This window comes from Gallinula chloropus (assembly GCF_964237585.1).
Source record: "Gallinula chloropus genome assembly, chromosome: 11".
NCBI lineage: Eukaryota > Metazoa > Chordata > Aves > Gruiformes > Rallidae > Gallinula > Gallinula chloropus.
The window spans coordinates 11,133,562-11,397,879 of NC_140096.1; the positions used below are offsets into that span (position 1 = coordinate 11,133,562).

The 264,318-nt window shown below is 38.4% G+C and overlaps 3 protein-coding genes across 4 annotated transcripts in view; all 3 read left to right on the plus strand.

Moving 5' to 3' along the window:
* Positions 1–14,589: 14,589 nt before the first annotated feature.
* LOC311195834 (connector enhancer of kinase suppressor of ras 2-like) lies at positions 14,590–203,478 on the plus strand (the record flags this gene model as incomplete). Its single annotated transcript, XM_084269273.1, has 24 exons — positions 14,590–14,653; positions 86,227–86,390; positions 107,907–108,109; positions 109,593–109,680; positions 115,669–115,710; positions 120,182–120,301; positions 127,830–127,889; positions 131,372–131,440; positions 143,235–143,381; positions 148,149–148,282; positions 148,844–149,049; positions 153,704–153,790; positions 154,726–154,979; positions 166,926–166,960; positions 175,607–175,655; positions 179,099–179,147; positions 180,454–180,629; positions 182,086–182,159; positions 189,142–189,213; positions 199,316–199,386; positions 200,133–200,233; positions 201,637–202,144; positions 202,460–202,659; positions 203,038–203,478. The coding sequence occupies 24 exons, from the start codon at positions 14,590–14,592 to the stop codon at positions 203,251–203,253; spliced, it is 3,189 nt and encodes a 1,062-aa protein (XP_084125399.1). The 3' UTR covers positions 203,254–203,478.
* Positions 203,479–217,510: 14,032 nt separating this feature from the next.
* Positions 217,511–228,074, plus strand: APOOL (apolipoprotein O like; the record flags this gene model as incomplete). Its single annotated transcript, XM_084268980.1, has 9 exons — positions 217,511–217,516; positions 218,103–218,207; positions 218,789–218,908; positions 220,425–220,479; positions 221,794–221,892; positions 222,472–222,563; positions 224,191–224,277; positions 225,898–226,054; positions 227,695–228,074. The coding sequence occupies 9 exons, from the start codon at positions 217,511–217,513 to the stop codon at positions 227,790–227,792; spliced, it is 819 nt and encodes a 272-aa protein (XP_084125106.1). The 3' UTR covers positions 227,793–228,074.
* Positions 228,075–261,480: 33,406 nt separating this feature from the next.
* The window catches only part of ZNF711 (zinc finger protein 711), a gene marked incomplete at its 5' end in the record, with an annotated part of 15,926 nt that continues 13,088 nt past the window's right edge, over positions 261,481–264,318 (plus strand). For both annotated transcript variants that reach the window (XM_084269151.1, XM_084269152.1), the window contains 2 exons: positions 261,481–261,559; positions 262,896–263,426. In XM_084269151.1, the coding sequence (XP_084125277.1) occupies positions 261,481–261,559; positions 262,896–263,426 (610 nt within the window). The remainder of the gene's footprint in view (positions 261,560–262,895; positions 263,427–264,318) is intronic.

Genomic DNA, 264,318 nt, shown 5'->3' on the forward strand with positions numbered 1-264,318 from the left:
TACGTTGCTGATGGATTTGCTTAGCAGACCTAAATCACTGCGTTTATCTTGGATTCACAGCTAATGACAGGGTGCAGCTTGCTGAATGCCATGGAGCTTAAGCTCCATTAACTAATCAGTTTCTAATTCTGGGAATTAAAAAAACTGAGAGCGAAACAGTGGTCAACACAATATCATACTTCTAGAATTTCAGAGGAAGCAGTACTTCAAACAGCAGTTCTTTAACAGCAACCTGAAAACCGGGCTACAAAGGAGATGCCAAATATCTCTTTGCTTGCTAAGGAAAACCAGCAATGAAACAGGGCGATGAATGCCTCGATGAACTCATGTGCTTTGGTGTCGGGGAAGACAGCAGGCCTGCCGGCGGCCTAGCTCTTTTCACCGAAGACATAGGCCCTGACAATATCCTCGTGTTCCCATGAGACAGGAAAAGTTACTCATGCTGAGAGGATTTTAAAACACAGTTCAAAACACAGTGGCCTTCATGACAGGGGTACAGACTACCCTAAACCAAGAAGTTATGGGAAGGTACTTGGGAGTAACGGAACATATTAAGAACCAGCCATAACAAGATGGTCAAAACAGCAGGTGTGCGGATGCTTTTAGACATCAAAGTTAAACTAATGATATTTACCTATAAGATATGTTTATCAGAACTCATTATAATCACTATCCAATCAGTGTATGTAACCAATTAGAAGATTTTAGCTTGCCACGTTTGCAGTAAAAAATGTATATAATCTGTGTGATTTCACCCAATAAATGGCTTCACCTAAAATTCATATTGAATTGCGTGTTGCCCATTGCCGATCTCCACACTTTGGAAGTGTAAATAATGGAAATAAATTAATAATTGCCATCATCCATCAGGTGTTGTAGGTACAGCCCTGCAAACGGCATGTCTGTGATGCTTTTTAGTTGGAAAGATATCCTTTGTATGTCTTAGAAAGGGGAGAGAAAGGTGGCTTAGTGCCATACAGCAAACGTTATTCCCTGAGCTACTCCATATATCTACAGACGTGGCTCAGTATTGCACAGGTATGGCATTGTAGTTTGCAAAGGCAGTAGCGTAGCACCGTTCCCAGGTTAATTAGCTATGCCCTTCAGCAAGGATTAGAGAAGATTTGAAAGCATCTAAAGCCAGGGAGGATTCGAGAAAAGCAAATAGCCCAACTTCTGTGGCAGGCTATTGCTGGGGATTCGACTTAATCGGGATCTGTGTCAGCTGTGTTGATAGGCCTCCATGTAAGTCACTTTATTTTAGGTAAACATTTGCAAATGAACTTTTTGTATTTGCAGCATCATTTGGGAAAGGAAGAACCCGACTATCTTACCAGCAATATTGTTATCTGAACTCTACAGAAACATTTAGACCTTTCAGACTAAATGTCAAGTTGTTCCTATTGAGTCAAATTCTTGCAAATTTAAGCTAATTAGCATACCCAATTTCCAAGTCAACCCGGGCTCTTATGCTTTGCTTAAGTGGTATTAATACATGAATGCATTCTGATTGACACAGCCCATCATTCTATGGCTGTGGGAAGAAAAGGGGAAGTTATGAGCCCAAAGGAATTTTCACTCCAGGCAACAAAAGTCTTCATGGATGTAAATGTAGCTTCACTGAGATAACTTGTATTACATAATTATATTGTTTTCCTAAGCCCACTAAGAAATATGATCCAGCTGAAATGACTGTAAGAGAAGGGACACAACTGACTAGGAAGGAGTACTTCTAGGAGCTACCATTTTCTGACTGTGGGACTTGCACAACAGACTGATAAAAGGTGAAGACCTGAGTCCTAGAAAATGGGAGTTTAATTCTGTGTGACTTTCTAACATCAATCCTCTCTCTGTCACCGCTGTATGCTGCAGAGACAGCCCCCTTAAATGCTGAGCCTTGTGCTCTGGTTAAAACACTTTTCTCTTGGTTCCTGCAGCGGAGACCTCTCAGACATACTGAACTTGGGCAGTGGGTAAGCAGATGTGATGCTCTGAAAGCTTGCCCTGATTCTGCATCACTGTATGGGTGATGAAAACCTGGCAACCTGGTACACAGAATGCACGATTAAAATCAAGTACTTGATAGTGGTACAACTGTACAAAGGGCAATCCTTATTTTCAACATAAGAATTCTTGCCTCAGGAACATTTTACTGTCAAGGCATATGTTTGTGATAATTAAAGAGTTTGAAAACGCTTTCTCAAAAAACAGAATCACAGCCCAGGCCAGCAGTGACCCATCCTGAATCCCATCAAGAATAATAATCTGGGTTTGGTATAAAAATGCCAAGTTCTTCTGTCAGTCAACAACATGACGGGATCGTTGCCAAAAGACCCCCCCCAGTGTAGGAAGGAGAGCACAGCACTGTTCTTAAAAGCCGTGCTGCTTGTGTGTACAAGTACTTACCATCTCATTTTGTTCTTACAAAATATATTCCTCTTGAAATAAATGTGTTGAAAAGTTTAATATTATTACTAAATGAAGTAGTTGAACCAAATGTCATTTCAATAACAGGAGAATGTGGCTTGCTCGTGCTGGTTTAGTAAGAGCAGAGATGAACAAGTCTTTGGAAAATAAGTCTGGTTTGGTATTATTAGAAAAAGACATTTAACCAGGATACTGCACTTTGCATTTGAAATCTTTTCTGTGACAAATCCTGGCAAAACAGCAGATTAAAGGTAGGTCACATGCATGGAAAAGCAGGCACCATGGCCAGTCAGTGGCCTTTGCAGGTTCTTCAAGGCAGACCCCATGTCCTACAGCACTGTGCCAGATGGGGAGGTGTCCAAAATCAAAATACTCAGATAACTTTGCCTAGCTCTCAGTGCTGAAAATGTCCTCAGTAGCCACATGCACTTGTAGCCATGGCTTACAAAAAGTTAAAAAGATTTAGATAGAAAACTATGCTTCCACTCCCAAGATATCTATTTAAAATACTTGGACAGCATTTAGATAAAATATGTAGATTATATACAGTGCAATTACAAAAATAATTGCACTGACAAAATTAATTGCCATATAAAATTTTCCTTTTCATTAGGCAGCTCCAACTCCCAGCTCTCAAAGACTTCTTTTCTTTTTGTGACAGGGTGACTTCAGCTATTGAGACCATGGACTGAAGTATTGCCAAGGAGCCTGTCCAGAAAAAACACCTAACTTTTGCGTGTATACTGATTTGAAATGAAATTTTTAATCTGAAGAGTCCTTTTTGGATGTTTAATTGTGTTTTACTTGGAGATTTGGAGTTGAAACAAAGGATTCATATTAGATTTCTAAAAACTCCCTCATAGCTCTTTCCACAAGGTTTATTTAAGCATTTGAATGAATGCGAAACAAGCCCAGGCTCAATATCCTCCAGTTAACTTGAATAAAGCACTTGAATAAAGCAAGATTTGCAAAGACACTCTGAGCCTATGGAGACAGAAGCATAACAAATGGGAAACTAGGAGGTTATAAAATCACCAAAGGATCCTTTTTTCTTGCCATCAGAACTGGAAAGATAGCAAAAACAAGAGCCACAAGTCCTGTGAAGTTTTGATACCAGTGGTATTTAAGTAGCAAAAGAATTAACTTATATGGTCTAGCAAGTATATTACAATTAGAAAAGTTCATCAAAGATGTATTAACGACTGGTTTACGTGACTATTTGCAAAGAATTTATTTAAAAATTAATTGGTTTCTGTTGCTTGTTCAAATGATACATATTTTTTGTTTTTGTTTAAGTATGACATAATGCAATTTAGAATTTTAGGGGAAAAAGCTTTCAGTGAAGCTTTCAACCTAAACTATTTTCAATCCTTGGATTTTTCTGTGAATAATTAAAATGATGAAAATGAATTGTGCTAAGAAAAAACCCCACTAAACCACCTTTTCCTCTAGGAGGTTAGAAATACATGTATATATGGGCAGAACATTCAATTAACATGAAAAATGCTCTGCTGAGTTGGATGGTGATGGAGCGTGAGGAGGCAGCGATACAACAAAATCGGCAAGCGATACAAAAAGCATAAGAACTTTCTTACAATGATACCTAGTTGGAGAAATATAGACATTTATTAAAAGGTTATGGTGCAGAAATGCAGCAAATGTGGCACTTCAGCAGCATTAAACATAAGCAACAGCCTGTGCTCTAGTTTAGAATGCAAAATGAATTTATAAATAATAGATGGAAGGAATGTGAACAGTTTTACAGATAGATGAATGAAATCAATATTTTTTCTAACTCTTTCAAATTAATTTAAGACAGAAGCACGGTTACTGCCCTTCACCAGAGAGCTAAGATGTTAAATGGGGAGCTTATGTGATGAAAAGTTATTATCCTCAGATTAGCCTTGGAGGAACCATGATGAAGGGTGAGAGAATATTGGAATACATGGCTTTGATTTTTATTTAAACTTGAGCTTGGTGATGCAGGTATGAGTGAGGATGCCTTCTGCCAGCACCTTGTACTGCTGCAGCACCATCTCTGGACTCACATCACCCATCTCAAATAAAAGCAGAAATTGGCACCAAGTTCAAAGTGAGCAAGGAGGTGGAATATATGCCCAGTCCAGCAGCAGGAGCCCTGGTCTCAGCTGAACCTAGGGAGGTTTGAGCTACATTTATGATATTTTATTTTAATCTCCCTAATAATAAAAAGCAGACCCAAGAAGGCATGAGGACTGGAAGCTGAATCCACTCTGAAAACAGAGTGAAATAGTCACTAAAATCCTTGAGCTTTTCCAGACAGAAGGCACAGGCCCTTGTCTGCAGGGACTGGGAAATAAGGGTCAAGATCTTAACAGGTTTCTTGTCTCTCTCACCTTTTCACAGCGCTGGCTCACAGTGCCAACCACCTACCGAGAGGTTTTGTCTGCTGCTGCTGCACTGCACTTAAAAATAAAACCACAACAACTCAAACTGCAGGAGATGTTTTCCTTCAGAGCAAACCTTCGTGCTGTAGCCCGGTGACTGAATTCAACTGGGAAGCTTAACAAAAGCTCCAGGAACAAAAATAGTAAAATTTGGTGAGAAGGGGAATTGCTGATGGACATGCGGTGGGACTCCAAGGGCAAGGCTTGGCCATGGTCATCTCTGTGTTAAAAGAGTCTTGGCTCCTTTTTTTAGAGTGGGTATTTCAATACTTGCAGACATTAGGGAGCATTCTTATTGGCAAAACACAAGGGCCATGAAGAGAAAAGCTAAGAATGCAGTATTCTGTCACTTGGAAAAGCATGGCAGAGAAGAAGGACTCCTCCTGGAGACCTGGGGGAAAAAAAGAGCTGTTACAAGAACTTGGAGAACACGTGTCCTAAGGGAACACTATCCTCAGAAACCAGAGGGCATTTAAAGCATTGCTATAACTGTTGGAGACCCCTGAAGCAAGGAAAAGTGAAAAGTCTATTCCCAGATTTTAATGGCAGGGCTGTGGATGGTCTTTATTGGCTGAAGACATATTGCCAAGATTGTCCTTCTCTCACAGGGAACAAAGGGACGACATCTGTCTGCAAAGCTGTTGAGACAGCCAGCAGAAGAGAGGAAACGTGGGTTGGGAGGAGGAAGGAGAGGAGAAGCTGCAAATGGCAGGGGGGTTCTGACAGCTATTGGTATAGAACAAGAATTCTGGAGGGCAGGTCTTTATTTTGGAGCTGAGCCCATGAAATCTGTGACTGCGGAGAGCCAGAGAGAAAAGAAAGCTGACCCTGAAACACAGCTACAGAGCTTTCCAGTTCTTGGTAATTAGTTCACACCTGCCTCTGCTTGATCAGAGCACGTATTGTCACCATCTAGGATGGTTTCAGGTTGTCCAAGTGTATTTTTAAGAGGAGAGGAAAACATGATGTTGTTTGCTTCCCTTGCTCTTTAAAAATAAAGCTACCATCACAGGTAAGAGAGAGTAGAGCTGTGTGGAATGGAAAGAGCAAAGTCCTGACAAGTGAATTACAGGAGAAAAACTGGCTGCAAATGCAAAGGCTCCTGCTTAAGAGCAAAGAGCATGCTGCTGGGATGTAGTGGAAAACCCGACAGGATGTATCATCATCATCTTCTCAGTCTCTTTAAAAGTCAAAGCAAGATAACTTGAGGAGACAGGCTGAAAGGAAGAGACCTTTTTATTCTGCATCCTTCTTTTGTATTAGTGTTTTACTTGTGTCAGGGTATTGCTACAAAAAGGATGAAAAACTTCCAGCTCTGCATTTAAACACGATGTTTCATCTACCAGTCTTACCAAGGGCAGAATAGGAAGCTTCAGGTATTAAATTCTCTGAAGTAAATCTGGTGAAGGCTGCAGCGAATGTTTTGATGTTAGGTTAGTCTGGCAGGTGTGAGCAGCCTACATGAGTTTTCTTTTTCTAGCTTTCAGATTATTATATCTCTTTTTCTATTCCCAATATTAAGGCAACAGAAAATGTGGATCTAGTCATGCGCTGGGAATGTCTCTGTAGTTACTGCACAGCCAGTCCTCCAAGCAAATATTTAGTCTAACTAAACATTGTGAATGAAGAGGATATTGGAGAATAAAGTAGGAGCATAATCTCTGAGGTTTTAACCAAGGCATTAGAAAGACCTAATAATAGCAGGGCTTTGCAGAGATGCTAAGATAAAGAAAAAGCCATCTTGAGAATGCCTTCAAGAAAAGCTTCGCCTGTCACCAGTCACTTGGCAACATGAAAGACAAGCTTGGACTGAAAATCACACAGAAAAATGAAGAAGGTGTAATAATCACGTTATAATTTTATGAATCTGACATTCTCCTTTCCAGCATATCCTGAGTGACCCCATCAGATATCTCTGCAAGGCAAAATGACTCTTTAATATTTAAGCCCATGTTCAAATATTTCTGTAAGGCAAGTTTTACCATGGGATGATGGAGAAGATGATGATGATGAAGCACAAAAGAATAAAACATCTTTTCTCAGTGGAATACTTCTCCATATCATTGCCTGGATTGCACTTCAGTGCTCTCCTGCTCTCACTTGAGCTTGTGTCTGCCACCAGAGTGAGTGTCCCTCAAAGGTAAAGTAAGTCCCATTTACAATGTTGCTGGGCTGTTTTCTTCAAAATATACAGACCATAATGGCTGAATGCATTGGGAAAGTCAACAGGCCTGCTTTCCAGCCAGCAAAAAATGAATAACAAGGGGATCTGGTATCAATAGTTTGGAAGTTTTATTACTGTTGTCAAGTTCCCCTGTATTACAGTTTTTCTTCCAGAGTAATATGGTTTACCTAATGTAGTGAGGAGCAGATGGTTTATTGCTTATGAGTAGTTATAGGATTCCTGCAGAGGAGGTACACTGAACACTTCTTCTGGTTTTACCAAATCAATAATTTCCATTTATTTGCCTATATCAGTTATGTAGTATACAAGTGGATATGGATATAGCGACAGGAAATGAAACATCATGGTAATAAATACTCTAATATTTTGTTTTCTTAAAAGACATGAAGCTAGAGTTAACAGCCACTCAAATTGTGGAGTTCAAATTGTGAAGATTTTAGGGCCAAAAAAAGGAGTTTTGAAAACGTCTGATCTACACAATGCTTACATAACACAGGCCATTGATCCATGTGTAATAACTTTGGCATCACGCTGACAATTTCTGTTAAATCATACAGTTTTGGCTTCAGAAATCCTCATTTTGCCCTGTGACTTTTGCTACTGTGAGCTTTATGCTTTGGAAAGCTGAATTAAGAGAGTGAATCTATTCTGAGCATAGAATTGTCTGCTCAGTGCAACAGGATCCCCTCCGACAGTTAACAAGTTGCGTGTGAGCCTCAAATAGACTTGCTGCAAGATATTTTCAAGTTTCTCCTTAATTTAGTTACACAATCCAGTCAATTCTGAATTTAGTCGAACTTTGTAGTTATACCAGTGGAATTCTGGGCAGAAAAGTTATTTTTATCATTTTCAAAGGATATTTCTGTAGTTTTTCCCTGTTTACCAAACTGATGATGGCAAGCTGAAGAGATGACTTGTACAGATGAGGCATCTGTATTAACAATCCTCTCTGTTTTCCAGCAGCTCAGAGTTAAGCCTTGCCCAAATACCTGTATGCTCATGAAGTTTACTCTTCCATAGGGAGGAAGCTGTGACTAATTCTGGTGCTACTCTGCTCTGTACAAAAGCATCCTTTTCCTTGGCAAGGGAGAAGCATATTTGACAGGCGCTTCTTCAAGGTACTTTCTTCTTGTATCTATGCTTTGAAGATTGTCACAGTGATTCACAGGTTTGAGCGTGCCCTCTTATTTGGAGCTGTTTGGAAGACTGTAAACATGTTGGTGATATTAGCAAGCTGACTAAAAACAGACGATCCTGTTTCCCTTAATATGAAAACATCTCCTTATTCTCTGCTCAGAAAAACATCTCGTCAAAGCACCACCTAGTTCATCTGCTGTGGAAAAAATTATTCTAGTTATTATTTCACAGTGTTTTCACTGAAGCCAATGGATTTATATTAGAAAAGGACTATATTCTTTATGTTCTTTTTATTTGTTTTAGATACCTTTGACATTAACACATGTAAAACTGTGAATACAGCTGCAAAAAGTGATTTCTTTTTTTCCCCAGAGATATGTAATCTAGAGAACACATTTTATATAAGACACTTTTGATGTCAAGGAATTTTAACATACCTAAAGGGCAGTTTCTGTGGGGAAAAAGAATTGATAAAAGCGATGGCAAGATAGGATGAAATTTGCACCCTCTCTGTCCAGAATATGCAAATTTTGTGGTTAAATAGAAAACTTCCATCTAAAGAGGTGTCAGAACAAGAGCTTTTGTGAACCCTAAAATGTACCAAGAAAAAAAAGGACCGCACAAAACCATCTCAGCAATGTCAAGACTTATTTTTAGGAAGTGTTTATGAAGTAATTTCTCTGTAGTCATGACAAACTAACTATTTCTTTCACTTTTGCAATGTTAGTCCCGATTTCCAGATCGTTTTGTTAAGGGTGCTTTAATACCAAATTAATGCAAGGTACCATATATTATCACTAGCAGACAATAATTAAACAGTTATATCACTTAATGGAGCATGAAAAATAGAAAGTTCTAGTGAAGCCTCATGTAAAAGCTGGAATATAGTACAACACCTCTGACCAGAGACTGTTGTTCAGTGGGTTCCTGTGGAAAAGAAAACTGGGCTATAAGATCACAGAAAAAAATTTACCTAATCCCAGAATTGTAGGGGTTGGAAGGGACCTCAAGAGCCCATTGGGTCCAACCCCCTGCCAAAGCAGGGTCCCTAGGACAGGTCACACAGGTCGGCGTCCAGACGGGGCTGGAATATCTCCAGAGAAGGAGACTCCACAGTCCCCCTGGGCAGCCTGTCCCAGGGCTCCCTCACCCTCACTGGGAAGAAATTCTTCCACATATTGGTACGGAACTACCTGTGCTCCAACTTGAGGCCATTGGCCCTTGTCCTGTCCCCAGAGACCACTGAGAAGAGGCTGCCCATTTCCCCCATGTCCCACACTTGAGATATTTATAAACATTAATAAGATCTCCTCTCAGGCTTCTTTTCTCCATGCTGAGCAGCACCAGTAAACATCAGCAGTAGAAATTAACTGCTTGCCTCTTAATCTGTGAAGTAAAAAGTTCCAGCTTTCAAAGTTCAAAATTTTTGTGAACTTTACCTTGCTGAGACTCGAGGCGGGTGAAGTTCCACGGGAATGCTTCTACCCATCATTACAGCTTAATCCATGGAGGAAAAGCTTGTGGGTGAAAGGAACTACTTAGAGTCTGCTTCAGGCAAGGCGATGCCCATTTTGCAGAGCTCTGGGCTGGCTCCTGGCAGGGTCCTGGCTCGCACAGCTCCGCACTAAGCGCGGTGCCAGTAGATGGCACTCCAGAATGTGTAACATCATGGCTTGGGCTCTGCAGGCCAGGCTGTGAGCAGCTAATGTCCTCCACCGACAGCCCCTTCTTTACAGCTGTGTCACAGTCAAGACGCTTGGGGAAAGTAGAATAAAGAGCAAATGCTTCTGCAGGGCAAAAATACCTCCCAGCAGCAGCTGGTGTGTATCTTGGAGAAGATGCAACATGTGCTTGCTTGGTACACCCAACTTACTGTAGAAGTTAATTCAAAAGCAGCAGGGTAAGACTATCATAGCGTGGTTGTTGACACGTATTGGGAGTTGGGAGGGTTCCTACCCTTTCTGTACAGCCTCTGTATGGGCTGCTTAAAGCCTTCCCCAGTTCTCCTGAACTTAAGCAAGGACAGCCAAAATCCAACCCATCCACTAGTGAAATAGGAATGTCTGTTGATCTCTATCAGGAATGTAAGCTGGGGAGTTTGTTCCTTGTTTTCTTGCCCTCCACCTTTGAAATACACGTCATGAGAATGACAATGCGAAGAGATTGTGTGAGAGCATCAGCAGCCAGAACCCAGCCTGGCAGAGATCTGATCTAAACTAATAGTTAGGTACAATCTTTTTTAAAAGAAAATGTTCTTGTCCACAAAAAGCATAGAATCCTTTTGATTGGAAAAAGCCTTGAAGTCCAACCATTAACCCAGCACTTCCAAGCCCACCAGCTGTAAAACACACAAATGTTACATGATTAAAAACTTTAATGACAACCAAGAATTCAACAGTGATTTCCTTAGAGATTTTGCTTATATTTCCATTAATATTATAAATTATAAATGCCCTCCGTTATAACATTGCATACCATTTTTTTCAGGGGGTTCATGATTTATTTATCCTAAAACTGCATGCTTATGTTTTCCATGATGGCTATCAAATGCAATGTCAAGATTTTCTTAAACTAACCTGCTTTTAAGGCACTTGGTTCTCAACACCAAAGAATATGAGAATAAATGTTATCAAATGAAAATGGAAAGAAATGTCAGATTGCTTTAAGTATTATAATAACTATGGCACCAGTTTTGAGCATAATCGTTAATTGCAAAGTTATCGCTGGCCATGAAATACACAAGAACATTTAACTACCTCCCACAGTGACCATGAAAATACAGAGAATGATGGTTTAATTAGAAATCCCAGAGATACCAGGCAGCACTCTAAAGCTAAAGCACTACCAGCATTATTGCTGGGAAGAAGGAGGGACTCAAAACCTTTCAACCAGTCTCTTCAGCCTTAGGCCTTTGCTGTCAAAGATGATAGCAGTGATTATGGCCTGAAATTACTGGATTATTTTATATAGGCTTTTGACAACAACCCTGCATCATATAGTGAAAGGTCTGCATCCTTTCTCTGCCTCAAATGCCTTACTTTGCTCCAGCGCCTATGCAGACTTCAGTCAGAAAGTATTTCTCATTTACATGACCTAGATAGAATAATAGTGAGAAAGATGTTCCTTGATCTTTTTTTTTTTTTTTTTCCTGTTGATTTGCTATATTCAGCCTGGAAGAAAAACATAATCATGGAAATGCATTGTTTCTTTTATGTCGGTATTAGGAAGCAATGCAAGGTAGATTGGTGGATAGATCTAGGCAGAAGCCTTGCAATAAATGGACAGAAAAACACATGGAATAGCTTTAGGGATTGCACAGTTTTGCTTACTTAAAAAAAACCCCAAAAATTCCTTGTTTAGTGACTTTTTAAACTTGATTTTACTCCAGTGACCTATAGCTGACAAGAGCTGTAAGCTGGGTGATTTCACTCTAGCACAGCTATGTTTAGCACCATGCCAGTAACAAGGATGATAGCTTGGTGCAATGGCTGCCTTATTCCATGATTGCTCATTTCAGAGTCATTACCTCAGCTGGAATACTGGAAAACCTATATTAAAAAGTGCTACGAACTGACTTGAACTGTGGTTACAGAAATAGCCTGAACACACCTCAGTTCCACTTGGCCTTAGCTGTTGCTGAGTTGTATCCATTACTGTGGTCAGTGGCAGGTTCTAGACACGTTTCTTAATACTCTCTCCATGTTTCTGTGATGTTCTCATGTGACAACATGTGAGAAATAAATCTTTCTTGAAATAACAAAGCAAGAAGCAGAGGAAATCTCCAGGTACAACTTCCATGGGCTGCCACGATGAATGTACCCATGAGAAAAGTTTAAAAGAACCTTTTTCTGGGTTTAAAATGATTTGTGACAAACTACAGCTATGTGCACCCATGTGTGCACTGGATAATGAAGCTGAACAAGGTATCTGCTCAAGACGGAGAGAAACAAGAGTTACTGTTTTTAACAACTTTAAATATTCTATTCCAAGAAGTAGTACAAAAAGTAGACTGTTCTCCAAAAGGTTGTAGAATCCCAGAAAGTAGACAAATTATGAATAACAAGAAGAAAGAAAACCACAGGAGATTATCCAATAGTCAGGATGTTTCAGACATTATAGTTACTACCTGAACTAGCACCATGCTGGTGAACAGCTATAAATATATGAAAATGCAAACCATTTTTTTAGTGAGGAGCCACAGTAACAGGACATGAAAGTTTTAAAAAGTTCTCATTCTGAAAATGCAAGTACTGATTCCAAATTAATAGTTTTGGGCTTCTTTCCTCATCCAAGGATAATTAACATGAATGGAAGTATGCCCACTAAGACTGATGGGCTTTGAATTCAGGCTCCATCCTCTTTCAAAAAGATGTCAAAATATATAAAAAAAAGTCTGCTCAGTCAAGCACGGGTAGGAAATGTGAGACAAAAGGGCATTAACAGAATGTCTTTCAAATTGCAGGACTTAGGGAAATAGTCCAAACAATTGTGAATGAAGAATATTTCATGTATTTGCCTCCAAATACTGAATTCATACACAACGTGGCTTATCTCAAATTCTACCATGCTTGTACTGAACTTAAAATAACTTATGAGAGATGATGATTTTATTAGAATAATTTTAAGAAATCATAGTCTCAAAACAAACTGCTTAGACGTTTCCAATAGCTAACAAGAATATTTCGTGAGTATCCCAATTCTAGTCCACTGCTGCCTGAAAGAGTATTGTGTATTTGAAATTTTTGTCATTATTGTGTCCATTGCAAACAGCTCTTTAGATAGAACTAAAGCTACTGAAAGTGGTCTCCCAAAACTCCTAGAGGAAGCTGAGACGCTGTTCAGCTGGAAACAGCCCTCTTGAAGAATTGATGTGAATCCTTTTGTAAAGGAGATCAGGGCTCTGAGCACTCAAAATACATCATAGAATACTAATCACACAACTTCCCAAAGCAAAAGAAAAATAAGAAAGGATAGAGTGCATCACTGAACTGAGACTGGTACATCTCTCTGGAGACATTTTGGGGGGGGAAATAAAGGCTGCCTGTCTGCATCCTGTACAGATATAAAGAAGAACCCTGAAACTGTATATAGTGTAAACATTCTGTTTTGTAGTTTATGTTCCCAATATGAGAAAGAAAGGACAGAATTCAGCCTGGGTAAATTAATGCAGGTCTAGTGGAATGAGAGAGGTATGGCAACGATGTCATCTTCTTCCCTAATGTGCCGGTGAGACCTGGAGTGTGCAGGAAGCAAAGGCACAGATGAAAGATTACCAAAAAGAAGGATGGAACTGCTTTGTTCTCTTTTTTTCCCCCTGGAATCTGAGTTTCTCCCCCTAAAATAAAATAGTGGGAGAAGATCTCAGACAATGGATCAAACAGAAAGCATGCACCTCTTCAACCACATGACGCAGAATGAATGCTACATGAGGTGCAAAGAGTCACAAAAGGGTCCAAAAAGCTCTCTTTGGCACATCTCCTTAAAATGTTCCACCCTCATCCTATGGAAGGGTAATAAACTTCAGTACTAGAATATTTAAACCATTTTTTTTTCCCCAACAAAAGAGAAAGATTGACTAGAGGTCACAATGCTATGAATCAAAATACTTCCTATACTTGTCTATTTCAAAGCCCTATAGTAGTAAAAATTGATTCTTTGCTGCTCAGTCTTTCACTATAAAATGAGGAGCACATAGAAATATATAGAGAATATATAGAAATGTGATGGCTCTGCATGTGGCCAGAAAAAAAAGAGGGTTTTTTCCAATAGTTTTTTTCTTGGGTAAGAGTTTTTGTACCATGTTTGACATTCTGAATTACATGATTACATAGTGTAAGACTCCAGCAACATTCTGTATTGTAAAGATGGAGATGCTCAGCATTTTGCCAGATGCCAAGTGATATTCTGATATTTCTATCTTCTCTTTAAACTGAGTGACAGTCAGCATATTCACAATGAAGCCAAGACAATCTGCTATCAAGTTACAGTAGTGATATTTTCCCCTGATGAAGATCCCAGAGCTTGTTGGAATAAAGCTCCTTAAAACTCAGTGTCTGGAATAGCTCCAGCTTGAATTGCTCTCTGTGTAATATAATTTTATATTTGTGCCAGTCTAATAAGTAGATCACTGGGTAGAGGCTTTTGTAAGTAAGTCTATACGTACTGCACCATTTCCTGGCTCTGTGCTCCAGCGTGTTGCAGGCTGTGTGCAGTGGGGGAGGTGCCAGAGCTGATCAAGCAGTGTAATTTTATACATTACTGAATCAGTGCAGGAGAAACCTGGAGGGACAAAGCATCATCTTCTCTTTGGACTGCACTGTAAAATCCTACAGCTCTCTTAGTCCAGTCATGCTCTCTGATAGATTTTTTCTCTCCTTTTTCTGATTTTGGTGTGAATGATAAAGTGATCTGATGATGGCTCTCGTTATGGAACCTATTAGCAAGTGGACGCCCAAGCAAGTAGTGGATTGGATGAAAGGTATGATCATTTATTACCATGTATTGTCTGTACTTTGGATCCATGCAATTTACATGTCTGCTCTTGTGTTCTTTGTTTTGGGCAGAGTTTATTCAGTTTTAATGATCCCTGTGCTGCTTGGCACAGTAGTTTTTAAGGCACGACTGGCGAGGGGCTGTTTAAGCTGTTCAGCATGTTGTCGGAATTTCTGCCGGGAGCTGAGTAGGGATCAAATGTGTTTGTTGGTAAATGCAGACGTAAAGTGTTTGTGTCTCATGGCTCCATTATGCATTGCACAGTGTAACATTCTGATGTTTGGTTGCTTTAAATTTGCCCTGATTAGGTCTGTTTTGCTCACATCAGGTGATCTGATGCAGTGGCTGTGCAGCACTTGTCTGTAGTTTAGGGTACCACAAGGAGCATAAGGTGCTGCCGACTGGACTGAGGAATTCAGCTCCTTCAGTGACATGTCCTGATTTGTTCAGGCTTCCCAGCCGCTCTCGCTCGTGCCGATGTCGTGCCTAACGCCCCGTGGTCCCCGTCCCTCACTGGTACCGTGGACAGTGCAGCCCGTGCCCGTGCGTGGGGTGCAGGAGGGGGGACGCGCAGGGCTGAGCACGGCTTCGCTGGGGAAACTCTTCCCAATAACTTGACAGGAATGATGATTTCCCTGCACATTCGCAGTTTCACAACACAGCCATAAGCTGTGACATGTTTTGCTTTACAATGCTCGGCTGTGCTGCAAACAGACCGGCTTGGATGGGAGGGTGGAGAATCTTTTGTGATGATAAGTGGTTTAAATGTCTTGAGAGTGGGGAAAAAGGTATTTCCACAATAGGATGCATTAGTGTTGTTATATATTGCTCCTGATGAGCTGTCTGCCTTAGAGACAAATCATTTCTGCTACAAGGGATCTCCATTATATAAGGAGAAGAAGTGCAAATTTTGTTTTCATGTTACTCATGGAAATAATTTCTGTAATGTGGTTACTGAAGTTACTGGAGGGTTGAATTGGATGCCCACTATAATATCCTTAAAGATTTCACAGTATTATTAATAAGAGAATGGTTCTGCTTTCATTTTGCTGAGTTCTATCTCCATACTTATCTGAAATTGGGCTGTTTAGGTGCTCATCAGACATTAAAATTATGAGCAAACTATCCTTGTACAAACATACAGCCTTCTGAAGCAAACGGTGTCTTGGGGAATGTATGTAGTTTGTGAACTCAGGTTAATTTGGAGGTCTTAAGCAGGTCATCGGGATGGATCCTGAAACCATTAGAGGATTGATTCCCATACTCCAATGTCACTACTTGAAATCAAATCCTAATGTACGTGCAGAGGAGAGTTTTCTGATCCACACCTTTATCTCCAGTACGTAAAAGATTTAAAAAGGGGGCAGGTTGTTATGCTATTTTAACTCATGACTGGAATTATAATGCAAATCAAATATCTAAATGTGTATAATACTTGTTGCTAAATTAAAAAATGTAGCTGCTTCCTCCTACATTTTTATCCTTTTTGATGTAAACTAATTACATCTTGGGTAACTCTAATCCGTAACGTGTAGAGCATGCCATGGGAAGCAAGAAGGTCATACAAACAAAAGGGATTTCAGTGTATGGTGTTGCCTGGCAGTGAAATTTCTGTACAAAGACTACATACTGCATCCATAGGGACGTCTGGAGTAGACAGCATTGTCACTAGTGTGCCTCTGGGCTAGAGCATAAGGAAGTGGAATGCAACGAACACCAAAGTATTGACAGGATAGGTATTTTCCTCAGTAACATGAGTGCTACAGACCCCCAAACAGTCCATTTTTACCATGCTAATGTTACCAGCCCTGTTTTTATCCTGGCGTTTACCTTCACAAACGTATACTTCATTGTAGCCAGAGGAAAGACCTAACACACACAAATGGAAGCACACCAGAATTAGTTTAAAACCCCTTGTAAATACTTTACTTCACAAAAATTGCCTGGCTGTGGCCACTGTTTGCCTGTAATTCACATATATTCTGTATGTCAGTTCCATTAGCTGTAGTCATTCTGCTAAATAGCTATTAATGCATTAGTGATGTCGAAGGTCTAGTTGGGTGGTAATATCTGAGAGATAAGGTAGCTTTCATGTATGTCTTCTTTACTGAGGGGTATACTTCTTTGTAAGTGTTTAAAGATATAGTAAAGACATTTTAGAAAAACTACCCCATTATGAATGTGGAGTATTTTCTTTGCTATAAATAAAAAAATAAATATTGCAAGTATAGTATAACTTCTTTTTTTTTCTTAAAAATATGCAGTCAATTATCTTTATTTGTAAGGATTGTAAATGTTACCTATTGTAACGTACTTTTAAAAACTGTTAGTAAAGTACATGTGTTGAAATTAACTAGTAGTGAGTACCAGCACCACCAAATAATTGAAGAGAAGATGGGAGCAAGCCACAAAAATGACGTTAATAGTTTGAGACCTGGCTACCCAGAAGGTGTCCTGGTTACGGTGTGCTATTATCAGAAGTAGCTGTAGCCTAAGCCCTAACCAACAGAAGACACCCTTCTGTTCTTTTCCCTAAGGAAATGCTACTTGCCAAAAAAACCAAAAATTGATAAGCTTTAAGGAACATTCTTATGACAAGTTGGCATCTTCTATTTATCCACAGTTCTTTTCTGAAGGCATTCAACTGGAATTCAACTTGGGAACTGCATCAGATGGTGTGGACAACCTGAAAAGGTCATTCAAATCTTTAGAAGCTGATTCTTGGGGCTAACAGAGGATATAGAAGTTAAGACTCCAGAGACCTTTGTGTTAAAGAAACTGTCTTTATATAAAAGCATTTTGCAAAGTTTAGCAGATACACAGCAGAAGGCACTGTGGTTAAAAAGAAAGTTCTCAAAGGAGCATGATACTTTGTGTTTTCATTGTAAGTAGAATCTAAAGGCTTTCTCTGTGCTCTTACAAGTAAAAGCATTTAAGGTTTTGTGCTTCCTAAGTGAAGTCAGGCATTTAAAGCATGAACACATGAAGTGACACCTGTGTCAAGATAAATCCCAACTTTTCCAAACAGTCCAATGAAGTGCAACGCAATGTAATGCAATGCAATACAGCTGTGGTTTTCAGAGAATGGAATGTTATTAAACAGCTGAAAATTAAAATAGGAAGCAGTTACTTCTTAAGTACCTGTGTGTAATAACTTCACATGGAGTCAGTTATTCAAAGTCTTGGGGACTGACAGCAAGGTTTGCTGCCAATACAGCCCTGCAGTGGAGGTTTCTCTCCTAATAAATGCTCGGCTTCAGATTCTCATTTCACAACTGCGACCAGTGTTTTCCCCTTTAAATCCAGAATTTCTCCACTCTCCACAGGAGGTGCAGACACAAAAAAATAAAAATTAATTCAGTTGGTAAACTGATTAACTGTGCTGCACTGATCCTGTGCAGAATAATTATATGTTTAGCTGAAGGGTTTTCCTTAGCATGTAATTCCCTGATTTCAAGCTGGCTCATAAAGGAGAAAGGAAAGGAGGGAGGGGGGAGCTGAGAGCAGGGAAGCTGATGACGTGAGTGGACTTGTTAGCATTCATGTCACGCAGGGCTCCGGCAACCCCGTTCGCAGTCTTCTTTTGCTTTTCATTAGATCACTACCTGTTCTGTAGCAATATGTCATAACCAGGGAGTCTCCTCTATTTACTGAATGTAATACACAAAATCTGTGACCGCACTGGAGACACAGCTAAATATTATGATCTACTGCAAAAGCAGCCTTACAGGTACTGAGCTGGATGGTACTTAGCTTCCTCCATCCCCCTTCGTGACCTTAGAATCCCATAATGCAAGAACTTGACTTCACGAGATACAGTTTGAAACTTGAGTAGATAAGCCAGGTCGGATCTTATTTAGAAAAATGTAGGGTTTATAACACCTCTGCCATTATTGCTGAAGAGAAATAGGTTTGAGAGAGAACTGAGAACCACAACTAGACGCCCTCAGAATTAACATTGAATTTTCAAGCTGTTCTAAAGTAAAGGTTTCATAATTTTCCTTCTGCTCTCACCAATTTCAAAAATGAAGCAAAATATTTACTATTGTGTCTCCCCTTGGGATTACTGTGTTCCAGTAGTACCACATTTCCAGTTACTGGGACATCACCGAATCAGAACTGTCTGCAGTTCCTCTCTGATTCCTCTTACAAGTTTCCAACTGCAATACTTTCTGATAGCAAATATTCACAACAACTACTCTGTTGACTGTTGTAAACTATTTGCTTTAAAAGGGTCAGAAGAGCATACCTGACAGTTGCTTGCTTTGCAATATAAGTGGTTAAGATCAGATTTCAAAAATCAGGTTCCCAGTATTAGGTTCAGTTTAGTGTTGGTATTAACTGTTTGGGCAGGTTTGGCTACTTCCTTCGTAGGAGGTTTTGGACACAACTAGGAAAAGCTCAAACATCTCTCCGAAATGGTTTATGTACCCAGCCTGTCCACAGCAGAATAGCCTAATGTCTGCTCAAGTATTCTGCCAACTCACACAAGATCTTAGGATGTGATATGAGGATACATTGGATTTTGCTTTATTCTCTTTCCTTTAATTGTTTACTTTCCCATTAATTTTTAAATTTATCTTCAGTTGTCTTGATTTTCTTCAAGTTATTTGTATTGTCATTTTCTTTTAAAATATTTGCCTGTCACTAAGTATTAATATTTATAAACGTTATTGACCAGAAGACCTGACAAGCATGTCCTGGTTTAGTTATCACAAATGAAAGGAGATGCAGTCCACATTGACAATAAAATAGAAATAATAAAAGTATTCATACAATGTTGAGACATAGCAGGAAAAATATGCTACTCTACTAGCAAAAGCAAGTCAGAGACAAAGTCCTGAAGATCAAATCAATACTTTGTTCCAAATGTCTAAAGTTCAAAAATCTTAATATTGTATTTTATTAGCAGCTAATGACTTAGCCTCCTGAGAGCAGCAGACGTGGCATTCATCAGAGTGCCAGCACCAGAAGCAGATGAATACATGCCCATTCCACATTTCCTAACACTTTACCAGAGCCCCATTCCTTTCAACCTAAGAGGTGAAGTTACCATACAGCCCTCAGAAGACTGATGGAATAAATAAGACCCAGTACCCTCAGGGCCTTGATTTTCATCACTTTCATTTCAACCTGTGTACCTCTGGCAGCTTGGACAGACAGTGAAGCACTTTGTTGCATCCTATATTCCATTTTCTGCCCTCCAGTAACACGCAGACATATCCAGTGGCATGGCAAGCTGACCTACAAGCTGAGTAGGGTATTGCACAGAGACCTCCATATCTGATGTCAGGCTGTAAGATTGTTTGGATTTATTTGGCTGAGGTATTTCTGCATTCCTATCACCTCATTTTTGCTAGCATCTTTTTGAAGACCAATTAGAAACTGGTCTATAAATCTTCCAAGAACCAACTTCATTACAGAATTTCTTTTATCTCCATAAAAAAAATCAGCAACAATTAGCAATGTAATGGTCTATATTTATAATCTGGAGATTCGGGAACTTATTCTAAAATTCCCCTATCTATAAAGCAGATACATTCAGATCTTTTAAAGAAATGTAATTCTGCTTGCAGAGAAAAGTCTGAGCTGAATGAGTGTCTCTGAAGTCACATTTATCAAGTGTAACTAATCTTCCAGTTCATTATGTAAAAGAATTTATTGTCTTGAACCTTAATATAGGCAGCCAGACACAATTGTCACGCACTGCTGTGGCTTGTAACCTTGCTTTATGTTCTCAAGACAGATTATGCAAAATCCCCACCTTCGAATTCTGACCACTATGGGGAGAACATGGTGGCAATGCAAATTCAGAAGAGAGCAACCCTCTCCAGATCTCCATTATTTCACAACGTGTTGTATTAGGAAGCAAAATTCAGAGTAAATTGGATCCTGTGTGTGACACATTCAGATCCCATTAAATGAGGCACTGTATGTCAAGAAACTGGATCCTGCTGAGCAACAGTATATTTTCATGGCTTCTTCCCAGACAAAATCCTGACAATACTTTTTCATCCTCCCAGTTCCCGATACTAAATTTTTCCTTGCTTTGGCAGGGATGACACCAACACATGTACCATGCCACGGAGAGCAACGCCTCAGAGTTCCTTTTACAAGCAGAGCAAATGTGTATTTCTTAGAAAAACAGCAGAACATCTCAGTGTTACGGTGGTTTTGGCTACGTAAGTTTGAAAACAGTTTTAGAAACGTTACACTTTGCAAAAAAACCCCAACCATTATGAATAGCAGTGTGTGCATGCCAAAAACACACTGTCGAGATGGAGGAGTGTCAGGCAAAATTCCATCCCAATTCCCATATGTCAAATCCAATGGGAAAGCAGCTGTCTGCTCTCTGGGTCTATCCACAAGGCAGTGTCCCAAACATACACTATGGGTCAGATGGATGTCTCATGTGCTTGAGTAAAGAAACATCCCTACCTAATGTAATTTCCATGCATCGTTTTCTGACAAGTTTAATGTCTTGCATTTCTATTTGTAATGAAGGAAAAAATGCATGAGGCACACCAAGTATTACAGCACTTAAGCATGCCAGGAAAGTAAAAAGTATGTTACAGCTTGTCCTGAGGTGTTTTGCAAAATTGTTTTAACACCTCCAAAGGTTTAAAAGCTAAAAAGGAAAGAACTTAGGCTTTTAATGCCTTTCTTTCTGAGAACAGTCGTCCTGTCACACCGACAGAAATGGAGGTTGTAGTTCTGCTGGTGAAATTAGTGATGCTGCTGTTAATAAAAGAAGCATTATACTTAATAAATTACAATAGTATAGAATATTTCTGAGCAATAATATACATTTGTTCTGTCCCTCTCAAATAATTTTATAGCTATCTTGTAAATGCTACTTTCATAGTTTAGCTTTTTACTAAACATTTGTTACTAAATCATGTTCCCTGATGCCATCATAGTGATGAGAGATGAGCTGGAAAGATGGAGCTTAGTGAGGTATCCTTACAGGATTCAGAGAGAGGGAAAAATTATAATGTTGTATTTATGAAGAGCTCTAGTGATGAATCAGAATGAAATTATTTCTGATTAACTAATACTCAAATGTCTCCCAACAAGTATCCTTGTTGACCTTCTGCAGCGATGCACTGAGAATTCAAGGCCAATGTAATCTTTGGTTTTTCCTACTCAAATTCTTCACTGTTTTCCAGTAAAATTGAATTATAAAAAAAATCTGTGGTGCATTTTAATTATAACTCAGGTGATGTGTTTAAAATAAAAATGTATCAGACAGAAATTGTACAAAATACATCCAGCTTTATTCCCTGCTGTCCTGGGTTTGGCAAACCTGTCCACCTTTCTCATTCTAACCATCATACAAAGCCTAGAAAAACTCCACGGATTTCAGGACTTCTTAAGGCAGAAACTGTGTCTTCTAGAACTGTACTGAAACTACTACAGCTATAGAAAGGTTTAATTTGCCACTTCTGCTTTGTAGGTTACATGGAAAACTACCTCTGAGTTAAGACAGACAGTAGTGTCATCAGCCTGACGATTCAGACACAGCAATTATCACCTGAACGATGAGCATGCTATAGCTCCCTCTCCCCCAGCTTCCCGTCTCTGGTCGTCTCCTTCCTCTTGTTTATTCATATTATTCTCTGGCAGTATATTTCTTGCCTTTTTCATAATCAGACGGTAGAATAAGCATCAGATTGTGAAGTAATTTTGCTCATTTAGCATTAAAAACTTCTAGTTCTGGCTTTATATATCTCAGAGAGGGTTGTGGTGATTTGGGAGCGAACGGCATTCAGAAACCAGGAGAAGGTAGCAAAGGGAGAGAAGTGGGAGAAAGGAGTGGAAAAAACAACATGGGGATGATGACATCCTTTTCTCCCCTCTCCCTAGAACTGTCTGATCAGTGTTGGGTCCTGCATGGGGATTCTTTTACTGCCCTGTAGTACAGAGCTCAGGTGATATGCTAAACAACAGGGAGGTGTCTTTCTGTACTAATCTCTCTGTCCTGAAATGCAAATATTTCTACTTTTTATAAATAGCAAAGACATGTCCATTCTAAGCATTATAGAGAAGAGAAAACAAGTGACATATACCAGCAAGTTTTGATCTCAAGCTTAGCAAACTAGGAGTGCTTCTGTATGTTGGACATGTGCGTGATTCCATCAAAATATCCTTTTATAAATAAAAGGTTGTCATCTCGACAGCCTCAGATTGATTTAAACCAGTTGAAAACCACCTGCTTGAAGAACCCTAGCAATAGTTCTGGCAGCTTTAAGGTGAACTCAGAAGACAGCATACATTGATTTGTCATTGATTCTACATTAAAATCTGCTGTGAATATCCAGGATGCCTCTACTTTCTCTGTCAGACCCTGAACTGTTGCTTCCCTGGGAGACATGGGGGAGTTCATCAATGGTATCTATTTATGAAATGCTTTGTGATGGGTAGGAATGTATCTTATGCTAGATAGAAATGTGCTGTGGTGGGCACATTCCTAAAACCAGGGAAGACATGTGCAGGCATCTGTTATTGATCACTCAGCATGAACAATGAGCCCATAATGAAAATGTCCTAAATTACAAACACTGAGGCGAGATTTTAATTGCCCATTGTCAAGAGATTTTAATTGTTTGTTGCCCAGCCACACTGAGAGATTTCCTTAGCTATACAGAATGCAACTTTATGGTTTACAGAGGAAAAAAAACATTCAAAGCAAAGAAAAAAACCACTTTGTGCCTTGCATTTGAGCTGTACAGTTGGAGAGAACAGGTAGGGTGCTGTAGGAGAAGTTCAGAACTAACAGAGAAGTTTAGAACCTTCCCTACTCGAATGGCATATAAAAGAAAATTGATTCACTTTGTGCAGTGGCTCAGAGGTGCTGCATTTCCAAAAAATGAATTTTGGAGGATGAAGAGAACCAGTGAACAATCTATCAGTAATACAAAAAATAATTATCTAAGTAATTAAAAAGAAAAATTATATCAATAACTAGAGGGGAAAAATTCATGTAGGAAATAAAAAGGTAGATAAAGAATAACTGTAAATAATTGTAATTTTCTTCAAAAAATGGGAAAAACACTTCTGGAGATTTAAATGGACTTAAAACCACTAGGAAATATGCTAAGGAAACCCTCACACACAGGGCATATTACCAGCTATTTCTTGTTTCACTGATGTTTCTCAGGAGAAATTGTCAATAGTTTTTCTGGTAGCAGCAGAAATCATTATCAGCAATGAGGAAGTACTTTAACTAGAAGCCAAGTCACTCCAATGGTCACTGAATGGAAGTATTTTATTTCAATCTCTGAGTTATTCCAAAAGCCATCAATATCACTTAGAATGTGAAAAAAAGTTTTCCTATTCCCTATGCATCCCGTCTCCACTGTTAAGTTCCATAAATTTTACCTATCCAGAGGTAGTTGTGTAATTAATAAGGTCTCCTCTCTGAGGTCCTCTGGTGTCGAAGGAGCACACTTTATTCTTAAAATATTTTCTATTTTTCCATTTTCTTTTACAAACAACTTCTTCAATAAAAGGGTGTTGATACACATGGAATCCTGGCATTTGGAATGAATCAATTCCACATAACCATTGGCATTTTTTCAAAGGCATTGGTTTTCAAAGGTATTTAAGTATCCCATTAATGTCTTTGATAGGTGTCCAGCTTCCATGTCATACGTCCAGGCAGAAATTCCTTGGGAACTGAAACTGTCCAGTTCTTCTGTGTGATGTCAGACTGGCCTGCTGATCTCAGGGCATACAAACTGGTTCACCCCAGGGCTCTTTTTTTTCTTTTACCATCTAATGTCATCCTTGATTTGAATTTCTGGAATTCTCATAAAATTTATTCATTCCAATCTCATTCCCATCCCATCTTTTGAGGGGAAATGATGGACAATATTTCATTTTTTGCTTGCAAACTGAAAAGCTGTCACAAAAAAGGACAATGTCAGCAGCAATGGCACAGTGTTAAGCCATGTTAATGCCATCCTGGAACAGCCTGTGTTTGTTCTTGGAATGAAGCAAACAACAATGGTGAAAGAGCAGAAGCAAATACATTGTGTTAACCCTAGGAGGCTTTCATGCAAGCTCGAGTTAATATCTGTGCAAGCCTCACCTTGGACTGCTGTCTTCATGCTTTGATGCAAGTTTCATCAAGATGATTAAGAGAAGACCTCAATTATATACAAAATTCATAATTTACATGAAATGCTACCATAATTATTATAATTTTAAAACAGTCAAGATATACCAGTATGAATTACGATGTGTCAATCAGACCATCATTAATTCTTCTGGAGCCAATGTTTCTCTCTACTCTGCAGCTACCATCTCCAAAATGTGATAATGAAGATCCATGACTAAGCTTTCCCTAAATAATAAACAAAATTTGCATTTTTGGGTTTCACTTCAGAGAAAGAACACAGATTTCTCAGAAAAAAAGAACCATTCAGATTATATGTATTGGCCAGCTTCCTACTCTCAAAAAGTACATTTTGAAACAGGAACTGTGATTCTTTGCAGAGTTAAAAATAAACAAGGTTTCTAAATTACACCCAAGAAGTACAGAGGAGTTTGAAGGTAAGCTTTTTTTAATGAAATTTCAGTCATCTCATAACTTTCTGTAGGCAAGATTATTCAGGAAACTTGATTTACATGTCTAGGTGACTAATTGTACTCTGAGATAAATTATTGGAAACTGTGTATTTGAAGCAAGCATGTGGTCTTCCTTTAAGATCCATCCCACAATCTCTTTATCTGTAATAATCTTAGGAAAGGGGCATTAGCTGAGATATTTACTGAAAAATTAGAACTGCGGTAGTATTTATAGACCATATGTGTTGTTTTCAATCTGAACAACTGTCAAAGCAATAAAACAGAACAAAAGAGCATGGTTTGCAATAGATATCCTAAAGCTAACTGAAGTAGAGCTCATTTTAGTGAATCTTGCATACAGACAAACCTGGTCCACAAGTCAGTCTCTAAATGAGAGACAACTGTGTAAAAATAAATCCATTATTACAGCACTGCTTTTGTTATGCAGGAATGTCAGTATATCTCACAGACTGTTCTGGGTAAGGTAATAAAAATGATCAAGCAGTATAATTAGGAAATATTCTCAAGAGACACTTTAGATCACAGTACAGTCATGCACTGGTATATTCTCTTTTTTTGATTCAAAATTTATAGTGATCTGCCAAGAGTTCTCTTGATAGAACCAACTAGCAGCTAACAAAGAAGCAACACTTATTAAATGTTAGAAATGACAAAGGTCCTAAAAACAGGACTTAAGGTAGACACGTAGCGGAGCAGTAATTTATTATACGTTCTTGCAAGAGCGGGTGACCCAACAAAGTAGGCACACTTTTGGTCAGAGCTTGCAGCATTTTTATACCATACATCTATACATATTCATCACCTGTCCCACTTCCTATTAAGATGAGTTCCAAGAGGTGGTTTCCATAAACTCCTCCCAATTGCGTCTGCGCATTGTCCTGTGGTAGTGGTCATCGGTGGTCTCAGCGATGAAGGTTCGAGTCTTCCTCAGGTTGAACATTTCACCTCCTTCCTCTGTTTAACTATGGATTTTACAGGTTCAACCAAGGCGCCCCATCCACAGCAGTACACAATATAATACACATGGCATGTCTGGGAGATTCACGCTTCCATTGGTGAAGAAAATTACAATGTATGAGTCCTTTTGTCTGGGACAACTGCTTACTGGCAAGTAGTTGTCTTTATCTTAACTTTCCCCGGCAACTGGCATGGCCCTGGGCTGAAGGAAGTCAAAGCTCCATGCAGGTTTCAGATTGCACATGTTAATTTTGTGAAATTGATTTTGTGCACGTTAATTTTGTGAAATCATCAAAATGATTAGATTTATTGAGCCCCCACATGGTTTTGCCCGTTTTTCCTGTTTGCCTTGATGTACAATCAACATGGTTGAAGCCTGTTTGTTGAGCCTGATTTCCTTAAGTTCCAGCCCATGTCCTCAGTCACGATTTAACCCCTTATCTCATTGTCCAGGATCATCTGTATCTTTTAGCAGAGCTATGTACTCAAATTGAACCCTTGAGAACAGTATTCCCCCTTATTTTATGTGCTATCCTAAATTCCCTACACAGGATCTCTGATGAGGCAGCCTGAGTCCTTTAAGTCAGTAAAGAATACAATAACATTTTTCAGTTTGCAAAAGCAACATTTCTTAGCACTTTCCACATTAAACAACACTTATTAAAGCCCATCTTGGATCTGTGTTATTTCTGTTTCCAGCTCCTGTGCTTTTACTCATTGGTTTGACTCTAAAAATCAATAAATGCTTACAGACAAGGAGGATACTAACAGGAGTTGGAGAAAACCTACCTAGAAATCCATTAATAGAAGACATAGTGGTCTAGTGCAGGTACAGGTAAATGCAGTATAACCTCTGATAAAAAGAACATCGGCAATTACACAACTGAAATTTCTAATGAAAGTGAAAAGTACTCCTTTTATACAGATGCACTGGCCCTGGCTTGAAGAGGCATCAGGTTGTAAGTGCATGCACTAATATGAAGGTAAATATGATGTTTATGACTCAGAAAATGATCATTTTTGCAAATGTGTCCTGCACCAAGCTAATGCAGTGAACCTTCCATTTTTATGCTGATGAAAGTACATCCTCATATGATCTAAACTGAGTTTCCAACAGACTGAGGTCACAGAAAGCCATCAAGATTCTTTGAAAAAGTGTTAAAACTTGTACCCTCATCCACTCCTATTGAAAGCTAGAAGGTAGCTTGCACTGTCTGTTCTCACTGTTTGTATTGCACAGTTCCCTTCTGTTTGAAACCACAATCCCATTTCAGTCCACAGCTGGCACTTCAGTTAAGGATGACATTGTGCAGCTTTTATAATGGAATTTAAAACTTCTGAGATGAGGCGCTATGTAAATGTAGGATCATTGTTAGCATCGACCTCATTAGGTTCTTTTTCAGATCAGGTAACCTGGGACCAAGCAATATTTACTATCAAAGAGTAATGGCCACCCGATACACATTGTGGACTGTTGCCTCAGGCTCTGGTGTGTCCCATATAGTAATATTTCAACACAAAACTCTGCAGTGGAGTGGTTTGGGACATAAAGAGAATGCCTAACCTGACAGGCAGAGTTGGTAGGGACTGAAAGAGATCTGAGAAGTTCAAACCAAGTATGATGCAGATAAAGGTTCTGAGCTTTACAGGTAATAAGTATTTCAAAAGCAACAACTCTTAGAAGTGACAGCCAGCCACAGTGAAATGCAGAGGAATGGCAGTTGTTACTGCTAGCATTTGTAGCACATGAAAGTTGTAAGTCTTTTTGTGTGCTCTCACTTTAGAATCACAGTCATTGTTCCACAGTGCAGGGAAGCTGCTCCAGGAAAGAAGAACTGGCTAGCAATGGCTTCATTGGAGAAATCACATCTTCAAGAAGGGGCTGGTTTTCTGCACATATAGAGCCTGTTAATCAAGGGAAAAACTTGAAGCTTCTTACTCATCATATTTGCTGTGTTTAGATTTGAATGATGAGAATTAAAATAATGATCCTGACTATTATTATTAAGTAACATGAAATGGTTCATCTAAAGGAACAAATACAGTCGGGCCTGTGAAGGTTCAGACATCTGGTACAAGCATATGGGTTGGGAATCATTAGCTGCTCGTTACAAAAACACAACAACAATGCCGTTTTTAATGATAGAATGGAGACCTTCAGGAGGACTGCTCTGTGTGCTTTCCTATTGAATGAAAGCTCCTTACTGTCCTTGTTACGCCTCGCAGCTCCCTGAAAGCAAATGTAATGCTTGTCAAGTTACTGAGTTTACTTAGTTTGAAACATGTTCTAAGTAGGTAATAACACACACATCTATTGTCAGAAGTCATTTTCAGAAAATGTTTCATGTTGCACTGATTTTTGTGGAGTAAATTGTCTTCTCTTCTAAATGTGCACGTTGTGGAGTCATACTGCACTGCAGTGTCAAGACTTGATACCAGTGTATTTAGTGGGAATGTACTGATACAAGACTTGGTACAAATGCTCAGGTGTGCACCTAGGAGGTGGAAGTGGGTACATGACCTAATTAATGTTCCGCTGCTGTATTTTTTATGGTCCAGCCAGAAGTACAGAGAAGAGGGGACAAGACAAATGACGTGAGACTTCTGGCACGGTCCCTGAGCCTTCCCTGCTAACTTCAGAGAGCTGCTCCTGTGGGCATCCTTTCCTCTCCTTGTGCACTTAGAGAGCAACCTGTTTGCTGAAGGGACTACCTCTTATTATACAATTATTCAGTAATATGTATATCCAATGAATTTTCACCTAATGACAGTGTGCTGTGTTATCCCCAAGCCATGAGGGAGAACTTTATTCTTGTCTAAGCTGAAGCAACCCTTACAGATAACTTTGGTAGGTCACACACTAATTCCTACCCAAGTATTAACCAGGAATCATACACAGAGAGAATTACGTTCTCTGGTCAACACAAGTTAAGTACTTTGTGAACCAAAGCCTATGGGAAAATAGAACATTAATTCTCTGTTCCTTTTTATGTGTATTTTGATTTCATCTTTGATTCTGTTAAGCTAAAACATCTTCACAATTTATTCAACAAATATGACTTGCTGCAATCTTCTTTATGCTAGTAATTTAAGAAAAAAAGCCTTGGGCCGCAGAGCATTATTAACATTGAGAATGCCTGCTGTTTCTCAGGTAGCTGTCAGCTCAGCATAAGGAAATAGCTAATTATTTTAAGCAGGTCAGTCAGAAAGAAATCTGAAATTCTACACAACAGTTATAAATTGGTGTCCACTGACTTCAGCTGAAATTTGCCACTGCAAAAATATGTGGCTGGAACCCAATCTTTTGGTAAAAATACATACTGCCAATATTTAACTATCTTATCAGGCTTGAAATTAAAGTAATGCATGCAAATTAGCTCCTTGATTTGCATTGGGATGAGGCTGAGAAGGATGGTGAAGAAAACAAGATGACGTGAATAAGAGAAAATAAATCAAAAGTATGTGAGTAGATATCCTTTTTCTTGATATAATAAAGATTTTCTACAAGAAAAGTGAATAGGAATTATAGAAAACTTCTCAGACACTGGGCAAAATATCCTAAGTAAATATACTATGATTTATTCTGCATTTTTATAAAATATTTATTCATTTTAAAAGGCTTAAATTACACTTGGGGGTGTCAGATCCTTTGGAATTCAAAGGCATATAAATACTGCAGTCTATTTATTTATGTTAAAGAAACATTGCTATACTAAAAACTCAGAAAAATCTTTAAAAACATTAATTTCCTATATCATGTGGTGCCAAACCAAATTTTAATATAGTGAAATATTTTATTACCCAGTCTACTTTTTCCAATATTAAAAGTTTAGCTTTGATATTTCATTTATTATGAAGGATGCAACAGCTTAGACGATTTTACTTTGCAGTAGTTACAGTGGACTTCTTAGTAATGATGGTATATATTTCTGAAAAGAGCATTTATATGCATAGCACTCATCCTCCCATTGTTCCTACCAATGTAAATCACAGGTACATTGAGTCACTGTATCCAAATACTAATGGGTTTATGCTGCATTGCTTACAAAAACTGCTTACCAAACTAATCTGATTTAGAAACAAAAGCAATTCTTTCTTATTAAATGTAAAGGAAAGTCCATGTCACTTTTCATATTGAATAATTAAAACAACTTGATTCACTTGCAGGTGACATCAACAGCGCCTGCACTGAATGGTCCAGCCAGTGGAACTGCTTCTAGGATATTATTTAGTATGTTACTGTGTCTAGGAACAAAAACCTCAATGAATCAATAGTGTATGGTGGAACTGAAGTGCCCTGATGGCAAAAGCAATTTTTTATCTTTTTTAAAAAGAGCTAAGGTAAAATTTGTAGACCTGCTGAGCCAAAAACTGATTTGGCTTTGTGAACCTAAAAACCTCTTGTGGAGATAATTTGTCTGTTCCTGTGTACCTCCAGACACCTATAGGCTTAGCTTGGCTGTAATCCCATAACTGATTCAAACAGAAATTCCTTGATGCTGGCAAACTCTCATTTAATAGTGGTTTTAGAGTTTTACTAATTTTTTTTTCAGCAACATCAGGTCACATTTTCACCGCTTCAAGAGAGGAGTCAGATCCTCAGAGCTAAACTTGCTTGTTAAAGTAGGCATTAGACATATACTTTTGCTATTTAAATATGTACCACCTGAACATTGTTCTTAGAAAGAATAACCTTGTTTTTTCTTTTCAGTATATAAATGAAGTTTTCCAAAAGTAACTACATTCTAAATATGTCTTACACTGCTCCAGCCTCAAAAGAGATGCAGATACAGCAAAAATAGAAAAGCAAATTCAGGTAATAAAAGTGATTAACTGTGCTGCATTGATTGTGGCTAGACTGATTAAACATTTAGTTTAAGGTTTTCCTTAGCACACAGTTCTAACTGTAGTCAAGTTGGCTTGAAACAGGAGGGAGAATAGAAAGTACAGCAGGGAAGCTGATGACGTGAATGAGCTTCTTAACATTCACATCACACAGGGCTCTGGCAAACCCCTTTCAATCTTTGTGCTTTTCATTAAATCACTACCTGCTTTGTAGCAGCTTTTTCAAACAGCGATTCTCTTACATTTACATAACATAAACGCCTGCCATGTGCTAAGTATCACTGTGGGATTGACATGCATACAGGCTTCTTTGATGGCATCCTCAACAAAATATTTTACATCAGCATGAAATTTGGAAAGGAGGAGGAGCAGGCTGAGGAAGACATCAAATATGACAGATGGACAATTCTGGAACATTGTGTTTGAACAGCCAACTCTTTTGGAAAGATATAGCTGGGTTTTTGCAATATACTTTGTTACCCTGTAGAGAGCATTGGCTTGGAATGTTGATCTTTTTAAAAAACAGGATGCAAAGATCAAGGAAACATCAAAACCAAATTAAAAATCTTTCCTCAACCAGCATGAACACTAAGCCTATAGAAGTAGGTAGCCCAAAGGAGGATTGCAGCAAAATGAAGAATCTTCTGCCATAGAACTTCCTGAACCATACAAAAGCTCTAAATCTCACCATCTTTGTCAAGACTCTTCAGTCCTCCATTTTTTACAAGGTGTCATGGTTTTGCCCCAGCTGAGAGCCAGGCACCATGCAGCCACTTGCTTGTGGGAGTGGGGAGGGGGAACTGGGGGAGTGGGGATGGCAGGGAAAAGAAAACCAGAAAAACCAAAACTTAATGGGTTGGGATAGGGACGTTTTACTGGGATAGCACAGAGAGAGAGAGAATAATAACAGGACTTTTTATCAAAATATATGAGACTGATGATACACGATGCAGTTTCTCACTGAACCGCACAGCTCAGGCCACACAGCTTAGAGCTGTGCCAAAACCAGACTGGTCCCAAAAACCACATCCTGGACCTGAGTGCTCTTCCCCCCATCAGCCTCCCTTTATGCTGAGCATGGTGTAATTGGCATGGAATACCCTCTTTGGCCAGTTTGGGTCATCTGTCCTGGCTGTGTCCCCTCCCAGATTCCTGGGCACCCTCCCTCCTTGTTAGCAGGGAAATAAGAACAACTAAAAAGTCCTTGACTTCTTGGCAACAACTAAACCATCTGTGTGTTATCAGCACTGCTCTCATCCCAACTCCCAAACATGGCATTCCACTGGCTGATAGAAAGAAATTACCTCTATCCTGACTGAACCCAGGACATAAGGAAATGCTGAATTTTTAGACCGAAAAATGTTCTAATAGTCAGGACATCCCCTCAACCAAGCTTCCAGCACTCCGTTCTACATGGAGAACCTAACGCTTTATCACAGAAAACAACCTTGAATTCTGAAGCCTAAACAGGTATTTAATCACAGACTCCTGTATGTTTTGTCTGGGGTGCCACGCCTGGGATCACAGCAGGACCTGAGGCCCCCAGCCATGTGGATGTGGCAGAGGAGACACATGTGAGGTCTGTATGTGTTTGAGAAGTGGCACGGATACGCTGGTGGCAAAACAGAACCATGTTTTGTACTCAGGACAACCCTATCAGGTTTTATTCAAATTTCCAGTGAACAATATTTTTATCACCATCAAGAGGGTGTTTTCTTTGTGCATTAATTTTAAGTGTGGAACTTCCAAATTAAAGAGCCATGGGTAATGTCTAAAAGCAATGATTTCAGGGTACGTTCTTTAATATTTCTAAGAAACTTGCTGTTTTTCTCATTATTTCCCATATTAAAACATGGAAGCACAGAACTGTCTTTTCATAACCAGTCCTACACTCAAGTATATTTATTTCAGCAATTTAATAGAGTAAAAACCCCAATGCTTAATTTCTTTTCAGCTCTGCACTGCACAGACCTTTAAGCAAAAACATAACACGCTCAGTGTTAGTCATTAACTGAATATGTAAAGTTTGCTCATTTCGCTCTTGGTATTCTCTGCATTATAGATTTTAATTAGTTCATGAATCTAGAGGAGGCACCGTTTTTTTGCATTTTGATTCAAAACAGGCTACCCAGCCCTTTTTTTAAATTGAAGAAGTACATATAGTATTTTTTCCCTTTTGCTGCAATATATAGTTTGGGTAAGACTGCCATTTCACAACGCAACAGCCATCAGCCCCACGATGTGATGATGGCTCTGAGTCATAAGAAAACTCCAGGCAATCCCCTATGTTTCTCCATACGCTTTATGATACCTCTAATCACAGAATAGATTTTATAGGAATTTCCATCACATCTCTCCCTACTGATTCTATTTTTTTCCTGGCTGATGTAATCTCACATACTTCCTTTGCTCTTTGTATGTAACAAGGGAGAAAGAAAAGAAGAGCGAGAAATTATTTTGTCACTTTTTTTTTTTTTTTCAGGTTTCTACTGCTTCTCAGCCCTTCCACTAATGGTTGTTACAAAATTAAAAGGCATGGTTAGAATGTGGAACACTAACACATTACATCCCAGTTACACAATTTTCAGTGTGGTTTTGAATTCCTCAAAAACAGCTCTATTTTAAGTGTGCCATCAGGAGAAAATGAAAGTAAGCAACTAAGGGAGAGAAAACAAAGGAATAAAATTACAACACATTTGATTCCATAAGACATTCTTTTTGTTTATTTTACACAGATAGAGCTGCAAGGGCTTGTTTCTCAGTACATTTTGTCTCAGAAGACTGGGTGCTTGAAACACAGGAAACAGCTTCCCAGAATACTGCCTAAGTGCATGCTGATGCTTATGTTCTCTGATCTTGCTTATCCTGAATTTGGTCTCCTAAGGAGTTCAGCTGAAGCTGAATCAGTTCTTGTAAACGCCAGTTCATAAAGGTCTTCAGAAATGTAGAAAAGTCAAGCCAAAGTCACACGATTTTTCTGTTTTCTTGGACCGAGGCAAGAATGTCATTAAAGGCAAAGTTTGAATGAGAACAGAACCTAAGAAAAACGTGGTTGCTCTGATAGGTAAATACATAAATTATAAATGGGATCTCCACTTTGCAGAAGAGGATTGCTATTATAAGCATCATAAAAGTGGTACCAGAAAGCTCTAGGGAGCAACTAGAGAAGAAATCAATACATGCAGCAAGTGGGCTTTTATGAACGAAGCTGCTAAAAGAAATGACAGAAGGATCAAGAAGGGAGGCACGGATAAACAACTGCTGTACAAAATAACTTCTCTGTACTGAGAATCAGAAAAAAGTGGATTTCAAATATCAGAGAACACAACCTCTCAGAAATATTACACTGTGTGGCGTATCAGAGTCAGACTTCTCCGGTGGCTCCTTTGAACACTTGTGGTTGTCCCTTCTGATAGATGACAAAACCAGTTTAGTGGCAAGTTAGTTCAGAAAAAATGATGGAATGTGTTTTTCTGTAGAGGTTTTACAGATACGTCTTTTCCTAAATCTTAAAGGCTCCCAACTGACCATATCATTTGTCAATTCCAGAGTGAAGCCCAACAGATTTAAAAGTAACCTTCAGCACAATTATAATCCAGTTGTGTGTGTTTTCTGTGAAACACTGGCTGGGAAAGCAGGATTGTTTACTTCAGATACATCTGGCGCACTGTTGTGGTCAGTAGCACTTACTGTGTATCTACAACATCTTCACTGTGGTGTTAAATCTTGAATTAATTAGGCTCAATTAAGAAGATTTACAATTCAAAAAAGTACTCAAGGGGGACAGAGGAAGCCCAGGAGCTAGGTCCCCCTGCATTGCTGGTGGCTTGCTAGCTTGAGTTTGGAGCATCTGGTTATTCCAGTAATTTCAGCAGTTGTGGAATAAGCACTGTTATTATGTAGTGATACATTTCCTACAAAATATGAATGGGGACATCCTCAAAAGAGGTTAGGACCATCTAAGAGAAATATATCCCAAATGCTTTGTGACTGCAGTTTTAATGTAAACTGGATCTCTAGGTGCCTGGTGTTTTGAAACAGTCACTGTTGTGTAATATATATGGTCAAGAATGACATCAGGATTTGTGTATCTTCATCAGATCATCCCATATGTACCATTAACCATCAAACCTTTTTCTCCCTAACAGTTATCAGCTTCCCAATATTTCTTTTCACATTCAATTTCACAAGTATGACTTTGCCAATCTTCAGAATATGGATTTACCATTTTGCATCAGAAATCACCTTTCCAACCAGCAGGACTTTGCTCCAAAGAAATACCTGTGATTTAATGTTCTCTTTTGGCCTTTGGCTCGTCTGCCTGGAAAATTAAGATTGGTTTTGCTTACAACTTAAATTCCCAGTCATCACGTCACCACTTTGGCAGTTAGGAGAACTTTTACTGAATTAATTTCCATCTTAAAAAAATTCTTTTTTTTCCCTAATTTTTAAGCTTGTTCCTTAGAAAGACTTTCGAAAGAGGCTGCTGGCAAGAATTCAGTAATGCTTCAGACATTACTGTTTATTTTTTAAACAAGTTTGTCCTTTAGGAGAAAAAAAAAAAAAAGAAGGCACATCTCATTCCTTAAACATTGTAGGTCTAAATGTTAAGCATGACAGCTGAAAGACATCTCTTTTTTCATTTTATGCAGTTTAATTTGAATTTTTTTGAGATGGTTCTTGACCAGTTAATTTGTCTTGACAGCTCTCAGGGTCACATTTAGTTTATCCCCCATAGGTGCCTTGTTCTGTAGCAGAAAAAACTGCATTTGTCTCATACACTTGCATTTGATTTCCTTATTTGTGTGAATAACCTCAAAATCATAAGAATCATAATAGATTAAATAAAATGAGAAATAGATTATATAAAATGTTTGTCTTCTCTAAAGTGTTGCCCAAAAGATCCTTTGATGGACAAAAGGACCACTGAGTACACCAAATGCTGAAAACTTCTGAGGTTGCTGCAACCTTCAAGAAGGAAGGACCTTTACTTCATAACTAGTCTCAAATATTTACATTACATCTATTTGAGGGGAGGGCTGACTTTGCCTAACATATTGAAAGTCCAGTTTTGGAGGACATCAAGTTATTGTAGAGAAAACAAAAATTAGAAATCACATGGACTAATAGTAATCCAATTCAAATTTGTGTAGGCAGAAGGTGTTCTGTTTGCTCTCTAAAATATATTGAAACCTAAAATAAGCTATGAGGCCACAAAACATCTTTGAAAGAAAGGTGCATGAAGATAACATCTTCTAAAATCACAGCTGTTTGTAAAGTAAAAAGCAATCAATAAGTAGAGTTATGTGAGCCCAGATATCTCACAAAGCTTGCAACATCAGAAAAAGGGTGATGAGTGGGCTGGGTCCACTAAATGACTGTGAAAATATATCTGTGTATTGATTAGAAACAAACCAAAGGAAAATGAAGTTGATTTACCATTCAAAAGGGCAGGGAATTTTTCCTACCATGTATATGAAGTCATTCAGCCACTGTGAGCTGCAGCCTTTGCTGTTGCTTTCAGCTGTGTTCTTCCACTTACAAAGAAGTATCTTTCCCTAAGACAGCAAACTGCACGTCAGCACAGGCTATGTAAATCGCCTCCACTTGAAAATCTCTCTGTACATGGAGGAATATTCTGCAAATCGTCTCAATTCCAGGCATTTACAGCTGTCAAAGAGGTCTGTCATCGTGCAACACTAAAAAGACTTCATAGTGTCTGCAAAGAAGAGCCCATAGGTTTGCACATGAGTGTCAGTGACATTGGGAAATATAGATCATAAATTTGAATCACAGGGCAAAAATGGCTTTAGCTCATAGTCCTTCCAACAGTTTTCTTTAAAACACTTCTACTCTAAGAACCCAGACAGCTAGATACTGTTTCCATCTGTAGATAAGAAAAGCTGTAAATAGGTTTAAGATGTACGAGTCCCCTGAAACTTAGTGGAGTCAAGGATCTTGCTTACACAGAAAACATGAACTTTAACTCAAGTTCCCACCATCCTGAATTACACACAAAGTGAACACCTTTCACTTTGAAGCTGGAAGCAACAGTGAGTCTATTTAATGAAGGACAATCAGTTCACATCAAGATCACTGCAGCAAGCAAACCATCCAGACTGTATGCCTGCATGTTTTAAGGGGGGAAAAATATAGACACTACAGAGGATAGACATACCTGGCATTTTCCCAGAATAAAGAAGTTAGTAAAAACAGTAATATTTGCCAAAAAAAGAGAAGATTAGATAAGTATTAAGAATATTAAAAGCAAAAGAAGCAGATGCATAATGCATGACTGGTGAAAGGTTTAAACAGTGGAACAGCAATCAATAAGATACTGAAAGAGCTGGCTGTAAAGGACAAAAAAAGCAAGATTACATCATGAGGTCAAGATCTTGGCCCTGCACCTAGGGGATTCTAACAGGATCATATTTGCAACTCGAAAAGAACACGCATAAGGTTATGCAGTTCATGCCTAAAATTGTACTGCTGCATTATCAGCCCCTGAATTGAGAAAAGAATTATATGCATAACACTGAAGGCAATCAAAGAGATGACTGTGTTTAGTAAAGCAATAATAACTGCTGACAGTATCTCCTGCATAGATCGGTAACTCCTACCAAGACAGGATTTACAGAAACAACTTCCCAGCATTTCAGTCCAGTGTTAGAATGAATACAGAGTCATTGGGAGAAGCTACCCTCCCTCAGAAAGAGTTAACACTCGGGAATGAACCGAAGAACTCAAGCTAACTCACTAAGGAAAAATTATCTTGATATATTTTATTTCCAGCAGGCACGGTGATTACCATAAAAACTTTCAAATGAGAGGCAGCATGTTAAAAAACACATTAATACTTCAGGGATTTACATGCCACCAACTGTAAATACATGCTGGTTTAAACCAGCTAAAGAGGACTAGGGTTTTCATAAGCAGCTACATATCTTCAGGATCAGTTCCTGTGGAAAATCAATTCTGAAAATGTTCTGGATTAGTTGAAACACTCTTAATGGAATATTTTGACAGTATAGTTCAGGAAAAACTACATGTAAGCTTCTACCCTGAGATCTGATGGGGGAAGGCTGAATAACGTCTGAAAGAGGGCAAAGAAACTTGCCGAAAACATGACGACCCCTCTGTATTCTGGGTGGAGTGGGTGCCTCTTCATGTGCCACTGAAACAGCCAGGACTGTGCATCTGACTATGGGCTCAGGCCCTAACTCAGTTAGATGGTTTGGGAATTTTACTTCATTCTTGTAATGAATCATTCAGTTTGAAAACTATGTACAATCTATTTGTACAAGCACTGAGGGGACCTGGTCTTAGTGATGGAGACCTGAAATCTGACAAGGATGGTGCCTAGGAAATACTATGGTCACTTGGGTCATTTTTCTAGTACATTAGCGGAGATAGGGAATTATTGCAACCACTGACTCCAAATCAAGAGCTATTAGAGGCAACAGTAGTATTTAAATAAAATATCAAAGGGAGGACTGGAAACCCACAAAAGGAGGAAGAGAGGAGGTGGAGCTGGTGGAATCTACGTTGATTTTTTTTGTCAGCTTTCCAGGTAGAGTCAGTGAATGAATTCTGAACACTCTCAAGCTCAGCTGAGAAATGACTCAGTGTGCTGTCTTCTCTTCAGACTACAGAATGAAGAGCATGCAGGCTGGCTTTGCAAACATTTCCGTGAGAGATGCTACGCACGAATTATATGAAGACATACCTACTAAACTTCATTTGGATCGTTCAGCCTCTCTTGATGAAGTGTATCTGTTTAGATAGCTTTCACAGGATATTTAAATTCAGTCCAGTGGGTTACACATGAAAATTGCTTGCAACAGCCCTGTCACATCACAGTGGCTCAGCAGCCAGGCTCAAAATGAGGTAGTGGCTACTAGGATTCAGTAACTTGGTCAGGGCTGTATGCCTGAAATGTGTTTCACAGGTTGTACTATCATTTTAATGCATTTGCATCAACAGATCTTCATGATTTATCAAATTATGAGGTTATTCAAATTAACTTTTTAAAATTAAGTCTACTGGAAATAAATGGCTCAATTATTTTCTTTCATACTTTGTTGGTTTCAACCATGATTCTCTGGGTTTATAAGGCAAGGAATGAATGGAGTTGTGTAGATGCCATGAAATGCATATTCACATGCATATATAGACAATTTTATACAGACCATTTTTGCAAAGCAGAGGCAAAAGTTAGCAAAAGAACAAATGGGTTTCATAAAGACGTTATGAAAGTAAGCGAAAGCTAATTAATTGTTTAATAATTTAAAAAGCCATTGCCTTCTATCCCTATGAAGCCCAGAAACATTCTACAGTAGAGCCAAGTAACTTGTAAAATGAGTATATTTTGACAAACACTTTTCAAAAGAAATGTTTTTTTTTTTCCTTTTGTTGCCATAAAATGACCCACAGACACTAACAGTAATCCCCAATGCAACATTTGAATAGATCTTTCTAGTTGACAGATCTTAAAGTGGCATAACCACCATCTTAGGATGGCAAGTTATTACAGGTAATAAGGATATACAGGTATTAATAGGATCGTAGTTACTACAGGTAATAAGGATAGTATTATTTGCCATATCCTAATGAATAACAATATAAAAAGTTAGGAATAAATGATGATCAGCATGTGCAACATAGGCAGGGGGCATGATGGCAAAAGGGAACTAAGAAAGAGTAAAGCAAAAAAAAAAGTGAATTAATCTAAATTTTAAAATAATAATTTCATGAACGATTTAATACTTAATCTCATAAAAAAACCAAGTACTTCAACATGATAACAAGGCCAATGTCCTTTAGTCAATAATTTCTCAAATTTATAACCACACATAAGCAACTCTCTTGAATCATCCTGGAGTTCAAAAGACCTTCTCTGGGCTAAATCATCTTTATGTAATAGGGTAGATGAAATATTTACAATTACGACAATAACTCATTATTCTGAGTCAAATCATGTCTGGTTCTGCTAAATGCAGAAAAACCGTTTGGTGAAAAAGTAGTAACTTTGCTTTGGTATATGTACAAATGGTTAACCACATCACATTGATAAGACAGGGAAGTTAGAGCTCTGTGTTTTTAATCTCAGACAAATATTACCCAGTAGCAATGAAAACACAAATTATTAGAGGTCAGTTTTCAGACAGTAGACTTACTTACTTTGGTTGCAAATAACAGATGGAATAAAATTATAATTACCTTTGAACATAAAAATATCAGACTAAGGGGCAGTGTAAACCCTGGCCCAGTGACAATTCTATAATTTTCAGTTCTGATATATGGATTTATGAAACTTGGTAAGGAAATTACTCTTAAAGACTCATATTAAATTTAAACATAATAAAATAATTCTCTAGCATATGTTCCTTTTTTGAATTCTTGTTTCTTTACAAGTAGCTATTTATTCATACTGTGCACTGATACATGTACCCAAGGTAGAAAAAGGAAGCACAAGAACATCATTCAAATAACGTGTCTGTATTTAAAACTACGTATATACAGTTCAGTCCTAGGTATCATTTTGTGATAAACTCAAATTATATAAAATATTTCATGTGTTTGTCTATATATGTATGTCTCCATCCCCTAAGCAGTTTATTCTTGTATAATGGTTCATAAACCTTGTTTCTTCAAGGACTTCATTTTTAACTGGGAAATTGTTTTCAGATTTAAGTATGAAAACACAAAATCCATGATACATAAGGTGTCCATTTAATATTTAGCAGTTAAAAACTAAAGATCAAACAATTTATTTATACTTTAAACGTATACTCTATAAAGCAATATTTCATTCATGGTTCTCTGGAATAAAAACTGTAAATAATGTCACTTCATGACTGGTCATTTAAATACTGCATTAAATCAACACAAATACAGTACTGATACTATAGTTTAAAAGGCATTTTAAAATAAAATATTCTTCAAACATATTTTATTTTATATACTACTGTATTTTAGAAGAACACATTTTGGTAAACAAGCAGAGACTTTTTCAGTGCAAAATCATCACAAAATGGCCTCTAAGATGAATGGTATTACTGTTTTGTAGAAAGATTGTTTCTTTTTTTGCCAGGATCCAAAAACTTTGAACTTCAAATGTTAGGATTTCAGTTATGACCTCCAGTGTGCTACTGAGAACTCATATGGATGATATGGCAGGGACAATGTGAAGTGCTCCATAGAAAAATAAACCAATAATTCTGAAATTGTCTCCCTGCTTGGAAGTTACTATTATCCTGAACTTCAATGCTTTCTGCAAAGTTCTTGGCCATGGAAAAACTATCAAAATTATTTAGCAGATAATGTCTTTTGGTTTTTTTTTTTTTTTCCATAACACTAGTAGAGAAGTAAGATTAAGTATATCGTTACTATTTTTGATAATGTCAGTTACTATTCCATCTTGTGACTCCTGACAGCATATAAATATTTAATAGCACTCAAAAGGTAAGTTGTCTGGATAAAAGGACCAACATAAATATATAAGCATGAGTTGAGTACTAAGCTACCCTGTCTTTGAAAAAAGTCATACAGTAAACCCAATTCATTCAGATTATGCAGTCATACTTTAGTGATAACTTGCATAGTCATATCCATATGAGAAATTGAATTAGTATCTTTAGAGTTAGGCAACCAAAGGACAAGTTTCTTGGATTCCTGCAAAGATACATATATATGTGTGTGTGCAGTCTTGTATCTCAGTAGTGTCGTACATATTTGTGTTGACAGAGATTAATACACATATTCCTGTGGTTTGATAATGTCAAATGTTTTATCTTCTTGCTTTTTAAATTAGGCAGATTCAATTATAGACATGCTTGCACAATCTGAACTGATCCAGAGGCAAACTTGTTTGTATTTGTCTAAGTTGCCGACTATCATCTTCAGCAAAGATTATTTGCAGTTCTTACCTCTCTCTTTGCAGTAAAATTCTTCCAGGTACGAAAATTGGGATGCCTCTGTGTTTCTTTTCAGTTTGATAATTTCCATTCTCCTGAGCTTCCTTCTCCCAGAATAATCTGAAAGCAAATTAAATGAAAGCAAGTAAAACATGAAAACAGTGTATAGGTCTCTATCTTATTTGCCTAGTTCTATTTTCTATCTTGGAAACTTTTTGAGTTTTTAAGCAGTATTTAAAAAATCTAAGGAAAAGAAAATCCATGTCAAGAGTCTGACAGCGTTTCTGCACCAGAAGGAGGTACGTTGCTGAATGGTACTCACCTATCAGCCATGAAATTTCCATAAATCTGTCGTTAATATCTAAACAATGTGTTCTAAAAGTTAATGCTGGACAAATTCTAATTAAAAAGGTTTACTTATTTGTTTGGTGTTCATTTTCTTCTCAAAAATAGATTTTGTTTTGATTCTCTCAGGCTTTTGAACAGGCTCTGTCTATGTGCAAAAAAGTACTATTTTAAATATACAAACAAAATTACTTGGCTCCAAGAAACCATATTTTCATGGTTATGTTGTACAATAGGTCCCAGACTGACTCTGAGCTGCACTCAGGAACTACAGGCAATCTGCTGCTGAGTTATACGTGCCTTAAAGATCCAATATCCTGAGCACATAGAAATACTTCTGAGCAGAAGAGAGCCTGAAGGTTATGAACCAGTTCTCCCTGCAGCCTCCAGTAAAGCTGGCCTGAAAAAGAATCAAAAGTCTCTTTGACCTCCAATGCACAGAGCAACTTGTGAGCAGACGGTTCTGTAAATCTCCCTTTTTTCACTACCACCTCCAGCTCTTTCTGCAAAAGCAGTAGCACTCATCACTGATTAAATAACACCCTTGGACATATAGTTAATTGTCTAAGTCTCCAAGATGAGCAAAATCTCTTGAGTAAAACTTGTCCTCATTTTTATCTAGATGTCAAGCATATCATAGTGGACTTTATGTGTGGGTATAAAACATAAGTTTCATTAAATAATTTAGATTTTAAAAATCATAGTGCTTACAGCAACAAGATTATGTCAAGAAAAGACACTTCATATATATAAATCTATGGCTTCAGCATGCTTTTCCTTAAGATTTCAATTCCTAAATAACCTATCAATGACAACATCCTCTACATATTTTGCTGTGCTTAAGCACACTGTATAGGATATGGTAAATACAATTAAGAGTATACTTAAGAAAACACAATGCTGGTTAGAAACTGGATCACTCCATAAACAATTTCTGCCTTCCATAGATAATTTTGACTCCCTATTCAGAGAGAAGGGACCAAGGAAGCAATCCCAGGAGGCCAAATGCAGACTGGCCTTTGAAATGCAGCAGTATTTCTGTGCCGTGTCCACCCCGGGGCTTGGGGAAATGGAGGCTTGCAGCTTCACCAGCCAGACTGCTCCTGCTTGCGGGCAGAGGTGAATTTGGGGGCTCCCTTACCTCTAAGCCTGCCTCAAGGGTGTGATACAGATGGCCCCAGTCACTGAGGCATTACTCAGTCACAGAAGCATCACAGCTATGTGTCCATGTCTCAAAGGGCATGTTTGGGACAGCAGCTCTGTCTCTCCATAAGGAAGAAGGAGGATGCGGAGAGGATTCCCCTCAGAGTGGCCTGCAGGACCTCTGCATCAGAGACCCCCATCTGTTCCTCAGAAAATGGCTGCTCCGCTGTAGGCCCAAGCTTGCTGCTAGCGGTAGGGGCATGGGGGACACAGAGGCTGAGCTTGGAGGGTGGGATGAGGGAGAGTATCTGCGTCTTGGGAGGTGAGGGCTGGTGTGGGGCAGGGAAGGGGAAGGGTGCTGCACGGTGGAGTGGAAATGGAGGACTGATGGACTGATGCTTGAGGAGGTCATATTTCTGGCAGTACAGGTGGAAGGGCCGTAGGGGAGACAGGCAGGGCCTGGGGGCAAGTGAGTCCCTGTTGCTCTTCTCAAGCTTCCCTGAGGCTTCCTCCTTGCTGTCTGGAACTGAACAATGAGGGAGAAAATTCAGGTTTGTGTCTGAGGAGGAGGATGTGTGTGTATATATATGTATAAAAAGAAAAAATCAGAAAGAATGCCAACAAAGTTTAAGGGCCTGCACTGTGCACAAAAGGAGAGGGGAGAGCAACATAATGAATGGCTGTCTGGAGGATGCTTGGATGTGGGCCCGGAGCAGGAGGATGAGCTGCTGCTGCAACTAATATATACATACATGCCTATTGATTTGTATACTGTGCTAAATAGATTTATGCTGGTGCTGTTTTAGGATGAAATCATTCCAGCAAGTGTTTATGTGGGATGAACACTCGCTGACGTGAGTGGGTGTGAGTAGGACAAACAGATGCAATGTGCTGAGGCTGAACACATATTTGTGCAAATATGTGTGAACAAGATACTGCTGTTGTTTTCTAAATATTGATGAGGAGCTGCTAAAATCGGAGCAGTCAGTCACATCACTTTGTCTGTTTAGTTCCTTAAATTGAGGACAGATTGAGTAAGTACTAGCTGTTAAAGAAAACCAAAACCCACAGTCACTTCTAACCTCATCTGCACCTTGATTTCCTACTATAATCTTTGCAACAGTTCTATACTGCTTCTTCCAAAAGGACTGGATTTCTCCCTTGGATATTATTGACTAAAACCCCCTATATTCAGGCCTAGTATATACTAGATATATGTCTGTTAGGTCATCTATCAAGTATGAGTAACTCCTTAACTATTTTATGACCTAAGAGAATGTAATGCACTAAAATTCCAAATCACATTTAAATTCTATATTTGTTGTAAATTTGTGTGTATATAATTTCCTAGAAGATGATAAGGTATATTCAAGTTAAAAATCATATTATTTTTAGCTGTTGAGGAAAGCACTAGTCCATTATTTGCCACTCCTTTTCTAGTTTCTCACAATCTATATGCACTGCAGTTAGGCTTTTGTGATAAATAGCTCTGCAGAGAGTAAAAGCTTGCTCATTTTCTTTGATTTCATCTGCAATCACCTCACAGTTATTCAGGCTGCAGGTGTAGAAATATGGAGCTGGTTCCCCTTGAGTTGCGTGGGCGGGAAAACGGAGTAGCTGTACTTGATGCAACACTGCAATACGTGGCTTTCGGGACTTAGGTCAGTGTTCGCTGCAGGATCTCTCCCTTCACACTCCCTGGCATTCCTGATTCTTCAGTGCTCTCTGCAGTTTTTAATATGGATGTGTTTGTGTAAATACTGATTTTTTTCTTCATTCGTGTCACTGGAACTCTCAATTACTTTGGGTAATTTAAAGGTGATTGTGTTTGGTGTTCTGGCCACTTGGTGTGATTTTAGAACAGATTTGACAGGCTTTTTTTCCCTGGAAAACTAATGACAGCTCGTGCAAATATAGGAGCTGTTATAGAAGATTTGAAGGAATTGAGCTAAAACATCTGCCAGAAGCAGGTTGGCAGCTTAGTTTCAATCTATATTTCAGTTTCACTGTTTAGCTCAGATAAACCTGAATCAGGTTCAGTCACTGCACATTGCCATTTTTGCTTCACAAATAGATTCTTGCTTCTTCGATAGTATTTTTTCCTTAAAAAGAAACTGAATATAGTTTGAGACATCAGAGTTTAGGAATATGTCTGCAGAAAAACATAGATCTTTAAAAAGTGAGTTGGGTATTAATAGTCAGACCTGAATCTCTTAACTGTAACAAGTAGTATAAATGTTCCAGGACTGACTCATACTTTGTATGCTTGCCAAGAATGACGTGAGTAAATATATCCCAGAGCCAGCTCTTTTTCAGTAGGCTATTGTTAACTGGCATTTGATATATTATAGCAGTATTCATCACAACTCTTCAGACAAGGTTCAGTCAGGACTCCAGTTATATTTGTTGGGTTTTTTTTCTTTCTCTTTTATTTTTTTTCCCCAGACGGTCTCATTCAACTTTGGTTACATACTTGACATGAAATAAAATAATACCACAAAATTTATCCACCTAAAGTGTACAGGGTTTAGCATTTTTTCAGCCTATATACCTCATTAGCAGTGAGGTTTTGAGCTGTGAATGCCATAGAGATTGAAAATAAGTTTATTTCTTATTTAAGATCCAAAGATAATTCAGGAACACTTGTACTACTATTCCTAGATGTGCTTGGTTTCCAGGAGATAATCCTGGGATGGGACTTAAGGTCTGAGTAAGAAGCTGAGCTATGAATTCACAGAGGCATTTGGGGAAAAATAAATGAAGCTGCATGTTTTAAGTTCTATTCATTGTGTGGAAGTAAAACCAAACCACAAAGCTGAAAGCTTTTATTGTTGGAGAATTTCTAAAAGATTTGCTAAATTCAGAATTTCTAAAAGACTTTGGTTACAGCGTCAGCATTCCTGGCATATTGTAGTCAATGCAATGCTCAAGTGGTTTTTTAAGTAAATTATTGATACAATATCACTAAAAAGTATTTTTTCAACAAAATGATAGCAAGACCTTTTAAATTTTGGTTCAGGATGGTAATACATATATATATAGAGAGACAGTCTGATTTGAAAACAAGCAGTGTTTAGATTTTTAACAATCATTAGATAAAATAAAATTTAAAAAAAGGCATGAGAATGTCAGCATGTGAAAATAAGGTGTTTGAATCTTATATGTAATTCTTCTAAAATTCTCTTTTTATTTCATAAGATGGTAAATCCTGCCAAATGCTGCAAACCATGATGTCAGATTCTGACTCCCACAGTTACTACAGCAGGTTTTCTGATCTCGGGGCACCAGACAAGGAGCTCTTCTTTGAATCTCAAAAGAGATAGCTTTACAGCAGAGATGTGCCTTGAAGCTGGAACATTTATTCATGGATCAATGGGTGGCATTGCTTGAGAGAAGCTAGCGGCCTTGCAGTCTTATTCCTGTCAGTATGTTTTGATGTTAGACTGGAGGAGATTTGTCTAACACTTGAAAGGAGGCTTGGGATGGGAAAAAAAGGGAAATGAGATCAAGCAAAGGCCTGATGATATACCTTGCTTAAATGGAACCTTCCAGGTCATATGTATAGCAGTTTTAAAATATTAAGCTTATACTCATTATTTTTCTGTGTAAGTAAAAGGATCTTACTTCTATGAGTAAACAAACAAGCAATGGTCAAATGTGCAAGGTAGAGGCCTGATAGGCAAGCTATTAATTTGATAATCCTTTGGAAGGAAAAAAGAAGGCTAATTTACTATATGTTCTGGAATTTCAGAGGAACAAATACACTGGCCCAGTTTACATCCTAGTTAGAGCTCCAAGTTACTCCTTTTTATAGGGGCAGCATGATCTAGATGCAATTTTTGTTGTTATTCTGCTACAGAAAGAAGAATATGGAACTCAAGTGTGAGCACTTTTATAAGAAAATAACCTACTCAGGGGGCTATACCAGCACAAGTGTTTCCAGCATAAAATCATGCTCTCTGCTGAAATTGGTACATTAGCACAAAATCTGTGTCTGTAGCAGAGCACGTGCCAGCAGTCCTGCCAAGAGTTTATGTTGGGATATTTTTTTATTGGAGAAGGCGTATAACAAATAGCTGGTGAGATTTTTGTCTGCAAATATTCCCTGATAATAGGTCTGAATGAGGGTTATATAGGATTTATGTGCTCAGAAAGTATTTCCAGATTTTGCTGTGGTAAAAATCTTCCAACTGTAACATAAGGCAGTACTCTTGTGCTGAATCTCTAACCATGCTGCTCAGAGAAATAGCTCTTACAAATCAATCTTAAATGGTGTACAAACTCTAAAGCTAACCCAGATAAATTTAACACTTCAACATGATATAAAGGGTGGTGTTAACATTATCTACTTCTGATCACTTCAGCTTAAACATACTGTTTTTCTAAGACTCTAAACCCAGTCCTGGAATTAGGGATGGCTTTTGTCTTTGTGTGTGTGTGAGATTTAAAATCCACATTCTTTTAGTTTTTTGCATTCAAAAAGGAATCCATGCAATACAGATAAATGAATTATCTGGACTAAAAACTGCAGCATATTGCACACAAAACAGTGCAAAATAACGTCAGATAAATAGCAGCCAGCAATGTTGACTGATCCATCACAACTAGGTTGGTATGGTTGTTGCGGACAGTTTTTAAGCTCACTCAGTTTATTTCTAAGCTCCATTGCAGACACGAGTGCAAGAATTTCCAGAAATACATTAATTATGAATTCACAGATGCAGGGAATTAAGACTGCAGCCTTAATTTCTTTAGTCCTGAAGTACAGTTCTCTACCTCTACTTGACATAGAGGAAAGTTTTATTAGCTTACAGTGGTAGTAATTCTATATCTACCCTGTGTATTGATCTCTTGGGAGTAATTTCACTTTTTGTAATAAGAAAGTCATTGCATTCTTCAATCGCCACTTTTTGCCTCAGCCCCAAAGAATGACTGTCAGATCACAGAGTCCAAGTAGTGATGTTGTGCCAGTCTTGCCAGTGTGAAAAAGAAGGTACATGGTCTCTCAGGTGGAATGAAAAATTAGTTTGAACAGCATGATTGTAACAAGTTTCTCTTTCTTACTTGGAATCTTATGTTTTTGCAGTCATATTTAACAGTACAAAACCATTTTAATTATTCAAGAGGTTCAGTGAATGTTAAGAGACTCAATCAAGCCCAGGTTTGGAAGCCTAAGGGTTTTTTGGATGTTTTTGAAGTTTTTTTTTTAGAATAAGAACTGAATGCATCCAGTGATTGGCATTCAGTGATTAACACTCCAGTGATTGGTATTCAGTGATTAACACTTTGTAAAACTGCCTAGTTTTATAGCATAAGCAGTTATGTCCAATTTATTTCTTTAGAGTAAATAAGGATTACCACATTGGCTTAGAAACCAAATACATAAAGATGAGCAAAATTCATTCCCAAACAGCAAACAAACTCAATTCCTGCTGATTTTTTTTTTTTTTTTTTTTTTTTTTTTGAGGAGGAGGGAAGGGGATTTTAGGGGGTGGAAAGGGGAATAATTTGCAGTGTACTCGGTGAAGGATAATTTAGCTGAACGTAAATGCACACTTTGTGCTGCTTGATACAAACAGCAATAGTCCCAAATGACAAACCTCTTTTAAAATATTAACTGATAGGAGCTTTGTCAAGTAGGAGTCTGAATGACAGATGCTGACCTATATATTTTCTGAAAGATCTCTCAAACTTGCTCCTAGTTAGTAGATGGTAGTGATGCCTTAATGGCTTTGTGATTCTAGGAGTTATTCATGCTCCAGTTTTTTCTCTCTCTGTTCATGCCAGCAGTGTAGCACAAGTATTCTCTGAAGGGAGTTTGGAACTACAAAATTTGTATAAATGGAGGTGTCTTTGAGGCAGAACTCTACTACAAGACCTTAAACAGGAAGAAATATGTAATGTTTAGGTTTTAGGTTTTTAGTTTCTTGATAGATATAAACATAGTGAACCCAAAATTTAACTTCTATTTTCATGGATTATGGTATTTTTCTATAAATGTATTAAAGAAACAAAGGAAAAGGCTGAGTTTTGAGTAGTTATGCAATTCTTCTGGTTGGTATTTCTATAGAGATAACTACAGAAAAAATCTAAGTGAAATATAACTTTTCCCTAATCTCATTTTTCTTTTAGCTTCTTATTTGAGCAAATTTTCAGGCTTTTAAAATAGCTTGAAACCAAGCCAAAAGATATAAATTTTGAAGCATGCTGCAAACCAATTCAGATATGTGTTGGTTTGAATCTGAAAGGCTAGAAAGGGGGAATGAGCAGATATTTGCTCATTTTAATGCTTTTTCTGTAAGTGGACTTATCCAGACCATAAAATATGAACTAAAAAAATGTACTAAGATATGCAGAATATCAAGCAGATGAGTTCCACTTCCCCATGTGTTTTTTAATTCAATCCATTTCTGGAAAAGCTATGGAAAAATGCTGAATTTTAAGGAAAGCAAATTACTTGGGCAGTTATTGAAGGAGAAACAATTAACAATTAACAGTGCTTAAAAGCAGTTTTTCTAGTATTAATACTCAAAAATCAGTCTTGCTGAAAGTATTATTGGCTGAATAAGACTCTTTTTTTCTGCAGTTGAGAGATCCATATATTTTCACTATTATCGGAGTTCTTGAACAATATGTGGAATCAGTATAAAGGAAAATAAACATAGCACCCTTTGTATGTTTTTACCACTGAAGGAGAAAATATTCCTTAACCAAATGCATTTGCTCCATGTTTTCTACGTACCTACATAATGTATTTTAATAAATCCCAATCATATTCATGCTATACATTGATATGGTGATTATTTTTTTTCGATGGTTTATCTGTAAAACATGTAGTGGGGATCATGGGCTGAATGTAGGATTATATATTTATTGCTACTGGAAACAACCACACATTTCTTTTGCTGATAACACTTTTAATTGTAGCCATCAGGCAATCTGATCCCAATTTGGAAGTGTTGATAGTTAAAAATGTATTTTTGAAGATGTCTTGACTGTTTCCACTTTAGAAGTTGGAATAGAAACCTTCTCACTCTGTAACAGCCTGTGAGTTGTATATAGACTCCTATACTATACCTCTTCATTTTGAAATATAATTTTAGGTGAGAAAGTTTATCTTCACATATTTTTATCATTGGCCTGAGTAATAAAAATTATTGAGTACCTTGTGGAAATAAAATATTAAATATTTTAATTTTGATTTTTTGAATTAAAGGCAGAAAAAAATAGTTGTAAAAATAGATTACCTTAAGGCAGTTTTCACTTTTTGTAGCGTGTAAGTGATACGATGCTATATTTTCACATGACAAAATATTTAAATTAATCACAATTTAAAACATACCATGGAATGGCATTTATATTCTGTACCTTCTTGGGCTTCTGGTCAAGATGTGAGAACGAGAAATGTGAATAATCTTGAAAAAAAATGTTGATGCATGCATTTACTTTTAATTCTACATAAATGCAGCAAATTGTAATTTCTAATGGAAGAATTTAGGGTGGAATCACTTTTTTACAAGGCTAATGTGAAGTTATCAGTGAAAATAACAAAAGAGCATGGGGAACTTTGGCATCTTTTCAAAACCAGAGAAAGACAGGAGTCCCATGTAATTGATTTTTCATGGCTGCATTAAATAACATTTTGGTTCTGACTTACTGCCTGATTGCATGGCCAGCAGACATCTGCAGATAATTTTGGCAAATTCTACTGACATTTGTGTCCCATATCTGAGGAATCCTTCTGGACATGAGTTTTAATGCACAAGCTGTAAAGCATTATACTTTGGAGAATTCTATGATTATGTTTATGCAACATTTCCCTCCAAAATAAGGAGAACTATGTATAATTTACCAAGTGCCTCATTAGATTTTATATTACTCTTTTCTGTGCTTATTCAGACATGGAACTGAGCCTTGATTTGTTTTGAATACAGTAAAGTCTCTCATTTTCCTGCTGAGCTATTGACTATTTTTATTTTTTATTAAAGCTGGGATGAATTTAGCTTTGGGAATGTGGCTACAAGTATTTCAGATGAATGCAATAAGCCAGTTTTAGATCTGTTGACGAGAAAATGTATTCAGGAAGTGTAAATAACAAGCTTGCTAATAATATAACAGGAAGCGATTCTCAGGTTGATGTAACCACTTCTATTAAAAGTTTGAATGCAATTTTAAAAATCCTGTTTAATTATGAAAGATTATGTGCTAATGATAAAATCCTCCTATCAGATCAGCTGGAGAAAGCACAGATCTAAGAGAAGAGAAGGATTGACTTTTCACAGGTGCAGATATTTGTATCCATTATGTGGTTCTTCCCTATCTCCTTTTCTGAGAGGATGGATAAATTCAGTCACTTGTGCTCTAAAGATTTGACATGGGTGGGTGTGCTGTGGTGAGAATGGCAGGGCTCTATAGGTTGCCCTTTAACTACTGTATTTAGCTTAATTTACGCTAGAGTTTTTAGCAGTCTGGAGTATAAACAGCATTTGTACTATAAACATTTTCATTTTGTTTAGTTGACTTAAGCAGAAAGCTACTTTTGGTCCTAAAAAGGATGCTTTATAAAGCAGTTTCAGCAATGCTTCTTAAAAATTCCTCTTTTATATCTGACCACCATATATATATGGCTGTGAAGATTGTGCAGGTTAGGTTGGTTTGAGGTTGTTGTGGGGAAAGCATTTTGGTTTCAGTGGATGCTCAGTTGAGCTCAAAAGCAGGAGACCTATGCTGCCTGTTCTCTGGGCAGAAACATATGTAGCTTTTCTGATGTTTAAAGAAGAAAGCAGGTATGTCTTGTTGAGTTGTATATGAGTTGTTCACTAGAATTTTTTACTTCAAATGCTTTCAGTTATGTTTGATGGTCCCAGCTGATAAACAGTATAAAGTAATACTAAGAAATATTTTTGAAAACTGTGAAAGTACCAGTATGTTTTTGGCTAGTCACATTTGTGTTGAGTACTTCTACAGGACGGATTTTGCTAATTTTAATGCACACCAATAATGCATAACTTATTCTTTACAATTATTTTGCCTCTCTTCAGTTTTCAAAGTACTTTTTGACAAGAAATGTAACCTCAGATAGTTATTCTGTAGCATATGCTATAGAATAATTTTAGAAGTGTGAAATGGATGAGTGTTCTTGATGACTATGTTTTAAGCTTGTGTTTGTTATTTGTATGCATATTCCTAGTAGTATCCTTAAGTAAGAAACTAGTTCTAGTAATACATAAAACCACCTGGCATTGCAGTTCAAAAACCTCCTAGATTTTCTATGTCTAAATCAAGTTCTCTTCTGCTTTGCACTTCAGTGGCAGAATACCATGCTAATTAATGTTTACGCATCACTGTGGAGCATGGGTTTGTAAGATCTGTTCTTTTGATCGTGCATGCTCAGTCTTTGATGTTACTGAAATGTCAGTGTTTGTAGAGAAGATATTTTAAATAACATCTTAAAACTGTAAGTCGCATTGAAAATGCCAGCTCTCAAACCAGAGTGACTGCTGATTTAATTAGGAACAGGGACTTAATTTTACCCTGGGCTAGGTATTGCTTGCATAAGAATGCCCTTAGTGGTTCAATAACCTGTTCAGTACCCAATTCTGTGTAAGGGCTCTTTGCTTTACTGTGGGGTCTTCCTTTTTCTTTAAGAGCACAAGTGTTCCTTGCAGTTAAACTCATTCATTGTGTGGGAGCTTTCTGGTTCCCATCACAGTCAGTAGCAAGAATGGGGTTGTTAAATTTTGGGTGAAATATGAAACATTTGGCTACTGCCTTTCTTGGATATTTGCTGTTATTGATTTAGATTGCATGTTGGAGGCTTTAAAGTGACTTTGTTTTGAAATTTTGGATTACACTTGGGTTTGTGCCAGTGCATGAAAGGGGATTAAAGCTCTGATTCATTACTCTGCTTGTTGGTGCTTATGAAAGGTCATTGCTAAATAACTCGGTAATCTATCACAGTCTTCTATCTGGTGTATGGTCTTCTGGACCACCACAGTTCTTTAATATATTTCATTATTTGGGGAAATCTCTTTTGAAGGTCTGGAACTCAATGCCATCTTCACTGTAGTATGTTCTGAGTATCTTTGTATAGACCTTTTTCTGAAGACTTAGGAATCTGGCTTGAGATGTTTGGGGGGATGTGGGAGTGCAAATGTAGTTTTGATATTGCATGTAACTGACCTTGTTGCTTCTCTTGTTGTTTTTTTTTTATAAAACCCTTGTGTCTACCCACTATTACTCTCCCGAGAAAAATACCTGAAAGTCTGTGCTACTTTAGAGCAGAAAACCTGACACTTGTTATCCACTGGTTGGTTTTGGGTGAAATTTTTGTTGGTAAATAGTTCGTTACCTTGGAACAGAATTGTTACTTGTACCAAAGGTGCAGCAGTCTGGTAATGAGGATACAAACCTGAGGAAGAAGAATCAGTGGGTGATAATAAAGACGGGTCACAAAGAGTACTTTTTTATAGGATATGAAAAGTCAGATGGCTTCATATTTTCTACTGCTATGTTTTTAGACTGGATCATATGCTTGTTTTATTCAGTGTCCGACTTTCCTTGTAACTTCAGTGGGGCCAAATGCACCATATAGAGGCATTAGATACTGTATTTGATCCCCAAAAAAGCTCCCCATAAGTGCGTACTATTCACTATTGTTTTTTTTCTCTTGGTGGCAAGTATGCACAACTTATGTTTGTAGCACCAGAGCTATGAACTTGAAAGTAAATGGATGAATAAAGAAAGTATAGTAATGAGATTTAAAGGAAATGGATTATAACTGGGGATGCTCAAAGAGTTTGGGTAAAGAGAATGTGCAACACCCTTTCTGATTTTTGTGCAAACAATTTTGATTATTTTTAAGTAATATCTGCTGATTAAATTTATTTTTTGGATTTATTTTATATTATAGCCTAAATTATGCTAGCACTACTGATTATTTTTTGTATGCTTTTCCGCATCTTAGTTATGACAAAATGTTTTTTTTTTCAGAAGATGAGATTTCAGATGGAGATTATTATTATTGATGCTTTAATTAAGAAGCTTGGATGGTAAACAACTTTCTTGCATACAAAAATTTAGTCACTCATATTTTCACACAATATTAAACTCTAAGTATTATTTAATTATATCAAATAATTAGTTCAATAATTCAAAACTCAAAATTTAGCTGTTTAACAAAAATGTTTGTCCCTCTTAGTAACAAAAATGTAACTGTATTCCATTTTGTCGCATACAGTACTTGCTGTAGCACATACAATTTGAGCACATATATGAATGAATCTCTGCTGAAGAGCAAAGAGCATAATTTTACTGCTCAATGAACACATAAAATACAATCTCATGTATGTTGAGGTGAATATAATTTAAATTAGATTAATTAAATTCAGATTTAATCACCGCAATAGGTCCCCACCTTAGTGCTCACGTTAGTAACAACTGTATGTTTGCTGTGAAAGGAATTGTTGTGCTAAAAATTCCTCTCTCCCCTGATTTTCTTTCTATGGTGTTAATTTTTAGCTAGATCATTATTCCTGTTTACAACATGCTTGCATACTCTTTCCAGCTCAGCAGATGGGTCATGAGTGCTGCAAAGAGGGCAGGGACCTTTTTGAATGTTTTTGCTGATGGAGAGGGAAAAGCTGCATAGAATCTCTTTAAGGAAATAACTCTCAGAGCTTTTGAACTCATGGTATGACAATACCAGTTGCAAAGAAGAAAAAAAATGTTTGAATTGTGGGGCTCCAGATTGCCATGTGCAACTCAGACTTCTGCTCATCCTCAACTGTTGGGGTAAAGTATAGCATAAACCTGCAAGAAAGTCAAGAGAACTGACTCAATAAAATATCTAACAATTTTTTAATACTAAAGTTCTTGAGTGGATAGATTGGTATGGTCTGTATATTTCTGCTGTACTTTAAAAATTTCAGAGAGTTTACTTTGATCTCATATGGCTGTAATGTTTGCTGCTCTTTTGCCAAAGATGTGAATTGCCTTGAATAGTTCTGCTTGTCAGCTTGATTTCTGCAGAATACCTGCAGCCTTAATTAGTGCAAAGTCAACATATTTTTAAGAACTCTGAATTCTGTAAAATTTTGTGCTTCATCAGCAAATCAAAATTCAAGTTTGTCTGGTTAAAAAAAAAAAAATCAAACTCCAGTTCTAACTTGATAGGTAACCCTCTTTCCAAGTGTCCTAAAACTGTGTCACTCTAAGCAAATACTGGATTTTTATGTGTGTGTATATATATAGCTGATTAAAAAAAAAAAAAACCCACGAAAACCCTCACACAACAGAAGACCTAAACCAAAACTAATCATGCACACCCACCCAAAAAACCCCAAACAACAAACAAACAAAAAACCCCACAAAACCTGTTTCCTTATTCTGGACTCTTGGAATTGTTCATCATGTCAGTCTCAAGGGAGTCTTGTTTAAGTGGGAGAAAAAAATGTTCCAAGGATCTTAGAATAATTCCAGGTTATATGGGAAAGCAACAAAGAGAATATTATTATAATACGAAGGGAATCTTAACTCCATACACACACCTGCATGCTACAATTATTTATAAAAACTCATTCTTGTATTGTTATTTTTTCCTTTCTTTCCTTTTTCATTTGTTTCTTGGTTGCTTATCCCTGTAACCTTATGAAATACACGACCACCAGGAGCATTATCTGTGTGGATGCTAGAACCCCATAGTCTGGTTGTATGTAAACAGCATAACCACATTGCTTGGAGTCCAAATACTTACTCTGGCATTTGAGTTGGTGGTGATAAATATGGTGGAGGATTACAGTCCCCCTAATGTCCTCCTTTTCAAGCCAAAAAGCTGCTTTTTACATTTAAGACTCCTGCAGGGTTTACCTAACTACCTTAGTGCGCTCTGTGTTTGGCACAGTTCAGAGCCCACCACTAAAGGCAAGGTTTTATTGATGAGGAATAGAAGTACTGAAAGCAGATTGTATATTGAGTATTAAGTTAGGGGAGAAAATGTAAAGGTTCTTGGGTAAGATAATGTTCATCAAAATAAAACCAGAACCCCACAGAACCAGTGGAGCACTAGTGTGGGCACAGCAATGGCTTTTTGGCTCTCTTATGTGCCTGGTGTATTCTCCATTTTCTTTCATGTTTTTTTCCCAATCTTTTTCTCATTATTTTTTTCACCTAAGGCTTGCAGCAATCTTCTTGGAGGACCGCAGCGAGAAAAACTGAGACTGGTGACTACACATAGTATCTTAAAATAGTAATAGTGGCAATAAAATAATAATTATGTTATAAATAAATTAGGAAAAGGGCAGCTGATGAAATAACAAATCCAGATGACTGGTAGAGTTTGCATCCTATATAAAATCTGGTACCCATTGGCAAAGTACTGTGCCTAGTAACTTATTTTAATAATCAAGATTTTCCAGAAAGGTACATTTGAAAATACTGAGACAGGTTATCCATCACTTCTCCAGGGTGCCTGTTCTTCTGTTTAATAACTCACTGACGGGTTTTCAGTGTTCTGTTTGTTTGTTTTCTAAAGCACCTAATTTCCATCTTTTTCTCTGTCTTTAACTTTCAACTAGTTTTTCACTGCTAAAATTCCAGTGCCTTCTGTTCATGGTACTTTCTTTCCTTGAACTGGTACTTAATAAATTGTGGCTGTTTCACTTAGGTCTTTATTTTTTATAGGTTAAATGAATTGAGGAGACTATCTTATGATGTTCTTCTAAATCCTGTGCCACCTTTTTTTGCATCCTTTTTTTTAAAATACTAAAATTGTAGGCATTGAAATTTGGTGCAGTATTTAAGTACCACTTCACCCATAATACATCCCAGGGTAAAATTAGTCCCCTATTTCTGTCTGTGCATTCCTACATATTTTTCTAACGTTCAAGTTCTGTCTTTCACCATGGCATTATATCCTGGGGCTCATATTAAGTTACTGGACCATCTCAAGTCTTTTTTTTCAGAGTATCTGATTTCCCTGATGTGTACTCCCATTCTGAAATCGTGCCCTACAGTCTTCATTCCTCAATGTGTAAAATGTATTTGGGCATTTAAAAAATGCACTTCTTGGAACAGGTCAAACTTATTAACAATCCAGATAGGGCAATTGTACTGCACAAACGTCATCGTTATTTACATTTTTACCCATCTTTCTCTAATCTGTCTGTTTTATTTGCAGTGACCTTATATTTAATACCAGCAGAAATTTTTAATGAAGGACAGAAAGAAATCGTAGTAATTGCACGTCAGAAATTAATCACCTGCCAATGGATGTGAATAAGGAGGATACAGAAAAAACTAGGTTCAGAGGAAGCAATGAAAAAAATAGAAGACTGATAAGATTATAATAATACAAGAAATTAATTAAATAGGGTTCAAGATTGGCTTGCAACGTGAAAATGAGGATTTCTACTCTGCTGCAGAAGCAGATGAGGTTTAAATACTGGATAGGGAAGGGAGAAGGGACTACAGTGTCTCTTGTGTAGTTCAGAGAGCAAAAAATTTAAGGCAGACAAATAATAACTGAAATTAGACATCCTTTGGTCTACTTCTCTCTTTTTAAAGATGAATTTCAGTGTCGCCTTAGTACTTATTACAGAGGCGTGGAGTGACAAGGGATAATGATCTTAAACTGAAGGAGAGGAGGTTTAGTTTAAATATGAGGAAGGAATCTTCCTGGTGCCAGTGGGGACGCCCTGGCACAGGATGCCCAGAGAAACTGTGGTTGCCCCTGGATCCCTGGAAGTGTTTCAATTTTGGTGACTGAGTATCACACAATATAGTTCAAAGTGTGTAGGATATAATATAGAATCCAGTTTTATCTCTGGTATTTTCTCAGTAATTTTTCTGGATATGCTTTCATTTTAAAAGAAAAGAAAATTATTCTTCCCTCACCCTTGCTGACAGATTGATTATATTCTCTTCACGACCAAATTAGAAAGCTTTCTGCATTGTTGTTGAGATGCAATCATGGTTAGACAAGATCGTTTCCTAGAGGTGAAGTTTTGCATAATGTCTCAATAGCATTATTACTCGAACAGGAATCCCCTGGCTTTCCTGTGGAAGTTAATTAGAGTCTGTGCAGGGAATGAGTCAGACTGAATTGTGTGGCTGAGAGTGTGTGTTGATTACAGAACTGAAATCATACTAATGGCTTCTTTTAGTCTGTTGGTAAAAGCAATTACTGGCTGGTATTTCTACAATAGATTTAAAGATATGAAATGTCATTTTAAGAAATACTTAGCCTAAAATAACGCTATGAAAATAATATACATCAAAAAATAGTGGCCTTCATGCTCTTCCATGTTTTCAGCTGCAGGACCTGTACTTGGGAGACACTTCTTGTGAGGGTTTAAAAATTAAATCACTGAAGTGAAAAAAATGCTGTGAAGCTGTAAATGCTTTTTAAGGTTACAGATCACAAAAGTGTAAAACTGGAAGACATACCTTTTAAAGATACATGCAGAGGAAGTATTTTATGACCTCTCGCTGAACCAGTTTTGACTTAGGTATTTTTTAATTTTCATAAAAAAGAACAAATTCAGGGTTAAAATGAACCATTAAATGAAAGAAAGATTTTTGCAGTTTCCCTTTTTTTTTCCATCTGAGAAAGTGAAAGCCTTTTTTAGACTTCTAGGTGGTTCTGACTTGTAAAAGTTACCAATAAGAGACTGTGATGGAAAGCTGACTAGAGAAGAAGATATTGGAGTTCTTCTCACAGGACACTGTATATGTTACAGGAAGATGAGGATAATCTTCCGATGAAGATTTCACTCACATTAATAGTACTTTGAATCATGGTGTGATGGCTGCAGGGCTCTCCCAGATGGTATCTGAGAATTTATTATCTCATTGATACCTGTATATTTTATTTCCACTGGGTGATGGTTCTCTTTGGATTTGCCAGTTCCCTCCTTTTATATATCAGCTATTAGCTGTGGTTCAATGAAGTGATGTTTCTATCTATTAGCATATTATCAGAATCAATATTTTATATATGCATAAATCTTCCAGGGAGGAAAGCATTTCTCATCATGATGGCATGAATTTTCACATTACTATTTTGTTTTTATGCTAGCAGTTGCTTGGCAAATTCAAAGCTTCCAGCAAAGGTGTACTGAGGTGGTCTTCAGATCATCATGGCTACATCAAAATACTATCCCAAGTCAGATGGTATGGTCTCTGAGTACTAAATTTGCAATATACTGCAGGTAGTGTTCCTTCTTACCCAATAAATTGTGCCTTTTCCTCAATAACTTGTTAAATCAGTATAGATAATCTGGTACTGATTGCCAGTTTTAAAGGCATTGGCCAACATACTATAACAGTGCCAGCCTTGACTGTTGCCCCCAAGTGTCAGGGCTAGAGGGTGCTAGTGAACTTGAGCTCCCTGACCACGCCATCCAAGGCTTCCACCCCTCTGTCTGCCCATGAGTGTTGTAGAAGCCCAGCCTTGGCCCTTCAGTCCCTGCCCAGCTATGCTGTAAGTGTGCAGGTGTCCAGCCCTGTTCCCTGGGTGGGCCTTGGGCCTGTGCTCCATGTCACTTGTCTCCTGGCTGTACACCATGAGTGATGTACATCACAACCTTGCCTCTCATCCTGCTACTTGTGTTTTCAACTGGCCTCCAAGGACCTGTTTCCAGCATCCAGTTCTGCCCATTGTGTTTGGCTGCTGGAACCTGCATCCTGTCAGTGCTGGGTCACCCTTGGCTCCCAGCTCACCTTCACTTAAGAGCAGCCAGTGCTTGCTGCTCTCTGACAACCAGCCTTGGAAAAGGAAAAATAACCCTGAAGTACAGATCTGAGTGAGGAAGAAGCTATAGCTCTGTAGCACTTGTGTAGTTATATTTTAAAGGCCTGAAGATTATAGAATGGCTGATAATTCAGATGAGCCATTGAAAGTGGTCATAATGTAGCAGAAAAGCAATGCATATAACTGACAAATCCATGTTTCCTTCACAGTGCTGTGATTCATAGAAATGCCAGTCAAGGAGAAAAAGGGTGTTTAAGGTGCTTTCTCCTTTTTAGAAAAGCATATTTTTAAGCCAACATTCTAAGGATTATCCCAGGTTCATATCAGTGGCAGACTTTTCCCTCTGAAGTTTCACTTTGCTGTACTGCTTCCTGCACTGCAAGATGTTGCTTCCATCTAATCTTCATATTTGGTTTATGGTGGAAAGGAACTTAGGGTGGGGATTTCTCTTACCCTCTTTCCAGATGCCATGACCTATGGTGTCTTTGCCTTAGCATCTACTGTAATTCTTCTCTAGTGAAGGTGTAATACAGCCTGCTACTGATGTCACCCTTTCCTGTGTTGTTTGCCATGTCACACAGGTACAGAATCTACCTCAGAAAATCTGAGTATCCTGTACAAGGAAATAATACTATATAAATAAAGTCTTTATAAGAGATTTAATTGTAACTAAACATGGAGCATTTTTGGGTGTTTCTGTATCTGTACAGACCTTTAATTCTCATGTATGACCTGGGCTAACAGAGAAGCAAAGTCATAAACATCTGAAGCCAGTATGCTGTGATTATGTCCCAGGCTTCACACTTTGACTGAGTTTCCACATTCTGCTACACTTTGTATTACTTCCAAATGTTACCTGAAAAACCTCTGAGAGATAGTAAGCAATAAAGCTCAATGCTTTCATTTGTAAAATTTCTGTTTAAAACCAGGATTCTCTCCTTGCTTTCTGGAAACCCCAAATTTCTAGAGACTACTGAAAAGCAGGACCCATTTAGTAAAGGTATGGGTTCCCTGGAGATAGAGAGAAGTCAATCAAGTATTGGTATGAGGTGTACGGGTCTCCTGCTATTTGAAGTCTTTAGAAACCTTTCAACAGCTGAGATTGATAATGCTGAGAACTTGTGTGCTATTGCTTTGGTCCCTCTGTCTCCTGCCTCTCAGTTATGTCATTAGAATAAAGAATTGCAAGTGTAGCTCAGCTTTGAGGTGGGAACATCTTGACTGAATTTTAGGCTTTCTTTTTCCCCCTCTATTTTAGTATTCAAACCTTAAAAGTATCTTATGCTTTGCCAAGAGGATTCCCAGCTTCCCTCTTCCCTTTTTCTTTACCTTCAACCTGCTGCTCTGACAGCACATTCCCTGGAAACCACTAATTCAGAAATTAAGTTGTACAGCTAAACCCTGAAATTACTTTAGAGATACAAAAATATGTGCAGGTACAAAATAATTGGTGAGTGTACGTTGCTATGAATTAAGTGCTGTGACAGGAGATGACAGGTCACAGATGAGCTGTTATTAGATTTTCCTGATGCAGTCATTTGATCCACTCATTTTTCATCTGTTAACAATAGAGTTGCATTTTGATAACAAGTTTAATTTGTCTGCTAATGATTTATTTCAGTACTCGGATATCTACATCCATTTAGGAAGTTGTGGCTGTACAGGAAAAATATTTTTTTTTAAAAAGGGCATGATTGAGTTTAAGTGCAGCATTCATCACAACTTTCACAAGTAATTGACTAATTTGAGCATTATATGCTCCTCTGTTAAACTGTATTGTACATAACATCATCTGTCTCTTGTCTGCTGAGTTGAAAATATAATGTAAACCAAATAACTCCTTGCTAGAGGAGACCAGGAGGATATTCTTTGCAGGAAATGTCTGGAGCATTGTCTGAAATGGAAGTGTTAGCAGATAGTTTATATAATAAATTGGTGGACAGTTGAGAAATTGTTACAGGTGGTTTCACTAAAATAGTTCTAAAAGTTGGAAAACCAAAGTAAACTAAATGCCCACAAGACACAACAAAGCCCCAAATGCACAATAATTGATATAGAATCTTTTATTCAAATAGATCCTGGTACCAGAGGGATAGAAGATAAACCCTTTCAAAGATTCAGATCACAAAATTGTGGTATACTGGAGACGTAAATCTGATTTCCCTGCTAGGAAACTGCAGTTGAAACTGCTGTTAAGAGTTACATGAATACATACAATACATTGGGAAGGATCAATATGACTTTAATAAATGGACTCGTGCCTCTAAAATCTCTGAGTTCTTTACTTGAGTTGGTGAGTGTGCAGGTCAAGATATCTTGCATTGGTGGTATGGTGTATAGGTTTTCAGAACACTTCTATTCTTTAGAAGATATCAAAATATTTGGAAGGGTATAAGGAAGAGAAATCCTTTTGCGGGTAAGTACTCATTAAAAAGAGGAAGCGAAGGTTAGGGCTAAATTATGAAGCTTCAGATTTTTGGACTATAACCCACATGATTTTGTGAGTTTTGTGCTATGTTATTTAACATCATCTGCTGGCTACCAGGAGAGAGGGGTAGACAACTAGCTGAAGGCTGACCCCTAAATTGGATGTAATAGGTTGTTGTTCCCTTCTTAGCACAGTAAGAGTCATTTTTATAGACCAGGTTGAACTGCAGCTGAGTGTTAGAATTCACCAACTAGAGGTATAAATTTGTTTCTGAGAAATCTAAAAGGATAAAAGGGAGCCGGAAATTTTAATTTATTTCCTCTCTCTTCCTGTTTTCAAGTAGAGGAGCTGTAAACCTTACATAAAAACTTATATTCAAGCTTTATTCATGAAGGTATATGTGCGTTTGAAATCTCTAGTGTGTAACTTGTCATGGTTTTGATGGGTGAAAAATGTGTGTATTAATGGAAATTGTTTGTACTGCAACAATGCCAGATGTGGCAACACTGATGACTTCTGCAGTGGCAGTGGTCGTGCTGTGAAGCAGTTTCTGGGAGTTGACTGGGCTTTAAAAATACTTAAATTCTTTTTGAACACCTTTGGGCAGAGTTCTCCAATTTGATTTGCTGTTAGAGGATAGTTGCATGCTGCCTGTGAATGACTGGGATGTTTTAGAAGAAAAAGAATTCAAGCTATGTGTAGTAAAAGAACATTTCAGCCTCTTTGACATTATCTGATCAGAGTTTATAAGAAGGCAATAATACCAATGAAATTAATCTGATGTGACTGCTGTAATAACAAATGAGCATTAATGACCATTCCCTCTTTCTAACAGCACAATGTCTTTGATGCATCGTGGTTAGTTCTCTGAGTAGTGCTTCATAATGATCTCAAAGTTCTAGTCTTGAGTTCTTTGATACACTCTTTCCAAAATTCCTCTGGACATTCTGTGTTTATCTTACAGTTATAAATAGCAACTATGATTTTAATACATCATGTAAAGGGGCAAAAAACTCCACAAGCAGCCAAAGTTAATCCAGCAGCCAAATCTACAAGTGTTTTGCATACACGCAATTTTTTAGTGTACAAGACCTCAGATCAACAAGTTTGTTGGGAGGAAAAAAACCCCAAACACTAAATTTTGAAGCCACCTTTGTGTTGCTGCGAACACTTTTTTAATAACAATAAAACCCAAACACCTTCAAATTCTTGGTTATTTCTCATTCTTTAGAATCTGAAACCTCACGATGTTTTTCCTTACATGGCAAAACTGCATTCCTCAGCAGTTTTCCACTTTTAGATCTTCTTTTCTTAATGTATTTGTGATATTTGTAATTTTAAGTCCTGCACACAACTTCACAGGCCTGAAAAAAGTATATAAAAAAACATTCAAGGTAATAGCAGATTGGTTTGTGTTATAAAACAGGCACTGCAAACTTGCTAGAAAAATGTGCTACTTTTGATAATTTGTTAAAATTTATAAATGTGATGATGCTCAATATTGCACTGTAAAAATGTGATGTGAAAAATGCCTGGTTAACCCAGAAATTATGCTAGCGACTTACACTGGTAGCTGCATATATGCTAAATTTGGTGGCAGTGAATTAAACATCTCCTAAGGCACTTGAAATTTGACAAGGCAAAGGATAATTCTTATGAAAGCTTGTATGAGCAGATGTAGCCAGAAAAGAGAACTGTCCCTATGGGACACCTCACTTCTTGTATACAACTCCACTTTATTATTTTCTTGTGTATAGGTCTGTCATAAAGAAAAAGCTGTTGATCGGTAACACTTGAAATGCTGTCATCATGTCCTCAGTGCTACAATTCCTCATTGTTTTTTTTTCTAAAGAAGCTTCTTAAATGTAAACCCAGCAATTTCTGATAAATTAAATTAGAATTGAATTAAAATCAGAATTGCAGCTGAGCAGAAAGTGAGAGTACTCTAAATATTCTCATTTAATTTTTCTCCAGAAAATGGCAAAGTAAAAAATGCTGATGGAGCAGAATGCAGAAATACACATAGAAGCAATGCCTGTAATTTTTGAGTGCTGCTCTGATAAAGCCGCTGTACTGATGCAATTTTGAGCTTTTAGAACTTACATCTTAAATAAAGAATGAAATTTTGTGTCCTTTTAGAAAAAGTTAAGCATTATTCTGCAGCTAATTGTTCTGTCAGTGATGGGACAGTAAGATGCATCCTTTTCTCTGACTTGCCCACTTTAAATGCTAGCATTGTTTGGGGAAAGAGGTATTAGAACATGCAAATACATTGGGGAAAGGTAGCACATCTTGTAGGCTCTGGGCTTAAAAAGAATCCAGTATGGCTTTCCAGACTCTTAAAAATAAAAGCCCAAATACAAAATCAGGTTTTGGGGTTCACTCCATGTCCTTTGTGGCAAAATCTGAGAACCACGGTTTTGTTTAGCAGTAATAAAGCTGATTATTAAGAAAACTGACAGATTTATGATGGAAAAGGAAATCACTGCACATCTTTGACTAATTTTAGTATGAGTAAATTATAATATTGTAACTCTATCTCCCAAGTCACTTGATTTGTATTTCCCTTCCTCAGAGCCCTGTCTCTTGTTGTCTGGAAGTAATCCCTCAGTCACTAGAGTACTCAGGTTCTTCCCTTCACCCCCTCTCCTCCAGCTGATGACTCTGCACAGTAGCAGTAATCTGTTAATGGTTCCCAGTTGGTGTGACCTGTTGTATTACTGTATTTCATTCAATTTCTAGTGGTCTAGTTCTCAACCTCATGCAGTTCTGTTCAGACAGTATTTCAGTCTTTTTATTGACACAGTCTTTGAAGTTTTTGTTAATGTGTTTCATGGACACAGTCTGCCTGCTATGACTATGAAAGACAGTAGCTTTGATGGAATGTGAAAGAAGCCAATTTGAAAAAGCCAGCAGAAAGGAAATGTGTGCAGGAAGATGAGCAAACGTGTCATGAGAAGGTGAATGTACCTTGGAAGGTAAAGTGGGGGAACAGCCCTGAAGAGTTTGGAGGTGGATTCCCGGAGAGACTTGATGGTTTTTCAAGACAGAGAAGTAAAGAGTGATTGAGATCAAAAAGGATAGAATAATTAAAAGGATAATGGGTGTAAGAATGAAGGAGAAAAGGTATTTGTGCATGTGTGAGAGAACTAAACTTTATAAAATGAAACTGGGAGGTAAGTGTAAATTTGAAGGAACTTTTAATCAGTTTCTACCTTTAAGTTGAAGGTATAGCAGCAAACCCAGGAGCATATACAAGGAATTTGGTTACAGATTTCTAAGCAGCCCTTGCTCACACCTTTTACCATTCAGTGCTTGAGGCGAGCAGGGTACAATCTTGCAAATAGTCCTAGAAGACAAGCATGGAATGAAGAGCTTTTCAGCTGAGGTCTGATGCTCTTAAACACACTACAGTGACCTTGCTCATCAACCGTCATGTTCTTGCTTGTACTTCTGAAAAGACTGAACTTGCTTTGCACTAGGGTTGAGTGTAGCTGTTTGAAAATGAGCTCTCTCTCATCAAGGTGCATGGTTAAGGAGGCACTATAGCTGAAGAAGCAGCTTATACTTGCTCTGCTTACTGAAGTGAGGTAGCAACTAGTTTGCTCATGTTGCAGACCATTTTGCTTTTCAGTTATGGAAACAATGGTGAAAAGCTTCATACCTTTTTGAGAGGTCATAGTTGTGGTTTCTCCTGAAATTTCTCAAAGATTTTTTTTTTTTTGCTGCAGTTGGAAGCTGACTCTTGTATTGACCTATCCAGTGATCAGAGATTTAAACCACACAGAGGTACGGAGTCCTGCAGGTTTGCTGCAGTAAGAGAAATGGTTGTAGGAGGATTATGAGAACATTCTGGACTAATATAATTAAAAACCAAGGGCTGAGAAAATTTTTATGCTAGGGCACGACTAAATTTAGGAGAAATAGAAAATATTTTTGTTTTATGAACTTGTTAATAAAGCTTTTGAAGGGAATGAATTTTGACATAGTATTGGCATGCTATTTGTGGTTAGAAAAATGTGAATGCCATGTATTTACAGAGGAGAATTAAAATTGTTTAGAAGGGAATAAAGTGGACTGCAAAAACGGATTGGCTGCAAATTGTAATACGTGTGCATCATTACTGTGCTCTCAGCAGCCACTCAGCTGCACATTAGTACAAATGGTACCAGAAATTGCAGGTTAGGAAATAGGAGTTGGAGCTGACATTGCAGGATGCAAATGGAATAAACAGGAGAAGGTTAATCTAAAACCAGAGGTACTGAGATGAAGAAATGGAAGCAGAGAGGACCTAAAGAAAAAAAGACAAGAATGTTAAGAGAGCATTTGCAAAATGAACAAGAGATGTGTGGGAAAACAAGTAGAGTTAAAGAGCAAGCGACAGAATGTGTGAATACATAATACATAGTCATTTGAATTTTTTGGCATGAAGAATGTGATAAAGATGTGGTAGACCAAGTGGATGTAATTTTCCATGTTTCATTTGCAATACTTGGTTGCATTTATTTTGATTATGAACACTTGTGAACTAAAACGTGTTGGAGGAAAATGTGGCTTGAATGGTGCTTATTGCAAATATTTAACTATTAAAAAAAGGGGGAGGGGAAAGTGTATGTGTTGAACTTTCCTTTCTTCTCTAGAAGGCCGTGAAGGTTTCAGTGAATGCCTAGGTAGTGTGTGTGCTCCCTCTCACTTCTGGCCAGGGAAGATTCTAATTTTCCCAGCTAATTAAGCCCATGCATGAAAACTGTGAAAAGACATGGGGCCTATTCCTAGTTCTCCCACTGCTCTTGAAAATGAAAATGGCTTTGTAACTCTCTGGTTCAGTTTTCTACCTGGGAAATAGGTAATTATAATGAACTCTGAGCTTTCCTAAGAAAAAAAGTACTGTATAAAGATAGGGCATTATTAAGAATACATATAATGATATGTATAGTAATAATTCAGATTTTAGGTTTATACAAGTCCTCAAGGAGCACAGATGTAAGTTGACAGCACTAATCTTGGAGCATCTCTGGAAAGCAGGTTGAAAACTTAACATCTGTGCATCAGTGGTACAGGTTCCCCGTCAGCTGAAGCTGACCTCACACTGCGCCACCACGGATAGCGGCAGTTCTGTCCTTATCCTGGCAATGTGCAGCTTTGTAACAGGGTTAAAATTCTTGTTCTCACTCATGCTGGTGAGCTCTTACCACTCACCGCACAGCTTAGCGATGCAAGAGGGGCTTGGAATGTGCAGGTGAGAGCTGGAGACCAGCACCACCACCTTTTTCCCCAGGAAGGTAATCGTAAGTGTGAAAGTGTCTTCCGGTCTAGAAGCTGGGTTATTTTTTTCCTCCTTTAGGTGAGTTTGAGCTTTCCCATTGTGTTTTGTGTGTTGGACAGGCTTCAGGAGTTGTCATTTCTGGTGTATTTCAAAAAATTAACAAAAGAACTATCTGTTCACTGTGCTTGGAGTGAGTCTTGTCTTGAAATGATGAAGTATTGGGAATATTTTGATCAATATTAGACTTGGAACAGAAATAGTTTTCTAAGAAGCTTGTGGAGCTACATATTTAGGTGGCTGAAATTCCATGTCATTCTATTTTCATAGAATATATCCTTAACTGAGGTCTGAATTCTGGCAATGCCCCTAGCCAGCTTGGTTCATCTTCATGCATTTTTAACTAAAATTATAAGATTATCTCTAAAATAAATCCCTATATTCTCAAAGGGATCTTACTCAAACCCTCCTTAAACTGGCATGCTTAGATGTCTCCATGCAGCAGCAATGGGTGGCTTGGAGTAGCTTTGAAATATGTACATGATCACAGAAGCTGATATTCACTCCCACAACCCAAGTGAACACAGAGAAAAATAGAAAGAACAGGAGCTGCAGCTTCCTGCTGTCACCACTGTTTCTAGTCCTTGGAATTACCTTTCCCTTGTTGGTATCACTGTAAAGAGCAGTTTCACATAGATCCTTCTCCGACACGGAGACAAACTCAGCTTTAAGTACAGGAGGAGTCCTGCTGACTTTTTCCCTTCCTAAGCAATGGCTAAATTCAGCTCTTTGGGTTAAAAATGTCTACTATGAGAACATGGCATATGGCCGTTTGCCTAAGAAACTGTGACTTGTGTTTACTGAGACTGTAATGTGTTGGCATTCATTGTAATTCAGCTTAACTGGGAGCCTGCCAGAGTCAAATCAAAATGTGTTCACAGTATATCCAAAGTATGGCACAACTGCCAAGTTTGTAGTAGCAAGATATAACAACCTGTTCCAGAAAGAAACATGAAATTTCCCGATATGCAAAATAAACTCGTTACAAGTTGTTTTCAGCCAAGAGTTATTTTACCCTTTGTCTTCAATAAAGTCAGTGCTATAGAGATTCCTGACAAGATCATGCCAACAGAATTTAAGGTTTGATTAGACATTGTTATGATTTACACACCTATGTGTCACAGGCTACCAGACATGGATCATATTTTTGCCATAGCAATGTCCATATGGCATGTTCAATCCTCATCTAAAATATCAGTGTATAGCTCAGTGGACTCTCTGTCTCAGCTTACACACAAAACAGTGGTGACCTTGAGGTGATAACACTTACTGGTGCTCTAAGACTGAAGTTACAAGATTGGTTTTGTGTGTGTGTGTGTTTTCATCAGTGATGGTTTTGTGCTAGAACTTCACATTCCCAAAGCCTCTAATGCTGTTTACGTGGCTGTTTGGTGGCAAAAACCATTGATACTCAAAAAATGGTGTCCTGCTGGCTCTAAAAGAAGAGGTTGGCTATAGCTGAGCACCTGCTTTTTGAAAGTCTGAATGTGCTAATAATAAAATTGATTCAGAGAACATTAATTTAAGTACCATCAGTTATCATTCTGGTCTCCAAGGATTTTTTTAGTTCAGTCCTTGAGAAAGAAACTTTGTTGTGACCTGTTGTTCTTCCATACATAGAGGAAAATTGCTGGTTTCACTTCAGCTACAATGTGCCTACTAACCTGACCTTGCAAAGAGACTTGTCCAGGGAAAATAGAAATAATACTTTTTCAGCTCTGCTTCTCACATCTTCCTTGGAAGAGAACTGGAAAATGCAACACTGACCACTTCCAATTCTTGGTTCCTCGCTGCCTGTACTCCTTCAGAACTGACTCAGCCCATCAGTTGTGGTTCTGGTGGAATTCTTTTCATCTTCTGATGATCAGTATCTTCACCTTGCTTTTCCCCAGTGTTCTCATGCTCACTGACTCCGGATTTTTTCTTTTTTTCCCCTCAGTCAAATGAAAAGGCATGGCTTTGAGTCCCTAAAAGGTTATATAGTATATCCTTGACTAAACTGGTATTTGTGTACAATATTAAAGGGTTTTATAAAAAGCTTCTTCAAGTAAAAGGGGTTATGACAGAGGAAGACAACATGTAGACAATGAGACAGAATGAGCTTTTTTTGTTTAGTGGTTATTTCCTTTTCTGGAACCAAAAACCTACTAGTGTTAAAAGGGATATAGTTCCATTGCAAGTTGGTTTTAAGTCTTTTCACTGCCTGTCCTAGAGAGGAAGAGACATCAAGAGTGGTGCAAGAAGGTAAATGTGTTACAAAAATGCATTTGTATGGAGGAAATTAGCACACGTGTGCCAGTATCATTGGAGATGTTAGTTCTTGTAGAGGATTTTTGCGAAATGGGGGAAGCTTGAAGTGAGGTGTAAATTCTCTGTGTGATGTCCTCCCACAGACATGTGAATTTTGATCTGTGAAATGGAGTGGGACCATCTCCAAAACTTTGGCCATTATGGACTCAGTCTAGTAATGTTCATTGTGCTCTGGCTCTGCTCCAGCGATGCACTTAAGTTTGAGTTGAATCATGTGAATATCCCTGTGCAAATCAATTGGAGGTTTTAGCAATGGACAGGGAAGCGAGGCAAGGCACTTAAGTTCTTTGTTGGATCGAGGCCACACTCACACAAATCATCACTGTAGTGCTCCCTATATAAAATAATGAATGGTACCAAGAACAGGAACCTCAGAGATCAGGCCAGAATTCATTAAAAATATATTTTTCACACAGCCATGGACCCAGTAACGTTTTTTTTCTGTAAAGGGGATCTTTCAGTGGGAATTCTATGATTCATTCTATGACTTCCACACACTGCAATTACCTGACAAACATCAAACTGGAGATAAGTCTAATTATTAGATTTCTGTTTTAAAAGAAAATGTGCTTGATTTGGTGAGTTATACAGTCTAACTGCTGTTTCAGTTATGAAGTTAAACATAAGATACAACTTCAGATTTCCTGTAGTTGTCAAGGATTTTACTGATGATTTCTTAATTCCTAATGCAACATAATGAAATCAGCTGCCTCCCATCTTACAGCTTCTTTGGCGTTGTCTTTGCTTTCCTTCTTTTGTTCACTGTATTTATATAAAAAGGACCAACTGCCCCATCAGAGACACTTGGAACTAAACCAAATCATGTCTGTTGGAGAAGGACTCATTTGTTGTGCTCTGTGTAATGTATTTAAAATTTTGCTCTAGTAAGTTGTACTGAATCTTTCCTTTTCCTCCCTCTGTCATAGAAAAATCTTTCCTTTTCATGCTCTTCTTATATGGATGTAGACAATCAGAAAGTGCTGCTTTAAATGGTTGTTTCTCTGTCCCCTTGCTCCTACCCCTGTGCTTCCAGTGCCCCTGCAACTCCTCCTTGCCATGTCTCCTGGGAATGCTTGCTCTGGTTTCTGTGCCTGTATTGTAAACTGGATTGGAGATTATTCACCTGCCAAGCAATAACCTTTCTCCTCTCATTTTTTTTCCTGGGCTATTGTTCAGATGGATCATTTCCCCATTTCAGCTCAACATGTAGCCACAAAGACATTTGGAGGTAGCAGCAAGCGGCGAGAGGGAAAGAGCAGAAATGACTGTTTTAGCTGCTGAATTTTCAAACCTAAGTTGTTTCACAGACTGTTGACAGAAAAGGTTGAGCTTCCCTTCACCTTCTGTATGCTTCACCTTCAGCTTGCTGAAACAGCCTGCACTGCCATAAAATTACTAATGCCAATATAAAACGATGAGGGGAGGATGTTGCCTCTTGGCAGCAGCATGGACTGAAATTGGCTTAAGCCCATGATGGAACTGCAACTTCAGTGACATTTTTATATCTGAAAAGATAAGAAATACTTCATCTTTGGAAGTATAGCTGACACAGGCACTTGAAAAGTAAGAGCTGCTAAGAGGTAGGGAATAACATAGTGTCTAAATAGTAAGGTAGATGTTCTGCAAATGAAAAGAGAAACAAAGAATATAGCACAAAACCAGTATCCTGGCTGATCAGGGCTAAAATTTCTGGTGGCAGACCTGGAAACATTGAGACAGTTAGGTGATCAAATTTGAAGTTCTCAAACTTTTTTATTAATGTATATATTCTTTGAGTCAGGAACTTGGTTAGTAAGATTATCACAATACAGATTTAGATTTAATTTATTTAGCATATGGGTTTCATGTATGTGTTGATTTAGAATGCCTTTTAACATTCTTAATATTAACAAAGTATTAAAATAATCTGGAATGGTTCCCCATAGGGAACAATAGTCCAAGAAAACATAAAGTGAAAATTGATTAACTTCAATGTTTCTAGTAAAAATAATCAGTCCCCTTCTCATTTCTTATAGTGGCATCAAGATGTGAAATTTGAGCTATGAATAGGATCATCACAATGTTATCTTTGCATTTAACTAATTGGGACTTGTATTTTTCCCCAAAGCAGGAACAATCAGAGTAGTAGTGAGCCTTTCTGACCCTTAGTAGTACAGTCACTTGGAGCAATATAACTTGGATGACTTGTGAAATAATATAGACCCTGAAGCCCTCTAGAGGAAATACTAATTTTTCATCCTGTCCCTGAAATTTATTATAGTCAGTCAAGGACATTCCATTTTTATAAATCACTCTTTGCATGTTTGCAGGTACCTGATTTAAGTTAGGACTTGCAAATTGGTCATAGTGAGCAAACAGCATTGTTAGATGTGTATTGAAGTTCATTCCAAGTTCATTTATATATTTTCATGGAAAAGCAGCACTGTGAATAGCACTCTCAGTGGACATTACCAAGTTACTTAACCAGTTAAATTCTCAAATGTGGTATATCTGACAAAAGGATTGTAAATCAAAAATCCAAATTGAATCTTAAAACAACGACTGTGAATGAGATCAAACCAACACCTTCTTCTGGTTTCTTTAAACAACTCTCTAAATTCTTAATTGCAGAGACCAGGAACTAGGGAGGGACATGATGAGAGAGGTCTTATCAAAAGTAGGTATCTTAAAGGCATTTAAAAGTGAGAATCATGTAGTACCTTAAATGTACAATACCTAAAATAATGACACACTTTTTCAAATTACATAAACATTATCCATAGTTTATGCTTGCTTCAGGGGAATAATGCACTTAGCACTTCATTTTTAAAAGATAAAAATCAAAAATGTGGGGTTTTTTTTCTAAAATAGTGCAATGTGAATATTGCAGCCTGAAATAATTTCACACAACTGAATCCACTTCCAGAATTCTTTTCATGTAGTTGTTTTACTTTTTGGACTTATGGTTCAGTTGGTAGGAATGGTTTCTGCTGGTCATGGGGGTTTGGGGAGCAGGGTGGTTTGTTTTTTCTTAGATTCATTGAGCCAAAGCTGTGCACAACCTGGAAAAGCAAGCCAGTACAGCCCGACAGTCACTAAAAGTACTAATCAAATCCCCTTATGCCATGAAAATACATCCATGCTTCTGGCAAAAGCAGAGCTGGAAATGCTGCCCCTTACCTGTCCAATCCTCTTAAGACAGGTGTCCTGGGCTTCCATTTCCAGAGAGCAGAGCAGGAACTGTAACATGCTCTTTGCTAAATCCTCTCACTGATGAAGCAGCCTGAAATTTTGCTGCTGTCTGTAGAATTACCAACCGAGTTACATTTGCTCTTTGCCTGCTCTTTTGATTGACTATGCTGTGGGCTGGTTGTGTAACAAACTCCTCCAATGATCCCTGCTCATCCAGCACTTTCCTAAGCCTCCAACACCTTTCCTGTAACCCTATATTATGTGTAAGCACTTCATTATTTGTGGGATAAACTCCTCTGTTATGTTTCCTTTAGAATTTAAGTTTTATAACCTGAAAATAAGTGGGGTTTTTTTATTATTTTGCTAAAATATAATAGTAGGGAAGAGACAACCTCTTGGGTCCAGAAGCTTTTTCCTTATTTGCTGAGAGATTGGAGGGGACCAATTTACCTGCTAATTTACCTCAGGATGTTGCAAGAATAACCAACAGCAGTGACAGGTTGCATGGTGCTTTTTCACTGACAGTTAGGAATATCCCTAGAACTGAGGTTGTCTTCTTCATGTTATTTCTAGAAGTTCAGATAAATGATGATTTAGGAAAGCCAATCTCCTAATGATTTAGAGATAACGTTTCATAAATGACTTGCATCTAGTTCACTCTTCTATTCTTTTTATATTATATGATTACTTTCCTGGTTTTTTTTCCTATCACAGCAAGTTTATTTTAGAAACACAGGATCATACAATGTGTTAGGTTGGAAGGGACCTTTAAAGGCCGTATAGTCCAACCCCCTTGCGGTAAGCAAGGATATCTTCACTAGATCAGGTCGCTCAGAGCCCCATCAAGCCTGACCTTGAAAATGTCCAGGGATGGGGCCTCCACCACCTGTCTGCGCAACCTGTGCCGATGATCCACCACCCTCATTAACATGTAGTTCATTAATCTATTTGTATACTCACTTTTCCTTGTAACTTATTGTTTTGTGCTACTCTTTGCATAAGTTGTTCCTACTCATGTTATTTAGACCAGAAAATGTCTGAAGCATGTCTGTCTGTCACAGCCTCATGCCTGTGACTGTGGTAAAGGTGCAGTAGGAAAGCAAAGCAAGTGACAGGAACAAACACATCCTAAATATGACTTAAGGAGCTGACTGACCTCTAATGTCTTTCCATGTGTAGTTTTCTGGCAGATATGAACAATAAACCAGAGTCAGTCAAAAGAGACTTTTCTCTTTTGAGACTTCACTGGGAACGGTTGCTAGAGCAGTGCAGCAGCCTGCTCCCTGAGAAGCCATGAGGAATGTCCCCAGAAACCTTATTTCATATTGTGCTGCTTTTGCTGACATTGAAGAATTAATTTATCCCGCTCAGCTAATACAGTGCAGCGCTCTGGGCAGCTGGGTCTGTGTTGTTAGTGAAGTTAATACATTTACCTTTTTACCAGCAGCTCTATTTAGAGGTTTTATGGACAGCTCTTATTACTGGTGCATTACTATTGTGTATCTCTTACTCCTTGTCTTGTGCCTTGTGAAAACAGCTTTAACTGTTTATTTAAGAACAATAAAAATAGCCAGGAGTGGTCCGAGAACTGTTTTAGTTCTCCTGTGAGATCCTCTGCGGTAGTGGGCTCTGTGTTCAGACCCAGGTGGGAACTCTGCCATACTTAGAGTTTGGAGCTTCTTTGTCAAAAAGATTTTAAATTTTAGGGACTAATCCTGCCCTATGTTCCTTTTTTTACATGCTGGCACGTAGAAGATTTAATCATTTTAAGCATATTAAAAAGTAATATCTCAAACGCAGGAGCAAGTTGTATCCTATGGGTTGGAAATGTTTTGTAATCACTTATTTTACTTTCTTGTACTGAATTACCAATAACTTCATTGCTTTGCTGGGTGGATTAAAGGTTTTTTATACATTGAGCTGTAATCATATTTTATTCACAGACTTTTGGCTTATATTTCTTTAGATATGATAAAATTCTTGCCAGTTTCATGTCACTTCGTAGAAGTCTTTAATCTTGGATAAGCTGTGGCCAGATCAAATAGCAAAACATTTAGAATTAAAACAAAAAATAATAGTGATTTCAGATGTAGTAATATTTTTCATCATGTAGTTGAAGCCAGAGACTTAATCTATCTTAATCTGATACTGCATGAAAACGGGAGCAAATAAAAACTGTAGCTCTGTTTCTGCTCAGCATCAACTATAACAACTTCAGCATCGTGATGTAACATAAATATGTGGAATAAAAATGGGTGAATGTAAGGAAAGAGGAAAGCTTCTTTCCTCAATAGGATTTTTCATTTTCATTTCTCTTGTAGCTTCTTCTCCTTTCTCTAGTTCTGCTAGTTTCACACAGTTTGTATCAATAAGAATATTCTTAATTGCAGAAGTTCCTTTCCTCCTGGGAATTAATCAACAATTCCTGATAATTCCCTGACTTTAACTGAGCTAATCACTGATTGCTAAGGTTAATTCCTCCAAACTGCTTAAGTAAAGAACCTAATTTAAGATCATCCTGATTTGTAGAGTCAGCAGGATGGTGTAAACAAGAGCTGTGGTGCTGTGTGTTACATCCTCTGTGCATCCTGGGCTCCATCAGGAGAGGGGTGGCAGCAGGGACAGGGAGGTGATTGTCCCTCTCTACTCTGCCCTTGTGAGGCCCCATCTGGAGTACTGTGTCCAGAGCTGGGGCCCCCAATACAAGAAGGATGTGGAACTTTTGGAGAGGGTTCAGAGGAGGGCCACAAGGAAAATTAGAGGGCTGGAGCACCTGCCCTACAAAGAGAGGCTGAGGGAACTGGGCTTGTTCAGCCTGGAGAAGAGAAGGCTGCGGGGGGACCTCATTGCAGCCTCCCAGTCCCTGAAGAGAACTTATAAGCAGGAGGGGATTCAACTTTTTAAAAGAGCAGATAATGGCAGGACAAGGGGAAATGGACTAAAGCTAAAGGAGGGAAGGTTTAGATTAGATATTAGGGGGAAGTTTTTTACAGAAAGAGTGGTGAGGTGCTGGGACAGGCTGCCCAGAGAAGTAGTAGATTCCCCGTCCCTGGAGGTGTTCAAGGCCAGGTTGGATGGGGCCCTAGGCAGCCTTGTGTAGATCAGGGCCTGGAGGTTCATGTCCCTGCCTGTGGCAGGGGGGGTGGAGCTCTATGATCCTTGGGGTCCCTTCCAACCCAGACCATTCTATGATTCTATGATCCTTGAAGGAATGAGAGAGAGAGAGATGTCGGTGGAAGCCCAGATCCAAAGCTTGTGCCAAGTAGTTGACCAGGAGGTGCTACCAAAAAGCAACTGAATATCCCTGAAAAAAAATCAAATCCTAGGCTTTTCTTAACTTGTAGCACTCTGAAAGCAGGTTCTTTACTGTTTAATTCAGTATCACTTCTGAATTAGGTCACAGACTCATAATTGCTGAAGAAATTGTGTTGAGAGTGGAAATGTTCATTTTAGGCTGTTCACTACATATGCCTGCTCTGGATCGGGCTGTTCGTGTCACGTTTAGGATTTATAGTAAAATGTTAGTGAAGTTGAAACAAGAATGAGATGGTTTTTGGCACTGAAACATCTGTAGCACATTTTGATTCTTCTGTGTCAGTTCTCTTTCCTCCCCTCAGTTCTCTAAGCAGGTGGTCTCAGGATTCTGGCTATCCTGTCTTAAGTCTACTTTGTTGACAATGTTTTGCTGATAATATATTTGCCTTGGAAAACTTCAATTTCTTTATGTGTTCTTTTGGCAGGAAAAACACCATTCTAAGCAACTGTGACATTATGCCTGGATGTATTTAAATGTGATTATGAACTATATTTAGTGTAGAGTCCTACTGCAAGCTCATCAGAGATACTTTTAGGGCAGGATTCATTTCACCTGACTTTAAATGCCTGCCTTACGATTATAACAATATTGTCTGACCAGTTACTTTTTCTCTCTATTGATCAGCTCAATAGACTTGTTCTCTCTGTCTCTTTGGTATTTTTTCTTTGCATTCAAGATGGGGACGAGTGGGACCTATCTCTAAATTACCTCTACAAGAACTTGTTAGGTTTTGTGTGATATCAAACCAGATTTTAGAAGGTCAACCTGTGATCAAGACTGTCCTGTGGGGAGTGCAAGGTGGATAAATCCTCAGAAGCTGGAGAAAGGAGCTTTCACTTATTTGTTCTAGTACTCTTGGTTTTAAGATCAGTGCTTGCACATGAGAACATGGTTAATGCTGTTTCTTCCTTACTAGAATTTCTAAAACTGAGACAACAGGGATCTGAAGAGCTCACCTCTATGTGCTTTGGCTCTAGTGAAGGAAATGATGTTCTAATATTTTTCTTTCCACCTGTGAATGGTTCATTTTTGTGGTGGCTTTTTGCTTGGTTTGTCTCTTCTGGCTTTATGTGGTGGTTTCTTCCCCCTCATCTCTGGGAGTGGGTTAATGGTTACTGCAGAAATATCTTGGAAATAGGGAACTGGAGCAGGGTCCCTGAATCACTGACACCACTGCCCTCCCATCTGGGGAGATGAGAGGGCAACCTTTGGCAATTATTGCGAAAAAGAGGCATACAGAACCTGATGACATCAATTCTGTGCTTCTCAGCAATACTACCACTTGTGTTTGCAGAGTAGAGGTTATTTCTCTGTTGCTACTGATCCTAGTGATGTTCAGTCCTCACCAGAGTTGTTCTGATACATACAGAGATGTGTGCTCCTTCATGAGTGGGAAAAGACATTTGAAGATTTAGTTATGCTGGTTCTATATTTTGGCTTGACTATAAATCCAAGCAGTATCTAAAAATTTCTTCAAAATCTGAATGTCTGTCTTGCCTTGTCAATTCATATTGGCTTCTTAGCTAATTCTTAGTGTTTTTAGACATGTCAACAGGGTTTTTTATATGTCTGGAGCAATGGCTGGGATGGTGATCCTTTGGCCATCTCAGCAAATGCATGAGAAAACGAAGTAAATTACCAAATGTGGCTTTCTTATGGTGTAGCTTGAACAGTGTGTATGTTGGTAGTAGTGCCAGCTTAAGCATCTGCTCCTTCCTCCACTGGTGTATTCTACGTCAGTTGTGCCAGTTAAAAATAGCCGGTAATAAAAAGGAGCGAAGTTAACACAGAGCGGTTTCTGACCTGATTTACTACACAGCCATACAGAGTCGTACAAAGTACGAGGAGCAGGATGTACAAAGGTACCACTCTGAGTTGTTACCTGCACTACTGCCAGAAGAGCTTCTCATCAAACTCTGTCTCAATACAGTGAAGCAGAGTGCTACAGGAGTCCAGCACAGGCAACGAGAGAAGCGCTTCCCTTGTATTTGGCCAAAGCATTCCTCTTTGAAACTAAACATCATGTGGGAGATGCAGCATCCAAGTGTTCTCCTCTTAAGCACACTGGAATGTGGAAGCTTATCATAAGTAAATGGGAGCTACATAGGAGTGTGCTGGCTTTTAGAGGCTTGCTGGCACTTCCAGGTCGTCCTTCAGCCACGCTGCTTTGCAGATGACTCGAGGCTGTTATATCTGTATCAAGGAGAAAATTAATGAGGCTAAGGAAAGACTTAAATTTTCATTAGCACAGGGAGCTTATAAAGAGGCTTCTGTTATCACTTTTTATGGGAAATTTATCAGTAACATATCTTGAGGTTAAGATTGTTGTGAAATGTGACAGCAAGAAGCGTGCTCTCGTGTCAGGAAAATGTGATACGTTCTTTGAGTGTGACACTTTCCTTCCAGAAACATCTTTATGGTCAGGTCTAATTCCAGCAAACTTTATGAAAATGCTTCTTATTACTTCCATGATAATCCCACAGCTCAACACCTCCTGTCAGTGGTGAGGAAACAGTCTTCACTTCCTATTATTCGGTCATAGGTAATAAAGGCAGAACTGTATTAAGTCGTTTAATTCATATATCAGAATGTCAATTTAAAGGTGACAGCATATCATTAAATCAAATTTTATAAGTGCAGCAGTTTGTTCATTTGTTATTAATATTGCCTGACACATCCCCTTACAAAACCTTCTCAGATCCTCCGAACTCTTGAAATATTAATAATTTCAGTGTGGCTTTTGTCTTGATAATAGAGATATCTTGGAAAAATGCTGCTGAAAAGAGCTTGCAGCTATAGACGCTGAGGTCATGGGAAAGCCCGTTGCTTTGGCCATGATAAGAAAAAAGAAGTAAATCTATGGTGATGATGTAGTAACCCCTTTGGGTTTGCCTGTGAGAGAGAATCTGCGAGGATGCTTTGTCTCAGACATACTCTGAGTGAAGTGGCTGTGATGTTTGTCCTTATGCCTAGGACAAGGCTTTGGAAGGGATAATAAAAATGGTGTTCAATTTTTTGGAGCATACAGCAGACTTATTCTTTAAATAATTTTTTCAGTATTGTGTCCATTTTACAGAAGGCATTTGTGACTAAGATCTGTTTCAAGTGAATGTCTGATGTGTTCTCAGGAGAGGAACTGAGGTCAGAAGCTTCCAGCTCCCTCCAGCTTCTCTGCTGGAACAGAGGAGAGGAAGATGCCTGAATCCCTCATGGAAAATGCAGGATTGGGACAGTGTGAAGGGAGAAAATGTGACAACTGGAAAGGGAAGCTGGCGGTAAATGGAGTTTAAGATATATAGGGAGGAGATAATGAGAGTCTTGTGATAAGAGTTAGGAGAATTGCCAGAACTATTGGGCCAGTGATGTTGGCTGGTGTGTGGAATGTAGCTGGAGGATGGGGTTGGGAGAGACTGAGGAGAAGGGAGCTCTCCAAATGACAGACCAAGCCTGGGAAGATCCCTTTAGGCTGGACAAGAGCCCAAGCAGTGCTTACTGGATGCTGGTGCCCAAGCGTGTCTGTGGAGGGCAGCAATGGGCAGATGTGGGGCCTGGCTCAGTCAGGAGAGGGGAATAGGAGCAAGGGAAGTAGCTTGTGGATGCGCAGAGTGTTAGCAAGAGGTCTGAGTCAAGCAGGAGTTTATTTCCTGTGAAGTTCAATCCTCTCTGAAGCCCGGACTGGAGGTGAACACTTTTGGTGTCAGTCAGTGTCTGGGACGCGTTCCTTCAGAGCGCTCATCCTGCCCTACTTCCTCTTCATGCAGATGATGGATCTGTAAATCCAAGTAACAGAATCTGCTGGTATTTGCATCTAAAACATCCATCTGTATCTGAGTGAATGTTATAGTGACGCAGAGGAAACTCATCCGGGAAGCAACATTTACACGTATTATACTTGCACAGTCAAGTACTTAAAGGTCAGATAATGCCAGAATTAAAGGGTTTTTTTTTTCCAGAATAATCTTAATTCTTTCATATTTCTGTGTTGGTGCATTCATTTTGGGACAGTCAGTGGGTTTTTTAATACAGCTTTTGTATGAAATTTTATAATTTAGCTATTGTTATAGATTAGGTATGTAGCGAGTTGGTTTAAAGATGCAAAATATTGTATGAGATCCTCTAGCTTTTTGATAGCCCCTAAACTTCAGGACAGTTTAGGTCTGAAATGCTCCAAGCCTGGTGTTTTCAAACACAGCCCCTTTGTCTCTTTCTCTATCATGACAATATGAAGATCCTTTTCTCCAGGCACTCTAAACAGGTGGGTTTTTTTGCATCCTGAAAGGGCTTAAGAAGAACTAGCTGATATTTGAGAGTCAGCTTAGTGTGAACACGGTCCTGAGGATTATGCCTCTTCTTTATTTGGACTGAATAATTCTTAATAAGCTTTTAAAGTCATTCACAAAAAAATACCCTCCTGGTGATTTTCATTGTTATAAGTTATATAAGAATTGGAAAAGATCAGCTGTGCCTAAGCCCAAAGTAAGAAATCAAAGGGGGTTTTGATCAAGAACACCCATGAATTGATGCATGTATTGTATAAAATTACATTTAGGAAAAGGTATGCATTCTCCCCCTGTGTGTCTCTGCTAGCCAACCAGTCCATGTCTTCCAGATCTTTCTAGCTAGCTGCTAAATACTGCTTTATGTAGAAAAATACCACTTGTTTTGAAATAAAACAAACCCCAGCTGTTCTGAGCTCTGTAACTTCTGCTTGGCCTGAGCCTGTAGGTGCTGTTAGATACTGGATGTATTTAAGCAGATCTATGTGTGTGACCTGGAGGTTGTGACAGGAGCGCCCCAATTAATTAGATAACTTTCAGCACAGAAATTAATTTTGCATTTTTGCTAATAGCAAGTAGCTAATTTTCTGGATTTTGCCTAGGAGGAGAAGCCACTGGTGGAATCAGGTGAGGCATCTCAGGTGTAGCCCTGTTTCTTTGGAAGGTCATGTGCAAGGTTGCTTGCAAAGCCCAGCAGGAATCAAACATCAACCTCTTTTCCTATGGTTCCAAACCTACTTCAGCAGTGTTCCTCTCAAAGTGCACAGAGTTTGTGGCTGTCATTTACATTTCCTGCTCCCTTTGCAGTGTTTCTGCCCTTTTTTTTTTTTTAATCCATGTCATCCAGAAATGGCTTCTGTACAATCAGTTTGCTTTTGAATTACCCAGTGACCCTGATGGTTTGCAACTCAGCTCAAACTCCTGAGATGCTGGTGCAGGCTGTGTTCCTGTTGTGCACTGTGCTCCTATTATACAGGATATCTGCCTTACAAACGAGCACTGTCACCATTTGCATTTATCTTCACTGAAGGACACAGCAGCTTCAGTGGATTTCCTCCAACATCTAGCACCACAACATTTGAAAATTGATTTTGTCCCCATTTCACTTTGATTTATTGATTTTTCACGAGTGAGTTCTGCAACAACAGAGATATGGTTGTTGGATAGCTTTTATTAGTCAAATGAGAGACATTAATAGGAATACAAATTTGCTCTTGGCAGACCAAAGTGAAATCCTCCTGAGCGAACTGAGGTCCTTCCCTTGACTTTCAGGTTTTGTCCTTTAGACCTAGATTCCTCTGACACTTGTATCTATACCTCACACTTGCTGTTGTGACTTCAGTAATCCCCTGTCTGCTCTTTTATTTCAAAAATATATTTTAATTATAAAAAACATTCAATACTTTCTCAGACCTTTAAGCCAACTGGTTTGCCTTCTTTGCTGAATGGGCTATGAGCAGACTCCAGCCCTTCCCTGTGTCAGCGTGAAGCTGCGGAAGGCAGGAGTGGTAACTGTGTTTCCCCTGAGCTGCTCCTTCTCCTTCATCCCAGCCCCTAAAAGCAGAATGAGCAACGTTGCATTTTTGTAATGGAGTGTATCATTTCATATACCCTCTTCTGTCAGCTGAATCGCCCTGTGAGAGCAGTCGTGTTTGTGACAAGCTGAACTGGCAAGGACCTTTCCTGTCTGCCCTCCCAGTAACCCCTCTGTTTCACAGCCACTCTGCTGCTGCTGTAGCCAGCTGCCGTCTGGTTTCCCCTGGGAAGAACTGTGGAGTATGAACAAAACCATCACTTGGTCTGGAATTTCTAGGATAGATTATAAAACCAGCCCAATTCACAATAAGTAACAAAGATCCATCAAAATGCATGGAAAAGGAGTAATTTATGGAGAGATTTATGAAAAATTGGAAATGACAGAATTTATAACTTGGAAATTACTTTTTTTTTCTGATGGGTCACAACTGACAAAGTCATTGCCACCAGATCCCTCCCCTGCCCTGTCTGCATAATTTGACTTCCTGCAGAGAAGGCAACAACCTCTGCCTTTCCTGCCTTTACATTTGTAGGCATTTTTTTCAGTATCTCTCTACTGTTCAAGAGATAAAAGGACAGATTTCTATATAATGCAGCAACTGTGTTTGTGCTTTCAATGTAAAACAAACCTGATGTTTGTTGACATCAACAGAAAGCTTTGCTTTAATCTCAGTGGGCCTTATTGCCCACAATATGTAGCATCTCTCTTGTAATGTGGGCTCCGAGTTAGTAGTTTAAATCTGATTTAGGTATCTCTAAGGAGAAATCCTTTTGGTTAGCTTGTTGTTTTAATGACCCTTTTTTTCTTAATTGTGCAGTTCAGAAAATAAATGCTTTAAAGCAGACTGACTTCTCTTTTCCTGTGCTTTCTCCCTGCCTTTTCTCTGCCTCTATTTTTTTTCATATTTCCTTAATTCAAGCAATTTATTGGGGTCCTTTTTTGCAAAATCATAATTTGCAGCCAACATATTTGGCTTTTTGTTTTTCTTCTGCTCTTTGAATACAGAGATAAAGTTTTCCTTGTCTGCCTGGAAGGAATAAACTTTCTTTCAATTACAAATGGAAAATATAGCAGCTTTCTCATCATTGTTGTTAAGCCTCAGCTCTAAAATAAACATAAATGTTTATTGTTATTAATTCCTTGAATTTACTGTGGTGGTTAGTTACAAAGTGTACCCCAAAACCAAAGAATGTGTAGTAACAGATCTGCAAGCCTCTGTGTTTCTTGCCCAGCTCTGGCACTGTACAACTTGGGAATAATGATTTAATTTTATTTGCTTACATTGAAATCAGGGTTAATGCCCTTTACTACTATGTGGTTATGAATCTTAACTGTTGTGAGTCTTCTCTGTAAACAGAAATTGCATTGAGAAAATTGCATAAAGAGCACTAATGAGGCCTAAGTGGCTTGAGGAAATAAATATTCCATTCGGTTTGGTGAGTCAAAATGATCTCATTCTGTACTCATCCTAATTGCGACTTTGGTATTTTCATGCTGAAAACAATTATAGCCATGCTAATAAGGAGTGATGCTACTGCTGGCCAAAGTTCTGACTTGTAATGCCTCAGACTTCTCAAGCACAGAACTCTGCATGGCCAGAGAAGGAGCAATGGAGTAAAACTCCTGGCTCCTAGAGAGAGAAAAGCAGGAAGCGCTGGACAAGTATTCCTTTTGTGTGTGTATTTATTAGCTGCTGTCATGCTACACGACAGCCTGGTCCTTTAATGATATAGTTCTATATTCTGTTGTCAACTGCCATGCTGTTTGCACCATTAAGTAAACGCCTTCTAAAGATGCCCTGGGGAGCTATTACAGAGCAGTATGAATAATACAAATTTCCCATTTTGCTCTTCTGTCATACATTCTCTCTGGCACAAAGACACATTTAATACATCTGGCCAAACTGTTTACATAGGATGTCACATGCATTGGGTATTCTCTGTATCTGCCTGAATACCAGAAATGCTGATTTGTGGCCACTGATACCAAATTTTTAAATTAACCTGCTTCAGTTTTGTTGAAACAAATTTAATTTCTAGTATCAGTTTTGCTGATCAGTGACTTTCTCTGATGGGTTTTGGCAAATATTCCCTAAAAGCAAATCTGGAACACAAGGGTTTGTGAAATTGCTCTGAAATTGTTTCAAATAAATGTTCTAGAGCAAGGAGGGAACAGAAATATATTTCCTGAGTTTCGGATGTTAAATGCTCAAGCAGAATTTAGTGATTAGTTTCCAGCAGCCCAAACTGAAATATGCCTACATAAAAATATCCATTAGATCATATAGAGCCATGGACAGAGGCAGAGATAGTCTCCTGTTTGCAGACCATTCCAGAACAGAGGAAAGGCTTAGGTCTGTTACAGACTGCTGATTTGAGCTTAAAAAATGCCCCACAAGTGAACCAAGTAAACAGGAAAAAAAAACCCCAAAAAAATCCAAAACCAAATTTTGAGCTATCTCCTGCTTACAAATAACAACATAAAACATGACATTTTGAGTCACTAATCTAATTTCTATGGGATAGATGTAAAAGTGACTATAAAGCTGTGCATGTTACTTGGGAGATGATAAATGAGCACTATAATGTAACTCAGGACTATCAGTTTACAGAGTAATTAATTGAATAATTTTGAAAGATAAGATAACTGAAGGAAACTGCAATATATCCCCTTCTATTTATGGAACAGGAGACAAATATTCAATATTGTTTTATTTAATTCTTGTGTTGTCACAGTCTTGGTGTCTCAGCTGAGTGTTTTAGGCCTCCAGAAAGTGATATGCATATCAGATTCCCATCAAATCTAGCACAATTCTAAAGAGAGTCCTTGAGGGATTGGCATAACCTTGCACAGCTTCCAGTAGCAGAGCCTTGTGTTCAACTAATTGTTCCAGGTGAAAACTTGAAGCACGTGTGGTTTGCAAATAGATTTGGATGAAAAATATTTCAGCTTCTGTTGTTAATCAGTCCCTTTCCTGGTCTGAGAAACAGAATGCAGTAGCCAACTAATCTGTTATTGTTACCATAGCAAGTTTCAAGGAGGAATGGAATAATCCTTTGTGCGTGGATAAAATTATATTACAAATGTAGGGTTTTGTAGCAAAACCATTTGTGCGTTACTGAGCTTCAGAAAGTTGTGTGGTTTGATTTGGAAAAAAAAAAATGAATTGGCACTGGGTCTAACAGGGTTAGAGTTAGCTCAGTGGTTACTGAGCCCAAAAACCAATCTTCCCAACCAGTAATAGCCACAGTGTATACATGGGAATAGTCCTAAAGGAGGATACCGGGAAGAGTATGTTCTTAAACATAAGCAAAGTTTAAATTCAGGTCTTCATGAAGTAAGAAGAAAAAGGTTTTCTATTATCTTACTCTCTGTGCTTGTCTTTCCTGTTGTGACCCTAATAAATGCTGTGAAGGTTTACTTTCAACCTTCTCAAATACTTTAATACTAATTTAATGTCAGTAATGTAAGCTTTTAGTAGTGTATGGTATACTATGTAAATTATAATTTTTTTCTCATATCCCAGAAGAGATCCAAACAAGGAATTACACTTGTATTCCCATGAAATTCCTCTATTTGTGAATTACAGGATTATGATTGTTCATCTCCCTTCTCTGAATATGCGTTGTTGGCTTTTTTCTTAAATAGGCCTTGATGATTGCCTCCAACAATACATCAAAAATTTTGAAAGAGAGAAGATCAATGGCGAACAGCTGCTGCACATCACTCATCAAGAGCTTGAGGAACTGGGAGTCACTCGCATTGGCCACCAAGAACTGATACTGGAAGCAGTTGATCTGCTATGTGCTTTGGTAAGTGATTTCTTGTATCACTCATTAATAAACTGGGTTTATAAATTTCCAATCCAAAACTAAAATAACCTAGGCTACAGCTTGTACAGACATGGTGGCTTTGCTTCATTAAAGGGCAGACATGTACAAGCTTCTTTCAGCTGTAGCGTAACTATATATATCCTTTTTATGATTATGTATTATGGTCTTTTATTGCTCTTCCTCCAACGTTCTTGGTCTTGCATTCAAATATTGTTGACTATCACTACTGGCATCCATATGTTTCTGTAATTATATGCCATATGCCCTTGTATTTAACTGACATTTGCCACACTATACTAAACCAAGTAGACCTGAGTATTTTAACCATGCCAGCATTCAAAAGGATGGTACTAAGGAGCCAGAAGGTAATGCTAATTAGACTGGAAGATTGTTTAAAATTAGCTTAAAGACACTGGAATGATGAGATTGACTTTACCTAAAGTACAGACTTGTGTCAATTTAAAGTTGTGGGGTTTTTAGGAACATAAAAGCATCCAAATTTAGAAGAACTCTGTTTCTTCATATAACAGGTTATTAATTCAGTTAGCCTTCTGACAAAGTATTTGATATCAGAAAACTATGTTTTCCTCTGTTATTTAATTCCTACCAGCTAATAAAATGTAATCTATTAACTTAATTCTAAAGAAAAAAATAATATTGTGTAGGTGAATAGGTGAAAGGATATTGAAAATACAAAATGCTGAAATTATATAGGTGAATTACATGATTACTGTATTTTACTTTTTATCAGGAGTTCTGCTTTCACACAAAGTAGGTTATCCTGAGGGATTTTGATAAGATGAATTGTCTCCAACAGGGAAACTGGCAGTTGGCAGTAAAATAGAAAACAAGTGAGGGAAAATGCACTTGATCTAAGAAAAAAGCAGGATGAAAGTACCTTTTATTTCACATACATTTCTAGCGAGTACATCTGATTACACAATACCCCTAAATGTGGCTTGAGATCTACTCTTACAAACTAAATAACATATATGTGAAATGAGGGAAAAGCTTTTGACCTTGATGTAGCCATACCTGTAAACTGGTATGTGCTGCATAACCCAATAAACTTTTGTGTTTAGGAATCATCTGAAATCAAACCCAAGAATTTTTCTTCTGAAACATCATTTTCTGCATTAAAGGAACCTCCATACCCCTGTGCCCTGACACCAGTCAGAAATGTCAGACCCACCAAGTTCCCTCAGGAGAAAGAACACCCTTCAGTCAAGTATGCCCCTTAGGATGACCCTTGCTGATATCTTTCTGTTTTAAACAAAGAAGCGATACCTCTTAGATGCTGCCCCTGCTGCTGGTCAGTAGTGCAGCTCTTCTCTTACTGTGCCATCTCATGACCTTATTTTTTTCTTTTGAAGCAGGATGGGGATTTTCCAGCTCCTGGTATCATTTATTTAGCCTCCTGCCTTTAAGCCCTTACCCTTCCTTTCTCACCCTGTCTCTAAAATACTTGCTTTTTTGCTTGTTGTTTTTTTACCCACTCACTTCTAAATTTTCATCTCCTTGCCCATTCAGTGTGCTTTCTGCTGAGTGAGCCTGCAGCCTGCGGCTTTGCTCTTGGGGGTGTTCTCTTGCTTCTGACATTTCTGCCTTGCTACTATGCACAGCACAGTCTTCAATTCTTGCCGTTTCTTACCGAGCAAGGATCATGAGTCAAAGTTTTAGAAGATTAAGCAAAATATCTATTTTAATATATAATAATTTATGAGAATTTTGAATTTTTGATCTATGTAACTAAGAGGTATCATGAAGAATTTATCGTAATCCTTTTAAATAATGACAGTATTTGAATGGTAGGAGATCTGATGCTGCCTTTATAAACTCCTGCAATACACTTCCACATGTGAGAGGTGGTAGCAGCAGGAGCAATAGTTTGTGCTCTCTCTCTCTGCCTCCATTTGCACCATTCAGCATGGGATGCATTCCCAGTCCCATGCTGGCAGAGAGTCCACTCTGCTATGCACACTATGTTTTCTTCCGAGCTGCATCAGAGAGAGCTGCATTCCTGTTTATATCAATATATGTCAGTGCTACTTTGTACTCTGCATATCATCCACTCACTGGGCCATGTCAATGAACATTGATTTTTTTTTTTTTTTTTTTTCTGTACGTGAATTTCTTAATTGATTTCTGTTTGGCAATTGGCAGTGTCCAAGTTACATGACCTATTTCTTCCAGGCAGTATTAGTAGGATGTTCCTCTCCATCTTAGCTAGATGGGTTGTGTAACCCTTTAAACAGAAGCGTCTCCAATGTACTGTGGAAATCTCTCAGGTAAGCTTAGGCTCAGTGATGCATCAGGAATTCAGCTGCACGTTGGTCATGAGTTTAGCTGCAGAACCGCTGTGTTGCTTCAGGAAACTGAGAGAAATTTGACTGTCTGAGCTCAAGCTCTTGGAACACACTGAAAGTGCGTGTTGCGATGCCATATTTTCCATATGCACTCCCCAAGGGCTTGGCCATCAGCCCGCTGGCTTTTTGGGGGTGGGGGGTAGTAGTTGGATGGGGCTACACATCAGAGCAATGCCTCTGCTTCTATCACAGTGATGCAAACCATTACACAGCAGATACATAATTAAATGCTGAACCATAATGAGAGTTCTAAATGCAAGAGAAAACAAAAAATAAAGGAGGCACCTCCTGTGACTTTTCTTCCCCTTTCTCTCCTAAACCACCTAGTAATTAGACTTAAATGCAAAATATTAAAGGCTGGGAAGGTTTACCATCACACATCTACGTTTGAAATGGTTTCATATCTGCTTTTCAGAAACAAGCCTGAAAAAAACCCAACAAAATCTAATGGGTCTTGGTTGATTGATTCAAACCATCATACAATTTCTAAATAATATCAGAAGTGACATTGCAGTCTTTGATTAGACATATTAGTATTTTTTCTTTGGAAAGAAAGCTGAGTTCAGAGCTTGCTTTAGCTAGGCATTACATAGAGAATCTAATCTAGGAAAGATTGTACAATCTAGGAAGAAGAGCTGCAGTTGGAAGGGGGGAGATGTAAGAACTGTAAACAAGGAAAGATAAACGATTTCACAAACCCTTGCATAACAAGCAGTTATGTGGTGATAGAGAATTATAAATATTTTGCCTTAAAAATGCAATGGTTTTGAATGTTAGAATAATCTGGGTTTTGAAAGGATAATGTGCAAAAGGTGAGAGTATCCTTCACTGTAGGAGCGATAACATTGGCACTTTCTTGGGATTGCTTGGGGTTGAATTTATGTGCTATGAAAGGAAAAGTCATAGGTGAGCCATACTTTCAGCTTGGATTCTTTGACCATTCTAGAAAAACATTGTTGCACAGTTTTGTTAATTAAGAAGAAAATTGGGAATGATAGCTGGCAGGGGACGGGGGGGAAATCCTATCTTAAACATCAAAATCCGTTCTCATTAGTGCGGTCAGAAGCTGCTTTACAATTATTTATTTGAAGTGACCTAAATAACAGCTCTGGACTAAAAAGCGGAGGCCATTTAGGATTTGGACTGTAATTTTATTAAAGCTGAAATACTAATCTGGGTATGTATTGGAAGACTAGTTGCACAAAGGCATTGGCTGACTGAAGAAGTAGCAGGGCCTGGGGAAAATAATTCTTTGATAGACAGTAAAATATATTGGAAAGAATAAAAAGGACTACTTCTGAGGTCAGTATGGGTTGCTGTTCAAATCTATGCAAGTAAATTTAATTTCATTAGGACAGTGTTGGAGTCAGTGTGTTTTAAAGGCCCCACAAATTAAAACATAAACAGTCTAGTGGGAAGAAAAACTTTTGATAATGAGCGGAAGAAAAATGAATTTAAAATGAAAAGCATGCTCAAATATAGATTGTATCTAAAGTAATTAAAAGTACTGTTAATTCTTAGGCATTCAGCTAGTGAAACGAGGCACTGTGCTGTGGTAGCATTTAGGGAGAAATAAGGATTAACAGATTTCCCTCTCTGCAGTTCCTGCAAAAGCTAGCAACCCAAGCACAAGGGGGTTTTCTGCTAGAAGGCAAAAGTATCACCTGTGGGTCAACATGTTTGTAACAACTGGCGTGAGCTTAATTTGCTTGTGTATTTGCTGCTTTCTAAAAAAAAAACATATATAGGACATGACTACCAAGCAAATAGGCCTTTTTCCCCTAACACTTTTCTAATACAATTTCTGTATTTTGCATCTCTCTAACACAATTACAGCAATATTTAGCTGGTCAGATGGAAAGCAGGTTGTGATGATTTATTTTGAAGTATGTCATGCTGAGGAGGAAGCAGTCAGTCTGTCTTAGCTCTTTGAGTCTATTGATGATTACTTCTTCTGGATTAAAGTTATTCAAGTTTTGCTTAAATTAATATCTGTCTTTAATGACCATACCTACAATGACCTTGTTTGAGATCCTTCTTGTCTTTCCTTCTACTAATATACTTTTTGGTTTGTCAGTACTGTAAATTTATTAGGAAGTATTTGTTAGTTCACATGTTAGATAATCAAGGTTCATTTTTAACAAGTCATTCAATGTCAGAAACTTATTTTCAAAGGTTAATCAAAGGTAAGTATTCTAGACTGAAATCTTCATTATATATCTGTTATAGATGCTTAACTAGATGGAATGAAATCTTTCTGTGAAAAGCAATGTCATCTCTCTTAGCAAGAGGTGAAGAGATATTCCATCTCCTCTGTGTAATAACCTGGTACATATGATATTTTTGCCTACACAAACATATATCCATGCAGAGAGCTTTGTTCATCTCAGTTGGAAAAACAAGTTCAACTTCTGTCAGTCCAGTGAGTGCTCTGTTACCTGTGCCAAACCATTGAATAAACACAATTCAATTGCTTTAGTTAATTATTCCACGTGTTAGAAAGGATGTATCATGTTTTGTGTAGTCTATTTAGCTGCTTCATCTTTTTTTTAACCTTTCAAATCTATCAGTTGGGATAAAATTTAAACTATTATAATAAAGTAACCTATTCTGTTGGTTTTCCTCACTTTAAAGTCTGTTGACAGTTTTTTGCATTTAAAAAGTCTTTTATGATCAGGACACTGAAGGAAGATGAATAAGTTCATAACAAGACAGTTCACAGTAGCCTAAAGGTCTTTTGCCTACAGGTATTTTACATATGTGCCTGTGCATTACCTTCACCATACTGAAGGAATTCAAGCTCTCAGTCACCTGGTATGCTGAAAATGGAGAACTTTGGATGTAATTACATATTATTTGTGTCGATTACCTAGCACAAATGCAATTCTTTGTGAAACCACCCAGTGTTCCCTTGCCAGATGGAAAGGCATCCATAAGAGTTAAGTAGAGAACAAAGCAGAGAGTAATTGTTTTGTTGACGTTTTCTCAGTTTTTCCTTTGAAGTCCACTACCTCTGCACCAATTGCTCCATAGGAGGACACTGTTTCCCAGTAAGAATACACTACTTTGGAGTAGCGTAGCAGCACTGACAGTGTCGGTGTAAAAGTTTAGCACGTAATATTTTCAGAAGTACTCAAGAACAGGATTGCTTTAGAGGGAATTTAGAACCCAAGTGTTAGGAATTTGTGTGTTGTGTGTTAACTTGCACTAGAAACTTAAACTTCAGGCTTTGAAAAGCCTTATATGAATGTATTAGTCTCAGACATCAACCACACCTCAGCAGTCAGACCACGTAACCTCTGACAAAGGGACAGAACCCTCTGGTTCGATGATGTCTGCATATCATGTAATCAAAACCAGACTGGAAACGATCTTATTCAGGTATTGGAATGTGTATGGGATCTGTGGTCATAAGATGAGATGTATGTAGTAGAAGAACAGAGGTCAGCTGTATTTTACTCAAATTTCAGCTGGCTGCACATGTCCAAATGGGGAAGAGAATAATGACGAGAGGACTGCAGGCCAGGTCAGCTCCAGTAGACCACATTTAATTCTTTTCTACTTGTAATGCCTCCAATCTTTGTGCTATTAGCCTATCAAATGGCAGATAAATTACTTCAGGCTATAAATATTTTTTGTGTTCTTATTTAAGGCTGGATTTGTGTTTAAAAAAGAAATCAGGAAATATACAAATGTGCTGCATTGACTCCTTTTTTAATTCCTTGAATTGATGTATATCAGTCACCTGTAGAACAAGACAATAACAGACTAATGAGAGGAAAGAGACTTTTGTTTTCCCTGTTTTTTGTCATAGTTCAAAGATTTCATCTTGTCACACAATAATTCCTTTTCACAAAATAGGGAGAAACATGTTCTAGTCAAAGTGTTAAATCTCTTCCAAAGCTTGTAATTTTCTTTTAAAAATGCATCTGTTAAAGTAGAAGAGAATGAGAATCCTGACCTATTGCAGGCTGGCCTGGTGAATGAATAGGCTACTACAGGAACTGCATGCTTCTGAAAAACAACTGTCCATGTTTCCATCTATGAATTTATAAAATCCATTTATAATAATCCACTCATGTATTTCATGTCTGGTTATGTGTCTTGGTAAACTCAGTGCTGTTCTGTCAATGGATATTTTATTCCTTGTCATATTATGAGATGCTGACAGCACTGGTAGAGAACAGCATGCCATAGTATGTACAATTAAATTGTATTGCTATTTATTAGGCCAATGCAGTAGCCAAAATTTATGCAAATGAATAGGTAGGCTAATGACATGGTGCTGACAAACCACACGTGTCTGATGCTGTAGGCTGGGGCAGGAGGGAAAATACTGGCTGAAACTCAATCCAAATAGTGTTGGTATACATTGTAATTTGTGGCTATCCTTCTACCCCTGCTTTAGGGGATGGTAATGGTACATCCATTTCTGACATAATTTAGATTTCTTTTGAGGCTGGAAGACAATATTTTTTGTTTGATTTCAGCCCTTCTGGATGTTTGTTTTTTTGAAGGTTGATGACAGTGATCACAATTACTACTAGGGATAAAGGAGTGGATTTTTCCCTGCACAGTGATAAAAGAAAAACCTTTATAGTAACACTGTTTCACTTCATGGTTGTTTCTGTTGAAAGCAGCTGCTGTAACATAGCATGTTACAGTCTGAAGTGATTGTTTATTGCTGCTTCTGCTTTGATTTCTTTGTGTTTCAGAAGGCATCCTTTATTGCATTGTAGTCTGGTTTGCCAGAACCAGTGGACAGTGAAAAGCAGGAGGGCCAGCTTCTGCTTTTGAACTTCAGTCCCCTCCTGCCATGCTCTGATATTCTGAATTGCTCTGTGTGAGCTCTTGTGTCCTGAGCCACAGACTAGCCAAGGTTTGGGTACTTGATTTGTCTGCGGCAACGTGGCTATACCCTGTGGTCTCCTAAGAATGCTTACCTAGCCTTTGTGGACCAATTAAAATTGACATATCCAATTAACTTATATGAATTATTGCTTTCCCTAGAATTTCGGTGTGAGGTGTATGGAATAGTCCACTAGTGATGCGTGAATAAGCTGTGCAGCAGAGAACTCCCATTTTCTTTTCTATCGTTTTCTCTCTGTGCTAAAGGAATTAAAAAGAAAAATGCTTGTGACAGTCATGTCCTGCATGATAAAATGCCTCACTAGGTTTCTATGTTGCTTTCAATGATGTTAGTTTGACTGAAACTTAGCACAAAAAGAAATCTTGTGAAAGATACTCATCAGTGCTTCCACACACATAAAGCTCCGAGATAAAACAGTGCTTTGCACCTTTATTTTTTCCATCTCTGCATGATATTTGAGGGAGGGCTTTGAGCTGCAGATGGATTTCTGCTTTCACATAGCCTTGAGGAAAGGGGCATTTAATTATTTGCAAGAGTGTAAATACAGGAATAGGAGCGAAGTGTTGTCTCCCTTGAAGAGATGAAGCTCTGAGTTGTAGTTTGGGAACTGATGGGAGTCAGGTTAAACTTTTTAGATCACTTTGTTGCTTTGCTATGACATCTATTATGTGCAATACTAGGAGCAATGCTGTCATACAAAACCACGTGTATAAAGCTGGTCAGCTGTCTTAGCCTCTTCATTTTAGGAGTCCCTGCTCTTACACAGAATGCCACAGGCTACAGAATACACTGTCTTTAGTGAATGTGCTGTTCGCAGAAGTGTTACGTATGAGCTGTGCTTGACGCTCAGCAGCTGTGTCTTTCCTCTGTGCAAAATGGGACATTGAGTTGGCATTTTTAGAGCCATAGAGCCAAAATGTCTGGATTCCTGTAAACATCCGCAGCAAGGTTGGGTACAGCGAAACTTCTATGAAAAGTTGCTTAGGTAACAGAGCCCAGAGAGAGTTTGGGTGAGCACCCCAGGTTTTGAGAGCAATGGAAATGTCGCTGTAATCACAGTGTACAAACACTGCCCCAATTTATTGATCTAGCCAGACATCTCATGGGCTGTGTTTAAGGTTTGCTTTGTTAATTTTTAGTATATGCATGACATTTTCTAACTGCTAAAAACTTTTCTGTGATTGAATATAGTGCAGCTCTGACAGCAGGAATTCATCCTTCTTCTGCTCGTTATTGGCTGACATAAAACATAATTACTGGTTGTTGATGCAAATCCACGTTAATTTACTGCGCTCAGACGTCCACGTGTGCACTGACTTGTAAAAACAAGACTCATGTCTGCAGCTTAGTCTTTATACTTGTCTGAATTCTTCACACACAGGAAGGGGAAAACTAGCAGTGGTTAAAAAGGTGCTGCTCCAACACCGATAACTTTTCAGTTCTGTCTGCTGGTGTCCTGTGTGTTACTCAGACTTATTAGGTCATTGCAGATAGGTTTCAGGTTAAATAAATTTTATGTCTGGCTTCAAATCACTTGCTATAAGCTTGCCTGGAAACTGTTGGCCTGCTCCCATCATGGGATTTTGAAAAGTTTGTGTTCTGAATGAAGCATAAAATACAGCACTTGGAAATTATGCTGTGATTTCATGAGAAGGCCACTAAAACACCATCCTTTGGTACAAGAAATAAACTCAGTAATTTTAAATTCTAAATTCTGGGGTGCTTAGTGGCATCTCTTCCAGTCGGATCTTTTATTGCCAGTGTTGCAGTAATGTCTGCTTGTGGTTTGCCAACACTGCAAACCTGAGGACTAGAATACACAGGCAGTGACAGACAGTTTTGTTGGCTGAATCCAGCATTGATTCAGACCTAGTTAATTACATTAAATAGTAGGGGGAAGGTATATTAGATTAAAGAGGGTACAGGAAATAAAGGAAGTATAATCCACATTATTGCAGGAAGAGATTAAATTTTCCCCATTAAATAAAAAAGAGGTATTATTCCACTAACATAAATTTAAACTTTACAGTAACCTGAAAGTGCAGCGATATACAAATAGTTCTTGGTTTGTTCATGTGTTCAAAGTCTTAAATGTCAAAGAAATTGTTGTCTCTCTAATGGTCCACGTGAAATACATTGGTAATTCCTAGTCTTTTAATGAAAAATAATCGCACTGCTACTTACATTACATGTAAATGATTAGACATAAACAATATTATAGACTCTGAAAATTCACTTTTAATTTTCTTCTAAAGCTGTAGTTCTCCCCCCTTCCCTGCCCCACATACACACTGGTAAGAGTTACACTTCATTTGTTGCTCATGTGTTTCATTTGCAAAATCTTCTCTCCTTTGCAGAAAGCAATAGCTTATTTTTTTTTTTTAGGATCCTGATTTGAAATCTGTACTGAATGATACAATACATGTTTTATTGCACTGGTAGTAAGTGTGTACCACAGAGACTTTCTGTGTGAAGGAAATACAGGGAGTATGTCAGTGTAAGTTAAGAATGCTGACATTCTTCCTATGAAAAATTGCTTTTCTCATTTGCAAAGAGCAATTTCTTTCATAAATTCCCAGTAACTTGTTTTTCGTACTACTCTCTATAACAACAGCAATTCCTATAAGGTGCCTGAATTCCTGAGTAATTATCTGTGATCAGTTATTGTTATAAATTCATATGCATGCAAATGTAAATGTATGCTTATACATATTCATGTAACTGTTGCTGACTGTGAGTTGCTTGAGCAGACTTCAGCAAATTCATCATAAAAATAGATAAATTAACTTTTTTCACATTCTTATTAATGCTTATTGAAAAGAATCTTGTTACAAATTTTTGTGTGCTTCTCTCTGAATTGCTACAAACAGATGTAATACACCTTTCCTGAACTGATATAACTTGTACGTGGAATACCAGTTCTGCAGGAACCTAAGCTAAATGTCTGACCTAAATGAAATGGTCAGTGTTGACTTCATATGTCCAAAAGACATATAATTTATTCTCTGAACTCTGAATAATTCACCATTGTTTAAAATTCTAATTGTGTTATGTACTGAATCTCTTATCTCTGTAATCTCCTTTTTCAGAGGTACTTCAAAAAAATGAGAAAATTAAATTTTCCTTGATCAGGCGGTGCTTCTTACCCAAAATTGTGATTATTCTGAAATAAATAGTGGTTTAATTGGTCATAAGGTTTTAGTAACAAATACTAAAGATTTGTGGCTATTGCACAGTGTGCTGTACACATACAGCTTCATTAGGTATTGCTGAGAAGGATGCAGCACATGAATAAAGATCAGAGAGTACTGGAAAGGTATCATAAAGGCTTGAGACATCTTGTCCTTGAAATAAAGCCAGTTCAGTTCCCTGGAGTTCTAAGGAAGAATATGTGTATAATTCAGGTATTTCCACAGGAGAGACAGGGTGTTGGCCATGGCATGCAGCATGGTACGCACTGGGAAACGACAGTTGCAGGAATGGTACCCACTAATGCAGGCAATATTTTGTAATAATTCTTTTTAAGTTTGCAGATCATGGTTTAAGAGGTTTTTGGAGGTAATACTCACTAGGTCATCCTTTGGCTTTGTTTATTTACCATGATATCTCCAGTCAGCATGTTCCATGTGGCTGGTTTGCCCACACATATGGAAGAGGTCACGCTGTCAGATGTCTGGCTTACATATGTTTTTTTATTGAAGCCATATGCAGATCAGTACTTAGTTAATACTGAAGTAAAGTGATTGGAAACAATTTATCTTGTGATGTGAAAAGAAGCAACAAGACAGACTAACTTCCTTCATCCTCTCGGCTCTTGCTTTTGTGCATGTCAGAAAAGAAACCTGCTACAGCTTCTTTTTCCTACTGGTATTTTTCCTGTCATTGAGGTTATTAAATATACACAGATGTCAGCTTGACACGGGGCAAATGAGGTATGGATGGTGCATGTTTGTGAGAAGGTTTTGTTATTTCATGGTGCTGTAATAGTAAGGTTTTGCTCAAAAAATGAGAAAATATGAAATGCATTTTGAAACGGATTTGAAACTCCTCTTCCAGGGAGTTTAGATCTAAGCTCTTTGTGAAGATGGAGTTGAGCAAAAAATGTGAATTGGAAATGCGGTGGGCAAACAGTTACAAACAGCTCAGGGGGATGCAGTTGAAGTTCAAAGGAGAAGCAGTAAAAGCATTCCCTCTCAGAGAAACTCTGAGGTTGGGATCAATCTTTCCTGTTTCTGAATCTGATGGTTCATTGCCTCCATAGAAATAATTCTATTGATGGTTCAGAGGTGTAAATGACCATGTTCCACTTCACAACTGACATGAGACATGAGTTCTCCTTCCAGAGGGAATCCCTTCTCTTAAAAGTTTCCATTTTTAAAGCATTGGTGAGAATGGGCATTAAATAGACAAATAGCTGGTTTAATTCTTTAGAGGATTCCAAGCAAAATGTAGAATATCTAAACCAGCTAATCCTGAATGTGTTAGTCCTACTTTGTTCCTCATGTTAGACAATTTCAATGTAACAAATACCTGCTACATCCAGGCCATATGTTTTGATTTAGAAAATACAAATGTTTGGCTTCACTCCATCTTGTTTCATCGTAAAACATCGTTTCTTCCTACTATTGTTCCATAGTGTCTGCTACATGCCTCCAGTTAGGTTACAATTTAGACAGTATTTCTTAAACAGAAGTATATATATGAGATAGATAGCAAAGTATAAGTTTTTAGGCTATTTAAAAGGAAAAAAATAATCAAGTACTTGCTGACTGAGTGATCTGAATCTGTGAAGAGCACAAGAAGGTTTTAGAAATTAAAACAAAATCCCTTCAAGGGATAGAGAAAATAAAGGGAAGAAAACAGAAAAAATATGTGGGAGAAAATGAATATAAACTATTCCTTAAACATGGCCAGCAGGTTCAGATCTGTATGATCATTAAAATTGGATGTGTTATAGAGTGAACCCATGCTGGAGTGAACCCATGTTGAAATATGTTGAAGTGGCCCAAGTCATCTGGGACCAGATGTTGCGAATGAGGCATTTTTATTTGCATAAAAATACACTTTCTTTCTACTTGACATTATTATGGCACTAAGCAGTCTACATAATTGAATAGCAGATTCATGTTTCCACAGATCTGAACCAAAAATTGCACTGATGATGTGCCATGATGTGCTCTTTCATCGACTGCTGATACAGAATTGAGAATACATTAAGTAAATGCACCCTTCTCACTGATGGTTCTGACAGATACGTTTATATTTGATTTGTTTAATGTTGTAGGATATTTTTTAATGCCTGTACTGTACATAATGAATTTAATTTTCTCATAAGTTTTTGTGGCTTACACACTTGTACCGCAATAAAATATTTTGCCTCTCTCCACAGATACATACACATATATAAACATTAAGATGTTCCCATTTATTCCACCTTACTCAATTAAACTATTTGGATATTACAAAATTTAAATCAAGGTGGCTTCATTAGGATTAAGCAGATCAAGAAGGCATTACACAGTTTGGTCAGAGATCCAGAGCAAGAGCAGCAGTGTAAAAGCCACTTATAAAATGTTTAGGCAGGAGGTAAGAGCAGTGGTTAATTCTATCATCCTAACCATTTCATAATAGGAACAAGTATCCTGTGCAGTTTTGGCCTGGGATATGGTGGGTTGAGTTTTATTATCATCAGTGACCTTTCTGAGGTCCATGAAGAACAAATCTGCATACCATTTTTGTGACCTTCCCTTATCTTCCCCATAGTCATGCCAAGGTCCAGTCTAAGCATACATCTTTGTGGTTTCAGAGGAGGGATCTGCAGGAATATAACCTCATCATCTGCTTTTCTCTCAGTTCCTCTTCCCAGGTGCCTGGTCGTTCAATTTTCTTACCACTTAAACATAAATTTAACAATTTATTTAAATACCACATTCTGGAAAAAAAGTAAATTCAGAAGTTGGTTTTATGGTCTTTTTTTGGTCCAATTTAAAGGCCAGTCTATCATGTTCTGGTTCTTATCTGAAATCAGAAATGCACAGTTTTTTCAATAAAATGCTTCTCAAGGCACCTTAATTAAGCTTGATTGCATTTGCATGTTTCAGTTACAAAGAAATGCTACAGCTGCCTCTGGAATCAAAAAATATAATGCAAATGTCAAGTTTTTAAATGAACTTAAAATATTTAATCTCAGTGCTACTTACTTAATGTATCTATTTACAAGGTAAGGGGAAGTTATAGGAAGTGCTCAGGACCCCTGTGACAAGTTCCAAATTATAGTCTCAGGAGACCAGAAAGAGCTGTGACATGATTTGCTCTGAAAGGTGGGATAATTATAATGGAAGGAAGTGCAAGTGGGAGGAAAGCTACACGTAGGAAAAAATATAAACTTGAGATGTTTCAGATAATATACTCTCATTTGTATTATGAATTTGCATATTTGCATGGTATCACCGTAGTTATTAATGAATTCCCTACCTTTTATGAAATACCATTGTGTTCTGTGCACATAAACTAGGTTATAATACTGCAGTTTAACTGTACTAATAAATTGATAGGCAAATGTTATTAAAGACAGTGAGGAGGGTTGTTTTTATTACATAGTGTTGCTAATTTACCGATTTAGAACCAGAAGACCTTGTAAAGAAAAAAATGCAACAAATTTGGGTAATGTTTTACTTTAACTTCCCCAGCCATTAAGATGGAATGTATTTTTCTTAATACATACATAGTTTGCAAAACAACAGGGACAAGGATTTTCTATACTTTTAGGATACATAAATCATTGAATGTTTTAGTTTAAGCAGCACACGTCTCTATTTTTTCCTCTCCCTAATGGAGAGCAAAGCAAACTGACTTAGGCAGCCAGGCTTCTTCTGTAGTTTGGGAAACTGATCCTGATTTATATCAAAATAGGTATTATTTTTGTTTGTGAGTATGTTTGTGCAGCACAGCTTCTCCTTGCTCTAAAGTAACAGGAATGGCCATTCTGATAGTAACTCCACTAGACATTTGCAGCAGACAGCTGAACTAAACTGTGCAGAAGTGGGGTTTCTGATAAGACATTCTGAGAACTAGGTCATGCTGGGCGGAATTCCCTCCTGTTCAGACGCCTCCTTTGCTCGCAGAGTATGCGATTGTGATCGTTACCCAATTAAAGCCCTACTGCACAGTGACAAGGCTGACACTGTATGAACTACATCTGACACAGTTTCCTTGATAAAACTTCCACTGTTTCATTTTTTTGTTTAACTTTCAAGTGTTGTCAAAACTTCACTTCTGCTGTAACAATTGTCCCACTTTCACCATTCAGGAAATATGTGAAGGTTTCTGTTCCAGGTTCCAGACCTGAAATCCTATACCCATTCATATGATGGTGGATTTTGCTAGCTGGTTTTAAATGGTGGGTATTTTTAGGCACCATGCAAGGCTTCTCTCAGGTTAGGGTTGAAGAGAGATGGAACTGATGGATGGCCTATTAGATGATTAAGAAACTGGCTCGTTAGCTCATTAGATTCTACACAAAAACTAAGTGCTAGTTCTGCCAAAGGTGTAGCTGATAGCAGCCTGCAAGGCAAGCATTTTCTATATGCATCCCACTCCAGCAGAACTTTGACACTACCAAATACAATATGCTAATTCTAAGGTATAATTTATTCTTTTAGCTCAATTTACATCACCTCTGCTCACACAAAATAGTAATCTGGATCTTCCAGTGCTTTATCTGAAATCTGTAATAAATACTTAATGGGTCATATTCTGTTGAACCAATGTTTAATCCATTCTTTTGATTTAGCATTTTAAATGTTTTACTAAAAGTTGCTTACTTGTTCAGATCACTTCAAAAGGAGGACCCTTTTGATTTACATGAAAAATCCATTTTACTTCTTTCAAACTGCTGTTGATCTGAAGGATGTTCAGCTTGTAAATTCCTTTTAAAGAGGAAAACCTGGTACGCCTAACTGAAGTGCAGTGCCTCGCATGCTTTGAGTTTTTATTGGTAACATCCATTTTAAGCTGTATCATAAAAATATCACCCCTACATTTTAACAGATCTACCTGATGATATCAAAGAAACGTTTACAGAAGTTAGTGTTTTAGAAAAGGATTCTATTGTGGTTTTGTTTGGCTCTTAACCTTTAAAAAAATAGTCCAAAATGGAAACATATATATATTTTTTTTTTTTAAAGTGTTTTGATGGTTTTCATTCTATTTAAGTGTCAGGATGGCTTAGGATAAAATCATAGTGCTTGATTATTTTTTATTTTAGCTTTTATTAAAGAGGCTGTGTTGTGCTGTTTCCATTCCTGAAGTGCTAAATGACTGCGGTGCTGTCACAAACACAGTAATTTCCATCGCGAAGCTGCGGCCTTTGCAGGAGAAGCGTACACAGCCATGCAGCCAGCAGGGACTTGTGGGATCCCATCTGGCACATTGTCTTTTTTCCCAAAGGAGATTCTGAATGCCCAGAGCCGCTTTGGGGAATTTTGTTTCCTGGTTACCTCAGATCCCTGTGCTGCATCCGTGCCCCAGGGAGACAGGTGGGGAGAGGTCTCGTAGAGTTGTACGGAGAGCATGTGAGTGTGTGTCCACAGGGAGCAGGAGGGTTGGCAGAGGTGAGCAGGCAGCCTGGAGGGGACCAGACCTGCTTTCCCAGCAGATGAGGGGCAGAGCATTCCTGCAGAGCTGCCTCAGATGTTCTGAATCAACTTTAAGACAATGCGTGTATAATCTGAGAACGGGTTGAAAACCAGTCTGTAGTAGGGAAGCTGTGCCTGAAGATTGAGCCTTTAAATGGACTTCCTAATCCTGCTCATTGTATGATGGTGCTGGGACTTCAGAAGAGGCCATGGCAGCATCTTTCTCCGGCAGTTCACAAATATATCAGTTTAAAGCAACAGGGGAAACTGAGCCCTGAGGAGGAGTGGAGTGTGCCATGAGCCCAGATGTGCTGCTGTCGGGGTGGGCTGGGAGGGGAAGCAGGAACAGCCTGTGCACATTTGTGTGTTAGGAACACATCTACTGTATGGGCATTAGTGGGCCTGAGTTGCTCTCTGAAACTCAGGCCTCCAGCTATGCTTGGAGAGGACTGGTAAACTGTGGGGGTTCTTTATGTTTGTGTGACATGTAAAAGTGGGAGTGTAGCACAGTATTTAGGCAGTGTTATTTTAAATACCTTAATGTGGTGAATTTGATGTGAGATGCTTGAATTTCAGTCAGGGTTGTTTCCTTTCATCTCCTCGATCAGATGTACTGCTCCGCTCTTTTATTTCTCTGAACATTACAGTTCAGTGAAAATCAACATTCTCAAAACACCACCTACAGAAAAAGCTGTATATGCCCCCACATTTCTATACATATTTATATGTATATTATACTGACTGCTTACATGAATGACAACATCAACAAAAGCTGCTATAATTAAAAATAAATCCATTTAAGGTAAGTTAAAGTCATTACTTAAGCAGTGTAAACTATTTAGCTAAGATTATGTCTTGTGTCAAAAAAATTTCAATGTGCATATATTTTTTTACCCCTGTATGTCACATCATAGAAAAATGAGGGCCTTTATATGGAGCTGGGTTTTTTTTCCACAGAAATAATTTATTCTTGCATTGCAGGTATTTCTTGCTCTGCTTTTGATCTTCAGGTGTTAGTGTTTGCAAAGAATTGATTTGTGCTTATGGTTTTTTTTCCATTTTACTTGGTATTTTTTATCTTTTTATCTTAATGTTTGCTACAATTTGGCCTATTTTCTCGTAGTTAAAATTTTCACAGATAATTTCATTAGATAAAATAGTAATTTATGATGATATTGCGAACATGCAGTAAGGTATGAAAACACCCGAAACCAAAGCTGAATATTTTCTTTCTTTCCATTTCTTTGAATATGTAAAACCCACAGGTGTTATATTGTCAGACAGATAAAAATTGTACTCTATTTTGTTTTAAAAATGGAACTTCACACCAGCATGTGTGCACAAAACAAGGGGAGTTTGATTCAGTGATATGTAATAATGCTTCAAGTTCTTAGCTGGGATTATAATACAGGCACAGAGAGGAGGGTTCATTCTCACAGTGTATTTAGCTATTTTCTGCATTTTGGATTTATGACATCGAAAGGAAGGAATACCTGTCTGGATGCAGGTTTCCAGTGTTTCATACTTCAGGATGCATTTTTACCAGTATAGAATATACAACAAGTTATCTCTTGCACCATATCTTCCGCTCTGTGTTAGTAAAAAAGCAGTCTATTTCACAATGTTCAAAAAACCTGTTTTTCTCTTCTCTCTTCTGAATTCTAGCACTTCTAACAACAGCCACCTGTTTTTTCTGTACTTTGAAAAAAAAAAATCAACTGCAAAAGCCCCAGAGGCGATTAATCCTGTCTCTTCCCTCTCACCACCTTACAATAACCTTAATCACTGGCAAGACTGAAACAGGTGTCTCAAACTGAAGAGCAGAGAGCTAGGGGCTGGCAGGAATCCTCACTGATAGGGTGAAAATCGGGGATTTACAGAATGAAATTCCTAAAATTGCAAACTGTGCTTTACAGACAGCAACAGGACTTGGCCTTAAACCTGAGCCAGTTGTACATCTCGCTAACAAGTGTCACTTTAAGCACTGCTTCATCTTGGCATTATTACTAATGATATTCTTCTATAATAAGCTTGTCTGGCTCTGATCTCCTATTTGCATTTCATTTCTACCTCTTGAAATCCTTCTTTCCAACTCCTGTCATTGAACAGGACAGCAGGAATTGCTGAGCTCCAGCCTAAAATGTACTACTGAACTGCTCTGTCGCTGAACAGGCCAGGTAATCTCTGTAACTCTTTTTTTTATGTGTGTGCAGGTGATAGTGCTGTCATATATTATACTCAGTGGATATACAGAATTCCTTAGTGCTTGAACAGTGCTTTTATGTGAAGAAGCTTAAGTAAACATTTAATAGATTTACCAGTCGTGTCTTTGTGTTGGAGATTTGCTGCTGCTCCGGCCCTTCTTCCAGCAGTTCCCCTTTCTGCAATATACCTGTCAGCCCCGTTTGACTGAAATGGAGTGCAGTCAGCTTCGGTCTGCTAAGCAGTTCCAGGATCCAGATTGCTGGTAATTTGACAAACTGCATGGCTGGGTAGTTCTTCCAGGCAGACAGCGCTTGGGGTCGCTTTAATAGCCGGCATTTGTTCTCTATACTTGTATATCCATTTCCAATAATAAAGTAATTTGGTACAAGTGGCTGTGCAACAACCTTAAGCAAATGAAACAAAACCAGGGAATGGAGAACACCTTGCCTGTTGGTTTGTTTGGGTTTATTTTTCCTCTACTCTTCGTATGAAAAATAATCCTGCCTATGCTAATGGCACCCTCTTGTCCCTTTTAGACGTTTTATTCTTTTTAAACCAAAAATTATATCCAGGATTTACTGTGCGAGAAAGAAATCACCTGCCGGGAGATAGAATTTTACAGGCTCAGGAGCATCATTTCTATGGTGTGTCTCCCAAGAACAGCATGTATTAACACAAGAGAGAGCAGAATATATGGCTGTGAAAACTGAACTCTGATATGGTAGCTGTGATAGTCTCAAATCTGCCAGACTAAATCATTATCTCAGTTAGCATCATGCAGATGAGATGCCTACAGGAATCTGAAGAGATTGGGATAGATGCAGTGTCACGTATACAGAACAAGGCTACCCTCCTACTCGCTCATTATCATGAACTGCAACTTTTCCATCTGTGTTTTAAAGCACATTCACTGAATCATCATCGATGTGGCTCACATCTGTGTTTATGTGCCCACAAATGTGATCTTTCCTCCTCTGGAAGAGTCTCCTTTATATCCCGTCCCTTGATTGCTGACCAGGGAAGTCTGCACAGGCCATACCTACCTTTACTGCTGGGGCTTGTGGGGTGTCATGGCATCAGAGTTTCAGCCTGGCAAACAGATGGTGTGGGATGTGACAGTGGAGAGAGAAACATGTGCCGTTGACATGAGGTGAGCTGCGATGCAGTAAATTGGGATGAGGTGATATTTCCAGAGGTATTTTTTAACCACCCTTTATTCCCAATTTATAGCTGGTTATTGTTGCTTCATTTAAAAGCTAAATTCTTAGATTAGAGGCAAGCTTAAATTTTGAGCAATGTCTCTGTTTGCTACAGAGATATTGATTCACTGTCACTTTTGTAATATTTTTATCTTCTTGTTGTTGTGTCTTGCTAAATCTCAGCTAACCCACCAAATTGCATCAGCACTTTTACTGTGCTGAAAACTTTCATCTCCTGATTACCTTTATGGATGTATTCTATGTACTCTTCCCTTTTTTTAAAATTGTATATTGATATTAGTTGATGTAGCCTTTGGCATATTAATGAACTTAAAGATAAAACAAAGAACTCTCACTAAGCGTATTTCCTCAAACACATTTTCTGTTCAAGTCTCTGTGTTTTCCATTGCCTTGAGAAGATGGTTCCAGTTAACCACAACACTAGTATCTAGCATGCTTTCTTCAAAATTCCAGCAAGTGTACGGACTTTTATAGATTTCTGTTTCCTTTCCTCCTTGGTTTCTCTTGTGAGTAAACCAGCAGGTTCCCAAAGCTCTTATGGGATAATGGATTATTGGGAGAAGCTCTTTCGGCTTCCACAGGGATAAGTAAGGTTGGGCTTGGAAATAAACCAGGAGAATTTGGTTTATCATGCTTAAAATGTGTTGCTGATTGTGGAAAATCAAACTCTTTCTAATAGGAAATGGAGCGCTGCCTAGCTGGTTACTTGCTGGTAAAGGCATCCTAGTGAGTCCACTTATCATTTTGGCATGAGTAGAAGTTGAGAGAAAAATAGAGCAAGGGAAGGAATTCCTTTTGTGCTTTAATAAAAGAAAGATTAGCCACAAATATTAAACTGATGCCATACTGATATCAAATACAACTTTCTTTTTAACTTTAAATGTTTCCAAAGTAGAGTGAATTCCTTTAGTGATGTTGTTGCTAAATGTACCGTATTTGTTCTGGAAAAAAGATGAAGAGAATTGTTCACATCTGTAGCTAAACCAATGTAACTTTCATTTATTTTACTATTCAGTCTTAAATTAGGTGCTCCCAAATGTCATTGATTGTGATACTTTAGACTAATTCTGTCTCTGGTATCTAAAATGATGTTAAAATCGAAATTCTTTGCAGCAAACTGAAATAGTAAAGTATTTCCATTCCTTGTTGGTTACTCTCCAAGCTGGAGGCAGGGGGCTTGGTTTATTTTTCAGAGTAAACTTTGAGAGGGAGAAAGGCTTGTGGAGAGAAGTCATGGTCCTTGGTACCAGGTGTAAGTGGTCTGAACAACTTAGCAGACATCTGTTCCTATTTTGTTTGAACTCCCATACAGACCCATTTCAGGAGCTTGTTATTAGTAAATATGTTGCAGTGTGTTTGGGGTTCTTTATTGTCTGTTTTGAGGAAGAAGTTTAGGCAGAAAAATTAACACTTGGTAGTCACGATCACTCATCCCCTGTAGCATATGCATAGTTGAAATTAATAGTGAGCAATCATTTCATATTCGGAAAGTTGATTTGGTTTAAATGCTCATTAGATTCTTTCATATGCTACATGCAGTCTGTCTGAGACTTTCTATGTGAATTTGAGTGAATTATTTCATATATATGAGCTGCCATATCTTCGTGCTTCTTACCTACATCTAAGAAGGGAATTGGCTTAGTGGTAAGAGGACAGAGACAGGGTGAAGGAATGTGGATGAAGGGAAAAGGGTCTTGTGTGTGCCAAACTTTACTTAGTTTCAAATTGCTCTCCCTGTCAGTATTAGAACACTTAAGAAAATCCATTAAGAACTGTAAAACATGAAGATACCGGCACTGTCTGAAGTATCTGAACCACTAACAGCTGGTACTGTATGTCTGCACTGTGCTCAGAATCTTCCTTACACAGTCACTGGAAACAGAAGTACCACGTCATTGCTCTGACTTGATTTGCCTGTTCCCACATGACATCACATGCGGGATGGCAGCTCACCAACAGAACTGGGGTTCAGGAAGGAATTTTCCTGTAAAAGTCTGTCTCCAAGGCCGTATAAAATTTTATATCTTATTCACAGCATAAGTGGAAGTTCTGCTAAGGCGAAGTTATTCCAAGAGGAACCTCTTCTGTAGTCTAACACCAGGCATCCATAATTATCCTACCCCTTCAGCCAGTCCAGAATGTTTATAACCTCACAGATTTGTTAATTTCACTTCATTGTGTATCTTCTTTCCCCTCAGAATTATGGTTTGGAGACCGAAAACCTGAGGACTCTGTCTCACAAGTTGAATGCCTCGGCCAAAAATCTTCAGAACTTTATAACGGGTAGAAGGAGGAGTGGCCATTATGATGGCAGGGCCTCCAGACGACTGCCAAATGATTTCCTTACCTCTGTGGTTGACCTGATTGGTGCTGCCAAGAACTTACTAGCCTGGCTGGACAGGTAATTTACTATTCCTTGAGCCTTTCTGCATAAGAACAGTTTTTTGTATGGTTTTGTAGTTTTTCTTTCTTTTTCTTTTATATTCCTTTATTCTAACATTAAAATGGCAGTTTAAAATTTAAAACTAAATTTTGGGTTGCAGATTTCTCAAGTATCAGAGGTGATGTGTTATAACTTTTTTGGTCAGGAGGGTCTTAAATATTTCTCTGGTTAATTTTCTAGATTCTTTTCAGTCTGATAGTATTTTGTGCAAAGTGAATACTTTTGTATGTTGACATCTCACTGCCACAAGCGTTAACCTCATCAGTAATTTCAGAAAGAAGGGTAAGGAAGAAAAGATTGTGGAGTTTGAACTATCCCAAAAAGACCCCAAAAAGCTGGAGTTGAGCAAATCAATTAAGAATATTCAAAATAAATTACAGTAACTTCTTAGTCTAAAAATTAAATTTCCTTATTAGATTTTTTTTTTTTAACCAAGCATAGGATTGATTTATTATGTCCCGTTGTGCTGTTGGTTAATGCTCAACAATCAACCACTGTTGAGTTAGTTGGCTGTTTTGGTTTTTTTTTTTTTTTCATGTACAAATTGAGAATTTGATTAAAAGTATCTCCCTGAATAAGTGTAGTTAAAATTTTGGCTATGGAAAGACAGAATCCAAAATATAAACCAGCATCACAGCATTTGTTTTCTTTCTCTTTCTTTGGACTCATAGCAACAAATAGCTTCATCTCAAATCTGAATGCACTTGAATGTAGAAATGGCACCTTAGAAATCACAGTGAGAGTGAATCACCCTCCTTTACAGGATTTGTATAATCCTGGTGACATCTTCCTAACCTAATGCCAGCAGTCGTATTCTCCCGGGCTATGACCTTGTCAGTTCTTATAAATTCAAATGGGGTCATATTCAGCCAGAGTTTGGAAAGCCTGAAGAAAATTGTGTGCAGGAAGGTCTTAGTGACTAAGTAAAAGCTATTTTGCTCTCTGAATTAAGGTGCTAAATGCTGCTGAATTATGACGTCATACTAGAAATGTTGTCTTTTTAATGAGCCATAAAAAGGAAATCTAGACTTACAATTATTTGGAACCTCCTATCTCCACTTTCTAAAAAACAGCAACTCCTGATGATCTGGCCAAAATCCAGTTGACAGCCTTCCTGCCTTTCTCAGTTCAAAGGCATGCTTTACAAAAGCTGTGTCATTTCTGCTGGAGATTGTCATGATTAGGTGATTCACATTTCTGTGGTGTAGAACTGATCTCTATATTACATATGCCTTCTAAATGTCCCTGAAGACTCAAAAGGCTATTGCAAACTATATTCATTATTTTGGGAGTTTTTTCTTGATTAAACCATAGAAGAATTACCCAACCTGATTATATTTGCCTCTATGAAAACAAATTTACTGACCATAAATCTGTTTAACAACTGTTTATATTGCAAACAGGACTAATAATCCTCAAAGCTCTTCTTCCTTTGACGCAGGTCTCCATTTGTCAGCGTGACAGAATACTCACTGCTGAAAAACAACATTGTTCAACTGTGCCTGGAACTAACAACCATTGTGCAACAGGTAGGAGGGTATCTTCCACTCCAAGTCCTTTTCATGCTGTTGCTTAAAAATTGCAATTTTGGCATATGAGGATTTGGTTATCCTCATCTGCCTGGATAGATTGAAGAACAGCGTGAAGTTAAAAATAATCCACTTCACTTCTGAGTAGGAAATTTCCTGTTAGATTATCTATCACCACATAAGTGTTAAACAAAAGAATAAAGTCACAGTGGGGAGCAGCTGAACTACTGCTAACAGTTTATTACAGATTAAAATAGGAACAATCTAAACTCTTTCAGACATAAGTTCTCACGATACATCCAAATATATCCAGAACCCATACTGTGGTGTCTTCGCTTAAAGGAGAGCCAGGTGCACAAAAGGTGTTCAATGCTTAATGTAATATAGTCATAGCATTAAATAAACCAAATATGGAACAAATAAGGATAGAAGCATTATCATCTCAGGCATTTGTTACTTAATTCTAATATAGTATAGTCCACAGGTACAGAAAATTAATTAATCTGGTTCTATAGTACTACATAGTATATAAGTAATAATAGTCTCTGATACTGTCTGCCCCTGAAGCAAGTGGTGGCACACAGGTTGAGTGGAAGTTCATTTTACAAATATTTACAGTGAGCTTTTCCTCTTGTGAGTGGATAAAAATATTGATGAGACAAAACAGTGTTATTGGAGTAAGTGGAGAGGCTGGAGAACAGGCAGGGCCGCACTGGGACGAAGCAGCTGACAAAGAAAGTTTTGTAGGAGGGAAAGCAAGAGGAAAGCTTAGCTAAAGCTGTACTTTTGTAAGCACCTCAAACTGGCCCTGTCTCCAATAAACTCTACTACCTGCCTCTGCTCTGTGCTGGCACGGTTTTCTGCAGAACCTCACAGAGACCGATCATTTTATTTAAAAGGCTTTTCCTGGAACAGAAGCAGTCTAAAATCCTACAATTTTAGGATCAGTAGTAGCATTCTAAAATTCTAAAATCCCCCTCTAAAATTTCATTTAAGCTCTTCGAATAAAGAGCCAAGGCTGATAAAGAATAGTCTTTGTATTTTACGTTATTATCTTTAATCTATAATATTCATCTTTATTCCTTTTAGTTTTGTCCTTTGTGCGTTTTTGCAGTTCAAAACAATGATCCTTTTTCTCTTTCCTTGGTTTAAAATTTCCTATGTAGGCCTTTAATTATTTATGTATTTCTACTAAACTTTCTCCTACAAGGTGTTTATAGCACTAGGCTATTTTTGATTTACAGACTAAGCAAAATTAACTTCTCCACAGTATAAAAAGTTCAGATTCTAATTCCAACCTTCAGCTGATATTGCACTTTGTGTGTTAGATTTTTTTTTTCTCTGTGGTCTAAGGGAAAATCCTACAATTTTGTCTTTCTGTCTCCATTTCTGTTCATTTCACTGCTTTCAGCAGATGAAATTCACTTCTGCCAGCAATAGTTTGATTCTTTTTCTTTTTTTTTCCATTTCTCCAAGTCCCCTCCCAAAGCTCTCCTCCTTTTGACAACTTAAAAGCAATCTGTCTTTTAGCATAAACTCCAAGACATTCCAAGATGAGAAATGTTTATTTAGTTCTTCAGGTTAGTTACAAATCAAGTTTTGTCTTTTCCTTATCTTATTGTCAGACCCGGGTTATTTGATAGACATCTGTTAAGATCTTTTTACAATTTACTAAACTTAGCACCAGGAAGAGTAGATAAAATAAAATCATTCACAGGAGACATCTTTGCTGTTAGTAAACCTAAGGAAAATTGATCTTAATGTGTGAAAGCAAAAATGTCTCACCTAAACCAGAATTGCAGTCTTAACTGCAGGCTAAAATATGAATTGAAAGGCACAGCTAATAGAAACCCACATCTCCGACCCTTGGCAGATGCTCCTTGCTTTATAAATGATAGGAATATTAGATAGTTAATTTAGTCAATGTAGAAGTAGCAATCAAGGCTCTGCATTTGGCATGTTAGGTCAGGAAATTCTTCAACCTGAAGTCTTATTTTATGCAAAATGAATATTTTTTGTGTGCTTAACTCCAGCTGCTGCTCACGGTGAACTTCCTTCTAAAATAGGGTGCATTGCAATGTAACTTTAGATTGAGACACTGCTTATAAATCTTCTTGCTAGGGTGTTCTGTATCTATCTGAGTGGCATACTCTTGTGGGTAATGAGGAAGTCGATTTTTTTCTTTTTTTTAGCTTTTAGGTCATATTCTTTCTGTGTGTGAGTGTGAAAATAACATCCTAATTCATAATTAAGATCTCAGATGAACTGCAGTGATGGGTATTACTAGTTATGTAGCATGTGAATGCTATGATGAATAAGCAGTGACTTGTTTATCTGTAAATTGTATCTTCCCACGCTGGTAATAAGAACATTGATCTTTATTCTCTAGTTTTAGAGAAGTTTTATACCCATCCATTTATGCTTTATACTTTACCATCTCAGGTTTTTTTATCTCTCACAATTTCACCTTCACTAAAGCAAGTAGGGAAACAATAAAAGAATAGCATTTTGCAGAAAGCTGATTTTTGAGGTGTGGTGTCCAACTGAAATGTGCTGATAATGCGCAAAAAAACCCCCAACATGTTAGATCAGAGCATTGCAAATGCCTGAGAGAAATTCTGAAGCCATATCACAGATTTTAACCCTGGGTTTAGTCAAATATTTTGTGTTTAAGATGAAGCATTTGTTTTTAAAACTAGCTAGTTCCTTGTGCAATTGATACAAATTGGTGTTTCTGAGGAGTTCCCTGTACCTGGTCTAACTTTGAAACAAGCTCTCTTCTGAGCAGGTGGTCAGACTAGGTAACCTCCAGAGGTCCCTTCCACCTGAGTTACTCTGTGATTCAGCAATTGCCATTAAAAACATGGGTGTTTATTTTCAGTTTGAACTTTGCAGACTTCAGCTTCCAGCCCCTCAATCTTGTTTTGCTTGCGTTTGCTAAAGAACATGTTGTTATCAAACATCTGTTCGCTGTTTTCTAAATATAGATTACCTTAATTAAACCAAGTAAAAGAAGTTACTTTAGTTTATTTACCGGTGTGTATTTGCCTAATTTCAGAGCAATCTCATTTTTTAATGTATGAATTCCAGTGGAGTGTTTGATTTCATGTATGCAATATACTTTTAAATGTGATTTTTGTCACATCCACCTTTCAAAGATTGCCATAGATCTTCACTGCAGTGCTCCACTGAGAAATGGCATTCAGCTGGCAACCGCCACGAGGCTTTAAGCTCTCCTCCGAGCTGCTCCTCTATAGGATCTCTGCTCCTTTTCAGTAGTTGGCTTAACTCATGCTGTTTTATTGTACTAAGTTAATGAACTAAATATTTTAGACATATTAGTATTTTTATGTGTTAGTTAACTGGCCTCAAGACCCATCATAAAACATACTTTATGGTATCTGCAAATTGCAGTAGTATTAGAATTTTTTCTTTCAGAATTGTAGACTAATATTATGAATATACTGTGAGTGAGCACAAGTCCTACTAACCTTTCCTTATTTATGAATATTCAAAAGGTCAGTAGTAATTTTCCTTTATCAGAGTTACAAAGGTGTTCTGTACCTTCAAGACATGGGATGTTCTTGGTAGTGCAGAAGCTGGCTTGAATTTAATACTGCTGCTGTGACTATTTTTGTGATTTCTGTATTTTATCATTTTGCAGAGGGGAAATGGAATGGAGCTACTCAATTTTTTTAAAGATTTTTTTTAAACTCTAAGAAAAAACCCTTTTAGTACACCATCTCCTTTATGGAGGAGGTAGAAAGAATACCACTGTAACTATTATTTATTTTCTAAGAAAAATAGATCAGAATTCTATAACTGTTAGTCCTGGAAGATTTATTATATTTTTAATGAGATCCCTGGTGCATTGCTACGTATCAGAGAAAAATAAATCAGAAGAATATTGTGACCTACATATCTTAACATTTTTGTATAATATTGCAAGTGCTTTTAACCTCTCAGTTAAACTAGTCTGATGCATTAAAAAAAAAAAGTCAATATGCATCTATTTTGGAAGGAATCCCAAAGCCATTAACATTTTAAATGCTAATGTAATCTTGAATGTGCAACATAAGTATAGCTACCATTAATTCTGCTCTACAAAACAGTAAAATTTCAGTTTTACTATACATAAGTCTTCTATTCTTTGACCTGAAGTAATTAAGTTTGTTCAGAATGAAGCTCATATTGTATTTCTAGCACAGAAATTAAAGGCATAATTTAGAAAGGAGCATTAGCTCTGAAGTCAAGCTGTAAGCCCTGCTGTGATCGTTTTGTTCTCGTGGTACTTGGAGGGTTAAAAGGAGATGGTGGATGTGCTGCTTGAAGTGTGTAAAACTTGTAGGAAAAAATGCCTTGGGCATTGCCAACCAAACTGACTAATTGAATTCTTTTTTTGTGTGCTGTAGAAAATAACAGTATGAATACAGAAGAAACATCAAAGGGATACTTGACCATGAAATGCTAATATAAATTCTTCTCTGTGTTCCTTGGCACTCACAATCTTCTGATTTTAACTTTCTTGTTCTGCAACAATATTCTTTAAACTGCATTCACTTAGAAATTAATTTCTTTACAAAAATGCCGATCCTCCAAAATAAATGTGACCCTTTGGGTTCTGGGTGTGATGTTTGCCTGTTCTCCAGGCTGATACCCAGGGCTGAGTGGCTGGGATGGGCTCGAGCCACTCTGCAGCAGCCTCAGAAGGGCAGACGGACAAAGTCCCCAAAGCAACACCGAAGGAGGAAGGCGCAAGGGCTGGGCACAGCCTCTGTGGATGGGATGCAGTCAAGGCTCTGAGCAGCTGGACAAGAGGAGCAGAGATTTACAGATTAGCTGCTATTTCTCCGAGTACAACGGGCGAAGCTGATCACACAGCTAATCTACTTCAAGAGTAAATGGAGTGAGGATGTTGGAACTATTTCATAGCACCCCAGACCAGTTTGGGTTGGAAGGGACTCAAAGTCCATTCAGTTCCAACCCCCTGTTCTGGGCAGGGATACCTTTGCTAGCCCAGGTTTCCCAAAGCCCCATCCAACCTGGCCTTCAACACTGCCAGGGATGGGAAGTTTAAGGCGATTCATGGTTATTGGCAGCATATTAAGTTCCAGGAGAGAGGAAATATTGAAAACGAGCAAATAAAGAGGTTGATCAGGAATATTGTTTTTCAGGTGTAATTTTAATTGGTTATTAGCAGTGTTGTGCAGCTGGGATGGGTCTGTTCTCTGGAAGGACTTAAGGCCTGTGTCTGGACCAGTGCTCAACATGAGCAAGCCCATGTCCTTTCCCATCCCTTTTTGGTGTGAGTTATGCCTTCTAAAGTCCAGAGCTAGACCAGTTTTGTGATTTCTCTCAGGAGATGGTACCACTGCTGTTTCTTGTCCCTTGTTTGTGGCTGGTGTAGACAATCAGGGCTTTGAAACACAGGATAGTGAACCAAACTGTCAGTGAGCACACACCACATTTAATATCTTTAACACTGTATATGTTGTCAAAATCATCTCCATTTACTCTTCCTTCCCATGCTTTTTAGTACCACAGCCTACCTAGTGATAGGTCTGGCACAACTGCACCCCACACAACTTGCACAACAGCTAAGAAGCATTCTGCCTGATTTAAGCCCAGGCAACGTGTGTCTCACAGCACATCATTGAACTTCTGATCTGCCAGGTTAATTAGTTTGAAGTCCTTTTATGTCAGTACCATGAATCTGTCCCCTCTGCCTTACGTTTATATTATTGCCAATATTGAGCACGAGAGTTTCATGACTGTAAAGGGAAGAACAGAACCCTGAGGTTTAACCAGCCACAAGAGAAGTCAAGTTTCATAAGATTGTAAACTCTTGGGCATTAGAAACCCAAGAGATCATTTGTCTTTACAGGTATATCTGTAAGGGATAGTTATCAACATAAAGCATTCTTTTATTTCTCTGTAGGAAATTTAAAATAATGTGCATTAATTTGTTCTATTTTTATTTTACCACAGGATTGTACAGTGTATGAAACAGAAAATAAAATTCTTCATGTGGTAAGTAATCAAAGTATTATGCTTCGGTATTGTCTAATCCTACCATATCTACTTAAATAAATAAAAAATAACTAAGCTACCATAGGAAAAATAAAGTTCCTTACTATTTGACACAACTTCTGGTGAACTGTATCAGTTGCTGAAACTTAGGGTTTTCATAAATAAGATGAAATAGTTAAAAAAATTACAATTTATTTTCAAAACAGAGATATATCAGCCTATGTGTGTTGTGACCCCCTGGAACCAAATCAATGCAAGTTAGTCGTGCCTCCTGCCAGCCAGTTTAATGACTGCCCAAGTACTTTTAATTTAAGCCTCAAAATGTAAAAAATGGGGAAACTCTACCCAAACAGCATTAATAAAATATTTTTTAACCAAAGACACTGTTTCTAGTTTCCCTGAACATTGGAAGCTTGCAGAAGGTGGTGTCATTCACTTAAGAACCGTTCCTACCAAGCCTTTTTACTCCTTCCTAAGTTGGAATTCTGTCAAGTTTAAGGCTTAATAATCAACTTTCTTCTGGTATTCCTTTACTTATGCTTGCTTATTTTAGCAGGCAAGGTCAGATACTCCCTCTCGCTCTCCCTTTCCAGACAGTTCCCTGGAGTAATGCTCTCTGTTATACCTACAGTTAATTACAAATACATAATTGTTGTTCTTAGACTGTTTCAGAAGCTTTGCAATACTCATACTAGTGTAATGCTCTCATTGGGATAGCTGGCACGGAATTCCAGCAATGGGCTGATCAGACCTGGTGCATTTCTGGCTGCACTGCTCGTCAGCCTGAGCACTCTGTGCCTCCAGCTTTCAGAAAAAAGTCTGATGGCAAAGGGGAATGGACAAATCTTATACAAAGTCTTTGATTAGATATTAGCCTTTGAGTCTAAATACTTTGTATTTTTCTGGTACCAGGACTGAGAAGTTGTACTGACAGTGAAATAGAGTTAAACCTGTGGTGAAAGGGAAATCTCAAAGGATTTACAAGTTCAGATAAGCTTTTGACAAGCTCTAACCAAGTGCCTGACTCTTTTCTTTTTTTCTTGGTTTTTTAAAAGCCTTTTACACATACTCTGTTTCCAGCAGGGATTAAAATTTGTTGTAAAACATTGATGTGCTGCTAAATTCAGAAAGCACGCAGTGACTTTTAGAAAAAAAAGGTTACTATTGCAAACCTGATTCTGAAAAGAACTTCTAGAAGCACCTGTCATCTTCTGGAATTTGGTCTGTGTCTATATAGACACACACACACATATATATGCATCTTTTAACTCTCAATTCTGCACATGACTTCTAGAAACATATCTTTAGAAGGACTGTTACTTTTGACTTTTCTACCTGTTCTGAACAGAAGCCCAAAAAGATAGATGAGAAGAGAGAAATGTTGCTTTTTTTAAGTATTCCTTAGGCTCAGATTGATGAACCTTAAAGAACCTGGATCCCAAGGCAGTGGAACTTATCTTAGCCTGAGTGAAATCACCTGAAACTGCCTGATCCAGAGAATTCAGGCTCTGAGAATCAACCTATTCATCATTGTAACTCTGGGTGAAGTGAGGAGAACCACCATCTTTGTCACAGTATCTTAAAAAGAAGTTACTTCAGGGATACTGAATTTACAAATAAGCTTTGTAAATGGTTTGGGTTTTTTAATGGTTGCTTTATTTCTGAAAAGAAAAGAATAAAGAAAATATTCTTGTGATTCTGAGCTGTTCAAGAAAAATTATTGTGATGCTGTAAAGTAAAATTCTATTTTTGTAATATGTAGAATCTATGACTCAAACACCACATGGTGGGTTTTGGTGTTTCAATTTATGAAATATATTAGGAAATATATATTTAAAAGTAAAGACATATTTGTAAAATGAAAATCCATGACTGATTGTCTTAATGGGTTACTGGAGTGATTCACTGAGGTATAGATGTCTTAGTCCAGTGTGTGCTCAGAGGATGTGACTGCAGGTGCACAGTTGCCATTCTCTTGCTAGTTCAACAACTATACTGTGTCTACTCTGAGACTCAGATATTATCGGAAGAGGTAAATTATGAAGGTGTGATCTTCAGGATCACTTAAACTGCGTGCCTGAGAGTCAGGTTTCATGGGTTTTGGGGTTTTTGCAATCTCCATCAGGACTCATAGAGCATACCTATGATAATTAAAAATTGCAACCTGCTAGTCATTCTTTCTCTTAAGCAGTAAATTCAAATTATTAGTTTCTATTTGTTGTATTGACCCAGCAGTGGCTGCCATACTAAAAAAGCTTTTTGTGACATATCAGCTTGTCTGGCTTGTCAAGAGCTGGTGGTTTCCTAGAGATTCTGTACCTGTCAGGGCCCGTTGAGAGCAATGTACTGAATGGGTTTAGGTGTTGGGCAGCCTGTAAAATTCTAAGTGCCTCTGCAACAGGTACTGAACTTCTTGAAGAACCCCCTTTTGTTTGAGATTTCTTAAGTGCGGTAGTATTGCGCCATCTGGAGAGTACGCACTTTTCTTCCCAGTGGCTTTGGAACTAATACAGGAGACTTTGGTCCTGTCTGACTTCCTATGCCAAAATATACTTGAGCATGTGTTAGTGTATTATCTCATATTGATAGTGCCTTATCAAACACTGCTACCTGACCAGAATTCATCAATTCTGCTCGGTAGCTGCCATTCAGAGTACCTCAGCCTTTGCACTGTTTACAGCTGGTGTCAGGCCTCTCTGGTATCTGCTGAAATACTTTTACAGCAAATGGATATTTTTAATCATTCCAATGTGATTTTTTAAATAATTTACTGATGCTAAAATCCTACATATATTTTAATTAACTTTCTGAATCACGGGGAGACCTAAAAGAATCATAAGTATAAATTTGATTGAAAACTTGTTTTCTGTTCTCTTTGTTCCAAAGTTTATTTAGTGATAAAATATGTACATGTGAAAGCTGTCAAGTTAAAGCATTACATCAGAAAGTAGAAAGTGTTTTCCCTGGGATTTAGTCTGCATCTAATCTGTGCCTATGATCCCAAATGCTGAGGCGTAAGAGAGAGCATTGGTTCGAAAACATAGCAAGATTTTGATAAGACAGTAATTAAAAAAAGGGTGAAAGCAAATACTTGCAGACAGGGCCAACCATCGGTTTGTATGTAGAGTAGCAGCACAGTATATCTCTTGGGCAAGCCAGTTTTTATATCTCTGCTGGGAGAAGATAGGTCCTAAAGTTTTGTTTAGGGGTTCTGCCCCAAAGCTGAAACTGATAGAAAAGTCTCTAGTACGGTGACCTTTGGATGCAGTCATGCATACCTGAGTGTGACACTTTGCATCTTGCAGCCAATGCAAACCACCACTGCCTCATGTAGTACTTCAGAGATGTACTTGGATTTCCAGATGAATCAGTTAATTTATTCATTGTGACAACTTTATTTGTTTAACTTATATCTATAGTGTCAAATGAGATATTAGAAATCCTCCTGGTTTTGCAAATGCCTGAAATAAAACCTCCCGTAAGGGATTTCACTAAAATTTGCTATAATTAGGGAAAATGAGAGAATGGTCCCCAAAGGAAAATAGATTCATACAGCACAACTTCAACTGGGAGACCATTCTGAAATTCTTCTAAGTGAATGCTTTCAGATTAGGTTCAGATATTTTTGGTATAGTCTTTTTGAAGGAACGCTTTAGGCAACACAGGAAAAAGAGAATTAATCTTTACACATGAAGATTCTCTGAGAGTACAGATCAGCTACTGTCTGATCCTTAGCCTTACTGCTTGCCTTTGATGGATAGGTCACTGCTTCCATCTATGCAGTGGGACTCCTACTTCAGAGGTGTTTGTGTGGATCAGCATTAAGATTTTGAGATCTTTAGCTGGAAGGCAGGCTAACATGAAATTATTGCACAGTTGTAGTGATCTAGAATATCAATTAAAGGGCATGTTCAAAGATGTGTAAGAATCTTACTTCAGGAAATGAATTAACTAAGGCACTTTTCTGCCAGTGTAATGTTTAACAAAGAAAAACATTTCAAAGTTGTATAATGGAGATTTCACCTGATTGTCACTGTTGGCAGGGCTGCTCTTGATATTTGCTAGCCAAAATAGGTTATTAATTTGGTGTATAAGGCATTTATTTTTACAGAGTCCACTTGACTACCACTGTATTTATGACACATTAATAATGACAGATAAGGTGAAAGTTCATCAGGTTGAATGTTTTTAAGTCCATGTAGTTGGAGTGGAGAAGTTTAGCTATGCAGATCTCAGTGCACAGTAAAACTTTTAGAGCAGAACAACTACAGAAGCATGTACGTTTTCTTGGCACTTACAGATATTTTCTGTTCCATTAACCTCTGGTTCTTGACTTTTCATATACCTGTAGCTTTTACAATGCTAAGACATAAAATTATCTGTTTAACCTCAGTTCTCAGAATAACAAGAATTTCTTCACTAGTAGTTTTGGTTTAATATGAGAATTACCCTGACTTGTTTTTCTTTGTAGTGTAAAACCTTGTCTGGGATTTGTGACCACATCATTTCGCTCTCATCCGATTCTCTGGTGTCACAGTCAGCACATCTTGAGGTAGTTCATCTCACCAGCATTATGCCCAGTGAGGGTTTGGTAAGTAAAGAAGCAGTTTGAAGTTTACCTGTTAGAACAGAACACAAGCCTCACTTCTTTAGAGTGATTTCTTTTTTTAATTTATTAAGAAATCAAAACATATTTTCATGCAGTGTCCTGCTATTTCTTTTTTGGTAAGATCAATCAGATTTCTGGAAGTGGTTTAATTAACGTTTATATAAATAAAGAGATTGTAATGTATTACTCTTTAAAAAAATTAAAATGTGTTTTATCTAGGTCTTTGTGTGCAGCTGGTAACTATATGAGCAGCTAAAGAAAAGCTATAGTCCTTTGATAGCCATAGTGAAGGTTTTGTACCAGAGCAGTCACCAGATACATGCATATACAAATGAAATTAACTAAATAGAATTAATGTGCTTTAAAAATTATTACTTGTATAAAAATAGTTAAATGATCTGAAGATAGATAGAATTTGCTTGCAGTGCTGCTCTACCCCAGTGGCCAATTGTGTTCCCTTTGTGGCCCAGTTTCCACTCTTGGTCTGATTTCTGGGTTAGTGTGAGGATATCCAGGAACTGCCAGGCCAGTATCATTGCCAGCTGGTGTAGGATATATACTGTAAACCTGTCCATGCTTCTGACTTGCATTAAGACTATTGCATCCTGCATGCTGGCAGTCTGGATCTCTGCACATCTTTCCTCTCTCTCCAGAAATGTAATGTGTTTTGCTGGCCTACTTAGCAGGAAGTTCACTGTTGGTGCTAAAGAGAACACAAACACAGATAGGATGTGTTTTCCTCAGAGATGATGGAGCATATTGAGCAGGGCTTGGCATTGCTAATGTTTCCCATTCAGTGATAGCTTTAGATCTAGGACAGAGAGGGGTAGGCTGGGGGAGGTCAGAAAGAGTGTTGCTTGCTTCAAAAATGGCATATCCTACAGTGAGCTATAGATTTAGTGGTGGGCAGGATTAGGTGGGTGTCTTTCAGGAGTTCTTGGGTATGAATGGTGTGCTTTCTACACAGCTTATCATAAAGTACAAGTTAAAGCTTTAAGGAGTGGGTGGCCAAGACAAGAGATGTTGACGGTACTATTGTGGCCTGTCATGTGGTCCATGCTCACCTCTGGATTGCTCTCTTTTCTAATAAAACATCAAGCAGATGTTATTCCTGTGCTGGAGTAATGCTGTGGATTGGGTCACTCTATCAGTGGGTGGAAGAACCATGGTGTAGTTCTCCATTCGCAGTGTACCCCTAAGTCTATAGACAGAGGACATGACACAAATCCTGCAATCAAAATTGCCCATCAGGGTTTTTTTGGGTTTGGTTTTTTTTTAGATGAAACCACAGTGAATGACTGTGTTTTCTGTGTCTAATTGTGAAGGCATGATAACATGTTAGGTTGGAAAGTTCCTTATAATCAATTTTGCTGACACTGTGTTCTGTTTAGAAAAAAAAGAAAAACATGAAAAAGGACTATAAATGGGAATAAAAGAAGAATCATGTGAAAAGGAAAAGAAAACATTAATCAGAATCAAATATAGAACAGAGTAATGAATTACAAATGGCTTTCTCATGATTGTATAGCAGTTTTTTTCCACAGGATCTCTGCTCCATTCAGGAGAAAAATGAGTGCTATTCACTGAATGGAAAGTATTCAGTTCCATTTTTATCCTTATCATTCAGTGTAGGGGTTGAGGTCTTTATTTACCACACTTTAGCTTAGCTCTGCATTCCCTTGAGTTACTAATTTCATCGTGAGATATTTTCTTTATATATGGCCTTACTGAGTGCTTCACAGACACTAATTAATTCATCCTCACTACACACTTGTGAAAATGATATTGTAATTTCAGTTTTATAGACAGGAATCTAATGCACAGAGCAGTTTGTGTCAAAATCCCAAACAATCTATTTTTCAGAAGCTTATCATAATTTTTTAGAACACTTGTTACTTTTATAGCAGAAATCTAAAATACAGCCTCTCTTGATTTTAAGTGCAGCTAAGGCTTTCAGAGCTACTGAGAACACTACCTTCAACTTCAGACAGCGTCAGCATCTAGAAGATTAATGCACTTATTGCCCACTGATGAAAAATGTATTGTAAATTACTTTGATTTATGTAAGAGTTCACTTACCTGGAGTGATATTCAGTTGACTTAATTCTAAGTCTTTATTTTCAAAACTCCATTTGCCAAACTGTTTCTATTATATGCCTTCTAATTTCTTCAACAAATGAGCCAGAAATCCTACAGACTAAGAAATCCTAAGCTTACACATAAACTGAATTAATTTCTGGTCCAGGTCCGTACAGTTACTACATTGAGTCAGGACTCCTGTGGGACCGTGTCTGTGGGTTTAATTGTTTAAATAAATTCTGGATCATAAAGCATTTTCACAAAGGGACTGTATGTCATTGGAATGTGTACTGTCATTTCTAGCTTTTTCTAACTTTCTGTCCATGCTTTTATGAGCTTAGTAGTCTTTATGTTCTTTTTTTTTCACTCTGAAGTATCTACATTTTCAGTCTGCTTTATTAAAAATAGTCTTATCTCCTGCATTCCCCAGAACGTTCTCTCCAGCAGTTTGCTGGACAAAAGAATTTCCATTGGGAAGCACACATTTTAGGCTCCAGTCCAAGTTCTGACAGTTGTATGTGCATCCTGATCTCTGCAGGCATTTGCTGGCCTCCAGAAACATACTGAGTTTTTTTCCTCTCTCTTTCCAGTCCTTCCCAATCTCTCCCAGTCAGACATACAAGTCAAATTGCTTTCTCCTTTTCCTTATTTAGCCACTGAATTTTTGGTGGCAAGTACTAAAACTTCTTACAGTTTTTTTTTTGTTTCATTTTAAAGATTGTTAAACACTCTATCTCCTGAATTGTGGTACTTGGTATGGTAATACCATTTACACTTGAAGTGTACTGCATGATCAGTCTGAAAAAAAATGCCTGGAAGGCAAAACTTTGTTCCAAAGTCCTGATTTGACAAACTTTAAATAAACCTCTGTACTGAGAGAAGCTGTGTCAGTTCTGACCATACTGACAGAAAGAGAACGGGTTTTATGGAATAGAACAAAATAACTTCAACTTCATGCTTAAGAAAATTCTCTTTGTTGGCTTTTGCTTTTTCAATACTTTGAGTTAATTATAATGTTAATTGTAGCATGACAAAAGAAATTGGATCATTTCTATACTTAGAAATGCTTTTGACAAATTGATTTTTCTCTCTCCTTAGAGGAAGCTAGATTTCCATGCCATTGCACTGCACGCTAACCTTCCTTTTGCAGTTACCATAACTTGCAGTAAAAGAAACTATGACATTATTTTAACTTTCAGACAATGCACAGGACTGGCAAGGTTTTTGTCAAAAATGTGATATTTGAAAATTCTACTCCCCCACAATTTATATTGTTCCCAAAGCTCATGGACCAATTTCTGCATTTAAAAGTCCCAGAATTTGTTTGGTGAATAGACAAAGCTGGAGCAGCAGTACTTACTTAAAACTTGATGGTCCCAGCATGGGCAGTGAATAGGCCCTTTAGACAAGAGTCTGTTGTACTCTTTGTAGGGGAAGAGGTGCAACTCCTAAACTTGTTACTAGGACCATGAGGGTGAAGGTACACGAAAGGCTTTGTGAACCTTGTTATTAACTAATTAACTCAAATTCCAGAGGCAGCTTTGGAGCAGGTTGCTGTCAGATAAACAAAGGCAGGCTAAGGAAACCAGTGGTCTAAATGAGATGATTGGTATGAGACTATCCATAAGGTAGGAGCGTGGAGAGGTTTCTGAAGTTAGGGGCTTTTCCCTCCTAATGCTCTTGGATGGCCACAGACAGTCAGTATTGGAAGATTTAAATTTTTTTTTTATTTAGAGAAAGTATTATTTTGGACTAAACATTTTAGCTTTTTAAAATCTTCTGAACTTGATGTGCTGTACATATATATAAAGACACTTGTGCGTAACATGAAGTTTTAATCTTCTTTTATGAGACTAATGATTACTCTTAAGCAGAAGATTCTAAATAGGCACGCTCTTTGGTTTTAATGTCTTGCTTTTATATCTTGTGATGTCTGAGGAAAGTTTTGCTTCTGGAATGCAGTATCACTTTTATTCCTCTTCCTTTCACTTTGTTGTTGTTTCCTCTCCTGTCTGAGCTTCCTGCTGTGAATAGGAACAGTGTAATCTAACATGCTTTAATTCAGATATACACTGCTTATATCAACAGCTTTGCTAATTCTTCTGCTACTTTTTCTTCTTAAAAATTTAAGGGAAGCAAAGATTGTGGGAATAAACATTTTTATAAGGCCAGCTGTGTGTCGTTGGAGGAAAAATACAACAGACAAGCTGTCAGAAGCAAAGATGATTCTTCATTAAGGATATTCATCTATCTAATGTACAGCTACCCCTTCAAATAGTACTCCTATTCATGTGGAATTTGTAATTTGGGATGACAGAAGTTGATCTTTTCCACTTTTACAAGAAAGGAATTGTAAAATAATGCAAGAAGGAAAAGTAGAATACAAAGCCAGCTTTTTAGTGGAAATACAGGACCATCTAAAAGCTGTTAGGGTGTTGATCTCATGATTCTGATGATTTCTAAAAGCTTACAGAATCTTAAAGTTCCATCACGCATGACATAAAGATTCTCATAGCCAATTTATTTTCTTGGATCATAGGTTTCTATTTTGGTAACATGTAGTGAAAGGATTATACAAAAGACGAGTAAGATGGTTGTGGTAAATGCATAGAGTTGTTGTTATGCTAGGTATTAGCAAACAAATTTATGTGCCTCTGTCCAAGTTTGACAGTTAAAACAGGATTAAAAAACATCTTATGTTTGGGGCAAAAGATCAAGGGCTACAAGAGTTTCCTGGTAGTTTTAGCTTTTCAGACCTGCATCTTTGCTACTGATGCTTCATTATGTTATAAAAGTAGAGCCAGCTGTCTTCTCCCTGTAGAAGTGCTGTTGAGACACACAGAGACCATTTTATTGTCATTTTAAATACCTATGTTCTCCATGCAGAAGTCATATTCCAGCAAAGTGGTAGTATGAAAACATAAATCATTTGATATTTAGTCGTCATTACCCCAGAAGGAATAGCCCCTGCAGTTAGTAGCATGAGACAGAAATGCTCATACTGGGAGAGTTTTGTCTCATTGAGGAATTCACAGCTCTCCAAATATCTGAAAAATCCATGGATTAACCTGAGAATAGTTGTTGACACTTTAAAATGCACTGTGGTCGTTATAGCCTGGTTATTTAACCAGATGGCTCTGGAAGAAATTTTTCAAGGAAATTTCACTTATAACTGGCAACACTGTGCTCTGGGGAATAGTCTCTTTAAAATGGTATTTGAAATGGCTGATTACTCCCCATATATTTTTAAAGGTCAGATTTTAATTAAAAACCTTTTAATCACCCTGTCATTAGAGGACAGTGACAGAATTAAATTCATATGAGAGAGATGCTGCAGAACAAGGGAATGTTCTTTAGATCAAGAACCTGTTTACTGCTGTGTGCTATCTTCATCATCTTTATAACTTGATTTTTTTCTAAAACTATGCATAGCTTAACAAGAGGCTAAGAACTTTATCAAGAAACATGTCTTAAAATTTAGTGAAAAGTTTAGCACTGTTTTCTGGTTTGGCCTTAAAAATCATAGTCTGTTGGATTGTTAGGTGGGGCATGAATCTTGTCAAGACAAGTAAGGTGTTAGAACTGTGATATTAAATTTGATATTAAAAGTGTGGCTGGAAATGTGTTACTGAAGCCTACTATGTGTTAAAATAACAGACTTCTGTGATGAATGCAGCAATGTTGTGTAACGTTCCATCTACAAGTTCACTGTGGAAATGCATCATAACACACACTAGATGGATTTAAATATCTTTTTAAGGTTTTTAATGGACATCCCTTTCTCACTGAGAACCTTTCATCATCTAGTGCTCTTATTTATGGCTTTCAGTTGGCAGAGAGAGAATCAGGTGTTTGTCGGTAACAGTTGAAGGTGCTACAGAAATAGAACAGTAAACATTGATAAAGCTAAGCCAACTGTACAGAATGCAATAGTGGAAGACTCAGTGGAAACTTCTTTCTTCCATCTAATTGCATTTTATGAACATGATTTCAGGACTTCCAAGATTTTAATTTGGACGTTTTTGGTATTTACAACTGAAATAGCTTATGAAGTAGTCCCATTTCAGAGAGCAAGTGGTCATGGTGAGTAAAATGTAAAATGAAGTTTCCTATGCAGCAGAGTTAAGTGTCCTTGCAGTTTTAGCAAGTCTTTCCTTTTAAGATTTAAATAAAGTTAAAACTTGCTGAAATGGACTTAGTTTACATTAGGGTAAAAGTCACATTTTTTCAGGATGAAAAATCACAGAAGATCCAGCTAGAGCAGGTTACTGGGGGTCTTGTCACATTTTGACCATCTCCAAGTCAGAGATTTCACAGCCTTGACAACCAGTGTTTTCTAATCTTAATAGTAAAATTGGGGAGGGAAGGGGGAAACAGTTTTCAGGGTTTTTTAATTGAGATTTGACTGTGTTCCTTGTCTCTCATCCTTTCTCTGTGCACTTTCAAAAAATGTTTGTCTCCATCTTCTCTATAGTCTTCCAATTTAGGTAGTTGTAGAGAGCAATATCATCTTAATTTTGCAGTATTTATACCTTTTTTGTGTTGGTGTAAACACCTAGCCTGAAGATCTTCATTAGTGTTCAGTAATTGGTTTCTGTGAACAAAATGTACTTTCTTATGGCTGAGAGCTCTAAACTTCCATTTTGACAGCAAAAGATGATGCAGAATTATTGAAAGGATAATGAATCAGTGGTGCAATCTACCAATTAGATTAATTAGATTTCAAAAGTTGATGGATAACCATACTATATAGAGAGATGTGAAGCTATGACCTTACTCCTGAGAGGCAAGAATGCAAGCAATTGAGTCAGTGACATTTAAGGCTGTGTGTGTGTACAGCTAGATAGATACCTACTTAGGTTGTCTCTCTGCATCATGTCCATTGCCTCCTTGAAGCAGAATTCTTGCTGGACTAATTACAAAGCTCCTGTTAGTTCACCAAGCTCATTTTTCTCCATAAATTGGCAATACAAGCACTGGCTCATGTAGTTTCAAAGTTAGGCTATGGTTTCATTTTTATTGAATCAGTAGCTCTCTGAAGATGGGGCATTTAAGTTGAAAGACTATTCCTGTCCATGGCTTCACTTGTAATATTTCTTTTATGTTACTAGTAATAAAAAGAGGTCACATTAAATATTTCATATACTGACTAGGGACGAGCTTTCACGCTGATGTTCAAGTGTTGAATTTGGTCCTAAAACTTTTGTTGGGAGTAAAAAAAAAAAAAAAGCATTGAGAAAACTATGCTGTTTGTAATTGGTCTTAAGCATTTATTTAACTTATGTTTGCAGATGTTAATTGGCTGGGGTTCCTTCCAGTCTGTTCAAATGTTGTGGTCCTTAAACTGGAATAAAAATACTATTTTAATGATGGTGAAAACATTATTTATTTGTGTCCTTCGATATTCATTACCTGTCTTGCTCTTTTTTAGGGAATGTATATCAAATCAACATATGATGGACTACATGTAATCACAGGAACAACTGAAAACGTAAGCTTCTTTATTCTAAATGACTTTTATCATGCATACAGATATTTTTTCATTCTGCAATGCATTTTTGTAATATGAAAGTTATGTTGTAAATCAAGCCACTTTTTATTAATGCCTTTTTCTTTAACGTTTCTGTAAATAAATCAATATCTTTCTAAAAACTTGGAACCCTTGAAAATAGATATAGAAAACTATCTATGAGGATGTGACAAATAACTAAGAATACAAAAAAAAAATCTTGAACTTCTGTCCTCAGATTGCATGATTTGATAATGTTAAAAGTGAATCCAAATGACTGTGTGAGGATGTATGAAAAGTTCTGTTATGAAAATGATCCTTTGGAAAGAAATCTTGAAAGAGTTATTAGGAGTTAAACACCACTGTATTTTCATATTTTCCACCACCTGCAGTAAAAATACAGAAGATATCAAGAAAATGTATTAATTATCATTTTCATTGTAGCACCAGAAATGTTAGGCAAATCTGAACCAAAAGCACACAGAAGTGCTCCAGCACATAAATCAGTGTGACTGACATAGAAAACTAAACAGTGTGACAAGAATAACAAAGTTGCTTCTAAATACCCTTCTTGTTACTTAACTTGCAATTCATAATTATAAATTTTGAAAAAAAACCTGATTTCAACTGCTGCAATCTAATTACTATGACAGACTTCATAATAAGACTCATCCTTTCTGGTTTTTCTAGACTGTTTTAGTCACACTGTTTTCATTCAGTCTTGGATCTGTTTAAAAGATTATAGCTGGATAAATTACAAGTTTAGATTTTATAAAGCTAATATTGAAATTATGTAATGCTGACACCCAAGGAACATAAAATTAGCTCTGTTCAGCTAGCCAGAGATGTAAATACTTGCTGGCATCCATCAGTGCTATGCTGGCCCATATGGGTAAGCCTCATATGTGGTATTTTCTTCTACTTGATTTATATATATTGAGTAGCATTACATCACACAGTTTTTGTCACTCAGTTTTTAGACAGTGCAAAGCCATGGAAAGCCTGATGATTTGTGTGCCACAATTTGTGAAGACAGGTCTAATGCAAATTAAATGTGAAATTTGTTTGTTTATTTATATTAACACTCTTGTCAGCATTTAGAAATCTTAAAATAACTATATACATATCTTGGATCCAGAAACTTATGAAGGATCCACCTTGATTATGTTACAACAGATTTTGTTCACAGACTGAATTACTCATGCTATAATTAATCCACTTTTTTACTGTAATTCTAATAGGTTTATAGGTATCAATATTGATTACAGGTTTATATATAGAGAGAGATATAGGTATCGTTTATAGGTATCACTATTTTTATATTGATAATTGAAATTCACTGGATTTACTTAAATTGTCAGCCACTAAACTTCTTATTTTTTTGACTAAACTTTAGACATAAAACCTTCTTGATAAAGCACCACCATAAGAAGTTTCTTTTTTGTTTTTGCTATAAGTGTAATCACATGTGCAGATAAACCAGCTTCAAAGATCTTTAATTTCTGGCATTTGAGCAAATTGATTTTTCATTCTTTTTGAAGAGATAATTGACCTCCCAGTCAGTGTTTAATTTTAAACGACAATAATTAGCTTGGCCTCACCAAAGTCAGGAAAGGCGCTAAGAAGAGAAAGAAGCAGGCCTTTGCTTTTCCAACATCAACTGAAATTAAACATTACAAATGGTGTTTCCTTTGGTTTCCTGCTTACCTTTCATTCACTGTTGGAAGCAATCAAGTTTGTATTCATGTTGAATTCTAGAAATACTTTTCTGTTACACATTTAATCCTGTGCAAAAGAGCAGCCAGCACAAATTCTGCAAGTTTCCACTGAAGGAGAAATTGGCACAGGAGCCAGGTAGTCCTTCACACCATCCTACAAGTTTGAAGGAAAAATCCCATTTCTTTTAGTGCAGAAGAACTCATGTGACAGGAGTTGATATCTGGCTGTAATGCCCAGGTACTTCAGCTCAAGGGCTGGACTCCCTGCTGCAGGACACACAGAAGCCCTTATGAAAGAACAAGAGAGATCAAGCAAGTGAGGAGTTGGAGTGTAGCTTTTGTTGGGGAGGTAGGACAGAGCAAGGCTAGGAATGATAAGCAGCAGGCTGAAGGTAAAAGGTGTGTTTGGAATAGCACACTTGGAATCACCGTATCAAATATTGGCTATTTGACCTACTGGCTTGAGTTTTCTTCCTGATTGAGTAATTTATGATGTTTCCTACACTCTCCAGTAGCTGTGTAGACTGCAAGGCTCTATTGCTTAGCCAGCAGGTGCTGACTGTTGGAAGGGAATTTGACCTCCTCCTGAAGGAGTCTCTTTCACATTTTATTCAGAATTGCAGTTATTTTCTTCCCAGTGGTGATTTGGGGTTTCCTCTCGTCCTTGTTCCTTTTATTTATTTTAGGATTTTAATCTCCATCCACAAAAGGGATGGAAATGCTTGGTGGGATTTGTGGTTGGAGAAGCCTTTACAGCCGAAGAGCTTTTCCCTGTTTTCTGGAAGTCTTGTGGGTATGTGGTGAGGTCAAGAATACAAGTGACTTCAGTTCAGATAAATCTTTTCTTCTTTTACATTGGCTCTTGTGCCATGGCAATTTGTTATACACTGGCTCCAGAAGGCATCAAGGAACTGAATTAAATTCTGATAAAACAACTCCTTTTCTGTGAGGAACTTCAACAGTATTAGAGCTAGACCACTCTGTAGCTGCAAGCGGCTCTTTTTGTGCCTCTCTTAGCAGTCTGCTTACTTGGCAAGGGTCCTTGAGCTGTTACTCATAAAAAATATATTGATTTAAACATTTCTGCTCTTTTTTGAGATGGGACAGTCTGTCCTCTCTATCTAACGAGTAAACACTCAACCTTGTCCAAGTGTCCTGGCTGGTCAACTTCCTTAATAGCCAAGTTCCACTGTGATTTATTTCTCAGGGTGATGTCTCAGGTCTATAATTCTTTTCTGGATATTTTCTGGTTATCTTGAAGGTCAAGTTGGCATGCTCTGTGCCAGTAGAACACTTGTAATCTATTGCACGATGCAAGGAACTTCCCTTTCCTGCTTTACATTTACACGTGTGGTTGGTCCAGCCCTGTCCCTGACCATACAGTGAGCTCGGTATTTGCTGACTTAATGTATTTATTTCTTTGTGATGTAAATACACTCGGTGGATTCCCAACAGGATTGTGACTCCATGTACTCCCCACAGAGAGGTAAAGAAGCTAGAATGGTCAACCAGGCAAAAAGGCATTTAATCACCGGTGGAAGTGGGATTCTAGATTACTTCATCGAATTGCCATCTGCAACCAGAAAAAAAAAAACAACTTAGTACCTTATAAATACAGTTTTTCTAAATATAATCAATTATTGTGTCCTGCCTCTTTCAACACCCTTTGTTTGAATTCCTGCTTTGCCCTCCCCATTCCCCCTCCTTATTCCCCATACAAAGTTAATTATTATCTCTTGTCCTTAGTCTCCTGCTGACCAGTGTAAGAAGATCCATGCTGGTGATGAGGTGATACAGGTCAACCATCAAACCGTGGTAAGTATTTTGGAAATTCTCCTCTGCAGGCTTTGCCTATTTCTACTGCAAAGAAGGGGTAATAATTCTTCATAGAAAGTACCTTTGCCAAACTAGGTTAGTATTTATGTCTCTTAAAGCATCATAACTGCTACTCATGCTTAATAAGAAAAGGCACAAGGAGAGACAGTAACAGCCCAGAAAGATTAAGCCGAATTTCCATTTTCCACAGCTGCTGTTTAACATCATACTCTTTCTATAAGGACATCCCAGAATATTTAATTGAAGTTCTTAGAGCTCTTGTTAGGGATATGCCAGCTAGTTTAACTTTTTCTCTTAAACAGAATTTTGCATTCTGTTTAATGTGGGATTGAGATCAACGATGCAGAAGTGCTGCAATAGCCACATATTCGGAATCTGTTGGAGGAGAAAAACCGATCAAGACTCCCAAGATGATTAAAGTATTGATAGAAATCTGTCAGATTTTTTGTGCATTCTTGTTTGCAGAATTATTTTTAAACAGATGAGCAGTTTTATAAAGTTATTAAAATATTTCTCTGTTTATAACGGCATATGTGTACGCTGGGCCTAAGGTGTTGTAGGATATAGTTTGTGTACATTTAAACGTGCCCACCAATACATTTCTTTCACAGCTCTATGTTGCATCATGTACCTGGGTGTATACAAAACTACAGTTTATATAGAAATTCAGAACTAACATGTTTCTGCATCATTCATTGAATTTTATCCTGACTTAAAACACATGACTTCACTGAATAATTAAGTTAATTTTCATTAAATTATTTGTAATTGAGCTCTAATAGCATATCAGAACCTCATCCAAGTTTGAATGATTTTTTTTTTCCTACTTTGTGATGCCAGAAGCTGCTGCCTTATAATTGATGTTAGTTCCAATGTTGATAATTACTGACAAAATGCACTCAAATTTTGTCCCAGTACTATCTTACATCATAGGGACTGTCCCCAATTTTATGTTGCAGATGGAAGCGATGGTGTTGGAACTCCAGATGACAGGAACACTTGTTTGTTCCTTAGGCATGATCAGCATTTTGACAATTTGAATAGCCTCCTAAAGTGCTTATAATTTATCCATTTCACTTTGTCTTGCAGAACCCTGTCTCCAAACATAGCAGTAGCAAAATTAAGAAATATCTTTCTGTCTGTTGTTTGTCAGAGGTCTGTATATGAAAGTGACTATTAAAATATCATGATTAGAGAACAAATATTTTCTCATGAAAAGAAGTATAACTTATTCATTTCCACTTTAAATGTTAATGGAACGTGCAGCTCTTATCTGTATTGGAGGTTCTATGGGTTGTCATAGTTACAAGTTGAAATATGCATTAGACTGGCTTTCTCCATCAAGCATGCTCTTCAAGTGACAGACCTGATTTAATCTTTACTCCCATAGGTGAAATCCTTCATCCAACTACTCAAGAATTTTCTTTCTGGATACAAGTCTTTGCATGTGTGTTATTACAATAGGCCCAAGGTGTTTGATACTTGTAATCCCTTTCCAGCTAAGGGCATAGAACCAACAGCTGAGTCAAGTGGTAAAAAATACCTTTTTCTAAAAAGACCCACTATTAATTATTCATTCTGAGGTTTGTAACAAGCTAAGAAGAGATAAATGCAATTTGTTTCTTTCAGAAATGTATACTTCCTTTGAAATAGCTGGGAAAGTTATTCTGTCTTCACTGTAACTTTGGAAAGTCCTTTGAATGGACTGACATTGAGTGTTTTCATGTTCCATGTCCAACTCTCTTCCCCTCGTGAACTGGAAATTTTAATGTTTTTAGTATCCCTTTGATCTTCAGGTGTGTCCTTTAAGTCAAGTCATTTCTGGTACATCTTGCTCAGCTGTGTTCCTTCACCCAAGTTATCACAACTTGTGATGATCAATATCATGCTTCTAATTACCATTATTTCTATTAGTAAGCTAGAATAATCCCTAGGCAACAACTCATTAAATTTCCATTAAATCAACATTTTAATACCAGCAAGACCAGCTCATAAAATGAGGTGTAACTCAGTAAGACTGGGGGGAGGGCAGTTTGTGTCCAGCGAAATCCATGGTCTCCAGTCTCATATTAGTTTTCCATACAGATTCTACATAAGCCGGGGGGATAAAAATGCAGGTCTTAGTGTTATCCCTTAGTCCTACTTCTACCCATTCTATGGCAAGGGAGACTCCATACTTTCATAAACGTATATGTAACGTAAAGATGCAGAAATATGCTTTATATAGTTACTTGTATGCTCCAGGGATTCTGTGTTCCCACAGATTTTATCATTATCCTGCAAACACATTTCCTTAAAATTGAAGTTTCTTTAGCAGTTTATCAAATATAAATCCTATGTAGCACAATGTATTTTGTAGGAATCTGTTCTGAAGACGATTAGATCTAGTAAGTCTGTATTGCCACTAGTAAAAATACTATCCTGACTCAAAAAAGTGTAGATCTCTGAATAGATTCCCATCCTATCACTGACTACTGGCATAATTTAATCTGAAAAATGCCAGTGTATTCTCTAGATACACTCATATTTGCTTGATTCATAAGATCATTTGAGTTTTAAAAGTTTCTTTGATGTTCCCACAACCTATAATAAATTGTTCTGGTAATTATTCTCATTGCCGGAGACAGAAAAAGTCATTTTATTTGTTATCTACATTTTTCTGGCCCAAGTTCCAGTCCTTTGATCATGATATATTTTTATCTATCAGATCAGAGAGCAGGTTTCTCATTTAGGTATTTTCAGGATGCAATCAAATTCTCTCTTCACTTTTTTTTTAGTAAACTACATAATTTGAGCACTTCTAGTTTATCATCCTAATACATGACCCTCCTCAACACCCTCTTTAAATTCCCAACTGTAATACTTTGCATATTTAACACTGAATGACAGACCTGCACAGTGAAAGTCCAGTTACGGGTAAGGCACTACTCCTGTGCTGAAATAGTTCAAATGAGATGATATTAACACAGCCGTTACCAAAAGGTTCATGTTCATTTTTCATCCATATGTAGGCAAAAAATAAAGCTAAAAGGATGCTTTTATTTGATTATTTATTTTCCTTTTATAACAAAACCTGTGATTTCAATTGAAGTTTGACTCCATCAGGAAATCTGTTTTAAGAGGAGAATTGCTCTGTGTTTTGAAACTGTGAGGAATAAGCTTTCAAACAGGTTTAAGAAGATGGAGAAAGGGAAGTAGTTCTACTGTCCCTACACTTGAGTGGTTTCAGCAAAGAGAACAGCATTTCTAATCCTGGAGGCACCTTTCTGGGGCTGTATAGCTGCAGCAAAGGATTAAGTGTGCTGACAGTGTGAGTCCCATTGAATGCCTGGATGTGTGCAGCTAAGCATTTTGGGATTGCAGCTAGAATATTTGGCTGAATGTTTTCAAAATCATTTTTATTGCCTATAATCAGTACTCTCATTTTATATAAAGCATTATCTCTATAAAGAATTCTCAGATAGTTATGAGGTAGCTACATTCTTTTTTTTCCCCCTTAAACCAGTTACATTAACACATATAATAAAAAAGATTAACAAAACAAGACCAGTTGTTTGTTTCCCTTTTCAAATAGCTTTTCAATGTAGCTGAGAGGGTTTGGTATATTGTTTTTATTTTTAAAAAAAGTCCAGAAAATATCAAAGGAAAGCAGTTTACAAATTATATAATGCAAAAGTTGAAAGAGTTAGAAATAAAAGACATACTACGTGGAATCTGGTCTAAGCAAGGAACACTCTGTAATACAATTATAAAGATCAAAGAAGAAATAATAGTAATTTAGGCAAGAAATTAATTAAATCAGGCAATTCACCACTGGCTGTTAAAATCATTTAATCATTATCCAATTGCTTTATTTGCTTGTCCTTCTTGCTTATTAGATTTTAATAAAACAGCAAAAGAAACTTAAAAATAAGTTGTACGTTCTAAATTACTGCCCCTCAAAGTCTTTATATCTCCCTACAGTACCCACTGGCACCAGCTTTGCCAGTGCTTCTAGATTTTTACTTCCTCTGCCATAAAATAATACCAAAGTGCTGAATATGCTACCGTAGGTTTATTTGCTTGGAAAAATAATAATTAGGTCTTAGGTTTCATGGATAGTATATTTTCTAGTGCTCAGTTGAAATAGTAAATTGTCTCTTTTTTTAACCTTGTTTTATATGTGGGCCATGGCTCTTTCCTCAGAGAATTGTCACTGTCATGTGGTGAAAATAAGGTAAAATTAAAGCTAAATCACCAGCCAACAAACATTCTTTCTTTCCATTTTCCATAACAAGGACAGTATTGAGCATAGAGCAAAGAGAAGAAAACTACTCAGAACAAATCTATAGGTATATACATTTTCAGGATGGCAGCAAAGATAACGAATTAAATGCCAAATCATCCACATCTCAGTTTACCAAAGAGACTTTCACTTGGAGGTCACTAAGGGGTTTTTAATTGATTGTCTGCTTTAGAATAAATAACATTTTATGCTGGGGAAATGTAAGAAGGGGCAAAATTTTTCTAGTCAATACCACACAAGGTTTCAGATGCAGCATAAATGTATGAAACATAAGTTGTTTTAATGTTCTATCCTTTGATAAACTTTCAGACAACAGAAACATTGGAGATCCAAACAAATATTAAGCTAGCTGCCTGACCAGCTCTAAAATATTTATCTGCTGCTTCTGTATAAAAACATGTTCAATAAACTAGGGAAAAGGGACTTCTCAGGAAATAGAAAACTTTTTTTTTTGAAGGTCATTTAATAGGACAGAGAGCAACAATAATGCCTTTAGTAATTCCTGTTGAAAGCTCGATGTTACTCAGGAGCAACTGGCAAGACTCCAGAAGTCAGACTCTAGTAATTAATCCCAAATTAACTGAGCGCCGTAGAGGTGATGTGACTGAAAATGGCAAAGCTGAACTTGGAATTAATTTGGAACATGTTTCCAGGAGAAAGAGTGTTTTAATGTCATTGTCTTGACATTGGTAATACCTTGTCTGAAATACTGTGTGATGTTCAGGTCATTTACAGCCATCCAAGGTGTGAAGTTACATATGAACATTTAAAAAAATTAATGGGGGGAGAAGAAAATGTATGAAGTGTCTCATATGAAGGGTTGTCCTTTAAAGATTTCAGTTTTGTTACCCCAGCCAGCTAGTTTGAGACAGGGTTCCTCTTTTGTAAGAGACAGAGGCTGTGCAAAACAGAAAGAGAAATATATCTTTAAGGTAAAAAGCAAACTTGTGGAAGAATCTGTATGAGCATCTCTAAGTAAATCTGTGTTAGAATTTGAAAGAGGTCTGCCTAGGATGATGATTGAAGAACTGATGCAAATGGTTATGTTACAGTTGCCTGCAGCTATATATGGAAGAGTAAACAAGTGGATGTAGTTGACTAGAAGGGCTCTTGTAGTTCCAACACCTTCGTTGTGCTGTGCAGGGTATTTCTTATGTTGTCTCTAAATAGCTGTGTTTTTAACTGATGTCATTGCATTTTCATACTTGAGCAGGATACCCTTCGTGATGATGGATGCTGCCTAAATACGTGATCAGCAGCCTAATACCTTTCCATGCTGCTCATTGGCAAATTACATACTTTAATTAAGTGTGTCAAGCTCAGGCACAATGAAATACTTTCAGCACTCATTTATTGGTGTTAAGATATTTATTGAATTAACATCCTAGATGTATGTTTGTGGAATTATAAATTTGAGTCTCAATGAGAGCTCATTTTAGGTGGAGGTAAATCTGTAAATGCAGTGCCAGGTCACACCATCTGTGTTTCAGCACACACTGTGTGTTGTGAAATGCAAGTGGGAAAAGGCAAAACAAAAAATGAAGGGGAGGTGTCATGAGAATTACAACTTCTTCCTCCAGAAGATGTCATTCTGTTTCCAAATGAAATGCCACGTTCCTTATTCTCAGGATTCTGCTTTTCAGAAAGGCTTGGCGATGCATGTCTTCCAGTAGCAGACCTTGCATCTTCTGGGAATCTTGCTGTATTTCTCTATGAGTTAATGAATAGAACTATGTAAGATAACAGGAGAGCGTTTGTGTTCCTGTCATCAATTATTGTTAGTAACAGTCAGGATATTAATAGGAAGAGTGAATCAGCTACAGGTGTTAATGATGACCTTCTCATTCAGTGGCAGAAAGTAGTCTTCCAGCACATTTTTTTTTCTACTAATAATTTCTGGTTTCCATGTTAATCAAACAAATTCCCTTGATTAATTCCCTAATGAGGCAAAGTAAATTGTAGACATAAAATATGAAAGGATGATAGTCTGTTTCCTTAACAAAAAGCTGAGTTTACACAAGCCACCCTTTTTAAACTTTTTTTTTTTTAAATGCAAATATGAAGAGAGGTCATACTCCTGAGGTTCAACTAAGTATCCAGATGGTTTTGCTTATTTATTTGGAGAGTCTTGAGGGGAAACATCTGTCCTGGTTCACGTACGGGTTACTGCAGTCGAAGCAGGATTACTTTTTTTCAGGTGGTGTGCAATATAGCATGCTCTAAAGATTATGGAAGTATTGTTCTGTACAATTGATTCCCACATCGACTGCCTAACAAGATAGTTCTTAAATTGATGTTTAGTTAATAATCTGTCTCTCTCCTCTCTAGGTAAGGCCAAAGCTAGCATATGACACAAAGAGTAGAATAGGCACCAGTCTCATAAGCAAATGATGGTGTAACCTCCCTTCCCTCTGTGAGGTCCTCTCTGTATTTTGTATTTGTTGAAACTTTTTCATTCTGTCAGGGCCTTGAAGATACTTAGGATTTGATAAGGCAGTGAAGGGACAGAGGAACCGCACTTCCCTCTTGATCCCCAGAATTGTCAGGAAAAGCAGAGAAAGGAATAGGGCTATTCTGTCCACAGTGCACTCCTGCTCCCACTATCTGTGTCTTCTGCATCAAGTTTGAAGAAGTTAGCATGGAGGCGTGTAACTATTGTAGTGGCTTTGACTACTGGAACCCTTTGATAAGTACAGAATCACAGAATCATAGGGGTTGGAAGGGACCTCAAGAGATCATTGGGCCCAACCCCCTGCCAAGGCAGCTCCCCAGCTCATATTGCACAGGTCGGTGTCCAGACGGGGCTGGAATATCTCCAGAGAAGGAGACTCCACAACCGCTGGGCAGCCTGTCCCAGGGCTCCCTCACCCTCACTGTGTAGAAGTTCTTCCACATGTTGGTGTGGAACTTCCTATGCTCCAACTTGCAGCCATTGCCCCTTGTCCTGTCTCCACAGACCCCTGAAAAGGGGCTGCCCATTTCCCCCTGCATCCCATACTTAAGATATTTATAAACATTAATAAGGTCCCCCCATAGTCTTCTTTTCTCTAGGCTGAACAGTCCCAGCAAGCACTATCATGTTACTTTTAACAGACCAATCTATCATGCCCTCAGTGCCTGTGCAGTCATCTGTGTGTTTCCTTCAGCCTTTTCTTCTTATGTCTGTAGCATTAAGAATTTTTTGTACTAGTTTGTTTTTCATACAGATCATCAGTGAGTCATCGTTGGCCAGGTAGTCTTTATTATCACAAAGGGAGGAAAGGTGCTTGTCTGGCATGAACAGAGCTTGGATTTAAAAAATGCCAAAATCCTCATTACTGTTAGCATGCTTTCTGAATGAACACAAAAATTGAGTCCTTACTGAGAAGGAACAAAGCCACTATAGGAAGAATCTAAAGATACTGGGCAACTAGAAAACAAACTCATTTACTGTAAGTTAATGAAAGTGAGTTATGTTTTTCTGTGCACATTAGTTATGCAGGTCCAGCTACAAAATTATTGCAGCACTGTAGATGCTTAAATCATTATACTTCCATAGTAAAGAAATTTCATATCATAGGAATTCATATTTTTAACTATTACTTATAAAATTACTGCATTTTGCAGTTTCCACTAATTATCTAGCTTTCGCTTTCTACGAGAAGAACAAGAAATCCTTTCACATAGACAGCAGTACAGTTTTTCCCCTGGAGCCGTTTCCACATTGAGGATGTCCAGACCAATAAAAATAATTGATTAGAGCAATTCTAAGTGTAAACCATCAAAACTTTTAGCTTCTGCTTGCCTCAGCCCACTTCCAGTGAGTTTTCATTCTCCTAAATTCCTTTCATGTTTAGCATCTGAATTAAACCCTTTTTTTTTTCTTGACTAGAATTAAAATCATTTCATGCCAGTAAGTATCAAAGTTTTTGTGATTCTAATCTTAGAAACTCTGTGCATATCACTGTGGTAGAAATTCTCATTGCTGACATCTGACGGTATTTTATCTTACTTGGTGGACAGGACAACAGCAGGTGTGTGGCTTTCCACATTCTAGGTTTTGTAGGCCCAGCTTATAAAGAAATAAAAAATAGAGCACCTATTTCAATATACAAATATGGTTAGCAGAGAACAGTGCACCATGACTAGAGCTCTACTATGCTGTGCAAAGATGACGTAATAACGTCCTGAATTTGTTGGTTTGAATGCAATGGCTATCTTACTGCTCCAATTCCATTGCTCAGAAAAATATAAAAACTATAGCATTTTTTTTCCTTCATTAGTCTAATTTGTTCCTTACTGAGTGAAATATTTCATAAAATACCTTAACCCATATTATAGACTCAATTAACTGAATGTATATGCTAAAATATAAGGAGCAAAATACCCTTTTTTCTGAACACATCTTACCATAGCTAGAAGCTAGTGATTGCTATTAAGGACCAATTCTTTGAGAAGAAACGTCAAAGTCTCTCTCAAGGATTGGTTTTCAAGTAAGACTTTTAATCCACTGTAATGACTTCTATTTTTTCAAAGATATTTTTAGTAATGCAATCTATAATAATGCGTCCAAATTTGTAAGAGCATTTTATCATAGCCTAGTAGTAATGACTGCAGACTGTTCTCTAATAGATCTTGGTATTTAATGGTTTTGTCATTAAGGTTCCCATTGGAATAATTTATCATTAACTTAATTATTTATCATCCTTTTCTAAATGGAGCTCACAGAACTCTAAAGATTTTTATCATTCTGAAAATGACATCAATCTCTCAAAATCAAAAATATCAAAAATAGTTAATTTTTAATTCTAGAATTGAGTAAAAAAATACGTAGCTTCTGCTATTATCTAAACAAAGCAGAAACTAGAGTTCACTTGGAATGCAAGGGGACATATTTGCATCTGTTTGGCTGTGGCCTGTTTATAATTGCGACCATTTTCTGTTTCCCTGTGGCCAGTGCAATTTTAGACAGACTTCAATGGAATAGTTATGAACAGAATAGAAGCTTATAAAGCTGTTAAAGCCCTGGTTAGAATTACAACATGTATTGAGCTCATACAGAGCTGAGAGATCCTGGCTTTGGCCTGCTGTGGAGTCAGGCTAGAACCTTACAGCGTGTATCTTAACTTCTCTTCAGCCCTTAGAAGAGGATTTTAATTGAAATCTCTTCAAGGTTTATTATTTTCCCCACCACCTTCATGTGTAATCAGATATTATCTTCCCCTAAGAGGAAGTAATTATAAACTCTTACTGATATAACATGGTGATGTATGCAGACTGCTCTGCTCTGATTCAGAACACCTCAATCTCTTTCTTTACTCCTTTTTTTCCGCACATTTTTTAAAAGCAGTGGGAATATACACTTTGGTCAGAAGAGTAACAATGATTGAAGTGTTATAATGAACTCTGACAGGTCAAACAGCATAGAAAATATAACAGCACTTAGTGTTTGTGTGTATTTATTTGGTCGCTGCTCTTGTATTCCTTATGCTTTTCATTCTTAAATGTTCACTTCAAGGCTGCTGCAGTTTGGCCTGAGCCAGGCTGTGTCTGGAGAGCGGCTGTACGAACACCACATTCTAATTCCTGTGCAGTACAGATCAGCCTGACACTGGCGCTTAAGAATTGTGGTAGTTCTAATGCTTATGACAGGTCTTGGCTATGGTTGTTTACTGCTACTGTAAAAATTTGCTATTTTTGGAACAGAAAAAAGAGGAAAGAGTTTAATTTAGGCAGTTTTAGAGGTGCTGGGGGCTCAGCTTTTCTGTGCAAGCGACTTTTGAGTAACTGCTCTGTGCAGGATTCGATCTGTACTGCTGTGGTTAGCAGAACTGGGTAGATAGTAAAACCTGACTCGCTTGAGTGACATTTTAAAAAGGACACAATCTTTAAAAGGGTAAGAGGAGAGTGCATCCTGCACCTGTTCACTTTTTCCTTGAGTAGCAAATGTAGAAATCGTGTGTGAAGAGGGGAAGATGCAAATAAGTAAAACTGGAAAATCCAGTACGCATGACTACTTGTTTCCCAGGGCTGAATGTGAACCTATCACCTAGCTGTCACTTGCAAGTACTTGCTCTCTGCAGTAATTCCTTCCTAGATAGGTTTGCTCTTGTAATTTACTTCAGTAAGATGCTTGGTATAGCTCCTGAAAATAATGGATGGAAGCAACGGATTTGCCCTTGGGACCCAGGGCTGAGGTTAGGTGTGAGTACCTGTGTATGCTTTAGTTGTATCAATTTTCTGACACCAGTGGAAGAGGCACAAATTTCAAAACTTGTGGTGTTAACTCTAGTCAACAATATCAGGTATCAATTATGTTGGTAAAATCCACAGTCTTTAGAAGTGAATATTAGCAAATCCTTTAAGCATGGCAATATTTTTCTGTCTATCAGTACTAATTTGGGTATTGCAACTGGTACATTTTTGAGACTAGCATTACTGAAACTTCTTCAGTACTAGTGTTACTCAGGGAATACGTCAAACCAGCTAAATGGTAGTTCACTGCCAAGTGCTAAGTGATGGGGATTTCTTATTTCATTTGCAGTGAACAAGCCAATATATCACATGTATGTAGAAAGGGCAAAAGGCTGCTGAACTGAGCCATATTTTTGCTCCTATTTGAACTAGTAAAATTCTGCTGATCTCAGTGGTGCAACTTAGAAGAAAGATGAGTTTAGATTTAGGAAAACATGATTTTTTTTATGAATTTAACTTTCAGTTCTGAATTTACATATTTGACTGTTTTGGTACAACTGTTGTTTTTTTTTCCCTTGTGTGCCTGTAGAAATAGGAATAGAAATTTAGCAGCACTTACACATGATAAACGTCTTTATACAGTCTAGTTTATATTGTTATTGAGTTTTAAAATCTCTTCAACCAATCAGGATAATAAGACAATGTAAACATTTATTTAATTATTTTTAAGATGACCTAAAAATACTTTTCCTGTTTTCATGTATACACAGTTTCTGGTAAAATCACATGAAAAAGATGTCTCTAAGTAGCTTTTTGTGAGCAGCACATATAAAATCATTCCTGTACTACTGATACTCTTTTTTTTGTGGCTGTGTTTACTATTTATAGTAACTTGAATTACTCAGCTGTATCCTGGGGCTGCATAGATACGGCAAGTAAATCATCATTTATCTTCAGTTAGAATCTTAAAGCTATTACATCTATATTTCCTGTGTTGCTATAGCATAGTGTGTCTTCCTCCTCAGCAGTGAGTGTTTCAACTAAGGATCCAGACTAAAATTATTTCATGACTGCTAGTCCTCATCCCTTGATTTACCACGTACAGTGATTTGCTGAGTAACATAGCTAAAAATCTAACAAATCCAGCTTCAGGAGCATCATTTCAGCCCAACTGAAGTCATCAGGCACAGTTGATAAAACTGCTCATGTTTGCAGAGGCTGTAATAGACCTTTCCAGTTAATAGAAGATTTCCTTCACATTTGAAGTTAAATGGAAAGCTTTCAAAATTCAATTATGGAACTTTTTTTCCTTAGGTTGGCTGGCAGTTAAAGAACCTAGTAAATGCATTGCGGGAAGACCCAAATGGAGTGATTTTAACCCTGAAAAAACGTCCTCAGAATACCCTGGTTTCTGCTCCTGCCCTTCTAAAGAATGTGAGGTGGAAGCCTCTTGCACTGCAGGTAAGAAGGCTGTTCAAACACTTCTGTCATGGTAAATCCAGGCAGGAGCCTCTAAACATCCCAAACTCCTTCGAAATAGGGTGATGAGATAAATTTGTGTGGCAATAGGACTGTTTTCCTCTATTTTTTTAGTGAAGTTGGGAGCCACACGATTTCATAGGGGGAAAGAGCATTTACTGGTATTGTTACTGAAGAACAAGGTAGCCTAAGCTTGCTTTGGCAGAGGCAACATTGCCTCCCTCTTTCTATTAATTCATGTCAAAAACACTTGTTTCTAATCAAGTCAGATCTCTTAATTTTCAGGAAGAGTCTGCTTCTGTTCCACATCTCACGTCAAGTTTGAGTTTTGGGTAGTGATGCCAATAGAACCTTTGATATTTTTTGCAAGTTTGTTCCTTAAACCTGTCCATAGTAAAAAAAATAATTGTGGACATCACAGCTGTCTTTTCCTACGCCATCAACAGACGTGGTAGAAACTGAGTCACCATAAATAGGCTGAACTCAAAATGTTGTCATTAAAAGAAAGTTTTTTTGACTAAGTTAGTGACTTAGTAAATTAAGCAAACAAAGCAAACCTTTCCTGCCTATCAAGGCAACTTTGAGGCAAATTCACTTCCTCAGTCTTTCATTTCTCAAAGTGCCTAAATGACAGAATCACAAGGTTGGAAAAGACCTTTAAGATCGTTGAGTCCAACCGTTCCTGTCCTGTGCTAAACCATATCCCTGAGCACCTCATCTACCCTTTTTTCAAACACATCCAGGGATGGTGACTCAATCACCATCCTAAAATCCTACAGAGCTGCCTCATGTGTGTAATCCTTCAGGCCAAGAGTGCTGACACTTGGGTTTAGTATCCTCTCTCCTCCCCTGGGACTAGTCTGTGAGGGAGGGAAGGGGCGTTGCGAAGCCCAGAGGATGGCTGGAACTCTTCAGGTTGTTCTGCTGTAAGGGTGCAGGAATAACATTCTTCGCTCTAGCAAGCTGATCACATATCTGCTTGTGAACATCATTTGAAGCTTTCAGGGGCAATAAAATGGAAATTGCATTTGCAACAGGGCTTCCACGGGGTTCCTGTCTTCATACTAGTACATTAAAGAATAAAAATTCACGGGCAGCACCAGGTCTGGAATTTTGTCAGTGTGAAAATAGTATGTAATGAACATCCAGCACAGTTATTTTCCACACAACCTGCTAGCCTTTGTCATGGTAGCCAAGTAAGTGAAAGTGTATAAGGCTGCTGTTTCTATTTTTGCGGTGTCTCCTTGGCGGATGACCCAGAACACAAGTGCCCCCAAGCATCAAAGGGTGCTTTAAGTGCGATTCTCACAGGATGATGCTTCTATATCAGAGAATAATGCAGTGAGGAATTTAAATAAAAATATGTCCTATTAGAAAATAAAACCAGCACTGCGAGTGTTACTTAGCAGTAGGATTTGTGATAAGGTGTTGAAAACCACCTTTAGGTCTTCTTTAGCATCTTTAGGTCTTCTGTAGTATCCATGCCACAGAGGCAGGTTCAAATATTAGGACCTGGATACATTTTGGGACACAGTTTTTTTGTTTTGCCTGTTTCCTACAGTTCTCACCTGGGTCTAGTATAATTTGTTATGGACACTAATGACTTGGAACTAGCATAATTAAATTCCAAGATGATACTAGAGCTTGTGTTTCCTGGACAGCTGACATAACAGCTTGATGCTGCTGGAAAATAGTGATCTCACTTCCCTCTCCCTGTTCTTGGCTGCAGAATGTCCTTGCCTTTGTTTGACTTTGGCATTTCTTAGACTCTCCGGATCAGTTTAATTCATTGAATTGGTAGGAAGGCTTCTGCTTTTGTTTATTTGTTTTTTCTGGAGTTTTCTACCACTAATGGATTAAATTGGCGCTCTCAGAAGACAGGCTTTCAGGGGCTATTGAAGGACTTTCAAAAATAAGCAGAATACATTCAGCACAGACAGAAGGTTTTATGCTTAGAAGTAACTGGCTGCATCAATGTAGGACATGGAGTGGCTGGTGTGTGTGTGTATATATTGCTCTGTGTGTGTCAATTGTAATGGTGCATTACTTATAAGGATGGGTGTCACACACAGATATATGTAACGCACAGTGACACACAAGACCTGCAGAGAAATTCTTCCATTGAGAGTTTGCACTGGTACAAAATCAGGGAAGGAACAAAGGAAGGAGGATTTGAGAACATTTTTAATCGAAGTTGTCGTGTTTTCTAGTATTTCTTAACGCACTTTTAACTGGTATTAATACTTTCTTCCATGATAATGTTAAAAATGAGACCGTGTAGTTAATTATGAATGATTAATGATACAGAACCTGTGAATTCTTATAAATCGCAGAATCATAGGGGTTGGAAGGGTCCTCTGGAGATCATCAGTCCAACCCCCCTGCCAAAGCAGGGTCGCTAGGATAGGTCACACAGGTCGGTGTCCAGATGGGTCTTGAATATCTCCAGAGAAGGAGACTCCACACCCCCTGAGCAGCCTGTCCCAGGGCTCTGTCACCCTCAATGTGAAAAAGTTCTTTCTTGGTCTCATTGTGGTATTCTTTTACTGTAAATACTATCTCTTGATGGGTAATTAATCACAGCAGAATGTTAACACATGCTGAAAGTTCTATGCTACAATTATCTTCCAGTGAGACAACATGTCAGTCATACCATTTTCTCATTTGGTCTCTAGTCAGCATTGTGTGATATTAGAAGACTATTTTCATTTTAAAACTCTGTGATTATCTTCCCACTCAATATAAAATGATTCTTCCATCTGCTCTTTATAAAAGTGAGCACACTGGCAACTTCATTCAAATAAAAGACAACATTTATTGTATTTTTTTCTCTTTATTTGCAGAAATTTTCTAATTGGAATAATCCTTCCTGTTAGGAGTCCTCAATCCATAACATTACACATTTTGTTATTTAGCTTGAGATACAGAATCTGTCAGGTGATAGGAGTATTAAAGCTTATGTCAACAGTGACAATTTTATAATAATTCTTTAGGCATTAGAAAATATATGTTGTGCTCTGAAACAACATCTTCAGAGTAATTCTAGCTAAGTAGCTCATTTCAGATTTTGAAAGCCATGTAAATTTGGAGAGATGTTGCTTTGTATAAAAGACAAATTCTACAGCATTGTGAGAACAGATGCTTGTAGAGCGAAAAAAAGGAAAATAACAAGTTGGTCCTTGCCAATTGCTGAATGCCACTCAAGGTAGTTAGTAGTTTGGTTACTTTACCCTGATGGAATTGCTCAGATGAACTCTGCAATTCTGTGCCACCCATTTACTTTACTATTTCAGTGAGAAATACCTTGGGCCAGGAGAGATTTCAACTGAAGAAAACACAGCAAGAAAGTTGTGTTCTCTTCTCTTAAAAGTTGTATAAGAAGAGATGGTGAACAGTCATTTCCTTTTCATCTTTGTGCCACTCATGCTTTTATCGACCTCTGTGTATTCATGTGCATTTCATTGTATTCCCTTGCTCTGAGGACCAAATTGTTTTTACACATCAAAATAAGGGACATGAAATTTCAGGTTTCAGAAAGGATCTGCTTGCTGAACTGACTACAGGGCTAAACCAAACAGGGTCCTTGCTGGTAATCAAAACTGAGTCTGGTAAACTAGGAAAAAACTCTAAAAATGCAATGAAATTGAAGAGGAGCAAGTGTAATTCTACTTGGGAACAATCAAAATAATCAATTATTTTAAATAATGAGCAATTGAATAATATGGCAATAATTCCAAATAACATGGAAATTACACTAAACAAAAAGTTGAACATCACATTGGAAGGAACTCAAATACCTGACTGAGATGAAAATAACAATAAGAAACATAAGTGAAATAATTGTTGCGCTTTATTCAGGAACGGTATTGACTATTCCCTTCTTTGGGGGCAAATTGAACAACTGTATTATTGTGTCTCCCAACTTCATTGCTTAACCTGCAACCTTGGTGACTCATGGACATGTATAACCACTGAAAAGAAATTATTCACAACAGATTTGGTATAAGTAATTTCTTTTCTTGAATATAAGCACAGACTGTACCTTGGTTGAAAAATATTCTTTATATCCAGCATGAAATATATGACTGTAATGCCTCTAGCCATTTTGTGCTTCTCTGTGTCATTTGTGTAAAAATGTGTTAAAAATTAAAAAAATAAATCCCTAAAGACCCCATACTTTATTAATATCTTTAATATTTATGATGCTCCTGTTTACTCCTTTGATTACTTTATATTTCATTGCTTGTCACTACCTATATTTGTATGACCGTGGTAGAAGCAAAATGGCTGTGGTAGATGACTATGAATTCTGTTTTCTTTGAAAAGATGGAGATATTCTGTCCTTGTGCTGAAGCCAACGTTATGGTTATGGACAGTTTCATTCAGTGATTTATCCCAGAGTTCTGTAATGAATATTTGTATTAGTGTCTTCTAATAGTGTATGTCCTTCCCATAGAATTGATTTTTATTTTTTTTTATATTGGCCAGAAATCATATTTTGGTTCCATGTGACTGCTCTTCAACCAAGTTCAGTATGGTCTTTTGTGAGCTTCTTTCATGACAGGTTTTGCATTCCTTGGGAAAGAGTGTTTCAGTAGCCTCCTTTTTGGGAGAAACTTCAGTTATTTGAAAAATAGGGTAATCCACAAAGAGCTCAAGATTCCTACAATTATGCACATTGCCTTTGTTGCTACTTGTAGCACACAAAGCATTCATTTCTTGTTTGCATTTTTCTTTCTATTTTTACAGCCTGTAATTCCAACCAGTCCAACAAGCAGTTCTACAACACCAACAAGTACAATGGGCATATCCTCAAAAATGGAGAACTCTACGCTCCAGGATGTTTTCATTCTGTCTCCTATGTCAGGACTTTATGGCCCCAGGTATTTACAATGAATCTGAGGTTTTGAAAAATCAACACTTTAATTTCACTAGATTAATAAAACCAAGCTAACAAAAACTCTCACAATCAAACTAAGTAAAATTAAGAGTCAGAAATACACCAAGCAGCATATGTTTATTTTAACAGAAATAACTTTCACTTAGCTAGATACAGGTTAGGAATAACTTGCTTTTAGTCCTAAAGCAAGAAAGAATTTAAGAAGTCTTTAACCATTAATTTGAGTTACTTTTATGTGACCACTTGTATCTTACTCTAAAGCCTGCATTTCTGCCAGGGAAACCCTTGCCTGCTCATGTTCCACCAATTCCTTGTGCCTTCCTTTCAAATGCTAGAACACTGAAAATTCTGTTACAGTTAAAATGGAACGTAATTATGATTTTATTCATTTACATGCGTTTAATTACATCACTTTTATTAATGCTGTCTCAGGTAGCATTTCAGTTACAGGGTTTTCCATTTGTTGTGTTGTGGGGAGCTTTATGCTTCAGCTTTGTCACAAGATGCTTCATTTCTCCATAAACTTCTGGTTTACTGATTTTAGGGATGAAATTGGAATAATGTCGTGTGATGATATCAGCAAATTTGGAAAGTCTGGAATGAAAGGCTCTGAGTCTCCAAGCTATTTTCTGGAGCATGAAAGTGGGAAATACTATACCTTAATTGAAGGTGAAGGCCACCCTGTGGGCTCTGAGTATGAGAGGAGCAGAGCTACAGGAGTGCGGAGAAGAGAAAAAACACCCACTCATGGTAGGTGTGATTAATGTTACGTTTTCTGATTGATCAGATCTACAAATTGTGCTCTTAACACTGCAAAGCCAGCAAATATCTGTCATTGTTAAAGCATGACCTGTTGGCTCTGAATACTAGGCAAAAGTTTATGTGAGGGAATAAATGTAATTCCAAGATAACATTCAACATCAGGACCAAGTTATTTATAGATTCTGCACTGTATAAATAAAATTTGGGATGATGCTTAAGCTTATATGATTTGGGTAGCATCTTGACTTAGTCAATTTCATTCACAAGCTCTTGCATATAATCCTAGTCACAGTGTTCTTGACTGTTAAACCTCAATGGAAGGGCAGAAAAGACTGACTTGTGGTATGCAAGTGTCTGTAAGATGTAAGGCCCTCCAAAATTCAACACTGTGTTAAATGGATATAATTACACAAGTAGTGGTCTAAAATGGGTTTGTTAATACTAGAAATGTATTTCAAAATTGTAGTAGGATGAATTCTTAAATAAGATGCTATTAATACAAAAATAAACTCTGACTTTATACAGAAATTTCATGCATAAAGGAATCCATATGAATGTACAGATATACAGATATATGTGCTTGGATATGAGCATAACTCTCTATAAAAAGCATTTTTAGAAGTGAAATGCTGAGAATTTTTTTCCTCATCTGTTACAACTGATTTGCTTCATGGTTGATGAATTTTAAAATACTGGAACTACAGCAGTGTGTTCTCCAGATATTTGCAGTGGTTTTATTTTCCAGGCTGTAAGTTATTTTTGTAAATTTTACGGGGTTAAGATAAAAGATTTCTTTTTAAACTGTAATTATATATGATTTTGAAAATGGCAATATTTCTGAGCCTGAGAAAGCTCCTGATCACAGCATGCTGTGTGGGCATGTTCTAGCTTTTATATTTATTTATGTATTGTGTGTGATGCCATCCGCAAGTACTTCATTCCCTACTCCGAGGTTCAGGACTTTTTCTTTTCTTTCATTTTGTTAAAAAATGTCTTAAATATTTTGTCTTTGATATCTAGAAAAGGGAAAACCTCTCACAAGCTCAGAGTAGTAAAGAAAAACGTGTCTGTGAAGAAGAGAGATAATAAAAACATGCTGCAGTTCACTGGAGATAATACCAAAGGCCGTGCTAGTGGAAGATCCAATAACAGCTGAAATAGAACACAGCTGGCAAAAAGGAGAAATCCTTGACACTCCAGGCTCTGATTCTGTTGCTCTGCCATAGAACCGGTTACTCTGGTGCAGGATTTCATACCATGGATGTTATTTAATATATTTTCCCACGCTGCTTTCAGTTGTTAGTACTTGGAGACAAAGCAGCTTTCTCTTTCCTATTCTCAGCCTGAGGAGCTCTTACCACCAGCAGTGTTAGAACAGCAGGCAACTGATGGCCTCAGGGGACAGAGTTTGATAGTTGAGATTTACAAGTATTTTCCTTTGTCAGTAAATGTTTGCTGAGGTTTTCTTACTATATGTGAAGTATCTATGGCATAGTTTACATAACTTACCTGGGTTAGAGTTTCAACCACGTTACCTTTAGGCTAATGAGTCAGATTTAGGTAATCTCACTTGCTGCTTAGAGAGCCCAGAGGGTAGAATTCAAGACTGAAGCAATGACAGCTGCAAGAATATTTCAAGCTGCAGTGATAGTTCGGTGATAGTTCACTGCAGCTAGAGTGATAATTCATCCCAGCTAGACTCTCCCAACAAAGCACATTCAGCTTTCCAAGGGTGGGTCTGGTTTTGTGATTCTAATAGTTGGAAAGCAATTGGAGCTTGTGTTTATCAAGTAAACACAACTGTTGTCCTGGCTTTGTATTTTGCTACAGCTGGATTTATGGTAGCAAGTGGCAAAATATCCATTGTGAAATGACAGATTGTGTGTATATATATATACAAATGAATGTGTGTATATATATATACATCCCCTTTCAGAATGGGGAAATTTTAATAGAACTATATGTAGGATATATTCAGAAACTTGTGGAGTCATATACTGGGTGTTTGAAAGATCTGTAACACTGAGGAACAGGATTCCTATTAAGTGTAGTAATATTCAGCCTTGATCTCCCTGATAAGTGACATCTATTTAAAATGAAATCAGAATGAATGATAAATCTTAACTGTGATTAAAATTGGAGCCAGATGGATGTATTTGGCTTGCTTTCATAAATTTATGCTGAATGGTGACTTAAAGTGTTGGGCTCTGTGCCTGATCACACTACCACGCAAGATTCTCGCACGTTTATGATGGATAGATCTGATTTTCTGTAACTCTGAAAATCTAGAAGGATTTTAAAGTCTCAGGAACATGCCTTTGCTTCAAAAACAATTGTTAAACCAGAATTTTTTAGACTGTGGATTAAATTATCTGTCAATTAACAGGCTTTGAAATCCAAATTTTGTTCTAGTGTAGTAGAATGTTTTGTGTTTCTTGGACTTAAAGACCTACCTTTGAACGTTCAGGCCATCAAAGGGACTATTTGTCTCCTGGTGGAAAGGTGGGATTTACAGCAGATCACATAACCAGATATCTGATGGTGGAACCAGATAGCCATGGGCAAAGTAAGGAAAATACAACTTGTGAAGTCTTCCATGGCTGAGGAGATGCTTTCCTTACAGCTGGGACTCTCACAAACCACAGTTCAGAAATTCTAGCTATGGACTTAACAGAGTTAAAGTGATTATTGGAAGCCAGTTGCAGCTGGTAGGTGGAAGGATGAGGTAGATGAGACACTCAGACCCTCAAGATTGATAATATATGGGAGATCCAAGGAAGCAAATACAAAGTCTGTTTTCACAAACCACTTGTGAAAATGAAGGTTGTATTAATCACTACTGCAGTGCATTTTTTAAAAAATAAGAGTTATACTCTTATATTAGTCCAACTCTAACACGTTATTGTATTGAGTCCTCGTGGCAATGCATATCAAGTCTTTTCTGTTTATGTATTAGAAGCAAAAGTGTAACAAATATTTCTTTTTTTTTCTTTCAACTTATACTGCTATAGTCGTACATAATCATTTTCTACTCCTCAGAAAAATATCCAAGTTGCAGTGTTAAAACAGTTTATAGGTTACATTTGTTTGGGAAAGAACTTGGAAGTAAAACAAGCAGTATGCAGAATTCCTAGTTCCTGTGGCTTGTGTGCTTCCTGGCCTAAATTTCTATTTTTGACATTGATCATGCCATGGCATCTGGCATTTGCATAACAAATCTCTTCAGAGCTTCAGACTTTTCCTCTCTTTACAGAAATGCTACTAAATTTAAGATGTTAATCTTAGTCTATGTGCTTTTGGTTTTAAGGTATAAAATTGTTTTTCACTCTTTTCTGTACCACTGATTCTTCCTTTTTTAAATTTGTTTGGATTTTTTTTTGTTTTTTCCTTAATATTATTCTTGTAAGACCAAATTTCAAGTTAGGAGTTAGTAATACATTTGTAGTCTAAAGTAGTTTCAACTATTAGGCAGACAGGGAAACTGCGTGTATTTTCCATACAATTAATTATACACTATTATTGTATGAGCAGAAGTATAATATGGGAAAATGTCAGTACTGCAGGTATATTGAAATTTTCAGAAAATCCTGTTATCCTGCAGCATACTTGTCTTCTGTATCTTTTTTGTTCTTAAATCCTCCCACATTTTAGTAGGTAAAAAGCTGCATTTTGGAAAAATGGTGAATACAAAATCGTTTTAGACAGAAAATATTTTGTCATTCTCAACCACCCAGGGAAACCGATAATGAAAAAGAAACTCTCGTTCACATTCAAATTCTATAATTACCCTGGGAAAAGAACAGTAGCAAACTACTTGAAAAAAAATTGCTGGAGTGCTAAAGCAGCACACTAAATTTAATCAGCTGGCACAGAGAGAAAGGAATCTTTGACTTTATGGGTCAGACAGAACTTAACCCATAATCTGGAGGGTGTGTTTCTGTGTTTTTGGTGATAATACACACTAATAAGGCCAAAGTGCTAAAGCTTTATAGTCAGTTTTGTAGTATTCCTCGTTTTAATGGCCTGCCATCAAGGTTCTGCTGATACCATAGTAGGGAATGAGAAACCCACATTAATATCTTACAGCCATAGTGCCATAAACTCACATTAATTAAACCCCTAATGTCTGAATCTTCTTTTTTGTTGTTACCAAACTGCTCACCGTGTTTTCTTTTTAAGACATTTGAAGTTAATGTTCCTTGAAACGATGAGTTCTCCTCATTACTCCCCATGTGATTTTCCAGGTCAGATAGGTTTTACTGCTTAACTGATAAATATGAAATGTTGTTGCTGTATTAATAATCTGTCTAGTTTTACTAAAGCATATGAGTGCATTTAAAAACTGATTATTTCCTTGTTCCAAAACATCTATTTAAAGAGTGAGCAAGTTTTCACAGAATAGACTTTAAAATTAAATTTGTGATCTGCTGTACAATTAGCAGTAACATCAGTGGTACTTTCCTTCACATTGAGACAATGAAGAGTCTGGCACAAGTAATGTTACGATTTAATAACATATAGGTGCTGCCAAAAGGGATTGCTCTGAAGGGTCATGTCATGCCTCCAACTTAAATTACTTACTCTACAGCCTTCTAATTTTAATCTTCAAAAATTATATTGGTTTATCTTGAATTGTTTCCAGGAGACCTAAGGCCTGTTTCTATGCCTACTGAGTACAGCTGGATAGGGGAGTCAAAAGAACAGAACATGTACAAGAGGGGAAGCAGAGGTGAGTATTTTATTATTTTTTCTGCTGTTCTCCAAGATTTTTTTTCCTTTGTTACTTGAGAAGCATGAAGATATCATCACAGGAACCAAATCTACTTTTCTTGAGAGCCACAGAGAACACAAAAGAGCTGGTTTTAGTATCAGAGTTTTCTGAAAATTAGAATTTTGTATTATTAGGAGGGATTTACTCTATCCAATTCTAGTATAAAGAAATAAACATCAAGGCAAAAAAGACAGATTGAGACATAGGAAAAAATTGATATAGGTTTTAAACAACCTTTTTCAGTAATCTTCCAGTCCAAGAGAAAGTAAATTTCATTTAAGGCACAAGTCTCTTTTGATTTATTCCAAATCTGATTTATGTTTAGCTTGTATTTCACTGTTACAGCCAGATTCCTTTCCTCAGACTTGTTGCCTGCCCAGTTCCAATTTTGAAATTGTGCCCAAGAATACTGCACATCACCTTAAGACCATTATTCCAGTTTGTCAGGTTCCTTGAAATGACAATCCTTGTGTCTGGAATGGCCCCAGATTGATACAATTTACAAATATTTTGCCTGAAATGACGGGGGTGATATGGAGTCCAGCACAAGCCTCACAATTCACTTTGCATACACACAGAGTACCAAGAGATGATCTTTTTCTATTTCACAGAAACCTTTTGACAGGATTAATACTTTGTGTTGCACAAGGCAGATGATGTGGACTAGCTTCATACTATCTGTCTTGCAAGTACCTGGGTACACATCACCACCTTTGCTGTGCCAATGACTTACTTTGCTCTGGACTGGAACCTTGGTACAAATAAGTTTGTCTGCAGGGGACAGAGCCTCAGTGGAATTAACCAAGCCAAGAATACAGATGCAGCCAAAACAGTTCTCTCTTTGTTTGCTCTTACTAATGTTTCTGTTTTCCTCCCCCCTCCTCCAACAACTGACTCTGAGAATTCACTCCTGCGGTATCTGAGTGATGACAAGATACTGGTTATCCAAGAAGAGCCTTTGACACAAAAAGACAACAAAAGGGACACAGGTCGTAGGTCAAGGAAAAAGGGCAAAACTACAAGTAGCCCAAACTACCCCGTTAGTCCATCTGTGCTGACATCTACTATCAATGTTAGGCTGGAACCTGGACAGCAAGATGTCCTGAATTTCTCATTGGCAGAAAACAATACAGTTCCACTTTATCACGTGAGTACATAACAAAAACCTTTTACATAAAGTACCTGGCAAATGGCTAAAATGTTTTCCTTTTAGGATTGATACAGGTATAACAGCATATTCTTCTACTTCATGTTTTAATATTGTATTTTTTTAAGTATCACAATAGTTTTCCCATAAGAACAGTCTAGACAAAATGGAAAAATGCAAGGCAGGAACCAGATGCTTTAAGTAAAATAGTGCTCTTAATTACTCAGTCTCACTGAGATTAGTTTCATTTGATGTTTTTTCCAAGGTTTGTAAGGATCCCATACTCAGCCTCCGATAATAATTATAGATTAGTTTCTATCCCTTCCACTTGGATCACTATGTCTGGTGGCAAGCTTAATGAAGTTCCTGTTTGTTTAAACTGTACTGCCATGGCCACAGTCGAGTAACATGAAGTTGTTCATACAGATAACAGAGGAAATATTTTGGATTAAAAACTATGGAGATGATATAATTCACTGGATGAATGAACAGCTAGTCTGTGTAGCCACAAGGAAAAAGCACTAACTTCTCATGCCTGTTGGTAGTGCTGAGTTCCATGGTACTGATTTGGATATCCTGAAATAATCCCTGACCTTGCAGACATCAGTTCTCACTGCTCATGCTTTGTAGGTACATATCAACTTTTATAGAGGCAATATTAAATTTTACTCATGGTTCTACTATATGGGAGCAGGATGCTCCATTCTTGTGACACAGGGTAGTAGTTTCAAAGTATTTTCTACTCAACCCTTAATACCTTTTGGGCAGGTTCTTACTGATAAAGCCTATTTCCTCCCCACATTTGGTATGGAAGCTTTTCAAGTTGTATCTAACTTGTAATCATGATGAATTTCCTCTTAGAAAGATGTAAGTGAAAAAGCAGGATTTGTAGATAGTTTCTCTGGAGTTTTGCATTTAGGTCTTGGTGTTTCTCCGAGGAAAATTTTGGGAGATGACTGTATTTGCGTCAAGTCTGAGAGCTGAGTAAGGTTCACCTGAGGGGATATATTTGAAATATGGCCAGCGATTCATCTCTTGCCGCAAGCTGTCAGCATTTGATAGTCTGAAGTTCAGATACTTTTCTTCTGAGTTCAGGAAATTCACGTTTCCCCTTCCTATGCCACTTGAAGATAATATTTTTGGAAAAGGTGGAAGGTCTTTTTCCCCAACTTGAGAGAAAGTCAAGTAGTTTATAAATCAAGTCATGTGACTGTTTAGTGGGAGATGTTTATTCTGTCCATAAATTTAGGGAGATTATCAGTATCACAAAGTCAAAGAAGAAATTCAGGGAGAAAAGCAGTAGCTGGTTTGCTCAGATGGATGAGAAAATTATTGTGCAATTCTGGAAAAACAAACAAACAATATTTCATAACTTGGTAGATGTGGCAGGGGGGTTGGAACTATATGATCATTGGGGTCTCTTCCAGCCCTGAACATTCTATGATTCTATGAATCAACTGGTTTCAGTTAATTTCTGGAAGAGTGATGATTGTTGACTTGCATGGTTTCCAAAGAAAGGGAGATGGGTCATATGGGGTGCAGCTGCTAATTGCACCCTTTAAATAATAGCAGCTGTTGATCAGGTTCCCAGAGTCAAGCCTGTTGTCACATCATCAACACAACCTCTGTTTAAAGTTCCAAGGCAGAACAATTTCTTGGCAAAGTCGTGATAAAAGTTGCTGGTTAATTCTGTTCAATCAGAATTTAACACTTTAGTATGTTAAGAAACTGAATCAGATCTACTGCCCTTCTAGCCCAGCAATGACATGAGTCATACATTTCAGGGAAACTATGAGGAGACAAGTGTTGGGCAGCAGGTGTAACTCTTATAAACAGATGCTACAAATCATTAGTATGATATTGTAGGATAACATAAGAAATAAAGAAAAACCTAAAGACATAATATCTCAGGTGTAAAGGGTTTGAAGGCAATGTAGAAAAGTGGAAAAAAAGGCAGTATCATGGGAGGAGACAACGGCAGCGGTTGGTCTACAAAAACAGGAAGTGCAGCACCAGTTTTACAAACTCTATTACAATGTGTAGTAATTACAGAGGACACATGTAAAATGATTATTCATGGACTGACAGAGTGATGTAAGTTATCTTATCACCATAAATTTTCCGAAGAGCATTAGAGACAGACCTTTGCTGTCCTTCAGGAGATAGTCATAGGAGTTGGAATATCCCAGGCAGTTAGTCAACTGCCTTATAAATATACAAGAGGAACTGAGTCGACATATATACAAGAGTTGCTGACACAGTTTTTGTGGGTTCTTGCCAGTACAGAATCATTCATATTAACATCTTTCCACTTTGAATACTGAAAGAATTATGAAAAGCGAAGCAAAAAATTGTTTGGCACATCTATCGTGAAAGATAGCTCCCAGAATGAACACTTTCGACATCAAAGAGCATTTAAAGCCATTCTGATATCAAAAAGGAAGAGAAAAATAACAGTTGTATTTGTAGATAAAACTTTAATTTTTAAGTCGATCATCTAATTTCCTTGGTGTCTAAATGTGTTATCAGGATTTCTGTAAGCATTTCAATGCATTTACTTATTTGGATAATGAGACTTTATTCTATCAAGAATTCATTCTACAAGACTAAGGTTAATCAAAAGAAGACACTTCAGATCTTTGCCTAAAGAAATTACCATGAAGCAGCTTTTGTTACTTGTTATATATAAAAAAAGTCTGAGGTCAGCCTACATTTCCTTGCTCTTTGAGGCTGTGTATTGTCTTATCTCAGCTACCTCCAGATTGCGCTATCAGTTGACAAAACTGGTTTGGCTTTTGGGGGGCTTTTAGGTTGGTTTTTTTATCAAAGTCAAAACTGCCCAACTGTTGTATTCGAATTTTCATGAATTCCTCTCACTTAACACTTGCTGAGAACAACTTTTGGATATAGATCAAAATTTCAATGCAGATAAATGTTCTGAAAAATGGAGCTGATAACATTAAATAGGATCTTAATCATCTTCAGTAGAGGGAAGGTGATAGTGTCTTATCATCCAGCCAGTATAAGATGGTGGATGGAGAAATTGAGATACACAGTGCCACTTAGCCACTGCTTTATTTTCTAAGCATACTTACATAAATCTGTACCAAACCCAAAAGGCACTTACTTAACAGTAGTTTGAATTACCAGACAGAGACATAAGAAGTTTTACAAAATTGGTAATTGCATGGATTCACCACTAGATTGATGCTTTGGAAGGAATGTTGAATTGGAACCTAAAATTAAACAATTAGACTGATTTCATAAGTTGCTGTAAGGAGGCGGTTACTGTATAAAATGGATATTTAGGTAATGCAATATTGGCAGTATGCCCAGGATATAAAATGATGCATAAAGCTATGTTGCAGTAAAGTATTACTGTCAAGAAACACTGCCCCTTTCAGGATATATTTCTACCTCTAATTTAATTGATATGCATCTGTCATGCATGTCACAGAATCTGAGGAAGAGTCAATTACAGTTAACAAGGCTGCTGTAATTAGTATTAATCAATAGAGTGCTTCTTAGAACATGACTTCCTATGTTTGCACGTCTGAATTGACATATTTACCAGATTAAGCCTAAATAGTGAGGCATATGTCTTTAAATATCACAAAAGTAAATCCATTACAGCAGTACTGAAGGGCACTACTGGAACGGACTGGATTTAACAAGAATGGAGTTAAGATCTGGCCATGGCTTTATTTTGTGTTACCAGAGCTTGCTCTGAAGAAAATTAACATCAAATAATATTCCTGCGCAGTAGACCAGGTGTGCATTGACATTTTTATTCTCCATCTTTAAATGTCTGTTCAGGTTTTCAAAAAGCTCTAGTGATGTGTACATCATCTGCTGCTCAGTGACATTATGCACAGTGGAAACCAGGTTCTGCCTAGAAGCACTGTGGGAGTTCTTACTCCAGACCCGGTCTGAAAACCCACGCGATGTTCACCAGTGGGGCTCTACTGCCCAGGTTCTGAAGCTCTGAACTTTAATTTGCTGGTTTCTACATTAAATCCTCATATAACCATTTCTTATCTGGTTTGACTTGGTGATAAATGCTCTGGGCCTATTATTAACAAAGTAATTTGATATTTCCTTTTGTAGCATCGTATATCAGGAAAATGGATTCTAAAATATTGAATCTTGTAAACTTTTTGTGAATTAGAATTCAGTGTCTAGAACAGGCTTATTTTCAAGATTGATTCTTTCATTTCACTATTCCTTACATAGTAAACCAGAAATCCTGGCTGCTGTAGGGAAGTCATTGAGAACGTTACAGCAGTCATGGCTTTTTATTTTAAAGAGAATTTGAAGCTTTACAGTAGCTTGGGGTTATTGGTCGTTTGCAGAACTTGCTTAACTTGCTTTTATTTTCTTCCTGCTGATCACAGGAAGTCAGTGATACACGCCTTTAGCACAGAATGATGTAAAGGCTCTTTAGCTGTTCTTGGAGCTGCAGAAGGCAGCTTGACAAACAGCTCTGAGTTTAACGGTACATGCTGAGAACTGAAATGTGTGCAGAAACAATGCAGAGCTGTTTTTTTCCCTAATGCATGCATGCTGGGATAAGCCAGATGTTCCAGACACTTTTTTGGGATGATAGGCAGTCTGAGTGCTACTATGATCAGTATAATAATTAAGATAGTCTGGGAGAATCACATGCATTCAGCTCTGTGTGACTAGAGTCTTATTGCCAGTTTTGTAGCAAAAGTGCTCATGTTTTATTTCTTCCTTCCTGGTTTTTGCACAAAGAAGCAAAACTGTGGGAACTGTCAAGAATGACAATTACTTTCCTCAGAGTTTGATTTCCTTTCTGAATTGCTGAGTAAATTCTGTCTTTGCTTTTTTTTTAAGTATCTGTAATATGGAAAACCTTTCTCTGCCTTACAGGTATGAGAAATCACCCTGAGGATGATTATGGGGAATCTAGCTGCTCAGAGAAGCCAGTAAAAAGTCTTTCTAGCTCCTGTAACGTCAAACTGATTCTGCCCCATTGTGGTGATTGTAAGATAAGATTATTTTCCACTTGTACTGTACCACAACTGTACACATGAAGGCTTGAGCTGACAAGTATGTAGCTTCAGTAGCAATGTCCAGTGATCTATTTCTTCACAATACTCTTCAGACACAGTTCTTTAAACTACTCTTCATTTTTCTATAGGCAGTTCAAAGGGAAAAGGCATTTTATTATGCAAGGGGAAATAGGGGGAATAGTGTTGAGAAACTTTCTTTTTTGTTAATAACATCAAGAGTTTTTATATTTCCATATTCACTCAGTAATCAAGAACTTCAAAATAAACCTGAGTCTGAAGAAAAAAAGGCCCAAAACAGTGTTAGACTAGAACTATGTCCTTGAATTCTATAAAAATACCTTTTCAAACCTGAAATCAATTTAAAAAACTGGTTGAGCTTATTCCTGAAATAATACACTGCATCTTGACCCAAGCATCCATCTCTGTAGAACAATTGAGCAGTTGAGCTGGGGTACAAGCATCTCTGTTACCTGTAGACCTGCCTTGGGCTCCAGTCAGGCTGTGTGTCAGGGGAGGGCCTGAATTTTGCATTGAACCCACTGCAGCAGTGAGGGCTGATGTATTTGCACTGGCCTGTGACTCCTGCTTCAGCAACTCCACCACTTGCTTCCAAATGTTTAGGCTACCTTGTTTGTTTGAGTTCTTTAAATTGATAGTTATATTAGGATGCTCTACAGCAAAGCAAATATGAGACTGTCTTTATCCAAACACGCAGGATGCTTTAATAGGTAATTTTTGCTGTATTAGAGCGTATTTAAATTACCTTATTCTGCAGTCTTCAAACAAATGAGTATGAACTACCAATGAAAGTCAGCAAATGAAGCTCTCATTAACCTTCAGTACCTTCATGTGTAAATTGTAGTTTGTGAAGTATTCCGGAGTCCTAGGACTCCAGAAAGTCACCACAGAGCTAAGACCGACTGCATCGTATCCTTTCAGCAAAAGCATTTAAGGCTTGTTTTTATTATTTCTCCAGGCTATCAAAAAAAGGTATTTTATTTCTGACTTTGTATATGTAGCCTGAAGACAAATTTAACAGCCATTTGGATTGATATGATTCAGCCTTTGTTAATAAATATTAGCTACAACTGCTGTTGTTGCTGCCATAATTTCAGTATTTATCATCCAAAACAACTCACCAAATAAAAATATGCCGACTCATCTGCCTCATAATACAAACACCAGCTCCTCCACTGCCGACAAAAGGATCAGTATGCAGCAGGCAGGGGTTGCACTCTGAAGACTCACCTCTGAGCCCTCCTCTCCGCTCTCTGGCTCAGGCCTTAGGCCCTGTCCTTTCCTTCTGCGCCTTCTCAGCAGGCTTCCTCTCTTTCCCTGCAAGAGAATGAGGACGGGGTTTTGGAGGATGGAGGAAAGCCTTGCATGACAGATGAGATCCGTCCTGCATAGAGGACACCGAAGGGAATGGGGGAAGTGAGAAAAAGGAAGGATTCACTTGTCCTTTTCCCTCCCTGTGTAATTTCTTGAGCTATACTACATCCTTCCCACTTCAGGCACTCCCCTTCTTCCCCATCCCTTTCCATTCCCTTGGAATCCTGTGCAGCAAAATCACTGCCAAGTATCAGGCTGCATGTCGGCTGTTCTTAACTTCTCCAGGAGAAGATGTTAGAGCTTTGTGACAGTAGAAAGCTGCAGTTAGGAATACATTCCATCTCCAACAGTATGATTTCATGCAATTGGATTTCCCACTGTATTAGGGCTCTGATGGCTTTTTTCCTTGGGGAGAACTGCACTGTCTTTTCCAAGTGAAATCTGTAAACCTTCCCTGTACTTTGTATTAAGGCTTTAAATTTGTACTTTTTCCATGCTGAAATACAAAGCTGTTCTCTAAACATTAACAGATATTTCAAGTGAGCATCCACTGTAGTTGCTATAAATCTTGTATAGAGTTATTTCCACTCCTCTGTGAGAGCTGAGTGCAGGGAAAAACTCAAAAGGCTGCTTTCATTTTTAGCTAAACCCAACAATATTGCAAGCGTCTTCAATGGGTTAAGCACGAGCTTGCAGAGCTAGAGAGGTAAGTGAAACCCCTGGCAACAAAGCCACTGTTTCACTTCATGTAACAAAATGCTTGGGATAAGGAACTTGTGAGTTAAGGAAGCGGAGGAAGAAATAATTCTTACAGGGAATTCAGTATGTGTGTATAGGACAGTATTTATCCTACAGGTATCCAGACCTTTTTCTGCATCTGAATAAATAACATATCTAGGTGGGATGAATATATTGCATTTGGCCCTGGAAGCGCTCATTAGCAGACTATTCCAGTCTCCTTAACAACTATTCCAGTATCTTCCACTTGTAAACAGCAAACAAATAGCAACCTCTGAATGTTTTCACACCATCTCTGCACTTCAGGTTTCTTTTGTTTTCTGTGGTTTACGTGATTTCTTTACCACTTCGGAGAAAACATTTCATCATGAAATCCTCATTCAGGGAAATTATTTATTTGGTTATCAGCTATTTAGAGAATTTTTGGGATAATTAGGCATTTCTACAGGATTTGTTTTGGGACCAAATCATCAGATCTACTTAGACCATATAGACCTTGTCCTTTCACTTCTACTTGTGTAAATCAGAAGTAGATCACTAAAATCCCCAGAGCTACATAAATGTGGAGCTGACTGGAAAGAAGTCTGATAGGTGCCAGTGACCTGAATTTCACAGAATTTGTGCTTTATAGTCTGTGACAGCATGACAAGACTTGTGCTTCCTGAGCCTCCCACGTGGCTGCTAGTCATGAAAGTGGCCTTTTAATAAAGAAGTGAAGTTTTCATTCGGGAACCAAGATAAGGCAATTTGTTTTCCATATACCAGGAAAATAACACTGCAGCTGCTCAAAAAAATTCCATATAAGGTTGCTGAAATTGCAGATAAGGGTCTACCACAGATAAGTCACTGTCAGTATTGTACCTGTGTGTGTAATTAGTTACACAAGGAAATTAATTCTGGCCATTTGTGCACATATCTAGAAATGCCAGGGCGGGGGGGAGGGGGGTGGTGGGTCCACACAGGCTATCAGAAATCCTTTAATAAGGTTGGCATTTCAAGCTAGCAACTACATTGTACTCCAGTGACAGTGATAACAATTCAGTCAAATACAAGGTTGTACATATGTATATGTGTGTAAATCTGTAGTAATCCCTCGTGTCCATATTTAAATACTGGTATCATTAATGAGGCAGGAGTAAAGATTTTTGTTTTCCTAATAAAATAAGTATTGGTAAAAATTTAAAAGTACTAAAAAGCATTGAAAGTAAAGCATGTGTTCTATTGCTAGCATCTGAATTACATTTAAAAAACAAATACCTTTCAAGTACTTTTATCAATGATTTTCTCCATCCGTATTTATACAGATATTCTTTGCTCTTCTCTAAATTGCTGCCAACTAATAATGAGTTACAATTTGCATAGCCTATGAGTAGTTAAATGTTTAACTCATATTTTTTCTTTTTCCCCCTATTTTAGAGCCATTTTAAAAACTCCCTACTACAGACCATTCTTTAATCAGATTAGATTATTCTGTATCTTTGAAAATTATTGCTCATTAATGCAAAAAAAAATTAGTGGTGCTGAAAGAAAGATCTCTGGAATACCATACCTCATGAACTAAAGCACATTTCATTCTAGTATGTCTAGCCTAACGTGCATAAATTCACAGCATCCAAGCCATATCTGATCAAAGGGAGAGTTGGAGCCATGATCCAAGGTGATGACCCATGATGTAGGGGTTCTTTGTGCATTTTTTGGGAAGGGAATGAATAATGGGGCTAGTTCTGCAGCGGTAGCGAACACTGGTAATACAGGGAATGAAAGGAAGCACCGTGTGAGCAAGGAGAATGGCTTTTTGTCAGAAGGGGGAGTGTGGGATGGTCCCAGTTGGGAAAGTGGATAAACCCTGATTTAGGAAACACTTTGCTTTAATTTTGGGAACAGTTCTGGAAAAATAAAGCCTCTACTAATTAAGAAATAAATAGAAATCACTCTAAAGAAATTCTTTCCCCTCCTTGTAGTTGCTAAAAGCACTAACAGAAAGCAGAGGGCTGTGAGAAGGCAGTCTCTGAGCCCTGCAGGGTGAATAATTTTTATAGCAGCAGGAAGGGTATTGCTGCTGTGTCAAAGTTCTCTTACTTGGTTGGGCACACGCCACTTCATTAGGCTGGCCACAGTATTTTCAGGGATGATCAGGTTGGTTCATTCATATTTAATAGTGCCTTAGCAGCAGCAATTTATTATGCAGGATTTTACTGAAGCTCTTCAGCCAGATGTTTTGCTGTAGTAAATGTACACTGGTGTCTTTTGAAGTCTGCTTCGAGAAAATAGGAATATTTCTAGATGGCATATTTTAATTTTTGTAGGTTCTTTAGATTTCAGTGTACTCTAAGGAGAATGAAGTTGTTTATAACACTGGGGAAAGCCCGTTACGGTCCTGTGCACTCAGCTACTCAATGGGGAGCTCCTACCTTTGCCCAATTTCAACAAGGTATATGTAGGATATTTCCCAGCTCTTAAGTGTAAGGGAACCATTGCACTACTTTTCACCAACAAAGTTGTCTTATTCAAGTGGTGACCATCCTTGATACAATTACAGATTTTTTTAGCAGACTCAATAACCAGGACAAGTAAAAGACTAGTATTTAATGCAAAAAAAAAGTTACTTGTCAAATTTGTATCATCCTAATTACTGTGGAGGGGACTAGACAGGAAAGCCTGTGTCAGTGAGAACTTTGTGTGGGCCCTTCATGTTGTGCTGCAGGCAGCTTTGTTTTCTGGTTTGAGCAGGGTTAACTGTGGCAACATCTTATTCAAAGCACCCACACCTCAGAACAGTGCAGTGGTGTTGTGGTTTAGCCCCAGCCGTAGCTGAGCGCCACACAGACACGCACCCACACCCTCCAAGGGAAATAAAGGGTGGGACGGGGAAGGGAGGGGGAGAAAAAAGTGGGAAGACAAAGGCAGAGCTGATGGGTTGGGATAAGGACAGTTTACTGGGACAGCACAGGGAGGGAGAAATAACAATGGCATTTAGAGCAAATACACAGAACCTGATACACGATGCAGCTTCTCACTTGGACCGTACAGCTCAGAGCTGACCCCAAGCTGGACCCTCCCCAAACTGTGTGTACCGGGGCACTTCGCCCTGACCAGCCACCTTTATGCTGAGTATGAGGTCAAGGTATGGAGTAGCCTTTGGTCAGTCTGGGTTACTTGTCCTGGCTGCGTCCCCTCCTAGCTCCCTGGGTGTCCCCTGCCTTCTTGTCAGCATGAGAAGCTAAAGTCCCTGACTGCTTGGCAACAACTAAAACAACAGTGTGTTACCAGCACTGTTCTCACCCTAAATCCCAAACCCAGCACTGCACCCTCTGCCAGAAAGAAAATTAACTCAATTCCTGCCAAACCCAGGACAACCAGCTGCCCAACCAGAAGCAGCTCCTTACCTTACCATTCTTTAATTTTCAGCTCTCTGGTCATTGCAATGATGGTTATGAAACTTCATGTACTGACACAATGGATTCCCTTTTGACTTCATATAGGCTGTAATACCTTCATGTACTTGATAGTTTGGAAAAAAATCTTTGTCATTAATAATCCTACTGTACGTTTTTGATGCTCCTGCAGCAGGCTGGTTCTCTTTTGGACATGATAACAGGCGGGATTGAGAGGAAAAGGTGGAAACATGGCCCTGCTGTGAGGAAAAAGTCTTTCTGACCTTAGGTTAGATAACTAGTCTTATTAGATGCAAGCAGGTGACAAAACTCCTGAGATACTTTAGAGGTACTGTGGTATCATCAATCCCTCCAACCTTATGAGTTATTATGAGGCCAACTCGATCACTTAGGGATTTTTTGCCTGCTTCAAGTGGCAAATCATCTATAGCGGAAATGGCATGGTAAATGGTAAGTGAGTCTGTATATCAGTACACCAGGGGGTCCATGAAGAAGGGAAGTTGCAAAATGTCCCTTGAACTTTTTTAACATTTTCTCAGAAATACAGGCTGTTAGTGTATACCTATGTGGTTACACAAGACCCAGCAGGCTTCCTGCCCCTGGTATCTGCAGCACGCATTTCAGTAGAAATCTTCTCTGAAGTCATATGTGATCAGATATCTTAGAGTACGCCTAAAGTAGCGTTACTAAGCCACAAACCTTCTACTTTCAAAAAATAAAGTTTGCTTTTGGGTTCTTCAGAAAGCATCTTCTTTCAGGTGCAGATTTCTGCATTATTAACAAATATGTGTTTTTGTAATTTCAAGATGAGAAACTGGGTTTAATGGTGGAAAAGCTTCTCCATCAGAAACCTTGGTTTAAAGTAACAAAACCAGTCTGAAGATACTACTTTTAATCCTGAATCACAAACTACTAAAAGATATGTTGGTTTCCAACACATTTTCAATATATTCTTAGAGGAATAACAAGTGTTGTAAATCAAGTTACCTAAAGCTGTAAGAAAACCGTCCTAAGGAAGTTTTCATGGCAGGTTCATCATTGTTTGTAAAATCTTCTACAGTCTGTTCCTCTGTGATTCTGTAGTCTATGTTGTAATATTTGTCCTCTACACTTCACAAACGCCCTTTCAGATCTTAACATTTTTGCAAACACTGAGATTCTGACACATTTTTACCTTCCTTCCTTTTAAATAAGAGCTTTGATCACAAATACGTGGCAGATGAAAATACACAATGAGAGCCTACGTGAACTGCTTTAAACATGATCTTCATTGTGAAATAACATTTAGTTAGAAATGGAAATTAATTTTCCATTTCCTTTTTTCCCGTTATAGAATGTGTGCTGTGGTTTACCTCTGAGTTTTTTCGCTGTAGATACTGCTATGTGAGTGTACCAAGGAAGTACAGCCTTCAGTCATGGTTAATACTATTTTTTTTCTTCTTCAGAGAGCAGGGGACGCAGTCGCAGGAGACACTGAAAGGTAATTACTTCTGTTATTCTGTATTTAAATATATGTGAATTAACTTACTTGTTTACTTTTAGAAATTTAGCTCCAGTATTTCCAGACTTTAGTGAGAAAGCCATTAATATAATTTAGTAAATGTCATAACTTGTTTGCTAACTCTATCAGACATAAATATATGTTACAAAGGTTTTACAAATACTTCAGATGTAAGTTTATTAAAAATTACTCAGAAAAAAAATGCTACTACAAAGTAGTAGATGTTTTCCCTCATCTTCTTTTTTTTTCCATCTGACATGGAGTATTTCAGAATCAGTCTGAGGATGAAAAGCATAATGCCTGTCTAGCCTTAGTTTTGGAAATAAAAGGCAGAATTTGTCAATGAACATCTACGTGCCAATTCAGCCAGTAGAAAAATTAGTTTATATTTGTGGCTTATCTTGTATAACTACTGAGAACGGGGACTTCAGTTTGTCCCTTGCATTTGAGTATGATCAGCTAATTCTGATGGACACACTAATGAATTTTGTCTTACTTTGCAGTTTATCTGATGAAGTATGTTCATATTCTAGTTGCATCCAAGAAGTCATATTGAAAGAATGTTAGAAGATACTTGGACATTGTAATTAAGCTTAACTGGAATCTGTTTTTATATGGATAATTATTCTTTTCCACATCTTTTCATCTCGTATGTGGCGTAAATCTATTTAAGAAGCTAAACCATGCTCTGAATATAAAGTTACATACAGTGTGCTTTCACAGGTCTAAAGGATTTATAGTTGATGATTTTCTTCGCTGAGGCACATCAGTGTCAGTGATTGATCACCAAACACAAGTCACCCAGTACCTAATTTTTCAGGATTGTCAGCACTGCAATCTCTACTCTCATCTGCTCAGAGATATTTTCGAGGGACATGTGACTTGTTGAAATGTGGGCAAATTTGTGGCTTAAAATCAGCTGAGATAAGCACTTGTAGAAGGTTTGAGCTGTGTATAGCTAGGCTTTGGGGAGCTGGAGACAAACTGTGTGGTTAGATTCACGTAGTTGTTGAACTAGAGTTTTCTTCATTAACTGTACAGTGGTCTGTGCAGTTTCTGTGGTGCAATTGCATCTCTTTGTTTGGAAAGAAAAAGAAAAAGACCCTTCTTGCACATAGGAGAATGTACCACAGGCTGCAGGGAGTATATACTGAAAACACCAGCACCTAAATGAGAAGTTTGAGACTACAGAACATTGCTATGAATACCTATCACCTTTAACTCTTGAAATGAGGACAATGCAAGCCTAGCAGCTATTTTTTAGCCTTGAGCAGAATAAAAGCCAGGTATTTCTATTTCTGCATCGCAGCTCTGGTTTCTTCCAAATGCTTTTGGCACTTCCACATCACACAGCCTAGCTCTGTGCCCAGGGAAGAGACTTTCACCACCCGTGCAGAGTCCCCACGCCCCTCTTTCACTGTGAGAGACTGTCCATTCCCACATGAAACTCTGCCCCTCTCAGACAGGTAACGCAGCAAATCTGAGCTCTGCTTTTACGCTAGAAAAGTAGAGCAGCCACAGGCAAGTTGTGTCGTGATTCAGGAAACTACACTGTGCAACTGGAGGTGGAATCAGTAAATGTGCGGAGTGTTCAGGGTTGTAGGACAGCAAACTGAATTAAATGCTTCCTGCAGAAGCAGCCGATTTATTTTCTGTTTTGCTGGAAGCAGCTTACCCTGTTTGTTGTCGTTTCACAAAGGAGAAGGTGTTAATGGGCCCCTAACAGGTGGTCCCTGCTGCACAGCTTTTTTGCAAACACACCCCCAGCTGTGTGCTCAGCAGTGTTCACCGTGTCCTGTTATCTTCATTTTACTTTAGGAAAAACTTTTCTGTAGTAATAGGAAAACTTGACACCTGTGGATTCCGACTATGCCTGTGGAATGCAACCGGGACATCATCACCGAGACTTGGGGTTTGAAGCTCTTGCTCTGCTAGGCTAATCCCTCAGGCCTGTGACAGAAAGAGAACTTTAACATTCACATGTTGCCCAACTGCTGGTTGGATTAACAGTTTTTATGACTGTTTGTGCTCGGTTTTCAGGTGAAAATGCTGCTTGGGTTCTTTTTCACATGTTTCATCTTTGTAAATAGTGAAGCATAAAAATAGCTTTTATCATCTCCCCAGCAGCATGCTTTGGAAACGCGTTTATTTATTTTAGTTGTGGTTAACACTGGCAAGGTAAGAAGAGATGAAGATAAATATTTTGAAAGTAACTTTCAGTCTTGACAGTGGTTTGTGACTGTGGAGAAGGACAGATGCCTCTGAGCTAGTTGGCTGTTACTCTGGTGTGAAGTCATAGCCTGGAGCCAGCAGCTGAGCCAACATGGAGCTGAGGTGGGATTTCAAATCCCACTACAAAAGACTCAGTAATTAATTTGCAGTGGGAATTTGTCTATTGTAGTAGGAATGTGTTGCATAAGATACGGAGATTCTAATAACCTAAGTATAAATCCTCAATCCAGGCAAGGTAGCTCAAAATGCGTTCCTGTGACCGGGTAGATAATTGCACGTCACGACACACCTGGTGGTGTGAACCAGCCCTACAGCAGTTTCACATGAGGTGCAGCACTTCTCTGCACAAATATATTTTCTTGCATGCTGAATTCTATTTCTGTTTTACTCAAATTAATTATCATGGTCTTGACCCTGAGCTGCAACCAGATCGCACTTGAAGTAGTTCAGAATGTGAGATGTGAAGGTTGAAGAGGGCTTCACATCCCCTCGCACCTAGAAATGTAAAGCTCCCAAGTGTTTGCCAAGCAAAGCATGGGTGCCAGTTTCTAGTTGGTTTTAGCTGCTGTGGATCGATGGAGTTGTTATTCAAGTTCTCTGTGTTTCACATTGACATGTGTTTCTCGTTTCACACAGGTGCCCAGACAGAATGCTCAGAGCATGTTGTAGCCTGACAGATCCTGTAATACACTGCCTAGTAATTTATAGCCAGTTCCAGGAATAAATTCAGGCAAATAGTCTGATTTTCTTCACCTAATGGAAACTTTTATAGATTAAAAAACTTGCAAATTGGAATAGTCAGAAATAAGTTTGGATTGCTCTGTTTGGTCAAATAAATAACCAAAAATCAGAAAAATTCTTAGCAGCTAAAATTATTGTTCAATCAATAGTAAATACATATTAGCAATTTGTTATAACTACAATAACTGTACATTACTTCTAGTTTATAATCCTATCCACTGCTGGCAGAGTAGGAGCTTAAAAATATCAACAATATAGCTTGTATTACAGATACCAAAGATGAGGTGAAAGGTAAGTAACGCTCAAAGTAATTATCTTATTTCTAGACTGTACTCATTCACTGGGATTTATCATCTGTATCCTGTCACCTGCAGAGAAGTCAAGTCAGTAGCTATCTAATAAGAGACATCAGTTTGTTCTGATAGAGTTATAACTTCGTTTAGTGATGGATTTAATGACCCTGAAGGTAATAGAAAGAGAATTGGGATGTTATAATTAAGAGCACTGATAATGTGTAAGAGCCATTTTATTTGATCTTCTTTCTGAGCATTGCTTATGTCATAAGGGATGCTTAATTTGTATGCAGCTTGTTCAAATCCAGACTTGTTTTCAGTCGATATTCTGTAAATCCCACAAGCTAAACCACTATTCCTTACTAGAGTTTGTGGGGCAAGTAAAGATGTGTGGAAAAAGAAAACTTGTTCCTCATGAGGAGAGAGGAATGAGGGCCAACGTGGAGGTGGCATTCACACTTGGGCTGGTTCAGTGATACTGATTTTGCCAAGAAATGGCAAGTCACTTCTGCTCACGGAGAGAGGAGTTTTTGTAGGCATGACCAGAAAGTGCCGGGTGCTCAGCATTCTGGAGGTGCTCTCCAGTGGGTGTAAGTGCTCTGATACCCACAGTGCAGAGATGAATGCAGCTATGCTGCTGATTTCCCATGTTCAGTATCTGGTAGGTGACAGTTCTCAGCATTCATTAGAAATCTTTTATCAGACATGACTTCACTCTCTGATTCTTGCAGCTGTAATATAGTACTTCTGCTATCCCCCATACTTGTAGGACTTTCCATTACTTGTTTCTAGAGATGGATTATTGCTATTTTCTAATCACACAATGCTGCTGTTCATTTGAAATCCTGATTACAAACTTTATCACTAGGCTTGCACTTCATTTGTATGTCCTTCAAGACACAAGGTGGGAGTTACCACACCAACTCAAATCCTTTAAATTCCAGTTGTTTGCTTTCACTGAGATAAAATTTTAGCTCATTCTTGTTAATCTTCCTACTTCAGCTCCGTTCAGCATAATCGTTCTGACTGAATACTAAGCCAGTACACATCTAGTACTGAGATTGGAGATGAGCTGCATGTAACTTTGATCTGTGCTCGCTTCTTGGTACCTGTATTCTCTGGTTCTTCCCTTGTTATGCCACATTAAAAATTCTACAATGTAGAATTTACTCCAAGTTCTGAAGGACAGGTAAGGAAGGAGGCAATCTTTTTATCTGCAGAGATGCCAAGATACAGCACACATTGGTAGAGCATACCAAAACTCAGAACAGACATTGTTAAGTTCTTTACATTTCTGTCAACTAGGAATCTCTCAGAAATCCATTTGAAGAACACTGTATGGCAGAATAAGTGGTTTAGAATGAACTTTATTGCAAAGTTAAATCTCATTTAAGGTTTTGCAGTTGCCTGTGTAGTATTTTGCCTCTTTTATGTTATTATGCAACGAATGTTTCTGCAAAGGTCCCAAATGAATTATTTGATTTGTTATTGTTTGGGTCTTTTTTAGATTGGTGTGAGTTACTCCTGAGTGGTTCTCTTCTTTCCAGATTCTGCAGTTTGTTTCAAACTGGTACTATACCCGGGCATGAAAACAAGTGTTCAGTAGATCCACAGTTTTAATTGATTTGAGACATATCAGTCCGGGTCATGATAATCGCACGTGCCTTTCGCTGCCTCCCCCCTTCTTTCATTCTTTTCATTTTCACTTCTGTAACATTTGTTTCCTGAAAAGGTGAGGAATAATTTCCCTGAGTATGATACAGAGGGTTTGACCCAGAACAGACAAAATATATGGGTTCCTCTGTGTCTAAATTAATCAATAGTGTCACTTCCACACTGTGAATTTACTTGTCTAAAGAGCAGAAAAGGTCAGCATTTCTTCTCCTATGATTTGAATATTTAGGTAATAATTAGATTTGGGGAGGAGTACTTGATAGAAATAAAATCTTTTGAAAACTCAAAGTCCCACAGACTGTTGAAAACTGTTCCCAAGTAAAACCATCGAGCTTGTTGTAGCTCAGAGTACCTATTCCTGACCTCTCCTAAGGTGCCAACCCTTGAACAGCTTTCGGAAGCCTGTTTGCTGGCTGCTTCCAAACCTTCACAAGAGTTTTGCTGGTGAGACTGTCAGGAAGTGCATAACTGTATTTGCATGGAAGCAAATAAAACTCGACGAAGGGCTTGCCAGATAAAAACACAGATGTATTATTCATCTTGTATATCGGCGGAGAGAAAGAAAGGAAGCATTAAAACTGACGCTTTCCAGCTGGGGCAAAGCTGTGATTACAGAAACAGACCAGAAATCAGGGGGGGATGCCTGGGGGGTTGAAGCGTGTTCCTGGCTTTCTCATGGGCAGACAGGGATGCAGCATTAATGACAAAATCTGCCTTGCAGCCGTTTGGGCGTCTGTCTTTTCCTTTACCAAATGTGGGAAGTTAAACTTTTTAGGGTTTTGTTTGTTTCTTTCAACCCCTGTACAGACAGCCCAGAACATCTCTGTCTGGCCTATTAACTTTTATGATTTTAATTTTCAAGTTACACATCACATCTTTTCACTGCTGTCTGAAAACCTCCTTTGACCTGGACTAATAGATGCTTCAGACAGATATTATTATTCTGGCCAACAGGATTTGGGAATACATTTAAAATATACACAATCCTTTTATTCCTTTTTAACTTCCCCCCTCAGTGCTTTTCCCTTTCTGGCACTCCTATTTATACAACACACACAAAACCATTCACATTTCTAAGGTTTTCCCACTTCTCCTTTTTCTTACTTTTGAAGACGTGATGAGAAATCGCTGTCTAAGAATTTTTATGCACTAGGTCAGTCAGACATAGCTGACTGAGTGTCCTGTTCCCACCTATGGCCAGTACTGTCTGTATAAGGGAAGGTCTCTAGTGATGCTTCCCTGCTTTGTTCTAGCAGGCAGCTAAAACAACAAGGCTGTTGGTTTGCTCAGTCCCTTGTCCCGCTGGGATGGGGGAGAGAATTGGGCAGGGGGCGACAGGGAGAAGGCAAAACTCATGGGCTGAGATAAAGAGAGTTTAATGGGATGGAAAAGGAAGAGAATAATAATGCTAAAAGCCTATGCAAAACAAATGACGCCCAACACAATCGTTCACCACCCGCAGACCACCAATACCCAACTACTTCCCAAGCTGTGGTGTGAACCCCCAGCAGCTTCTCCCCAGTTCTGTATTGAGCATGATGTCATACAGGAGGGAATATCCCTTTGGCCTGTGCACCCCTCCCCCCCAGCTCCTTGTGCACCCACAGCTTCCTCACTGGTGGGGCGGGGTGAGAAGTTGAGGAGTCCTTGACTCGGTGTAAACATTGTCCGGCAGCAACCAAAATACCAGTGTGATATCAAGGGTGTTCTTATCACAAACCCAAACCACAGCTCTGTACCTGCTGCTAGGAAGAAAATTAACTCTGTCCCAGCCAACAGCAGGACAGTTCTGTGGCCTTCAAAGAACTCCAGGGAAAGTTCAGATATGCCATAGACGGTATTTTTGTATTTCAAATTCTGTGTAAATTTTCAGTATCTGTGGCCTCCTGTAGCAAAATATCATGGAACTCTCTACTAGCAGGATGCTGTGAATACAAAAAATCTTGTGTCTGTGTAAATTAATGAAGATTCAAAACAAAAGAAGCTTATTTCTAATTTTGTATAATTTATATATTTCCTTTATTGAGGGAGACACTGAATATTTATGCACGATTTACAGTCATCAGAACACTCCTGAGTTCAGAAGCCCCCCCAGCATTGTCCTCAGTTGCTTCAAGAGACATGAGAGTTCCTTCAGTTTCCCTTGGTCCTCTCTGAATTAAAGCAATCAGAGCTGTAGGTTGTTAAAGGTTTTGGGGGGCCACTGCTGTGCCTGTGCCTACCTAACAGCCTTTCTATTGCAGTATTTCAGGAGGATTCAGGAATTCAGCTGCTACTAACTGTGTAAGGACAAATTACTGTATGCGAAGTATTTATACGGGTATGGCATGCAGAAAGTGATGCCCTAAGTGAGATAATCGCAAGCAGGGACTCTCAGGCTTTTACCCTTTCTAACCTAAAATGTACCATTAGTACACTGACCACACATCTTCAGAGCAGGGAAACTTTGCCTGGACCTTCTCCAGGGATTTAGAACTTCAAGCAGTGCTGTGCAATAACGTTTCTGCAAACCGAGCATTACCTGGTACCGGGACGCTGTTAAAAATCATAATGACATAAAGCAGTTAAAAAGCCACATGTGCAGCCATATCAACAGAAGTTTGGGAAAGTTTCTTGGTGTTCATTTTTCTGTGAAGAATTCCTGTTCTTGACATCAGGGTTGTTTGTGGGCCCATGGAAAATGGTCACCATGCTTCCTTCCACTAGCAGATGTGAGGCTTGCATTCCTTGTTTGCCAACCAAGAAGACATTGCTAGGATGTCGGTACTACAAAAGTACTTTTCTTTCCGTTCGCGTTTTCTAACCCATGGCTAAATAGCTGTGTTCTTCATGAATTTCCTGCTTTATGTGCTTCCAGAACATGAAAGAGCAGGTGGTGGGGAAAGAACAGATACTGGACTTTGTACCTCTCAAATGTGGCTGACAGTTGTGTCTGACTTGACCTGATAGCTGCACACTTGTTAAAGTCTGGGTGTTTGTATGTGTGGTTATGTATTGCTAAAGTTAAGGTACCAAAAAGGTACCTCAAAGGAAGATGCATAGTAAGCAGTTTGGGTTAGCCCTGACTCGATTCTGTAATGATGCGGCAAGGGACCAACCTGGCAAAATATGGAACATCTCTGAGTCTTTCCTACAGGTCAGAATTCCAGTTCAACTATATGTCTGCAAGCTGTCCAATTTTAAAATGCAAATTTACTCATAAACCGGCAAAATTAAGTCTTTGTATTTCTACCTTTTTCCTGTTCAAAATACTTACTGCTTCCCATGTCAGTCTGGACACTGGGAGCTCCTGCGCTTGTGTTGAGTGCTGTTGCTGCTGGCTAAAACACACACTTAAGAGGTAGCCCTGCAACAGAGAACCAGTGATGTACGTGCCCTAATAGAGAGGAACTGTGTGCATTGCTTTCCAATCTTACCTCATCAGGGAGGAGTATTTTTAGGCCAGCGATTCTGTATGTCGTTTTAAGTCAGAATATAAAGAATGGCTTTGTGTTGCTTCATAACATTAGCACTGCTTGTTGAAAACAATGGTTTTATTTCCAAAGGGCCTCCTGTGCTGTGTTGGAAATAACTTTGATGACATCTGTAAGTGTACATTTGGAAATGCAGAGTGTGTGTGCATATGCACTGCTTGAATACTTTTTTTCCTTTAGTTATTTGACATCTTTCTTCCTCTCTGTCCTAGATATGCAAGTTCTGCCATTGAACGGCAAGGAAGCACATCCATGAGGAAGGTAATGATTTATAAATGTACTTAAAAACCCTACCAAATGACAAACTCCCCAACAGTTCAATGCATTGTCATATTTTTTAAAGATACATAAGATATCACAAACCTTGATATTTTTCTGTATTTTCAACCATATGAAAATAAAAGCTAGGAATAACTTCCACATTCAGGAAAGCAGCTACTGCAGTCATAGCAGCTCCATGTATATGCAGCGCTTTTAGTTACAGCTACTAGGAACCGCAGTACCTGTTAAGGTACACACTGGTTTTGAGAGGATAATCATGGAAGATGTCTAGGTTGGAAGGGATCTCTGGAGGGAAGGCTGCCCTGAAGGAAAAGAAAATTTTAAAACCTCTTCTAATACTCAAGTAGTGCAAATGCTGTGATCGGGAGATACGGGATTCAGATTTTCAGATTTTTGTAGTTCAGTTTTGAAGGTTTCCAAAGGAAGATATCTGGACATTATTTTATTACTCAGTATTCTTCAAATATTCCATACAAAAGACAAACAGCAGAGCCTTTCTCTGTAGGTACTCATTTCTTCATTCTGACTCAGCGCTTTTTTCCCCTCAGTCGGTGCTAAATAACTTCACAAAGTTGCCGGATGTTGTGTTTACAAAGTGTGGCCAGAGACCCGTGACAGCAGCAGCAGCAGATGTATGTTAAATTTTCCGCAGTTCATGACAACCTGCAGTTGTGTTTATTGCTGTCCCTCCTTCCCTGCTCCCTGCACGAGAAATCCCTGGGACCTGTGGCCGCTCCCCGGGATCCCGGCACTGCAGGTCCCTGGTACCCCTGATGTGAGGGAGTCAGCACGTGTGCCCTGTGATGCTGTACTTTGGCAGTGAGCGCACTGCCGGCTGCATTTGGAGCCTGTTCATGGTTTGCATTAAAAACTCCTAAGGCTCAAAATAGCAGAGGTCCATGCAGCAGATCAGGTTCTCTTCATCCCGACAGGTAACCGCATCTCTAGTCCCCAGGGCATTTTTTAAACGTAAAACTTTTAATTTGCTGATTGAGTGACAGACTTCCTACTGCTACACTGGGATTACTTTGAGGTCTCATTAATTTAGCTTCATGTAGCACAGTTCTACCACTTCTTTTCTTCCTTCTCCAGGGTGTGCTTCGTGTTGGGGTGGGACGCATGCATTTTGTGTCGTGGCTTTGAGATGAGAACTTAAATCTGACAACCACAGCATGTTCTCACATCATCTGTCTGTTTCCCATAGCAACTCTGAGTCATTTTGGAGTTTCACGTTCTGACTGTTTTCTTAGTGCTTACCACAAAGTAATTATATAGTAGTTCCTCTATCTTTCAGAATAGGAAACTTGTATTTTGTAAGTTAGGAGTGCTAATTAAGTACCGATCCCTAAGGTATCGCAAACCTTTCACTTTCTGTAGGCTTCTTGCTTTGAATACATTGTATGTGTGCATAGACAAAACATAATAAGGCTAATTAACTTCTGGTTGTAGAAGAGCTAATATTTTCAGCTCTCCTTGCTTTGTTCTGCTTCTATTTTGATTATTTTTATAACTTATGTTGGACAGTGCATTCCAGTTTCTGATGAGTATCCTAATGCCTATATCCTCCAGTTGTTAAATTTTTCTTGCAGTTATTTAATTTTAATCACATATGAAAACTGGAATTGAATTGTTGGGGTTCATTTCATCACTTTTTTTAGCCTAAACTGTGGGCAAAATTGATGATTTGTTTTCAGAGGCAGATACTTGCTGTGTCCTGATGTGTTTTTACAAAGAGGAACATTGAGCAGATTGTTTCGGTCAGTCACCACAGAACTCCAGTCAGCACCAGTGCCACTGCTGTGGGTTACAATACACCAGTTTATTAAACTGAAGTTGCCGTGCATCTTTAATACTCCCTCATGGACTTTTGGGTTTTTTCCTTTCCTTCACTGCTTTTACTATGTTTCCCATAGCATGGCAGCATTAATTTTTGCCTTCTCCAGGGCTTAAAACAAAGAGATAAATGTGCAGCTATCACGTAAATGGAGAATACATACTGTCTTAGAGTGATACAAAGCATGCACTCTTACAGAGCTTGTCACCTGTCAGAATGACACTAGTTCTGCGACGCATTCCTACACTGTGACTGACCAGGAGAGGAGCTGAGATAAACACAACACACAAACCCCTGTTGTCTGAGCCAGTGAGCTCCAGGATTGCTGGTTTCTGCACAGCACTGGACAGTGTTCATGCTGTTCGATGCTTCAAGCTGCCTGAACAGCAGAAGGGTTACAAATAGTTCTGCACATATACAGCACAGCTCCCTCCTCCCCCACTTTTATTTAAAATACATCTTTGCCTCTCCTGTAGCTGGAGTCCTGGTTTCAGCTGTCACTTTTCTTCAGTGCTTAAGTCACAACCTTTTGTAATCCTAAATATTAATTTAAATTTTTTTTTATTTTAATTATAATCCTTAAAAGAAATTGTAATATTGAGACACTTAAACACTTATATGTCGTGCCACAGTTGTTAATAAGGCTTTTGTAGCATGTGTTTGCTCTCTGAGCGCATGGAGAGGAGCTGTGGTAAGGCAGGGGAAGCAGTCAGAGTATGGGAGTATGGGAGCATGGGGAAATCCCTGCCAGTGACCGAGGCGGCCATTGTCTGGGCCCTCTTCTGAGCTGAGGGCTGTCTGCAGCAAAAGAAAAAACAAGAAAATTCAGAAGATGATCTTGGCTACGCTGCCCTTTGCCTCGGTCTGTGGGTTTGTCACGCTGTGGATGTCTGATGGTTTTTGTGCTGGTAATGACAGCAGCAGTTACCAATCAGGCTGCTACTTTGTCATGCTACCCTGTAATTTCTCCCCTAGCATTTACATATCGGAGGGAAATCCTTCCCATTTTTGTGTAGTATCCCTGCTTTTCAAAGGTTGAAATAATGAGATGCGTGTAGGTTTTTCTTAAGAACAATAATTTTTTTATGCAATTACAAAAGAATTACTTTTTTTCTCCTCTGAGTTACTCTGTGAACCCACCAACCTGCTCTGCAGCTGGAAACACAGAACTTGACCTGTCTCTGGACACATGACTGAACACATTAACTATACAATGCTTGCGGTGGATTTCTGTAACTGTCTCATACACTTACAACAAACTTCAAGTATCGTTCATTTTATTAGGTCATTCCTGAGTTTATATCCTTCGTTTTCAAACTGCCACATAACCATTCATGCAAAGAATGCTTAATGATTTGTTTGCAATTGTAATTAGTAACTGGAAAAAAAGGGACTTTAATTAGCAGCTTTAGCACTGTGTTGGAGTCTTTATGATATTTTTTAACAGTAGTAAGGGAATATTACAAAAAGGAGATCCTATGATAACTAACCCACAGATAACCATGGCAATGGTAGTAATCACCAGCTGTTTCATGTTACTACTGTTTACCTGCATTTTTTTTATAATATTCTTTTTTTTTCCTTGCAGTCATTTCATTACGCTTCCCTCAGGGTAAAAAGCAGAAAATGGTCAAAAGGTAACTTATTTGAGTTGACATTTTGAAACTAGAAAATGGGACTTCTTCTCTGATAATGAGTGATCTGGATAACATGCCAAAGTTGGAATTAAATTCAACAGTAAACACCACATGAAAATATGAAATAAACTGTTTATAAGGTATAATATTACTAGACTTAGTGGCAAAATTTCCTCTGACTCAGGTGGAAGAAAAGTAGTGCCTGTATATTTTGCCATTTCCTTCTGCTGTTTCTTTATCTACTCATGACCTATGTGAGACTGTTAAAACAATGAACACGTGAAAAATAATTATGGCATAATAAATTCATATGAGATTATATGGCCCATGAGCAATTTGTTTGTTGGTTTAGTCTCCTTTCCATTAAAATTTTCCTTTTATCTTACTACACATTTTTAACACTTCTAAACCTGCCCAAGACACTGCATGGTGAGGTCTTGTAAAAGGAGCAAAATGTGAAGACCTTGTCTGTGGAATGTTGCGGAACAAAGGGTGCTGTGCTGATGTTATCTGAATTTCTGCAGCATTTCACAGCTGCAGGACAAATATAATTCTTGCAGCAAGATAAACTCAATTTTTCACAGAAACACGTCAAATATTTTAAAGCAATTGATATCATAAGAAGAAAACTGTTCTTATCAATATTTACGAGGCACACTAAAATTTTAAGCCTTTCAATTAGGTTGTATTGAAATAAAAACAACAAGAAGCTTTTCCTGGTGCTGTGCCTTTACACAGGATGCAGTAAAGTTAAAATATCACTATTCAGCTAAATTCAGGAGAGGGGAAATGTAAGCATGTGCATGGAAGTGGATGATCTTCCTTTCTTATTGACTGCAAATATTGACTGTAAAAATTGAGTTTAAAAATTCCCAGATTTTGACAGGCCTTCTGTTGCTAGAAGTAGTAACAGAAGATCGAGGGACGAAGTGTTTATATCTGTATACAGTCATACTCTGAGTTTCAGGTTGAGGGCTAAATGGGTACAGTTTTACTTTGGAATGAGGATGCCCATCTCTATCAGATAAAAATGCTTCCCTAAGAGGAACAAACCCTCTAGAGATTAAATAAACCCTTACATAAACCAGGCCCTTTTAATTTTGTATTCATGCTGAAACCAAACTTGCAGAGCATTGTCAAAATTGCAAACTGTCCATTCGATCTCCTCTCCCTGAAACTGGAAAGGATTTGGCTGGAAGGATTTTGAATTGAATCATCATTAAAAAATAGTGGTGAGTTTATGTTAAGAAGAAAAGTTCTTTTGCTCTTTCATTCCCTGTGATGTCTCACACTGTTGTGTTCTCAGGGAGCTCACTAACGAGCGGGAGCAGAAGACGGATTTCCTGCAAGGACTTGGGGCATGGAGACTGTGAGGGCTGGCTGTGGAAGAAAAAGGATGCCAAAGGCTATTTCACACAAAAATGGAAAAAGTACTGGTTTATTCTGAAGGATTCATCCTTGTACTGGTATACAAACCAGAATGTAAGTAAACTCTCTTTTTGAAAGAAGACAAAATTAAACCTTTATCTCTATACTTCTTTTGAATAGAGTGAATTTTTACTACATGGCAAGGTATGCTAGTGAACTGCCCCTTTAATCACCAGGTCTGCGTTACTCTAGCTGGAAATATTTCAATTGCAAATATTTTCTAAGTCTCCAAAGTCCACATTCAAGCTTAAGAAAAGAGCAGATGGTCATGGCACTCCCAAGGAGATGACTCCATCAGTAGTTAATACTTTGCCATAGATAGTTACTCTCTGAACTAACACAGCCTTCATGCTCAGATCTCCTTAGTTGCAGTTGTGTGAGATGTACACAGTGTAACCATTCATGGTAGTTAGGCATTATGTGAAGCAGATGGGAAAATATGAATTTTTAGATCTCTTTATCTGGAAGTTATTCTTATATAGATGTTTATTCTGCTTTTTGCTGAACTAGGCTGGAGTTTGCAGTTTCTTATGTGTAAAATGCTGCTCTGGGCGAAATTTTATTGAAAACCACCAGGCCTGTGCTTGTGTGATCTGCATACATGTAGGGAAAATAAAGGAGGGGAGAAGCCAAAAATTGTTAGGCTGCCATTCTTCCATTTGTACACAGGGAACCTCAGTGTCTGACCTAAAGTGTCTGCACTAAGTGACTTTGATTAGTAATTTCAGTCCATATTTTCCATTTTCTTCAAGAGGGCAATTTCAGTAGCATCATTATCCTCCGTTCTAGTAGTTTCTTGGCAGCCCACACTGGTGTTGTTTTCAGGCTATGGATGATAAAGCCCTTGGAGGTTTTGTGTTTTCCAATTTGTTTGTGTGACATTGTTACATGCAAAGTGGTGGTGGTTGTGTGCCCCACTGATTTTTCATCTGTTGTTTACAGCCAATCCATAATTCATAGCAGAGTTGCTAATACTCTTCAAAAATCTGACTAGTGTTACTATGTCTTCTTACTTTTCCCAGTAAAAAAGAAGCAAAAAGTGACAAGAGATACTTCCTAGTTACTACTTCACTGGTGAGCTGCCTGTAGGAACCCTCTCAATTACTATTAGAAGACAGATGATCTGTGCAAGTATGCCTCTTTAAGAGGGGAGGCATCCACAAAACAGTTTTCAAATGTAAAATCTGAATTCTTCTCTGCAGATACAAGTTTCCCAAGTGATGTTCTAGGTGGTGTATGTGGTGCTGAAATATTTTCTGTAGTCTTCAGCAAAGGGGAATTAGGATGACTACAGGACCTGTCAGTTTGGCTACTTGATAAAAGTTACTGGCATTGTATGATGGAGGAAATATTTTTTTTCTTTAGTAGAAACATACAGGGGAAAATATCTTCAGTATTTAAATTGATTGGATGGTTGTTTTTAGTGTAAGACCTGAATGGCTAATGCTCATTTCTCTCTTCTTTAACTCTATGTTCTCCTTCACCATCACTTTTTCTTCTCTCCTGATAGGATGAAAAAGCAGAAGGATTCATTAGTTTACCTGAGTTCAGGATAGATAGAGCAATTGAATGCAGACGAAAACAGTAAGTAATGTGTTACCTATGTTTATAAATTAAAGGTTTGCTCTTGGAAGTATATTACGTACAGTGTTGAAAATGTGCAAAGTCCTGAGAAAGAAGTTCCACAGAAAACTTTGAAATCTGTGAATACTCTTAGTAGAGCCACCTAAACTGTAGCGTTTCTCTTCTATTATAAAAGATACAATGCAATATAAATTCCCTGCATAGACTTACAAAGAATTGGGTAACTCTTTGATCAGCTTTCCAGATAACCCAGTTACAACAGTTAAATTAGTGAAACAAAAAATGATGAGCCAGCATTAGCTAAGAGATAAACGTTTCTTAGGCTCAGTATGGTCATCTCGATAAGAATCAAGTGTGCAAGAAACAATCCCACAGGAAATATTAAAAGTATCATAGTGAGGGATGGTGAATATAATCTTCGTTTCCTCTTTTATGGAGGAAGCTTGCTTACCCAGTATTGGGCTCTTCTCAACTGCTAAAATATTTAGGCTCCATATGCAAACCGAACATTGTGTTACTGCTTATGCTCACATTGCTGCTACTGCATTACGCTCCCAGTAAAAAGCATTGCTAAGCTTTGCCACACCCAAACACATTAATAACAGACTCACTGGAAATTGTTTGCAAGCAGAGTTGGGACTGGAATGCCCAGCTGTTAAACGGCGGGTTTAGCAGAACAATTCTAGTGCTTTGAGACCAGCACTTTGCTCATGTCTCCTGAATTATTTCCATCTGTCTTTCTGTACGCTGCATCTGGGCTTTTAAAACTTGCTGCCATGAGGAGCTATATAGAACAGCATTAAAGATACTCTCTTACTAAAGATTTCCTACTTATAACTAAGCATCCCGAATTTTTGTCATGCTTTTCTGATGACTGAATGCAGTTTTGGTCTGAGGAATACAATTTCTACAACTGTGAACACATGTACAATAAAAATACTGAAGACAGGAATTACAATAGGACTGCTCATCAGAAAATCAAACCTCTTCAATTGCTTGTTCTTGTCTGAAGGTATTATTACTGAGAAATAGAAGATGGCACAATTTATACTTCTATTACTCCTCTCAGATGAGGGTATTGCTGTAGAAATTAAACATGAACTGAGCACTACAAATTCCTCTGAGGAATGAGTAGATATTAATAATGATATTGAACAAAAATACAGGAAAAATAATACCCTTTTGTTAGAATATAAAACACTTCAGTGAATTAACCAAGATCAAACAGAAGGTCATTGTGCACAGCTAGAAATAGCTTCCAGAGCTTTGCTCTAAGCATTCAAACATAATTTCCTCAGAACATTTCTTAGAGAACAATTTCTGTAGGGTATATGCACTGGAAAAAGTCCGATTAACTGAAACTTTGCACTCTCCTGAAAACTGAATATCTCCAGGCTTTGGATCCTTCCAAAAACTGGTAGGTCCAGGGGTAAAAGTATAATGAAGACGTTAATAGTATTCCCTTTGTTCGCTGAGCTGATTTTCCCTTTGATTCCTTCCTTTGTGCACTTAATTTAAATATTTCCTCACCATAAAACCGACACCTTACATTTGCTGCTAGTTTACCTGCTCCTCTGAAAACTGCAGAGAAAGAAAACCCACTGTTTGGCTCGCTTATGTCTCAGGACACCCAGCATGTGTGACAGGAGGGCCCTGCTGTGTGCCAGCCAGACCTAAGCCACAGCCCCCATCAGCTTCACTTGTGCAGCACTTTAGTGTCCTCTCCCGTGAGGTCTTACCAAGGACAGGACGGAGCAGGATTCCCACTGCCTGATTCTGCAGAGAAGCTCGTGGTTCTGGTGAGCCTGGGGACAAGCTGCCCATGGTTTGATTCTTCTGAGTCCCTTTCACAAAGGAAATCAAGGCGGTGGTGACCCACTTCGAGCAAACGCTTCATTGTTCCCTCTGCCAGACTAGGAGGAAAGATTTCAGTTAGGATTTTCTTGCTTTCTTTGCAGAGAGCTAGGGAGAGACAGATTTTACAGCATCGGTTCTCACTTCTTTCCACTTTAGGGTATCTTCTTCATTTAGTAGGGGATTTTAGTAGATGCTGGCATGTAACCTGAAATTTATTGCAAGCTTGAAACCTGAAAATATATATCTGGTATCTGGCTGTGTTCTTACCCACTTCTATATGATTGAGTCCAATTTAACATTACTATAAAAACTAGTAAAGCAGTTACCTGGACAGTTAACAAGGACAGGGGAAGAAACCTGGTTCATCCTTTTCTTTCTCTCTTTTTGTTAGATTCATTTGTTCTAAAATTAAAATTGCCTGAAAAGCATGTTTAGTACTTCAATGCATAATGACGTGCAGCTAAAACCACAGTGTTAGTTTTCCTTCAACTCTCTCAAAAGCAAAGCTAAGAACATTTTGGGAGTCAGCTTGGGTTTCTCCTCAAATTTCTGTTCTCTTCAGAGCCATCACTGTGCAGTGCTCACACCTGACTGAACAGAAGAACTTGCAGACTTACTAGAATAATGAATAGGTTTGTCTTCTCCAGTGTTTTGGCAGATGGGCAATGCTGTTACATGGAGTGACTGCTGCTGATGGCCATGGTGTGCACGGAATGAAATAGCCCTAAGAAAGCTTTCACAAGGGTATATAGTAATGGAATGCATTATTCTGTGGGGTTTGATGATTTGCCTCACTAATGCATTTAATGAAGGTACCCTGATGATTATCTGAATCGTGGCATTACCTCAGCCTGGTTTAGCTCTCCAGGCTATATTTGAATATAGAATGACCTTGTCCCTCTGAGAGTTTTCTCACATTGATGCTGAAAAGCTTTCCATTGCTTTTAGGCAACACCTGCATCTTCATTAACAAAAATTATCATACTGTACCAGATAGAAATCTTAGTTGTTTAAATTTTTTTGTGATGTGGCATGACAGGAATATCACCTTATTTTCAAAGATATTGATGGTTAAAATGCCCCATACTGAAGTTGATCCACAAGACTAAAGATCGACGGAACTATTACATAATTTATCACTGTTAATCAGTGCTTTGCCTGAAGTTTAAAAAATCTCCACCTACCAAAAATTAATGCAGATTTAGATCTTGAAATTATTTGAGCATTCATCATACTGTTGGCTGTTCATACTGAAACTATGCAGTCAGAATTCTATACAAAATGCCATCGATTATAGTATAGGTAGACATGAAGTTACATTTTAAAGCCTGCTACAGTTCCAGTAATTTTAATTGCTACTTCCGAAATGTCAGGAATGTGGTAGGCAGCAAACTAAACTAGAGCCCCCGAGGAAGGAAGGAAGGGTACCAGTTCCTGGGCTGTGCTAACTGCACCGCAGCCACTAGATGAAGGGACTGATTATTGCCTTTTGCTTGGTACTCATGACACCAGCTGTCTTACAGCATCCAGTTATGGGCCCTCCAAAACAAGCCAAAAGTGCAAATATGGGTATCGCTCTTCTGCGTTATTTGGATCTCTCTAAATATCCAGAATTCTTTTCCTGGAGACTTATCTGCAGCTCTTAATGCTAGTGCATTAAAATGCTTCTCTAATAATAATTGTGGCACTTCTGGGAGATGAATATGGATTTATTGTCACATTTTGCAGCCCAGAAACAGAACTGCAAAATGTTGACAGCAAAGGTTTCCACAGAGCCAGGATCTCCATGTCATAGCAGCAAAGACCTGCTCTCTTCGGAGCCCGTAGATACATAACAGTACGATACATTATCGCAGCTCTCAGTGCTGCCCATTTCAGTAAATTATCAGAGTATCAGGCCAAAAGATATTAAGGCTCATTCCTGTAGTAACCAATTCAGTCTGCTTGCTGTGGGTTAGCAGCATGGGACTACTCCTTTGCATAAGCAGGAAGACCTGCAGCATTTAACTAATTTACCCTTGGAAAAATTCTTGCCCTTTCTGCCTTGGATGACACATTCACAGATTCTGTAACAACTGAGTCCTACACAAAGCAGCCTTGACTCTTGCTTAATCATACTCCTGAGCCCCTCTCTAGCAAGTCCACTCTGTAACACAACCAAGATACGGTTCCTGTCAGAATGGAATATTCAAATACATAATCACAGATTGTCAGTATGTATGTGGAGCCAAATTTAAGTTCTGTTTATCACACTGACTCTGATATATTCTAACTTTTAAATGGTTGACTTTGAAACCACAATATTTTAATGCTTTTATGTATGTGAATTTCCTGTCTAGGAAAATAATCCTATTTACAAGCAGAAACTCAATCATGTGATATTCTAACAGGATTAATCAAGAGGATTAGAATCTTTAGATCCACCACATAATCCTCTCCAATTCCAGCCAGTACTTTAAATCTTAGAACTGGAAGACGGTTGGGCAAATGGTACAGTAGAAGATGGAGTTTACACCAATTGAAAACACATAAAGACGTACACAAAACTATTTCACATTTCTTATTCACAGACAGCTGTCATCTGTTTTGCTAGAGCAGTTGGAGCTGTTGGCAGTCAGCTGGCATAAGGGGGATAGAAAGTCCTGCATTAAGGAGTAGGAGACTAAGAATGATAAGAATATTTGATGGTACAATCATACTAATCGGGTAGAAAGATTCATAAAGTTTATCAGTGTACTTAAAGCTATATTCATATAATGATTAAAATCTCTTGCATTATAATCTGAGCATTCAGTAGGTATAATTAACAGGCCTATGCCATCTAGTGGGCACCAGAAAAGTTTCCTCCCTGTTCGGGATTTCTCCTGTTGTCGCTGTTTTCATTTCCAAAATACAAGTAGCTAGAGAGATGCGGATCTGCAGTTGAAGTTATCAATGTCCAGATACCAGAACAATGCTTAAATACCTCACAAGTCTCTTTTCTGGGATTAAGATGTTTTATGGTGTTTTAAATGGATTGTGCAAAGGTAAACTTGCCCTTAGCAAAGCTCTATTCTCACAGGAAAGGAAACTGCACATAAGTACAACCCTGCTGCTACTGTGTTCATCACCAGGACCTGTTTGGAAAGCCTCTTACTGTGTGCATTTGTACTAATGATATATATAAGAAAATCAGCATGCCTAAATGAAGCTGCTTCAGCTTTCAATTTTCTCTGAAAATGGCAATAAATCACAGTAATTAATAAACCACTTATTTGCATTTAAGCTATTAATAGTGGAAGCGTTGCATCACAGGTTTTTCATAATGCCATGTGTAATGATTCCTAATCTAATTCTTAGGTCTGGTAATTACCATATAAATGTCAGTTTTTTAACGTAAATGTTATGAATGATAGTAGGGCTTTTAACATTTGACAGCTAATCAAAATAATAGGCTTTAATGCTCCCAGTTTGTGGGTTCCTTGATAGCAATACTTTTTAAAATTATATTCACACAAAAATTTTGTGAGAAATCTGATTCTTGTTCTTAGCAGTTCTCAAACAACTTCTCAGCTGAGGGATAGCTTAGGGATTATACCATAGAAAAACATCAATCAAAAGCTGTTTTCTGTTAATTACACCCACCCATGCTGTAATATTTTGAGCATGTAGCCTGAACACAGAAATGGGGTGATGTCTGTATGAAGCCAGCCTGAGGTGAGAACCAGACCTGGTCTCATGAAATCAGCCAGCTAGAACTGAATTGCACTGGCCAGGTGGCTGGTGATGGAGTCGATGTCTGAGGTGAAGGAGGAATATTAGCACTGCACAGAGCAGTGTGTGTTGTAGCTGCCTTTTGTCACGTTGCTGTTCAGTACCTCAGGTGGGGTAGCTGGTAGCACAGAATACTGTGCTACTGATACTGTACTAGTTACACAGGTAAAACAGCACAAGCTTTTAAAGTCAAGTTAAACTTGTTATATGCTTCTGGAACTATTTCAATTATTCCTAATTTAACTTGTATAAATTAAATTTTGCATAAATTTAAAACCACCACAGGAGGAAGGGAGAAACTAACTCAAATCACTAAGAAGCTACCTGTGAGAAGAAACTGCAGTAAAGAAAATCAGAGATAGGTAGAAGTGATCACAATGTAACAATAAATATAGGGTTTAAGTTTCAGTATTGGCAGCTCTGTTATTTTCTAGGTGGACGATGAAGAAGCATTAGCTATTAATGACTCATTTTGATTGCAGGAAAAATAAAGCAAAGATTAGTAGATTAAGATAAATGTACTTAGGATATGGTTTTAGAGTAACTTGACCAAGCAATTAGTGGAGGTAAGGTTCCAAGGAACTTCTTTATTGTCTACTTCTGAACAGTGCAAATATGACACTTCTATTCCCTACAATTTTCTATGTTGCTTCTGTTAATCTCAAAATGAATAAAGATTATAATTAGGGATTAAAACCAGATTCTATCAAATTTAGTAAACATTTATTTCAGTTTGTTCTTGAGATCTTACTGCCTTCTGACTAGGTAAAGAGAATTTGAAAGTGTTGCATTTTAAATGTCATCTCCAGTTGAATGCAACAACTGGCTGGTTATTCATAATGTAAAATAAAATTCGGACAAGTTCACGTATATCTTCAGAATTAAAGTCACAATAAAGATATGACACAGTTGTAACGTAAGTTGCAGCCCTCTATATTTTTTTGAGTAGGACACAAACCACATTAATCTGAACACATGAGAAGAGGTGGAGGGATCAAACTTACTCCTCTACAGACCTTTGGTAATAGAACTAATATGTATTTAAATCTACTCAACAAGATTTTCCCATTCAGCCCAGAAGTTATTTAGATGTTTAACATCACTAGTTATTGAAAGGATTTACATTTCTAAGGAATTCAATGGCTCTTGAAATTTTTACAAAGTACAGGGTAAGCTCACAAGCCTAGATGGGATCAGATCAGTAGGAATCCATCTGTAAATTTATCCAGCAGCAGATTCAGACTGAAGATTCAAAATGCCTATGAAATCTGTAACCATGCTGAAGAGTTGCAGAGCCAGTCAGTCTTACATGTTTGGTGACAAACTATTTGAAAGAAAAGGTATGTTTTTATTTGTTGTGTTTATTTTATAGTGCCTTCAAAGCATGCCACCCCAAAATAAAGAGCTTCTACTTTGCAACAGACTGCCTTGAAGAAATGAACAGGTAAGTTCTGTATTCTTCATCATGGTACTCCAAAAATTGAAAATATCGTTTCATCTCACATAAAAATATACTCTTTTAGGATGAGATAATGCTGACTGATAGTGCTTTCAGTACAGTCCACTTAGTCCCCCTTTGATTTTAGTACATACAGCATCACATCGTGTGGCTCATTTTATATTTGCTGAAATTTTCTGTCATGCCACATGGCACAGTTCAGCAAAAGTGTGTTAGGAAAGTGAGTTGTGTTGGTCTCATCTATGCTCATTAGAATTTTTGTTTGTTAATTTTTTGCTGATCAAGACTACAAAGATTAATCTGGGATAAATATTTCTCTTATGTAAAAGCAATTCATATAGACCAAAGCTTGTACTTAAGAGTATACCCACACGATGGGATAAGATAGTTTAAGTTTGCTCTGCTGATAACCCACAATAATGTGCATGACCTAAAGCCAGAGAATAGCAGTTTGGTGGTGTTGGGGTTTTTTTAACAGAAATGAAATTAAACTAGTGGGATACATTTATTTTTCATGCCAGAACTTTAAAAATAAATAAACAAAACCTACAACCTCAACAACAACAACCCCAGTAGTCATTAGTTTTATTCATTCTTAACAAGGAGAGAGACTGTCAGTGTTCAATTGTTGGCATTGCTGTGTTTTTAAATGTCCTTGGACAGGCTGGGAGGACATTCAAAATGACTGGACAAGCACCTGAACAACCTGATCCAACATTAAAGCTGGCCCTGCTGTGGGTGGGGTGTGGGAACAGATGACCTCCTGGGATCTCTTCTAACCTAAATTACTCCATGCTTCTCTTCTGTGATTCAGTGATGAAGGCAGAGGTTAGACAAAGGTGGGGAGGTGGCTCTGATCCTCAAAGGCAGAGTCAAATGTTCTACCTCCTCCTGTTACCTCAGGGATTTGTTTATTCCCAGATGAGGTAAAAGGCAAGGACACATGGGACAATGTTACCTCACTTCGAAGTCTCAAACCTTTCCTGGAGCAGACTGCTAAAACTTTGAGATTTAGTGAGTTCTTTCTGTTAGCAGACTTAGAAAGACACAAGTACCTCAGCATACGTCTGGATGCTTTTCTTTGGAATACTAATGTCTACAAATTATTTTTAAATTGAACATTTATATTCTGTGGCTTACATGGTCCTTCAAGAGACAGCATATGGATGTTTAAGACTGGCTGTATTGAAATATTTTAAGCCAGTTCATCATCCACTGATGATGATGAGGTTCAGTTCTCAGGAGCATCTCACTGTGGCTAGCTGTCATTTTTAGGATATCAATTTGCTTAAGACTATTTTTTGCCATGTTCCATGGTTCAGTTTTGTCATGCTGCTGAGATTTGTTTGGTCCAAAACTGACATGAGTATCTCTTACTATTTTTAACTGCACCTGGTTTCTCCCTTGATTTCAGCTACTTTGATAGCTATGATTTGTTGAGGTGCCATTGATCATATCTTTCTATTATACCATAAAAAGTTCTGACTCAAGGAAAACCAGGAAGTCTTGACATACATTCAATAAAGTGCTCTTACAATATTCATTGATTTTTCTCCACTGGGGAGCCCACAAAACTGTCTTAGTGACAGTTTGCAGCCCTCATGGAGAGGAACAGTTGGAAAGGTGCCAGGATGCATTTTCATACCATTCTGCCATGTTAGTTTGGGATTTGAGAGCATTCTTCCTCACTTTTTTGGTCTGTTTCCCATGAGGAAAGCCAAAGGGTGAGCTTCCTCTGTTTTTTGCAGAACATTTCCTTCAGAAATAATGTTCCTGGAGAGGGATTGTAATTCACTCCCCAGCCCAAATGATGCAATACTGAGTGCCCTCTGTAAAATCCCTGCAGCCTTTACCTGCTTCCTGGAATTCCTTCTCCCAGAGAGCCTGTGTGAAATTGGAAATGAGTAAGCAAGATTCACAGATGGAAAATGTACTTAAAATACTAATTTCACAAATCTCTCTCTTCCCAGCAAATTGCCAACCGTGTAATCTGAGGAAATGGGGCAAATTCTCTGTGTGGTATCTCCCCCTCCTGCTGCTTCCACAGAATTTAACTGGATTTTCTATGCTGATGGAGGGGCAGATCTTTGATGCTGTAAAGTAAAGGAGTAGGGAGGAACGTAGCATTTCTTTGTTCAAGATGTGGGAAATACATACCCTTTCTTCAACTGCATTTACCACCAGCTTCTGTTTTAACAGCTGTTTTTACAGCTTCTTATTTCTGATCCACTGTTTAATAATGTTTTTCCACTCCAGAATATTTTAGTCCACCTTTCATGCTGCATTGCTGTTGGAAGAACTGTGTACCCATGGGTAGTAATTGATTTGTATGTAGCAGATAGAGTTACTCTGTTGCATCTGAATTTTGCCTGCTGTGTTGCATGGTGCAGACAGGCTCCCGTTTGCAAAATTCATGCTCCTGCTGGTTTTTCAGGTCTTAGATGAACACATTTGTGTTCTTAGAAATGGGTTAATAATGAAATTGATGAGCTCATCTTTCGCTTGCCACAGTCATGGGGTATTCCAAGCGTGTTAAGGGCCTTATTTCCCAGAAGTGCTCCATCTATTACCATACCATGCGTAACCTGTCTGTGGCTTTAATACTCCTAAAGAAATTAGCATTGAATTTAATATTCAGTTGTTTTACTATATCTGCTTTGTTTAAAACTTCCTTGTGACTGAAGCGTGCAGTGGTGTGCATTTACAGTGTCCTCATGGGCTCCAAATATTAAATTTAAAGAAGTTCCTATTTTTAGGCTGAATAATTTGATCACATTTGATTTGAATAACTGGGTTAACTTTGCAACTTTAATAACTCCCATAAATCTTTTGCATTCGTTCAAAAAATATAACAAATATCTGCTCCCTACTGAAACAGAATGATGATTGATTTTGTAGGGGTCACTTCCAGTGTTTTCCAAGTAAAGACCTGAAAGAATCAAACACAGTGTTTCCCTTAAAAAATGCTTAAAAATTGAAGTATTCTGGATTAAATTTCTACTGATTATAAGCAAACTTGAGGGCGCATATCCTCTGTATTTTTATGTATGGAATATAACTAAGGAAGTTATTAACGATTTTCTTTAAACCATCCTGTTTACTGCTGAAACTCATTCAGCTTTCTTCCTGAAATTCTGTGCATCTTGGTCTTCTTAACAGGTCTTGGCCCATTCAGATATTGGGCCAGCATTAATGCCTCTTTTCCACTTTTAATTTTCTTTCAAACTTCACTTAGAAATAAGCTAACACCTAGGCTAAGAGCTTGGCAACTAAAATGTCAGACTATGCCCCTCTTAAATAAGAGTTTCTGGAGAAGTGAGCAAGGGAGTAACCATGCAGATCTCTTTGTCCTATCTTAACAGTTCTTTAGGAAATAGAGCCAAGTAAGCTACTACTGAGCTCTTACTCCCCGGTTCCTTACCCACTGAAAAGCAAGGAGATAATTCTGCAGAATCTGAAAGGTACTTTTCAGATAGAAATCCCTGAAACAGAGCTTCCCCATGGTGTTGTAACTAAAGAAACTGACGGTTTTCCCCTTCTTCCTTTATGTTCCTATAAACTTGTTTCGAATTCAGGAAAAATAGTCTCTGCCCGAGGCCACTTCAGGTATCTAATTTATTGTTCTCACATAAAAGCTCATAAGTTGCAGCACAAGTAAAACAATTTTCTGATCAGAATTAGCTGCAGGCCCCAGAGACTGGATGAAACCATGCGTGGGAGTGAGCGGTGCAATAGCAGAGCTACAGACTGGGGAAAATACTACACCAGAAAGTACCAGTGCGGAGCTGTAAATCTTCAGAATCTCCTTTTGACAGCTAGTCACCTAACTCCTCTAATCTACAATTCATGGATAACTCACCATGACTTGAGACCCACCAGTTCCCCCTTAATACCAGTGGCTTATGGCATTACACCAGAGGAGTTCTAAGGAGTTTGCAATGCACAATTGTAATTATCCAATATGCAATCCAAATTAGCATTCAGGTGTGAATTTATCCCTGATGCACAGGAGTGAGGATTTGCTTCAGCTTCTGTACTAGTCTAAATTACAAAATTAACTTAATCAAATTCTGCTGTAAATAATACCATTGCGAACTGGTACCGTTCATCTGGGAGTCAAACAGTTCATCTGTACTGCATAGAACCACGCTGCCTGTGGTTACAGTGCTGTACCTCTCGGTGATGAATCAACGCGTGTTACAGTCCCACACTGTGATGTTATAGCAGAGATACTATGTCAGCACTGCAAATTCTGAAAATAAGTAATATAAGTTGGGCGTTTAACAGTATTGTTGGATTATTTGATCTGATTGTTTTAAGACTATGTGGAAGTAGAATTACATAATTTCACAATAAATCACCCCTTCTCTAAAAAAAAATATATCCCCCCCCCCCCCCCCCCCCCCAAAAACCTAACACCCCCCAACCCTAACCTTTTAGGCCATGCTAAAACCGGTTATCTTGCTCATAAAGAATGTTTCATTTCCCCAAAGAGCTCTTTTTGGCCAATCACTGGGTGAAAGATAGGGTAAAAGCTTGAATAACTGAATAAAATCACAGCATGCATGAAAGGCTAGAAAATGCTGGATGCACGTGTACAGCTTTCCCTCCCTCTCCTGTACTTTCCTAAGAATGGAGGAAAGACTGCTATGCAATTGCACGTGTTGTGGCATGCATTCTATCACAGCCAGTATAGGAAGTGGTAGACGCATGCAGCAGATGGTACTTGCCTCTGAGTTATCTAGAGTAATATGGTCACTCCAATAGGACAAGGTTATGATAGGGTGAAATCCAGTAGCTAAATTTGACATATTAAGAAAACATCTAATTGTCATCTTCATAGATTCTTTAATAGGTCCAAGTATCAGCTTGAACCATGAAGCTTGACACACCAATAACTATTCCTCTTTGATTTGCCAAAGCAATGTTAGTGTTGCCACAAATGTGTTTGTAAATGCATTTGAGAATTGGCAAGAGAACTTCCAGTTGAGTGAGTTTTTGTGACTGGTTTGATTAGATCACCTTAGGGCTAATTACTGGGTTTATGTGATATTATAGTGTCTCACAGTTACTGTGTGCATATTCTCTGTAATAATTTCTGTAAGCAGGATGCACACTTTTATACAGAAAGATGTTATTTCATTTATTAGCAGAATGGTCATTTATTTGCAACAGAAATAGTGACCTTTTTTGTCTATCAAACACTGGGGGAAAACAAACAAGCAAACCAACCACGAAACCAGACTGCATGGTTGTGCACTTGGATGACAGGGTGAAGTTAAAAAAAAAAGAAAATACTCCAATGAAGTGAATGAAGCAGAGAGATGCTCATGCAAAGAGGGCATAATTGCCATGGTTCACTTGTCAAGTCATAAGCTGTCTGAGGCTTTTTTCATATTTTTCCAGTCTGACAAATCTAAGAAGACAATGCATGAAACAAGATCAACAGAGTCATGTCAGATTATCAATTCAGAAAGTACTTATAGTTTATCCCATGGATGATTTTACTTAACAAATTCCAGCAACTGTGACAAAACAGCAGAAATAGAGGCTGCTGAGCATCGATACATTTGGAGAGATGAGCTCATTGAGAAGACTCTGCTCACCATTATATTTCACTGTGAGACATCAGTTACATTTTTGGACTTCTTTTGTGTTGAGAAAAATAAAGGCAGCTTTTTAGCCATAGCTATTACAGGAACCTTTATTCTGTTAAATGAATATATTACCTGTGCAACCTCAGAAAGCAGTGAAAATAATGTACCTTTGGTTTTTGTTCTTCTGCACAAAATGTAATAGTTCTCTCAAAGGTATTCTAGCTGAGATTGTCCAAGTTGTCTCGTTGGGTTTTTTCACTTGTGCTATGTTACTCTGGACTGTCAGAGGAAACAGCCAGGTGGGTGAGGTGTGCTGCCAGTATGAAAGCACTGCTGCCTTCAGCCCCAGAGCCGCACCCTGGCCTGGCGCTGGCTCATCACCACGCTGGGGAGGAGGAAATTGTAACAGTCAGTAAACAGACACTTAATGCATCTGTGCAATGAGTAATGGCACATTCTTGTCTTTAATATAGTGTGTTAGGACAGTGAAGCTGTACAAAATTGTTTCCCTGGTTGTCTGGTCCACTGTAACATTTCTCCAGTGTTTTTATTAAAGGATCAGTAGGAGAATGTGCTCCTGACAATCCAGGGCATTTCAAGCATGACTCACTCTTCAGTATCAAGTTTTGATTATTGTCACAGCTACTTAGTTCATCACTGCCCTCCGTGCCTTTGTAATCATCACTTTGCAGGCCTGGGGGTAGAATCAGACTCTCAGCAGAGGCCCTGGGCTCTAATCCCCTGGTACTAACCAGAATTATCTCAGTAAATTTAACTTAACTTCCTACCATGCAGCTCTATTTTATCCCGAAGCAATGACAACAGTGCCTGTTTGTAATCAACAGAATTAATTAAAGCCAAGTCTGATTTATTTGGAGTTTAAACCATTGAGACAAAGTACAACACTTATTTATGTATTGAGATGACTTGACTCTAACCTTGCCCTGCTTATCATTCACAAATGTACAGGTAAATAAAACAATAATTAATACTTTTCTTGGTTCATTGCAAGTTGTTCTAATGTACCTCAGTAAGATGGATATATTTCACAGGGCAAAGTGTAAGGTAAAATGTTGTAGAAAAGTACCCTTGGGGTATTTAGTACAGCTCCATGTGCATCATGGCTAATATCTATCTAGAGCACAAGCCCTGTGTTTCCTTGAGTGGCCTGAACTCCAACTTAGTGAATTGTGCTGCTTCAGTTGTTTAATTTGAAACAGAAAAGAGTTGTTGAAATTATGAAACAAATTATGTTGTTTGGGGGGAAGAGGACATCAACTTTCTGCCTCAGGGGGCAGAGATATAGTGGGATGTACATGTAAGATTTCTATACATGTTTCTGCTACAATATCTCACATCTTTTTGTGATCACATGATATTCAAAGAGCTATTAGGGGAACTGCTATGTAAACCGAATTAGACAAACGATCTCCTGGGTTTTTTTCAAGGTAGCTGCTTGTCAGGTGTAGCACATAGTCTTGCATGGCATGACCTCAAATTAACCATGCAGTCATCTATCCCTTAGAGAGTCCCATTCTGGCACTTACTCCCATTGCCTTCCTGAAACCTGACACTTGCCTGCAAGGCATTCAATGCAGAGTTCAGAACTGAATGGATGAGTTTCCAAGCTTTCTGCAGAGAACTTTTTATAACCTTGACTGCCTGTTTTTGTAAAAACTGAAGTGGTTTGCTCATCAAGTAAATTCATCAGGTTTACGCAGTGTTCCTTTTGAACTGAGTTTGCATTTCCTTAGGGAAAAAAAAATCTAAAATGGAAGAAAAGGATCTGTAATCTCAGCACTTCTATAACTCCTGATTAACCTCAAAAACATTCACCCATGCTTTTTTTAAAATCACAAAACCTAAGATTGAGATTCTTTTTCTATTATCAAAAGAGATTTTATCATTATAAGCCTCTGAATGTCATCAGATAACTCTTTTTGTTTTCTTGACAAAGAGCTAACTCTAAATTGTGGTAAATGAGGTAAGAAAGTACTTGTAACTGTAGCTGGGGATCTTCTTGCCCTTTCGAAGAGAAAAATCTGAGCGGTCTTAGAGAAGGAAGATTACTTTCTGCTAATTACAGATTTGAACATTCAGGCCCCATGAGTGAAGCTGATACTCCATGTATGCTAAGAATATCCATGTTCTTGTGAAGGTTAATATTAACACTTTGGCTGTTACCTATACGTGCCTCCAGGATTTCAATGCCCTAACAATGAACAGGATAAATTTGGCAAGAAATTTAAGGCAATAGCAATGTCTATGCACTGACCACTAAAAGAGCAGAGCCTGTTTTAGCTTTGAAAATGGTAATGAATCCTAATTTATCATTGGTGTTTAAGCAGAACCTTAGCTGAAGCTGCTGAGGCATTCTGCTTAATTGCCAAAGGCATATGGTAAAGTACGACTAAAATGATTTTGTTCTAATGCTAATGAGTTTAGAAATTCAGGAACAACCATTGAAAAAATAGTGAATACAAATACCTAATAATGAGCAAGGGTATGATGTCATTTCACATACTGCAAGAAAGAGTATGCCTTTCAAGAGAAGCAAATGTCAAGTGATCAGCATGCCATTTGTTGAATGAATTATGCTGGTGAGCACTGTAGATAATAAGCTTTTTGGTAAACCTGTTAATCCGTCTGAAATTTACTTCCTTTGTGATAAAGATGAATTATTGACGTGCTGATACAGACAGTGTAAGCGGTCTGAACCCTGCAGTTGACATTTGTGAAAACGAATCATCATTTCCATTTTTATTTCCAATTTACTTCTGGGTTATTACTGAAAGACGACGCTATATTATTGTGCAATTCTTTCTATTTTCATAATTTTGTAAGTAAATTAAACTTGTTAACAATTTCTGGTGAGAGTGAAGTAAATGTTGTTATCCCCTTTAGATATCTGCAAAAGTCATAAGATATGTAGAACAATTTGCTGAAGGCCGTGCAATGAGTCAGTGTTCCATCCAATATTACAGATTACGATCATTGCTCTGAGCAACTGCAGAGTGCTGCTTGGACCAGGAGATCGATATGTGCTGATCTGTGTGCTATTTTTAGTAGGAGAGTTCACTCTTCCTTCATTTCCTCCCTCCTTGCTGCGTATACAATCCTCCATATAGTATGCTATTAGACCAATAACGCATTCACGTATGTCCTTAGAAGCTTTTTCCAGTTTTAGTACAAGTGGGAAAGAATTACACTGAATAGTCTTGTTTTAATCTGCAAAAAACTTCTCCTTATGATATAGTACATATTTTTAGCTCCTGTCCTTCTTGAAGTCTTTGAAAGATGTTTTTGTTATGATGTGATCCATTAACCAAGAACAGAATAATTAACATATTTTATGCTGCAAAAAACTCCACACCGAGCTGCTTCTAGAAAACACGTGTAATATGCTAGGAAATGAATGACATAGTAAATAATTCACTCACCAAGTAAGAATGCATCCCAGTTGTTAGAGACGACTATTCACAGGGCTTTTTCTTTTGTTATATTTCATTGTTGGTGAATAAGCTGATTCTCGATTTTCCATTTGATGAACATTAAGAAGTGCTTTTCCTCTCTATCTGTTTAGCTCCTTTTATCCTATCTTTCAATTATATATTGTATAAACATCTAGTAATCATATATAAAGAAAATTCTAAGGGTTTTCTCCTCTCTCTCCCCAATTATAGTATGTTTCTGAGACAAAGACATATTTTTAAAGACACAAATTAATTTTAGAACAGAAAAGAAAACCAGAACTTCCAATGTGAAATGCAAATATTGAACTACTTTCAATTTACTAAGTCGTGATTTAGAAACTTCAGATTCTATATGAAAAAATATGAAAGGAAAATAATGCTGCTATATCAGCTCAACAAAGGTAAACATTTGTATCACACTGTCCTGAATCCAGACTAGCAAAGAACCCATGGAATACTGCCACAGTCTGGTTCAGCTTTTTATGAGTTATACAAACGTAATATAACATAAATCCTAGTACAAGTTTTCACACAATTATTACCATTACTTTATTTCATAATATTTTGGAACAGTCTGTAGGTGCAGCTTAGAGAAGATTTGACTCTGCTTAAGGGGGAGATAGAGCTGGACCTTTTCTGTTCTACACTGACCAGTCTGAAGTTCTCTTAGTCATTGCTGAACTTAGCATATGCATATGTATGCTTCACATTTTCTTTGGGACATGAGGAAGTCTGACATGATTCTTCAGTTTCCTAGGCAGAAGGTCTGGTACTGCACTAGGCAGGCATCGTCCTGCAGATGGGAGCAGAAGGCCAGAAGTACATCTGTGTTGTACAGGAACTGGAACATGTTTAAATTATTAACCACTGAACACACCTGAATCATGATTTTAACAGCCTAAAAAAGGACAGTTTTTAGACTCTGACTTTTTCAAATGTTAAGAATGTCTATACCCTCAGATTTACACTAGATGTTCCTTTTAAGTATCTCTTCCTCATTTTTTATTGTTCTATCAGATGGATGAATCGTTTGGGTCTTGCAGCAATTGGTTACACACCTGATGACAAGGATGTTCATCCAGATGAAGGTAATGCTTCAGAGAATTTAATTAGCAGGGCAGGGTACATATCTGTTCTTTTTTTGAACGAAGCTGGATATGTCATACCTGACTTCTTTATTAACATATGTGCTGTATCTTTTAAAATACCAATTTCTGTAAGAACCCATGTCCTTGAAGAACTATATTTATTGGGCCCACTGCCAAAGAAAGTAAAATCCCAAGTAATGATTTTAGGAACTATTTAAATCAAGTGATAAAGAGGATGCAAGTGTCAGGGTGAGATACATCTTGCAGCTCACAGCCATCAGGTATGATCATCACCCTAGAGCAAGGGAAGTCCCCACAAACATGGGTCAATGTGTGCTTCAGAACCATTTTTGCATCTCCTGAGCTCAGGTGCCAGCCTTCCCTTGTTCACTACCACTCACAGTAAAACTCATTATGCCAACATAATTCAAATTACATGTTGAGGGTCAACTCTATTTTGACATCTAGAGTGAAGTGTCTCTTTGAAAGTCTGAGACCAGAAGCTGTTTTTTACATAGGAGTTAAGTGCGTAACCTGCATTCTGTAATGCTGTCACAGCATTTGAAGGTTCTTCTACATATGTGTGTATCCGAGCTAGACATTTCCATAAGCCTGTTCCTTAGTGACTGCCAAGCCACCTGGGTGACTGTGAAATATTTACCTGTGCATGTCAATGATAATTTTAAAATGCGCGACTTGCTTTCTGTGGAAAAGCACGAGTGAAACCCAGACTGCTTTGTTAGCAGATTACTGGAGTGAAAGCGACCAGGATGACATCGACGGCTCTTTAACCTTGAAGCAGGAAGGCTCTTCAACGCTGTGTGACTCCTACCACCGAACGCCCTCAGTGAGTTAGAAATATTGCATTTGACAGCAGGTCACCACAAAATATCTGCTCGCCCTTATTTGCATTTTCCTTGGAGTATTTAATTACCAGAAAGGCAGAAGAAAGACAGATTGTATGAATGAAAGTACTGCTGCTCCTCATGAGCTAAGAACTGAATGTTTCCAGAACAAGTCAATTACAAAGGGTGGAGAGGAAAATGTCTCCTTACACAGATATGTCATCAGACTGTAAATGTGACATTTCTGTAGGATTTGGGAGATTGCACCTAATAATACCAACAGAATAGGCAAATGTTGACTTTACTGCAGAACATGGTGAGGTGACTGGGATTGTTTGTATTAACTGAGACTGCTTTTCAATATTGGATACTGGAGGCCAGAGGTTAAGATCAAATCGCAGTAATGCTGTTTTAGTACAAACTTTTTAAAGAAGATATTTTTAGATGCAAAGGGCTTTTACAAGATGAAACATTGTGTGCATTACCATAGTAGTGAGAGCTTTTTCTGCTACTGTCATAAGATGTTAAGCAGCTGATGAAAATACTTCTAATATATTGTGTGCAGATGGATTTTGATAACTAAGGGGGAAAAGTGTCTATGAAGAGGCTCTAGTAGCAAATAAGAACATTTCTATTTTACGGAACATAGACAGGCTGTTATAATATTCTATGTTTCGAAGCACAGATAGGACTGTTCTCTATTTTTCTTTCAGATTTTTCTTCAGCGTGAATGACATGGTCCTCACACAGCCAGAACCAAAGAAAGAGTGACTGAGACAACAGCATCACATGGGTGAAGTTCAGACTGATTTTCACCCATGTGATGCTGTTTTATCAACTGGGATACAGGTTAAGCCCCTCCCTTTCTGTTTTTCCACTTTTTTGCCTTTCTCTTTGTTTTTGACTTAAAAATATACACAGACCCAGCAGAATTAATTGAAGTACTTTAAGTTGAGCAGTCTCCCAAAATTCAAAAATCTTCCTGGGTACTGAAGTTGGTATTTTTTTTCTGTTTGGCTGGATAATTATTCCCTAAAAACCAAAAGGGAACCAAATTGTGGTTTCTTTTGGGGGCTTTCATGTCTTCACAGCATGCTGCTGGACTGAGTGTAAACTGGGCAGGTCTTCAGGAAACCTGTACCAGTATTATACTGGTCATTCCAGCAGCAGTTGCTCATGGGCAGAGAATGTGCAAAACAAGAATAGGGAGTGGTTAAAACACAGCACTTGCATAAAAGATCTCACTGCTAGTTATGTTCTGTTTACGGAGATTCATGTTATGACATATTGAAACACAAACATCAGTCCATTTTATTAGTATATGTCATAAAATATTCTATGATATAGCCATTTTCTTGGAGATGTTCAAAACATCTTACAGCCAGATGCTTTTTTATCTTTTCAGGTGAATTCTTCAAGTCCATTCCCTGAAGCCAAACACGGTCGACACTTTTCAAGTGAATCAACATATTCTCATTCTTCTGCTGAGGATTCTCGACAAGATGTAGCAGGAAGCACGCACTCATCAGGATGCAGACCTCCCTACCGAGAAAGACGATCATGGCAGGATCTGATAGAGACTCCACTGACCAGTTCAGGGCTCCATTTCCTACAGACTGTTCCACCTGAGGCAGAGTACATGAGTGGCCGGCCTGGAATGTCCCCAGAAAAACGAAGACAAGCAACGTTACCAGTACAAAGGCGTCATAATTATGAGCAGGATGGGCCTTTCCCTTTGGTGGAATGCCAAAGAGGAAGTAGCTCTCACAGCAGGCCACAGAAGCAACGCAGTCAAAGCCTTCCCCGAAACAGAGACGTCAGGGGTAAGGGACGTGTAAAGTCCATAGAAGGAACAGATGACAAGCCAGAAGAGAAAGTTCCTATCAGAAGGCATAATAGTTTATGTGCAGAAGGTAAGCTTTTGGAGATGTTCTGATGTTCTTCTCTGCCACTGAAAGCCATTATTCTCAGCAAAGTTTTTGTGGCTCAACTGTTGTATACTGGCAAATTCATAATTCACTGGGCTGGAGTTTCTACTTGAAATGCTGGGATGTGGTGCTAAGAGTATAGCTTTGGGGCTGATCAACATGTTCTTGTTTTATCAAAACAAATGTTGGAAGACTGTATTACAGGGCTACGTTATGCATGAACTTGCAGTTTTCCATGCTGGTTTTAGACTTTATTGGCAGGATTAGATTTGTTAGGTTTCTTTATCTGTTTTCTTTCAGAAAACATACAAGAAACTGGAGAAAATACAGATGGTCTGCAAGAGCTATACAAATCTCTGGAACAAGCTAGTTTGTCAGCTTTTGGAGAGCAGCGTCCCTCCACCAAGCAGGAGTTTCGCAAGTCTTTTGTAAAGCGTTGTAATGATCCAGTTATCAATGAAAAGCTACATCACATCAGAGTTCTCAAAAGCACTTTAAAAGTAAGGCTTTATCATTAATTTTCTGTATAAGCAATATAAACTAGTAATCTCTTAATGTTTCCCAGGCATAAGACTTTCTTTGTAGCTTTAGAATTAAGTTCTATAGAAACTATAAATATTTGAAACATGTTCCAACTTCATAAGGAAAAACCCCCACTGTTTGGCACTCTTCAAAGGTATGGTGTAGAAAGTGCCAAGGACTGAGTTGTCCAACATCTGAAGCTGTAACAGCTCCTGAATGTAGGTAAAAGATTCATATGTCCACAGTAGTTTCCCTAGCAGTTGCATAAATATGAAAGTAGAAATAAAGTGATGAAATAAAAAAAATTGGCATAAATTTAATCTTGACATGTACTGTGTCTTTCTGGAATTTGATAGGCGAAGGAAGGGGACCTCACAGTTATCAACAGTCTTCTGGATGATCCCAACTTAACATCAAAGAAGTTTAAAGATTGGAAAGTAAAGAACTATGAGTTTTTCCTGGACATTTGTGAGTACAGTGCTGCTGTGAAATCTCAAAATGGAGCCTCTGAACTTGCAACCTCAGCACCAATGCTGACACACACACACTCATTCATTGAAACTCACGTGTGACAGGACTCGTATCCTGAAAAATTGCTGGGTGCCATGAAAAATCGAGTAAGACAAACACTGTAATATTTATTGATAATGTACTCAGCAGTACTGTAAATAAGTTGGGTAAGAGAATAGTGCCACAGGATGCCTACTACATTGCATGATAAGACAATAATTCTTTATGAATTTTTTTTGTTTGCTATTATCAACTGATGTCCGTATCAAGCTCTGCATTAGAAAGAAGCAGTGCAGAAGTGTAACTCAAAATAAATACCAGTATATTTAAAGTACTGTACTAAACCCAAGCTTATAGTATGAGCTCCTTCAAAAATTTTATATATTTAGATATACATAAAGACATATCTATGTATATAAAATGTAACATGGTAGTTGACATTTCCTTTTAAAATGCCCAAAAGTTCACATTTTCGCACATCTTTTTCTTGAGAAAAATTAAGAAGAAAACATAAATACATTGGCCACTCTTAGAGATGAACGTTTATTTTTGCAACATTTCCAGGTAGTGACCATCTTTGCAAATAAAAGGACAGAGTTATCAAAATGTAAACTCGATCCCTATGGTGTGCCTTAAAATGTACACTGTACATCTAGCAAATAGATCCCAATCTGGCCCTATGGGCATACTGTACATGCCATTTAGATACTGTGTTTGTAACATACTGTGCCTGCCTTTAAATGAATGAATATAAGCAAGCAGGTATGGCACAGAAGTTCAGATATGAGTAGAACAATGTTGGTTGTTCACTAATGCTGCAACTTAAACTGATTTTAATATAATTTAAAGTATTTCATGGTGAAAGAAAAACATCTGCGCTGAATATGGTACATACTGCAGGTTTTCATATTTTCTTCACTGTGAATTTAAGTGACATATGACTGTGAGTCACGAAATTCAAAAGAGCTCTGATGCTCCAAGGATGAGAATTAAGTTGAAAAAAATCCTGAACTAATCAATTAAATCCTGTAATAGACCGACATCTAGAGCAGAGTAAATTACTCAGAATTATATGTGTGGCAATAATTTTTAACTGTTAGTAGTACAATAGCAAGTGGGTGAAGTTATTCAATACATCATTTGAAAACCAATCTGTATTGATTGGTTTGGGAAGACACACAAGTCATACAGTGTATTTCACTTCCTTGCCTGGATGAGAATGACTTCTAAGAATCAGATTTTGGAGAAAATACTTGTATTCTTGGAAAAAAAAGAAAAAAGGATTGCTCTAAATGCTACTGAAGATAAAATTCAAACACCCATTCACAATTTCCTTTGACTATGATTGCTAGAATATTTCTAGAAGGCGGAAAAAAGGAGATGTGAATCCAGTTGACATCATTTCAATTAAACACAGATATACATTGATAATTTTTTCACAAGATAAACCTAGTCATCTCTCATACATCAAGAACTGTAAAATTCATACAGTTCAATATAGGAAAGATCGTTATCTCCATCAGGTCCTAGTATCCAGGAAGAGATGCACTTATGAAGGCAAAACTAGGTGAAGGTATCTTGTTTGGTTAGCTCAGTCTCCACAAAGCAGCCGTGGTGGGCTGGCTGCCAGATGCCCACTGAGATGCACTCACTACCCCTCTTCAACAGGACAGGGGGAGAAAATAAAATGGAAAAGCCTGTGGGTTGACATGAAGACAAGGAGATCACCTGCACATGACTGTCATGGGCAGAACAGTCTTGACTTTGGAAAAATTATTTTATTTCTTTTATTTTGAGACAAAACTCAAAACACCTTTCCCCTGCCTCCCCCTTCTTCCCTGGCTCAATTTCATTCCCTTGTTCCTAGCTTTTCTACCTCCTTCCCTCCTCACTGGTGCAGAAAGATGGGGAATGGGGGTGTAGTTGGATCACAACACCTTGTCTCTGGTGCTCCTTCCTCACACTGTTCCCCTGCTCCAGCATGGGTTGTCTCCCATGGGCTGCAGGTCTTCAAGAACTGCTCCAGTGTGGATCCTATCCATGGAACACAGTCCTTCAGTAACAGACAACTTCAGCGTGGATTCCCCTTGGGCTGCAGCTTGTGTTGGAAAAACTTCTCCTGCACGGGCTCCTCTCTACAGGCTTCCGGTTCTGCCGGGAGCCTGCTCCAGTATGGATGTCTGCTCAGGCATCATCCACCATGGGCTGCAGGAGGCCAACCTGCTTCACCATGGTCTTCTCCACAGGCTCCAGGGGAATCCCTGCTTCAATGCCTGGAGCACCTCCCTCCCCTTCCTTTGCCACTGACCTTGCTGTATACAATTGTTTCAGATTATTCTCACTCCTGGTACCACCAGGCTCCTGGATGGGCTGAGCTTTGCCCAGCAGCAGATGTGGTTTGGAGCCAGCTGGAACTGGCTGTGTACAACACAGGATCAGCCCCTGGTCTTTTCTCAGAGAGGCCACCCCTACAGCCCCCCTGCTACCACATCCTTTCCAGGGAAACCCAATACAGCAGCTGAAGAAACATAATTCAGATTCACTCTCATTTGTACTGGCATTATTTGAACCATAGTAGATGCAGTAATTAATCAAATAATAACCTATAACAAAATAAGCTGTTATTACTAGAGAAGTGTTATTGAGAGCTGTTTTGAGTTGTTTGCATCACACAAACAATTGAGTCACAGCATCATTGCAATGAATGCACAACAACATTTGGATAGAACATACAACAGGAAGGCATGTTTGGCCTGCTTCAACACAGTCATCAACTCTCTGCTTGAGATTCACCGAAGACAATGGCTCCTGAATTGCACGTATCAGAACTTAACCATGTTTCCACTGAAGTAAATAGCAAAACCCCAGGGACTTCAGAGAGCAGCATCAGGTTGAATGTGTTTTGCTTGAATATTAAACATGCACTTTACCTGAGGTAACTTCTCAGGAAATAGAGTATCAATTTGCCACCACGTTTCACACTGGAGCTGCTGCACTGATGCAAAACAGAGGACTAAATCAAAATGTATTTACTATGTGAACATTGACAACTGAACAGCAGAAGCTGACAGAGAGAATTTGCCTAGCTTTTTTCATATGTCATCTCTGAAAGTTCTATATTTCACTATTTTTAATACAATCCTTCATATAATGTAGGCAAAGTATTAGATGAAGAAAGCAGCAGGGTAAATTACAGAAGCCATTTAGAAACCAGTTCATGCTGTATGTGGAAGCAGTGATAGATGATCAAAGGATAGTTAAAAGGATTGAACTTTCTATATTTATAATGAAATTTATAAACCTTTGGTTTCAAACCCAGAAAGTGGTTTGTGCTTTTGCAATAAAAAGATCTACATGATTTTAAAATAACTTTCAGAAAGGCTTTTGAATGCCGCTATAGTGTGACTTGAGACAGAAATTACAGTTGTCCACTGAGCACATTCAATGAAATCCCTAGTTAAGAGTAAAACAAGTTATTTATCTTCTAAAATGCTGCTTATGTATAGCTGAAAATTAGAAATGTCATTAGGAAGATACATCTCTCAAAAATAACATAATAGTAAGGAAAACAGATTATCTCAATTTTAATTTCTGGAAGAAAAAAGTATTTCTGATATATGAATAGATGAGAGAAAAGGTGGAGAGATCATACTTCTGTTCAGCTTATCTCTGCAAACTTTCAGTGTTGTGAATTGATCTTTTCTGAAATTCTTGATGTCACGAGTCTGTATTCTGCTCTTGGAGAGCAGTTCTCATCAAATATGATTTGCATGTTTAGTCTAGATGCATTATCCAAGAGAGTCATAAGGAGGACTCAGATACACTGGAGAAAATTCCTATAATGGGGTTAATCTTAACTGGACCAAAAGTTCGAAAGTTTTGTCTATCATTGCTTATGGCTTAGAGCAAGAAAATCTAATCATTAAGCAATAAAAAGACTTAATTCTTTCACAAACATCAGCTGGCATTTGAAAGGCATTTCACAAGAATTTTGTCATACTTCTTGCATGCATACTGATCTCCATGCTATAGGCCTTCCCTTCCCACCACTAATTTCTTCTTTCAGGATCTAGGTACTAATCTAGCTATAGAATAGAAAGTAATTTACAAAGTCACCACAGCACAATTTCATGATCTTTGACATAACTAGAATGCAAAGTGCAATACAGATACTGTATTTAAAAATCTGTGCACCGGATCCTGCTTACACATTAAAAATTTTCCTGGTACTTAAACACACTGTACAATGCCAGTGAAGTTGTTATGCTAGCTTTGATCCCGTATTTTTAAATAAGAAAATAATTATTTGCTGTTGAGTTCATCAAAGGAAATAAGAGCACCAATACAATACAATTATTAACCTACTAGATATCTTGCCTGAATGCCTAGATTAATTTTTTTTCTTAACATACACAACTTCTCAAAGGGATTGTTTGGATGTGGTTTATTTATCTGAATCTTGTTAGCGTCTTCATTGAGAATTCCTGCAGGTAAAATGTCCCTCAGCCAGAGACTTTCTCTTAGTCTACTAGTCTTTTTGTTACTGGCTATTTTTTATTACAAGTGATTTAATGTTCCTGCTAAATTACTGTTTTCCCTCCCTTTTTAATACTATTCTGTATTCAGTGAAATCTTGGATCTTTGAAAACTATCCTGGTTGCTATCCCAGCAGCACTTCTGCAGAAAGTGGAGACCTTTTTCTTGCTTTCATTAATTTAAGTGAAAACTTTCCTGAGCTTACTCTAAGTAATGTGAACAAGAATCAAAGGAGATGCTCATCAGTCCATATGTCCACATTCTTTAATACAAATACTGCAGAAATACTGGGTCCACACTCCGTGACAGCACAGGTAGGATTGCTTACATCTGCCCTGATGTTGGATTGTTCTGGGTGTTCTTACCCTCCAAAACACAGAATTTCCAGCACTGAGACGGATCAATTACTACTAACAGCTTTTGGAGGATGAGATTTTCCATCTTTTCCAAGCAAGAAATTCTGAGTGTAAGTCAGGTAACATTCAGATCTAGGCTGCTGCCTTTTAAGCAAGAAATGTAGTCCACCATGTGCTTTTTCCAAGGAAAAAGAAAGGAGTGTTGCAGAGAATTACTAGATGCACACGGCCACTTAACTGCTGAACACAGTAAGAATAAAGTTATAGCTTTCTGGGCCAAAATACTCTCTCTCTGATCCAAGGTTTTGTGAAGGTACCTCTGAAGGGGTTAAGTACAGAGATATTGGGAAGCACTCAGCCTCATCCAAATTATACTACTGAACTTTAGAAGATTTCACTTTGAATGTTAATAGGACTTCTGGAAGAAAAATTAAGAATCTGGTAGAAATTCATTAACAAATCTGAGACAAACAGGGAAAATTCTTGTCTCTCATCTTTGTCTCAGTTCCAATCCAGACCTTGGCCCATTGAATACCTTATCCCCCATATGCTTTCAGCAAGTAGTCTTACTTGTCTTCCAAAGTAATAAAAGCATTCTTCTCTGAAAAAAAAAAACCAAACAGCTAGTGGTACTTATGAGCAAGAGGCTATATCTGGGGTCCCTGAGGTGGGACAGTTCTGCCAGGAGGAGCTATTTCATGGTATTTCACCAAAGGTTTTGACAAACTCCTCATGCAATCTGGGCCAAAGTGCTTCAAGGAATGGTCCTTGGGTAAGGCAAGATGCAGCACAAGTGATCAACAAAAGCTCAGCCCCATCTGCAGTGTCTGTCAGCCACCCCCCAGAACTGTACTACAGAGGATGACCTCCATGCGGTTTTATCTGCAGCATAAACACTAAATCTGTTAGCATTAGTAAATCCTGTATCTTCACAGAGATCTCAACTGTGGTATCTAGACCCAGTCCTGGAGAGATTCCTTAAGAGAGACCACAGGCCTGTTTGTGCTACTAGGCCTCAGTCCTGAAAATGTTCTTTATAGTACAGCCAAGTTTCTGTAGTGTCACTTTAGAGAGAAGTAACTTGCTCTCATAAAGGATTTGTCATTTCTATTTCGTTTTCACCATAGGGAAACCGCATTTTGAGGGAAGACAGAAGGGTGCAAGTTGTAGCAATGCCTTTTTGCTCGGAGTGTAGATTTTCCACACACCACATGCCTTAGACCACTGAGCTTAAAATCTTGTCAGAGACCAGACAGCATCTTCCTCAATGCCAAATAATGTTTATTTACCACTAGTATAAAAGGGGAAGACTAAAGAAGCAATACTAGCTAATTACTTTATATTAAGTAATAAAAAGTTCATTTTCTTCTAGAATGCTTCCCTCATTATAGCTAAGATTCAGACTAGCTCTTTCAGGCAAGATACTGTGGGGACAGATACCCCATCTCCTCTTATCCTTGAGGAATTCACACTGTGGCTGAGGCTCTCGGTGGGATGGACTTGAAACCAAACCCGAGCCATCTCACTTGATGAATGAAAAGTACATTATTACTTAAACAAAAAACAGGAAGTCATATTCTCTTAGTTGATTTTAAAAATGATTTTCTTTACTCCCATTAGATAATAGAAGGATAACGTTGTACTGCTGATCACTTCCATTCACTAACGTGCTGGCAGGTGACTTGTTGATATAAGCAACAGATGAAGGAGCATTTTTTTTTAAAGCTTTGTTTCTACATTTTGGAGTTTATGCCACCCTCCCACGTTCAGAAGGAGGATTACCAATACTATCGTGTAAGCCTTTATCAGTTTTTGAAATAGCTGGTATACTACTGGGACCTACTCTTAACAAATATATTTTAAAAATTCAGACAGATACCGCCTGTCATTATCTTCAGGAAAAGAACCATGTTCATTCTTAATGCAGGCCAGGCAGATTATTTTTTTTTTTAAATTTTTATCAGACACAAACAAGTGTTAAAAATTACAATTAGAGACCTTGCTGTGGCAAGGTATGAGCAGTATTTGAAAGAAAGCAACATTGTAAAAATGATAAAATACATCAACAAACTCTTTTTTGACCAGTGAGGCCCTCTAGCTTCTGTCCTCACATTTCTAGAATAATGTTCATTCTCAGGCATTGGTGAAGGTATCAATACAGATCTGACTGTAAATGCATCTGTCTGAATGCTGCAGGTTAAATAAGGATGCCACATCATACATATTAACTCTATTGCATTTTTTTCACTAGCAACCACAAAGCAAGTATGTCTTAATAAACCTTGTTCACTGGCCAAAATACCAGTAAGACCCTGTAACCAGTTAAGACTTCTGTTTTACTGAGAAGCAAGGATTTCAGCTTAAAAATCTGAAAAGAAAACAGGTTAGGATATAAGAGAAATGCACTAGTATTAATAAACTTTTTACATTTGACACATACTGTATTACAAAGAAAATATCCTTGTAAGACCATTAATTGCTGGGCCATAGGTGTCTTCTGTCTAGTTTACTAAAGTAGCTAATAAAACTTGTATAGAGAGCCTTTTTTAGATAATGCTTACATGTATGAAAATGTATGACACCCTTGTACTATGGCTTGCACTTTACTTGCATTAAACTGTGAAGTAGGCTGTAGTAATGTCTTTGTATATTCAGGGGTTGAAATACCAAAGCACTAGAGTATCGTACTGCTGGTGTTCAACCTGTACTGTTAATTAAATCTGAACATGCAGACAATGCGTAGTTTGAAAAACCCCACTGACTTAAAATCTTTAGCAAATAATGCTATGGGGTCTCCATGGTCTTTGGTTCTTTGTAAATATGAACATTCTTACTGTTTCTGTAGCAATAGGAGGTTATAAACCAAACTTTCACTAGACTGTTTTCAACAACAACAAAAAATCTATAGCGCCTTGTATAAAAATCATGGAGACTCCATGACCTGTGGGCATTTTTTGTTTACAAGCAGTCTGTATATATGTATTAGAGGCAGAACTGTTATTTATCACAAAGTTATGTTGTGGTTAATTCTTTCTAAAATAAAGATATGTTTTCTGTCATTATGAAAAAAAAGAAGTATTTTAGAGCCATCTTGATAAGTTTGAAGTGTCAAAGCTTCAAATACTAGTAAACTTCCATGTTTCAGCCTTGGTTTTGTTTTTTTTTTAATCAGCTGTGAGATGAACTGAGAAGTAATGGTAAACCACTTGTCTATGCCAGGGACAATGTCTGAGTTACATCACCGTTTATGAGCTTTCTGCAACTTTTCTATAATCAACATCTCGCTTAAGCGCTTTCACGAGCAGATGCTCTACTGATACCCTAGTAAAGTCCCTCAGCTCATTGATGCTATAGAAAGAGAAAATTAACTGCTTTAGACTAATACAGGTAAAACTAAGTTTCAACCCCTGGATAATACAGTATTTCTTCAGTTTCACAACAGTATTTTTAATTTTATACTTGTCTATGTTAAGAGATGATCCAATAGTTTATATAGGCAACGAACATTAGGTTTCTTTTTTCCCTCTTTTCAGATGAGTTCTGTGTGAAATACTATAACTGGCTGCGTTTTTTCTATCACAGATTAACTTGGTAACTTTTTGTGTGTCTACAACGAAAATTTATGAATGGAAAACTTCACTGTGTGTTGCTCACTGGGCATATACCTCATGGTACATTGCACAGACGTGTAAGTTGTAAGTTGCACTGCAACATTAAAAAAGGAACATATTGCTCTTTTTTCAAAGATATTAACTTATTTAAGAGATATAGTCTGTACATTATTAAAAAGAACATTTATTCTTCCTAAATTCAAACAAAGCTTTTGTTTTGGGGAAAAAGTTGTAAACTTCAGTTGTAAATTTGGACTTCAATAAACGAATTATCTGCACTTACATTTTGTGCTCGTGTGTCTATGTCCCAACACCTGCGATGAGGAGCAGCAACCCCAGTGAAGCGCCAGCCCCAGTTTGCTCAGCACTGGCTGACAACCCTTGCCCTGATGCCCGGTGCCTCGACAGCTCAAACTGTGGCAGATTTGTGCCAACAGTCCTCAGGAAACAGCTCTGGATGTGCCCTTGGCCAAAATAAATGCAGCTGGAGTGGTTTTTTCTCTCTGTTTCCTGACGACATTTGGGATTTGTGCTTTCCTGAGAGAGAATGAGCAGTTTTGTGTTCTGGAGAAGGTATTGGAAGGGGTGTGTGTGAACATTTTCTAGGAGCCAAAAGGTAAAAAAACAAGTATCGAAGAGTAATCAGTTCATCACAGGAATGAAGGCTCTACCACAGCAATCTGTGTGCGCCATCTCAGGGGAAGCACGGAGGCAGGGCTGCCCCTCTCTGTACCTGTACTGCAGAGGCCAGGCTGACCAAGCCCACGCAAAACTACTTTTAAATGCCGGGCACTCTGTTGCAGAGAATTAAATGGAGATCACGGAGCACGGTGCCTTATAAAGCTGCGCAAACGCATCAGCGGTCTTGTTTATTCAGTGCCACCGGCTCCCTTGAGGCGCCCGCTCTGCTCCAGCCGGAACAGCGGCTCGCGCCGCGGAAACTCCCGCCCTTCGCCGAGCTCCGCCCCTCGCCGCGCGCTCGGCCCTTCCCGCTCGCCGTAGGCGGCCGCGGAGGCTGTCGCTAACATGGCGGCCAAGGTGAGTGCCGCCTGGCGTGAGGGGCTGCGATGGCTCCTTCGACCCCTGCTCCCTGTCCGGCTCAGACACCCGCGGATGGGGGGGAGCTGGAGGACGCCCCGTGGCGCCTCTTGCGGCTCGTCCGCCCCTCGGGAGCTGCCAAAACAGCGCTTCCCGAGTGGCCTGCCTGCCCGCCCGGCTCCTGTCAGAGCCGGTCCCGGTGCTCGGCGCCTCGCCGGGCATCCCGCCGGCTGAGGAAGGGAAAGGAGCCCTTCTACCGGCGGGGCTGCGCGGCGCAGAGAGCCTCAGCCGGCGGGTCACGCACGGAACTGTCCGGTTCGGTGTGCGCGGCCCAGGCGCGGCGGCCGCTCCGGTCGGGGCGTCGCTGGGCTCGGGAGGAGCGCTGGGAGCGTATGAGGTGTGCCAGGCGGGAGGCGGGCAGGCCCTCCCTGCTGCCTCCAGGGTAGTCCCTCTGCACGGCCCTTCCCCGGCCCTGAGCTCCTCGGGGCTGCACGACTTACCTGCTCCAACGCGGGTGTGTGTGTGTGTAAAGATCGTAGTTTCTCGAAGTGGGGACATTAACTTCAGCTGGTAACGGGGATTTAGGTGAAGGAGAAGTAGGAAGGCGAGAGGACTGTGCTCTTTTCTCCATTGCAGAACGTCAGGTAGAAAGAGCTGGTTCCAGAGGATGGTTAAATTGTATGGCAGGCCATAAAAGAAGTATTTAACTTCTGCTTCTCCACTTAAAGTTTCTGAAATACCTTCCACTCCTTAATCAAGAGGTGAAATACCACTAGTGGTTTGGTAGTAGCATTGTAAAGTGTGGTAGTGTTATACCTCACTGAAAGAAGGCTGTTAAAATCATGCTGTTACAAAATGACAGGGTCACAAGTATCTAAAATTGTTGAGGTAACAGTGTCTTTAAACAGGTGTTTTTTTCTCAACTATTTAGACAGGTTTTCTAGTTTTCATAGTCAAATTGAATAAGTTGCTGTTACATAAATCTTCGTATTTTCTTTTGCAAAGCATTTAAAATGTTCATGTGTCCTTGCAAAGAATAAGAGGATGTAAATTAGGACAGCCAAAGGAATAAAAAATTAAGCATTTCACCTTGGTTGTTATGAGACAAGTACTTGAAAAAAGCTGCACACACTTTACGTGTGTCATTTACTATGAAAAATTAATACAGCGGAAAACTAAATCAAAAGGATTGGAGACAGTTTTCTAGTTACCTCAAGGCACATGAGTAGTAGGAGAAAAACATAAGCCCATGCTGCTTCTGTAACAGCTGTCCACTGAAAAGAAGACATGTAGCTGCTAAAATTTTAATGTCGTTTTAATCTGGATAGTAGTTCTAGTGCTGTGACAGAGGAGGTATAGTTACATATGTACATGCATTACATTTTTGTATATAGCCTGCTCCTTTGATTACCTGTTTTTGTTCTGAGGCTTGTTCCTCCCTTCAGAGCAAGTTTTGTACTCCATTTCTTGAAGCAAGTATACAGGATTGCAGAGTTTCAGTGACAATAACATCTTGGATATTAGCATAAATTAACTATGTGGTTTTGTTATGCTTTATTTTTTATTCTGAGTTGAAGATAGTGAATTCTTCACAGTGGTGTAGCTTTTAAACTTTTTTTAGATTCTGTGGTTTTCATCTTTGATAAGATTTTAGCAGCTTGAAGTAGATTGTTCAGAAAGCTTAAGTTATCCATGTACATTTGACAGGGTTTTTTATTACATTTTTATTAGTTTTACTCTACTTCTTTTACTAAAGGTCATAGCTGTAACAATATTCTGCTAGACAGCATATAAAAAATTCTTAAGCAAATAGTTGATGTTCAATCTTTTTATCAAATATGATGCTGTCTCTGTTAGTCTGTGATGTTTAGTGCTTTGAAGTAAGCAAAGTGCTTTTTATGCCTGTGAAACAAACAGCCTACATGTTGCAGCGTGATGGCAGTGTCAGTAGTGTCAGTGGTATTGCTGGAAATCTTTTGACTCCCACTGTTGACTTTCTGTCCCACCCAGAGCATTAAGGCTGGTAATTGCTGTTATCTGTAATTCTGGTGATGTTTATGTTTATAGTGAATTCACTTCCAGAAGTTGTCATCCAGTTCATGGCTCTTGTAACTGCTGGTATTTAAATCTGTTGCCATTAGGGACCAGGTGATTGTCTTTTGTTAGTTTCATAGGGCTAAGGTCGGAGCATTGATTCAGATAAACTCAGGGCTAGCAGTAAAATGCAGTGTAGATGTTGAATTAAACTCAATTTATAAAGAAAAAAAGAGATAATGTTTCCTGAATTCATTAAAGATAAGTTGGGGTTTTTGTCTGAATTGGTTATCAACTAGTGATCTGGAGTCATCCTAGTGTTTGGCCATGTAATTCCAGCATTTTGTATGGCTCAGATTTATTGCAGATGCTTTTTTCTCCATACTTCTTTTAGTCTTTGGTATAACTTTATGATCCTGTCACTTCTTAAGTCTCAGTAACTTTTAGAAGATTTCATAGGTAAAATAGCTTTTAATTTCTTTTAGCTAAATAATAGCTGCTCTTCCTTGTTTAATACGTATTGTCCTTTGAAGTAATTTTAATAAAATAATTTTACTGTGAAGAAGAAACTTAACTAATTGAGGTATTTTTAATATACCTAGACTTTAGATAATAGAAGAGGATAGACAGCTCCATGTAGTGAAGCCTCTTCAGTGTCATGATGTTGTGTTTCTTTCACCATGGTGAAGAGTGAAACTTTCTTGGAAGAATTGTGCCAACATAAGTGTTAGATAGTACAGCTGTTCATTTGGATTTTTAAGCATTTATGCGTTTGTCTTCAGGCATCCAAAAGTAAAGCAATTAGTGTCAGTCAGTAATTGGACTACTTTCAGCATTCACTGTATAGTTTTCTCTTTTACATTTAGCACAATAAACTCTCTTGTGAATTTCTAAAACAAATGAATCAGACTTATTATGTGAACAATACAACATTTTCATGGTTTCTGACTTCCAAATTTTGTTTTCCTTCCTGTATCTACTGAATATTGGTCTGTTGTCTTGATAACATTGTGTCCTGAACTGGGCTATCCGAATTATGATACATTTTAAACAGTTTTCTTTAATAATGCTTTAAAACCTAGAGGAAAGAGATCCCTTTATGGGTAAAATTCTGTAGCTCAGACTGTGGCATTCTACTCCAAGCAACATTATCACAAAGACAGTATCTTTTGATGGGTTCCTAAGTTGATTATTGCCATCCTCTCTCACTGGTATGCTGTATCCTGGGGCTGCTCTGTGCTGGGGCAGCTGGTCTGCAGCGCTGGGGTACGGCCGAGTCACCAGAGGCTCCCCGTGACCTGTTGGGCATTGGAAGGAACCACAGCAAGTACTCCTCTGTGTAGCAGTCCTAATCTCAGGTGTGCTAAGGAAGTGCATCAGGTCATCAATGTTGAACATTAATTAACATGTGCCTAGCTGGCTTCTTTCACAATGCCAGTCAACAGATGTGACACCAGCATGTCTGTGTTCATGTCTGTCTGCAAAGGGAAAGTATTTTGGGATGTCATTTCTGTAAATGAAGGGAATACTACATGCTAGTCAATGTGATTGTATCTGCAGTGTTGGCTTCTCAGCTGACACTTGCTAGTTTAGCTGTGCTGGAGTTGTGGGGGGTTTTGATGCTTCCAGCTGATGTAGCCATGTTAGAAAAATTTCTTAACATCAACGTGGTCTGAAGAGGAAATGTGGGGTTCTGCTTTGTGAAGCAAAATGAGCTCAGTCCTACACCTTTTCCTGCCACTTCGGTACGAAAGAGAAGTGTGAAACAAATAGTAGCCACTAGCAGACTTTCAGGGTAGTGTGGTAATTATGCTGACAAAAAGGTCTTCTGCTCCAAGGAGAGGGAAGGGCACAATGGCTCTGTTAACAGTGGCAATACTGTATATTGATAGAAACCTGAAATAAGCCTTCCCCATGCAAAAGCATGTAACTGAAGAATAATTTTTAGCTTTATCCTATAGCTTTCAGCTCTGGCATTGTCTGCTTGTCCCATCTTTTATAACAATCCTCTCATCATTGCAGCGTCCTCCTTTGTTCTCCTAGGGCTTTGTGTTTTCCTGTGCTTGTGTGATCTGAAAGCTTTGCTATGATGACCTCATAGTTTACTTTAGAAGTGATGGTGTTTTTGCTGCCCTGAGTAGTTTCATCTGCATGTGACTGATGGCTCATGAACCTGAGTGTTCAGGGTGGTGCTTTTGCACTTCTGTTCATTGTGTTTTCATTATCTTAATTAAATGCTAGGGAGTAAATCCTGCTCCTTTGACAGAGTACTTCCAATTGAAAGCTGAGGTGACAATAAGGATATAGTAGAGTTGTACACTAGGGATTTAGGGTAGTTCCCAAAATCAAGGGTTTTTTTTCCTGTTTTTCTATTTTTCTGGCACTCTACCACCATCTTCTCTATGCAGATCCTGGGAATGTTGTTCATACTTCTTTTCACGTATGTAAAGTTTCAAAAATGTGTAATGTGAAGAACAGAAAAGTCTTTACTGATATAGAAGAAACCATCATCTACCACAGTTGCAGGAGCTTCAACGTGTTGTGGCAAGTTTCTTAGTATATGGTATATGAGTGTGTTGAATGCCAGCTCTGATTGGAGTCTTAAGGCAATAGTTATATAAATAACTCTAATAATAATTGAATAGATATAGTTATCTAAGTTGTTATAATAGTTATATAATTAACTATATAAATATTAAAATATTTATGTCAGACAGTATATGAGTTTAAGCTTTCTGTAATACATGGCGGTTTGTTCCAAATTAATGGTCTAAGTAGGCATCAAACTCTCATAACCAAACCTGTATTTCTGTAATTTAAATTGTAACATGTGGTTCAAAAGGTTAAGCAGGTAGTTCTCAATTCCAGTAATCACTGTGTATTTTCATTTGTTGTCAGCATGCAGTTACTTCAGACAGACTGTAGCTGATCTGTTCTCTGAATTGGAAAGGAGATGACGTTTTGTGTGATCTCATGGAGAATTCCTGTAAATGAAGTTGTGGTGCATTTTGAGAATGTCATTCATTGACTTGGAGTACTTGTATGTTGAATAGATTAGAACTTAATTTACTTGAAGTGATGATGAAAGCATCAACGTGGCTTGGAACACAAAATTCTTTGTGGTAGAACTGTTGTCATCAGTGATCTCTAGCTTTTTCTTTGCCATTGTAATTTGAGAAAATCTTTGTATAAATCAGAAGAGATTTCTAAAAGGTATACTGTTCTACAAGTGCCCTGTTCAATCCCATATCTGATCAGTCACAGACAGCTGTAAGATCCTGACTTTGCCAGAGTCAACTTCTTATTTCAGCCCCTTTTTCCATCTCCCTGTCCCAGGTGGCAAAGCTGGCAGCTGTTTCTTCTGGTCTTCCATTTGCATGTATTACTGTACACGCAGCAACAGAAAAGGAATCCAGAGCTAAGCTGGTGAAGCCAAATCAGGTGAGAATCTTAGTGTTAATCAGTCTTTAAAATAATATGAGAAGACTCTACAGAATACTATCTCCTTCAATTGAATTATATTACCCAATAAATAATATCCCTAGCTAATATGTGCTAATAAAAACTACCTCCTAAATCACTGACGACTATAGCACAAATAAAACATTAAGTATTACAATAGTAAATTAGTAATGTTTTTATTACCTGATTCCTGACTAAATTCAGGAAAGGTAGAAGTGTAATACTGATAGATTTTCTTCTGTTTTACATTTTCTAGTAATACAAGCATGCATCTTCCAACTATTCTTGTTCATTCCATTTCTGAATAAAATGTCTGGATAATACCCAGTAATTATACTTCTTAGAACCTGTAAAATACTTTTGCTTTCTGAAGAATTAACCTGTAGTTACTCTTGTGTAAAGTAAGTTTGTAAATGTGAAAGCATAATTTGATACAGAGGTTTTGCTTGCTGTGATTGGTAAGGCTCAGGATTTGCAGTCTTAACAAACACTCTTTGATGTAAATACTGATCAGTGTACAAAACTCTGTCCCTTCAGTATATTTATGCTTTTCTTTCCAGCTTCCAATTTACTGTCCACCACCCCTGAAATCAAAATACATTGAGGAGCAGCCTGGTCACTTGCAGAAACAATTTTCTTCAGTAAGACAGACAACTGGTCGCTACATCGGATGGTGTAAGGTGAGAGTTTGCTACAGTTCCTGGCAGCACTAGGCTAAAACCTTGAAAAAACATCATACTTCATCCTGGAGGGGTTTTTTGCAGTTCTTTTTATTAGGATACAGCTATAGTTTAAGATGCAAAAATGAACCCTTCTCTTGTTTTTCTCTACCGTGCTTTTAACCTGCACGGTCTCCTCATTTTCCAAGCCAAAAGGCAGTGAGTTAGATAAGTTTCCTTCAGTCAGTGCTAAACTGCATCTAGGCCAACCCACAGCATCAGGTTCAGAACTATCTCTTGGTTGACTTCCAAAGCAGGAGTTGTGTAGGTAAACTCTTGCCAGCAGAACTTGACAGCATTTAGGAGTCTAAAATTCTGGGAACAGTCCATGGAGAACAAGCGAGCTGCTTCCAAAGGGTGGGTTAAAAGACCTGCTTTAGGTATTTTAGGAAAGACAAACCAAGTGTATTCAGTGTAACTGTTAAAGCAGGCTAATACTGACTAGTCATCAAAAACACCTCACAGTTCTTTTAGTCGAATATTCAGGGCATGGAAAAAAATGCAATGCCTGTCACCATTCGAAGTGCTAGGAAATGACCACTTTAAACTGTCTGTTGCTAGTAGGAAATTTTATGCTTGTGTTTTTGTCCTAGAAAGTAGACCCTATTATTTGAAAAAGTCAAATAAATCAAAATGGCTTCCTTAATTTTCTGTAGATTTTCTTTCCATTGATCTGTGAAAACTTTCAGTGACTTTGTAACTGAAATAATTTAGTTGTATACCTGGATCAGACTTTTCCATGCTCTTTATAAACGAGTGGTTCCAAGACTGACTAGCAGTGACCTCTGGTGGTACGAATTCCGTGTCACTGCAGGCAGATGATGTTGGTGAAACAAGATTAGAATATTTTCATTAATCTTGTCAAGAATGGGTATTTACTCAATTTGTTTACCAGTCTGGGGGCAATGATAGTAATAATAGGCTTGTAGAAGGGGTTTATTTCTGTAAAAAGAAAAACTTGTAATTAAATAAATTGACCAATTTGAAGGGAATAATGCAAGCTAATTGAGCACACAGACCACATCATTGTTACTTATCCAGTAAAATTGAGCACCATTTTTATAAACTATAAAACAAAGTCTTACTGGGTACTTCAAAGTTTTACTGGGTAATTCTTTCTAAAGAATAGGAGTTTGTATTTTATAACAAAGTTTTCTTACACATTTGGCATCCAGATGCTTTGCTACCCTACAGTTTTGAACTTGAGATGACAGTGTTTAAAGTGAACTTACTATATTAAAGAGATTTTTAGAAATTAAATAGATGTCAAACTTTTAAAAGTAGAAATATGGTAGCAGAAAAGGGAATTGATTGCAGCACAGCCTCTATAGAAGTTCACTGATCTGCTTTGATTTTTTTTAAAGTTACATAGTACTTCCTTGTCTCGTTTTGTTGAGCCATAAATATAGACTAAGAAGTTTTGTACTGAAAACATATACTTTTGCAGAGATTTTACTTTTGTTTTGCTGTTGTTTAGGATGCTTTTGTCTTTGTTAAAAATGGAATCATGGATTCAATTCAATTTGGGAAAGGTAGGCAAGTTACATGTTTCTGAAGTAAGCATTTTCTGTTGTTTCTCCTTGCAATTTAGATGGTTGAAACAGCAAATTCTAGTTACAGGGGGAGGAGAGGGAAGGGTGGAAGGGGAATGCACTGGATAGAACACTGCCCACAGCTGTGTGTGTGAGGAAACTGGGACTGCTGTTAATCCACTGTGTGTTTCATTTTTGTTCTCAAATGAAAGAAAATATCAATATAACAGTATTTCTCATTCTTTTGGTTTTAGCCTGTTCCTAAAAATCACAGTATCGTTGAAGTTGGAAACTCTGTAGATCCATAGATCTATCTCTCTGCAGAGGCACCTCTATCACAGAATAATTAAGGTTGGAAAAGGCCTCCAAGATCATCCAGTCCAACCGTCCCCTTGCCACCTATATTACTTACTAAACCATGTCCCTAAGTACTTCATTCAATCTTTCCTTGGATGCCCCAAGGGACAGTGACTCCACCACCTCCCTGAGCAACCCATTCCAATGACTGACCACTCTTGGAGAAGAAATTTTCCTAATTTCTAACCTTAACCTCCCCTGGCACAACTTGCAGCCATTCCCTCTTGTCCTATCACTACTTATGTGTGAGAAAAGGCTGATCCCCAGCTCACCTCAACCTCCTGTCAGGTAGTTGGAGAGAGCAATAAGGTTTCCTCTGAGACTTCTTCTCTCCAGGCTAAACAGTCCCAGTTCCCTCAGCTACTCCTCATAAGACTTGTGTTCCAGACCCTTGATCATCTATCTAGTCACCTGCTTAACACAGGGCCAAAGCAGGTTGCTCAGGTCTCTGCCCAGTCAGGTCTTGAATATCTGCAGGGATAGAAGTTCTGTAACCTGGCTTCTTAATTCTACCAAAAGTTAAAAGCAGGATTTGCATTCAAGTTCAGTATCAGAAACCATATATAGAAGTTATTCTCCTTAAAAATAGTATCATGGGAGATCCTAGAACCTGTGGTGTCTCATTTAATCATGTGAACTCCCAGTAAAATCAGAACTTAAAACTATGCTTTATGCTTGCCTTTGCCTTTGTTAGGGTCTAACTCTTTACAAAACACAAAAAAGTACCTAAAGAGAAAAATTGTTAGCCTTGCTGCTGTGGACCATGATTCTCATTCTCAGAGTGTGCACCTGGCAATCAAGACACCTTCATTCATGAACAAAAAATCCTGTCTTGGACTTTCAGTTCTGGGTATTCATAATTCTACCTCCATCTTTTTGTTCAGTGGGAAATAAAATGAAAGGATTGATATTGAAGTGCTGTGCTGCTATTGATTTTTTTTCTTTTTTGATTCTAAGATGCTTACATTTACCTGAAGAATCCACCACCAGAATTTCTTCCCAAAGTTGGTGTAATTACAATATCCGGCCTAGCTGGCATAGTGCTGGCAAGAAAAGGTAGGGGCTTTGATTATTTTCGTTGTTGGTGTGTTGAATGTGTAGCATGTAGTAATTCTAGTGGTCAAAAACTTTGCTGAAACATAGGCAAAAACCGATGTTTTTTTATTTTTTTTAAAAAATAAAGAATTCCAACCTGATAAACTGAAAGGACATAATTAAATACTTATACTTAGTTAAATACTTAGGCTAAGACCTAACAGAACAGGATTATATAGTCCTTTTTAATGGTAGAATCAACAGAAATTCAGAGTAGAACATTGTTTTCGGTTTGTTCGTTACTGATTTTCAGAATCCTTGTGTCTGAGTGGAAAGTGGAGACAAATTAACAGTAAGGTTACTGACTATATTGAAAACTAAGGGAATCTAGAGGGAAGAAGTGAAAGTTGGCATTTAGCTAACAGGTACAAGAGAATATGCATCAGAAGGTGTGGTTTTGGTAGCTTTCTGTCTTCCAACCATTATGGGGATAAGTTGCATGTAAACAATGGTTTTGGTTTAAACAATCACATTTGATTTAACTACTTAGTTTTACATTTCATTAGCATCTAATTATTTTAAATATTTGCCTTTATACAGGATCTAGATTTAAGAAAATTACTTATCCACTGGGACTTACTGCTTTAGGATTTTCTGTTTGTTACCCAGCTCAGTCAGTGGTATTGGCGAAGGTAAGTTTGCTTGTATTTTAATATTGAATTAACAGTGAATTTAGTCATAGAATTCCCACTTTGCTTGAATTAAGAATCATGGGACTAGGAGTCAGAATTCACGTGCATCTTTATTAAAACATATAATGCATCACAGGTGCTAATTGCATAACTATAAAAAACCTCATAAACTGAATTTAGAAGTGTAGCCTCTCAAATTTTTATTCCTCATTTCTCAAGTAAGTGCAAGATTATTTTATCTTGCTGAAATAAAAGTAAATAAGAAATAAAGCCTTGCCAAACTTCGATAGAGATGCAATTTTAGATACTGTACAATTGCATCTCTTGTTAGAATCCCTTGTTTTCCAGTAACTGTCATCTTGCAGTTTTCTGTCTGATTAGAATGTCTTCTCTGCTCTTTATGCAGGGAAGTAGAACTATACTTAATATCTTGTGTCCAGGAATTGTTTGCACACAGTACTTTTCCACATAAAAAGTGAACTGAAAAGCAGGATATAAAGTTTTTATATCTCTTTTGACTCCTCTGTAGTTTTCCTATGTTTCCCTATTTAGAAAAGCACATACTGCTTCCTGAGAATTCTTCATAGCTTGTATTTATAGTTTCAAAACTGCACTTCTTGATTATATCAATGAGACAGGAAAATTAGGTTTAGTTAGTTGGGTTGGGTTGTAGGACTTTTAAGTCAAGCCTTTAGTTTAATGATCAGATTTAAGTTTCGATGGAAAGATTTTTGGAACATTATCCTAAAATCTGGTAGTCTATAGTAGTTTTTTTCAAGCTTCCCATCATGATAAAACAGTTGATCTGGTTATGAATTGTAGTGGAGAGTTTAATACCTTTAATACTTGCAGAGTATCTAGGAAGGTATCACAAAGATCTATACTGTGGTTAAAATCTTTGGGCGATCTTGTATGCAAATCAATGAGGATCAGGCTTTATCAAGAGAAAGAAGGATTTCTTGATTTACTGTGCGAGACTTAAATGTCAGGGTTGGAAGATGGACAAATGAATAAGAATGCTACTCTGTACATTATGACCTGTCTCAGGAAGCTAAATCCTCATTGCCTATCTACCTGTGCAGTGTATCACTTTTTGCACAGTTCTGTGTAGTTGCAGCAGTGAAGTGTTCTGTTCCTATGGAGTGTTTGTTAAGGTGCTCTATAGTTAGTGCAATATTATAAAATTACTCTTCAAAAATAGAGTGAAGAATTTAGCTATGCTTAAAGCAGAGCACTGCTCACTGGTGTGAGCTGAGTAATTTTCGGGGGGCTTTTTCTTTTTGTGTCACTGTCTTTGATCATTCCCAGCAAGTTTGGATCCTTCAAAGCTGCTGCTCCATCCTGTTGTGCTAACAGGGCCAAAACACTGTTTGCTGATCAGGTTTTGATTTCAGCTTGAGTAGGTGGATGTAGCATGAGAATGCTACCTGTAGATTTCCAATAATTTAAATATTCGTTTAGGTTTTGCTTCATGTAAGAGAAACAGGCACTTGAAAAGTAGATTATTAAAATGTCTTGGTATGGGGTCTAGCATGACCTCTGGCAAATAAGATGCATTTCATTGCAATGGTCTCTGTATCTTAGTGTTTTTAAAGCCGTTGTTAGATTCCATTTTTCTAAAAAACAGGTAACAGGAAAGAAGTTACTCTCTGCAAGCCATCAAACCTATGAAGCTGTGCGGTCACTATGGGCAAAAAAGGAAGATGTCACCAAGGTAGACTTTCTGAAGTAATGACTGTAACTCATAAATTCAGAGGGAGAAAAAAATACTGTTTACTGTTACTAATTGTGTTGTGAGGCATAAACCCCCCTCTGATCTCTTTGTAACTTCAGTATTTAATCAATGTCATACTTGTTATACCTTTCAGACCTATAGATATTGAGGTCCTGTTTGTAGTCCCACCAATCATGCGAGATGCACAAGAGGAGAATGAGTTTCTCTTATAGCTCGTTTTTGATGTTGACCAAAATAATCCAGTGTGATTCAAGCTTTGGTCCTAAGGAGACCTCTGAATTTAAGATAAAGACACACAGAATTACAGTAGGTATGACTAGCTTATTCTTAAGCATACCAGAGAAGGAAATATCACAGTCCTTCCAGGTAGTCTGTTTTAATTACCCTGTGATATAAATTGTCCATGTCTGATTTTTTTTTTCTTGTCCTGTCTTCATTGCAGCCACAGTGAATAAATGGTCAGTAACCTCTTTATATTGACCTATTGCAAATAGCAATTATATCATGGGTTTGCACATTATCTTGTCCCTAGTAATAGAGCTGGCTTTCTAACTAGTACATAATTCTTGTTCTCCCCTGAGCTTTCTCCAGTTTTGCTCCTTTTTCTGTCTTTAGGGGGGTTTGTTTGTGGTTTGTGTTCCTTGTTTTTGTGGTTTTGTGTTTTGTTAAAGTGAGGTGGTCAAAATAGGACATAGCAAACCATCTGATGACTTGCCAGCACTAAGTAGGGGGGGAGTAGTGACCTCCTGTAAATTACATAGTGATTTTGGGTTAGTACAACCCAGGATGAAACGTGTTCTTTGTGCAACCTGAAAGGGTGGAAATTTAGAAATCCCTGACAAAAGTAGTACTTCCCTGAGTAAAATTTTGGCTTTATGCAGTGTCTTTATTTCTTTTAAAAGAAAATTAAAGCTTCTCAGTTCATCTTAACATTTAGAAGTATTTTCCTCTAGATATATGGTCATCGTGTCTGTGCGGTCCTCACCTTTTATTTCCACTCAGAAGTGCAAATGGAGTTCTGAATTTTGAAAATGAGATTGAGATAACTGTAATTAAAATGATAGCAAAATGAGGATTGATGTGGTAAAGGCTTTTTCTACTAAGTTCATTTTTTTTTTCTAAGTGAAGCCTGTTCCCAAAGCAGTATATTATTTTCCATTATTAAGGTGTTACCATGATATATTTATCCATCTTTTGTTAGCTAAGTGTTGTGTGTAAAAACTAGATGCAGTTTCAGTCTTGTGTACGATTATAGGTTCCTCATCTGTAAGTGAACATTGACTTCCTTGTGGAGTACTTTGAGGGTCTCAGGTGAAAGCAGAGTTCAGACTTAAATATGTACTAGTGATAAACTAGATTTCCTCCCATGTGAATTTGAAGTTATTGTATCTGAACTGAGAGGTTCTTTTCATGCTTTTTATTTTTTCCAGCTGTGTGCCTGGCATGCAGCTGACTTTAACGTTACTAGTTGAATATCATTGTATGAAGTCTCATTTGAAAATAATTTCATAAAAGATAAGCTTGCAGACTTGAAATCTTTGGTTTGCAGTAATGTTTAAAGCGTACACCCATGTGCATTTTTTTATTATTGGTTCACAGCTGCAGCAAGAGTCAAAATCAGTTCCCCAAGAAGATAAAGAAAAGAGAGAAATTTCTGGCACAAAACCTGGGTCTGCTATTGAGTCAAGATCACTTAACAGAACAGAACCATCTCCAGTAGAATCTTGGAGTAATAAAGATCCAGTGCCTTCATCAGGTGAATTGAACATTTCAAATGTAATCTCAGGGCAATTTGCAAATCCAAGTACTTGACTTAATTTTGTAGTTACTCGTGCTTTAAAATGGAGCAGACTGTCATAGCATATTATTACTGAGAATATACTGTACCCACTCTCATTTAATATGTGCTTCAGAGCATCAGGGAGGTGATCATTTTCTCACTGTGGACCCTGTCACAGTATCAGGATGATTATCTAGGGACATCAACAAAGATACTGATGGATATGATACTCAACTGCATCATGTAACAGTATATATAACATAGAAACATTTGGATAAGCCAGTTGCCAAAAGAAATAGTGGAATTACCTATTAAAGGATAAATAAATTTGGTTTAAAGTGCCATTACCTTTTGTAGGGGTGATTTCTGAATTTCATTTTAAACTTGCTTACTACTTCTTATTGTGTTCTTTACCAGAACGCGTTTTTTTCTAGAAAGCAAGCAGAATGTATTTGGATGGGGGGGTTAATTTCCTTTATTTTTACTATAAAACTTATATTCATATCTTCCTTAGCTGCATTTTTTCTGGCTTAGTTTGTGGAACCCTTTCGTCTGCTTTTACATTTGCTTCAGGCTAGATTGTCTTTAATGGTTTTATGTGTAGAGATATCATCTGTCTTTGCTTTCATGGGTGGAATTAGTTCATGTTCCTAATAGAGACAAAAACGTCCATGCCCTGAACTGATCTGTGTTGTCAGAGATGTTCATTTTCACTAGTCCAAAAGGGGGAAAATTTTCATAGAATCACAGAATCACAGAATTATCAAGGTTGGAAAAGACCTAAAAGATCATCCAGTCCAACCATTCACCTATTACTACTAGCTCCCACTAAACCATGTCCCTCAATACAACGTCCAGTCTTTCCTTGAACACCCCCAGGGTCGGTGACTCCACCACCTCCCTGGGCAGTGCATTCCAGTGCCTGACTACCCTTTCAGAGAAGTAGTGCTTCCTAATGTTCAGCCTGAACCTCCCCTGCCGCAGCTTGATACCATTCCCTCTAGTTCTGTCGCTGTAGCACCTTTTGGAGAGCAAACTGATTTACCTGGAAAAGCAGACATAGAGTAGGAAGCACAGCCCTGGAAAACCTGACTTTAGATTCTCTGGAATTACAGTATCATTAAATAAGTCTGTCTGTGCATCCTCCTTCAGGATGAGCATGGTGACTTAATGTTTTAGTAAACTTAGTTCAGTGGTGTTGGAAGTAATGAGGTGACACTAAGTAAGTGTGTTTGTCTTAATTTGGAATTCTTACCATCTGGTAGCAGCTTCAGGGAGCTGAATCACTCGTGGTGGGAGACAGTGTGCTCCTCAGAAGCAGTTGGGGAAGAGAAACGGAAGGTTTTTTCCCATACCAAACTGTGTAAGGCAAAGCATCGCTATTTCTCCTCTCACTCTGCTGTGTTCAGGAAGTAGTATTAAAGTCTAAGGAGTAGGAGGAAGACCTGCTCTCCATTCACTGCTCATTACGACATGCCTTCATTTAACCAAAACATATGTATGTTGATCTCTTCTAAGTGTTTGCCAATACAGTAATTCTCAAAATGTGTCAATAAGCTTTTTCTACAGCTCAAATACATTTATTTATTTTAATTAAATGTCTTTCTCTCTACCAGGAACAGTGAAGACACCAAAATTTAAGCCTGATCCAAAACTTATGGACCATGGTCAGTCCAGCCCAGAAGATGTGGATATGTACAGTACTAGAAGCTAAGACAAATCTGCTTAGAAATCTTTGCAAAGTATTACAGATAATGGGAAGGGAAGGAATAATCCTTACAGTATGTACTCTGAGGTATAATTTAATCAGGTATTTTCTTATATCCCAATTTGTATTATTGACTCACATGATTCTGTGTAACAAATATTTTGTTTCTCACTACTTGCAAGCAGTGAGAATTCACTCACTGTCAGTGTCATGAGCAACACGCTGAAAATGAGATTTGTCAGTGTCTTCTCACAATGAGCTTGTTAATAAATGTCACTTCACAAAGGATATTTGAAAATGTAAACATGTCTCTAGACTTTGGCTCAAGTATTCATTAATTTATAAGATGAATGTGATGGATGGGGTTTGCAGAGGCTTTGGTTTTTTTTCTTTCAACTCTGGAACAAAGTGCAACTTCTTATTGATCTGAGCACCCCTTAAAAGTCGGTTGTTACACAAATAGCATTATCTTTAATATTTGTCTAAAGTCACTTTTTTCATTGCAAAGTCTTCTGTTGTTTTTCACAAAGATGATTGGAATTAACTTTTTCTCCTGCATGCTTGTTGTGTATTTAAATGTTGCTTAAGTTAGGAAGAAACACACAGCTAAACTCTATAACATCCTCTGTAGACTATGCATTAGCTTTCACCCACTTGTAATAACTGTGGAGAACTGTATGCAAACTCCTTAATCCATGAAACTGGTACTGTTTGAATTTATTTAGAAAGTATTTATTAGCAGTATTTAGGAAGTTGGAAACCACCTGTGGTTTTGAGGTTTAAAGTGCTGATAAATACAAAAAAATGCAGAAGTATTAGGCAGCCAACTATTTTGCTATGCAATGCACATTGATCTCAGTTGGATTTCTGTGAACTTCCATCTTTTTCCAAAAGAATGAAACTAGAAATTAGGTTTCATAGGATGAAACTTTGAAACACTGCTTTCTTCAGTGTGTATATCACTCTGCTTTTGTTTATCCTCCACTGGGTTGGAACAGATCCAGTGGTCTTCCCTAAACAAAGTGCAACTCGTTATCAGAACCCAATGATAATCCTGCTGCCTAGAGGTAATCTCATCTGTACCTACTGTGGCACTTCCTTAATATATAAACAGCAAAAGGACACTGTGCTGGTGATTTGTCCTTCAACCTGTTAATTCTGTTATCTTTCAATTAATGAGAACAAGGGCTTTGCTGTAAAGTTGAGGGGAATGAGCAAGAACAAACATAGTTTGGTTGGAAGACTTGAACCTGGAAAGAATGCATTCTCCGCACTGGGGTATAGGGGTATTTGCTCCTGTTCTCCATAAGGAGAGACTTCAGAACCTGATTCCTCCTTCTGAAGCCTGTAATGCAAATGCAGATGACTAGTGAAATACAGGCAAACAATATTCCCAGTGTCAGTGTGGGACTAACAGAAGTTGTGAGGAGATAATGCAGAGTGGGATGTGCATGAGATGCAAATGAGTGAGCAAAAGAGTAAGTAAGGCTTTTATGATGGTTCAGAAACAGAGAAATGTTGATGCTTTGGAATCCAAATACCAGGCAAAGTGGTGGGCTTTGTTATATAAAGTCCAGCAGAAGGTGAAGAATTCTATTAGTTGAACTTCTTTGGGACAACTGGCTTAGAGTTTAATGTGTTTTGTTTCTTTAATCATCTCTTAAGGCTCAGGAAACTGTGAGAATTGAGGCAGCAATTAAAAATATTAAATATTTAAAAAAATATTAAATATTAAATCAATCTTCACAGATCTGCTGGACAAGACATATTTGGTATTCTAGATTTATTCTAGTATTCTAAATTTAGAAAATTTAGATTGTAGGACTTCATATACCATTGCAGGGAAACAGATGAAGACATAAGGCAGGAAGCAAAAATGGTGAAGAAGTTACCATCTTCAAGTACAAGACTGGATGGCAGAAATTGTATTATCTGTCTCCCTTTAATCAGATTGTGGAAAAAAAAAGCATAGAGGAAAAAACAACTGCTTTACTAGATTCTATTTGAATTCTGACTTGTCTTGAGTAGTACACTACAACAGCAAGTCAACAAGAAAGGTAAGATGATGCAGGTTTGCATGGAATTTGTAAGGGTTTATGGTGGTGATGTTTTTCAGTATATAGTGGGAAAATAATGCTCAGGAATTAGTCTTCTGAGAGCAGAGAGGGGAGCTACCTTGGGTAGCTGTTCAGTTACAAACGTGTCTTCCCTTTCCAGGCAAGAGTAGGCCTTAAGAGACTGCCCTTACCTGCACTGCCAGAAACTAGTCTGGCTCTTTCCATACTTTAAGGGCATTTCCATTCAAATCTCATGACACAAATGAAAGTTCCTGTTCTGCAAAAGGTACGTGGGTCTCCATGGGGGTCAGGCAGTCAAGAATTCAATGTTTTGTGCAAGCTGTTTATATTGCAAACACTTCTTACTTCACAAGAAGTTTGTGCTGTAAGTGGGCATGATATACAAAGCTTTCCTGAGGCTGTATTTTAGTCTCAAATCGTTCCTTTGGGCAAAATTATAATAGAACAGTACCTCAGAGTTGAATTGTTGTTCAGAGGTCTTAGATGTACCTTAAAATTATGTCTCCTACCCACTTTGGTGAATGAAGTGTATTAGGAATACATTTCTAGAGCTCATCAAATGGTATTTCTGTGCTGTCATTTCTTCTTGGTGGACAGGAGGAGTGACACAGCACAGGTTTATTCCAGTGCAGGGTTTTTCTACTACTGTCACTATTTAGTTCAGTTTTTTGGTCAGTTGACATTTCTGTCTCATTGTTCTTTACTAAAAAGGGTAATTTTTTATTACTTGATGTCTATCAACAGTTTTTGTTTAATATCCTGAGACAGTTAAAAAGCTGGGACTAAGCTTAGAGGCTTGGGTTTCAGCAGTGAAACAGATACAGCTACAAGACAACTCTTTCCCTGTCTGCAGCCAAAGAAAATGGGACAGAAAAAGTATGAGAAGTTTTGCATCCTGTCTGGATGTGTTCTATGCTTTCACAAAAACCATAATCAATCTTTCAGTTGGTATTTCCTTGTCTTTGGGAGAGATCTACTAGGAGTGGAAAGGCATTACTTCATTTTTTTATTTTATTAATTTTTTTTAGTAAAACCTGGAATATGATACAGTATAATAGTTGTTTGACAATATACACTTCTGTTATCATCAGTCATCATTAGTCCACCCATGTGAGACACATGATGAGAGAAATTTCTAGAGGTACCAAAGATGATGTGAGTTGTACAGAATATGGAATATATTTGCTGAAATAAAGACAGACCAAATCAGATTACTAATCTGCTCTTGTACAAATACTGGGATGGGGACTGGGAACCTTTGTTTGTCAGCTGCTGTTCAGCAAAATGTTCCTGCAAAATGTTCCTGCAGACTGCAGTTCAGACAGCTGAAGCTCTGTAATGCTCTGCAGATGGCTCGTCTGGATAGCAAGGAGCTGTAGCCACATCTCTGTATTAACAATCTATTGTAAAGGTGCTATGCAAAGGCTTTGCAAAAGCAAAGCAAATCTGTGTTACTCCATGCTTGTGAGTCCTTGTGTTAAATCTGTATGCCTGACTAAGTCTCTCAAGATTTCAGATCCAGTACACAAACCTGTCAATGCGCGGAGAAGTTAACTTAAACACACAGGAAAAGTTGCGTTGTGAGCTGTGGTTTTATTAGTTGACACACTGAAATGTCTCTCAAATGTATCATTAATAGTCACTTAAACTGAAAACTTGACCTGAGAGTTCAAAATAGTTTATTTACTAATGCAGTAACATAATAAAAGTAATAATGTATACTGTAATTTATACATGTTATATATTTTTGAAAAATCCCATGTCCTAAAGAACTGGGTCACATCATGACTTTATATTATAAAAAATCTTTTTAATCCAATGCATGTTTTTTATTTATGTTTGATAGTATTTGTTATATAGAGACTTGGAACTTGTTGATGATAATTTTTTTATTCACATAAACCTGATTGTAAGACTTTATTTTGTCAGACCATTGTGAAGCACCTGAAAATAAAGGGTGATAAGATACTTTCCAAAATGAAGTTTAACTCTTGTATGTTGGTATCTCTGGGGCAAATTGTCTTGTCACTTCCTTTCCTCTAAAGTACATTGTAAAAGTTAATTGGTAAACATGACTGTCACATCTAGGAGGGGGGGAAATCTTCACCCCTGAGGTCCTGAAATATGCAGTCCTGGAAGAAATCACCAAAGTACTGTGCAGGACGTATTAATGCTCAGTATATAGTTGTTTGTGCCTTAAATTTTGAGAAGTGCTTCCATTTTCTTTTCTTGGCAATTTCCCCTGAAGTCTGCTGTAGCTCAGAACTTGGCGACAAGAGCTTTTATCTCTACTGGAAGAATGACACACATCGTTTAAAAGAACAGATACCAAAGAGGTTTGCCTCAGAAAGGCTCCAGGATAATCTTACAGGTAAATTAATTTGCTAAGCCAAGAGTCATAAATAACTTAATACGTGGTGGAACCTCCAGTGTAACTACGTGAGAGAAGAAAATTGTGTGACTGTGTAATGCAGCTATTTCAATGGCAGATGATGATTCTTGAGTAATAGAAGAAATACTGTGGCTTTATTAACACATCAGAATAGCTACCTTGTAGTGAAAGTCTGGAGTATTTCTGAGTAACGTTAAAGTACAGAAATTGTATTTTAAACCTAAAAAGAGTGGGGTCCTGCAAAGCTTAGACTTTTTAAAAAGGGGTATTGTATGTGCACTGGGTTGTGTGGCTTTTATTTTAAACTCTAAGAAGCAAAGGTCAGCTATGTGCTGATAGCAACTTAAAGTCAGGAAAGACTAATCAAAACCATTCTAAAGTTCTCATTTTTATTACCACAGTATTGAGATCCTACTCTTGTAGACCAGAGCCAAACTGAAATGCTAAGGAGAAGGAAACCTAGAAGTTGGAAAATCTTGTTACACTAATTTTTGTATTTATTTTTGAATTTATGTTTTCAGATCTAATGGATGGATCTCTTTTGTGTTCCGAAAAAATATGTCAGTATATACTAAATTAGAGAAGAGAAAGGAGAGGGAAAAGGATAAGTTTCATGACTGACTTGAAAGCTGTGAAAGGGATATTTATTTCAGAGTCTTGAGTTTACTGTGGGGCAGAGTCAGAACACCATTATTCAAGGTGCAATTAATTCTTTGTGCTTTAGTTTACAGGCTGTAGGAGATTGCTTTTGCTGAAACTGAAAGAAATGCCATGTTTCTCCCTTGCTGTCATTGGGTAATAGGTCTAAACAGACACTGTCATGGTTTTAAGTGTTGGCAACTGTGGTGTACTTTATTTACAGCAGTCCTAATATCAATATTTGAGAGATAGTTTGCTTTCTGATTGGGCCTCCTTTGGAACATCTGCAATGGGACAGGAGTAGAACAAGTGTTCTACACGGCCATCTTGAAGCACTTGACCAGCTTCTACCATTAATTTTGGTCAGTAACTTAAGTTTAATTACAGATCTCTATTTGAGGAAATAAAATTAGCTGAGACACAGTCTACCTAGGCTGTCCTTGTAGAATGTGTGACTTTCTTTGGTCTCTTCCAGAAACAAAGATAATAAGTTAAAGAAATGGTGTACTGTGAAATACAAAGCTAACTGCTGTTGAGGCCTATCAGCATTGGCTTTATTAGTGGTTATCTAAGTAGGCAGTAAGAAGAGAAACCTACTGATAGGCTCTACAGCTCTTCCTGAGGCCTAGTCCAAACCTCCTGCATTCCATAAAATGCAAAGATGTCACAGAAAGTCATCGGTTTGGGTTTTGTCATCTGCTTCATTAGAGCATCTTGCCCGAGTCAAAACTAAAGTTACATTTCTGCATCTTTGTCTCAAATTTAAAAGCCTGAGGTAAAAGTGCTCTGTGCATCTCACAACCCACAGTACGAGCATTCAGCAGCTCTGAGCTGGAACCTGAGGGGCAATTCCTTCTCAACTAGAAGAGCAAAGTTCCATCTGAAGAAGGATCACCCAGGTTTTTTTACTGAGGTGTATTGTCATTTCTCTGCTCTTGTGAGTGTGACTCTGGGATCTCTTTCCTGTAAAGCAGTCTTCTGGCAGGGCCAAGAATCAGTTTTATCCTCTGCTGTAAAGTTAAGTGCTGTTGGGCTTTCAGCCAAAGCAGTGTTCTTTCAAGAACTTGCTAGGTATTGATTTTTCCAGATCATTATTTATCCTTTGAGAAGTAAAGGTTAAAGTTTACCTTTAGCTGTTAATGTAACCATGTTAGGCTTGTTTTCATAAACAGCTAGAGCTCCTGTCAAATGAAGGAATCCATATTGGGTTTTTATCAGTTACAGAGAAGACTCGAGTGTATCCTGAAAACAATGCTTGTGCTAGCTTAAACTTCAACACAGTTAATCTTTGGGCGTATCCCCATTATTCTTGCCTAGTTCTTCAGAATGATGGGCCATTCACATGGAGCCCTTGGCAGATTAAGGGTCGTCTTGTACAGTGAATGTTGGCAAATTTCTTTATGACCTTCTAAATAATAAAAGGCAGAGTGACAGCTTAGGGTTGTGCTAAGGTGTCAGGTTTTGTTGCAGTTCATTGCAGAGGGATACCTTCAATTCTTAGAAAGGAAACAAGATTGCAAAAGAGAAAAAATAACCAATAAAACTTAATGGTGGGTGTTTAGGATTACAAGATTCCTTCTTTGCTCCTGGCTTGTCCCTGTCAGCCAGCTCCAGGACCAGTGTGCCAAGCAGATCTTTCTCAGGCTATACTCAGTCTCAGACAAAGGGGTGGAAAATCCTTCTCCTTTGTATTATTTTTGACTTTGGAACTTGGCTGGGGCTGATGGTCAAAGTATGTGTAGCAGCTGAGGCTCTTTCCCCCACACAGAGACAGTCTTCTGAGTTTTATTCTTCTGTGCCCTAACACATTCCTCTGGGGCTTGAAGGCTTCCAGCTCATCAGAATATACTGAAGACTGTTAAAAGTCTTGAAAAACCAAGTGTTCATGTCACAGTGTGTCTTACCAAACTCTTGATGTTTAGCTTATAGCTTTATAAAAATTGCCGAGGAAATAAATAATATAAAATATTTTAATAATTGAAGAGGTTCAATAATAGATCAGATCTCCGTTTCTCCCTCCTGCTCTCTTGTCCCTTACTCCCACAGCTTCTGAAGCCGTTGGCATGGAGGAGTAGGCTTGTCTCAACACTTCAGAAATAATGGTTGTGTAAGGAGCAGTAAAGTAGCAGGAGTTTCCTTTGTGGAGTCAGGTAAACGTAGAAGTACTGTGATGCCAGTCATCTGCAGGTAACCTTGCATAGACACTTTTTATGTTGGAAAAACAGTTCAGCAATGTGAGTCTATAAATCTGAGTGCTGTGTAGGAGGTCTTGGGAGCAGATCAACTCTGAAATGGAACAGACATTTTATGGGGAAAAAAAAAAAGCCCTAACCAACACATCACTTCCAGCTCAAAAGATGAAGAACAGCAAAGAAATGCTGCTGTCATGGTTTGTACTGTTTTGTTTTCTGTCTGTTGATGCTAGATTGTAATGTTAGTTAGCAAATTCCCACCATGTGGCTTTTCCTTATATTTGGTGCTACTTCAGAGGTACTGGAAATGAACATAGGATATGGAATTATGGGATAATCAGTTTCTCTCTAGCTGTATTTGTTAACTCCATCCCAGGAGGAGTTTTGCACTCCTAGGAGATGTATTTCATTTGTAAAGTTACTGTACACATTTACTGTCATTTAGTGTGCATTTATTAGTAATATTTATAATAAGGGGGTGCTCTCAGTTTTTCCTCTTTATTTCCTTCACTGACTGAAGCAACGGTTCAAAGGGTTTAATTTTGGTTACTTGAGGCCGTTGATAAATCCTCTGACACTAGTGGTGTGCATTTGGAATCTTTCCTGTGCAATAAGGTTTCTAGTATGAACTAATATAAAGAACTTAACCACAACTGTGTATTGCAATTGGTAGTGCTTGCTAAGATGAATTTCAGAAAAGCAGGTTTTAAGTCAATAATTCTTGACTGATCCAAGACCAAAACAGCAGCTCGGCACAATTTGGTGATTTTAAATTACAAAACCCTTTACTGTGAATTTAGATACCTGCATTTGGGGGATTTTTTTATTTAAAAAAAAAGTCTGAAAGAGAACTAGAACTTTCATTTGTGCTACGTTTAGATATCCCAAATGAAACAGCAGTGAGTTGGGTCACTAGCAAAGTTCTACTAAAAATTATCATTGAGTTGCAAGTAGTAGTCTTTGTGTAGTTAACACTATGATTTGAAATATTTATTTCTCCTAGTTAAGAAAAGATGTTCTGGCGTGGGGGTAGAATAGACTGAACTCCTTGTCATCCTTGATACAAGCCTCCACTTAACTGTAATTTATGAATTACCTTCTCCAAGGGATAATAAGGTATATTCTTTTAAGGGGTTATTTGGATCTTTTTGCCTTGAAATTCATTTTTAGTTTGGGGAGGGGAAGCATGCTATGAAATAAGTTTATGGTTTAGTTTCAGCTGTAGTAAATTGAGTTTTTGTGACTGGGACTGGAATCTGGTGCAGTTATCAGGGGGAGTAGGGATCCTTTTACCTTTATGTATGCAATAAAAATATCTAAATAAAGCTGCAGTTTGGACTGAAGTAAACCTCAGTGTAATTGTACATTCACAAAAAGAAAACAGTCAGAGAAACTGGGACACTGTAAGAATTCATGTCTAGTGGGTACAGAAATTTTAGTTTTAATTTCCTTTTAGAATCTGATCTGAAATATGCATAAATACATACAGCAATGATGAGGAAGAATATGTATGGTATTTCATGCCAAACCATGGGAGAAGTTTTGGTAAAATTGTGAGATGGGAAATTAGGAAATCAGGAAAAATTCAAGAATTGTTTTATAATCAAACGGATTGCAGAGGTGTCAGCAGCACATTGTGCTGCAGCCAGGCTTAGCAATCAGAGCAGCAGTGAGGATCACAGCAAGGCTTCAGTTGTTATTGAAGCAGAAACAGCTTAGGGCTAGCTTGATAAGAACCTGTAATCCACATTTTCATACTCCAGATCCCTGTCTTTGACATGTCTTTAGAAACAATGTATATTCAAGGAACTTTGTCTTCAAATACATTCTAAAGCTTACTACCTTTAAAAGGTAACATAGCCCTAAAAGGAGAACAGCTAAATGCTCATGACAGATATGTCAGTGTGTTGAAACTTAATGTCATCAAAGGAATATTTTGCATATGTTTTTAAAAAATCAGAAATATCAAGTTTAATGAGACATTTTTTATGGAACCATCCATTGTCATAAAAGAAAGCATATTGAAGAAGTTATCAGGAAGTTGTATCTGTTATAAGTTAATTAGTAATTCTTTATAGGGAAGCTGTAAAACAAGCTCAAAATCCATGATCCTTGACTTGTTACAGTAAATAGCAGCAGCAGAAAGGAGCGTGCACTCTACTAGCAGAACTTGGGAGAAACGGTCCTTTACCACAGTCAGCTTCAGGATGTCCATCCTTAAAGTCTTGTTTTTCATTCTGATCATGGCCAGCGGCTCCCTGGTTGCACAACACGCTGTAGAACGTAAGACCTGGTTGAGTTTTTGCTTTGTAGCTTGTCAGGATAGGGATGTGTCTATCAAATACCTGCCTTACCTGTGGTAGTGGTGCTGTGGTGTTGCAGTCCCAACGGTATTGCTTCTGAGGAAACTCTCCTTGTGGTTTAGGTAGAGTTTATTTTTAAATAATGGGGAAATGGTGAAAATATTAAGACCTTTGCATGACAACTGCTTACCTGTCCCTGCTGTTCTGAAGTGAGTTCTGTACTGCCAAGACCATGGTGATATTTTGCAGAGACATAGGTATGCAAGACCAAAATGCTTTTGCTTTCACCTGTTATCCTGTACTTCTATACATTAAATGATTGCAACCATGTGAATGAAAACTGAAATACTGTGGGTTTGGATCATTATGAATGTGTCAGTGTCAAAAGGATGCATTTTAAATGAATAAGGTGGTTTGGTCCTTGTTCAGTAGGAAGAAATACTTGGTAAAAAGGTTAAAAAATTATGTCGTCTTTTTATAATAGGCTTTTAAACATGGACAAAGAGAAAATCATCAGTAATAGTATGGCAACCAGAATGCATTGAAAAATGGTTATTTTATAGGAGAAGTTAAGTTACATAGAATTGTCTACAATTCTTTTAGAGTGTACAGTATTGGTCAGGGCTTAGTTGTGGGGTTTTTTTAATGGAAAGATTTCCTACTGAGAGATTTTATTAATTTATTTTATTATCACTGTACTTTACCTGGTAACTACCAGGTAATAGTACTACTAGTAATTAGGTATCACTAACTCATTAGTGATGTAAACCAACTGCAGTTACTATTTTTCTAGTAAGAGTTTTGGTTTGTGATTTGGGCAAAAAAAAGTTACACTAATTTAACCTTTAACTTGCCAAGAAAGGTTACTGCTTTAAGGATAACTTTAGACAGACCACAGTACTATGAAGGACTCAGTGGAGCTCCTCACTGATATGGAGTAGTACAGCATTAATATCAAAGGGTGCATGATCCCTCTGTCTCCAACAGAATCCCAGCAAGTTATTTTCTACTTGCTTAGCAGTTTTTGGACTGCTAAAAGAATTGTAATTGATTTTATGGGTGGCTGAAAAACCCTAATGCTGCTTATCTCCTAGATGTTATGATGCCAATTACTATCAGGGGGTTTTCATTCTTCAGTACTTTATAGTCATAACATGTGATCTATATTGAAGATGTCTTGGAGAATGCTTCAATGCTGATGCTCTCTTCAGAGAAAGGAATGCAACGTATGTAAATAGATTTGCACAAATCTATTTGATCCTCAGTGTAATCATGTAGGTTCATCTCTGATTGACAGTAAATGTTGTATTAGATTGCCTTGGAAGGTGGGGAGGAAGGAGGCTTCCATCTTTCTTTGAAATAAAGACTGCTCATAGCGTAGTTTCTCCAGCTAATGATGCATTAGTTGTGAGTTTGCTAATCCACCTGTTCACAGTGTAAAAACCATGCTAGGTAAGTTCAGAAGATATGTTCCAGTTCTGACTTCCTGGCTTCATTCTAAATACATGTCTTCCCATTGGAGAAGTTATGTGAAATTATCCTCAGCTGTATTGGCTGCTGGGGCGGTGGGAGGACGTGAGTATCATAATGGTGCTTGGCAATGTGCAGGCCTGGTTTTTATTTTCTCTCTCAGCATCTCCAGGAGTGCCTTGCAATTACTTGTTTGGCCATACATTATAGATCAAGATTTCAGGAACATCTCCATAAATCAGAGACTTCAGCGGCTTTGTGCCAGAACCTCTGGGACAGCTTGTAGCTTGCTGGTAGGAATGATGAATACAGTGTTCAGTCTGAGCCCTGCATAGACAAGGAGCAGGTAGCAAGCAATGTGGGGTCTGAGTGCCAAGCATGGTGACTTTTGATGTCTGATTAAGGTTGCTGATGAGGAAGTTATTTTTAGACAGCTGTGTGCCTGTGACGTACTGTAAGCACTCAGCTTCTGGAACATAATTTACAGCCCACAATGTTTACATGGTAAAGGAGATTAATGCAAAACAAATCCTTTTGTGGACCAAAATATAAGGAATAATCCCAGTACAAAACACACAAAAAGGTTTTACTTTGAATTATAGTAAGAGGGTTTGAGTTTTAAATGGGTTTCATGATTTTTAGCCTTTGCCAACAATGCAGATACATCCTGGAAATCAGTTAAAACCATGCTTAAATGTTTTGACAGAAATCATAATAATATAAGCTACACAATTCACTGTCTAACTGGAAGATGGGTAAAAATATGGAGTAAATTAAATTATGCAGGTAAACCTCCATTGTTCAAATAATTTCAGAATTTTGAAGGAGTCACTGGAGAGTATCATCTACAAAGTACATCATACGAAGCTTAAATTTATGATGTAGTTAGAAATACAGCCCACCAACAGTATGTTACTGTATAATCATATTAAATATTTGTTTTGTTTTAATATACAGCCAACTGCACTGGAGTTGAGGACATGAAAAATTGCTACAGTACACCAGCCAATTTCTGTCCTATCAATGTTACCTGTCAATGTAAAAATGAAAAACCGTTTTGCAGGTAGGGTGTGGATTTTATTTCTTTAAATATACACTATATAAATACAGCATGTCAAGTACATTATTAACAATGAACACAATTTAGACCTTGTAGTATGTTCCATGGAAATAGATGTTGATCTTCATTCACAGTCTTCATAAGCTCAGAAGTCTGCTACAAAGCAGCACATCTGGGATCTGGGTGCAGCATTTTCTTCTTTAGAATATGTGTAGGCCATGCAATTTATACTTTCACTAATAGCTGTCATCTTTAATTTTCACAAGCTTGCTGTTGTCCCGATACTTTACTTTAGACATGAATTATCTGTGTAATGGCAAGTTAATTTTTTTCCCCAGGTTGATCAAAATCTCTTCAGTGTAAAAGAAGGGGGGGCGTGGGGAATGTTGCTTTTTAAAAAAGCTAAGTCATTGTAATGATTGCTGTCTTACTGTGAAAAGCAGGGGGAACATACTTGGTCAATCCCCTGTGGGTTGTGTTGCTGCTGTTCCATAGAGGCTGTGTCAGTACTGTAGTGACAGACAGCACTGTGACATTTCAATTTTATCTGCATAGTATTATTCTGGAAATTCAGCAGCTTTGCCATGCTTACAGCTGGTGGAAAGATATTTGACCTGAATCAGGCCATGACTTGAGTAATATGTGCTGTTCTCAACAAAGCTTATTATCTGGGACTTGGCAGAGTGTATTTGCATCAAATCTAGAGTAAGAGATGTGCATTGCAAAGACAACACCTTTTGACAAACAGAAAAAATACGACCCCTGCAGTATTCAATAATAAGTAATTGTATAGCAAAGTGGTTTCCTTTTTTGGTATCTTTAATTTTAAATAATATTGCTAAAAATTAATATTTTTATTTGTAGGTGTGATTACTTCAGAGAGGGCTGGATGGAGTTTTGGTACATGGGTCCCAAATGTGACCAACTTTGGAACACTTTATATTTTATTTTAGTAGCAGTTCTGCCTGGATTAGTACTGGTTATCATAGTTGTTGTGATATTTTCCTTTCTCTACTACCAGCAAAGTGAAAAAGTCAGGTAAATTCCTCTGGATGGGATTAAAAGGGGTTTTATAATCAAAATGAAAGAAAAGCAAAAGTCATGTATGCTGATTAATTTCTAACCTCTGGATATTAAATCATCCTTGCTTACACAATTTAAAACTAAATTAAAACATTTTACCAGAGCTCTGAAGTTAGCTTCAGCATTTTATCGCTGTGTGCAGAACTTCACTTGAAGTTGTCACTGCTCTTATTTAAGGCTAACCAGGCAAGCTCTAAAGATTAGTAAGCACATTACTTAAAGTACTTAAAGTACATGTACTTTAACTCAAAACTACCAAATCTGTCTTGCTGATTTTCTTGGGTTGGCTTTCTGCAATTGGGTGGGGTTTTTTTAAAAAAAAGAAGTAATATTGTATAAGACCAATATACAGTGACAGGACTTGGTCAGTAGGACCTCTTGGGTCCTAGGCTTTGGCAATTTCACCTGGGGTTTGTTTTCAATACTTCATCCTCCCACACCACCCCCACCCCCCCCCCCCAGTGAATATGGGATTTTGTTTTCTTCTTTCATTGAGTAGTGTGTACTTTTGGTGCTTCACCTGTCTTGGAAAAATTGTAATAAGATGTAGCTCTTGCACAGTCATTGCCAGAGTACACCTAAACCTGAAGGACAAAAAAAGATTTGTCAGGACCCTCAGAGCTGTTGCTAATGCTTAAATGCACATTGTTCCCCCAACCAGGAAACAGGCAAAATCTGTGTACCGTGAGGCACAACCCAACCCTGCGTTTGCTGCTGAAATGGCTGGTGACTTGGGAAATGCTTACCAGCAGTCGCCCAGGGTAAGAGATGTTGGTGTGTGGGGCATGCAGCTTGTTCCTAATTCTACTGGAAGTCAGACAGATTTTTGTGATTCAACAGAATGGTGTATGAATTGCCAAAAAAGGTCATCTGCTAAAATTAATGGTAATCTTCCTTTTGTTTGTCCAGTATTTGATTTCCAAGATCATCTAAATGCATGTGAGAAGGTGAAACTCATCATCACAGATGAAGTGAATCTAATTTGCATAGGAGAAAACAAAGAAGTAGGGATTCTTGTAAAATGATGTTTAAATAAATATTTCCTTTTTTGCCAATTAGAAGACCAGCATTAAAAAGTGAGATAATTTGACTGTGAGTTCAAGCCACATGCTACATAGCCAGAGGGGCTGAGTTTGGTTTACTGTCCAGACTTCAACCAATGTAAGCTTCTGAAAAGCCATGCCTACAGTTCACTACAACTGTTTATTAGTTACACTTCACCAAAGGAAGGATTGGCTATTTGTCTTCAAGGGGTTTTTCATCTGTATGAGCATTATCAGTGAAGTTCCATGAGTAGTGGTCATGTAAGAACAGATTAAAAGGCCATGCCAGTGAGATGACACAGTTTGCTGATGATTCCATAGTACTCAGAGCAGTCAAAAACAAGCCATTACTATTGAGAAGCTTAGAAGGCCTGCATAGTAATGACTGACTGGACAAGAAAATGACAATGAAATTTATTGTGCCTAAGTATAAAGTGTTGCACATAAAAAAGCAGTTTTAACTTTGTGTTAGGTGCTAATTATCTCTAAAGAAGAATTGAGAGCACAGAAGGGGTGTCTAGCATACTGTTTTCTGAAAAAGTGGTTTTTTGCTAGGGATTTCCAAACAAAACTGAAAGCTGTGAGTAACATTGTAGTATCACTCCTCAAATCTGAATGACACCTACATTTTGACTAATTAATGTAATTTTGACACACCCCCCCCATCTCAGCAAGCGCCGTAGCACGTCTAGACTTTCAGGGTTGTCGGTATTAACAGCTGGATGAGAAGAGAGAGGTTGTGTGAGAAACTACTATTCCCTGCTTTTCATGTAAGAACTAGGCAGTGCCACGTGAAATCAGGCAGAAGCTTTAAACACAAAATGTTTGTGGATAAAATGCATAATCCAGCAGCAGGTACTCACAGAGTAAATTAGTTTTTAAAAAGTCAGACATCTGTTCAGGTGAAGTGTTTGGATCAGATGGGTACTTCAAGGCAGGTAACCTCCTGACTCCTCCACTTTCCATGCTGCAATTCACATCTCAAAACAGCCTGGGACTGCACAGACTGATTCCCCTCCAGATTGAACTACCCAGATACACACTTCAGTCTCTGAAGAACATTCAGTGCCCAGGCCAAACTAGAGTTGGGCTGGAAAGCAAAACCCTTCCAAAGTGCATAAAGTGTCGATGTAGGGGTCTGATTTTTATTAATCCATTTTATTTGCTGCTGTGAATGCAGCTGCAGACTCCACTCCAGTCGATTAATGATGTACATGGTTCTGGCTAGAAGTTTCGTTGGCATATTACACTGCATGTTTTTCCTTTCTGTTTCATTCACTGGCTGTTCTCAGTGTGTTACATGGCCTGACTCCATCAGTCTCTTCCTGTACTCTGTTCCATGTAAACTTTGCAAGTACAAGATGTGCCCAGTACAGGTGGAGAGGCCTAGTAAAGATTTTATGTTGTTTACTTCAGAGACAAGAAATGAGGTTTATGTTTGTAGTGAAGATGTGTGTGGTCAGCAGGAGGTGCAGATCATGAGGCTGAATAGATCACTTCAGACAAAGCAGGGGTACTGGCTGAGGCTCTTCCCCTTGTCAGTAAGCACCACACAGATCTGCTGGCTGAGTCTAAAGTTAAAATTTTAAGAAAATTAGAACTGTTTGTTTCAATACATTTTATTCAAGTGGAAGTGGAATGAAAATGCATGAAACAGGTTAAATTGCTGTAGTGTGACCCTCCTTTGCTTTCCTTGCTGTGAGTGATGCTCGCCAGTGATGTTTTTGGAGGCAAAACCTATGAGTGATCATACATGAGGGTTTGTAGTTCCTATCGGACACTGTTGACAGAGGTCTACCCGTGTTTGTTTAAAATTCACTGGCTGCAACTGAGTGGGGTTGGGTCTAGAAGTTTGAATCATTTCCTGATAAAGGCCCTAAATAAAACCTGAAACTAAATTACCTGCATTACCTTTGTAACAGAATATTTCAGTGGGACCTTTGCAACATTCCTGGGAGCTAGAGTAGGCAGAATCATTTATAGGATTACAAAGGTAATCTGTGAGGGAGCTGGGATTTGAACCTTGGTCCCTGAAGAGCCAGGCTCTGCCTTTTTCCCTAGACTAATCCTCTGCCATACCCTTTTTGCCCATTAGGCAATAACACCATAGTAGGGATCATGTGAAGCAGTGGAAGTCTCAAGAAAAGATGCATAAATGCATTCCAGAAGCAGAATGGGAAATAGGAAATACTAAGAAACATGAAGGGGAATATATTGGGTGGGGAGTTAATTTCCTCATTGAGACCTTTAAGTGATTTTTACCTGTTGAAGGAGTGTGTAATGACTGAGGATGAGACATGTAGGCTGTCTGAGAAAAAGAAAATCTTGTCTGATATACATGATTTCCTGTTAAATAGACTTGTAACTACTGAGGTCTTGGAAAATCGAAAATCGATGCCTGAGCCAACCTTCACCAGGAGATGGTGCTGTTTAATTTTTAACTAGTTATGAATTTCATCCCACTCGTGCTGTCATTGTCAAGGTGTGAATTAGACCAAATCCCGCACACTTTGTCAGGGAACTGCTTTGGGTAAGGGCTGCAGGACTTGTGGGCTGTTCCTTGCACAGTCATTGCCATCTTTGTGCATCTTTTTGCTAGATGTGGTGGTCAGGAAAACTTGAGCTTGTAAAAAGCCTGTTGTTAATTGTCTGAAGTTTAGCTCCCATGCTGACAAGGCAGGTGAGTACAGGTACTGCTCTGCAGTCTGCAGAGCCCTCCCCAAAGCTCAGAGGCAAGAGAGGAAACCGAAATCTGAATGTGATAGCATCATCTCTTGCAGATGAACTACCCTGAAGGTCGCTTCTCTCCTGAGGCTATTTCATTTTGAGAATTACTTCAAGTCATTGTATTTTTAAACAAGGATATCTCCAGCAAACGAACATTGTTTATTTTATGAACAATATAGAAAATTTATTTTGTTTCTTCATATCACCCTTCTTCCTCCTGCAGCATGTTTGGCAAGACAACAGCCAGTTTTTAAACATCAATATTCAATCGATCTTAATTGTTGATCACTGTATAGCTTTTGACTCACTTTTGCATAAATTGGAGGTAAATCAGCTGTTATTTATTCAGTGCCATCTTTCTGAAATCTTTAATCATCCAAATATGTGAAGACTTTTATTCTACTGATTCTTTTAAATAAATAGAATTTAAATGTTTCTATAACGAATAATATACTTTGTAACTGATAAATCAGTGTAAAAAAAACCCTATAAAACAAAGACTACTACTAACATGCTGTACCTGGTGAGCTGTTCTTCTGATTTGTTGTCACAGGATGCCTGGGTTGGACAAATTCCAAAAGCTGTACTGAAAACACAAGATTATGATGATGGCCCAACCCCAAGTCAATTAGAAAGTTACAGGTATGATGCTGGTTTTCTGTCATCTTCACTCTTTTTCACTGTATACTCTAGCTTGGAGACTAAGAATTTGTGGGTTTGCCAGTGGCATGGCAACTGACAAAAATCCAGTAAATGGGTAAGCTTTTGACTGGACATTCATATACATTTCTGGCTTGAGTCTTTGATAGAAAGAGGTTATTTTTCTGATTTTTTTTTTCTTTATTCTCCTCTACCTGGCATTATTTTAACAGTGTTGCTACAGGAACTCTAGGGCACAGCACCCAGGACTAAATTTATCAGCTTGCTGTGTAAGACTTAGTCTATTTTCCAAATGTAGCACTGAAAAAGACAAGTCAGTGAGCATCTCTCTTGTTTCTGAAGCTAAATCCTAAAATACTAATTTATCCAGAGGCTTGTCTGATTTTATTCTGATAGTTAGAAATGTATTTGTTTTCATTAGTTTACAGAAATGCAGTTTCCTTAGTTGTGCTTCCTCACTTTAATCCTCCTCACTAGCAGCAGCCAACTGTTGTAGCTCCTGTCCACAACTTATTCAGAGATCTTGTTTACCATGTGCAAACTCAATGATAACAGAACATTTTCTTTGTAAGTAGCAGGGTTCTGCTACAGAAACAGGCAGGAGCTTTGTGTTACTTTGGCCTGATTATTTTAATATAAACATTGACAATGTTGAAGGTATACTGATTGGGAATGTAAGACGTTTTTAAAACAATCATAGGAATATAGAAAATTAGATATTATGTCTCTGTTCAGTGTGGCAGTGTGAAAAAAAAAAAAACAGGCTTAAGGGAATATGTTGCCGCTTTAAATTCACTTTAATCTGTGTTTGCAGAATGACAGTAAAATGAATTTGAAAGACAGAACATACAGATGTCTTACTGTTATTGCCTTGATGTCATGTACGCAGGAGTGAGCTTTATTATTTTTGTATTTCAGTTTAATGCTTTATGTAATTTGCAGTGTATTGTAGAGCATATTTTTAATAACTTCCTTTTTGTTTTGCCTAGTCCCAGGCATGCCCAGCCCCATGCCCAGCCAGTAAGGAGACCAGATCCTGCATCAGGGGGTTTTTCTTACCAGCAACCTCAGTATGAAAAACGTGGCTATCCCAGCAATAACTTGCCATACGCAGATTATGCAGAGGAGAGACAATATCAGGTACGTACTGATAGCATGCTCATCTGTCTGGGTACCAAATACAAATTACTATAATTCAAATCTGTAGTATTTATGTCACTAAGTAAAGATGGGAGCTAGGTACAAGCCTAAACCCACCTTTTACTACACAGATGTTTCCTTTAGGAATATTACATACCTGCTAATTCCATTCTAGACTGGATAAATTTTGCAATCTTACAACTGTTTTGAGTACTTTATATTTAGATACTACAACTGGTACCACAGAATCACAAGGTTGGAAAAGACCTTTAAGATCATGAAGTCCAACCATACCCGTCCTAAGCTAAACCATATCCCTAAGTATCTCATCTACTCTTTTTTTAAATACATCCAGGGAAGGTGACTCAACCATCTCCCTGGGCAGTCTGTTCCACAGCCCCACAACACTTTCAGTAGAAATTTTTTTTCTGATATCTAATCTAAACCTGCCCTAGCACAGCTGTCCTGGTTTTGGTCAGGATGGAGTTAACTTCATTTGTAGCAGCGGATGGAATGCTGTGTTAATAAATGGAATGCTGAGTTAAAATGAAAGCAGTGCTGATAACAACCTGATGTTTCTAGTTGCTGTCAGACAGTCAAGGACTTTCTCAGCTCTTCATGAGAAAGGAGGGGTGAAGCCAGGACAGGTGACCCAACTGACCACAGAGAGTATTCCATGCCAGTTATGTCCTGCCCAGGATATCGGGGGGCTGTTGGGAGGAAGGCCTGGGGCGGCTGCAGGACGCGCGGTTCTTGGGGGACGGTTGGGTTCTGGGACGGCTCTGGGTGGCACGGCCTGAGCTGTGTGGTTTGGTGAGAAACTGCATTGTGTATCAACAGCTTCATATATTTTTGCTCTAAAGTCCTGTTAGCATTGTTATATTGTATCTTTCTGTTATCTTAGTAAACTATCCTTATCCCAACCCACAGGCCTCTTATTTCTTGGTTTTGGGGTTATTTGCCCCTTCCTTTTCCCTTCCCTTGCCTCTCACCCCCCCTTCCCTCTTCCCCTGCTCTTTTCCTTTAAGGAGCAGGCAGCTGCGTGGATCTCGGCTCTCAGCTGGGGTAAAACCACGACAACAGCTTGAAGCCATTTCCCCTTGTCCTGTCACCTAGCTGAAGAGAGCATCGCCCACCTCTCTACAACCTCCCTTGACCTCCTAGTTGTAGGTGGTGATAAGGTTGCCTCTCAGCCTCCCCTTCTCCAGGTATAAACCAGGTTTTCACCGAACTGAGGGACAGCTGCCCAAAAGACACCCTTAAGAACAGACACTCCAGTCAACATAGAGATATCCCTGCATCTCTGGCAGAGGAATTCCTGGAATTCTCTGATATGACTTGCTGTACAGTAAAGGGCATTATATGAAAAAATAAATACCTAAAAGCTCTGTGCCCATTTCGGCAATCCTGCCTTTTCATGCTGGCATGTCTTGTGATTCTGCTGGAATGCTGTGAAAGATTAAGCCATTAGTTCCCACCATGCTGAAAATGTCTGTAACAGTAATAGAAGAATGTGAACTCTCACATTAACGACTGTGTTGTTACACTTACTGACAGCGTAGACTTGCAAAAATTATAATAATTTTCAAACTCTATCCTGAATAATACCACCAGATTTCCACAGGTGAGTGACAAATACGACTGCTAATAGTTCTATTAGTACTTTGCTCTTCCAAAGCACCTTTCCTTTGAGACTTTGGAGTTCCTGTTTCCCTCCCTCCACCACTTCAGAATTCAAACTTATTAAAGCTTCACGGAAAGTTGCTGTTATATGTTTCACATACAACCAGTGTGATGTAGAGAGGAATTTCTTCCAGAACTTATGAAATCCTTTATATAACTAAGTATTCTAGCAGGCTTGCTTCCCCTCCAAACAGCTGAATGATCTGTAGACAGATGTATTTACCATAAGACCTTTCTGACCTAAAAAGTCAGCCTCATGAAAACTGCTAAATGCATTAGTCAAGTTCTGTCCCAGAACTGGATAGATTGTTGGTTTGTTATGATCATTGGTTTATGCAAATGAGCCTTCTGGATTATTTCTGTACAGCAGGTACCAATAATAGTTATCAGTAAGAACCAGGCTTTTCTCTTCATAATGGAGTGTAAAAAAAGGAAAAGCTTATCCAAAAAAGAAAAATGTTAACATTTCACAAAAAGAAAAACCACTCTTCAGAAAGGTGCATGTTTCAGCAGCAGGAGAGTATTAAAACAATGGGGCCTTTAGCACATGTATAAAAAGTTGTGACGTGCTTTGACTGTCCTTAAGGTGAGAATATTACCTGTGTATTTTACTGTACAAGTAAATCCGTTGCTTGTCATGGATTATATTGGAGCCTGCAACCTAATGTACCCATCTGAGGTTTTCTTTTCTCCCTGCTTCCCCCATGTCACATAATAGCTACAAAAATAATTGTATGGGTAGAAGAAGATTGAGTATTCCAAGAAGTGTATATGTCTTCATTAGCATAACATTCCTAATTGTTTGCCATTAATTTAATGGAAAAATTATGAAGGAAAGAATTTTCCTTCCAAAGTAGTAGTTTTGGTTGCTGGCTTATTTACAAAGGATCACTACAGGGTCAAAAGAAATGCAAGTGGCCATGTCTGGCCACACTTTGTCTTCCACAGTAGTGTGTGATTCCCTTGGCCCTCCTCTTTAGGCCACAGAAACTTCTTCTGGGTTTGTTTTTGTTTGGTTTGGGGTTTTTTTAAACACCTCAGTAGCAACAGAATGTTCTGCTGTTGCTGCTTCCTGGCTGGCCCCAATGAAATGTTTCTAAATATTTCAAAACCTACTTCAGCTTGTGCACAAAGTCTTAATATGTTATTTGCATGGAAATCCCAAAGCTGTTGGTGAGTACAAACAAGAAGCAGCAAATAGATTCACATACTAATAAAAGAATTATATAAGGGTAGTTTGATTAGATACAGATGATTTTAACAACAAGCACATTAGGGAGTGTCTGTTGTGCTAATGGTTTAATTGTGTTCTCTTCACAGAGATACTAAGTACTGATGCTTCCTACCTCTGAAATGTCTTGGAATGCTGCGTGATCAGTGGTTGATCCAAATGCTGAGATATCAGTAAGACTTTGTGGGCTGAGACATGGAGGAAATAGCCAGAACTATTAGAAAGGACTAAAAGTTACTGCAAAGAAAAGATACAGAAGAAAATTATAAAAGAAAAAGCATCCAATTTGTTTACTGTGTAATTTATGATAACTTTTTGTGACTACCTGATCTTACAGATTGCATAACTATTGCTTTAATCCTTGCACAATTTTGTGATTAACCATGTGTCCTGTGTCTACATGGAGAGGTACCTATCACAAAAAGCTGCCCTTCCTCAGAAGAAATGCACAAGAAAGGAAAATATCTTCTCAGGTTTCAGTATCAGACCTGACAGATACACATGGTAATTGTTATTCTTCCCTGTTTGCTTCCAAGGATGGTTTATCCCCCATTCCCTTTGATATGGATTTAAAAGGGTGCATTTTTTCATATACCTCAGAAAGGCTTGTCAAAGACAGCTTTTGCTGGGTGCTGTTTTTGCTTTTGAGCACCCACTTGGCTCATTCATTTATCTGTGGTGTTTGTTCCTCTCTGTGCACAATCTCCCTCCAGATGCTGCCGAGCAATTGTTCTGAATCCAATGCAGTTAGTGGGACCATGAATTTCTCTTGACTATAATTACACAGATCCTTCAGGCCACTGCAGCATGTGGAGCCTGCTGTTCCCTGACTGACATTTCTTTGGTTTTCCTCTTAAAGTGAAAGAAAACAACAGGCTACGCAGTTTTGAACTGCGTAGGAAGAATCAGTATGCTTCTTGCAGCAGTTACCTGCAGGAGTTGGTAGCTGGGAAGGCTCTGTTCTTGGGTGTAGCCGCTCAGCCTGATGCTGGCAGCACTGTACAAGTGTCACCAAGGTGCTGGGCTTCCCTCTACCCCAAGATGTACCAAATATTCAAGTGCTGATTAATGTAGCAACCTCAGCCCATCCTGTTATCCCTCCTTCATTTTTCACTCTGTCTTCCTTTGTTGTCTTGTCGATCCTAAGAGATGAAACAGCTTGCCTTTAAAAATTCCTTGGCTTTCTTTGTAACTTGTTTTCTAAAGAATGAAAATAAATGAAGCTATGGAAAATTGCCTACCTTGCCACTAATAAATTAAAGATACTAAAGTCCTGGACATATGCCCCATTCTCCAAAATTATTAGTTTCCTTAGTGTTAGGTAATTTGTGAAATTGAATCTTAAGGTTTTTGGAAAGGTGAAAATATTTTCTTTGCTAGAAATAGACATTTCTATAAATCAGAGTATTTTCCTTGCAGCAGCTCATGACTTAACTGCACCCTGGCATTTCCTGTGCTCTCAATTCTGTTACTGCCCAATCTGTACTGGTTTTCCTATGGAAGTACATTAATAGTGAAGCCAGAAACCTGTTCGGACCCTTTCATTCTGCTTCCTGTTCCTTGCAAGAGTTTAGCAAATCAGTACAGCTTCCAGCTGGGTGGAAAGGGAAGGCTGGCTCTGAAGCTGCTGGTTTTCCTTCACTGTAACTTAGCTGCCACACTAGCCATCTCTACATCTTCAGCCCCACTTGCCTTGTTTTTGTTTCTCTCCCAATGTAATAACTATCCAAAGTGGGTGAGCTTCACAGTTCTTACTTCTACTGCAGCAAGATACAACAAAGTCCCAACCTAGCACAGGTGCTCTGTTACATCAGCTGATGCTGGCAGAGGAGCTTTTCATGGATAGTTGAAAGCATGTGCATCAAAATTCATTAAAAAGAATCCAGAGATTTTTCTAGATGGGAACCTCTTCCAACCCTGTGTTAGTATCTTCTGAGACTGCGGGCAGCCTCGAACAATGCCTGTACCTATCAGCGTTAAGACTTTTGTTGCTGATTAAAGCACAGCCAGCTTGAAGAAGTGCCTTGTTCTGGCACACCAGAGGATGAAGAGTGGATGAATGCCATAATTCTTACTTATCTCACCCACTGCTCTTTCAACGGGCATGTCCAGTGAAAGCAACCTACCATCATCCAGTTATTTTTCAATTTCTAGCAGCAACAAGAGAAGTGAAAATGGTTCTCTCACTGTTATCTTCAGAAACGTACAGAAATGGTGTTAGCACATCTGTTTAGATCCTAGACTATCGGTTTAAACTATTTTGACCCCTGAAAGTCAGATCTTAATATATGAGAGAAAATTGTCGGTGAATTGCTTTTTTCCTGTCACTTCTTAGCCTCCAGTAGTGCCATAATTTAACAAACTCCAGTGGTTGACCTCGAGTTCCATTTGCCACGCTGAAAGCGATCACAGAATTTGTGCCTGTTTGGTTTGATATCCTAGCAAAAAGATTCCTTAGAAAAGGAGGAAGAGGTAAGACAGTCCTGTCACACATCTGCAGCGCTGGCAAGAGAAGAGCTATCTGGAAGGTATGCACTCATACTGTTTAAATTGAAATTAATAGTTTCACAGAGAATGAAGCTTTCATCATCAGACTTTTGCTGCCTGTTGTTTAGTCTCAGGCAGATCAAGAGATGCAAGACATCAGCTGCAGTTCTGCTCCCAATATACATAGTCACTTGTGGTCAGGTCATCAAGGAGAACATCAGGCAGTTATATGTGAAAGAAAACTGAGAGGAAACTGCTTGAAATACTCCAGTGTTGCTTCTAACACCATGAATAACATTAAGGAATAGGTTTTTGAATGTGCCATCTGCCCAGCACTGCACTTTAGTGGTTTGCCCCTCTCTGGAGAGCAGAGATGGTCTGCAAGTCTTTGAAATCTTTGTGTTCTGAACTGAAGGGTAAGGAGCAATTCCGGCCGTCTGCTAGGTACCATGGTTATGATCCGCTCCTTCCCTGCCAAGTATCAACAGCTTAAATTGACAGAGAGTGGTGTTATGGCTCTTGAGGGCTCTTTGTGATTCAGTGCTGTGCTTTTTGATATTTGGATTCCTGTGATCTTGGTGGGGTTCTTTGTTGTGCACTTCTGACCGAAGCTTTGGATCGGTTTTCTTTGTAATCACTGTCCTGCTCTGCAAATCTGTGTGTTGGGTCTGATGCCGAGTGCTGTGTCCCACTGTTGGCAATAGCCTTGTTGTTACTTGTTGCTATTTTATGCTTGTTTTGCTTTTGAGCTTTCCCTTGATACTTGTAGAGAAGACAGAATCCAGCACAGATGGGATTTTGTGGAAGGGATAATTAATCTCTCTGTAGTTTTGGTTTTCTTTTGTATCACCTTGTGAGACCCTCTCACCCATTTCCCCACGTATTCAGTGTTGCCATTACCTTTTCCAGGTATCTTTCATTCCTTAATTGCATTGATCAGTTTGAAATTATTTTCTCGTTAGGATGTCCATCTTTTGCTAGAGCTAGAACTGTCTAAAATTTTCTGTTTACTTTGGTGTGTGGCATGTCATGGACAGCTTTGCCCACTATTTTATTGCTTAACCCTTTAAAAGGAGGGGAAAAAAAAGGGGAGAGGGGTTAAAAAATGTATGAGGTCTCCAAGTTCTGTACTAATGGGGTGAAAGTCCAGGAGTAAGTAAGTCTGTACTGAGCTGGTTTGTAATTGTGTAGTGCAGAATGAGATTTACTTGCACAGTTTTGGTACCGAAAGGTAGGTGCTTTATGACATTTTCCATGCTCTATCTAATGTCCTGCTGCTGGTTTAGAAGAGGCCAAGTCTTGTCGGTCGCTCCATCTGCCATGCCCATTTCACATGTCCCGTTAGACGTTTGGGCAACCAACTCTCACAATCTGTGAACAAAATCAATTTTAAATGCAAGGGAAAACTTTGTAAGACTAAGATCCATTTTTGTGAGTTATCAGATAAACAATTGAGGTTGAAATTTGCCCATTACAGTACCATGATCTATTCAATGCAAGTCTGTTTCTACACCAGAGCTGTGTGTCTTAGAATACCCTCAGCTTCAGGCAGGGTTGGAAACCTTGTGGCTAAATCAGAGAACAGATCTCATGGGTGTCTCTAGCCTGAGATTTTGTGTATTTACAGGTGTAGGCGTCAAACAGTTTCACTGCTGTGTTGGTTACTAAGGTGCACTCCTGCTAGCTCTCCAAAAGACTTTTTAGGGGTTGTTTTTCTTCTGTTTTGCTAGGCCTAGCACTCCCTCATTGGGAGGGCTGCTCAGGTGGAGATGTGGGATTCCCATCCAGCCAGGATTTAAATAGGCTGTGATTTATGCCAGCGGACTCTTCCACCTTACTGTGTCGTGGGTTTAATTGTATTCTTGAGACCAGTACTACGGGCTAGGATGTATTTCACCTGCCAAACCCTGTGTCTCTTAACGTCATAGTGCTGTGCAATGTCACTGCTTCCTTAGTCAGAGCTGCCTCGCTGAGGTGCCGTCAGCCTTCCGACGACCCTAAAGGTGGCGATGACGCTGTCCCAGGTCCCCGGGCGTTCCCAGTCCCCTCTTGTGACAGCTCTCCCGTCCACCTGTGCTGCTGCTGCCAGTGCACACGCAGCAACGCCGGCAAGGTACCACCCCACCCAGCAGCCGGGCTGGGCCTACCAGGGAGCTCCGCGCCCTGCGAACACCTGTATGTAACGGACAGGGCTACTTGTGGCGGGACGGCGCCGTGAGCCAGGGCGGCGGGACTGCGCAGGAACCCCTCCCGCGGCCACCGCCGGCTTCCCTCCCCCAACCCCCCGGCTCTCTCCTCCTCTCTGGCTGTCTCCCCCCGCTCTACTCCCGGCCCGGCTCCCCCTTCCTTCCCCTCTCTTCCCGCCTCTCCCCCTCCCGGCCCGACTCCCTCTCTCTTCCCCCCCTCCGCGCACAGGCGCGCTCGGCGACGCGGGCAGAGTGAGGGCAGCGGCCTCGGCGCGGCGGGTGCGCCTGCTCGGCGCGCGGGGCGCGCAGTGACGTGCGGCGGCCGCGGCGAGGCCGGCGGCGAGCGGGCGGCGGGGGGAGGGGAGCAGGCCGCGCGCGCTCGCGCCCCGCCGCCCGGCCCAGCCCGTGATTGGTGCAGGCCCGGCCCCGGCGGACCCGAATGCCAGGCCGCGGCGGCGGCGGCGGAGTCCTGCGGCCCGAGCCCCCCGCCCCGGGCCTCAGCCCGCGGCGCGGCCGCCCGGCGCGGGGACCCGCACAGGTGAGCCGAGGCGCCGGAGCCGGGCCGGCGGGGCGCGGGGACAATGGAGGCGGGTAGGCCGCGTCGCAGGCCGCGCCCGAGGCCTGACGGTGCCCTCGCGGCCGCCACTGGACCCGGCCGCGGCCGCCCCTCGGCTGGCCGAAGAGCGTCGGCCGCTACCGGCTGCTGCCGCACCGGACGCGCACGGGCGGGCGGCGGCGGCGGGCCCTGCGGCTGAGGGGCCTTTTCGGGCGGCCAGAAAATGGCGGAAAACAAGATGTCGGCCGGCGGGGCGGGGAAGGCTGCGGCTCCGCGGGCCGTCGCGCCGCCGGGACAGGGGTTATCCCCGCCTCCCCGTCCCGCGGCTGCTGCCGGGCACCCGCCTGCGGTGCTGTGGCCGCTCCAGCCCGCGGGGGGAGGGAAGGGGAACGGAAAGTGGGGAGGCAGCGGCCGTGGGGCGATAGGCTGCCTGCGCTCCGGGACACACGAACGGGGCCGCTGCGCTGAGAGGAGACGCGGGGAGCGGCGGCCCCTTCCTTGCGCGCCCCTGCCGCGGGCGGCGCCCCCCGGCCGCGCCGCCGCCCTGCGCCCCCCGCGGGCTCCTTTGTCTCCGCGGGCTCCCTGCTCCCTCCACCGCCGCCTCCTGCCCCGGCGCGGCGACACCGCCGGCCGCTTCTCTGCAGCTCGCGTACTCCCGCTCTCGGGGACGGGGCGTCCGCCGGCCGCTGCCGCTTGAATCGGGCGGGCGGTGGGGGGAGGCTCCGCGCCGGGCTGCCCGGGCGGCAGTGCGGGCTCGCCCGCCCCTCCACCGCTCCTGCCGCGCTCCCGCTGCCCGGTGGCGCGCCCGTTCCGCGAGCACGCGCGGGGAGGCTGCGCTGCGCTACCGCGCTCCTCCGCAGCCGCGCAGCTCCGCCAGCGCATCCCGTGGCGAGCGGCGGGACCGCGAGCTGCGACGGCCGGGCCATGATGTGACAGTCGCCCTTGTCTGCCCGCCGCCCGCGTCAGGGCAGTTGCGCGGTGCCGTGTCCGCGCGTGTAAATCCATCCCTTCGCTCCTTTAAGAGCCTTCAGCGCGTTTCAGGCAGTAAGACACAAATCTCGTTCGCTGCTTTCCCCTTTGTCCTTTCAAACGGATTTAGAGCGTTCGCGGGTGCTATATAGGAGGATGCAATAAAGGACTGTGAAACGGAGATATTCGCCTTTCAGACCCGGCTTTTTTAATTATCTTTTCTGTGAGGGGCTTGTGCTAACCCTGAGTCGGGTGGTTCTGCTGTAGGGCTTTGGTGTAAGCAGGATGTTTCTCATTGCCTTTGCAATGCCGTAAAATTTAGGGGGGAAAAAACCCGTGACTCTTCAGGGGATGATAATTCTCGTGTTTTCTTCTTGAACTCGGATGTTAAGAGCTAATTAGGAAACATCTGGTCTGGATTTTTCAACCACATAGAAGTTTGTTTATTAATGTGACATTGCTCCATGCCTGAAAAAACAAGTGTCACATGCAGTTTAGGAATATCTGAACTGCCGGATGAAGGATGATGCTGTGATTTACTTTGTTATCTGCAAACTAAGGCGTAAATATTCTGTAGCAGAAATTGGCTATTCTAAAGGTGTGTGTGAATAGGCTTTGTGTGTAAATGTATCACCTGAACACACTGGGAATCATTGCATGTGTGAACTGGGGAGGCTTAGCGTTTGCAGAACCGCACTGTTTAGGCTTTAATGAAATGCATTAAATACGTAACACTGTGTTTTTGTAGATAATTATTAAGTTGTAATTGGTATTTTCTGGACTTTTTTTGGTTTTTACATTGTAAAAATTTTAATGTGGCAACAATGCCTGGAAGCAGTAGAGTGATGGGAGCATCACTGCACCTCTGGGTGCAAGAACGACACCCTTTCTCTCCTGGGAAAGGGTACAAGTGCTGAGGCATTAATTTTTTTTTCCTTCCTCCTTAAATGCTTTACTGAAGTACTCTCTGTTTAGGGTGTTTTCTGAAAGCTTTCTCAAAGAAAATGAAAATATTAATGGTTGGTTTATGATCTTTTTTATTGGAAGAGTAAGCTAAGAATCAATCATTGTGCATGCAAAGAGTCACATTTATAAGGGCCTGACCCTTCATGAGTTTTTCAGCTAAATGTTGGTATTATCTGTACGTGTTCTTAGGTAGATTCAAACTGCCAGCCATTATCTTTGATTAAAAAAACCCAAACCACATTTAAAGTAGTAATTTACAGTACTGTCCTTGCCTGTAGACAGGTCGTATATCCCTTTCTGAAGTCAGAGATTCATTGCCTGGTCTCAGCTGAGCCCTGTCTAAGGAAGAGCTTTGGGCATAAAGAACTGATACAGGTTAAAATCAACCTCTTTCTGAAGCTGGTTAGAACTACATTTTCCCAAGAAGCAGAACAATATCAGGTACATACATGTTTTTAAAAATTAGCCTCAAGTGACACTGTTTTAGGTTTCATGGGATTGTACATTTTGGGATCTGATGAGAATGCACTCTTTCCTGGTGCAAGATAGCATGCTATGATTTTTTTTTTCTTTAAATCAGTTAAAATATTGATGGGATGTTGTACTACTATTTTATTGGCTGATGCTAATCAAGTATTTTCACAGTATTTTCTTTGAAATACACAGAGGAGAAGGGGAATTGGGGGGAAAATTTTGAGATCTTGATAGAGGCAGAAGAGGTATGGATACATTTGGTGTTATGACAGTATACAGAATTGTGGCTTTCTGCCTTCTCTGCTTTTTGAAAACATATGGCTGGACCACTTCTATGACTGTAATTGGTATTTTCTGGAATTTTTTTATATATAAATATATATTTTTTTGTATATAACATGGCATACCATGGGAAGAAGCCATGAAGAACCACAGTTAATCATCGTCCTCCATGTTTTGCTGTTTCCAACAATAAGATTTGCATGCACGTGTAGTGTGTGAAACTAAGCCATCTGCACTACAGAAATACCACCTGAGCAACAATATCCAGCTGTAGCAGAACTGTGGGTCTTGCCTGTTGTTAATTTTTCCAGCCATAGCAGTAAGGGGCTTTCCTGCTGTCACTGCATGCCTTTAAGGCCTAAAAGCTGGTCTTAAAAAATCTCAAAAGGTAATCTGTGATTGCAGAGTTGATGCAGTCCACATGGAGTGTTTAGGACCTAAGGCATTGTTGGATACCAGCTGCAGCAAACAAGGTACAGCTCTAGCAGCTCTGTTGGTAGTGTGTCACCACCATCTCTCTCTTAGTGGAAATTTACTCATAGTACCTTAAATTGGGTAATTTTTATCATCCTCTTAGCTACTGGGAAAACACTCCTTTCAGTGATAATTTGCTTCCCTTGCAGAAATTTTAATGTAAAATAATAGTCTTAAGTTTTATTGAATTTTCCATGTAGCACAACATGTAACATTTCTGGGTATCCAATTATGTAATCTGAAAAAAAATTTAAGTTGCTTGTTGAGAAGGAAGAAAAACCTAGCATATTCTTCCTGTAATCTCAGATTGATGTAATTTAAGATAATTTTTCATATCCATTTATGTTTAAAAAAAGAAGGATTATCTGAGTGTAAAGGTTGTGGTCAGGAAATTGTAGAGTATCGCATTAGTTCTGAGATTGCTATATTAAATTAAGCCATTTGTGGTCCAGAGCTGTATCTTCTTTTGTAATAGCAGCTATTCGTTAGCTACAGTCAGAGCTTCAGATGCCTGTGACAACTCAGGAGTGATAGAGCATTGCATTGAGGTTCTGAACCTGCCTTCTGAACCTTCTTACGGTGGTGAAAGGATTTGATTTTGGAGCTAAAACTTGCAACTTCATTGCAATCTGATTGGCTGGAGTTGTGTTAGTTAAATCCTTCACTGCTCTCCTTGTTGATAATGTTAGAGTTGTGTTTTTACACTACTGGCTGGTCTGTGGAACTAACTCTCAGGAAGCTGCATTGGGGAATTCTTGTGGCTCTGCAAGGAGAATGTTATGGCAGTGTCTCACCTAGTTACTGGTATCATTGATTTTAAAGACAGTTTGAGTGAAGTAGCTTTGAGCAGGTAATACAGGGAGAAAACGCTGAAAGGATGATAGTGACACTAGGTGATACAAGTTCTTTGGTTCTTTTGTATTCTCAGTTAAGTTGAAACCTCCTTGGAGTGGATCAGTGGCTTTTTCTTGTGATTCCAATCACCTGACTGCTGGCTGCTTCCTTCGCTTGGGAACTTCATGAGTATGAAAGAAGGAATAATCTTCCTCGACAGTGAAGATGCAGTAAACATTGATTGTTTTCTCCACGTTTTTCTTCTAAGATTGTTACTCAGTTTTGTATTTTTTCATATAAAAAAATCCATATCCACCTGGAAAGTGCATCTTGGCCTGCACAGTGTAGGCATTCTGCATCACCCACTGAAGTGAACATACAAAAGGAGTCCAAGCGGTGCAGCACCGAATTCACTTTTGCCATCATCTCACCTTGGTGATTCTCTGCCTGGCTTAAATGACATTGTTTCCACATGCAGACTGAGCCTGGTTAGAGACTGCCTGATCCCACAGTCACCCCAGTGTAGCGTTGTCCTTGGCATCTCATCTCCCTTTGTGATGGCAACTTGGTTTGGTACCAAGGATCCAGCGCTGTCAGTTCTGGTGAGCACACGTGTTGCAGTAACTGGCACTATAAGATGCTTTGATCTGTGCAGTTTTTAGACTCTTACGCCATGGCTGGTAGAGCTTCATGATTTAAGAGAAATTACTGTCATACCTACTGCAGAGTTGAGTTTACTTCTGGATTGGTGTGGTAGTGTGAGTTGCGTTAGTTCCTGGGTCTTTCTGGCTCCCTTGATTCTGGCTTAGAGGTATCTCAGAGGTTTCAGGCACTTAACCCACTCATTGTTACAGCTTTATTATTCTCTTTGCTTGACTGTGTTAGCTCTTAACACTGTTGTGATGTAGTTCATTGCAGTAGGTTTGGCAAACATGTCATACTGCAAACACAGAGAAGCTTTGTACCATACTTGGAATTTTGATGTGCAGACTTGAACAAATTCTTGTGGTAGGATAGGGCTTAACTTTTTGTGGGATCCAGAGGAGTGAAATCAGGATTGGTGTTACAAAGGTAAAAGGCCCATATTTTGGAGACTTGATTTAAAACAATTTGTACTTCCCTGTTTGAGTCTGCACCCCCAGTTCTGACATGAGCTCTTACCTGTGTTCACTTTCCACAACTCCGAAAACTCTTTAATTTTCTCTGTGATACGATCACTTATTTCCGATTGTTGGATATGAGAGGGCAGGAAAGAGCAAGATTTTAGTCTTGTATAACAGAGATTTTCTTAAGTTAGAGATTTCCCCCTGTGGAAGCCTTGCTCTCTGCATACTCCTGTACCTGCTTTGTTTCATCCTGGAGTCACTTCGTCTGAGAACTTCTGTCAAAGTCTTTTGGGTTTCAGCAAATTGCAAAATAGTTCAGAATCTCCACACTTTAAAAGTTCTTAGGACACAGAGTCTTCGGGCCTCTTTATAGGGAGCTTTAAAGTCTTTCTGAAGACTTCTGACTTCAGATTTTGGTGAGAAACACCTGGGAAATGTTCTCTGTCAGACCCTGGTACAAGTTATAATCACAGATTTTTCACCATGTAACACACTTAGTCTAAAAACGTTTTTGCTGTTACCTATTAAGTGCTTGAGAAATGTGTTCACCTGCTTGAGTAGCGATGCAAATAATATGGAGGAATTCTTATTTCCCTTCTCTCTTTTATGGAAAGTCTGTCAGAGAAGTGCTACATGCTCTCTAATTCTCTGAAAGCAGGCTTATGTAGCTGTACCTTAGGAAAGAGATTCAGCAACCTCAAGGTGGGTTTGATAACCAGAAATGGAAATCCTGGTAAAATTTAGTGAGCAGCTCAATTCTTGGATGTAATTGGAATTGCATTTTAATGAACTTGAGAATCTCGGAAGTAAAACTGGAGTAAAACTGGCGTGACTTGAGAAAGGTTGAAGAACTGGTGTGATTATAAAGGTTTGAGGGAGGAAAAGTGACAAAAGAGAAATGGGGAAACAGAAGCTCTTAAGCATTAAGGGGAAGGGAGTTAGAAGAGCCAAAGCAACAGAGCGATTGTGAAAAGCAAAAGAAAACAAAGAAAATGAAGCTGAAGATGGAACAGTGAGGAGTTCACACAGTGTGAGCTTTAAAAGGTTGGTTTTTTCTTGGAGGGATATTGCCGAGAGCTGCATAGGACCAGCTTTTCCGTGGCACTAGAGATGAGGCAGCACAGAAGGGACAGTGCTGGAAGATCAGATTTCCAGAATAACCTGACAGTTTTGAAATAAAATGTCAACCAATATGGGTAATGCAGTCCTACCAGTGGGATGGTGAATAGAGGTGTCAGCATACAAGTCTGTTGAGCACTGTCATTCTCCAGCATCATGGCAATGGAGACATTGAAGTAAGTTGGCCTTTCTTGTGCCTAGCTGTTGCTGTTGCAATGGGTGTGTATGGAAACCTCATCAAGGGCTCATGACATTTTCTACCAATCCTTTTGTCAGACATGGCAAATGGTAGAAGGATTCACACACAGGCACTGGAAGAGAAAACTGGCTTCAGCACTGTTGTCCTCATAAATTTAGAGCACAACACAGCTTTTTTTAAAAACTTTTCTTGAAGTTTGGGATGAATGCTTTTCTGAGTTTGTCAGTGTGACACACTAACCCTGTAGAGCCAGTCTGCTGTGTAACCTCTGTGTAACTTTATTTAACATCAATTGTGGTTTTGCTTTTATTGCAGTTAGCTGTGAATGAACATAGCTGAATATGGATCCAGGTGGTGGAAGCCTTGGACTGCAAACTCAAGAATCCAAAATGCCTCACACTATGATTATGCAGGATTTTGGTAAATGTTTTAACTATTAAAAATAATAAAGGAAATTGATACTCTATTTAAGTTTACAGAATCTCTGGCCCAGAGTGCTTTTAGAGAAGACAAGAGAATGTCTGGAGTTTTATGGGGTTTTGTGGTGCACATGTTTCTGCCTGAGAGCATGTTGACTGGTGGTTCCATCTCCAAGGTAGAGATGTGAATAACATCCAGCACAGGGTGGAAACAACAGCCCAGCTTTCTGTGCTTAGCTTGGTCGCTGTCTCCAGTTCTCCTTCAGGCTATTGCAGTAACTGGTGGGAAATCATGTCCTTGTCTGTGTGACAACAGAAAACAATGTACAGATTTAGCTAAATTTGCATGTGCATGTTCACATGTGCTTAGAAGTCTTCTGCCTAGAACATCAGTCCTGAGACTGTGCTGATGTAAGAAAACTTGTTTCTGAATTGATTTTTTTAAAAGGAATACTGTTTCTTTTGGTGGTGGTGGGTGCTAAATAGCCACAGCAGTTTTGAAGGTTTTAGAGGAAGGACAGTAAGAAATCTCCACTCTTTGCTTTGCGGGTCTGTGTTTCTGCATTATGACAGGAGAATGACCTTCTCAGGTATTGAGAAGGACCACGTCTCTGTTCTACTATGAATTCATATCCCTCAGAGTGTACCAAAATAATTGCATTTACAATATAACGCTGAATATTTTTTTTCATTCTGTAAGAACCATTTTCTCGAGTCTTTTATTCATTAAGCTAAAACTGCTATTTATGCATGTGTTAAAGGAATTCACTCTGCATTATTCTTTCAGTATAGAAAAGCAGGCTGCAAATGTGACTGGACAGTCAAGCCTATTAATGAAAAACAGGCTTCTGCTTCTAGCCATTGCTTGCAACATGGGAGTTGTTGGAAATTATATGATAAATATTATATCCAACTCTTCATTTTTGTCAAGGTGTATGCATTCTGAAGGATGAGAGTCCTTTTATTGTAACACCAGTTAATGTCTTGTTACTGCACTTCCAGTCTCATGCAGAAATTCTGTGAAGGTTCAAATTGCTGCTGCAATGAAACATTTTCTAACTGGAATTAGAAGACAAGTGAAATTGCAAACTGGCCTGTAGTTTTTAACATGTTGGCATAGTAAAACCTGCATAAAGAAATGGCATGTTTTGTTTTTCTTGATTTAAAGAATACAGGCTGTGTTGAATAGCCTTTACTGGGTGGAACACAAAATGTGGGTTGTTGAAAAGTAATGGATTTATTTATCTATATAGAAATTATCTGTACAGTTACCCCATTCCTTAGATAGACTGGTTGCTAATGAGTACTTTTAACATTTTTCTCCTCGTTCATAATAGTGGCTGGAATGGCTGGAACTGCTCATATTGATGGAGACCATATTGTTGTATCAGTCCCTGAAGCTGTCCTAGTTTCTGATGTTGTTACTGATGATGGAATAACTCTTGACCATGGCTTAGCAGCTGAAGTTGTCCAAGGACCTGACATCATCACTGAAACTGATGTTGTAACAGAAGGGGTAATTGTCCCCGATTCTGTTTTGGAAACTGACGTTGCCATTGAAGAAGCTTTAGATACCAGTGATCACGTTTTGACTTCTGATCTAATAACAGAAACCGTTAGAGTTCCTGATCAGGTTTTCGTGGCTGACCTCGTTACGGGTCCTGATGGACATTTGGAGCATGTGGTGCAAGACTCTGTGTCAGGAGCCAACTCGCCTACAATGGTTTCAGAAGAAGTTCTGGTAACAAACTCAGATTCTGAAGCAGTCATTCAAGCAGCTGGTACTGTCCCTGGCTCCACGGTGACTATTAAAACAGAAGATGATGATGATGGCAAGAGTACATCTGAAGACTACTTAATGATATCTTGTAAGTTAAACAAAGGTAGATATGGACAGGAGATTATCTGAAGTAGAAGTGGTCTGGTGGGGAGAAGTTACTGTAGCTGGACTCTTGCTGCATTCGTTCTGGAACTCTGAGATGATAATCTGTTGCCCAGTTAATTCTTGGTGTTTGGATTTGGGTTTTCTTGATGAAAAATCCATTCTTGCTGGTACAGCAAGAAAGAGAATGGCATTCATGCTGTTGAGCGACTGTGTATGTTTGTGTGTCTGAAACTAGATAAACCTGAAAATTAAGAAAAACACATTGGCAAGTTAAATGTTCCACGCATTGTGAGTACAGTATATTTTTCTAAAAATACACAGGTCTATTGCTGTGTTATGCAGATTGATGTGAAAATAACATGTTGGGTTTAATCAGTAGAATCCAACAAAGCAATAAGTTTTTGGGATAGCTGACTCATAAAGTTTTCTGTGTCCACAAAATGTGTGTTTAGCTGTGCTAAAAATTACAGTAGGCACATTACTGTGTACTGTGCTGTTCTGAGCTTGATGTTAAGGGGATGTGTCCGTTAACTGTTTGGCACTCTGATACTGGGAAGTGGCTGCCCATTCCAGTATCCATGCACCTCTGAGGAAACGATGGTCTATGCTGCTTGTTGAGTGAGAGCTACTGAAAGGCCCTTGGGTATATTATCTCTCTTCACTGGTTCAGTATACTCAGATACTAGTTACCCAAATGATAAAATGTATAGTAGTTCATTGTACGTTTTTGACTTCTCAATCAGCTACTGAAATGTGAGGTCAAACCAGATTTTATTTAGTCAGAAGCAATATGTTAAAAAAAAGTCAATGCCAAGCATGTCCAAATGTCAATCTGTTCACAGCAAGCTGCATTTATTAACAATTTCAAGACAGAG